This window comes from Tripterygium wilfordii, chromosome 9 (genome assembly GCF_013401445.1).
Source record: "Tripterygium wilfordii isolate XIE 37 chromosome 9, ASM1340144v1, whole genome shotgun sequence".
Classification (NCBI taxonomy): Eukaryota; Viridiplantae; Streptophyta; class Magnoliopsida; order Celastrales; family Celastraceae; genus Tripterygium; species Tripterygium wilfordii.
The window spans coordinates 2228590-2436062 of NC_052240.1; the positions used below are offsets into that span (position 1 = coordinate 2228590).

Here is a 207473-nt window from a genome sequence, read left to right on the forward strand (position 1 = left end):
AGAGTCTGTGATACGAAATAATATTAGAGGAAATCTTAATCTTACTTGAAATCTTAAACCCTAAAATGTACGAGTTCCAACGTATTTCGAGGTTGAATTGTCAGTAGAGGTGTACTTTTTCTTTTTGCTTTTTAGAAGAAGTAGAGGTTGATAGGTATGATAATACCTATTATTTTTGGTAGAAATATCCCCTCTTAAGCTTTCTTTTGATAAATAATGAGTGTATTTATGTGTTGATTTGTATTTTGATAGGTTGATTGCGGTTTGGATGAAAAGCGACGGAAAAAGGGCTGAATTGAAGAAAATGTCCACCGACCTTCGTGTGTTCAAATAGTCATAACTTTCTGTCACATTATTGGAATTGAGCGCAACAAAAGGCATTGGAAACTAAACATCTCAAGCTTTCCGTAGAACCTAAAATCATGCAAATCGGAGGTCATATGGAGAAGTTATGGTCATTTGAATAATATGCCTAGGGGTAACGCGCCTAGGCGTGGCGCGCCTAGGCGCACAAATTGTGCACGCCCAGGATCACTCCTGCACGCCCAGTCCAGAGAGTTGGACTTGAATTTTAAGTTGTGCACGCCTAGGATTGCGCCTAGGCGTGGTGCGCCTAGGCGTGAAAACAACGCGCCTAGGCGTGAAAAGCAATTTTCTGGGGTGTTTTAAGTCGCGATTTGTCCGAGCTGCGGGGGATTTTGAGACCTAGAACAGATTTCTGGAGAGCGAAAACAGAGGGGGAAGGTGATTCTTGGAGCTAGGAGGAGAGATTCTTCAACTCCACTTGGATCTACTCAACTCATTGGGTTTATTCATGCCTTTCTCATATATTCTCTTGTGTTTTCCTCTCATTATGTGTAACTAAATCTCTTGTGCCAAGGCTAGGATGAAGCCTTGGGTTTGATGACTTTGTTTATGACTTGATTTACATACATATGAGTTGATTTGGGTATAAATCTTGTGTTTCTATGTTTGATTGCAATTTCTTCATGCTTGTGGTGTTTGGCCAACACTTTAGGTTTTTGGATGAAATTGTTTGGAGAATTTGCTTAGACAATAATATGTCAAGTAGATTATGCTCCTTGAAACACTTGATTATGAATGTGTCTCCCTTTAATTAGGTGACAATTTGTATGAATCCTAATCTCCATAGAACTCCATGAATTCCTATGCATGTTTAGACCAATAAGATGGCTAGAATGTATTTAGGAATATCCGACCTAGACCAATAAGATGGCTAGTAATCGATTTTAGGAAGATTTGGCTTAGGTGCGCTAAAACCGACTTAGGTACGGATTCGTTATGCCCGAATTAGCAAATGTGTGCGTGAATTTGTGTCATCGCAAGTTATTTCCCAAGGGGGATTCCAAAGCCTTGGTGTTTATCTCATTTGCATTAGTTACATCCTTATTCAAAGAAAATACCAAAAATACTTTACTATTAGCTTGTTTTAGTTTAATTACCCAACCCAAACAATCTTGAGTTGAACTTTACTTTTGTTTGCATTGTCCATATATACATACAAATATACATTTGGATTAAACATAACACCGTCCCTGTGGATTCGACCCTTGCTTATCATTGTGCTGTAGTCGCCGACTAGTACACTTGCTAGTAAGGTTAATTTAGACCCAACAGAGGTGTACTTTTCTCGTACAAATCCCTTAATAGTTCATGCATCTGCAAGTGTATAGAAATATGATTTGACAAATCTACATTAACATTGATTCAAAAGTTTTGATCAAACTATTGGTAATAAAAAGACCAAATCCTATGTTTTAAGTCTTTGAATACACCATCATTTGGGAGTAGGTGGGAATTAAGCGAAGAAAAATAAGGAAATTATCAAATATAGAGTTGCTTGTTTTGATTACAACACTTTGGTCAAATTCCCTAATAATATGAAAATCAATTAACAAGTACGAGATTTTGTATGTGTAGCTAGCTATAGCAAACCAACACCAACTCCTAAGATTAATATGTTGTACCATTTGACAAGCATGTTCACATGCCAGGAAAGTATGTAATAAAAATCCAAGTTGCATTCCACCAAATATTTTTATTATCATTATAGTCAATTAGTCATCCGACCTTTCCACCTATGATTCACAAGTTAGTTGTCATTTTTCTCATGTTTTTTTAAAACCGATAATAATACTGTACAAGTTTATTTTTTTGTACATCCGATATGAGCATAAACTCGGACCATCAAACTCACGCACACATAAATTTTACACTCGATGATATGGTAAATTGGGCCAAAAGCGTTAACACTAAGCTACAACCAAGGTACATATATGACTAGAAAGTAGGGGTGTTTGCGGTCGGTTTTTTATCGGTTCGGTTTTTAGTGGAGAAATGTGCAACTTTGTATTATAAAAAATCGACCAATCATTTCTGTTTCGATCCATTTCGGTTTGGGCGGTTTTTTTGAACAGCTCTACTAGAAAGAATGTGTTAATGTGCATATCCTATGTGATCAAAAAAAAAGTGCATATCCTATGTAATCAAAGCCTAATATGTTTTTTACACGCAGCATATCCGTTGTAGTCTAGTTGGTTAGGATACTCGGCTCTCACCCGAGAGACCCGGTTCAAGTCCCGGCAACGGAAAATCGTTTTTATTTTTTTTTCCCATAATTTTTTTTGTTTATTCAGGACTTTAACACGAATACACGATCACTCGAGCAACAGAAATAAGGAAAAGGGCGGGAGGTGGAGAAAAAAGGTCCCGTTTTCGATGTATTCTTTTCAATTTTAATAGCTCTACAATATGCTGTAGGGGAATTAGGGTTTTTTCAAATTCAGGAAAGGAACAAGATCGAGGATGGCAACTCTAGGCCAGAGAAGAGCCACCATAGTAGCCATGGAAGAGAACACCTTGGCTATTCTCGATTCCGCCGAAGCTAAAGACACACAAGACGCTAACGATGACAGTGAGTATTTACTCCTCAGATCCGTTCGTTTCCCAGACAAAGTACATAACAAAAGTGAGCCTTCTGTTGTTTTGTTCACTATTTGTTTACGGGAATTCAGGGATTGCTTATCTCAATGCCGTTCGCTTGGCTTCAATTCTTGCGGATAGTCCATCGCCTCCAACAAAGTAATTTACTGAGAAATTTGATTAATATATGTGTGTGCGGCGCGTTTCTTCATTGTGTGTATATATATATATATATATATAGGTATAGTTCTGTTTACCTAATTACTAATTTGATTGAGGAATTTGGCGGTAAAGTAAAATGGCCGAGGCAGTGTTCCAGATTCTGAGGGTTGGAAAATCACTGGAATCAATAATGGAAAGTTTTCGGCTTCTAAATGAGTTAGAGAATGTATGTAATTGCTTCAATATTAGTGAATTCTTATTAATTTTAAGCTTCAGTTTCAGCTAGGTTAACTTACCTTGTCATTCCAATTTTTCATTGGTAGTGTTACCCGCCAGCGTATGTATCAAACATGGACACATCTGGATCACCTATACTAGTGGTAGTTGAAGAGGTATCATAAACTTTTCTGCCTCCCCCACCCTGCTGCTGATGTTAGCTACTAAGTGTATACGTTGCTTGGTTAGTGTGGATTTAAGTTTTCATGGTTATTGATACTTATGCAATGTTGTTGCATGTTAGGCATGGTCTCCATTCGGTTTTGGCTCAGATGTTGCTCGTAGTGGCAAGGAACCTGCTGCAGAAATCCCACTTGGACCAATTGATGCCTCTGTGGGTTTGGTTTCGCCCTCCATCTTGTATTTTCTCTTATTGTCTAGGTTACACCATTATTTTGAAGGTCTAATGCTCCTGAGATTGCATGTATTATTTTTTTGTATGTTTTGTCTTTTTATAGTGGATGATACAGCTGGAAAAAAAATTCTTTTTTTGGGAAGAAAAGAAGGGGGCAGTAACAATAATACATTCGAAGAAAAGAAGCATCAAACAGCATGCACATGCAATTGATGTTTTTCTTTCGCTTACAATAAGGCGCCAATTCTGTGAAACCTTGAAAAATAATTCACAAACAATTGATCTTCTCATACTTCTCTTTTTGTTATCGATATTGTTAAATTTTTTATGGCAATGCATGGCAAGATATGTTTTCCCTTTGGTTAGAGTGTCTTGCATGTTGGTATAAATCAGATGATACAGCCTGAATTGTTTTGCTATAAAGAGATACTAGTTTTTGGCCATTTTGATGTTCTTTTGACGAGTGTTCTCCTCAGTTGTCATATATACTTCAGATTGTATGCAAAACTTGATATCGGTCGTTTTCCAGTACACCCATTTTTCTAATTGTATCTGTCAATGTCAGGGCTTTCATCTGTTGATTCAAGGCCTTGTTGAAGTGGCCGATGAAGCCAATTTTCAAGCATTGGATCTGAAGGTAGTTTTTTTTTGGCATACTCTGTATATCTTTTTTTTATCTAGAACATGTGTATGTGCCTATCTATTGATTCCATTTGCTTATGATTGGTTATAGCTCTTAATGGCAAATTTTGACCAAAATTTATCACTGAATTCCAGATGAAGTCTTTGATTTACCTTTTGTATATAGAATGTGAAATAATATTGGTTCCCAACTCTTACATACCCAAACATTTTTCAGGAATTTGGAAAAAAAAAAGAGAATAAAATTCTATTACGGTATTATTGTAATTTTTTGAATGTGAAAGACCCTGATGAAAAAAGAACAATGGAACTATTAATACATGCTTCTGAAGAAAACTTTTGCAGATAAGCATATGCATGCATTCCTTCAATTGTACGTATGTTTGTATTATGCATCTGTCTGTATTTGGAAATATTTACCGCTATGCCTTATTTTGCATCTATCTTTTAGCTCCTGATTAGGTTGTTTGTTGACTTCCACTTGCATTAAAAACTTTGGAAGAACTGTTGGACTCACTGAAATTTGTCATTTGAACTGTTTGAACAGCTGCCAGCCTTATGTGTGTACCTCATGCATCAAAATTATATGTCACCAACACCCCTCCTTCTCAGTTTCCTTAAATGTTGTCTCTCTTCCCATGTTTAACGTTGCAGTTTATCTCATGCTGGATTTTGCACTCTGAAACACTCTAAAATAAGTTGTGTATTATTTCAGAGTACATAGGCATTATCTTTAAGGGTGATTCCTTAGCCTTTTGATAAGGTCACTTCATTGCCAGTCTTGGAAACAACACTCTCTGCTTTGTCGGGGGGGGGGGGGGGGGGGGTGTAAGGCTACTAATGTCTGATATTGAGCGATAAGATTTAGTATGATTTCTTGTTTCGTAGCCTTAGAGTTCTATTGTTTCACTTATACTTGGATTATAGTGCTTCTTGGTTATTACTCCATACTGTTGCAGGCTATCAGGAGGATGTTACTATTTCAATATATCGTGAATGCTCTTAAAGGGGATTTTGTCCCACGTAACTGTGTGTATAAAGGTGACCTAGTGATTTTTTCCTGCTATTCTGAAAAGGTTTTTTTAGATTAAGAAATTAATCTAAGAGGTCTTAAATTGCAGATACCATGAATTGGAATCTCCTAAGGGAGTCCTTGCTCAACATGCTTCTGGTATGCAGGCCTTGTGTTTGGTGGAGTCTGTTTTCTCTGAGTCTTGTCATTAGTGACGCCTTTAAATCAAGAGCCCAAGAGTTCTTTGACTTCTAAAGTTTTTGTGTTCCATCTCCTGCAACCATTATTTTTTGTTAAGTTCTGGCAAGATATGAGGTTGTCCTGATTAGATCTATTTTCCAGGGCTCAAGAAGAATAATCTACAAAAATTTAATGAAGGATTGCTTGTCCATCATGTGTGGATTTCAAATCAGTAATAATTTTGAATGTTCTGAGAATCCTGAAGCTGCGTCTGGTGATGATACTGCTTTAGCAATTGCTGTACTCGAAGCCAGAAAGAGTACTTGTATCGCAATGCAGAAGCTTTTAACAATAGTAAGTAAGAGTATTCCTTGGCTTCTTAAAGATATTTCCATTGTAATTCTGGTTTTGTTGACCTGTTCAGATTATGGAACTCGATATGTCAAAGAACAAAGCAGAAATGCAAGGTTGTACCACCAGAGCTGATGGTGTGAGGTTTGCTTGTTTTCTTATTAACTTATTGTTGTCAAAAGAGCAGAAATCAACCTTTTATTAGTTGGATCGGAAAATGTGACTGGATTTTTTTGGGTACAGAACTCCACTGGTGGAAATAATTCTGGATGAGCTAACTTATGATCAAGATATGCTTTCCCAGTTTCTTCAGGTATTCATCTCACTATACATATGCGTATGCATATTTCTACCCATTCTAGGTACAACTTCTTTTCAGTTGTACTGATGTTCCTTGTACTTCTGTCTTACTCGAATAGCATTTGCTCTTTATTTGGAGTGTCATCTCTAGTTGTTCATTTAGTTCTTAAAGCTGTCCAATAAAATAATCAGGCTAATTTTCTGTCAATTACGAGAACCATTTGCAGGTCTTTACTGAACCTAAGTGGAAACTGGAAATAATTCTGCGGTACTTTTCAAAATATACTGCTAAGGTATTTAACACTTGACCTCTTATCTGTATTTCAATTTTCAATTATTTTTAATCATTTTAGAGTGGCTTTAAAGAATTTAACACAGATTGGTAGCAAAGAAATTACCCCCTTTTGATAATAACTTCATTGATAATTTATATTATATTTGTAGCCTTCTGTTCACACTCGAAGGTCGAATGGCTGTACAGATGATGTAACATTCAATGGAGTTTTGAGGCGCTTAATGGATAGCACCAGCTCGAGAAATATTATAAAGAAAATTAGTACTGAAGTAGTTCAGTTGCTTGTAGCACATGCTTTTCAGGTGATTGTTCTTGTTTTTCCATATTTCTTCTCATTTTCCTTTGTTGTTTCTTCCTGCCTTTGAGTTCCATCTTGTGGCTGTATGAGTGTAATTTTCTATATTGGTAGTTGACACAGCTTATTGTTGCTGAAAAATGTTTTTGCATATTCAAATAGCCATAGAAAATAATTTTATATAGTTTAGGACTCCAATTCAGGAACTATTACCATAGTCATAAGGTTTTATTACAGAGGAGAGTGAGACACTTAACAATCTCAACTATGGGGTATTCATTAATGTAAGCATATTTTTTCATTTGAAAGCCATTAATGTAACCATGTTATCTAGGAACTCCATAGTAACTGCTCAGAATATGTAGTATAAATTGTCATGATTAGGGATCTTGCTAATGTATAAACTATTTAGTTTGTAAATTACTTTTTATGCAGCTGTTCTCCATTTACTGTTACATTTATACTGGGTTTCCTGACAAATTTGTGAATCCGACTTCCTGTCAAAGCTAGGTTTGACTTCTCCAATTCAACTTCTTTGATTACTCTCTTACAGGCTCATTTATCAAGGTCTTGTCAAAACTTCGATGGCATAAATGATTCTGATGAGGTGAAAGCCACCCCTCTTACAGAGATATGCAAGAATTTAGTTTCTGCTTTTAGAAGTTTGAGGAGAATGGATGAGTAAGCCTCTTTATTTCTTAGATATCTGCGCTCTTTTGCTTATGTTTGCCTTCTTCTGTGATGATAAATATATAGTTAGTTATCATTATAAGTAGGACATTACATTGGCTTCTTTTATGAACTCTGAGACCAGCATACCATTTTCACTTGCTTAGAAAACTTGCTGGTTGGCACGAATTTAAATTAAACAGAATTCTTGTATTAGTGCTGTGCTGTTTTGTTGTTCGAACTGATTCTGTGACAAGATCTTGAATGTTATCAGCAGTCAGATTTTTAAGGACAAATAATTTCTTGTCCTTACTTTGAAATGCAACCTACAATCTGTTTCTTTCATCATCAAACAACTAAAAACATTTACTTGTCTCAATTCAACCTGTAACTGTTACCCCGAACCACTTTATGTCATTCATGCAACCAATAAAGTGCTTGGGGTTTAAAATTTTCTCTTGTCATGAAGGATTTTGTTGATTAATCAAATGAGGGGTTGGCTATGTGTACTTGATATCGGGATTTAATAGAAATGGGGGGAGAGTGGTTTCAGTGAGTTGATAATGTGCTAGCTGTTCATACCTCAGTTCTCATTATACTTCTTTTGCTACTTATTACTTATTAGTCATTGGATTTGACTTAGAGGAAAACAAACGTTGCATTTATTGAAATTTATTTCACATCAGATATCTTGTTGCAGGAAGATGGATATCTTACCATTTGCAAAGGAAGCACTTTTTACAGCAGCAACTATCCTATCACCAAAATCATAGGGCCTTAACAAACGGTTGCGTATTGGATCACTCATTTTGGACGCTGGTAATCTAAAGGTAACTTGATCTATGTCATTTGTATCTACATGTTAACTTGAATATCATTTGTATCCTATCAACAAAAATCATAGGGCCTTTCTTGTTTAGTAATTGGTAGTCTTCTAAGCGGGGCGCTATCCCTTATTATTTATAGTCAATATAAAGTGTCGTCCATTGATATTACAGGTTTAGGATTTGATGTCAACAAGAACCCAACTAGTAAAATGAAGCAGGTTTTTAAGTTTGTTTGTATTCCGGTAGGCATGGCATTCATTTTGTATTAGAGTTTGGTGCATAATTAAATGATCATTTGGCCCTTTTCTATATTTAGCAATACAGTTCCTATTTCCTAAGAAACAAGAGATTAAAATACCATAGTCAATTTTTTATTGGCATTATTGTGACTCATTAAATAATGGTTAGAGCACTATTCTAGTGTTTTTTCATTTAATGTAATGGTTAATTCAATCAGTTGAATGGGGCAAAGGGGTTTGAGTGCAGGTTCATAAAAGGGTGTTAATTTAGTTATGCAAGCCGTTCGCTACCCCAACCACCCTCCCAACTTTAGGAGGCCCAATAAGCCTAACACCGAATTGGACCGAGCCCATAATCCGGATGGACATGACCACTATTAGATGCGCCTTGGAAGTTGGAAGATGGTGAAAAGGGAGCCCAATTACCAGGAAACGCTCCCTTGGCCAATTGTCATTGGGCCACACATCTTGCCGTCTGAATTTTTTTGGCAATTTCGATTACTGAGCCCATCAAGGCCATTCCTAGATCAACAATCAAGTTTGCACGTTCCAATCAGCGGTAAAGGTTGGTGGTTGCCGGAATGCAGGCCATTAATTTATAATTACAACGACTCCTTTCTGAAATTCCTATCACGAGGTCCATTCTCACCCATGTTCGCCTCTAACTGTGGCATGGTCTTTTCCGCAGCAAACTCAACCTGCTCCTGCTCATCCCTTACAAATGCAGCAGACGTAAACAGCTAAACTCTCTACCTGTTTATTCAGCTGAATCAGTAAAGAGACCACACATCCATGGACACAGCAATAATAGCATGCCAAAACAAGATTTTCACTTCTTGTCAGAGAATCAGTTATTCAGTTCATAGTTGTGTCTAAATAATTTACCAACTTGTAATACATATAACACCACAATTACAACGCTGGATCCAAGCCAATTTAACAAATTTGAATATTATGCTACTTCGGCCTCATTTCAATCTTTGAAATGGTTCAATCTTCTCAAGTGAAACTGCAAACAGTAATCATCAAAAAAAGTGTGTAACAACATATGAGACTTTGAAATCCTCAAGAACAAGACAGCTCACTTGGATGATTGTGATGAGTCTAGCTGCATCGTGACTGGGCCATCATTTACCAAATTGACCTTAGCAACAGTGGAGAGGAGAGTCAAGAGACCATGTAAGGAATCATTCACAACATAATATGATAAGTACTTCTCAAAGGGTGAAAATGAAATGAGTGAGTGTGAGAACCTTACCTTCATCATTGCTCCAAAAACACCATCTGGGTAAAGACAGTAAAAGAGTCAACAATCAATAACTTATTTCAACCAAGAAATGTAATCATATTTTTAGCAGATTTAATCAAAGATAGTAGGAACATAGCAAGTTGTTCACGCATTGAAAAACATCACCTAACAGAGATGCCTGCTCTCCCCGAATTATAGATCTTATTTTTACAACCTCCATAAATCCAACATGATTGATGCCAATGCATCAATCAAGGTACAAGGCTACAAAGCATGCAGATCCAAAAGTATTCATTACTTGTATTTGAAAGATCAAACAAGTGTCAGTAAAAGAAACAAGTATTGACCATCTTATGTCCTATTCCTTCAATCAAAGAGGAATCCATGCCCAGAACATTGTGCTCACCAAAACGTCAAAATATGCATCCAAAAAAAGAGAGAGTTGCATATTCAAGCTACACATCCCCATATCCGTTGGAAGTGCTACTTCAAGTTTCACTCAACAAACAAGATATATTTGTTGAGTTCAAGAGACAAATTGCTCGTTAAGAAGACATAATCTGCCTCCATGATATAGAAGAGATATGTTTTGCATTTCGTTTCAAAGACACTATGTTCCAAAGAAACAGGAAGAAAATGTGTGAAAGGGAACCAATAGGATTCTGGGCATTTATAATTGTGGGAGACGAAGGAAAGTACAGCCTCAATTAAGACGGGTGTCTCACCGATTTCTCAATGCAAGTTTCTTATTAGCCGTAAATACAGACTACACTAAAAGAAAAGCTTCTCTGCAATTCTTCAGAATTACAACTCCGACCAATAGCACACCAGGGAACAGATGCAACCAAAAAAAAGGCCTCAAGATCTTAGGAAAACACTCAACACATTGAACGTGAAATAGTTTTACCAAGAACAGATTGTTCCATCACTGTAGCCGAATAGCTACAGGGGTATTTTTCTGAAGAGTGACAGAGTAAGTCAATTATTATTCATAGACTAATAACTTATTCTGAATGATGCCTCACCAATGCAGCCACTAATATCCTACCAGGGGAAAAACATAAAATATGTATTGCGTTTCTACAAAATTACCACAGTCACACAAGCGAAATAAATCCATGTGTAGCTAGGACATGTAGTAAACCACAGTCTTTACCGAATTTCATGAAATGTGAAATACATCACAACAACACAAAACATTTTCCGCAAGATGTATATGTTGAGATGCAGTTTCATATGTTGCCAATTTCATCTATGTACATGTTGGCGATAGATGGCTAGAGGCCAAAATGGTCAATGTGCAAAATGCATAATAGTAGTGTCGAGTCTAATAACATTTAAGTGTAGATTCAAATGAATACTGTCATCAATATACTTATTTACCAAATTGAAGGTTCCTTATCAAGTGAAAACAACATTAGTAGACCACATCCCATGTCCCTTTCTATTTGGAAATTGGATATGTCGTTCACCATATTCTAACTGAGTACCTTTTATAGCATCTGTCTTGTAAGATTGTTGAAATTTATCAACCAAAGAAGCGTAGAACAGCTTTGCCTTCCCTGGTGGCATTGCCACATGAAAATCCGGCTTGTTACCCTTCAAGATTCCATACAATGTAAATTGACTGACTGCGACGTGCACCATAATTAGAAATTTAGAACTAGACAAATGACATAACTTCTAGAAGAATAGCAAAATTTTCCCATAACAATATAACATATCACACCAAAATAACTTTTCAGAAAACAGTCTTAATTCTCATATAAAATAAGAAGCATACTAACAGATTACAACAGTAAATTTGGAAAAGAAGGTTTATGATATTCACGACCCAACTCCCAAGCCAACACTAAAATTATCCATACTGAACCAATGCATACGGTTATATGTGTTGTTGCCCTATTTGAACTGCCAACCAACACAATAGTTGCATCAATCTTAAAATTGCATTCAACATAAAAGTAACATTGTTTTATCAGTACAAAATTCGATTAAAAAAAAATAGTTATTGCCTCTCCTTAAAAAGTACCTAGTAGAACTTCATAATTTCTCTGCATCACCTGCAAAACGCAGCAAAACCTCCATTTAGCTAGAAATACATTCACACAAAACAAAGGCAAGTTGTGTACAAGTACACAGAGTGAGAGAGAGCAGAAGAATTACATTCTGGTCCCAAGATTTCCCAGTACTCTCATTAGGAAACAATCTCATGCTCAATACCTTACGGCATCTGAAAATTTCAAAAACAAGAAACCAATCACTATAGTAATTCATCATACGCACATAGACACAAACATATGAGCATCTACATAACAATGGAGATGATATTACATGTAATCGGCATCGGAATCGGTGTCGGACTCGTGAAGACCGACGAGTACGAGGAGGCCTGGCCCGATTTCCGATACGATAAGCCCATCGACCTGGAGAGTTTCTAACATGCGCCGGTGATGTGCAAGACGAGAATCAGAGTGAGCGAAACAAAGAGAAGGAACAGGTCTTGGAGACTAACCTCGACACTCGCGGATGCAACTCGTTGCACGACGGCCTTCATGGCTCTGACTTGCTGCAGTTGAGGTTGGCTGCCGATTCTTCTACCCAAGCTTCTGTGGTTCTGGACTCTGCGTATCGCGGCAGAGGGAAACGGAGAGATGGAATGCAACAACATCACTTTTTAATGTGGACTTTTGTTTTTAAAAATCATTTGCTATTTTTTTTCCCCTGACAAAAACCACCTTATAAAAAAAAAATTGAAATATATATATAACAAAAAGGCCCGATTTAATTATGAAACAAAAATGGAAAAAGTGAGGCTGTAAGCCTGTAACCCTCCACCAAATAATATTTTATTTTCATTTTTTTTTTTGTTATGAGTATTTAAGAGTTATGATTTAGTGTTCATAATTTATGATTTAGGGTTTAGATTTTAAGATTTAAGATTTTTTTTTTCAAAATAATCTGCAATATAATATTATGATGATCCAAAATACTAAATAACACAAAAAATTACTGACGAGAAGTGGCTCGGGTTGCAATCAACTCGGTTAGACATACGTGTGCTTGATATTCAATTTTAATGAGAAATATATTTCGTATTTAAAAAAACTAAAAAATATATAATTTGAGGGAAATTTGGGATACAGCCTCTACCCGCAAAAAAATTAGCTCTGCTCAGCAACACTGCTCGAGAAAACTTATGGCAATGCTGATCCAATGTCCAATGGGCTGACAAGGATTACTGGACTTTCTCCACTCTAGATTGCTCAAGTTTGCCTAGGCCCACCGTGCTATACTCATTAAATGCCCAGCCCATTAATTTCCAAAATCCAACCCACAGTGATATCAGATCATTACTTGTAGGAACGATGACGTTTGGACTCAGTCGATAAAGGTTGTTCTCGAACCCGAGAACGTAGACCTGTTGTCCCTTGACAGAATCATCAAAACCCTTCGTTGAGTCCTCAGCTCTCTGACTCTCTCTATCCACTCTTCCATAGTTCCATTCCTCGACAGTATCTTTCCCTAAGCTCCACGATCTTGTACTGCTCCTAATACTGCTTTCAGTCTCTCTACATCTGTATTTATTACTCCGACGGAAGTTCGAATCAAGTATTACTCATATTGTTTGTTGATATATTGTTTGAATTTCGCTCTCAGCTCCTAAATCCAGCCCTAATAATGGTCGAACAAAGTGAGGAGGAGAAGCGAATCGAGGCCGAGCAAATCGAGAAGCTCTACGAGTTTGGCGAGCGCATCAATGAGGCCAAGGACAAGTCTCAGGTCTCCACTCTAGGGTTCCTTTTCTTTTTTCGCTGTTGTTGAATTGCTCAAGAAAAAGGGCCTGTGTTTTGATAATGTTAGTTCGGTGGGGGATATGGTGCAGAATGCCCGTGACTACCAGGGAATTATCGAGGCTACCAAGACTAGCATAAAGACCAAGCAGTTGGCGGCGCAGCTTATTCCACGGTTCTTCAAGTTTTTTCCCGAATTTTCCAGCCAGGCCGTGGACGCTCATCTCGACTTGATCGAGGAAGGAGATACACATGTAAATACTCTTATATGCGTTTTTCAACAAACGTAGTAGGATTATATTTAAGTTGTAATTTTTTGTCTATAAAGTTGATTGTTTTAGTGTGCTGAATAATTTAATATATATCTGAGTATTGTGTTTTCCTAATTGATCATAGTTGATGCATTTTATTTTTGCAACTTAAGGGATAAATAAAATAAATTTTAGTAGTGATTTTGTTGTTGATTCTGCACTTTTTTTTTGTAGCATGAGATTGAAACTTGCTTTCCCCTTTGATTTTCAGGTGCGAGTTCACGCTATTCGTGGGCTTCCCCTCTTCTGCAAGGATACCCCTGAGTATCTTCCAAAAATTGTAGACATTCTTGTACAACTCCTTGCAGCTGGTAATGTTTCCCTTCTTTCTCAAGTTTGGTTGGTTCTGAATTATGAAATATATATATTTTTGAATCGTGTTCCTGATTCCTGATCCCTGATCCTGATGTTGGCTTAATGGTTTTAGAGGAATTTTTGGAGCGAGATGCTGTCCATAAAGCCATTATGTCCTTACTGAGACAGGATGTGAAAGGTAATTATGCTTTTCTGAAGTTAGAAGGAAAGAGTTTGAATTTAACCCTTGATGCATATGTTGTCTGGTTGCCGGCACACATGCTCTTTTTTATTTTCCCGCTTTCATTGTGAGAAAAGTGATGCATCGTTTTGTACCAATTATTCTCTGGAAACTTGAACACGAGATCCTGTTTCTAGGATTGAACTTGTGACCTCCAGGTTGTACCCCTGCATCTATATCACAGGGCCACATGTTCGTTGGTGTTAGGCTCAACATGTGTAGTTTTTAATTTCTATGTGATACTTGGTTGCAATGCTTATTTCTTAAAGCAGTTCCTGCATGTAAGGAGAGTTATTTGGTCTATGAAACTTGTTTATGGCAAGTATTCATGAAAACAGCACAAAACTAATTTCGATTTTCATGTGGACGTTTGTAGATAATGGTGTTTTGTTGTAAGAATTAAATTGTAAATGTAAAGAAATCTGAATGCCGATTTACATCATAATTGTCAAATTTTGACGTCCTCCTATAAATTATGATGTCTGCAATACATAACCTTACTCCTTTTTGTGCACCTGATTGGTGCCCCTTGTAATAAATGATCACTTTCCAGAAGAAAAGAGGAGAAAATGAGGTCTTATCTGGGCTTTAAGATTTAGAAGACGATTAAGGGCTTGTTTGTTGGTTTGATGTACATGGTTAGAAGTTTGTTCTCTCCTTTACACAGAAAGAGAAATTCAATAGAGGCTACAACCTACTTGATATGCACGAGAAATGCATCAAGCAGCAATTTTTTTTCTGGGGTTCTTATGTCTAAGAAATGTTTTCTTCTTGTTGATGCAGCTTCTTTGTCTGCCTTGTTTAAGCATATTGGGAGTGTTGATGAACCGTCTACAGATGAATTTATCCGTGAGAAAGTTTTAAGCTTTATAAGAGATAAGGTCAGGAGATCAACCTGTACAATCCTTATCACTATCTCTTATCATACTTCTTTTTACACCTGATGATGGGGAACTAAATCCAATGACAGGTTTTCCCTCTTAAATCTGAACTCTTGAAGCCTCAAGAGCAAATAGAAAGACATATAACTGATTTGATAAAGAAGGTATACTTTTGAATTCTTCTATTCTAAATTATGTCTTTATGTTTACAGTTTTCTGAATGTTTTTTCTCCGTGGAATTTTGAATTGTTTAGTCAGTGGATGTTAAATGTTCTGAATTGCTTATGTTAGCGTACTTGAAGATGCATGACTAATTTGACTTAAATCCCCTGCAGAGTTTAGAAGATGTTACTGGAGCAGAATTTAGAATGTTTATGGACTTCTTGAAAAGTTTGAGCTTGTTTGGAGAGAAAGCTCCCCCTGAGCGTATGAAGGAGCTTGTTGGGATAATTGAAGGTCAGGCAGATTTAGATGCGCAATTCAATGTGAGTTCCCATTACATTGTACTGGTTTAACGAAAATTTAGAAATCTTAAACCCATGACTACTTTGTTATGCATTGCCTCAAAAGTATTTGTATGTTCATATATAGAGGCTTAATTCAGGTCATTTAAACTATCAGTCACACTTAAATGTCAATATAGAATCTTCTTCTTCATTAGATCCTCTAACTTGGATATTTTGTAATATTATTTGAACCATTAATCATGATATAATTTATTTGAATGGCTACACAGGTGTCAGATACGGATCATATCGACAGGTTGATATCATGCCTTTACATGGCTCTTCCATTCTTCCTGGTATTTGGACTGCATCCCATGATTCTGTGTTAAATGATTAACTGTACGTGGTATCTTATTTTCCTCAACTGACTGCTGCCTTGCCCTTTGATTGAGTGTAGAGGAATGCATCAAGCAGCAAATTCCTCAATTATTTGAACAAACATCTTATACCTGTTTTTGATGAGGTAATGTCCCTTCTATGTGTAGTCTTACTTGTGTGTGTGTGTGTGTTTGTTTGTTGTAATTTTTAGTTTAACTTGTTTGCTTCGCCCAACATGCAACTTCCGTTTCTTCTGAAAAAAGAAACAAAAATTTTATGCATGATGCTTCTACTTCTTCCTCTTGCATGGTATTTATGGTGATTCTATTCTCTATTTCTAGGAGATTCTAATCTTTATATACTGCAATTAGCCCCTGCGGGTGTAGAGTCACTTCTTTGTTCTTACCTTCTTATGAAAAATATTCTAAGGATGCTTCTTCCTGTAGCTTCCGGAGGAACGGAAACTTGATTTACTCAAAGCCCTTGCTGAAATTTCACCATATACAACGCCACAAGATTCACGCCAGATTCTTCCGGCTGTTGTTCAGCTACTACAGGTACATAAATTAGCGTTCTGGCTGGTTGAATAATATATTGTGAGCTTTGATGTGGCTGGGCATGTTGTTGCTATTTTTCCTTGTATTATTATTATCTGGACATTCATTAATTAAGAGTTTCAGTTACTTTAAAAACAAAAAACACATCTTTCATATTTGCATAAATTCTCTGTGTTCCATGCTATTTTTCTTTCTCAGAAGTATATGGCTCGGAAGAAGACTGGAGAAGAGATGAATTTTACTTATGTGGAGTGTTTGTTGTATGCGTTCCACCATTTAGCTCATAAGGTAATCAGCTTTATATATAGTTTGTTTGCTGATCCGCTCTAGGGTAAGTTACTTAGTCACTTACTTTTGCATGGTGCTTATATGATTCTGTTATTGTACAGGCTCCAAATGCGACCAACAGTTTATGTGGTTATAAGATAGTGACTGGCCAACCATCAGATAGACTTGGTGAGGATTTCTCAGAGAATTACAAGGACTTCACTGAGAGGTAATACCTTGATTAGGTTTCTTTGTTTATTTTTTTCTTTACGACTTGCAGAGAACCACATCTCAAATATAGCCTACATGAAACTTAATTGTTGGCATCGCTAGCCAATACAGTATAGGAAGTTACAGCACTTAGATAGTTACCCTGGAGATATGAGTATACCACAGTTCACATTGGATGCATTTCAGTGTAATTTTAATGTGATGGAACGGTCAACACTTGCTCTTTGGTGAAGCTAAGAGGCAGCAAGATCTTGCCTTTTCCAAACAAATTGGATGTTGATATAAGATCTTTCATGATCTCCGTCTGTTGTTTGGAATGTTAGCTATTAACATATATGCTCATGTTGTCATGTATATTATATGTTAATATCTAATATTCTTTTTCTACTCTCCTTTTTGTACTCTTTCCTTCTAAGTTCGAAGAATGATATTTTTACATAATTTATTGTTGTTTCTGGAACATGGCTTTTTAGTTGACATATTTGTGTTGATTATGCAGGTTGAGTAACGCAGAAGAACTAACTAGGGCTACCATGAAAAAGTTAACCCAGGGAATGGCTGAGCATAGCAAAGCAATGGCAGCAGCTAAATCTGATGAAGCAAAGGATAGCATCGTGAGTTGATTATTTGGATATTTTATAGTCTTTGCGAGGTGTAACTTTTAACTATATTCTTTGATTTCTTTCATTTAACGTGCAGAAAACTCAAAAACAGAACACCACAACTGGGCTGCGAACCTGCAATAACATATTGGCAATGACAAAGGTGAGATGTGAATGATTTTCTTTTAATAAAGTATTCTTGTATGCCTGTATGTCTACTACAAGAACTGATTATTATTTAATATTTCAGCCTCTGCATTCAAAAACGCCTTCATTTATCGGAGACAAGAGTGTCAATCTCTCTTGGAAAGAAGCAGTGAAACCTTCTGTGTCTTCCACCAGCACTACTGTGGGGTACGTGAAATGACTGTCCCTCTACATATATATCTGTGCTTAACGTTTTTAATTCTGTTTTCCCTGCTCTTTACCTTTTTTTTTTGTCATCCAATGATCTGTCGTCTGTGTGTTTCATTTAATGTGATTGGTTTGAGCTCTGCAAACATATGATATTATTTTTATTTTTGAAGAGTGTGCATTGCTGTCAAAACAGTTTCTGAACTTTTGCCAGCTGTGGTTGGCGATATTCTTCCTTCATCATATCTGGAAAATTGGATAACTTTATTAGCATTTTCAGACATGAACATGATGTTCTTACATTATACTTGAATTAATACCAAGTAGAAGGAGTTTGATATGTTCTTATTCTGGTGCACCTTTTGGACAGAGGGAAACGGCCTGCTGCCGCTGCCAACGGTTCCGGTAGTTTGGGCAAGAAGGGCCGTGGAGCTGGTGGCATGCAAAATCAACTTGTCAATAGGGCATTGGAAGATATTTCTCATGGAGGAAGGCGTGGTGGCAGGGGCAGGGGCAGGGGCAGGGGCAGGGGCAGGGGCAGAGGCTGGGGTGGACGCGGAAGAGGCTTGGGTGGACGTGGAAGAGGCTACTGGTAGATTTGATTCATGTGCACACAGGAAGAACAGAGTTTCAAAAGAGTTAATATGTACCACAAGAATGGAAATAGAAGTCATGTACTAAACTTTTCTGGGGGAATGAGATTTGATACTTCAGAGGCAGCAAACCAGCTTTTAGATTTATTGCGAACTAACAACAACGATTAATTTGGACTTGTTCTAGTAGAATGGCTTGGGATGGGCTTTTAGCTTCGGATTTAGGAATCGCTTCATGCTTTGCAGTGGGATTATGCGAGTCAGGTTTATGTAAGATGAGGTGTGTGGCAAAATTCAATGTTCAGACGTTTTGAATGTTTTTCCTGTCATTTTGACTGTTTAGATGAAACAACTTGTCCACACAGTATGAAGTATGTTGGTTTTCTTCTTTATGAAGGCAATGTAAGAAATAACCCCACCAAACCCATCTTCAGCAGGAAAACTAAATCAAAATCTGACGGCATAATCGATTGCAGCTTTGTCAATTAACTATATACCAAATACATTGAAGTAATTTTTTTTAAAAAATTATTGGAATAGGAGGTAAGGAGGCTTGAAATTCAAGACCTCTATAAGATACAATGCAAATACGCATATATGAGTATTATCTGAGTTATTCGTAGTTTTCATATTCAAGCTTATTGAACTATGGCTAATTGAGCTATTCGTAGTTCTCATATTCAAGCTTATTGAACTATGGCTAATTGGCTATACAGATATTATCCTTAACGTGGCAGAGTTAATATACAGTACTCGTCCCCTACAAAGTCTAACAGTTATGTTAAATGTGTTGACTACAAATAATGGATAAAGACATTGATCTCTGGTCTATTGGCTCTAGAATCTGGTAATCTGTAGCATTTGAAGATCAGTTGGTGAGGAGACCCTATTATTCTGTGGATTGCTGTCAGTATTTGCATCTTCCGAACTCCTGGATTTGCCTTCAACCGTATCTGATGCTTGACCTGGTGCACCATCAGTTCTTGGAGTTTTAGAGTATTCTCCATTAACGATGAAGCTTGCAAGCCTGCGCGCTGTCTTCAAAATACTTTTCTCACTTGAATTTGCACCACTTTGATATGCTTGTTGATGGCGTCGAAAAGTTATCAGCAATCGAGCTATAAAGATTAGCACACAGAGAGAAGAAGTAATGCCGGTGATAAGGTAGAGACCCCAGAAGCTGTGGAGGCTCAGACTCTCAATATGATCGTCTGTTCCGTTGGCTGCACACCCCGTTGTGGAGACAAACCAGGTTTCTTCCAATTCTTTAAGTTTTCCATTCTCTGATAGCTGTAAAATGGCCCTGGAAACGTCGGTGGCTATTGGGGACCCTTTCTGGAATGCCTGCAAAGACAATGTGAAGTGAGAAAATCTGTTTTCCTGATATGAAAATGTGATATGATGTCTAAGTTGCAATGAAACAATTTTGCTTACAAAGGCTAAGCCTCCAAATCTATAATGGTCTGTAATGGTTGCGTATTTTTTGCAGTTCCGGCTCATGAATACTCTTGCATAAGGCAGCTCAAGAAAGGCTGCATCGATGCTCTTGCTGTCAAGTTGGTCTCGATAGTCGTCCTCGCTCTTAAAGGTAATGATGCTATCTGGTTCTATTCCGAGTACTTTGTCCAGATAATTTTTCACGAATGATTCATCATCACTGGCTACTTTTAGGCCGCGTATGTTAGAATCGAAACTTGGCTCCAGTCTATTTACAGTAAGCAGTGAAGAAAGACTAGCAGTGTAGCTTGAGGTTAAGACAAACACAACTACCATCCACACCACGATCACCGCTCTGGTGAAGTTGCTATGAACATTCTCCTCTGCAAAGTAAAAATACAAAGCTTTAAAACGTAGCAGAGTAATGTAATTGGATTAAGATTTCTGATAGTACTGATACTTACTCTGAGCAAAGAACAAAGAAGAAGAAGTGAACCAAAGTACACTGCTAATCTGATTCTTCCTGCTGGTGCCTCCGAATTCAGGATTGGATCGGTGTTCCAAGAACCAAACAATCAACGTTGTGTAAATGAAAATGACAGCAGTCATTATCCACATTTTCATGGAGAATGGCTTCAAAAACATCCAGTTTGATTCTACCTTAGCTGGAACTATCATTGACAACCCGGACTCCATATATGGCTGCGTAAACTCCACGATTAGCGATCTATCCTCCAATATGGTTATGTCACCAACGGCAGCATCATATTTCTGCCACACAAATCAACATCAAAAGAAAATTAAACCATTAGAATGGAATCTTTGATCAGAGTCAAAATAATGCTGCTGTTATCTGCTACAGAAGTCTATTAGTCATTGAGAAACCATTAGAAAAGTCTTGCAGAACAAGTCCCAGAGACTATTCCATGAGAAATTTCAGACCTATTTGCAGCATGTAATTTCTATATGACAGGAAAAAGTAAATTGTAACTTAAGGATCAAGATATTACCTTGTTATAGACATCAACAACTAGATCATCGTAGCTTCCTTCGTGACTCACAAACTCATATGGTAGATGATAATCCAATACACCAATCACCTGCTTGAATAATTCAATGCAGAAACCATCATATTTTATCTCCCCTGATTCTTCACAAGTAGTCTTCACAAAGTTATCAAATGTGAGTCGTGTTGGTACTCCAATCCTCAAAGGCTTCACAGCAGTAGGAATAGCCCATCCTTTCGGAGCGCGGGTTAGATCCCCAGGCCAAATCACTGGACCTGCCAGACCTCTTGTACCATTAGCAGCTTCACCATTTTCGCTTATTATCAGTGTTCCATTAATCGAAAACCCTGATTTCGGCACCCAGAAGTCTAGTTCCTTGTATTTCTTTCCAATCACATTTACAATCTTCAACTCCGGCATAGAGGATAGCTGGCCTGACCTGAAACTTATTTCGCCACTCAAGCCGGTGAAATTGGTTGATAAAATAGTTTCTAAGAGCATTTTTGAACTAGTAGAGTTAGTCATTCTCTTCACGGCCCTTGCGACAGTAATGATGCTATCATAAGCTCTTAAAGCATGAATTCCTAACTGAAAATCTTCTTCTTCCGGATAATTGTGCCAGAAGGTATTCCGGAATTGAGTCCTCAGTTTTTTGTAAAAGCGACTATTGTCATCATAAGAAGTCTTGATTCCTAAAGCACCTTCCATGGATGAAATAACAGAACTATCAACAGAGTCAAGTAAATCTGTAATGGTGTCTGTGACTATCCACACCGATTCTCTCCCCACGAGCCCCATCTTCTTTGCTTCTTTAAACAAATGAGTTGTTGCAGGCAATGATGACTTAAGAACTATAAAAACCCGAGATTGCACCTTCAGTAGCTTTATTAGCTCTTCTTGTATTGCTTCTTTTGGATTAGACAGTAAAGCAAATGGTGGAAGAACCAACCTGTACTCGATCTCCAAACCATTGTTTTGCAGTGCTCCAGATAAAACATCTAGCTTTCCAGAACTACCACCATACGCGTCGTCTTCATATATAACCACAACTCTTCTCCAGTTGTAGGATTGAACAATAGATGCGATACATCTCATTTGTTCAACACCATCTCCAACCATTCTTACCAAGTAAGGCCATCGAACCGGCATTAGCGGTGGTGTTGTGGCTGCTGAAGCAAGAGAAATAATAGGAATCTGAGCCGAGCTTCCAACATCAGCAACCAGAGCTGCTTCCTCCCATGTTTCCATCCCAATAATCACCTTCACTTTGTTCTGTTTAATCAGATCCCCAGCTGCAATAAAAACCCAAATCAACAAAATTAGCAGAAATTATTAGTACAAACTAAAAGAAAATATTGCCCTTAAATTCTTAAAACCAACCTGCAAAAGCAGCTTTAAGGGGTCCTCCTCCCACAGAGTCCCTGATGAAAAGTTCTAGTTTGTTGTCTTTGGAGTAGTTGTTGAAGTTTTGAACTGCGATTTCCATTGCAGTTTTCTCTTCTTTGCCAATACGAGAACTGAGATCAATGATTGCACCGATGGATGTGATACTGTTGCTGCTGCCGCCATCGATGGCGGCTCCAGCTCCATGTGAAAAGAAGAGACACAAAAGGAAGCAAGCTCTAGAAACCGAATTAACAGAAATGGAAGAGGAAGGAAGTTGAGGCTTGACAACGTAGGACGAAACTGTACACATTCTGTCTGTTAGTTTAGTTATCTTGAATAAGAAATTATACTGTTGTGGCACATATATACATATGGTTTGTGTAATAATACCGCGTGAACCAACACAGTGGTGGCTCGGTTGACAATCGACTGTGTTAGATATATATGTGTACTCAACGTTCGATTCTAATGAAAACATATTGTTCAATGGTATTTCAAAAAAAAAATAATACCACCTCGAATGTTGTAGGCGAGACCTAGAGTTACTTGGTCCTTGGCGCGTATATACTTTTCTATTGGATTTGTCTACGGGGGCTAAATCAAACTGGGATTGGTCTACGGGGACTAAATCAAACTGTCAATCCTTCTTCGAAGACTGAAAATATTAGTAATTTAATGAACCGTAGTAGACTATTAGTACATGAACATGCGTAGTTTGTCATGTGTTAACTTCAGCTTAGAATTCAAACTTCACCAAATAGTCTTGGAGGCGATTAAGTTGGAATGTCAAAGTTTCAAGAGGTCAAAGCAGATGAAGCTGCAAGAAACTTTGGCTTGGGAATTCTGTCGAGATATGAACTCCGACTTTTCTCTATAGATAAATTCACCATCACATCTTTTATTACATGCTTGTTCAACCCATAGAATATAGATAGTAGTGCATATGGAAAGAGTAAAAGGAATAACCAGCTAGGTTTATCCATGTTGCCATATTTGTTTTTCTCATGATGGAAAAAGCTCAGGAATCTGAATCAAGTTGAAGGGTGAAATCAAATATAATGCTACGTTCACCAATTACGTTGGTTTCTATGTGTACAATATCGGATCGAATTGATATAACACAACTGACAGAGAAGCATATAAGTAAGGCTTAGTAACTCTCACACACACACAACAAAACACATTTTATGGGTTCAAGTATTGCGAAGACACCTAAGAATAATATCTATTGATATATTTAGGCTTTGATTTCTAACACAAGTAATCATCCTTACCATTAAAACATGATAATGAAAATGAAGGGATTAAGTTACAGAAAATATGGTGGGATCTAAGAACCCGGGTTTATATGGGCCTTTAGCCCATAATTCGTCCTCGTAAAAGAAAACTATGCATGATATATTCTTAATCTCATATGAGAAATTTTATTTTCACACCACAAAAACACTATATTTACATCACTTTTTTGAACATGATAAATTTATACCAAAAAGTTATAAATCTACATACAAAATTGTAGTGAAAATTTCAAATTACCCTTGTTTTATATAATATTAGAAATATTAGTGTTAAGTTTACATCACTTGAAACCCACACCCTTTCACCCATTTGAAGATGCTCCAGCCAACACCTCCTACCGTTTCAACCCACCTCCGGTCGACATAGCTTTCCAGCCACCAAGAACACCCAAGAAACTCAAACCAGCCGACCATCAACCAACCCAAAACTTGTTATTCGCTACTCGGAGATGTTTCATCTTGGAAAGATTAGAAATGTTAAAAGACAATGGTCCTTCAAAATAATTGTTTGTAAGGTTGAGATATTCAAGCTTCCCCATAATGGTAAAATCCACTTCTGGTATTTGTCCAGTCAAAGGATTCTGTGACAAGTTCAGGAAAGTCAGGTTCTTACAATTGGGTATGAAACCTGGAAACTCCAAGACAAGTCAGGAAAGTCAGGTTCTTACAATTGGGTATGAAACCTGGAAACTCCAAGACAAGTTCATTAAGGACAATATTAAGGTATGTCAACATAGGCATACCAGAAAACTTGGACCAGTCAGGGGAATATGTTAAAAAGTTTACTCCAAGGTAAGTATGTTACCTTTTGAAGATTGCTTAGCTGATATGGGATTGTACCATTGAGATTATTACTAGAAATACTAAGATCCATGTGCTGATTTTGTATTAAAAACTGTTTACACAAAAATCAGCAAACCAAGTCCGATTTTCTCTCCAGAAATCGGTAGGTTTGTGCTATTTTTATTCCAGAAAAATTATAGGGTCATGTTGTTTTTCTTCTAAAAACAACGGTCTCTGTGTTGTTTTTCTTCCAAAAAAAGGACACCATGTTGTGTTTTTTTTTTAAAAAAATTTTGGTATAAATTTAGTAGTCTCTAATTAAATATGTAAAAATTATTTATTTTAAAATTTTAGTTTAAGGGTTAATATGTCATTGTATATAAGAATATTTATGTAGACTACACAAAATTAAAAAGTGATGAAAAGATAGTGTTTTTATGGTGTGTATATAAAATTTCTCATCTCATACGCAAAAAGTTAGTTGGACAAGAATCAAACTTGATTGCAGGCCCAAATTACCATTCCGACTCTAAGGCCCAAATTACCATTCCCACTCTTAGGCCTTACCCGACCCACGGGCCGCAGATCGTAAGTCGTAACCAGTATCTAACCGAGGCGGTAATGTATTGTTGGTTGATTATTGTAATTAGGAATCCTAATTTAGGATCACTTCCTTGTGATGGATATAAAAACCAGTGCCTAGGCCCAAAACGACGCAGAGAGCAAGAGCTAGCAATGTCGATGTTTTGGAAACCGGGGACCGAGAAACCTCAACTCCTAGACGACGAAGAAGGCGGTGTTCTTTTTCTCTCATCCTCTCAGTCCTCTTCATCTTCCTCAAGGTGTGTTCCACTACTGTGCCGTCTGTGCGTTTCTTGCTTTCACAATTGTGTACATATACATAATAAATTTTTATGCGGTTGTGTGTTCCACAGGTATGGCTATGCGAGCATGGGGAAGCAGAGGCTGCCTGTGCACAAGTACAGAACGGAAATTCTTTATTTAGTGGAAACTCATGCCACTACCATCATTGTTGGCGAGACTGGTAGCGGCAAAACAACTCAGATTCCTCAGGTTCTCTAAGATTTTTCTCCCCTTTTGACTTGTTTATTCAATTGCATTGGCTACTAACCCTAATTCACGGGGTTTTGATATTCCCATGGAGGCTGGAGAATATTCATAGTCTGAAGAAACGAATCAGATGATTTTGTGTATTTTTGGTTTGGAATAGTTTATTAAAGGTTAATTTGATATTTTTCGAATTTCAGTATCTTAAGGAAGCAGGTTGGGCTGATGGAGGGCGCGCTATTGCTTGTACACAACCAAGAAGACTGGCTGTCCAGGTGCGTCGTTGCTGCTGCTACTAACAGTTGTTCGGGTAGCAATGAAGTTAATTATTTCCTTGAAACGTGTTTGTGTGAAGGACATGCTAATATTATAATTAACGGTTGTTTAATTTTGATTTTTTAAAGGCTGTTGGTCCGTGATTTTTCTTTTGGTTTGAAAATTCCAGCTTCAATTAAAATGTTGTTCTGTACTTTCTCTAATTTGTTTTTGTTCTCTTGTTCAAGGATACATTTAATGTATTGCTCAAATAGAAGATGAGGGAGTGAATAACTTCAATTGATTTTAGTGACCTCCTTATCCTTGATTTGAGTAAATGAAGTTTCTGCTAATTCTCATATATGAAGTTCCCAAGTGTACTTATTTTATATTGTTCTGCACAACTCGTTTTGTCGGTTGGTCAGTTCACTTTATTTCATATAATCAGTTTATCTCAATAATTTCTCACAAGTGCAAGGTGGTACTTAAGTACAGGCAGTTGCTTCAAGGGTGGCGGAAGAGATGGGAGTCAAACTTGGGGATGAAGTTGGTTACACCATTCGATTTGAAGATATCACAAATACAGTGAGATATCTTTTTCTTGCTTGCCAGATCATCTTTGGGCATTGCTACATGTGGATGATTCGTACTATATCATTCTATTTCTACCTTCATACTTTTGATTTTATTTATTAAGTCTTAAAAGATTGAACTTGTGTCTAAATTTTTTCATTGTGCTTGTAGTTTCATGTCATGCTTTCTGAGCTTTTGTTTTGGCAATGCAGAGTGTAACTATGATAAAGTTTCTTACAGACGGGGTTCTACTTAGGGAAATGATGGATGATCCCCTTTTGACCAAGTATAGGTACTATCTGCTTCATTTTTGGCTCTGTTTTTTTTTTCTCCCAATCCTCTCATATCTCTCTGTTCTTGTTTTGTTTTAATTTTGAGACTTGACTGTTTCAGTGTCATAATGGTAGATGAAGCCCATGAGAGGTCCATTTCAACTGACATTTTACTGGGTCTCCTGAAAAAGGTATCATTTTGGATGGCCGTGAGTCGTGACATATTTGTTATGCTTTTTGAAACAATGAGCTTCGAATTGTTGCGTTATTGAGTTTATGCAGTCCTTGCCATAAATTTATTTTTATTTAAATTCCAGATCCAACGGCGTAGACCTGATCTGCGTCTGATTATCTCATCTGCTACAATTGATGCAAAATCGATATCTGCTTTCTTCCAGCCCAGGTTTTCTTCTAGTTGCTTGAATAAAGTTGGATCTGTTTCTTTTCTGTTTTATTACCGTAGGATATTGGCAGTTAGGATCCTCTTCCTTTTGAAATTCTACGGAAGAAATTTCAAAGTTGATAATCAATTTCATTGGAAACAATTCATATTCTCTATTGAATGGTGTTTATGTTAACTTAGAATTTGAAACTTTGCCAACGTGAGGTTTTTTTTTTTCACTTGCTTTGGTTAATCAATTAGGATTTACTTATCTTTAAATAATTCTCTTAGCCCACAGTGCTTGGGATCCAGGAAAGCAAAATATTAGTGTTTTTTCTTTTTATTCTGGTACTTTGCTTATCTATGCGTAAAAGATTTGATTTATCAATGATCCCACGAACCGATGCCTGCGCTGCTCTTACTTTATCAATGAACCATGATTTGATGTACAAGAGCTTTGGTGTTCTTGTAACAATCTTCTTGAGGCTATATATGTATCAAATCCTTGTAACTTTGGTGTACCTGTTCGGTCCCTTATGAATAAAATTATTTTCCAATAAAAAAGGTGATGACCCACCCAGACAGTACCATATTGACCTCCTTAAATTTTCTTGAACTTTGTCAATTCACATTTTGCATTGGTTAGCAGCACACATCATTAAATGATATCCAAAAGTTACCAGTGAAGATGAAACTGTAGTGGTTGCCAATTGTGGATCCATGTTTTTTTTCTTTTTCTCTTTGGTGCTTCTCAAGTTTCTAATATTCGGCCAAAATACTTTGAGGTGTAGAAGATTGCCGTGCCTCCTTGCGTTTTTAATAATGTCTTTACCACTCAGAAGGAAAGTTTTCTTTGGCCCAAAGACTAAATTCAAAATCTTTGGATTTGTTGTATACTAGCAAAAGGCATCGTGGACTAGAAGGTCAGGGACTTAGTCCTAGGAAGGAGCCTGCAATCCTATCAGTTGAGGTATGTTGTATGGTTACACATAATTTGAGGCCACTTTTCTATTGAAGATTTCTTATTAGTGACACTACTTGACATGTATATGAAAACATTGAGGTCTTAATGTTTCCACATAACTTTCAGGGTAGAGGGTTTGATGTAAGAATTCATTATGTTGAAGAGCCCATTGCAGACTATGTTAGGGCTTCTGTTTCAACAGTTATGTTGATTCATGAGCAGGTATTGGATGCCATCTTTTACATTGCCTTTTCCTTTATTAACAAGGTATTGATTTTATCTTGCATATGCTCAAGGCATTTATAAGCGCAAACCCTTGGCCTAGTGGAAGGTTTCTTCACCACAGAGTAGAGGCCATGGGTTCTATCCTGAACATTTCCTCTTTGCTGTGTTGTTGATTGCCTTGTATTCTGGTGTTGTTAATGTTTTTTCCCCTATCATTGAGGCATTTATAGTGATAGATGTTGTTCCAGCATACATACACATGTGCTGCATGGGTTCTTCATCTTGGTAATTTCCATGGATTTTCTTCACTAGTTGCATAATTATTTTGGCCATGTAAAGGCCATTTGTAAAGGATAACAGAATTTGAGAGTGCTTCTATGGAGAATTTACGAATCCAAATGTACAGAGACATATCTGAATGGGATTTTATTTAGTTCTTCAATATTAATTAATTTTGCGTGCTAGAGTTTGTGGCTCAATTAAAATAAAGAAAGTACAAGAAGCAGATTGATGAGAAATATTAATACCCAAGAGTGCGTGAAATCGATCTGTTAAGACTTGTAGAAGATTGATAGACAATGGTTTGAAGGCTCTTTCTACTTGCCAAGTAGCAATTGATGTGACTTGACATAAAGAATAAGCTACCTATCTGTCTTGATCTGATTCTGAATCCTTGTTGTGGCTAATAAATAGCAAGTTTACATGTGTTTTTGTGTGTATCTATGCTAATGTGTATTTGTGGATATACATACATGAATAATATTTATATAAATATATACACTCTGAATGTTGATATGAATTCTTGTCTCAAGAGTGGAGATGTATACAGCTTTCTCTCTATATCGACAATTAACAGAGGTTGTTCTCATGTTTTGTGAGGGTAAGGTTTGTATACATCCTGCTTGTCCCCGACCCTGCCCACTGCGGGAGCTTTATGCACAGGAGTTGTTTATCTGTAGCTGCCCCAAACTTTTGGGATAAAGGCTTGGATGATGATGATAATTGTTCCATGTTTTTACTTGTGAAATTTGCATGGAAATGGAGAAACTTCACTATCGCATCATGGTTTGCCCTACTATATATCTCTCCTCCCAGACTCTGCATCGCGAGACTCTTACATATTGGGTTTGAATCAATACACACACACGCGCGCGCGCACACACACATAGATGATGTAGTCACAGTTGAAATCATTCATGCCTGCTAAACTTTGCAAAACTTCTATTTGAATTAATAGTGAGGTTTGACTTGGGGACAGTTCTTTTCTTTTCCATTTCTTGATTTCTCTCCTGGATCTAGAACATGCATGCCTCCGATTCGGAGGAGATCTTTCGAAAAGTATTAAGTGGTCTTTTGGGCAATTCTCCTTCAGAGTGGTTCTTGAATAATTTGACCGTGGAAGGAATTCCTGTATTCTAATAATATAATTTATGTACCTCTCATGTGTTGCTTAGGAACCCCCTGGTGATATTTTGGTATTTCTTACGGGTCAAGATGATATTGATGCTGCTGCTCAATTGATTACGGAGGAAGCTCGAACTGTTGTAAAGAACTCTTCTGGTATGGATGCCATTGGATAACTATTAGGACTTGCGGCTGTTTAGATTTCTTTCAAAGTATTTTCTGTCTCTTCGTATGCACAAATGTTGTCTCTAAACACAGATATACAGTTACATGAAAGTACATGTGCTGATGTTGTGAAATACTGGAGCAGGCACTGTAGTGTCCTTTGTCCATTGATAATTTTGTATTTAGATGAGTTCTTTCCATGTGGGACAAATTACAACGTAGTGGTCTTTCATTTTGGTAAATCGAAGGCATTAGAGATTAAGTTTCCATCATAGTTATTTCTTGTTCAACTTTTGTGTCATAACTACCTAGTAAGTAGTATTAGTTGTGGAATGATTGAGGTTGTTTCAACATTTATTTGCAACTTCTATTAACTTGTTTACAGGCAAGCATGTGGCTCAGTGGTAGAGTTGCAGGATTGCAACTTAAAGGTCACAAACTCTGTTCCTTGAAAAATCTCTCCACATATTATGTGGGGGTAAGGTTTGCATACATTCTGTCTATCCCCCACCCCGCCCACTATGGGAGTCTTGTGAATGAGAGTTATCTACCTTTTTACAAGAGAACATGTGGCCCAGTGGTAGAGTTGCATGAGTGCAATCTAGAGGTCACATGTTCAATTCTTGGAAACAATCTCCACATATTTTGTGGGGGTAAAGTCTGTGCACATCTTGTCCTTGACTCCGCTACTGCGAGAACCTTGTGGGGTGTTTTTTTTAATTAGCTTGTGTATAGTAAGGTTGATACTGTCACGGTAAGCTCAGTCTATCCCTTATGCCACTCTTCGCTTTGTGATGCCCAATTAATTGTGATGAATGATAGGTTTTCAGGGTCTATTATTTGCATAATTTTAACACTGGGCCATATTCATTCGATATAAGTTAACTCTCATTTTTCCATTGCAGGGTTAATTGTTTTGCCTTTGTACTCTGGAATTTCACGTGCAGAACAGGTGAGTAATTTTATTAGGTGATATAATGTGACTTTTTTTTTAATCCATTATTGTACATCTGAAAGTGTGCTGAGGAAGATTCAGGAAGATGGTTATGTAACTTTCTAGAATATTAGTGAAATCTGAATAAGAGCCAAGGAAGTGGGAATTTGTAGACCAATGAAACAAAAATAGATTTGCCAATAGTGAGCTTTTAATACTGACAACTACAGCGCTTTATCATAGAAACCAACCTATTCCTCTCCCTAGGAAACTCCAGAAAAGACAGTGAACAACCGTAGCCTTTTTAAGTAATGCTATTCATTCCTCCTACACTATTCCAACTAACTATGAACCTTGCTGTTTTAGGCTTTTAGCAGAACAACTCCATGCAAAATACTTTTTACGCATTTAACACCAGGTTGTGTAAATCATTTCTGTTTCATTGGATTTTCAGCTGCAATGTTTGAGAGCAAAATTAAAGTTAGTGGGATCTTGTGAATTAAAGTGCATTTCCTGTGACTGTTAATGTTTAGAAAGATCGAACTATTTATAGCCAGAGTGAATTCAAGATTCCTGTATGCAATTATTTGATGTCTTTGAATCGTTCATCATCAAATGTCTGACTCTCGAAGTTTACATATCTGTTTTCGTTACAGGAGCTGGTGTTTTCCCCCACTCCTAGAGGTAAGAGGAAAGTTGTGATATCAACCAATATAGCAGAAACATCGGTAACTTTGGAGGTAACATTTTAGTTCTCACATAATTTCTTGCGATTCAACAACTTTTGCAGCTTCTTGCAGAGTAAAAGCAATTCATCTTAATTTCTTTGATTGACTCAGGGAGTTGTTTATGTTGTTGACAGTGGATTCTCAAAACAAAGATTTTACAACCCGGTATTTTCTCTGTCTTTCTTTGGTTGATTAAGTTATGTTATTGATGATAGGTGACCTCGGCATCATTGTGCTTGACAACAAAAGTCTTGGACTGCCAAGTGCAAATGTATAAGTTTTGAGTGCCCTTGTAATGATAATGTTGAAGGTTGAGACTTGAGACTTTATCTAGACGACCAGTTTCTTAGTGGCCTCTGTTACTGAGATAAACAAAAGATCATGAATAAATTTATGTTCTATAGTTCTGGGAATAAAATTGTCAGTTTCTGCAAGCGGACTAGTGTTCCTCAGTTGTATACATATGTATTATTCATGAGGTGAAAATTTGTTTCCAATAATTAACCAAGTATGGGAGTTGCCCGCATGCCAGTGGATGCATATTGATATATAATTTATGCTCCTCTCTTATAGAGTGAGTTTCATTCGGTTATCAGGTTTGTCGATTAACTTGTGGTTTTGGTCTGGGATCAGCATGTCGGACTCTTGATTAGGATGATAGGGTTAATTTTGATTGTTCGGAACACTCCAAATATACTTGTATACAACTTTCCTTCCCATGCATGGGCTTACTGTTATGAGTTTAATCTAATGAATGAGTTTGATTCCCTCTTGTTTGGTGGTGCAAAGTGGTGGTGTTATTCAGCGCCTACCTGTTTTTCTATAATAATTTACTTTGAATTCTGTTGCTTGTTTTACTGCAGATCCCTGATATTGAAAATCTGGTGGTGGCACCAATATCCAAGGCATCTGCCAGACAAAGGGCTGGTAGGGCTGGAAGAGTTCGACCTGGGAAGTGTTATAGGTATCTAACTTAGATTGGGCAGTATGTCCCCTTAATTTACTGCTATCCTCTATTCTCTGATCCTTCCAATCCAATGTAGTAAACACAAAACTTGCCTTTATATTTATTTAAAGTTAACTGTAGTTTGTATCTATCACTACCATAAATCTAAAACCTGCCACATGTATCATTCTTTCATCTATTTTCCATTATTTATTTTTAGTTTGTTGATAACTGTACCCACACACTGAAGTAGGTTCAAGTGCATGAGTGAATCATCATCATCTTCAAAGTCTTAATCACTAGAAATTTGGCGTTGCATAAGTGAATTCCATGAGAAAAATCAGTTGAAGCATTTGCCTCTGCTATTCTTTTAATTTTTTGACTGTTGAACATGGATGACTGAAGTGAAGCCCTGCCTTCAAGATAGGATGGTGAGAAGACAAACTAAACCAGTGGCGCTTCTCAAAATTTTCTTGTGTAATTTGATGCACTTGATTAGTTTCCCATTTCTCCGATTGCAAATTGTTCTGTCTTAAGTTCTCATGTTGTATTGTCTTAGGACTTTTCTTGTAGGCATGCTAAAAGTCTTAACTGATGTACTCCACGGTTAGCTAACCGATGTTTATGGTTGCAATCAGGCTATATACGGAAGAATATTTTGTTAACGAAATGTCTGCTGAGGGAATTCCAGAAATACAGAGATCAATCCTTGTTTCTTGTGTGATTCAGGTATGTACTTTTATTGTAAAAGACTTCTGTAGATCTTGTCAAACTTCTGATTTTACTACCATGAAGTATTTTTCCTGTTAAATTCCAGTTCTTGTGTTGATCTCAGTTAAAAGCTCTTGGCATAGATAATATATTGGGCTTTGATTGGCCTGCATCTCCATCTCCTGACGCAATGATCCGAGCACTTGAAGTTCTTTATTCACTCGGAGTCCTTGATAGTGATGCTAAGCTCACTTCACCAGTTGGTTTTCAAGTTGCAGAGATTCCGTTGGTGGGTTGCTTCACCCTCTCTAATCCCTTTTGAAGCTTTAACTTCTGAGCTGTCTGTGTCATCTGTACTGCCTGTGTCTACCTATTTTCGTTAGAACAATTGTTATTCCCTTTTTTAAAACAAATTTTCATTTGTTCTCTACAATATTTTGAGATTTGTTTCTGCTGTTAAAACTGGATGCGAGAATGATGTTGAAATGCATGAATGCCAAGCACCAACTGCTATTGTTCATTGTTTTTAGATGTGTGTTAGATATTTTTCAGGCACGAAACCGTTTAGTCCTTCTACAATAAAGATTCTTTGTAGCTAACTTTTTTCCGTATATTACTTATTCAGCGATGGTGAACCTAAATAAATTTTCATTACATTTTTGTGGTTCTTATTTTTCTATGATGGGAAAGATAGCATATGTGCTTGGTTGAATAGACATTGATTTTTTGATGGGGGCGTTATTTATGGCACATTTAGGCCTTAGGAAAGATATTAAGAGAATTTCAAAAACTCCATGGTAGCAGATGGCTTCATCTGAGCTCGGGCCTAGAAAATTATGATGATTCGGCCAAAAAATGATCTGTGATTGTATTAATCAAGGCAACAAATTTTACTTGCGATAAAATTTATATAAAGGACATGAAAAGAAAATTTTTCTTTGAATTGTACATCATTTAATTTTCATCTTGTTGATTCTCTCCAAAGACAGAAAACCTGTCACCAAATGCATAATTGCATATTCGTTGTTTTCCTTTTTATATTACAGTATGTTATCATTGGCCAAATACTACTGGTACATCCCAGCAATTCCACCAAAATGGTGCTTGTTACATTTTGCTGGTTTCGTTTCATGACCTTCGTTATCTCTTGCTTTTTTCACTTGTTTTATTTTTAAATATCTTGATGTGCATTGATCTGAGATTTTTGCATTTGCAAGTCAGTTTGATGAAACACCTGTGACCGGGATATATATATATATATATTATGGCTGAATGTCACGCAGATGTAATTAATTAGTTTTATTTCGCATATGCTTATTGTAAAATTGATCTTCTTTACAAGCTGTATTGACTAACATCAAATGTGTTTTTGTGTACATGTTGGGGATCCTTCTGACTTTACTTTATTATTTTTTTAACCTTTTTGAGTTGAATCTCTACTGAATTTTCATTATTTATAGGATCCGATGGTCTCAAAAATCATCTTATCTTCAAACCAACTTGGATGTTCGGAGGAGATAATTACCATTGCGGCTGTTCTCTCTGTACAAGTAAAGTTTCAGTTTCTCATTCTTCATGGTTGGTTGTTATAATGCTCTGATCTCTTGGATCCAAAAGTTAGAAATGAGAAATTTTAAGCTAGCCCAATTTAAAGTTTCACCTGAAATAAGTGGATAGACCATTTCCCAAAGTAAATGGCCGAGGGTTTCCATTTCTGTAAATATTACTATTCTTGTGACTAACGAAGGGAATTATCCCCTTCAAATTTGTTGATATCAAACATGTCTTATTGCAGTCAATTTGGTTTTCCAGTCGAGGAGCTCAGAAGGAGCTGGATGAAGCCAAACTGAGATTTGCTGCAGCTGAGGTACACAATCTACTGACAAACCTAAGATGTCAGAGCAGATTCACTCTTTTTCCATTATTTAAAGATCTGTTGCTTATGATGTCACTTAAAATTTAAAAATTTTCAAGTTATATAATTTGGATTTTGTTCTTTATTTGTTAATCCTGTCAGCCCAACAAGATCTGCATTGAACCTCATCTTCTGCATTGAAACTCAACCGAGCTTTCCCAAACTACTTGGATCAGCTGCATGGATCCTCCTGTGTTGAATTTTTATCCTTCATGAATACATGTGCTTATTATAGTACAAGCAGTTATACATTGACCATTGAGCTATCGCAACCCATCAGCTTGAGTGATTATGGTTATATTTACCCTTTAGTTGGTCTACAACTTGCACAGTATGCTCTTCCATTTTATGTTAATTGAGTTGATATAACAGCATCTCAAATGATATTGAGTCTTCACATTATAAAATATCAACTCTAGATGCTCTGCTCGTATATACTTGCACATTGAATAACTATTTTCTTGCTTGTTACACTGTCGTATACTTGCTTTCCACCTATATATCCTTAGGTTATGATTTCTCTCTTTACAGTTTAACTTTCCTCATCTTTATAACTATTGTCTCTTAAACCGTTCAATTGCCATGATACTATGCAGGGTGACCATGTTACTTTCCTAAATGTTTACAAAGGGTTTCTTCAGTCTGGTAAATCTTCACAGTGGTGTCATAAGAACTTTATAAACTACCAGGCAATGGTGCGTAAGTTATACATTGCTTAAGTTTCAGCCTATTTTTTATTGGTTACTACACTGTTTTGATTGATTATCTTATTTGAAAGGAGTTTTATGCTTATAGTCACTAATTGGAGCTGCATTTGGTTAATGAATCATTTACCTAATGATAGTTAATAGTTTGCAATTTTTGTGCAGAAGAAAGTTATGGAAATTAGAGAACAACTAAGAAAGACTGCAAAAAAATTAGGCATGGTCTTAAAATCTTGTGACAATGACATGGAGGTGAGTTTTCCCAGCTCTCTAACTCTTAATCCATAGGAAGAAAGTTTATGAATAGGATTGTTGTTCTTGCTGGAAAAGGCCAGTCTGCTTTTCTGCTTATTCTTAAGAAATCATCAAAGAAGTTATATATACTTGAAGTTTCCTTTTTGTGGAAACTTGTTTTGGGGGAATTTTAAAACCGTATCCAATCATGAAAGAATCCCTGCATGGAGTTCAGCTGAAGGTTTACTTTTGGTTGTACCTGGTATGAAATAAGTTTTAGAGCAGAATGCATTTTGAAATCATTGTAGTTGGATTGGATGACACTGTTCGACCCATTCTCGTGCATTGTGGCCAACTTTGAGTTTAATTATATATATGCCATCAAATTTTAAAAGATTACTTTGACAAGAATTATTGGCATCATATCTGATGATTGATGGGAAGATGTGTCAATAAAATGTGTGTAGAACCTATGGCATTCTTTCTTGTACTCTTGCTTGATTGTTTTTCATCATCATCATCATCCGAGCCTTTATCCCAAAAGTTTGGGATCGGCTACACGAGTCTATGAGAACATCATTGGAAATCCACCACATGTATTTGTTTTCTCCATTCATTTCTATCATGGATCACTGGCAACATATTCAATATACTCTTGCTTGATTGTTGTATTTTGAAAATGACAGGTTCAAGGTTTGATTATTTTTTATCTTGCAGGTGGTCAGAAAGGCTATAACTACTGGTTTTTTTGCAAATGCCTGTCGCTTAGAGGTAAATAATCATTTTGGTGCAATAAATTCTCCAATTTTTCGTCTAGAATGTGGAGTGTTGTATTTTCTTTTCTGCATCCTTTGTTAATCTGACCTACCATGCCTTTCGAGGATTACTTTTATTAGATATCCTAATAATACTGTGGTTCTTATTCTGTCAAAAGGCTTATAGTCACAATGGGATGTACAAGACTCTCAGGGGCTCTCAAGAAGTTTTTATTCATCCCTCATCTGTATTGTTCAGGTTAGCATGAGAATTAATCCCTCGTCTGGGTTATTGTGTCTTATGTTCTTTATCAATGAGGGACTTTAAAATCAAAAGTTCTTGTTGCGGTACTGAAAGCTTGAACGTTCTTTTAGTTTACTATAGGCACTTCTTGACCAAGATCATTATTTCAGATTATTATACTGATCTTAGAAACAGATAAAATTATGTAGATTCATGATCATGCACCTTGCTAGCGGTAGTAATGCTTCTAACAGAAGTAGATGTAATGGGTGGACGTGAGAGGGGATGTCGTGAAGTGCATTTGCTACTTGCTTGAGTGAATATGTATAGATTTCACAACTCCCAAGGTAGAGAATATGGTAATGAAGAGGGGCACTTCATGCAACTGCATGATAATCACTTCCGAAAATTCTGCGTGTTTGTGGCTTTAATCATCATTGAATAACTAGGTTTCTGAAGCCATTTTTTTTGTAGTAAAAGCTGCAAGTAAAAGGAAACCCTCAAGTAATGTTCATGTACTCCAGAACAGTACTGTATCCTATTGATTCAAGCATGAAATGGCAAAAAGGTTTTAACATTATTGCTGAAAGGGTGGCATACGTCTAATTATGGGCTTCAAAAAAGTATTGAATTCTATTGCTTAAAGGGCGGCCAAGTCTAATTATTGTTTGAGGTTTATAGGTATCCACTTCTGATCTTTGTTTGCATTGCGTTTATTATTCATTTTGTATCATTGAAATGCAAAACCTAAATTTTCCTTTGACTTTTACTTTTTGCAGGGTTAACCCCAAGTGGGTTTTATATTATTCTCTCGTCTCAACTGACCGACGATACATGCGCAATGTTATCACCATTGACCCGTCTTGGCTAACGGAGATTGCCCCACATTTTTACCATCATCAAGGGCCCAATCCTGCTACCCACTAACTGCCTGGTGAATTGCTTAACTATATAGATAGAGGAGCCAAGTAAGCATGGCCTGTGTTATTACTTACTGGTTATTTTAAGGAGGAAAATTTTGTTTTTGCTCTCCTCGTTGTCCTGGAAACTTATGTACATATTGCATTGAATGGATAATACCTGTGTTATTTACTGAACGAGCTGAACTTCAGGAAAGAGAAACTTCTTAATGCTTTTTCTCGCCTTTTGAATCTGTACATGTAAGATTGTACTTTTGTGAAGCATGTCTGTCTGTCTCGTGCTTCTTCTTTTTTTTTAAATCTCTTTATTTAAACTGCTTCAAAATGGTTGCCTGAGTACTGAATATTGAGTGTGGTACTGTGGTTCTCCCAAACCCCTGCATTGCATGCTATTACATAGATCAATTTTAGGGTTCACTCTTATGAGTCATCCATTTGAAAGTCAAAATTCGGACTTATATGTATTTTTCTTCATCAAGAATTTGGATTCAAAATCCAGCCAAACTCCAGAAGACACTGGTGGTATGTTTGAACTTCCTCCTTAATTTGAAAGCATGGAGATTATTAGTTGAGTTGGTTCCATCTGACGTGAGCTTCAATTTTGAATAAACAGATGGGAGCAGCACTTGGTTCCATCTCCTTATCTGTGGTCAACGATTCATGTCACAAGTATATATGGTCACGCACTGTGGATTCTCAAGACTCTAATGATCCTAAAAGGTTAGTCTTTTGATGCTTCTTTATTGTTCCCAATATGTTTGGAGTTAGAATTATGCCCCTTTTCTTTAAAAAAAAAGAAATTAGGAGCTGGAATTAACTCAAATTGTGACATGAAATATTGCATCTATATATTTATACATTAATGGACACCTATGAATATCTCAGAATTTATACAAACCCCAACCGAGACTTGAAGAATTAAAGTGACAAAGTAGAACAGAAAGTAATATGATATTTATTGCTCCCCGGTTAAAGCCTCAAGTTGAGATCAACGCCATCCCCTCCTTCTTCAACTCTCTCTGTGTTCAATCTAATACTGGTATCCACCCTATCCATCTCCTCCCCTAGTTCAAAGAAGCTATAGAAGGGTTTCTTATGCACTAATCCAGCTTGCCCTGCCCCTGAACTTTGCTGTCTCTCCATGCTTCTTTGACATGATTCCATTGTTCCCTTCATATAATTATTATCAAAACGAATATCAAAAAAACATTTAAAGGGAAAAAGTAAATAAATGGTTTAATAATCAAGTATCTTACTTGGAAAGGGAGCGATTCAAATTTGATGACTCCTTGTCCAGAACCTTCATTGGTTATTGGAATTGCTGGAGAGCCAAACATGAAAATATTACCATCTGGTGCTCTGTAGGTATAATCTGTTAAACGTCTCTGCGTTGAAACTGAAGATTTGGACTTGATTTCTCTGAAAATGGTAGAATACTGTGTAATTTGAGCCTAAAAGATGCCAATGAACTTGTAAAAGGTTTAGAAGATGAAGCTAGGCTAACCTGGAGAATTCCACACATGGTTCAAGGTTAAATGCTCTTTGATTACCACATGAAGTGGACTGTTCTATTTGGTGCTTGTAAGGGAGATATGAAGAGACTTGGTAGAGCAATGGAGAATCCACCAGATCATTCGTGGAGAACGGCCAGCGTCGCTTTGTATGAACTATCTGTAAAACAAGTTCATAAAAAAAATTGTAGAACAAGTTGACTAAAATTCAAAGAAAAGCAAAGAAAAAACACTCCATATCTCAAATTTCCTGGATCTTCTCATAGAGTAAGAGGAAAGGAAAAAACTGAAGTTCAAAGGAAAGAAACACCATATAAGTAAGGGATCTGTTCATGCCTTCTCTTGCTCTGGCCAAGCATTTGAATATTGACAACATGATATTTGGTTTGAAGGGGGCTCAATATGATGGTAATTAGCTCCCGCTACTGCCGATGGGAGTGAAGAGGATAACCCTGATTGCCCAAAAGGATTTATCTGCAAGAAATAAAACATAAATTTAACTTTTGAACATGAAATCACAAAAATTAGTATCACGATATTTTCCAATTTTGCCTCACCATTGCAGGTATATATTGCATGTGCTTCTGTGGTATAACAGGTGAAGGAATGATTGAACTGGATCCATCTGTAATCCGGGTAGGAAATGCAAACCCAGATGATGCGAAATTGGTACCTTCACTATCAGTTCCGATAAAATCAGTACTGTTGATCTCATGAGAACTCCACATTGCTGGTGACGAGGCATTTTGAGGTAAAAAAATTCCTGATCTCCTACCATGGACACCCCCATTCCCTTCACCGAGATGATTAGTGATTCCTAATGACGATGAGCTACCTCTAACATTCCTGCCGTAAGATGGGATGATGAATTGATCATGATCAACACTGAAAGGAACAGCATTTTTGGAGGAAGAAGAAATCAAAGATGAACCACCACCCAAATTATCATCTTTTCTCTCCTGATCTCTCAAGATCTTCTCTAACTCTGCCACGCCTGGTCCTCTCTTTGGGATCTTTTGCCTCTTCAATTTCTTTGAATATAAACTATCACCACCTCCACCATCATTACCATTTTCACCCCCACTTGTGCTAGTATTGAAACTCATCTCTTGCTAGTGCTGGTTTTTTCTAGAGAGGAACTTCAACACAAATTAACCCAATAGGGAGGATTCAGAGAGTAACAAGAATCCCTGTTTTTAAGATCCACAAAATCTAAAATTTGGGGTAGCAAAAAATCATTCAAAAAGAGAAGCGAGATATATGGTAAGCATATCTCTGGGAATGTGGAGCTGAAATCGGCTATATTAATTGGAAAAAAGTGGAACATAGAAAAGTAAATATACGCTCAATACTTGTATATGGAGAGAAGGAATGTGAGAGTGTATCTATCCTACTTTGGAGATTTTCTCGGGAATAATTGTTGCTTGTCCGAGAAAGAAAAATAATAGGGAGTGACTTTTCAAAGCCCGGAAATCCAAGCATTCCTCAGAATCTTCTCATTTCTCGCTCATCTCTCTCTGCAGGTTTATGTGGTCTGGGAATTCTTCAAGGTTTTGCAGTATGGCGATGGTGTCCTTAAAATCTCCTTTTATATAAGCAGTTCTTGGTACTTTCTTTAATGTCCGCGACACTGTGACGCCATCGTGGGCCCTAAAGGAGACAGACAATGATGATTTGTGATTTCCTTGAAGGAAAAAAAATCAATCAAGAGCACTTGACCACGGCCCCTAGAAAGTTTGACTTTGTTAGTTGGGCTTCCACGGGAAACCTTATATGAACTCTTAACTGATTTGAAAAATTAACTTTTTGGACCAGTTGATTACAAACTTACAATGGAGTATTGTCCAATTAGAACAAAGAAAAGTACTTTTGTGTACTAATTGTGAATCCCTAATTAGAAAATCACTTTGTTTTCCGAGGGAAATTTGACAAGCAAATGCAAATGGGATGGGAATGGTATTGATGTATGAGGGGCTATGATCACATGGGTTAGAAACTCAAAACGATATGCATATCTTTTTCCATTAAGAAGAATATCCTCAGACATCAATATGAAAGCTTTAAATTGATAAAAGTAGCTGCACAGTAGGGGTTTTTGTTTTTGGGTTGATGGAGACTGCTATATGTGCATGGCCTTCTTTTTCCATGGAAATTGCTAAATTAAGGGTGAAGAATCATGAACTCCTCCTTGCTAACTGTAGTTTAGAAACATAAAAAAAGCCTATCTTGGCATGTATAATTATTAATGGTGAAGATTGCAATAATAAAGTATCTGGCTTTTTGACCAAGTCATATCGCGTGGGTGGCTTTATCTATATGATTTATCCTGTACGAAACATTTGTCCCTTAGTCAACAAAGATATTGTAAAATCATGCTCGAGTGGAAGGGCCGCAAATATCTTGTCTCATATCGTTCAGGGTAGATGTGAAAATACATAATATGATAGGTCAAAATTTGAAATTAGTAATCAATGTTTTCTTTGGTCTCAAACTAATGAGCTGATAATGGGTTTGGGAAGACAAATTCGTGCAAGTCAGTATGAACTTGTACAAAACAGACAAAGTTTATTAGTACGGATGGATAGGCTGTTACAAATATTGATATATAATAAATGATTGTCTTCAACATAATTGTTTATATTGAAAATGACAGAGATTATAACAATTGATATCTCAATTATCTTAACTTATCTTAACCATTGAGTGCTAAGTTGGACGCACATGATCACATGTCCCTCATGATGCTCATAAAATCCTGTGAGATTTTGTTGTTTATATAGACTCATAATTAGCTTTAATTTTAGTATTAAATAAGATCCATTGAGATAACAAATATGAGACCAATAAACATATTTAAAATGATTTTCTATACAGAAATGAAGAAAATTAACAATATCTGCAACTCAAATCCAATAAAATTGGATTTTCCTAGCCATTAATCCTACATCTTCCCTAGCTTCGACAGGATAGGGAATTAACACAAATAAATAAATACCTAGAAGAAATACTGAGGGACACGTCACTGCCTCTCCAAATCTTCAACACAATCTTCATTTGCACGACTTTGGACCCTCCTAGACGATCTATCCCTGCTAAGCATCCTTCGAAACGAACTTATCCGCAAACCCGACCCGCTCCCCTTGTCCGATTCGCCCGGACCATGAGACAGACTTTGGTCCACAGGTGGAGCCGAAGGTTCTGGGCTCAATTCATTCTGCTCGGGTTGGACCGTCGTGGGCTCAACCATGGTCCGACATATTGGACAACTAGTGTTTGAAGCGAGCCACATATCGATACACTCTACATGAAACATATGCTTACAATTTGGTAAAACCCTAACAAGATCCTCATCCCTTACGTTCCCCAAACAAATCGAGCACTCTAGAATAATCGATTCACTATTTTGATCATTGGCTGTCTTGTACGCGAACCTCGGCAGTGATGCTATGACCGATGGGTTGAGTCCTATCTTGGGCGGGTCCTCGCCATAATTCGGTTCGTCCGGTGCAATATGAGCATTTATAAGGCGATTGAGAGTGGCGCGGCGTAGTCTGATCTCTCGAAGCTGGCGTCGCTGTAGGAATCGCGAGTAGAAATGAAGTATGACGACGAGGATTGTGATCACCAGTAAAGAAAAGATCGATATGAGCAAGATCCTATGACTGGGGGGGCTGAAGCTGCTGCTTGGATCATCATCGGAACTCATGATTGCTTCCTTCTTATATGAAGTTAAGAAGCTCCAGTTTTCTTATAAATTAAAAAGAAAAAGAAAAAGAAGGTTCAGTTTGCTTAAGCCATCTCAAATATATATATAATAATAATTCTCATATAAGAGTTTAATTAAAAGGATATAAAATAAAGATTTATATTTATATCATCGATTTAAAATACGTGCAATCCAAAACAATGGATCACATTTGTTATCTCATCCACCGAAACCCTAAACAAAATACACCTCTTTCCTTTTTTGGTTACATTTCATTTTCACGTGTATTGAGTCTGTTGACTTTATGATTAATGGCCGTACGTAGTTGGTTTTATTTTCAACAAAACTACAACTAAAAGTTTTACAAAACAAAAAACTATACAAGTAGGTCCTCCAAGTGATTTTATTTGAAAATCCCAAAAGTCATAAAAGGTTACTTATTTTCCACTTAATTTATATAGCGCTCTACTTCTAGATGGACCACAAGGGGCAGGGGCGGAACCACCCCGGTTGGTGGGCGGCCGCCCCTCCTTAAAATTTTTTTCTTAATAGTAGAAGTATCGAGAAAAAAAATAACTTAACGAAATCGCCTCCGTAATTTTAATTAGATGTCCCTAATGAAACTTAAGAAACAATTGGAGAGTTACATTTTTGATATGTGAAGTAACAATGCATTTATAGTGGTTTATGAGATTACAATTTATTGGTCTAGTTACATAGATTGAGAAAAAAGTGTGTGATCGAATTCCCAATGAAATTCTTATGTAATCTTATCGAAATATGAGAACTTAGAGAAAACAATTGTAAATGTTTTATCAAATTTATAGATTTGATTTTTATTTTCATTTTAATGTTGACAAGTGATATATATAGATCCCAAATTTTTTTTCCCCAAGGACATTGCTCTCGAACCCCCGCACTAAGTTTTGTCCCCTAATATTCGATGTTGGTTCTGCCCCTGACGAGGGACACACAACATATAGCACACACATATATATGTTCTTTTAGTTAGATTACCTAATACTACGACTGTAAAAATATACTGACAAAATCGAACCGAACAGTTAACCGACCAATCTCGATTTATTTTATGTAAAAAATCAAAAAAAATTGATAAAAAAAAAACTGACAATGACTAATTGATCGATTAAATTTATGTTAAAAAATCAATTAGAACCGACCGTTTTCACCCTCCATAATACAAGGTCTTAACCCAACAACATTTGTCCATGATGGGCACAATGAATGACCGCACTGGCCCACACAAAGTGATAATACTCCATCTTTGGCTATTTTGGGCCTCAAGACTTATATTTATAACGTCATTTATGTGAGAGTATATCTTTATTTATATACAACTCAGTTCTTTTATGTCAATCCAGATACAAGTCTTGACAAAAACCAACCCTTACGATATTAAAACTATTCACACCTTAGAAGTGGATGGCTTAATTAGTCTAGTGCTCAACGCCTGTCATACGTTAGCCAATGTGTGGATGACATTTTGCCATCGTCATGTCATCCCAATCTTTAAATGGTAGTTGAAAAAGGGGATTGATCGTGCTTTTGAATGTACCTATGGGGACTTTTGACTGGGAGTTCTGAAATATCCCTAGAATTATCCAAGTCTTCAAGCAATATTTTTGGAGTTTGAAATTCCCTATGAAACTTAATAATTACTATATGTGTGTGGGCATAAGATATATATGTGGGGACTTTTTAACGTGGGAGAAATATTTTAGGCCGTGCAGCCCTGGCCCCGTCCGCATCCACTAAGAGATCCTGAGTTCTAATGGGATAGACGTGATCATTTTCTAAAATAAATAGTTCAAGTTCAAAACGCACAATACCTTAATGAGTATGGACGGTCAAACCCTAAAAAATTTCTTAATTTTCTTGACTACGAAGCTGAGAACAAGATGTACTTCTCATGTTAGGAATATTGTCTATCCATACGACATCGTTCAACAGTCTTCAGCTCCTCTGTTTTGTCAACTCTTATACGACAGCGTATTGGCTTTCTTCCATACGGCAGCGTATTGGCCTGTACTCGATTAGTTTTATGTGTCTTGTGACCGTTGTATCTTGGTCATGCTTCTCTCTCTGTATATAAGCTCCTTGCTCCATCTTCTTCTCTAACTTTGTTCTCATATATTTTGAATCAACGAGCTCTTGATTCTTCAATTACTATTTCTGCTTTCAAAACACTTTCACTTGATATGGCACATCATAGGAAATTATACTGTCAAAAGCAACTGCCTCAGAAGATGCAAGATTTTTTCTAAAGCTTTTTACACAATCTAATATTCTAATATGATTAGTATATCTGTTCAAAGGAAGGAAATAAATTATGCTTGTGATGCATTAAATCAGCAGTCAAAAAAAATACCAGAGGAGGAGGACATTCACATTATACCGATTCTTCATCAATCATGGTTTCCAATAGTAAAACTGAATACAGTGGTATCCATACCAAAAAAGCAGTAAACTTATAGAGAAAGATGAGTCTGCTAGCTTGATAACTCTCCCTGAAATAGTGAAATCTACTACAACGTCCATGGATCATGAGCCTAGAATGATCACTCTAGTCATGACGGGGTTATCATTGATATCACGGTAAACATAAGACGGTGAGCATGTAAACGAGAGAAAACTAATCATAAAAAATCAAGGGCAACATGTTCCGAGGGGGAAAAAAAGAAGGGGGATGAGTGACACCTCATTTAACTAAAAACCTCATAGAATTTCTCAATGACAAGTAACCCTGAGTCAATAGACTCCAAAGGGTCCTTGCGAAGACGGTGTCTTAAACAGTTAGGAATGACTGTGGCAATATCCTCCGCAGCTACTTTATCTTTACCCTTCAGGGCAGCCAAAGCTTTTGCAGCTCTATTAGCCACTATGTCACCTCTCAATCCATCTACATTCAGCTCTGAACAAACCTTGGAGATTTTTACCTTTAGATCACGATCAATCTGAATGCTGGAAAGAGAGCTCCTAGCTGAGGCAATTTGGCTTTGCAGCTTATCTTGCTCAGCCTTGTAAGAATCCCTAAACTCCTTGGGATTTTTGTCAAACTGGGCTCTCTCCTCTACAATCTTCACTCTAAGTTCTGGATCCTTTACGGTTCCCACTTGTGCATGCATTCCAAACCGGTCAAGCAACTGAGGCCTGAGCTCTCCTTCTTCCGGATTGCCTGATCCGATAAGAATAAATCGTGCTGGATGAGAAATGGAAATTCCTTCTCTCTCCACTGTGTTCCATCCTGAAGCAGCAGAATCCAAAAGAACATCCACTAGATGGTCATCCAAAAGATTAACCTCATCTACATAAAGAATTCCTCTATTAGCTTTCGCAAGCAGGCCAGGCTCAAACGCCTTAACACCCTCTGTGAGAGCTTTCTCAATGTCAATTGTCCCGCAGACCCTATCTTCTGTAGCACCCAATGGCAAATCAACCATGTTGATTTTCGTAAGCGCAACTGGAAGTTCTTCCCCTTTCAAAATACTCTCTCTGACTTCTATTCCCATGGACTCCGGATCTGCTGGATCAGAGTTGTATGGGTCACCAAAGACTACCTTGATTTCAGGAAGCAAATCAACCAAGGATCTAACAGTTGTAGATTTCCCTGTTCCCCTATCGCCCATGATCATAACACCACCAATCTTAGGATCAATAACATTTAACAGAAGGCATAGTTTCATCTCATCCTGACCTACAATTGCAGCAAATGGATACACCGGCCTCTGGGTCTCTTTAGAACCAAGTTTCTGAGCCTGCCAAGCGAAGTTCATAAACATTACTTGCTTTATTCAAACTCTTTTCTTTTACATTTTGCCATATGCATTCTCTTCTCAAAGCTTCCTCAAAGACAAAATGCCATTGAATTAGCCTTTTTCATTTTGCATAATTCTTTATTTTAGGTGTAAATGTATTTCTTGACGAAAAGCTTCCAATCAGTATTTAGAGTGCACCCAAAATATCCAGCCAAACAATCCCACAAATCTTCGCACTAACCAACCGAACAAACTATATTTCCCATCAAAAACTATAACTTTGAAATAAAAAAGTATTACCATAGATTATTAACATAAAGATTACATACCTGTTCAACAGAGTTGATTTCAGTAGCAACATTGGTAACTGTAACACGAAACTGAGACCTCCCCTTCTTACCATGAATCCCAATCCCTCCATAGAACTTCTTCCCATAGCTCTGCCCTGAAAACCCACAAAAACACCAGCATCACTACTTTACACTATACCACAAACCACAAAACCCTCATTCTTTCACCCAAAAAGGCAAGGAAAACCCAGAAAATCTAGAGTTTAAACAAAAGAAATCCCAAAAAGCAATAGAAGTAACTGGGTTTGTCCCAAAGCAACCCAATTACTGAACAGTAAACCCGAGATTTGGTATGAAAAATGCGAAAAGTTGTAGTCCATTACTTTAGAACGTACCTGGAATTAAGGAGAGTGAAGGAAAGGAAGACCTAGAGGAGGGAGAGGAGCCGAGTCGAGAAGCGAAGATCGCCGTAGAAGAAGTTCCCAATACGGACGCCATGTCTGGTTTTCTGGCAATTGATTATATGCATTCGACGGTTTTGAAGCTTCACATGGCTTTCTATTGGTTTACCAGCGTACGGGGATAAGTGGATAAGATGGCTTTTCAATTTCCTCTGTTTGTTTCTGTGCCTCTGCTTTCGCTCTTTGACACCGTCACACACTCGCAAGGTACACAAAAATTAACCATTAAATAAGAAAAGAGTTTTACTTTCTTTTTTTTTATAGAAGAAAAGAGTTTTACTTATTTGTGAGGTAAAATGCAACGGTCAAAATTAATATATATTTTACATATATTATAGTTTTATAAAAATATTTAACATCTAGCGGCTAGTGCACCGGGTGGGGAACCGGAATGGCGGAATCTCCCCGCCTCTTCAAGATCAAATACTATAAATATGAAATACATTCCAAAGGAATTCCCATTATTTACACTTCCAGCACACTCTCAGTACTGCATTTTCATTCTCCGCTTAGTTTGCATTTTCCTTCGAACCAAACAGCGACCGGTTTCGCATCTCTCACGCTGCTAATCGAGGCAAGTCATCTCTCTCTCTTTCTGTCTTTCATTGAAGTCCTTGATGACGTATTGTAGAGCTTTTGAGGCAAGTAATTGTGTTTTGAAACATGTTAGGGCTTCTATATCTTCAATCGTTCAATCGTTGCTGTGATTGAGAATGTTTCTTGAAATTAGCGAACGATTGTTTGTTCAATATCTTCTGTAATTAATTTATGGTGAGATCGTTCTCGTATTGAATTTTGTTGTCCGTGTATACTGTGTATTTGTCTATAGCGTGAATTATATTGATATTAACTTCAGAATCCAGTTAGGCGTCTACATGTCTTTTGACATTAGCAATTGTTTGCTCAAGATCTTTCTCACGTCAACTTCTTAGGTTGTAGTAGATCGGTTTGATTATCTTTCTGTGATAGCTATCTCGATCTAAAGTTTGTGCCATAAGGCATTTATGTTTTTGAAGCTAATTAGCGTAAAAAGAATAAGCACTGAAATTAAGGTCTTCATTTATGTATTCAAGCAGTATCAAATACATTCCTGTGGTTGTTCTTCATTCGTTTTCAATCTGCATATACATAGCGTTGTTTTTCATAGTTAAATAGCTTTGCTTCTGCATAACATCTTTGAACTCCTCTTGGATACTGTAAATTCAGTTTAATCATAGGTTTTGCTAGAATAAACGTGATGTGTATGATAATTTATGTCTTTAAGTGTGATATTTACTTCTTTTAGCAATATCGTTTCTATGCTACCTGTTTTGTGTGTTTAATTTAATCAGAATCCTCATCTGATTCCCCTTGTTGCTGTTGCAGTGGTCAAGCATCGGAACTACTATATTTGTTAATGGCAGAAGCACAGAAGGAAACTTCTTCATTGGTTAATCTGAAAGAGAAGAAATCTTCGTTGGGTATTATTAGTATTTGTCACTTTTTGCCCTTTACACAGCATTTAGTAAATAAATTGTTTTTCAACCGCTTACGATAAAGATACTATCAATAGGAAATGATAAGGTCGACAGTACATGCTCAGCCACTCTGGTGATTTAGTAACAAGTTCCATGACCTTGAGTGATTGGTTGCTACTGTATAGCTTTGTTTTTCAGGTCCTGGGGTTGTCAGATCATCATTATGATCATCAAGCCTTTATCCCAAACAATTTAGATCATAATAATCATTAATATGATCATGTGGTCCAGTGGTAGAGTTGCAGGGGTGCAACCTAAAGGTCACAAATTCAGTTCTTGAAAATAGTCTCCCCACATATTATGTGGAGATAATGTCTGTGTACATCATGCTTTCAATCACGCCTATTGCGGGAGCCTCGTGCACGGGAGTTGTTTACATTTTTTTAACATCGAAATTTTAACTTAAAACAGATGATGGCATTGGAAAGGAATTCCTCAATTCCTGGAAATTGGTGTCAGCAACAGAAGATGTCACATTGGATTTCAACCTTGATTCAGTTCCCAGTGGCAAGGAAAAGAAATTCAACTTCGGTAAATTGTAAGGGACTGATTTCTGAAAGTATCTTAAGCTTTGTTGACTATAGATCCCAAGGATGATATAACACTGAACCTTACTTTATAACTTTGCTTCTGATGACTATTGACTTCTTCTTCTTTTTTTTACTGATAGAAGCACTAATTACATACTATTATATATATATATATATATATAGAAGCACTAATTACATACTATTATATATATATAATAGCTTATTGGTGCCACTATTGTTTTTCCCAGTCATAATCTGCAAGGGAGGCATTTCCTCAATCTTTATGGTTATCCGCAGATAAGACATTAATTTAAATGTTTTGCTGTAATGGTTAGACTTGGGAATGCAAATATACTTGGTGACCAACCTTGCTACTGTAAGGCTGATGTATGAGACTTTGATTTGCTATAATGCTATGTAACACTTTCATCACATTTCTTTTCTCCTTCAGGGATATGGATTTTAATTTGGAAGCTGATTTTGACAAATTTTCATCATTCAAAGTGGTCATGCCAGACCTTGATTTTACAAGCTCGCCTAAAAAGACAGCCAAAGCCAAGGAAGGATCTAAAGGGGAGTCGTCAAAGAGAAGCCATCAAGGACAAAAAGATTGCTTTGGTTTTTCTCTTGATTTCAACGAGTAAGTAGGATTTTGGTTGCATCAATGGATTTTCTTAGCTTATTAATGAAATCTTTGGAATGCTCCACTAGCTCTACAGGTGAACCTATCCATTTGTATCCCCATAACCATTGTCTCTGAACGCAGGTTGGAAAATTTTGACTTTGGTTCGAGCTTAATAAATGGGGAGAAATCTTCTAAGAGAAGCCTAGAAAACAAGCAAGTGGCAGTAGAGAGAAAAGGGCTTCAAGGTTCGCTAATCCATTTGGATGAGGGCATTATTGATAATAACTTGACCACCAAACTTCCAGCATCAGAGATTATGGCCACTTCAAATGTCGAGACTTTGATAGGTGAACTTGGGGCTCAACATTCTTTAAATGAAACTTGTGCTTCAGAGTCTAGAGATCTTGAAAATTTGGTTGTGTTACATGGAGTAAGAACTTCACAAGATGAATATCTGACCAAACATGCAGAAGAAAAAGAAGAGCAAAGTCAATTGCCAGATAAGGCAACACCCCTGGAGTCAAATGCTGAGCAGACCTTGCAAATTGCATCTCCAAATTTTGTTGGTCAGGATGAAAGAGATCAAAATATTGTTCCAGATATACAGACAGAGGCTTGTTCACAGGGTGTGAGAGAAAATACCAGCTCAGTCGAACATCATAATTTTAGTGACCAGTTGACACCAGCTATTGGATCAAAAAATGAGAAATCACAGTCAAATTGTGCACTACCATCGTATATTACTGGATTAGATGGTGATAAAGATGAAGCAAGAGAGTCCGGTAGTGATATTGCAATGGAAAAGTTGGACAAGGCCAAATCTGCCCTAGGTGATATTAATCTTTGTGATAAATCCGTCATGAATATTTTGATGAAGCCGCCGGATGACACCAATTTTGATCTCGATGTCCAGACTTCAGCTGCTAAACTTCCACTGGTTGATTTGGAAAGGTCAGAGAACCTACCAACATATCTTTTTAGTTGCAATAGTTCTTTATTGAGTTGATTCATTAGATGACCAATTTTTAGATTAGACCGGGGGATGGGAAACTGATATATCATGACATTCATTTCTGTAGGATATAATAAAGTAAATGAATAATATAATCCTAATGGCTACTGTGTCTAGAAAATATGATAAAAGCCTGTTTTAATGTATGAAATAAAACACACGTCTCTGTCTTATTATTTTTTTTCCTGTCCTTTGATGCATTTTTATTTCAAAAAGGGTAACACATTTTGCATTTGTTTTTCTGTGAACCATTTTATTATTTGCTCTAAGTCTCTAACACAAGGCATGACATGAGTTTGAGTGTCATTGACAACCTCTATTCTTTTTGTTTTGATGCAGTGAACCTCTAGTTGAGAAAGTAATTATGGTAAAGGGGACTGAACCTGGACTTAAGCAGTCAAAGTACTTTAAGAAATCAGACGTGAGTGGATCTGAGCTACAGAGGCCCTCTTTGACTGCTGTGGAGGTCTACTCTCATGGGAGCAGCAAACCTATCGGTAGCACTCATATAAGTCCCACAATTGAGACAGGGTGAGTAGTTCCTTATAAGTTAAATCCCTGGCGTATGCGTCATAATGCTTTTCGTGTTTGTTAACAGGGAGGGCTTCCACGATAATGATGTGCAAACTAGGAGAAAATTGATGGGCATTTCAAAGTCAATAACCAAAGAAATAACAGAAGGCAAACCCAATATGGCTGGAAGTGACAAGAACAATCGAAGCTCCAGCGATATTGGGTTAGGCATCTTAGTAATATTCTTATGGATTCTCGATACAGATGTGTCAGTGGAATTTATGTCAAAAGACTTAGTTCAGCATTAATTCTTAAATTTCATTTTTTTTAAGTAGTTCATTATAATCTTCAACAGTTCAGGAGAAGATGTGGTTGGTGTAAATGGTGGCTGCAAGTTGGCTCATCCAGCGCTTCACAATGAAGAAGAAAGAAAAGGAGAATCTGTTGCTGCAGAAAAGTTTGTCAAGGATCATAAGAGTCTTGGGTGAGAATTCCATATTTTTATGTCTGACATGATTTTTTTACCTTGGCTGTTTAACTTATATAACCCATAAATGGGAAAATCATGCGAATTTCGGAACCCCATAAAGCATATAAGGTTGCCAACTTGTATTGCAGTTGAATACAGGTAAGTCTGATGAACATCTAGTTGGGAATATTATCAGATTCTAAGGGCTTTGAATTCACATTCCTATAAACACTTTATGCAAGATAATAAACTATCTAAACAAAAATATCTTATATTAGTGTAGAGCACATTTCGGTTTTGCTTAAATTTATTTGTGTGTATGTCATATTGTTGATTTGACTTTAGCGGATTTTGTCAAAATTCATATGCAGTTCTGAAGTCAGTGCTACCTGCTCAACTAAGAACAGAACTAAATCTCATACTCGGACAATTATAAATCCTAAACTAGTGGTCACAAGTACCGCGGGATCTATTCAGAACTCAAAAATTGTTTCAGTTGAAGGGATTAAAGTTAGCAAGAGAACTCCTAGTCTTTCTAGCCTGATGATCTCAAGGCATGATGACAATGTTACTCTTTATGTTTCTTAGTGATCCTTCTTTCTGGAAATTTTTTTATGTATCTTTCTAAAAATTGTCTCTTCAACTTAACAGTGCTACTTGCTCAACTGATATGACAACTAAATCCAAAACCGAGGCTAGCATAAATCCAAAACTTGTGGTTTCAAGTGCGGGATTGGTTCAGAGCTCCATCATTTCAGATGAAGGGTTTAAAACTGGCAAGAGGACTCCTGATTTTTCTAATATTTCAAGGCACGATGAAGATATTACGCTTTATGTTTTCTGTACTCTGTCTTAGTGTGGACTATGCGGTGTATATTTTGAGTAACTGTATGTCTCTTCAACATAGGTATATGGGACCAAAGAGAGGCCAATCTTATTCCAGACATGACATGGAAGTGCAAGGAAATGCAGCATCCAGGATCCCACAACCTCTTCCCAGCAGTGAGAAAAAAATGCCTTTGATACTGTCCTTAAAGAGGAAAATGGTCGAGGTTACTTTATTCATCGTGGATTCTCCTCTTTTTATCAGTTCACATTCTTTCTGAGTTTTTCTTCGATGTTGATTTGTAACTGTTGATGTTGTTTTGAAGCAGCTGTGTATATATTTAGTGCAAGAGCTTCACCAAATTTATTGTACTATTCGCAGACATCAGATGCTGAATTTGAGCCCCTCAAACCTCTTAAACGCCTCTCTATCACCCCTACCTTAAGCAGGTAGTTACTGTATAATTGCTCGAATTTAATGCCCGATTGTTTGCTGGGATAACTAATCCTTAAACGCCCGAAAAAATTGCAGAAATATTAAAGAGCCTGCAAAAAGTGTTGTTGACCAGGTACTTTATCAGAAATCAGTGGTTTTGCACATCAGCTGTGCAGCTAATTTTATGTAGAAAGTGGCTACTTGTTTTTAAAGTTTCTAACTTCGATAATTTGAGACTGGTTAGATTTCTGTTCTTGAGAATCTGGAGGAATCCAAGGTAAGTGACCACCCAACGTCCAGACTTGAGAAGCCTCCATTGGATATGATAGAGCAAGAAGTTTCTATGGTTATGGAAGATGATGGGAATGTTGGGAAGGCTGAAATATATACAAGAGATCTTGAACATGTGAGTGAAATATATGATTATATGGTCTTATAATAAATAATAGGTTATTTTTTCTATATGGCCTTATAATAAATAAACATACTCAAGAAACATTCCAAGTGACATGAAAAACAAAAACATAGTAAGATAAATAGGAGAATTACAGACTTCAAATGCACTCTCTTCATACTTGAGGAAACAGAAAGTAGTGCACTGCATAGCACCGTGGTTCCTCATCTGATGACTGAAAAAATTGGAGCAAGGTTGTGTTAATCTATGGCTCATCAATTATGCTATTTTTCGTTCGGAGTTTTGAGGTTTCAAATATGGGTAGGATATCATAAATTGCTGAACACAACTCAAAGCCTCTTGCACTAGTACTACATTTGTTGTGGTTCTGCAAGTTCTTTTTGAAAATTATAGTAACTACGAAGCTAATTAGCATGCCATAGATATTGGATGTATAAACTTATGCAAACTATGCAGTGTGAACAATTTTGTGTATGTCTGCAGATCTGCAACATGCTGAAGAAAAAACATGAAGAAGCCAAAGAAATATTGGTTCGCGCTGTGGTGAACAACAACAATCTTCTCATGCTTAACCATCCCCTCTATGAAGACAAAATATCCTTCCATTTGGAAATTATTCTTTGCTTGTGTCAGTTGTGTGTTTGTTTCAAATAGAAATTGCTGTTGCATATCCCTTAACAACTAAAAACATTCGATCGATACAGAAATTCGCTGCTCAATTGATGTCCAAGCATCTTCAGATGCTAAAATTATAAAAATAATAATTCTTGTCAGGTAGATCTCTCCCTCTCTTCCCCTGAATGTGAATTTAAAGTATCTGTCTGGTTGACCTAGTGATTTGTTATCATCGATAGGAGATATGTTCTCTTCCTGATGCTGTTTGGAGTAAAGGGACCTGTATCTCCAGGTAGTCATGCAACATGTTCAAATAGAGATTTACTGTCTTCTATGTTTTCTCTGTGATGGCCTGTTTACTTTCCTGGTTGTTAGACTCAGCTTCTTGAGCTCTATCTTTTTCACACTAGATGAGTCTTTCGATCCACTGATTGAATAATGCACCTAGGCTAGCAATGTCACTCCCAAGATGGGCACATATAATCTACCTAGTTGAAATATGTGTATTTAATCATGAGATATGCTTAAGCTCAAAAATTTAATGATGCATATGAAAAAAGTTTATTTTAAAATGATAAACACAAGCTGCTTATATCGTCTTCACCTTTTTGTCAAATTTGTTGCAGAGTGAGGAGAGTCATTTCTGAGCTTGATCTAGAAAGGTAAGTCTTCCTTGCAAATTAATTGTTGATACTATTTCTTATTATTAGATAAGAATGAGAGTATAGAGGAATTTGGAAGGTGTTATTAGTTGAATTTTCTTACTTACTCGTTACTGCATTCTGTACCAAATTACCTGTCATAGGCAGATCAGACATACAGAGGTCACTAAATTATTCATTGTTAATTGGGGAGCCCTCTCTACTTCAGGGGTTTGTTGGCACCTTACTGCCTGCAGTCAAGATCCCCAATACCTGTCTATGAAATTTTAACTGAGACTAAATGGTCCTGCCCAGTGTCACCGACAGAACTTTTCGACTTGCCCTCCTCTTGAGGGATTGAGATCCCATGCTATTGAACCCCCTTACAATTCTCCCTCTTCTTACTCATTCCAGAGTTCATATCACAGATATCCTCTCACTCTCTCCTTGACCTCGTGATTCATCGTTCATGCAGAGCAGCACTACATATCTCTCCTGTCACTCATTGTTACACGAAGGACGACCAGTAACAAGGAAAAGTTGTCGAAAATTCGAAAGGTTTACATTTGCATGGATTGTCCAGACAAAGATGGAAAAGATTTCGACAGAATCATGGCCATTGGAAGTCACGAATAGCCAAAATAATGTGCGTAGATTTCGTGACCCACGCAAAATAAAGAGGGTCTGTTTTGTAGCTAGCCTTTTAAGGAGGCAAAAGAGCAGGACCTGACTAGACAAACACATACTGCATTAATGGCCGCCCCATACTACTTGACAAATTTCGTGCACGATTATTAAACCCATCACTCCATAAAATAAGTTAAATAATTTCCCTATAATAAGTCAAAATTCAAATTGGACTTCGGCCTATATATTGCCTGAGGTAACCTGGGGGAAAAGAGTCAAAAGACGGCTTGCTTGAGCTCTAGGGTGTGCCGCCTAGTCTTGGTTTTTCAATCAAATGTGATGACAAGCCATTCACGCCCTCTCAATCCACTCATTGAGGCTCACAATGTAACAAAATCATACCTAGTGTCTTAAGTCAGACCAGGAGCCAAACAAATTATCGTTGAAGGTGAGGAGGCCCTAAACAGGGGCCAGAATGTGCCTAATCGACTTTGTCCATGTAGACCTGATCCGCATCATCATTAAGGAATGGTGGAGGCTGGAGCCACGGCGACCACAAAAGTCCATGCACGCACTTTATAAAGGGTGTGGTTGGGCATTATCAAGAAGAATAATTATCCTTCTACTGCTATATATGGTTGGATAATATAAAATAATTAGCAATTATTATGCCTATTATCATCCTAGTTGGTGTTGTTGCTATACAAATAAGTTTTAAATTGTGCAATTTATTTGTTTGTTTGTTTTTTTCTTTTGGGGAAGGCATTTATTTGTTGATGATGGGGCTTTTACCATTGACTTTTTGTTTGAGCACTCATAATAATTAGTTTTACCTTAAACTAGTTGACTTGCTGTATGAATTATGATACCTTTTCATCATTGTCAACGTGTAAGGATATAGTAAAAAATGAACTGATTAACTAATTCAAGCAAAGCCTTTTGACATTTTTAAAAAAAATTTAGTTGGTCACTGAATTAATATAATACATTGTCGGCAACAATATATGTGGCCAACAATTGAAAATGCTGGATATCAAGGTTTTATATGCCAAGCTTGAGTGCATGAAACACTTCAGAGACATAAAGTCTCAATTCAAAAAGTATTACTACAAAATAAATAAATATTATTATTATTTAAAATAAAAGTTAAAATATAACTTAATGCTAAAAAAGCGAACAAAATTTTCAATCTTTTATCAAAGGAAAGGCATATACAATTAAGTAATACTTAGTTCGCCTGGTTAATCTTTATTTTGTGTTATGCTTATCCATTTAGAGCCTTTTTATCCATCCCTGAATCCTAATTAGATCGGTACATGTTGGAATCCATTACTTAGATACGTATTACGTGGTTAATCTCTAGTTTTGCATTTTACAAAATAATTGATTAAACAACATCGAAGACTTTATTCATTAATGGTGTTAGTGACGTGTCAAATACTTTTTTTCAACATAACTCAACTCATATCACCACAATTTTGAAACTCATAACACAATACCACAACCCAACATATAAAAACACAATACACTCTCAAACGGACTCAATATCTAGTCAGCTTCTACTAAAAGTCTGCTCATATAAACATATTATGATCCTTGTTTGTCCGGCTGCATGTGATGCGGATAAACATTATTAATACAGAAAAGATTAGTCTCCATTAATTGGCGAAGCTGACCAATTGCTGACCCAACCTTCAAGCATTTGAGCACGAGTCTGGATTTGATACGTAGGTTCTAGGTGTATATAATCCATCTCCATGAAATAAAAGTAGTCATAGCTTTTATTGCAAAACCAAGTGGTAGATTTTATCTATAACCACCCAATAAGGTATATCTATACATCTTCTCAAAAAAAAGGTCTATGCATCCTAGCATATTTTAGTGTCAGCAGCCTAGATGGTTTAACTGGGCCAACAGAATAATTTAAGCTTATCGGGTAACAAGCCCTCCACTAACTTATACCTAGATAAAGTCAAGGTTATAAAGTTGATTTTTGGCTTATAAATACCCCAAGTTAAACACACATTGCATGCAAAGTATTCATGGCTAGGTCTAGGTGTTTTGCATGTTATGTGTTGGTCTTGCTGTTACTTGCCAAAGTTCAAGCTCGTACTCTCAAAACAACATTCATAGATACAAGTAGGAGTGACACCAGATTGATGGAAACCTGGAATCAGGTCGTCAAGGAAGCAGAGAAAGTCCAACACCAGCAGCTGCAGAGGTCCATGAGAGCAAGCCCCGGAGGACCAGATCCACAACATCATCACTTCATACATAACTAGTTAATGGAAAAAATCTACCATCTCTAGCTATAACTAGTTACGGGGCATTTGTGGTTTATAATTGTGTGATGTGAGTATGAGGTGAGTATGATCATGTTTAATAAAAAAAATTAAAGAGTGAGCACGAGTGTGAGAATTTTAATACTACAATTTTCATATTATCCTTTAGTCTTTTTTAAAAAATAAAATAATATTTTATAACAAGGGCAAAAGAGTCTTTTATACATTAAAACTCATTCTCACTACTTTGGTGAGCTTGATTATTCTCCACAAGGGGAAAATATATGGAGGGTGGAATGAGTTTGAGATTCCGTCTTCTAAAAATCAACCAAACAAGGGAATGTGTTAATCTCACTCTCATTCTCTCCTCTAAATACCAACCAAATGCACCCTTAATGCAATTTGGGGTGTTCATCCCGCTGGATCCAACCCGACCCGACCCGACCCAAATTTTTTTAAAAGAGAAAGTGACCCGACCTGTAACACTGTTAAGGAGTACCGGGTACACGCCCATTGGATTGCTGCAGTGCCGCCTGATGCATTAAGGCCCGGCCCATTGTAATATTAAGGCCTCCGATATATTAAGGCCACATGGCCCACATTTTATTATAATTTCTTCTAGAATTAAAGCAAAATAAAAAATATATATATTTCCCACACGGTAAACACCCTCAACGCACACCCCATATGAATGAACCCAGGTACCCGATTCACCTTCCTAAATCATTCCTCTCGTTCGTGTCGTGCTAAAACTCAAATTAAAGTTAAAAAAAAAGAGGATAGATAAATAGATCTGTCCTGCCTGCAAAGCCACAAGATTCAGAATCACACATCTGTTTTTGAAGTCTTGAGCAATTTCCCCCCATCAATTTCTTGAAGAGATGCTTACAGATCAGAAGCATGTAACAAAGGATTTCGAGTTTGCATAGTTGATTCATATATATATATATAGGAATTCTAAGTGTAAAATAATGTAAATGTGTAAAATAAGAATTATTTTTTAATGATGTGGATGAATGATATGACAAATGAGATCTACTACTTTGATTCCCACATGTTTCAAATATAAGACTCATATACAGGCGTCTGCTTTGTGTGACTTGGCCCCCCCAAGACTGGAAAAGGTGACGGGTGTAGCTTTTTCCAAGACCCCCGGAGGTCCTGATCTTGAACATTACTAGCTCCTGTAAGTAATTCCATGGTAGGACTGGAAATATATATATATATATATATATATATATATATATATATATATATATATATATATAATGTATTTTCAGCTGAGCAGTTCCCCGACCCCGAATAATCACATCACTGAACTCAATGGTTTCTGCAGCTGTAATCTTTTTACCCAAAACTTGGAAATCTAGCTCAGCGAAACTGTTATTTGGTATGAAAATTCAATAAAAATGTGAAGGTGGTGAACTAAACAAAAGTGTTTTTCACCCATTAAAATAGTGAGGGAGATCCAATATGTTTTGACAAAAAGAGGCTGAATTTGGAAAAGCCAGGGCTAAAAATAGAAGAACCATACATTAATGGCTTGAACTACAATTTGACTGTTCAGCTGTAACAGGAATATAATGTTATGCCGACAATTATAGCCAAATAATCCATAAAAACATAACCATCTTAATTCTCAAATACCTTAAGTGGATCTTTAGGGTCGATTTCATGAAACAGAGGGAGATCAAATGGCATTGTTTCTAGACTGATGCCTTCCTCCTTCAGTTTGGCAAGCACTTCCTCAAAGACTACCTTGTTGCCACTCTTGGTAAGGTGCAAACCATCGCTGCATTTTTCAACGGCAAGAAATTCATCATAGGCTTACATATTCAAACCCAATCTCATACAATGCAAATGCAATATATACAAAGTAGTCAATCAGACTTGGCCAGGGACCTTCAACAAATCTAAAATGCCAATGGTTCTTGAGTAATTGAATTTCAACAGATCGGAAACTGGAAATCACAAAAACTTATGGTGAAGATTTGTTTACATACCATGTTCCATTTATCCTCGAGAGAGAAGAACATTTTAAAAAAAAAAAGGTGAATATAATGACCATAACTTCAAGTAGTGCACAAGAACAAGCTCCATGTGACATTTCAATGAGGACGTTCTTCAAGAGACTTGGTTAATACTTAAAGGATAGAAGTTTCACAGGAGTTTATCCGTAGTATTTTACGGTTTTGCTTTTGGAGTTTAGCGCAAGTACTTGTTTTCACTCTTGCCTATCATTTCAGGAATTTACCCCCTCATTATTTACAATCTCATATTCGTCTAAATGGAATATAATAGCAAAACTTTCTTGGGAATAATCTCTGAATGCTCCATCAAGGCTTACAATAGATCATATAAAAAGAACATGTGCATCCATGGAATTTAAGAATGGCCAGACTTGAAACAATCGCAAGTGTAATAAACTATAACAAGACAAGAAAAGTAAAATACCTCAGGTAGGCCTTTTTCCAGTCAGTAAACTGCTGCATTTTGGTCCAAAGATCAATCACTGGGCATCTGCATTCTCCAGCAACTTCAACACATGCCTTGGCATAAGAACCAGCAGCATCATTTGTCCTCTCAGGTAAAGTTAATGGATTTTCTATATACGGATTGCTGCATGATCATTGATTCTTAGAATATGCATCCCGACAAAAATTCACCAGACATACAACCAAATGACCAATTATTGGTGCTATGGCTTTTGATCAATGTAAATGATAAAAGACAAATCTAACTCGTACCAAAGTCGTGCTTCTTCGTCAATTGGCGGAGGAGTAATGAGGATAACAAGAGTTCCTGGCCATTGTTTCTGATACCACAAAAAGAAAATGCAACATAATCAGACATAACAATGTAAAAGTTTTGGCAAAAAATCTATGCAAAAACAACTTTATCCTGACCAAATGTATGCGGTTTTCATGCTCTCGATAATTTAGGATTGGAGTCACTGAAGTACAATTTTTGATTGATCAATCAATTACTAATAGATTGCTGCAATTTGGGGTTAAATCAAGCAAGTTTAAGAATACCAAAAGAACCCATCCTCAAGTATAGGACTTCACAAAAGGAAAGACAAAAATCAAATATCACCACTCAAAGCACTGATATGTGTTGCACATCACGGCATGAGAGATAACTGAACCAAATGAGTAATTCAACACGATTAAACAAAGCAAAAAAAAAAAAGAGAAAAAACTAGAGTCGAGAAGAAAAGCTAATTCATCCATCTATTCTCTAGGAGAAAAACATATATGCAAAACCAGTACTGTCCCCTCTGCATTATAACATCTCAAATTAACAAATACCACCCAAATCAGGCCGTCCCCAGGATATGCCTATATATATGTCACTGTGTCCAATTTGTTCATAGTTCATAGCATGCCAATTGGTTTCAAGCACAGAGCAATATATGGCATTAAAAAAGATATAGATACAACTCATCAAAATCACACAGAAAATTCAAATCACTTTTTTTTTCCTCCAAAATCGCACAGAAATTTCTGTGCGAGTTTAGGCTCATATCACATGTGAAAAGAGTAAATTCATATGGTATCGTTCTCGGTTAAAAAAAATTGAACGAGGCATGCAAACAAAGTATTAACATGTAATGAAAACAAAGCAAGACAAAGATGTTAACGTCACTCGAAATCACTAATTGAACCCACCACTCGATGGGCATGGCATATCAACTTCGTTGGTCCCATCACCAATGCATGCCCTATACAAATAATAATTAACAGAAAAATATCTTGTGCCGTGAACAAATTAATAATATGAACCATCAACAGAGGGGGTCACGACAAACCAACAAAAAGTTGGGCTGGGCCCATCCAACGCACGCATTGGCCCATGCTGACCCAACTCAATCTAGTAATCAACAAGAAGTCAATAATAGCGACAAATGGGCCAAAACCGCCCACACCTTCGCCTCGGCACTATCTCTTCATTTGATCGAGACCTATGGGCCCAATCAGGCCCTACGGTATCATCTTCCCCACCTAAACTCCCAATTATTCCAACACTTCGCCGTGATCAAACTCTGCCGGCGATATTGTGGCACTCCACCATCGCAGATCGTGCACTCTGAGTCCAACGTAACACTTAAATACTCTGTATCTTACAAAACATGGAATCATTTCCAGTTCCTCTAGTATCGCATATAATGCAAGAACAGAGATGTAAAATAAAGGTTCTTAGAAATTGAAGTTCACGTAGATCCGAGCCACGTATTCGAAAATTCTTTCATCAAAAGGGGAAAAAAACTGAAAAATTGATTCAGATTCTGTTAGAAAATGAACCTTGGGATGACGAAATACATGGACAGAGTTGAGGATACCTTGAAGAACGAGACGATGGAGTGCAAGTTTTGTTTGTATTCATCGAGAGGCACGTGTTGGAAGGCGGAGTATCCATCGGGAACCGAAGCGTCATTTGCACCGAAGAACACCGTAATCGCTTTGGGCGCTTCATCATCACCGCCCTTAACCGACGGGAAAATTCTGTCCAACACCTTGAGAACCCACCTTGTGTTGTATCCACTGTACCCTCTTAGCACTATATCGAACTACATACACATCAGCATGTGAACACCACAAATATACATGTTGTCAGTATCAGTAAGTTATTCGACGAAAGTCCTCAAAGAAAGAAGAAAAAAGAACATCCACTTATATTTGAAAAAGCCGAATACTGATACCGTGCGACCGAAATGGGTGGCCAGACTAGAACCCCAACCATCATTGAACGACTCTTCGGTGATTGAGTCGCCAAAAAGATAGATCTTTGGCCTCATGTCGCAAATATAGAGAAGCCCCAAGCTAATTCCTCTCTTGCTATATAAAAGCTAAAACGGCCGAGGCCTCCACCAAGTACTAGTAGTTGTAAATGCGAGGAGCATTAAACCAAATAAATACGCAGTTCTGGCGTTATTTCTTTTGTCCTCAATAAAATTTTGTTGCAAGTCTGGTTCACAGCAAGGCTTATCGCACTAACCAAACCGAAGAACCACCACTCCCAATCAGCTGACATGACCCGTTATTGACGTTGCATGAAATCTAGGGTGGGAAAAAATCCATTCCAAGTTGGTTTCAGATGGAACAAAATCACGTATTTACGAAATATTTACATGTTCATACCCTAGTATGGATTAAATTTCGGACTTACTTGATTGACCAAACTTATATTGATTTAAATTCGGACAAGTAAATCGAACAATAAATTAATCTGGACTATGATCTCGACAAATAAATTGATGTGTTTAGACCCCACACCTAATTTTAAATCAAATATTATTTTTTTATTTAGATTCAAATTTCAAACATATAACACTTAATTTAATCTGAATTAGATAAATTCGGCCATTGGAACCTGTGACCACCCAATGCGTAGCTTGTTGAATGATAGGTAGTGGTCCAATCATGCTTCATATCGGTTTACTACGCTAGGCTTATAGTGGGCTACTTTGGTCAATTCAGCACAATATATACATGATTGATTAAATGGATCCAAATAAAGAAACAAAAGTGGGTGGCTAAAAAGACGGCATGTGTGGGGGCAAGTTTTTCTTGAAGAACTGCTGATGTAAGTTTTGATGTATTGGACCACCGGTCACCTTTTACAAGCTTTAATGATCCAAAATCACATTGTTTTGTGTGTACGGGTCTCGCATGGACACCACGTCGTTCTCCGGGTGCTTGAGGGCTGCTGTAATAAAAACTACAGCAGTCCCGTTGTAGCACATTTGAGGTAGTAAAACTTTTTTATTTATTTTTTAAAAATTTTACATGTGTAGTATTCGGTCTAACGAATCCAATGATATATTTTTTGTTTGAAACAAAAATCAAATTCATCTCGATCAAAACATCAAAAGTTTTGAGTTTATATTCAACGGTTTAGAATTGTTATGTAATTTTTATGTTTGATTTGACTTTTGTTTCGGACAAATGATATATCGTTGGATTCGTATAAACGATCAAAATATAAATATAATTTTTTTGAAATTAAAAAAAAATCACTCAAAACTGTAATGAAATTACAGCATGGGCTGCTGTAGAAAAACTACAGCAGCCCCCTCTTACCCCTCGTTCTCCGTTCTAGATGAATTGAAAGTCAAAGGAAGAAGTTAGGACAGATAGCAAAGGAGAAAAACGATCTGATTAGAACGAAGCCTGACCCATCATCATGACTGATCATCCATGACTAAATAACTTGCGGTCATTTTGTTTGATTAAAAGCCTGAGAGAGACTGAGTTATTAAACTAAATACTCAATGATTTCTTTCGCATGCCCCAGTTAACGTGGCTTGTTCAAAACAACTTAATTAGGTGGCCCCAATGCCATAATTCAGTTCTTTAAAGCTGCATCCGCTGCATATGTATTCAAAATCTGTGGGGGCTGTACTTGTTTTCCCAGCGCCGCAGGCACTTAACATCGCCAAAATTATTCACGTCATGAAAAGGTTCCCCGAATAAAATATTGAATAATTAATGTTACCCTTTGTGAGCATGCATGTGTAGGATCATGGAATACTTGAGGTGGAACCAGAAAATAAATATTATTTATAAGCCACTTGCCAAACGTCCTTTGACTGAACCAATTATAAGTTACAATCGTGCTCTGCTGGCATGGTGCAGTCCAGCCCAATTAAGCAGTGCCTGAAATGGGCTGGGCCGGGATAGCTTTGATGGGCCGTACTGTCCAGCCCAATTATGCTGTACCTGGGATGGGCTGAGCTGAGCCGGGCCGGGACAGCTTTGGTGGGCCGTGCCTAGGAACATCTACAGAAGTAGATACGGGGTGTCTAACTTGGCGATGGCTTTATTCAAATTTAAGTTTAAACACGGCCTCGCAAGGCTCCTTAGTTGGTGAACAAACGGCTTGGAATCAGATCATGTGGAAAGATGAAAAATGGCATACTACCGCAAATCAGACCCTCCATCCTCTCATTGGCCCGCAGGCGCAGCACACTACCACCAGAAGATCGAATTTTCTCGCCATATCAGGACGATACCAACCAACCAGCTCCAATTACACTATCATCAGCTCTTCAACACTATATTAACTCTGATACTCCCAGACATGGACAAAAGCTCCATTCCCGTGTAATCAAAGTGGGGTTCATACCCAACACAAACATATCTATAAAGCTACTGATTTTGCACTTGAAGTGCGGCTGCATAGAATACGCGCGCCAACTGTTTGACGAATTGCCTCAACGAACTCTTTCAGCATATAATTACATGATTGGTGGGTACTTAAAACAAGGAAATGCCGAAGAATCACTTAGTCTGGTTCGGAGACTGGTTTTGGAAGGAGAAAGGGTAGATGGGTATACCTGTTCGATGATTATAAAAGCATCCTCTTGTGGTGGTGACAATGTGGTATTGCCGCGTAGCCTGGGGAGAATTGCGCATGCCCAGATACTGAAATTAAATATTAATGCAGATGATGTGCTTTACACAGGTCTTGTTGACTCTCATGTTAAGAGTGGGCGAGTTGGTTATGCGAGGACCGTGTTTGATGAAATGCTGGAAAAGAATGTGATATGTTCAACTTCCATGATCTCTGGGTACATGAATGAAGGATGTGTGGAAGAGGCTAAGGAGATCTTTGATAAAACAATTGAGAAGGATGTGGTGGTTTTCAATGCCATGATTGAAGGCTACAGCAAATCAGCGGAAACATCTCGCACAGCACTTGAAGTTTATGTTGATATGCAAAGGCTAAATTTTCGACCAAACATCTCAACTTTTGCCAGTGTTATTGGGGCTTGCTCTTCGTTGGCGGCATTTGAAGTTGGTCAGCAAGTCCAAGGTCAGATTATAAAGACTGAATTTTTTGCTGATATTAGAATTGGTAGTGCTCTTGTAGATATGTACTCGAAATGTGGAAGAGTCGAGCATGCAAGGAGTATCTTTGACAACATGCTGGTAAGGAATGTATTCTCGTGGACTTCTATGATTGATGGATATGGAAAGAATGGATATCCCGCAGAAGCACTTGAACTCTTTCACAAAATGCAGAAAGTAAACGGGATTGAACCAAATTATGTCACATTCCTCAGTGCTCTGTCAGCTTGTGGACATGCTGGGTTAGTGGACAAGGGACAAGAGATCTTTGAGAGCATGGAGAGAGACTACTTGATGAAACCAAGAATGGAACATTATGCTTGCATGGTTGATCTCTTGGGACGTGCAGGAAGCTTACACAAGGCATTGGAGTTTGTGATTGGAATGCCAGAGAAGCCCAATTCCGATGTTTGGGCGGCTTTGCTTAGTTCTTGTAGGTTGCATGGTGATGTCGAGTTGGCAAATGTGGCTGCGAGTGAACTTTTTAAGTTGAATGCTGATGATCGACCTGGAGCATATGTTGTGTTGTCCAATACTTTGGCTGCTGCTGGAAAATGGGACAGTGTAACTGAGGTTAGGGAGATAATGAAGACAAAGGGAATATCAAAAGATACTGCCCGGAGTTGTGTGGGGAGCGAAAGCAGTGTATAAGGATAAATTATAGTCAATTATGTGGAATTGCTCAGTCATAAGAAGGGGCAGTCTCTATTACTTTCTTTGTACAATATCATTCATTTGAATCTGGTGTGCCAGAGATGAAATTTTCAAGACCTCTCATGATTTAAACGCAAAACTATCCACTTTCTTGGTTAGACAATCGTGTGAAAAGAAAGTGGATGCTGATTATTTAAGTGCCATGCTAGAGATGAGGTTCATTGACGTGCATAGTGATTACAATCCGTGAACAGGGTCTGAACTGCTGGAGAACTATGGAACTTTGAACAGACTCCGCGATATCATACTTTTTATCTGATGCCAAGCAGCATGACCTGTCATTATAACAATTAAATTTCGAGGGTTTTTGCAGTGGAGGGTGATGAATTATGGGCTGTGTTCTGTCATTAATCATGGAAGAGAAGAATCAGTTGGTAGAAAAAGGAGAAAATGAATGTTCAAAAGCAAGAAGTTATATGACATTTGAAGTTCCCAGGAAAGAGATAATCCTTGTGTGCAAGAACAATTTGGAATTTGAATTCAATAATGGTTGGCTGAAACTTGCAGGAGCTCTCAAATTTGATCCTAGGAAGAACAATTTTCTTGGTCAAGGCATTCAAGCAAAGCAGCCATCTTTGACTCATGCTTATCTGAGTGTTAACCAATTGATTAAGGGAGCTAATTCTGTGCAAGTTCTCATAAAGCTTCAACAGGATATGAACTTTTTGCAGGTCTGCCTTCTTGTTTTGTAAAATTTTCAAAGAAAATTAAGCAAACCATGGTATTAAGCTGAAACATCTCCCGACTGGGTCTCAACTATTGGTAAAGCAGTCATACTTCCTTCACCTAAACTATAACTTGATTTAGCGGCTCTTTCTAAAAGACGTGAATGAAATATTCTTGATGCCTCTAGGTCATTCAAGATTCAACAAGAGGCCTTTTTTTTCTTCATTCTCGTATTCTTTTACTTCATTATTCAGGAGATTCACCAGAGTAATAATTGCTTCTTGCTTTGGTGCTCTGTTCTTGGTGGCAAGTACTGTGATAAAAGTAAAACTATTTTGTTCATGTTTTCAAACAACTATTTTAAAGTTGGAGGATAAATAGAACTGTGGATTGGAGGAGCTTTGAAATTGAAGATAATTGTTCTTAGTCCTGTTTGTTTTGGACTAAATTAGCCCTTTTATTCCCAACAAAATTATATGATTAACATCTCACCTATATACATAACATGCATGTTCTATGGAGGGTCCACTAAACCCAAGCTCGAGGCGGACTACGCACACGCAAACCATTTGGAAATAGTGGCGTCAGCTTATAATCGAATTCCCGACCTCAAATAAGATTTTTTATGCCAAAGTTTCGAGAGGTAACCAGCTAAGCTATTATCAAATGGTTTTCTAAACCCTAAATCTTAAATCATAACCCTAAATTCTAGACAATAAATCCAAATATGCCAATTTCAAAAAAAAAAAAGATTTGAGGGATTGTAGCTAAAATAATTGTGTATATATATATGCTAATATGATTAGATGGTTTAATTGAAATTATTCAACTAATTCCTTGTCATGGTTTTTTCGAAAAAAAATCTTTTTTTATAATAAGGAAATCATACGCGGGCAGGTTCATTAGTCGTACAAGAGATGATTACGAGGCATTGGTTGGTAATCCGTCTCCTTCTCTGAGTGGGATTTGGTAGTTGGTACCACCTAGGCATAATTGCCAAATCTGTATATAAAGAAAACAAAACTTCGAACTTGGACTACTCGTGTGTCTTTTGTTCTTGTTTACTCCGTCAATAGTTATTGTTACACCGATCGGAAGACTCAATTAAGGATCAAGAGACACCAACAACACAGAAGAAGAAGAAAGAAACACCAATCAATATTCAATAGCTATGTGTTGCTGCTGTGATGACGATTGTGAGTGCAGGCCTTTAGGGTTTCTGTTAGGCCTGCCCTTTGCCTTCCTCTCTCTGATCCTCTCTCTTGTGGGAATCGTTGTGTGGATTGTGGGATTGTTGTTAACCTGCATATGCCCCTGCTGCTTGTGCGTGACGATCATTGTGGAATTGGCGCTGGCTTTGATCAAAGCTCCCATTCTGGTCCTCAAGTGGTTCACTTCCAAGATCCCTTGTTAGGGTTTCAACTTGCAGATTCAGTTTGTGATTATTGCTTATCATTCGTTCGTACTGATTCTCGGATGTAATTGACTTTTTTGGATGATATACATGAAATAATCATATTTTTCTACGTTGATTTTATTGTTTTGGTGATTATTGTTATGATTTCTAGCTAGTTGAAGCCAATTAGGGTTTAATTTCAATAAATTAAGCTGTCGACTTCTCCATTGGTGATTTTTGATAATCTTCAATCTTTGGTTAAGCAGATCATCTCTCTCTCACAAAACTTGGTCAACCGAGCGATGCTTAATGGGTTTAAATGGGCTTAAGATTAGGAAAACAAATGGAGCTTTCAACTAATGCCATGTGTGGTCACCTCACCTCACCCATTACTTTTTGGTCAAATTGATTTGCTTGTCAGTTGCCACATCCACGGGGAAGGTGACCAACAACATAATCAATACAAGGCCTCAGGAATCCGGAATCTGGCCCCTGGGCCTGGGCCTGGGCCGTGAATAAAAAAGAGAGTTCTATTTGCATTCATCAATAACTGTTCCATGGCTCCAAAATCCCGCGAACCCCATTCTTCCTCTGAAATAACAAATAATAAATAATTGAAGGGTGAGTCGGCCAGAATCTGACTCGAGTGTAAAGTTCCCTTCTTCAACTCCTAATAATCACCACACTTCGTATTCAGGCGTTTAGCAAACCAATTTTTTTTCTCTCTCAAGGACTGATCTGATCTTCAATCCAAGCTCCTCGTTTTCTCCGCCCCATACTCAGGGCCACAACTACCATGGAAACAAAGCAGAGTGATGCAACTGTCAACGCCAGTTGAGACTCCCAAATGAAGCTTTGGTCTGTGGAGATGGGTGTCGGCAACGATCAACATGGGTATTGCATCATATGCCCATTGCGCTCATTTATTTCGACTCTTCTGTACTTTGACTGATTGTACTTTAAAGACTGCTCTTTGATAATTATTATCGCATTTGCGCAATACAGGAAAGATATTACGGCTGCAACAATTCCTGCGCAGAAGGTGCTCACTTCTCTGCCGTATGCTTAGTGTGATGTAGCACAAATGAATATAAATTTTTGTTGTTGTGTGCTTGAATTTCTTATTCTCATAGTTATTTTGTGATTCGGAAAGCTTGAACATTTTTTCTATCTTGGAATGGTGAAACAAATTCTATGTTAGGGTGAGACAACAGGATGGTTGGGATTATTTAACAGCTGGTTGTGTTTATCATACTGTGAAAGTGTATGAATTTTGAGGGTTATGTTTTATTGGATAGACGTTGACTGAGATGAGAAACAGTTTTAACTGTAATCCTGAGGTCTGCTTGATGGGAATTTCAATGGAAGGGCCTTCTATAAAGTTTGAGCAAAGAAAAAAAGAAGGTTCTAATAAGTTGAAAATAATACAGGGTCCATACCTGGTGTCACATTTGAACAAATAAAGCTACAAATCAAGCTAGAAGTACCTCATTCTCTTCAGCAATCCATGGATATTGAGAGTCAAGTCTGTCTTTCCTTGGTAAGTGTTGACATCTGTGGAAGTTTGATGTATTATTTTATACTATTGTTTCAAGAATGTCATCCTTCTCTTTTCTTAAAACACAGCTTATCCAGTTTATTGTTAATGCCATCCTATCGATCTTCTGGTTTGTGAGGGCCTTTTCTTCTCTATTTTAATTTTTTCCCCCTCATACAAGCAGGGGGGAGGGGGTGTTAATTGTTCATTGGGAGGCTAGAGGTTTTTCTGTCAGTGCTTCCATTAAAGCCAGCTTAGTCTCCCATTCACGAATGCATCTTGAATCAAGGTTCTTTTTAATCATGAGTCCTCATCTTCACTGTTGTATTGCTTAGTTAATAGTTATGATTTTGTTTTCTGTTTCCTTAGAAGAAACGGTTAAAATAAATGCAGTGGAACAATTTTGAATGTCGAAGTTGTGGAAGGGGATTAATTTGCTCCAGCGGCATGCATGTTGAATAAATGGGAGATAAGAATGATGATTGTTACATGGTGAATACTGCAGTATATGTTGGCTACTAGTGCTCCACTCCCTCGTCCGTGTTATCTGAGGTTAGATTTCACATCTAATTACACTGTTTGTAATTACATTTTCGTCTGTGTTTTATCTAAGATCTTTGTTTCTTATGTTATCTGCATTCTTTAAATGAATCCTTTTTTCACGAATTCAACAAAGTAACAACCTATTCCTGACAACGCTTTCTCCTGCTGTGTTTCTGCTGTCCATGTTTTTCTGATGTTCATGTTTGTCTGTTTGCCTGAACTTTGTTGTCAAAACAAAGCTTGAAATGCATACACGGAGACCCTATAATCTGCTGGTATTCCTGACCAAATTTATTATCTCTGTTATCAAGCTGGATACAAATCTGGAATTTTGCTCTTAACTCCTGAAATCGTGTTTAATGGAGTAAATAACTTCCAGAAGAAACTTGCCTTGCATAATCACATAAAGATACATTTGCATCATCCATATCGCTGTCCTATCTATATGTTATTAACTTATTACCATGGTCAAACATAATCAATCACTTTACAATTGATTTACCCCCCATGTTATCATCCATGAGAAGTAAATTAATGAGAGACATTTGCCCCTTAAATGTAGAAAGAAAAAACATATGGAAAACTATGGTATTGAACTTCACATGACTAGAGCTGCATATAGAAGCTCGTTCCAAGTATCAGGCAATCCAGGTAGGCACCAATGGCTGCAGTCATTGCCTGAACGGTCGTTACCATAATTAGACGGGTGTGCATCTTTTCTCAGTTGTGAAAGTGTTGTTATGTCGAGTAGATAAACTGGTTTTCTTATGGAGCTCAACACACTCTTCACCACTGCAGCTGCCGGTGGAGTTCCTGCTGGATAAGTAGATCCTGATAGCGGCTCCAGTTGGCCGTCGCAACTCTTTTTTGGTTGATTCCATTCCTTGCCCCTGTTTCAGAAAACCCTCTTTAGCATTTGACATAGTAACCTTCAAAAATGCATTATTGCTTTCAAATGAAGTTGTGGAGAAGTGAGGTTTTTGACATACTGATAATGGGTGGGAGAAATCCCCTGGAAGAAGACTTTGGTTTTAGTAGGATTAACATTGAGATCAACCCATTTAGCCCAAGTAGTCAAGCCTTTCTGAAATGCAACCAAACGGTTCATATCTTTATGCAGTCCACTCCCATCTCTAATGTAGTCCCATCTGTTACACAATACATGTATATATTAGGAACCTTTTTTTTTTTTTTCAGTTCATTGTGTGCATGATATATGATTCTGTGATGTAAGTAACTTACGGCTGAGATTTTCCAGTGTGTGTCCACCAGTGCCAGGTGTTGAAGATCAACATATCCATGTCTTTCCATGTTTTTCCAGCTTCAATGGACTCTAGCCTGAGCACTCTCCCCACATTTTCTTTCACTATATCAACCAGGTATGGTGTTCTATACAAGTAAATAGACACTCCGTACTCCTGCACAAGATGTACAACCACTAAATCTGTAAATAAATCATAAACCAAATAAGAATTTTGCATGGCAAATAGTTTGAAGCCACCAATCATGAACAAATGCCACAACAGTTGAAGTTTCAACTGGACACAGGAATAGAATGAGCCCCAGGCGGCCCGATCCGGGCAAAAGACATTGTGTGGTGGGGAGTTTATGTTGGGCGACACATTTGTTAAAAGATAACACATGTGTCCTAGGATGCAAGAACAAAAATATCATGTGGAACAAAAGGGTAAAAACTCATTTGTTTATGATAAAAAATGATCTCGACATACAAAATTCAAGTAATCACAGATTCCATATGTTCCATATGATACAATTCAACGGTTAGGATAATTGAAGTACGAGTTGTTGGTATCTCTATCATAAATGGATTAAAAATACGCTTTCTACCCAACCATGGCCTCCACTGTACACACCGAACCAAAAGAAGACGTGAAGCAGTGAAATTATTGAAGGTAGCCTGCACACGTGACTGAACTGTCACTTGTGTGTGTGTGGTGTGGCTCTAATAATGCCACTGAAGGAATTTTGATCAAAAATGGAGTAATAATTTGTCGTAAAAGCCAGGCAGTTGGTGCAATTCTAGAGTCCCCACGTTTGGGTTTCTGTGTCAAGTCACAAGAACTATGGGATGGAAAGCAGAGTGAGCTGTGACATTCAAGGTTTTGTCTTTTGATAAGCAAAGAGAAATTGCCCCTTTGCCTTCACTTTTAACCAAAATCAAAAGCACAATGTTCTTAATTATCCTACACCAGGTTCCCAGCCAGTCTGTAATCCTGTTACTTAATTCCTTCCTGGCCCAAAAGAACGAACTTTCTGCTACTCATTAATGATTTAACCACATAAATTTATTTGTCAACTACACATCTATGCATGCCTTTCATGAATATGCTTATAATTTTTCTAAAAAAACCTCTACACACTGTTAAAAAAAAAACAATTTTTTTTTCCAATTTGAAAATTTTGGAAGTAGGGATGGCTTGGGAAGTTTGTGAAAACAATTATAAAAAAAATTAAAGGAAATGATAATCATAAAAAGGAGACAAACCTGCACTGACGAAGTCATAAAAAAAATATTTGGCACCTATTTTCATATTATTTCTTTTTGCAGAATTTCTAAAAAGACAGACAAGAACCAGACCCACCTCAAAGAACACAGAAGACAGAGAGTCCCTCCTAGCAAAGCTGGTCTTTGAACTCGGCACCGACGCATGAATCATACAAGATAACGATTCAAACATGTTGAGACTCAGTGAGTCACCCACAAACATTATCTTCTTCCCTCTCCACATTGTCAAAAATCTCCTCCCATCAAATCTACACCACACAAAAACATATTAAAATTCACCAAGATTCAGTCTTTTCTACTCAAACACAAACTTCATGGAAATAGAAGTTGATTTAATTACCTGGGTGTGCCACAAGATTCAGGCCTCCAAGCATACTTGAGATACTGCTTATCAGGTCTACCATACTTCTGGCAATCAAATTCATCATCTATGAAGGGACAACCAGAGGAAGTATAGAGAGGATATGAAGCATCAAAAACCCATTTGCCTTGAAACAAATTACACCCACTCAATTGCTTCCTTCCTCTCCAGGCTCTGCTCACATTGAAGTACTCTTGTCCTGCCAATGATTGTTCCAACAGCAAGAAAAGACAGGAACAGAGTAAATAAGCAAAACCCATCTTTTGTTTTGAATCAAATGAAGACAAGATGGGGTGATGAAATGGTACTATAGTTGTGTGTGGTATATATAGAGAGTGTCAGAGCGGCTGCTAAGGGGTGAATGGTGATGGCTTGGTGGGTTGGTTTCACATGGTTTAGTGAGGGAAGAACAAGTGTTTTTTTTGTATTTGTTTGATTTAGCTGGGAAATCTTGAAGGATAGGATTTGTTGTGTAGTGTGGATTGAGTTAGAAATTCTAACTAGTCTCGTGAACAAAACCAAACCCACATGTCTATTTTTCAAAGCGAGGATGATTTAAATTTAAAATATTGTTGGTATAAAATACTGTTTTTGTAATTGTATGGTATTGGGGGTTCTTTGTGTATTTCGTTTGACATTCTATTGGTCTGCATCTCACGGGCCATACTAATCTTGTACTATCAAATTTCTCATGGTTTACAAGTTCAGAATTGATAGGATCTCAGTTATTCTAATAATCAATCATGTTCCTTGATTGATGTGCATCAGGTTTTATGGACCCTAATTACATCAATCAATGACCAAGATTGATGACTAAGATCTCATTTACTGATATCCCTAACATTTTTGTTACACGTTTTGAAAAGTTTTAAATATTGGGTTAGTCTTGTGGGATGAAATAATTTTTAAAAAAATGTCAAATCGGCAATATATAGCCGATCACACTCCAACTCATAAGGCTCCTTTGACGAACAAATTTACACGGGTTTTGGTATAGAGCGTGAACAATATCTCAAGTGTATTGAGACCAAACCACTCTCATTTTTTTCTTCTGCTTCTCATTTTTAAAATATTGTTGGTATAAAATACTGTTTTTGTAATTGTATGGTATTGGGGGTTCTTTGTGTATTTCGTTTGACATTCTATTGGTCTGCATCTCACGGGCCATACTAATCTTGTACTATCAAATTTCACATGGTTTACAAGTTCATAATTGATAGGTATCTCACTAAATGAGATTTCAATCATTCCAGTAATTAATCATCTCCCTTGATTGATGTGCATTAAGTGTTGTGAACCTTACACTTATATCAATCAATAGCCAAGATTGATTACTAAAATCTCATTTACTGAGATCCCAACTCATAAGGCTCCTTTGAAGAACAAATTCACACGGGTTTTGGTATAGAGCGTGAACAATATGTCAAGTATATTGAGACCAAACCACTCTCATTTCTTTCTTCTACTTCTCATCTCTCAATTTCTTTCAAATTAATGAATTATAAAAGATGTTCATGAATTTTTTTAAAAAAAAATTGGTACAAATTGGATTTCTTTCGGTACAACTTTCCCAAAATACTCTGATACCTTGAAGAGAAGGTGAAGAATATGTTGTTACTCGTTAGTTATACGTTATTCTAACGAGAAGAGTAAACATACAACATATATTATGAAATGACATTCGATAACACTATTTTCTTGGAAACATTGTGAAGGATAAAATTATAGAACCAGCAGGTAGATGATGACAAAATGAGTAAAATATCTGGTTAGTTATATATATATATATATATATATATATATATATATAGAGAGAGAGAGAGAGAGAGAGGCAATGACACTCATACCCCTACCCACTCCAAATAAATCTCACATCCTAACTCCTAATGAGAATTTAACTTGGGTAGGTGACTTGCTACTGAGGCAAAAAGTTCATTCCCGGCTGGGCAACCTATATAATGAATCTGTTCTAAATCCGTTCTTTTCATGGAATTGATATAATTAATTAAGATGAGAAAGTCGACAAAACAAAGCCTTAGACACTCTGTCTGGTTGGTTTGGTCAACATTTGTTTAATTTTTTTAACGACAGACATTAATAGGCATGTTATGTCTGATACAAGTCACCATTTCAAAATTGGGTTATTAATTAATTGACTGATTAAAATACTAATCCACAAATTATGAATGAATGTATGGAAAGTGGGGTTGTGGGGACTCACACTAGCTAGCTATAAGCCACTAGACTCCACCAACTTTAACAATATTTGTTGAACTAACGACATGATTTGGACAATCGATCGGACCCCCCAAGTTTGGTCCAATCTATTGAAGGTGAGTATTAATTAGTAGGGAAAGAAAATTGGCATCACTTTCATTTTTTTTGGAGGCATTATCTATAGATTAATTAAAATACTATTTATTAGTGGTTATAATTATGTTTTGGAATTGATATTTATCCATTCAAGGGAGTCTTTTCCTCCATGAAAATCTAATCCTTCAAATCATGATTCGTTGCATGGATTTCTTTGGAAGAAAGAAACAAATTAGTGTTGCTTGGTTTGCAAAACTATTTTCTATTTTGTGTGTTGGTTTTCTATTTTTCATGTTTTGAGCTTTGACCTCAAAATGCCCAAAACGTCTATATGATGTTAAGAGATTTTAGAGAAAATAGGCTCAAAACATTAAAAAAATGCATTTTGAAAAATAACAAAAACCAATCACATTTTAGTTATTTTCTTCGTTTTTTTTTTTAAACTCAAAATAGAAAAAAAAAATTCTTAGAACATTCAATCCAATCAACTCAGTCTTCCTCATCATCCAAACTCCAAAGTTGATGCTTATATGTTACAACTTACAAGTTACAACTACTTTAAGACAACTTCACCATGTTGATGATTAAAATACTATAATTTTCTTAATTAACAATCTAAACAATACAACGCGTGCACTCTTTAATTTAAGATATTAAACAAGTTAAAGTGTTCAGACAACCACTCGAATTGACCGGGAATTAATCATTCTTTCTAGTTAAAAAGTTAATGTTAAAAAATAAAGTAATTAATTGTCGTATTTATCTAAGCAATATAAGGTACATTTTCCTTAATTTAAGACATAAAATGATAAAACAACGCAAAAATATTTAGCCACTTATGGATATTCGAGTTGGAGTTGAATGTTAAAAAGTTAATGAGGATGCAATATGGTTTATAATGACAAGTCATTCCCAACTCTACCAACAATGCCTTTTTGTGGGTTTAAGTATCATTAAGTGAGACGGTTCATAAAGGAATAAAGTCATGCGGGCCTGATGTTATATTCATGGGAATCGGATAATTCAAAACGAACAATATTGTTGGTATGAGTGGGATGGGATTTACAATATAGTATTGGAGCAATTCGGTTTAGGTGGACATAACCTCTACTCCATTTATTGGAGGTTTAACATAACTCAGTCCACAAGTGAGGGAGAGTATAAAAGAATCTCATATCGAAAGATGTGAGGATCCAATATGATTTATAAGGAGAAACCCTCCCCTACTCTACCAACAAGGTCTTCCATCTCAGCTCAAACGCTATTAAGTGAGATGATCTAAAAATGAATAAAGTTGTGTGAGTCTGATATATCACGGGAGTCGGATAACTCAAAATGAATAATATTGTTGGTATGAGTGGAATGAGATTTTCAAAATTGAAAATGAATATTTTTTTTTCTAGTTGGAGATTCAAATTTCACTCAATACATATATTAATTAATTATCATAGTATTTTTTGGAAGAATGAGACAATTGGAGCACGTGAATACAGAGCTAAAATGAGTACACTAGTATTATTGTCCGGAAAGAAAGTTAAATTCAACGTAGTCAAACTCATTCGTACAACTGTCGGTGGCAACAGTTGATGAATTCTACTGGCTAGCAGTGCATGCATGACTACAGTTGGTATCATGGAATTCATAATTAATAAATGTCTTCTTAGTATATATATGTAAGTATAAATCTATACACACATCAAATTACTAAGCCTAACCATATGCATATATATGAATTTTTTTTAATAATCAAGTTAGCTGGATTAATCTCTTCTCTCTTGCATGCCCTTATTTTATTTCCATTTTTCTTTGGGTTGCCTGGACGTATTACTAATGAAGCTAATATAACTAATGATCATAATCATGATAACAAATACTTGAAGGGTGATGGACATTTTTATAAATGACCATGCATCATCGTAGTCTTCATACATTATTCTAGAGGCAACGATGTGGGTCCTCGAAGACTCGGAGAATGTTGTTTAATTAATAATTTAATACGTTATCAATAACTAATATTCTCAGTTATCATAACTGATGAGTTGTATGCATAAAATTTTATGTGGATCATATAAGACATGTGGAGTCTACAAATTCACTTTAATTTTATACGTATAAATCAACAATTTGGATAATTAATTAGCATACCGACTAATGAAATCTTTATTATTTTCGATATGTTATTATCGTGTATGACCCCACACACGTTCACACCATAATGCAAAACAACTCAGTATTTGATCCGATATTTAATGTCTTAATCATCGTTGCGTAATACACTTTTAAATTGATTTAGATTTGCATCTAATCCTGCTGCCTTTTTTAGTCAATTAAAGAATCTAAGCAATTACAAACTAAGAACACCAAATTTGACCGATCGATTGATTCCTAAATTTGGTAAAATTTTAGTAAGGTTTGCATCTAAATTGATTTCACAAAGATTAACTTAAAAGGGAACCCCCTATCCAGTGCCAATCTACGGGTACAGGATATTTGCAAAATTCAAAGCAAACTCGGGTGCCGAGGCTCTACAGTAGAATTGTAAAATCAATATGAGTGTCTAAACATTTTTCTTTTATTTTTTAAAAATTATATTTGTATTTTGATCGGCTTTATGAATCTAATGACATATTTTTTTGTTTGAAAAAAAATCAAATTCAACATGAAAAATGTATATAATGTTTTCGATTTATATCCAATGATTCAAGATTGTCATACACTTTTCATGTTGAATTTGATTTTTATTTCAAATAAAAAATATACCGTTAGATTCGTAACACCAATCATAATATCAATATAATTTTTCAGATTTTTCTTTTAAAATTTTAAATTCCCTTATGGAATTACAGTGGGGGCTGCTGTAATTCTTTTTACTGCAGCCCCCTGTCATCCAGCAAACTCCACCACAACTTAACACATTATTGTTTTCATGACTACTTCAATATTCGTATAAAGGGGTTCCCACAATCCCCGTGACTTGATAAGTTGATAGTACAAAATGGAATCAACTTGCACAAAAACAAATTAGTCACTATCAATAAAAGTATCTCAATAAGATTCCTATTTTTGTCGTAAATAATACACAACAAATTAAGAATAATTAACCTTTTCTTCTCTCTCTTTAGTAGTTTCGTCTAGTTTAAGATAAAGACAAATGTCCTGGTAAGCATAAGAGAATCGAATACTTAAACCAATTGGGTATCTGGTGCTTCTTCTTCTTTTCTTTTTTTTTTCCTTCCAAATATTGGTCATTAATTATTTATTTATATAGATTAATTAAGTCTTCAAATTAATCGATAAAGATGACGGCAGGAATCGTTGAGGATAAATTTTTTGTTAACAATTGTGTTTGTAGTGGACCATGTTCCACCGATAATTGGAGAAACCGAAGTCTGGACCTTGGAGAGTCGAACCCATTTTGGGTCTTATGTGGTGTGGGCTACAGTTAATAGTGGTCTGCAATCTGTTTGTATATATATTAATATATATGGTGGAGACCCACTCCAGCGTTGCTTGCACTACAATTTTATGTGTTGCATATGTTGGTTCTCAATCATGATAACAACTGCTTATTTTTAATGACCAAAATGGCTGCATTTGGTTGACGTAGTTGGGAGACCAGTGGATGACTACAAGGCAAAATACATCACATATATATTGTTTCTTTGTATTGATAAGGAAAGAAACTTAATTAATTGAGGCAAATTAAAAAAATGGGGGACCCAAAATTTTTTTATTTTTTAAATATAATCGCGTAATTGTTGGGTATTAATGTTGCGAGTCTATTGTTCAAACATGGTATACATGATGACGTATAAAATTGGACCGACTCTTTAATTGTTGGGTAATTGGTTGCTCGGTTCTGTAGACGTATCAGTTGATCAGATTAGGGATCAAGTGTTGATCATTCTGGATTTGCAAGATAGAAAAGCTGAGATTTGGGATCCCCAAGTTGTACCTTAAGGGGACGCTCAAATCAGCTCGATAAGTAGATAATAAGACTCGGTAGACAATAAGACTATTGAGATTACTCGGTGTTTCTTGCTCTCTCTTTAGCTAGTACTAGTAGTGAATGATGAGAATGTGCCAGAGAGATTTACTTGAGTGGATGTGTCGTTTTATTTGAATTACTGATTACGAACGAGATTTTTGGGGTAAATGCCCCTATAGATTGCGGATGAAATGTTTTGGTCACCTGAGTTCCCAAGGTTATGCCTGTTAGGTCATACCGAGATGACATTTGAGTTGGTTGAGATACTTCCCAACCCAATCTCCTCTTCTTCGGTCTATGTGCTGACACATCTCAGCATCTCATTGGAGAGGGTTTTTTTTTTTTTTTTTTTGATAGTATCACTACGTAACAAACATAACCAATGTTACATGAGTTCCTACCTAATGAAGCAAAGGCACAAACTAACTTTTTGGGTTTTTAGACTGGAAAGGCCTTATCTGGATCCAGATTTTAAAATATGGGCCTACCATACTGAAGGGACAGGCCTTATCATATATTTCAGATCCAGAATATATGACTCTACAGAATGGCCAAGGCTCTGCCACTAGAATCTTACCACAATGATTGCAAGTAAATACGCTAAAAAATTGGTTTTCCTACGTATATAATGCACCCAGTCACCCAGATAGGCCTGTCTGCAAGCATAATGTACAATACTACTTGTCATGTTCTCACATTAGAGTTTATTTCTTGTACAGTATTGAAGTTAAAAATAATTACTCTTCTCATCTATTATGCCATCGGCTGCATTTAATGCCATCTGTAGATGTTTATTTTAATGGTTGTTTGGGATATGTTCTGCAACGCATGGAGGAGAGGAGGTTTGCTCGGCTCAGCAGTCTCTGGAAAGATAATGCCAGAGACGTTAGAGACTGTTGATGACTTGATGTGTCCCTCAAGCCCATGTGCTTGGGCCTCATATTACTGGGCTTGCTATTTTAAGTACGGATCATGCCTTCGGCCCTACCGTAGGGGCTTTGTAGGGTGTTTCTTTACTTATTGGGCTGAGCCCAATTTCGTCAAAATCACAGGCTCAATACTATTGGATACTTGACTTGCTATGAACTTAAAGCCCTGACTCGACTGGGCAGCCCATCTTCAGGGCCCAAAGAAATCCATCCTTGACGGCCTTTCGAACCACGGTGGACGCCACGCAGCGTCGATAAGAGAAGTATTGAACGCAAAAGGATACCTGTGAGAGAGAGAGCCAAAACAATGGCTGCTGCAGTGTCGATAGTATCGTCGTCACCGCCATGGATTACAAGGAAAACCATCCAAACTCGTTTTCCATCAGCTTCGCTCACTCTTTTTTTCCGGAAGTAGAAGCAGTGCGTCAGTGAAAGTTGCAAGCAACAACCTCTTCACTCGCCCTGGGCTGCTCTACTGCTCATTCATTTCCCCTTCATCGTCTCTCTCGTTCCCTTCTTCGTTTTCAGGTAAACTCGAATGGTGCTAAATTAATTGGATTAGTTTCCATAGATGGCCGTTCTTTTTACTTAAATTGGTGAATTTTTTGGGGGTTTTGATGTTTAATGCCTATTAATTTTTCTTATTTGATCAGTACTGATATTTGGTCTTGATTTGCATTCATATGATGCTTAGCAAATGTGTTATTTTGTTGAAAGACCAAAACTTTATGTGGGTTTTCAGTGTATTTAACTCCTCCAATTTTTCTCATATTCTGAGCAATCAAACAAATATTAGAATATTTTAGCTGGATGAAAGAAAGTAAATAATGCTTAGTTCTGGTTTGCTTTTTGCTGGCATTCAAGCTTTGCTGTTGTTCAAGAAGAAAATGCATATAGACATGTTGATATATGACCAATTGTTGTATACTAGCAATAATCCTTGTACCCTTTTTATGGTTAATTCTGGGAGGAATGATTAGGTGCCTTCATAGAGATGCTGCCTTGCTTTGATTCAATTCAATATATTGCTTTCAGGATCATCTTTGGGGTGGGATTTGAATTCTAACGTTGGGGTAAGAAAGGAAAAAGGCCGTGGCCTAGTGGTAAGAGCTGGGAAGGCTGCTCTGTGTCTCACGAAGAGGAGCAGATCCCGTAAGTCTCTTGCTACAACTCATGGCTTCCGCAGACGCATGAGAACCACTAGTGGAAGAGCAATGCTGAAGCGTCGTCGTGCCAAGGGCCGATGGGTTCTCTGCACCAAGTCCCATCCGAACAGTGGCAAACACTATTAGCATGTGGCTGAACACAATTGTGCCTATTAATTGTTTTATACTTTTATGTGAAGTTGGTTTGATTCCTAGCTCTTATCCTGTGATTTCATACTGTTCAGCTCGAAATATTTTGTTTCTTCAATTGATGTTTCCTTTATTACTTCAATAAGCTCTCAAAAATTTGTCAAGTCACATAGTTCATGGTTCAGGTTGGTTTGTGAGTAATCATTTGTCGAACAATTGACCAGAGATGTAAGACTGAATCCATAGCTTACTACAAAACTTATAATGTAGTTCTCATTATTTTGCAGAATATATTTGTATCATCTGTTGTTTGTAGGGTATAGTGGCATTTTAGAGCCAAAGATACATAACAAGCGTAGTGTAGGAAACTCAAGAAGCAATTTATTCAACTGTGATTACTACTTAGATGACAGGATAGGAAGATTTCTGGGCAATTCCACAGAGACCTTGAGGAACACCAGAATCTCTCTGAATTTTCATGTACCCATTTTCACCCCAATTCTCTCCCCATGAATTTTTTAGCAACCAGTACTTGGTACCATCCTCGCTTGTCCCATACCCAACTGCAGTAACAGCGTGAGTCACACTAGTGCCGCAATCTCCAGTAAAAACACCAGTTCCGTATAATTGAAAGTCGCGGCCGCTACCGTCAATGACAATTGAGACAGGTTGTTGAGATACTGCCTCCAATAATGCCGCCTCATCGTTGGGAGGTACCTCTTTATAACCAGTAATTTGTGCAGCACTATTTGTAGTCTTGGAAGTGTCACAAGTTCCCTTCATTTGCTGGTATTGGTAATTTGTATCAGTTGTGATGCCTTTGTTTTGTATAACGTAATCAAACACATCATCCATCCAACCACCATTGCAATCCCAATTCTTGAGGTTACAGTCCAGCGCTTGTTGCTCGGACAGAGTCTGTAATTGCCCAGTTTTGATTTGGACAATCCCTTCTATTGCTGCCACAGCTGAAAATGCCCAGCAGCATCCTGCAACATTTACAAAATCCGGTTAATAATCGAGCAGGAAAAGAATAAACAAGGACAAAGTCAATCTAACAAAAAAAACTTTAGTTGGGATGGTGAAGTTGAGTGTGGTAATTTTTTATAAATATGAGAGGTACTTGAACTATAACCCTCATCAGTTTCGGTTTTATTTCCTTACATGGGCCTTTAACCCATGGGAGGTTCTCTCCACACGGGTTTGGGAGGTCGCATTATTTTCTTGCATGGACCAAAAGACCTATATGAGATTCTCCCCGCACACGCTTCGGATCAGTCTAAACTATCACTAGCGTAGAGAGGGTTGGGTTGATAGTCCGTATTTAAAACTGGCCCAGCTATCCGGCATGTTGGGCTTACGAAAAAAAAAAAGAAGTTTTCTTACCGCAGGAACCTTGGTGCTTTACATGGGTGACAGCTCCTTTCTCAACCCAATTCATGCTTGGTGGAACATCAGTGAGCATTTGGTAGCTGAAGGCTTCTTTCATTGGGTATGACTTGGTTGGCATGTTCTTACTGGTATGTAAGGTCACAAATTCCTCATGTGTTAAGTCTGCAAATTTACTGAGGCTTAACTTGTAGGTCTTGTTCCCAGCCTTGTTGAAGTTTTCTATGTACTGCAAGTTCTCCTTGAATACATTGAATCGATTCTCCTTCTCCGCCATGTCCTCGTAAGTACGAGCATACTGAGCTATCCATTTTTCATATTTTTCAGCAATGGAAGCATCATTCAAGGTCCGGGACAGGCTTTGAGTTGCATAGAACCCAAAAATCAGCAAAATGGACGCAACAAACTTATTTTGAAGTGATGAACTCATTGTAACAGGTAAAGAGTATTTTCTTTATGGCTATGTCTTTAGTGAGATATAAGACTTGGGGAAGTATGCACAAAATCTCCCGCTATATATAGATGAAATTGCTCCCTTTACTGAAATCAATGGTCTGCCGTTTCACACATGAAACTCCATTAAGAAAAAGGGACACAATTTCTCCTTGCTGTATGAATGTGGCGAATTAGTCTCATCTTTACTGAAAGAGCTGTACAGCTTTAGGTCATTATGGAGTCAACGAATTGACTTCCATTACTAAGATTGAGGCACCAATCATGCAACTTCTTAGAACTCGTCTTCTTGCTTGAGCGCGTTCACGCATGAACTTACCCAAAAATAGTGTTTACACATGAAACTCCATTAATTGTGCATGAATGTGGCGGGGTTAGTCTCATCTTTGCTGAAAGAGCTTCCCAGCTTTAGGTCTTTGTGAAATCTACGAAGACTTCCATATTACTAAAAGATTGAGGCACTGATTAGCTCCGTGATTGAAAAGCTATCAATCAATGCAACTTCTTGGAACTAGCCTTGTTAATAGCGAAAGAAAAATAGATGGAGAAGTCTCTCCTTAGAGACGAAAATAAATGAAATGGAAAATAGATCTTGAAGTCATTCTTAGCATGAAACAGAATCCGTGCGAACCTACTAAGCTCTTCCAATCCACTTTAGGAAAACCTTCTGCACTTGTTATGTTCAGAAATTTAACTTTGATGAATCGAATTGATCTTAAATTATTCGAGTACATGTTTTCATTGAAGGTATATATGAAAAGAACTTGATTTCCTTGATTTAATAGGACTTGTTTCAAAGCCGTGAGCCTTGAAAGGCCATGGAGACTTAGGCTTGGAAACGCGGCCACTATAACACGACAGCCTTAGTCCATATGTTGACTCCTGAGGTCATTTTCTAAGGAAAAAGATATATGTACATAAAAGTCTTGTACATAAATATACATAACTGATGTGGATAGACAACTCATCATGCCACATCAGATGTGAGAAGTAGTGTTATTTTGTGGCCCACGTTATTTTCCCGCTTATCTTCATTACATTATTTTAATAATTTCAGCTAAATCTTCTCTCTCCAACATCAGTCTCGATATTTTCTTGCTTTTTTCTTCGGTTCCGCTGCAAGTGCTCTCTTTCTATCAAACAACTTCTGCTTATATTGACGAGATCCAGATCTGGTGTCCATATTTTCGGCATAGTAAAGGAGATCAAGTAGTCACTTAATCTAAGAGGTGTGTTTTTATTTCTCGGTCTTTTATTAGTGAATCAGCTCGGAATACCTGCATATGCCCGATTTTTATTTGTTCTGTGGGTATGAAAGTATTAAAATAGTGGGTATCTTTGTAATCTGAATGGTTCATTGTTATATATTGGTGGTGAAAATCTTTGGCAGTTTTGATTTAATCTTTATAGTCATAGGTGAAATATATTTCTGATTCGTGACTTATTACACTTTCATGTCAGTTAATTACATCTATTTTTTCCTTCTGATATTTCAAGCATCACAACCAGGGATAGTATGCAATTGGTATCTTATTACACATGTCAGATATATTATAACACGCTAATGGTTACCTATTACATATTACTTATGTAACATGTAATAGGTGGAGGAAAGATGTTCGAAGAACTCATTCTCGTGTCAAAGTGAGCTGTGATGGTTGGTCATTGCCCCCTGAACAACGTCGTTATGATGATATGTGTAAATCGTTCGCTACATTGGCAGATTTGGCGGCTGACCACGAAGCGCAATATGATATCGTCATGGAATGGATAGCTGCATCGTCGAGAAACATGTCAAGTAATTCAAACCCTGCTTTGATTAGGGGTTCATGCAATTCAAATGATCCAGTTGTTAAGAGATCTAAGGGGCGTCCTCGTAGTGTTATGAAGAAGAAGATTTACAAAAACAAACGAAATGGGAGTGGCAGTACATCAACAGGCATATCAACTACGCAGGAGGAGGATGATAATAGCGTTGCACTTTGATATCAGTTGTTGTTTATCTATATAATAGTTGCAACGAAGATACCTTGTGTTTTTATTCATTGATAATGTGTATTTGTAGATTTGCATGGGTATCCTATGTATTAAAGTATGTTTTTATATTTAATAATGTGTAATTGAACTCAGTCCGTGATGAATATTGGTTTTGTTTGGTTCATGTAATTTTTATTATTTCTTTAAGTTTTAGTCAGCATCAAGGTGTCATAATCACATATGGTGGTGTTTTTGTTGAACTTTAACATGCACATATTAAAGGTAAAAGTAACTGTGTTATTAATAAATAAATGCACATACTTTAACAATAAAAACATATAATTCAAGTTCTTCTACTAATTACTTAATCAGAATTACACATAAACAATGTATCGATCAGGTATGCCCAGCATATGTCATACACTTATCAACAAAATATTAACTTCCTTGCTAACTTGTCAGTCACACCCCTCAGAAGGTTCCTTTAGCCATATTCTGTATGTCATGGTAATGTTTAACATTCCACGAGTAATTACCATCATTGAGAAAGCTATGCACCAGCTTTGCCCGGAACTTATAAATATCTTCTTTAGTTAGTTTCTTTTCAACTCCAGTGTGGGTGAAATAACAGTACACAATGTACATGCTAATGATGCCACAGTCAACCCTGCATTGCGATAAGAATATCAGGATTTGTTCTTAATTTCTTTTCTTAACTGCTCTAATCTTTGTCATTCTGAAGACCATGAACATGAAATATAAATATCAAAATGTGTGATTATGGATAAAGGATGACAATGATAAACACTAAATACTCAGCACCAACTAAAACCCAATTTATACCATGTCATTATCAAATAATAACATATGACTACTATGTAATAACGTGTAATAACTACATTAATACATGGTAAACCAAAAAACACTTCATCGAACCCTTTTAGATCTCACTATTGTTATATGTTTTTCAGACTAAGCCATATGTAATTATAAGTACAATATCCATACCCAAACAATTTTTTTACCCAAGAAAGTGTAACAATACCCATCAAATATGTAAATATAACAAATATCAAGGCATCAACCTCCAAATAATTTGTATAATCGCGTTGGTATATCACATTCAAGAACACTGTTGGAAAATTACCCGCAAATTGTGAGAACTTTGTCGAAATTGTTCATGAACACCGACGACATAGTTCAAGAACAATGACAGAATAATATAAATGTTCAAATAATTTACTTTAAATCTCATCAAAATTGTTGGATTTACCTGTAAATCTTCTTTTGCCCAAATCTTGTCGACTTTCCGCTCACTTCCGTTTGTGAGAATTGATCTTCATCTCTCCACTGCCTTCTCGAACATCACGTCTGCTTTTAGGGTTTTTGCTTTTTTCTTTTGGTTAAATACCGCTCAATTACATCAGTTTCAATTTCGAATTTCAATTACACTTTGAAAAGTCAAATGCTTTAAGATACAGTCAGCAACACATATGGCATGCCACTTATGTTAGGTACACTTATGTATAAGACTTTTATGTACAACTAGCGGGGCCGTTTTCTAAAGAGAATTATGCTTTTTGGGTGCTAGCTAGATTCAAATGATTGGATATTCATTGATTTGTCTTCTACAATAAGTATCCTCCATATAACACGGTATCCTCCATATAACACGGTAGGCTTAGTCCATATGATTGACTCGTGGAGTCATTTTCTAAAGAAAATTATGCTTTTTGGGTGCTAGCTAGATTGGATATTCATTGACTTGTCTTCTACAATAAGTATCCTCCATTTTGGGAGTTGGACAAGTTGGAAATATTGAGCGTCAGAAGTTGACTGGACTTGGCAATTCCACAAAACGAATATTCCAGGAATTAATGGAAAGCGACATTGAGACTTACATTCCCCTGCAATGGATGGTTAAAGTCATTAAGTTTCGCTCTTCTATTCTGCCATGCATCGTTCAGTTCATATTTTCTTGAAGCATACTTCTACTCTTATTGCTAAATCAAGTAAAGCTCCCAAAAATATGTTAAGTCACATAGCTGGTTCAGCTTGGTTTGCCAGTAATCATTAGCTGATGCCAATCTCATTTACTAGAGTCTAGAGATGTAGAATGAACATATATATATGGCATATTACAAAATGTAAGAGTGTTTTATCTTACTGTATATAGCATCATAGCATAAAAGACATGATTTTCATAACTTATACAACAGCAGCAATACTGACATTTTCTCAGCCAAGAAAATGCATCATAAGCTTATTGTAGGAAACTGTAGAAGATAGTTTTTTTAAATTTTGAGTACTACTTAGACAACTGGATAGGAAGGATTCTTAGCAAGCCCACAGAGACCTTCAGGATTGTCAACATCTCTCTGAATCTTCATGTAACCATTTTCACCCCAACTCTCGCCCCATGAATTTTTTATCAACCAGAACTTAGTGCCATCGTCACTTGTTCCATACCCAACTGCAGTGACAGCGTGAGAAAGATGAGTGCTACATTCTCCGGTGAAAACCCCCGTCCCGTAGAATCTAAAATCCCTTGCACTACCATCAATGGCAACTGACACAGGCTGTTGAGATACAGCCTGTAGTAATGCCGTCTCACTGTTGGGAGTCACATCTTCATAACCACTAATTTGGGCAGCAATGTTTGCGATTTTGGAAGACTCGCAAGTTCCCTCCATTGCCTGGTACGGGTAATTGGTATCTGTTGTGAGACCTTGGTTTTGAACAATGTAATCAAATGCTTTATCCATAAACCCACCATTGCAACCCATATTGTCGGTGTTACAATCTAGTACTTGTTGCTCTGACAGAGTCATTAATTTGCCAGTTTTGATTTGTACAATCCCTTCCATGGCCGCCACGGCTGAAAATGCCCAACAACATCCTGCAACAATCATAAGTTAATAATTTAGCAGGAAAAAAAAAAAAAAAGCAACGTCAAACTCAGTCTAACCAGGAATTCATAGACATGTGATGGTTTTCTTACCACAGTCCCCTTGGTACTTTATCTGGGTTACAGCTCCTTTATCCACCCAACTCATGCTTGTTGGAGCATCTGTGAGGTTTTGATACTTGAAGGATCTTTTCGTCGGGCTTGAAGTAGTTGGTATGTTCTTAATGGTATACAAGGCAACGAATTCTTCATGAGTCAAGTCTGCAAATTTGTTAGCGCTTAACTTGTAAGTCTTGTTCCCAGCCTTGTTGAAGTTTTCTATATACTTCAAGTTTTCCTTGAATATATTGAATCGCTTCTCCTTCTCTGCAATGTCCTTGTACGTACGACCATATTGACTCATCCATTGCTCATGCTTTTCAGCAAGGAAGGCATCGTCATTCAAGGTCCGGGACAAGCCTTGAGCTGCACAAAACACAAAAATCAGCAAAACGGAAGCAATGAAATTCTTTTGAAGTGATGGACTCATTCTGACAGGTAGTGTGTTTTCTTTATGCCAATTTCTTTAGTTAGAAGTAAGACTTGGGGAAGTATGCATACAATCTCCAGGTATATATAGATGAAATTGTTCCGGTAATTTCGCAATGTCATGTGCAACAAGGTGTAGAAAAGACAGAGTTCCAGGTCACCATTGTCAAGCTGAAGTTCACACTGATATACAACGGCAGTATCGCATTTCATACTCGAAACTCCAAGCACAAATCCTTCTCGACATATGAATTGTGGCTGATTAGTGATTAGTCTCGTCTTGACTGAAAGATGTTGCCATCTTCTGGTCGTCGCAGAGTCTACGAACAGTTCCAATTTCCAAATACAGTCTTCCTGTGATTGAGGCACTGATTAGTTCCTATAGATAGCTTACATTGCATCTTTCTTTCAAACCATTTCATTTTCATGGGTTGATTTAGATTAATTATGAAGTCTTTTGTAGCTTGACTTGAACAATAATTTGCATGCGGCATTTGGGGGTCCCCTCTGTTTATGACTTAATGTACGTACTGTGTAATGTCTGTCACTCAAGCCTAGAAGATTCACATCATTTGCACGCTTGGAGCCTCCGTCCACCCTCCACACCCATTTGAGGGGCCTTGGCCCAAACCACACGGAAAGCCCGTACATATTTTATTAAGGACTCTCAAAAAAGTAAGAGCAACTGCAATGGTCCCTTATTTACTGGACCAATATTTATATTGGTTCGGTCTCACCTCTATTACACAAAAAGTTAAGTCAACCACGTTTCCTAATAAAGTCACATCAGCAAAACACATTTCTCAATACAATCACATCAGCAAAATATAAATTTCTATACGTTATCCCTTCCCACCCAACATGAAGGCCAACAACATTACATGTTTTCATATTGTCCCCAACAAAACTACACCAAAACACACAATCCCAATACAGCCACATCAGCAAAACACGTCTCTCAATACAGCCATATCAGCAAAATGCATTTTTCAATACAACCACATCAATAAAAGACAACATCTTTGTTGATCCAATAACAATTTACCATTACAAATGCCCTTAATGGATCCTTCTAAGCCCAATGTTGAGGCCCATTTCTGACAGAGAAACTCAACTCATGAACTCTGTTTCACTAACGCTAGTAAGAAAATCTCTCATTCTCTGTTTTTTTTCTGCTGATGTTAGCCTCTGCTTCGTCTCTCTATTGATAGATGCACATAAACAAAAATGGAGAATAGATGGTGAATTATCAAAGATTGTTTGGGTTGTTGGAAAGCGATGGTGGCTACGAATCGGCGTAGAAGACCACAAGGGTCGTTCATGAGCCGATTTGCATTCGAAAATGACCGATGGCTTTGTGAGTGATCCTTGCACAATTACTGAACATCAGCAATTTCCGCCAAAGGCCCATGGGAGGTTTTGTGAAATTAACTCTCCTTTAGGGCAATGCCACAAACACTTCGAGGATCTCGTACATCTCGAAGAGATTTGAGAACAACGATTGAAAACAAATGGTCATTAAAAAAAATAAATGCTCTTAGAAAGTTGTCTTTTTTCCTCTTAAAAAAAATTCCTGCTACAATAGAAGGAAATATAATTTCCTTTCCCCGACCTAATAAATTCCTCATTCTCTGTTTACATTCTACCGGAGGCATGAAAGCCACACCCATCTTAGTTTGAAGCATCTGAAACAAAAATTCTTTTATTCATCACCATTAAAGCCACCCAGCCATTTGAGTTGGCCAAATTTATTTGCAGACTCTCTTGTGTATTTTGCTTAAATAATCTCCCACTCAGACTCGCTGAATCCATCATCTACTACGGCTAAACCTTTTCCATTCTGTTGATACCATCCCCCATCAAGATGACTGTGATCACAGTCCCCATCTTGAACTTTCTTTCTCACAGCCAAAATGCTCTTCAACCTCGACTTTTTCTGGAAAAAGAAGAAGACATATAGAGAAATTTAAGAGCGGACAAGTATTCGTTTTCGAACTCACACGTTCTCATATGAATGATTGAATTCTTTTACGTAATTTAGGATATAAAGTAATATGAGACATACCTTGTCAGACCCGCTTCTTCTCACGTCACGAGAGGCAGCACAAAGATCACTACTATTTACCATGATGCAACTCTCATCAGATTCTGCCTTATTGGATGGTTGAATGGTTTCTTGTTCAAAATTGCAAAGATAATCAACAGAATCACCTGATGTCGCAGTTGACGGTGAAGAAGATTATTATGCGTGTAAATAAATTTGCAATGCAATAATAAATAATGCATCATGCTGCCATACTTGGTGCTTTCATTACGTAAACATGTTTTGCTTTTCTAAGTAAGAGATGAAATGTGAATGGTGAGTCGGGCAAAAGTGAACGAGGAATTCAAGCTTCTGCCTGCCAAGATCTGTTAAAACAATAGTCTCAGCGGTGGTGGGTACACGACCAGATATACAACAGTAACTGTAATCTAAAGCCCATGTCAAGAAAGTTCAATATTTGAATAAATGCACCTCAATAGGGGAAATAATCACCCATTCACCCTCCCAGTAAACCAAACCAGACAATTACAAGGCCAGACCTCCAAATGCTCAAATTAATAAAAGACCAAAAGAACAGGGAAAGTAAAATGTTATAATGCTGTGTTGACTGGAAGAAAAGGAAGCACTCAAAATAATCTATATGTAGGGGTTTCTAGAGGAGCCAATACAAAAGCAGGTTAAATATTCGGTGATAAAGCAAGTAGAACAAACAAAAATATGTATATGACAAAGAAATACTTACCAGTCGATTCTGCTACAGCAACATTAAGAGAAACCTCAATGTTCAAAACTTCGCTTTCACAGGATCCTATCACAGTACAAGGATCGGAAGACAGGCTCCCCTCCCCTTCTCCAATCAAAAAATTACTTTCTGTATTATCATCTAAACTCGAGGACAATGCTTCCATGAATGGATCTTTCTTCTCAAGGATATCAAAACTCTCCATATCATCATCTAAGGGTGAGGATAACGCTGTCGTGAAAGAATCTTTTTCAAGGATATCCCAACTCTCAAGCAGATTTTTCTTCTCCTTAATAGGATTTCCCCTAACAATCATCCTTGATTTTTCATGTACCGTGCCACCATCATTCCGCTTCAAGTGAGGATCTAAATGCCTTCTCCTAATACAAGACGGATGATATAACTGGTGGAAATTATCCACAAAGGAAGCTTCCTTTTCACTGTGGCCGTCATCCATACTCATTTCTGATTTTCTATATGCCACAACACCAGATTTCTGTACAGGAGAGAAGTCAGAAGCTTCCTCTTCCGCCTCACGGACAGCAGAATATTGAGGCATAACATCATCCACAAGATCAGAGAAGAATTTCGTTACACTTGCACCCATTGACTGCAACCGATTCTCAGTAACTCCAATTATTTCCTATAAAGAATGAAATCAACTAGTGATACACATAGTAGTGGCAGCACCATAATTGTAAAGACAAACTTAAGCTAGGAATGACGCGACAACCAGCCAAGATGAAGAAAAAAACCAACATATCCATAAATGAATAAAATATATTATAAGAAAAGAGAGGTCAAGTAAACATGTTTTCTAAATGGAAAAAATCACTGTAAAAAGTTTCTTTCTTGCACATAAAAATGTGTGGCGCGTAAATAATAGCCTATGAATTGGCCTAAAAAACAGAAAGCAGTACTAACAGCAAAAGTTGGAATTTAACAACTGGAAGGTGGAAAAAAAAATACCTCCCACATGATATTATCCACCTCCAAGCACACATCTTCAAACTTCTGGCGCAGGTTGTCTACCCAGGCTATATAGTTAAATCCATCCATATTGGAGATTGGACACACAGAGTATGCTGCAACCTGATTTTTGGATATATTTACACCAATTTGGGCACAGATAGTGGTAAACAGCTGCAATCAATCAGAATCAGGGTATAATACACAAAATCAGCACATTATCACTGCACATCAGCATAAGATTTTTGATAAGGAAACACCACTAGCATGCAAGGAATGCACATGCAGTTAAGGCAACACATATCACAAAAGTAATAGAGAACCAGTGCCATCAATCACCTAAATTTAAATAGATGTCGCCAACCAAGAAGAGTATCAGAAATACAGCGGGGTCTCATGTGGCCTAAACAAAGGGTAGGTTCATATAGCAAAGTAACTGGGGCCATTAAGGGCAATAAAATAAGGTATTGAGTCCACAAAATACCATTCTTAAACACCACCGAATTTGTTAGCTAAGTATGTTACAGCCATCCCTTCACCCTCTCACTCTCCAAAGTATGTCTTCAAATTCTTCCAATGTTACCTTAAACAGTTGCAATTACAGAGATATAGATATGCATTTGTACTAGATAAACTCAAAAGCACAACCTAACAGTGCAACTCTCTCTCTCTATAGACAATATGCACCCAATCTCAGATGAACACTTGCAGAACTTAATGCTAGAAATTGCACGGAATAATGACTGCTAGCATTGAAAAATTATTTACACAAAACAGTACCACATTTAACTAAGATTCATAAGATAACCTCATATCAAACTTTATATCTTAAGTTTTGAATACTCTTGAATCTACAAAGAACAAGGAAGTTCTCATGGAACCAAAGAGAATGTTCAACTAGTGGCCATATATACAAAGTTCCCATTGGACCATTTGTATCTATATGCATTAGGATCCCAATTCACGGATCTCTCGGTTCTAGAAATCCAAATGAAAGGAAGTAAGGAACTCTCTTCTTTTTATGTCTCTACGAAAATTCTTCGAAAAAAAAAGAGAATCAATTAGACCATCATAATCTGCTAAGCAATGAAACAAAGAACCTTCTAGGAAGCAATTTCATATTTTTTTATCAATTAAAAAAGCATAAAATTAGAACAATGTTTGCTCTCCTTCTCCTTCCTTTAATGTTCCAGCGGTTACTCTGATTAAGAAACAATGACAGAGAATCCATCAACGCAAACAAAAAATAATCGGCAAGCAGAAACTACTACCCATGTAAATTGCCCAAAGCAACTAAAGTTCACAAGCAAAACCCTTGATGATCGGCAAGCAAAAACTGAAAAACTCTCCGAAGAGACTACTGAACAAGCACCCGCGATAACAATCAGACACACAAAATACATAATTGAGAGAGAATAATTAAATAGAACAATCAAAACCCAAAAAAAAATATAGTACAAGAAAGGGAACGCATGGATGATATCCTGGTTGATGACAGAGAGGTCCCCACCCCACCCACTGATGACAAAAGCAGAAACAGAGAGTTGAAGAAAGGGAAAGATAACTTACAGGGATGCCTTCAAACCTCTAAACAAGGACATAGTTCAAAAGGTGTTATTGTTGGTGCTCTACCATTACCAAGGTCTTGTTTTTCCTATTAACAACTACTCTCCTTCAAGTGGTTGACTGCTTCTCAAAGACTGCTGCTTTCAATTTTATACACCAGCTAAATTTTGGATTTCCGATTACCTTATTTGAATTAAGTTCGACACTAGGGCTTGGCACTTCCTATCCTTTGTGCATGAAGCTTTATTTTAATAATTTAAATTATTGGAATTAAGAGTGAAAAAAGAGAACATCCGACACAGTTCCTCCTAGATTCTATGGGAAGGTGAGAGCAATTGCAATGACGTAATTTTATTGGGGCCAACAAAATGTAATGGAGAATGTGGTTTACTGATATGGTTAGACTAACAAAATGTATTGATACAATAATATAAATTTATTGGTTTGATTTTTATGTAATAGAAATAAGACCCAATATTAATTTTTATGTAAAAATGTGTGTGTATATGTTGAAGTGGGTCACATTTTGGACAAGATGAGTCAACATGGGGGCAATCCAGACACCCTTTCCACATGCCTGACCCAATATTTTAGGATCCACGGCCATTAAATCCTAAGTGCTCTGATGCCATTGGCTTTGTTGGGTGCTCATGTTGGAGTCATTCCCCTCCATTCATGCTCTCTGTAATCCATGTTGATTAATGAAATTTCTTCTTTTTATAAAAATAAAGAACATTGTCAATTATTTAATTTGATGAGTCAACGAATTAATTTTTACTGAATCTAATTACCCCTCATAACAAAAGATCTTGCGTTAAAATACCATGTAATTTATTACCAACCTGTTCATGAAAATGGCTTATTGTAGAATATAAACCGGAAAAGATTTATTAGCTAAATTAATAAATATTACATCAATGAAAGATGGAGAGAGAGAGAGTTGGGCCGGCCCACACGCAAGGCCCAATTCCGTTCACTGTCCGCCTAAGTCGCAAGCCCATCATCTTGCCAGTTTATGATTGAACATCACCGTTAAGCAACGCATAAGGTAAATCAGGCAAGCCCACAAAGAAGGCCCAACATCACCGGCCCGTTTCTATGTACTTGAGTCTTAAGCAACCGAAGATTACTACAATCTTTCAAAGTCTAGTTACTATTGCACACAAGACTTGATACCTGCACACGAGTCAGTACTTGAAATGATAAGAATAGTGTGCATCACTCTCGTGATAAAGATATATAGCAGCACATATTTTTCATTGTGCTAGTTGTTTCATTATCCTTTCTTCTAATCGAACATCAGAACTCTGTAGCTGACCCTACTTTGCAAGTTAGAATGTTGAACCGCGTAAAGGGTCTTTTTTTCTGTTGCTGTTTCGATAGGGAATACGTCTCTAAGGAGAAAAAAAGATAGTCTACAGTGCTTTTGTTTTTCTTTTTCAACTGTCATCTTAAAAAGCTTTCTGACATAGTCGATAGTTCCTTGACCAAAATAGAATCTATAGGTCCAAGTTCTACCATGTTTGAGTTTTCTCATTAACATGCGAGTGAGAGCTTGTTCGTTAAAAACACTATCGAGCTCAAACTCTTTTAAAGTTTTTAGAAATCATATTCAAAATAGTGTTAAGTGATGACAACCCAAGTCTTACAAAAGAAAAAAAAAATAAATTCTTACAATTATTGAGCTCAAACTACAGCAATTATTGACCGCAAAAGCTACAAGTCAAGCTCGTTGATTTAATTACTATTCCCCACAATTGATTTGTTCCATCTGTTGACTGCATTGTTACATAATAGAGTCATTTCTAAAGAAAATAATGCTGTTTGGGTTCCCATGATTGGAAATTCATTGACTTGTCTTGTACAATAGTTCCAATTGACTACTTTTTTTTTCTTTTTTTTTTTTCATAATTTTTGGAAGTAATACCAAACAAAGACCGTAACAACTCCTATATGTGGGTGTTGTAAAGTATAATTAACTCTCAAAATATTTTGTTTCTTCAATTGATGTTTCCTTTATTACTTCAATAAGCTCACAAAAATGTGTCAAGTCACATAGTTCATGGTTCAGGTTGGTTTGTGAGTAATCATTTGTTGAACAATTAACCAGAGATGTAAGACTGAATCCATAGCTTACTATAAAACTTATAAGGCAGTTCTCATTATTTTGCAGAATATATTCTGTAGGGTATACTGGCATTTTACAGCCCAAGATACATAACAAGTGTAGTGTAGGAAACTCAAGAAGAAACTTAATTCAACTGTGATTACTACTTAGATGACAGGATAGGAAGATTTCTGGGCAATTCCGCAGAGCCCTTGAGGAACACCAGAATCTCTCTGAATTTTCATGTAGCCATTTTCACCCCAAGTCTCGCCCCATGAATTTTTTAGCAACCAGTACTTGGTACCATCCTCGCTTGTACCATACCCAACTGCAGTAACGGCATGAGTTATACGAGTGTCGCAATCTCCAGTAAAAACACCAGTTCCGTATAATTGAAAGTCGCGGCCGCTACCATCAATGACAATCGAGACAGGTTGTTGAGATACTGCCTCCAGTAATGCCGCCTCATCGTTGGGAGGTACATCTCTATATCCAGTAATTTGGGCAGCACTATCTGTAGTCTTGGTAGTGTCACAAGTTCCCTTCATTTGCTGGTATGGGTAATTTGTATCAGTTGTGATGCCTCGGTTTTGTACAACATAATCAAACACATCATCCATCCAGCCACCATTGCAACCCCAATTCTTGAAGTTACAATCCAGTGCTTGTTGCTCAGACAGAGTCTGTAATTGCCCAGTTTTGATTTGGACAATCCCTTCTATTGCCGCCACAGCTGAAAATGCCCAACAACATCCTGCAACATTTACAAAATCCAATTAATAATTGAGGAGGAAAAGAATAAGTAACAAAGTCAATCTAACAAAAAAGTTTTTGTTGGGATGATGAAATTGAATGAGGTAATTCTTTACAAATGTGGAAGGTCGCAAGTTAACTCCCACGCCAAAAAGTTTCGGCATTATTTCTTCGCATGGGCCAAAGGCCTATGGGAAGTTCTCTCCGCATGGGCTTTAGCTTGGTCTAAACGGTCACCAGTGTGGAGCGGATTGGGTTGCTAACCCAAATTTAGAGCTGATGTAACTGTCCAGTGGGCATGATGGGCTTACCAAAAAAAAAAAGTGTTTTCTTACCACATGAACCTTGGTGCTTTACATGGGTGACAGCTCCTTTCTCAACCCAATTCATGCTTGGTGGAACATCAGTGAGCTTTTGGTAGCTGAAGGCTTCTTTCATTGGGTATGACTTGGTTGGCATGTTCTTACTGGTATGTAAGGCCACAAATTCCTCATGCGTTAAGTCTGCAAATTTATTGAGGCTTAACTTGTAGGTCTTGCTCCCAGCCTTGTTGAAGTTTTCTATGTACTGCAAGTTCTCCTTGAATACATTGAATCGATTCTCCTTCTCCGCCATGTCCTTGTAAGTGCGACCATACTGAGCCATCCATTTTTCATGTTTTTCAGCAATGGAGGCATCATTCAAGGTCTGGGACAGGCCTTGAGTTGCACAAAGCACAAAAATCAGCAAAATGGAAGCAACAAACTTCTTCTGAAGTGATGGACTCATTGTAACAGGTAATGTATTTTCTTTATGGCTATGTCTTTAGTGAGATATAAGACTTGGAAAAGTATGTATACAATCTCCTGGTATATGTAGATCAATGCTCCCTTGACTTATCTATGTGGGCCTGTAACATGGGATGAAAGACGAAGTTTAAGTTACCCACCATGACCGTCGAACTGAAGTTGACATTGATAATAAAGGTCTCCATTTCACATAGGAAACTCCCTTAAGAACAAGGAACACAAATTCTCCGCGCTGCATGAATGTGGCAGATTAGTCTCATCTTTGCTGAAAGAGCTTTCCAGCTTTAGGTCTTTGTGGAGTCTACTAAACTTCCAAATTACTAAGACTGTGGCACTGATTAGCTCCATTATTGAAAAGCTATCTATCAATGCAACTTCTTGGAACTAGCCTTCTTGCTTGAGCGTGTTCAAGGGGTTGAACAACGGGTCGTTGGCTGAGATGGTGAACATGACCTCAGTAACACTAAGTGCAAGCAAGAGGTAATGAGTTCAAGTTCTATGGTTGTTTTCATTATCGCAATTTACGAGATGAGTTAGCCCAACGTGTGCACATGTCACCCTGCATTATCTTCCCGCATTGAGTCTCGGCCTAGGTCTCAATTAGTCCATGGGGGTTGCGGTCTTCCATGTGGGGCTGATGCTGACTCTCAGACTCAATCCTCTAAAGATATCTGGTATCTTTCTTTCCACCATTTTTATTCACTGAATTAGATTTGCTTTCAAGTCTTTCCACTTGATCATTAATTTGCATTGGAGTCACAATGATCTCTTTCTTCCGGCGCTCCGCGGTCACATCTGGTATTGTTAAACCAAAAGTATTTATAGCATTTGCCCAATTTTTCCTTGCTGATAAAGATAGCAGCACATATTGTCCATTGTGCTAGTTGTTTCATTTTCCTTTCTTCTACTCGAACATCAGAACTCTCTAGGCCCGTATTTTGAAGCTAACATATTGACCAGCGTAAAAGGTCTTTTTCTGTTGCTGTTCCTTAGGGAATATGTCTGCTTAGAGAAATTTGGACTCTTTAAGCAAAAAAGATAGACTACGGTAGCTGTTGTTTTTCTTTTTCCACTATCATCATCTTAACAAGCTTTCTGACGTAGTTCCTTGACCAACATAAAATCGATAGTACCAAGCTCTACCATGTTTGAGTTTGCTCAATAACATGCGAGGGCCTGTTTGTTAAGAAAATTATCGAGCCCAAACTCTTGTGAAGTTTTAGAAATCGTATCCAAAACTGTTTAAATGATGGCAATCTAAAAGTCTTGAAATTTTTTTTTTACTCACAATTTTTGAGCTCAATCTTATGGAAAGCGACATTGAGACTTACATTCCCCTGCAATGCAGGGTTAAAGTCATAAGGTTCGCTCTTCTATTATGCCATGCGTCGTTCAGTTCATATTTGTTGAAGCATACTTTCACTCTTATTGCTGTATATGCATCATGTGTAGTAGCATAAAAGAGAGGATTTTCAATTAGTTAAAGATGGGGCACAAGCAATCACTTATACAACAGCAGCAGCAATACTGACATTTTCTCAGCCAAAAATAATACACAATAAGCTTAATGTAGGAACCTGTAGAAGCTAATTCTCTTAAATTTTGATTACTACTTGAGACAGCTGGATAGGAGGAACTCTTCGCAAGCCCACGGAGAAATTGTTCCGGGAATTTCGCAATGTAGTGTGCAACATGGTGTAGAAAAGACAGAGTTCCAGGCCACCATTGTCAAGCTGAAGTTGACACTGATGACTGCACTCTGCAACATGGTGTACAAAAGACAGAGTTCCCGGCCACCATTGTCAAGCTGAAGTTGACACCGATGACTGCATTCTGGCATTTCACACATGAAACTCCAAGCTCAAAATTCTGCTCACCTTATGAATTTAGTCTCATCTTGACTGTAAGATGTTTCCAGCCAGCTTCAAGTCTTCTTGGAGTCTACGAACGGTTACAAATGCAATTGTCCAGTGATTGAGGCACTGATTAATTAGCTCCGTTATATTATCAATAAACTGTTGGTGAAGGAAACTTCTTAGAACTAGACTTGTTGCTTGAAGCATGACTAAGGTCATTGATGATGCCGACTCTCAGACTCAGTCCTATAGATATCTTACTAATCCATTTTATTGGTTGGTTTAGATTAATCATGAAGTCTTTGTAGCTTGGCCACTTGATCAATAATTTCCATGGGTATCACATCTGTTAATGTAAACAAGCAAGCAACCCGCGCTTCGCGACGGGTTGTTGCTGTCCAAATTGCATCGGTATAATTATAAAAGTCATTATCAGTTGTTTTGGTATTGTAAATAGATTTGAAATATTTGAAGTAATATTTCAGTTGTCTGATGTTGATTATTGGGTTTCAACGTAGCTTGGCCGCCTGATCAATAATTTCCTCGGGTAAAAGATTCACAGCATTTACACATTTGGAACAACCTAGAAGGCTAAAACTAGAAAGGTTCAGGTTTCCTCCTATCTATACTCAACGCAGAGCCTCCGTCCACCCATTTAAGGGAGAAAATATTCAGTGGGAAGCAAACACCACGTCATCATCTGACGTGGTGTGCATGTCCCATTCATTGGTTGACACCTGGCCACTAAAATCCCAATCAGCCAAATTTTAGTCTAGGTTTTAAATGGCTCACAAAATTTTAGTTTCCCAGAGAAAGTTCAAATTTTTAATTTCCCATGATAGTCTCTCGTCAAAAGTAGCTGTCAAGGATTTCACCTCTTCCTCCTAAACCAGATCCAGACCAAGATCGATTCTGCCACCGGTTTTCTGCTCCGACTAGGATCGATCTACATGGATTCAAGAGATTTATCTTTCTAGCAGCATATTTGGATCTTGACATCTTCGCCATCGCTATCATCTTCCTCAACTCGACGTTGATATCGACTCCTCCTCCGTCGAAGGTGTCGAGGTGATTTTTCGATTTGAGTATCATGTTTGTTATTTTTTTGAATTTCTTTGTTATATATACATTTTTCGAAGTGAGCATGAGTATTTTTTTTGTCGATCCTAATTTTTAGGTTTTGATTATTTTAGGTTCTACAATTGCAGGTTTTGGACCCCAAATCCTTGTATAAGCATGAATTCATTGACTGAAGCGTCTGTTGGGCATTGCAGTAGCACAACACATAGAGTCCTTGTAATATTTAATTTCACAGAAGCACATAGGTTCTGGGTAGCACATATAGTACTTGTAATTTTTGATATTTGGAGATTTGTCCTTGTTGTTGGTTGGGTCCTTGTAATTTTTGGCACATTTACTTGAATCATTGAGAGCAATATTTGGAGATTTGTTCCTACTGTTGGTTGAGTCCTTTTAATTTTTGGTTTCCCTTGTACATTTACTTTAATCAATGAGAACAATATTTGATCATATTAGGTGTATATGATCAAGTCAGCTGCTTCATCCATCTCTGAATTGCTAGACAATTGTGCCAAGACTATAGTCATTCACTCAAGTCCTTGTAATTTTTGGTTTCCCAGAACTCTATTTTGGTGAAGTTACTGACTGAGGAACCTAAGCAAAAATATCAACTTCATTCTATGATGTAAAAACAGAGCAAATAAATAGCAACTCAACCAAAATAATCATTTCCCTGATGCTATTAATGTTCAACATCGTACAAAATAGATCAACAAAATGTGTCATTCATTTCATTGTGAACTACACAGATAATATAAACATATCAGAAATCTCTACATTCCATATAAACAATACACAAAGCTCCATATCAACGCTCCATATCAATTCCCATCGATCCTACACCAAATTCGGGATAATTGTAGCTGGAAGCCTGGCTCAATAGACTTGTGAATGTCATATTTTGTCCATAATCATTGTCAAAGGGTGTAAAACCTGGCTGTGAAGTGGAAGGTGCATAACCTGCAACATCTACAAGATTATGTATCAATTAATAACCCTTATAGAATTTATAAACAAGCAAGACTACATACCTGACTGTGAAGTGGAAGGTGTGTAACCTGCAACATTTACAAGAGATTGCATCACTTAATATATCTTATAGAATTTATAAACAATCAAAACAATAACCTTATAACTCTACATACCTGGCTGTGAAGTTGAAGGTGCATTTTTTGTAGCCCTTTTTCTCCGCTTCTCTAATGGACCCTTCTGCCTTCCATATCCAACGCCTTTCGCTCTCACTTTTGGCGGATCAAGTAATGATGGCCTACCCTGATCTAAAGATGAATTCCCAATACGTAGGTCCCCATTATCCAAAGCATTACTTTCTCTATGTGATTTCAATCTATCAATGATAACATCCAAATTCTCATTTGCTATCTTAGTAGTATCAATATGAGCTGCACTAATGCTCATAACTGAAAATGCCTTTCTCATTAGATTGTTGAACCGAATGGTCTTTGATGATGCCAAATCACCTTCCGACATTCCAAAATCAAACTCTTTCACAATTCCTTCTTTGACAGACTTTGTCCATCTCTTTAGAATATATTGTGGAGGAATATATTTAACACCATATTCAACATTCAAAACCCTTAAAGCATGCCGACATAACCAACCTTTAGACTCAAACATTAGACAACTACATGTAATGCTCAAATCTGCAGGATTAAAATGAACCACATGTATTCTTTTGCCACCTTCATTTTTCAAAGTATAGACATGCATTGGCTCTACAAGAGATTTATCCATGATCACCTCTGAAATACCTTGCAAAAACTCATCTTGAAATTTTTTGAAAATTACATGTGTGTAAATGGTAGACGCATGTTTCAAAATCCCATTATTGCGAACATACAACTTTGGTTTCCCCCGAGCACAACTATAGTCATCTTCAATTTCAGCCTCACGCTATTTCCTCGCATTTTCTTCATAATGCTTGACAAATTCAGTTAATGTCATTGACTTACAAGCCATATGGTGAAAAACATTATTTGTGCTCTCACTTCTTTGAATTGAGCGAATGCCTGCAGAAAAAGTGTCAAAACTAAAGGCAGGACACCACTTAACTCGAAGTTCATACAACCTTTTAAGCCATTTATTACTACCTACATCCCAACATTGAACCATTTTATCCCAAGTACTTTGAAACTCTTCTTCATTTTCACAACCATGTAATAACTTAGTGAAAAACTTGTTCTTAAATTCAGGTTGTCCATATAGCTGAGGAATATTTGTAGCAGCATTCTTTGCAATATGCCACTCACACAAACGATGACGAGTATTGGGAAACACTTTTTCAATAGCATTTGACATAGCTTGATCTTGATCAGTGAATATAGTCTTAGGAGCCTTGTTTCCCATAGATTCCAAAAAAGATTCAAACAACCAAATAAATGAAGACGTGGTCTCATCTAATAAAAATGCACATCCAAAAAACACATTTTTCCAATGATGATTTACCCCAACAAAATGAGCACAAATCATATTATACTTGTTAGTGCGATACGTTGCATCAAAAATAACCACATCACCAAAGCAATCATAATCAATCTTAGACAATCCATCCCTCCAAAAAAAATTACTCAATCGACTTTGATAATCAATTTGGGTAGCATAAAAAAACGTAGAATCGTTAGTTTGCATTAACTTGAAATGATTCATAAGACTTTGAGCATCCCCGGCACCTATCATCTTCATTCTTTGAGATTGTAAAAAATTTTGACAATCCCTCAATGTGAACCCAACATTCTTTGCACCCCCAGCTTCATTTGTTACGTAAGAATACGCCTTAGTTGCTCTAATTCCAGCATTTGCCATTGATTGTAGAACACTTGAACTAGTTTCAGTCATTTTTTTCCCAGACTTAATCAAATGCCTTTGATCTTCCTTAATTAACTCATGGTTATGCTCAGCTACTAGATCAATCACTTTCCAAACATCACCTTCAATGCCAAACCTAACACGAGCTTTACAACCACACTTAGTATCTATTCTCTCAATTTTTCTTTGCTTATGTGGTGGGACATATGGTGAAAACCCCTCACAAGAACAAAGAAAAATACACCGACGTAATTCATTCTTCCGATTATATGACTTTTGCCCCCTTCGAACTCCAAACCCTTTCTGAATTGCATACATATTATATGTTTTATAAGCTTCATCCTCATAACTAAATGTCATTCCAATCTTGAAAAAATTTTCATCATCCTCATTGTTAACAACTAATGGGGTTTTGTCAGCCATGGCATAGAAGTCTACATTGAAAAACAAAGAAACACAAAAATTATTTTTCAACAGAGAGACTCGATTTTCAGCATATTTAATCAAGAAGATTAGAATCAAACCCAGATTTGGGTTAAGCAAGTATTTAGAAAATGTTATAATGTGCAGTCTTTAAACAAGTATTGCTGAAGAGAAAGGACACCAACGATATGGAATGGAGAAGATGATGGAGTTGTACCTAAGAAGGAGACCAACAATCTGGAACTGGGAACCCTTCGTAGAGATAAATGTCACGCCATTGACAAAGCTGTCGACAATGGGTTGAATTATTCCGATCAAGTGCTGTATGAAGAAGGAGACCGAAATGGGTTTAGATCGTGGTTTTTTTTTTCTCTCTGGCTTTTTGGATAAAAACAAAATTAGGAACTGAAATATATTCATATAAAATGTCAAAAAACCTAAACTCTAAGCGGGAACTTGAAATTTTGTGTGGGGTCTTTAGTGGCTAGGTGTCAACCAATGAATGGGACATGCACACCACGTCAGGTGATGACGTGGTGTTTGCTTCCCACTGAATATTTTCTCCATTTAAGGAGTCTTGGCCCAAACTATGGAAAGCCCTGCCCCGTACATACTTTTCCTTAAAAAAATAAAAATTAATGGCTCCTGCTAAGACCAATGTTGAGACACATTTATGTCAGTAAAACTTGACTCATGAACTTGTTTCATAACAAACAATAATCCCCAAGTTTCATAATAAAAATCATGTTAAAAGACCAAATTCTATTTGAAATTAGACAAAAACATTAAATGCTCGTTCATGTAGGGGGTTTAGCAATTTTGTTGACCTAGCAAGAAGATGAGTATGGTGGCGAGAGAAGAGAACAATTTTGAAAAAGCTCTTCATTTTCACATCAATTAATAAACTGACTTGCAAACCGCTAACAAGCTAATAAGCACCGACTCTAGTTAGCCACCTAAGTACATGTTCACAGGATGCGAACAAAAGTGACAAACACATTATGTTTCTATTAGTTTCAAAACATGGTTGTTAAGCAAGGTTGAGAGACTCGATTTGGTGTTACCCAAGTTCTCAACAATCCCACAAAAAAGGCCCAACGTCTCCGGCCTATTTATAAGTACTAAAGTCTTAAGCAATCGAAGATTACTAAAACCATTCAAAGCCCAGTTACCATTGCACACAAGAATTGATACCTCCACACCCAAACCACTAGTTTGAGTGGTAAAGATGACGTGTATCACTCTAATGATAAGGATTCGAATCCCCTACCCCTTTTGCCAAAAAAAAAAAAAGACTTGAAACACAACAGGCAAGACGTCTCTCTGACATCCCAAAGGACTCTTTACCCATAAAATAATGTCCCCAATTTCTAATTCATTCTTCTAGGGGCAAAATTGACCAAGACAAAGCTGTGGTTTACTTATTATCCACACAACATATTTCTACATAATTATCTTTTTTAACAAAAAATAGATGAGAGCGCCCCTCTGAATCTATGATGTTCACAAAGGTCACAACCTGAACTCTTCAGCAAAACTTTGTTCATTGCTTCTGTCCGTAAGTTGTAGATTTGACATTCCAACTTTGAAGGCCATGTGAACTGGGGTGAGGTCCTCGGACGGTTTGAATGAGAAGACAAACGGAAAAATACAAATAAACAGTTAAGTCTCAGAAGTTTACATACATGGTTAGAATCAGCAATAACGCACACTATCTGTTAAAATATGGAGAGAATGCACACACACAGAATTTGAGTAACAAAGTTCAAAGTAACAAAGTTCGAAGTATTTGCGTTCACCAACCACAGATCCTGATTACGCAGGACTTGACTACAATGCCATTGCCCATCAAGCTAAGTTTTAAAGCTTTCACTAACTTTTAGACTAATGATCAACAATACCACCTTTTAGAAATCAACAATTTCAAATAACCCATCTTTTACAAATAAAAGTGAAGCATGATGGCAGAAGGGCATGGTTTCACGTCCCAAGCATATAGGAAGCACACAAAAGAGCAGAAATGAGCAATAAGAAGGAAAACAGAAAAGAGAAAGAAAACCTAATTGTCTAATATCTAGGAGAGAACGTTTAAGAAAGACCAGGAGACGAGATTAAATTCTGGTGCTGAGCATATTTGTAAGCAGCATCAATGAACAGTAAAACTTTCCACGAGTAATTTATTGATGAAAAAGAAACTTATAACGGTATTTAATGCATTTCCCTTTTTAGTGGTTGTAGAAGAATGCAAAGGGGAACCCCATATTTTAAGTATCAAAACTCATGTCAAAACAAAAAGGATACGGCCAAAAACCACGTTTTAATCTGTCATACATGCATTTCAAATAACTGCATAGCAACATTTGTACAAGCTAGCAAAAAGCTAAATTCACTTCAAATATATCAAAGACCATAGCGACGGAGCTATCTAATAAATGAATAATAGATGTGCACATTAAACTTAAGCTCATCTGCACAAAATATGTAGATAACACAATGGCATTGGTTTGACAAACAAACAAAAAATTATGGCGGACCATGAAAGTCTACATCCTTATAGATATGAAATAAGCTATCTCTGTCAATATCAACTAATAACCATTGTCATTCACCCATAACTAAAGGAAGCAGATGAAGCGAAGCAGCAACAAAAGCACAGCAGCCAAATAATTAAACCAAAGTTTTCAGTGTCAGCATTCACGAAATCACCACAACCATTAAAGTACTCTTGTCCAAGAAGCTCTCATACACCTGAACAAACACCCATTCACAACACAAAGCAGTGTTCAATGTCAACAATATAAACTGTAGATGCTATTCAAACGGGAAAGCAGGAGTAACAACGAAACTGATTAGCAAATAGAAGGCATGCAAACAAAAATACTACCAACTTAACACTGAATGTTGTTTTCCCTTGAACGAAGGAACAACAAGAGTTTGACTCCAACAAATTCGGGATGGATGAGTGAAAAGGCTAGATATCGTTCTTCCTAGAAATAAACTTTTTGAATTCACAATGGCCTCCTTGAAGCACAAAAAGGAATAAAAAAATAATTATAGAAGAATAAGAGAAGAGAAACCCTCAGAGATAAACTTTCATTAGAGTACGAGTTCTGTTAATGCCAAGACCTCTCATGCCTTTACATGGACTTACAATGCTTAACTTTACTAACATTAGAAAAGCAATCGAGCACTTCCGTGCATGGAAAGATGAAGGATTGTTCTAATGTGGGGAAAATCATGAATTCAAGGAGGGCTCCTCGAACAGTAACACCCATGAGGAAATCAATTCTATAATCCACTAAATATGAGGGAAAAGGAACCTCAAAGAGGTACTCTCATTTATAATTAATAGCAAGACAACCCATGCCTTAAAGAACAATGATTTCAATAATTAACTAAATCTCAACATTGATTTTTTTACATAAAATGAATACATACATTCTCAAATCAAAAAGCGAAGAAACATAACTTTCCTCATATAATCATCTTATAATAAACAAATGAAATAAAGAAGTAAACTATTAATAGATGAAGCACATAAAAACTTAAACGCCACCAGGAAAAAAATGTAGCAGCAGATGCGAAAAGTTACCTCAATAGTAATGCGGTGCCCCCTGGTACATCCCTCCAGGTGGAACTCTTGATAAAGATGATGGCTGGTGATGCTGAGTAGGCACCGAAGAAGCTGGCATTCCATATTGCCCAGCTTCAGGATAACCCCCAGAGGCCACTCCTACAGAACCTGGTGGCGGCATCCGATAAATTGAAGACCCTGCACTGCCCAATCCGCCAAACTCGGTCGAACCTGCAGGCCCCCCATAATGCGAACCCCCATATGGACCTCCCAAGCCCGTAGCAAACCCACCACTGGACGGAAATCCAGTACCACCGCCAACCGGTGGCATTGGAGACCCATAACTACCACTGGGAAAGCCGTGTGGGCCCTGATACAAACCACCAGGTGCACCATACTGAGAGCCAGGCATAGAACCAGGCACTGAAGTCTGTTGTTGTGGTCGGGCAGTACCATTTCCTGCAACTCCAGGTGTGGCTTGGCCTTGTGGCTTCACCTTCTTATTATCCACAGCAAATTTACATACAATTTGGTGTCCATCTATATTTTTAATTTGTTCCACTAGTGAGGCCCTAGCACCCTCCTCCGTCTTGTACACAAAGAAGGCAAATCCCCTAGACTTTCCGGTAACTTTATCAAACCCTAGCGGCCCTTCCTCAATCTCCCCATACACGGAAAAATATTGCAACAATTTCTCACCAGGCATATCGTAAGGCACGCTGCCCACATAAATCTTCCTCAAAGACACGTCAACCGAATTGGAATTCGCGGAAATTCCTGCAGAGGCTAGTTGAGTAACAGTAACCCGCCCATCAATTTTCTTGCTCGGTTCTTTAAGCGCGAGAACAGCTCCATCTACATGACTGAACGTAACAAAACCATAACCTTTAGACTTGCCGGTAGACTTGTCGAGGATCACAATGGCCTCCTCGAGAGGGCCGAATGAGGAGAAAATTGAACGGAGGGAGTCAGTGGTGGTCTCAGATGCGAGTCCCCTGATGAAAAGCTTGCGGAGGGAGACATCTCTATCAGCGACGGCCCGCACCGCGTCCAGTATATCGGGGTGGCTCACGGCAGCAACCTGGAGGATGTCGAGAAGTTGCTCCTGGGTGAAAGATTGAAGGATTTTGCGGGCATCCTCGGAGGAGAGAGAGGTTACGGTAGGCTGTGGGGAGGAGGGAGAGGTATTGCCGTTCTCATCTGTTTTGCGTTTCTTGGAAAATTCCATGACTGCTGTGATGGAGAGAATCGATGAATTTCAGCGATGAAATTGGTGACGAATTCAAGGCTTAAAAGAAGGGATTAGGGTTCAAAGTTATAAACCCTAGGGAGATATTTTGGAAGTAACAGAATCTGAGAACAGTAGAATACCCGCTAAAATACCGTATCATTTCCGTATTTGGAAGTTTTTATCGGGCTTTCGTGGTCTTGGGGGCCTCTTGGCTCTTGATTAACAACCAAACCGCGAATCTGCTTCATCGATTCGTAATGGGCTGGATAAAAAGCCCAGAGTTTTCGTTGAGAAAATCACCTCTGATGTCTTTTACCCTAGTTTCTACTTTCTGGGCATTTGAATGATTGGGCCAAATCTGAAAAAAAAAATTTAATTGAAAAAAAAATTGCGCCAGCCGGGAATCGAACCCGGGTCTGTACCGTGGCAGGGTACTATTCTACCACTAGACCACTGGTGCTTGACGTTTCCTTTTAAATTATTATTTTTCAAGAGATCTTTTCATGTATCGTTCGCTAACACACCGTTTTCCCTGCCTGTTAATCGTAGTGCGTTTATGTGCGAGTGTAAATAGATTGAAATTCCAAGATCACACCTGCTTCATACAATTCAGAAGTTGTGTGAATTCTAATTTGTAAAACATAATCAATACGCACCGAAGTTTGGAATGCTGTCCAACGAAGTTATGGAGATGAGCTTAAAAATTATGACCTGACATTGCATTCTTGTGAATGGATTCTTTTTTGTACAATCGGCAAATTGATTATAAAATCATAATTTAGAAGAACTAAATGGTCAAATCTAAATCTCCACGCAATCATCGTCATCATCATCATCATCCATCTCATTATCCCAGTCCAGTTTAAAGGAGTCAGTTGATTTCATCAACTCAGTCAGTCCAGTGAGATCCTCCAGGTATGTTGGATGGTTAATTGCTTGGAGAAGGAATTCCATTCCCCTTTTCTGGTACTCTGATACAACCTGTACATGTAATTTCATCAAAATCAGCTGCAATCATAGGAACTACTAATAGGGAGATAAGCAGCAATAAGACGACATTCATTGATAATCAGCCGAGCCATGTTCCAAACTGTTTACGCCTATGGTTGGCTACATTAATCCATCAGAATCCACCCGTTTTTCGCCATTCATCATTATATAAGGCCATGCTCTCAACAACGCAATTCGCATAAAGAAAATCTACGTTTAAGAGGCAGTTATGGCAAGTTGGGGAGAGGTTATGCTCCCCATTAGAATTCATGTCAATTCAACTGCAAGCATCCATACCAGAAAGAAAAACCTATTCACTAAATGCTAGATTTTTGGGGTTCTAAGAATTCATAGCGTGTCACATTAAGCAGCCAAATTAAAGTATTAGCAAAATCTTCGTTGTGTTGGGAAACTTACGGTGCCGCAACAAGCACTGCAACTGTTTGAGGAGTGACCTACAAGTGTCATCTGAGAAAACTGAGAGAGCGATCCTCGAATTTGATGCGGTAAAATGCCAAGAGGCTGCTCACTGCTTCCCCCGTAATTAGAATTTGCCAGCTCAGCTTCTGCAAATATCCTGTAAATATGCAGTAGGCACTGGTAAGGCAGGTCAAATTCAAATAGAAACTAACAGTAAACCTCCTGAGGTCTACAGTAACCTAAATTACTTTACAATGCAGAAATCTTCAAAGAACTATAGATCTCCATGTGCCCTGAAACGACTTACCCCTTAGGATGATGCAGGATTCCTACTAATAGTTCAACTGCAAGAGCTGAAGCAATTGGAGCAAGGCCTGGACGGGTAACAGTGCACTGCTGGTCCAAAGTGCGATTTGCAGTTGACTGCATAACAGATAAAAGTAACCATTGCAACTTAATACGTACAAAACAGCTACATTGGAGCATGAAGGGGATCGTAAAAAATTACATCAATTGGCGCAACCACGTCGTTGCAAAAGTAACAGCCTAATCTCCGCCCTCCACTTTTATCAGTTATGGCAAGGTTATCCATATCATCAGATAAAGCACTTCCAGCTTCCGCTTTTGAGTCATGGACAGAGCCAAATGGACCAGGTCCATGGCGCATCACCAAAAAGCTATCGAATCCGAGAGCGGCATTTATTGTAATCTGCAAACAAGTAAAGGACATCTGACTAAGAAATTAAGCATACAATAACAAGTTAACAACGATCATTACCACGTCATTTGAGGTGCCCATATAAAATCAAAGGGTTTCAACCTTGTTAGCATTTGCAGAAAGAAGGGTGGGGAGCCACCGACTTTCTCTCGTATCAGTCAACAAGAAAATGACATCATGAGAGTTGATCAAATCATGGAGGCGTCTACAATCATCAAGCACACCATCCTCCTCTTGCCTAGACACTGGGTGACCTGGCATTGGTATTGCCATTACAATGCCTTCTGCTTCCTAAAAAAATAGTATGAAAGGATCACATAAAAGGGAAAATTCTTCAGTGTCAGACAAAAGTACATATACCTAAGGGGTAAAATCAATTACCACAGCTGGAAAAATTCTCTTCAAGCTTTTAACTGCTGCTAGGGCTTTAAAATCTCCTCCATTTAGACAGTCATCCAACGTATAAAGGGATTGTCTTAATGGATTAGACATGGCCACCCTGCCGTAGTCAACTAGTGTGATTTTTCGTACACCCCAAGCCTGCAAAAATGCATAATCTTTGAGCATAAACGCCTATAATTGGATGTTATGGTTATAAACTATTAAATACCCACCATAAGCATGCGAGCAACCTGGCAACCTAGCGTACCAGCTCCCAAGAGAAGACACTTCACTGTGGACAAGATATCTAAATTAAGCGATGGCAAAGCACGCCATCTCATCAACTTCAAGTTTAAATCTGCTGCAGATACAGTCAACCTGCAAAAGATATCTCAAAATCCTAACACCATAATGGACCAATACCATTAAGGAAAAGCAAAGTCTCCATTAAGATCGTATACCTAGTTGGATCCATGGATTTAGCGAGGCTAATACACCTTGGTTCTTTCCTACCTTTGTTCAGCTCCCATCCCACTGCATTAGGTATGCATTGAAGATCTCTCCATCCTAGATTCATATATTGTGAGTAAGTTAGAAATTCTACAACGCGAAAACTTACGAAAGCAACATAAAGAGGAAATAATCAAAATAACTCTACCTTGAGGAACTGTGATCAAGGCTTCACCTACGAGGGACAACCCAAGGTCTGCAAAACCACGATTCTCTCTGTAGCAAAAAAAGTTGATGGTCTGGAGGTTCCATCTTGAACCAATCAGTGCTAGGAAATTGCGAAGAGGCCAACCAGGATTATTTGGCAGATGACATGGGTCATAGAAACCAAACACCAACTGCAAATAGCATCAAGACTGCATTTAGAATACATGGACCAATAATCTTGGAGTCCGACAATATTGTAGTTTTTCAACTCGGAATATTGTCCTATAATTCACTTTCCATTTCCACAAAGCAGCCATTTTTCTGAAAGAACTTAAAGGTTAGAAAAGGACCTTGTGACCATCACCTTGGCAAGCTTCATAGTCTCTCAGATGCCAAAGAGTAGCATGCGAATCGGAAGATATAGTGATCAGGAAGAACGGTACATCTGTGACAGACTCATGTTATTAACAATTCGTTACATATTAAAAAGAAAAGAAGACGATGAAGAAGAAATTTACCAGCCGTTAAGCTTGCATTACGCCATTCATTGCACGCTGCCGATACAGATTCTGCCTACAAGTCACCCACAAAAAAATTCAAAGCATAAAAAGTAGCAATAATATAAATACCTAGCTACCAAAGTATGAATGAGAATCACATTTTGAGTACCTCCTCTGAACAAAACCATTGTGAAGCTGGCATTAAATTCACCACGGTTGCTGCTGGATCCAGAACCAAAGCAGGGAAGGCAAACCAGTAATGAAAGCTCCATTTTTTAAGGTCTGCAAATGATATAACAATGAACCTTGATAGAGCTGCACTGTCCTCCACAGCCTTACCCGTGTTTATGTCCTCCAAGATCTAGGTAAGCCAAAAGGAAAAAATAGAGACCGAGCACCAGGCACATACATAATGAAAGAAGTGAACCTATTTCAAGATTTATTAAGAAAGATACCTTCTTGGCTTCAGCCTTCAATAAGCTTGGTTTATCAAGAGAGTCAAAGTCCTCCAACGTATTTGTATTGTAGAGTATGCCTGGGACAGCACATCTATTCCTATTACCATGACTCCCTGTTGGCTCCGATAATTGCTCATCCGAATCAGGTGGCAGAGACTCGGTCAAAAGAGTCAAATGGTTTGATACTCGAGTATGCGAGCAAGGGGCATAATAACCTGCAGCACATAGGGTTCATCCTCTTAATTTTATTATTCGTATTCAACCCTTCATAATCAGTGCAATCCATTGAACCCTTATACAATTATCATAGCTTTCTTTAGGAGGCACTTCATGAACAATAAATTCACTCTTCCAGTTCATTTTTTTTCCTCAATAAACTCACTATTTCTTTCCATTAACAAGAATGCAAGCATCGACGAACTAAGATTACAAAAAAAAAAAAAACCAAGAAAGACGTGAAATTGTAATTCAACGCATGCGACCTTGATTATGATACATGCAAATATCCAGTTGAAAGAAAACTCCAACGCCTATTAGGTTAAAATCTCGACGATCAAAATTCTATGCCATAGTCTAGTTAAATTTTCTGGACTAAACTGAGATAAGAAGAAACTCCATAAAACACCAATGCCAAGCGTAGAGGATTACCGGTGATGGAAATGGGAGAGTCATCGATGCCAAGTTTGTTGAGCTTAAGAGAAGACAGTCGGTGCCAGAAACCCTCGTCGACGGCGCTCTGAAACGGAGCGAATTGGAGTATGGATCCGGTCTCGGATGCAGACATAGCTTCCTCTGGTTTCTAACTTCGGAGGTAAACAGAACTTGGAAGCCGAGGCTACTTAAAGAATGTTAATTCAAGGAGATTCCTTGTCGTACTCGGACATCTAAATCCCTCTGAAAGTCAAAAGACTTAGCCTACTCTGTACATGAATGAGCGTGGTACGTTTCCTTGAGTGTGCACCGGTAGTTGCGCTTGCGTGGTTCACGAATTTACAATTTTGCACTTTTGAAATTACGGATTATTGTGAATTTAAATATTAAGAATTATATTTCATTAATTTTTTAACAAACTTTTTTCTGTTTATTTTTCTGATTTTCCCATTTTAGGCAAAGATGAGGATAAGTTCACAAAACAGATGTTTCTTTTTTATTATAATTTTTAAAAATATATTAAACATTGTGATGTATTAGAATTTTTTTTTTGAAACACCATTGAGAAAGATGTATTGGAATTTAGACCTTGTTTGAAGGATAAAAGGTATAAAAAGAATTAATTAAATGTAATTAGTTTTAGAGATTTTGGAAAATTCATATTTTTTGAGAGAAAATAATTAGTTTAACATAAAAATTATACTACAAAAAAAATAAAATTAGTCGGTTTTTGTAGCTGCAAACAGACCCAAAAAATGATTTTTTTTTTACTTGAATCAACCTTTTCATTTATTATTTATAACACAGAATTCATTTATTTATAGCACAAAATACAAATCCTGATTTATAATATATAGCATCAACAAAACTCAATACATCAACTTGCTCATTGCTCATCAGTTTCTGAGTTATACCAACACACTTTCACCAAAATCAAATACTTGTACAAAGCTACAAAAACCATAGATGACTCTGTATATCAGTGCATGCATCTGTGTATACACTCATATTCTTTCAGACTCCAATTCAGTAGCATACCTCATTCCCTGTTCTGTACGCCAATACTAAAGTGTTACAGGTGGTCCAACTCATCCATATATATACATGTCTGCATGCGAAGAAATAATGTCGCGATCTGGGATACTGAAACTGTAACACATTATCGTGACATTGAAATCGTAACGTAACTTAGTTCTCATGAGGATGAGCTGGAGGAATCAAAGAAAGAGATCCTCCTCTTCTTGTTTGGCAGAGTTGTTCTTGGTGAGTATTCAGGGGACGACGAGCATTTATCTAGAACAGAATTCAAAGCTTGGTGAACCGAACTCACAACTTGTTTTATCTCAGCATCATCGACGTTCTTTTCTGTGCTAGTTGTGAAAACGAATGAATTCTTCAACCGTCCTTCTAAGGTAGAAACTTCGGACTTCACCATCTTCAGGTGAAGGGTATCAAGGGCTTGTCTTAGATCAGATAGTAGGTCAGGTCGATAATCACAGCAGAGAGATGCCCTAAAAAACGAGGTTCCATCCCCCGGTACATCATTATATGGTTCAACATTCACTTCATCGTCATCCATAGGAATGAGAAGGCCTTTGGTGGCATCTATCGCATTCTTCTTCAGTTCTTTCACTTGGGTAATGACTTCAGCAAGCAAAGTGGCTTTATCCATCTAGAAATAACATATAAAATTATAAACCACAGTAAATAAACAAAATATAATCTAATCCCACAGGAGTAGAAAATGGAATGTATATATGGCATGCAAGCAAATTTTTCTTTTTCTTTTTCATGAGGGAGAGGCGCATTGTATCTTGAAAACACGCTGCGTTCCATTTTGTTAAATATATGGCATGGATGCTAATCCGATCAAAATCATCAAAGCTGCTGCCCTAAACAGTATGTGGATCAGCTACACGTGCATCCATAAGATAAATTAGTACTAATACAATATCAAAAAAATCATCATAACAGCAACCAAGAATGTAAGTCTCGGAGAAAGGTGCAACAATTTTTAAAGACCAAGTCAATATCATATGCTGATTGGAAGGGAGCAAGCTATACCGAGATGCTTTCGAACAAAATTGCCATCTGTAACAGTGGTCCATTCTTAGGGAGATAAAAATGCCTCATACAGTTATTGTTTTCTATTTGTAATGAAGATTGTTTGGATTTGGCTTTGATAAGTTGACTAACATTATCAAACAACAAAAAGAAAGTTCGCAAGTCAGCTACACCATAAACAGAGTGAATTTTCATATGCCAAAAACACCACAGTTTCACAGGTTCCGTCTAGCAAAACGATTCTTTGAATTTGGCTGACATCTACAAGCTTGTTGGATGACAAGGACTTAAAAATAGACTTTGACATTGGTCATGAAAAAATAAGTTTTATAGCCGCCCAAATATTGTTAAGCTTCCACTTAAAAAACAAATGTTTCTTCCCCTAGACATGTGATTCTGATTGCGTCTCAAAGCAAGATAAGGAACCATATAATTAGAATACTTATAATTAGAATAAGTCATATGCTAATATTTTTAGAATTGAAATGAGTCTGGGATCCACAACACAAAAGCTGGCATCCTTCCCCACCAATTTAAAAAATTCATCAACAATCACTCTCTTATATAAATATGCAGACACACAAACTAGCTTCAGCCAAAACTTCCATGAATATATTAATTTATGTATGCAAATCAACCCGTCGGTTTCTGCCATAAACAATACAGCACCATCCAACCAAATAATAGGTTGACCAACCTATAGTTTTCAACCCTTTTCTTATTACGGCTGCTTCCGCCTTTGGACAATAAGAGATTAGGATTTCAATAGGCATTTTTTCCGTCTCTTCTTAGCTTCACTAAGTAACACTACATTCATTACCACACATAATGACAGCCTCCACCTTTCTTCTTTTACTTTCTGTTTCTTTTTCATTTTGCTTATTTGTAAGACTTCTAATCCATTCTACCCAAATCACTAACACGTACAAAAGCATGGACAGTTGACACGGTTTAGAGCAATGTGCAGAAATCAAGCTCATCCAATGAATCAATAGTAAAATGACCATCCAGCAAATTAAATGCATCTCATGATTGATAATTATGTGTATATGTAAAGTGTTTTTCCAAGTTGGATTGTGGAAGATCTTCTAGGTCACCTAGAACTAATTCAACATATAAATACAATTTCATTGAATAAAACTGCACATTAAAATACCGCCTAAATTTAGAATCAATTCCAAAATTAACAACTGTTTTATGCATGACCCTTATTTAATCTGCTTTATTTGCACGAGAAGTTAAGAGTAAAGTCCCTAAAAGAAAGTTACAAGCAAAGTAAACTTATTGTAGAATATGACCTGCAAACTGCAAACTCCTCCGGTTTCAGAAAAGAAAGCTAAGGAAATCGTATGAGAAAGTTATAATCTTATTAAAGGCCCATATTGAAAAGGACACAATGATTTAAGCATCAATAATCACATGAGGGTTCCACTCAAACTTAATGGAATAAGCTAAATGATTCTTTTTCAAGTAGTACACTAAAGGTCAAGGCAAATTTGAACCAAGATGTTTTTCAATGAAACAGGGCATGCCTTCATACAGTTGGAGAGCACCAAGAAAGTAAATTTAAGATTCTACATATAACAAAAGTAGCAACCAAACAACATTTATATTGTTTCCTAATGTGAAGTTTCCCGTAATTGAACATGCCATAGTTAGATCAGCAGTTAAGAGAAGCATACGTCTATTACACTACATTGAATCAAAAAAAAGCAAAAGAAACATGTATTACCTTTTCGCTGCACGGCACAAGACCACGAAGTGTGGCGAGATGCGCATTGATCCTCTCCCTCCTCCTCCTCTCTGCTTCGCTATGACTCTTCAAAGCCGCTAAAGTCTTGGCTTCTGACATTCCCTTCTTCCCCCCTGTGGATGGGGCCTTCACGAGCTCTCCTCTCTCGTTATCCAACACCAACGACTGAGATCCCATCAACGACCCACCTGGTAAAACCCCGTTAAACCCCCCCAAATCGCGAGAAAACGGATCTAACGTCTTAAGATAGCCCGACCCATGATTAGAATTCGGGTTTTGTGAGTAGGCAGCCATGTAAAAAAAAAAAGCAAATTTGAGATAATCAAGTGAATATTTACGGGCCGGAAGCGGAGGAGAGGATTCCGGGAGGGCGGGTGGTGGGGGCGAACCAGAAAGAGAGCTTTTGGAGAGGGAAGTTCTGTTGTTTGACGGCTTTGTAGACGATTGTGGTTGTAGTGCTGACTATGGTTGTTTTGGTTTTGTTCATACCTTCCATAACGAAAGAAGACAAGCAGGGGACGAAGAAGAGAGAGATTACTGAGAGAACATCCACATTTTCTTCTTGATGGTCTTGAATTGGGGCATATCTTCGAGATTTGTGAAAGATTCTGGGGAATTGGGAGTTTGTGTATTCAGTCCGTGAATCCTTGAAAGGGATTCCGATGAATATTCAATAAGGATGGAAGAGACAGGACAAACGGTCAACGAATCAGCAGGGCAGACAGAAGAAGCAAATCAGTAGAACTGAAAGGCTTTGTGTGTATGTTGTTAGGCCAGACTGTCCGTCCTTATATAAAAACTACATTGTGGGTCAAATGACTAATATAGCCTTCATTAAGGCCATAAAAATACAAAACCATATCCACAAGTTTCTCACATGACGACTTTAATAACAAGAATCAAGACCTCCCGAATCCATACAATTTGAATCCACATAAATTCACCAACTAGTCTATCACTCGATTGATTTCTCCGTATTGACATCGTACCGTGATGATTATATGGACTTCCACATGAAAACAAAGGCATTTGATCACGACTCTATTCATACTTTCAGTGAGAATTGATTCGGAATCCTAATCTTGTTTTGGCATTTTGTAGGGCACTTAATAATAACCATTTGAATTTGTAAGTGTCTTCTTTGACAAATCCAAAAGACAAAAGACTAGTTGGTGATGAAGAAGAGCCGCCCCCTCTCAAACAACTTTGATATTCGACCTAAAGATTCCAACTCTTGATGGACAACAAGAGCAAAAACACAACTCTGCCTTGGCAAGATGATTTTCTTTTATTAGGGTTCATATTGGTCTTGGTTTTGTCATCATCTTACCTCTTGAAGTGATCGATACAATGGTACTTTCATAATTAGATCATTGTCTATATTCAACTCATCAATATAACACTATGATTAATTGATTATTATAAGCACTATGAGCCACAAAGTTTGTTCATACATTACCTACTACTCTTGTAGCCAATCTTCAATGAGTAGTAAAAATTGTTTCCCTTCCTAATTTAACTACTTGTTGTATTCATTTTTTTTTATAATCGAAAATGACATCATACAAGTTTATCATTTTATTCAATACAAGTCTAAATTATTACTGTAAGATTCGTGTGCACAGAAATGTCTCATACAACGACATGATAAACCGGGACAAAATCCAACGAGTGTCATAAAGATATTGTTTTCACGGGATACTTTGTTTTTAGTAATCTACTCTCTATTTTTTTAGTACCTGCCCAAAAAGAAGTCAATGCTTTGTTGGAGCAAACTGTTCTCAGTTAAAGATTGCACATTTTTGGAAGAACCTAATTCCTGTTTAGAATTGCCAAGTCAATCTATAATTAATATGATTTCCTTAACCAATCTTGGTTGATTTTTAAGGCATCGACGCAAAATGTTTGTGTCATGTCAACTTGAATCATCACAAACTAACATCTAACTAATAACTTAATTTTAAATCCCAAGTCAAACTCTAATTTAACCAAATCCAAAGTGGCTGTTGTAGCGGCATAATGATCCTAGATGCTTGGCTCATGAATTAGAAATTCAGGATCATTGACCTCCAATGATAAACCCATATGTACCAATTGTGATATTCCCCTCTTTTCTTTTATTTTTTAAGAAAATTGTGATATTATTCCCCTATATATATATATTAAGTTCAACATATATCAATTGTATATTAGATAACTTTTTTTTGTGAGACGCAGAACAATCAAAATGGGCCCGAGAAAAGCCCAAACATGGACGCTAGGGCCTTGGGGTGTGTAGAAACAAAATATATGGTCCTGGGCCTGGGCCTGGGCCTGGGCCTGGGCCTGGGCCTGGGCCTGGGCCTGGAACTAATGGTTAATATCCACGCACGCAAGTACCTTTGTTTGCGCTTGATCGGCTGTGTCCCGCCACCTGAAACGTCTGCTCTTCGTCAAGCTTTCGAACTTCGCCGGTGGTCAAAATGGCCTCTGCTCCGTCAGTGAACCCTACGGTTTCGTTGGATTTTGAGAGTGGAGTGTTCAAGAAAGAGAAGGTCACTCTCGCCGGCCACAACGAGGTCTATTAACGGAGAAGAAATTCACGAGAAACGCAGGCGAACAAAATCATATTGTTTTTGTGGTGTAATTAATCAGATGACAGAATTAGGTTCGGTTATTGATTTGACCTTAATTTACTTTTACCAAACAGAACATACTACTTTTGTGTCACCTCGAGATGTACTTATTTGTCCTGGGTTGGAGAAGGAAAGAAAATTGAAACTTGTGTTTGTCTACATTGCTCCAGTAAGTCATGTTAGTATTGTTTAGTAATGTAATATTATTTCTACATTGCTATTTGCTAGTGTGTGTTGCACTTTTTTTAACCCTAATGAACCAGAATTAATGGGGTCTAGATTTGTTCCACAATCACCAGTAAAAAGTAAAAACCCCACTTGAGTGACCACTGGAAACTCATTCCCCTACCTTCAATAGCAAACCTGCTTGAAACAAAGCCTTTTCGTTGTTCGCTGGCACGTCTTCATATCCAGTTATGGTGGCTGCAGCCTTCTTTGTGTTTCCTTGGTAAGGGTAAATTAGATTTGGTCATTAGGCCGCGGTTGCGTTTAATGAATTGTCCATTAGTTCTCCTTCACATCCTCCATCCACACCATAGATGTCAGAGTCGACAAGCTCTTGCTCTGATAGGGATTAGTTTTCCAGTTTTGAGCTGAGTGATCCCTTCAATAGCTGCCACTGCTGAAAATGCCCAACAACACCCTGCACATCCATTCAAAGCAACAACAATATTTGATTAGTAGAAATTTATTTGGCATGACTAGGGCACCCAATAAGAGTGCTGTTTTGGGTTCCATTGTTAAGTAACAGAACTAATTGAACCAGCATGTTTAGCAATCAGAGGCAGAGGAAGCAAACTTTATTTCATTAGGCCATAAAAAAAGAAAAAGAAAAAGAAACAATTAATGGGCCAAAGCCCACTCTTTGTAATGGTTCCAAGTGGGCCTTTCTATCTTTTATGGGCTCTATGGTTCGGCCTTTCGCTTTTACTCAGTACGGATTTTGATAAATCTCAGATTCTCAGTAACCCTACCCTAGTCTAAACGGCAATTTTGCCAACTGAAAACGAAGAAGAGTGATCGCAAAACGAAAGAAAATTGATCTGTCTGCCTTATCGATTCGTTTTCTTCTATACTGGTAAGAGGACTCTCACCCTCCTAATTTTTCCGTGCTTTTCTCTTCGAGAATTCTCATAGTTTTTATTAAGAAATCAAAACGTGTTGCGATGTAATTGTTGATCCTCGGCATTGGCTGACTGGGTATGCTTGTCCTCTAATTTCAATGAAATTGATGCCAAGAATATAGTTTTCTTGAGTTCTGGTGCTATTCTTTGCAGAGGATTCGTTGATGGTTTAGTGCGGACTGGGTAAAGATAATGCGTCGTCAGTTTAGATAATGAGATGTAAAGAAAACGATAAAAGTGAAGAAAATAACGATTCAAAGGACTTGCAGTTTCCAAATTAAGTTCAGTTGAGTCGATCACATAGAATAGTATTGTTTCTAATTGAACAAGCCACATAGTAAGTTTTCAATCGAAAAATTGTTAATCATGCTGTTTGTTTCGGGGACTGTGGTTGTCATCGGATGATGCTTCTCTTGAATGAGCTAGTTATTGGGGTGGTGTTTGCTTATTTTGCAAAGAAGACAGGATGTAGCTACTAATTTACAATGCTAATGAATTAATTACTTGTTTCTTAGACCTCTTTGATCTAGTTTTTTTTTTTTTTAGCATTAGTTTTGATCTTCTATGAACTTTCGCAGCTACAGTCATCTGGTGCACATCTATTTTTAAAATCTCTTCCATTTATTTGAAACGCAGACACTGCTACTTGACTTTCATGGTATTTGTTATTCAATTCTTGGTAGATGGAATCTTAGAAACATTTATTTGAATTTGCAATTGGCAATGAGTTTTTGGGGGTGCTAGCGTATAATCAGGAACATAGTTTTTAAACCCGGCCTCCGCGATTTATTTCCTTCAAACCGTAAAACTCGTCGACCCGTGAATCGGTGGTTTTGATGAAAACCCGCTGATTTGCAAAAATGCCTTAATAAACACAAAACTTTTCTCGATATCCACGGCGGCAGTAAAGACGTCATGACCACTGACCACCACAACGATGCTCAGCTTGACCGATGAAGACGACATTGAAGAAGACGGATCTCTCTCTATGTAGCTGGGGTCGAAGATGAACCACAAAGAAAAAAGAGTGGAGTTTGTGTGAGGTTTCGTGTGGGTTTCTCAATAGATATCAAATCTGTGCAAGGATACATCCTCAAAGAGAGTGGATGAGTTGGGGTCATAGCTATGAAGAGTAAAAGATAGGTTGTCAATGGAGATATTGGAGCATTTGAGGATTTTGAATTACTAGCATCAAGCCATCAATAATAAGGACGAGAGAGATTTGAAAAAAGATTTGACCCCTTTGAATCTTTGATGGTTGTCTTGTAGTAGCCTAGTAGGTGCAGGGAAAGAGGAGTGGGGTTAGTGAAAAGAGGAGTGTGGTTAGTGGGTTGTCTTGTAGTAGGGTTTAGGGTTTTAGGGTGACCCACAATTGGCGGAGAAGCAAAGGAGAGGGAAGGGCTTTCCCAGGAGCTCTCTTGTATAGATTAGGTTGAGGAGAGGGAATGCATAAATGAACTCTATTCCATCTTTATGGCTGTGGTAAATTATGTTTTATTACATTGCTTTGCTAACATAGTTCTCTACTTCACTGTGTTCGAGTAGATGTGCATGGTTTTCACGTTCTCTTGTTGTCAGTTGCTTTGTTTTGCATCCTGGTGATTGAGAATACCATAAAATGCTTTTGTTGATGGGGCATTAACTCATCCTTTGGCTGTCACTGGCAGTGGTAGCTTTTGAAGAATATTGCAAATGGCAGCAGCTAATAGCCCCAATGTGGAATCTGTTTCTAAACCACAAGTTGTATACCGTTGTAAAAAATGTCGGAGAATTGTTGCCTCCAAGGAGAACATTGTTTCCCATGATCGCGGAAAAGGTGAACAATCCTTTAAATGGAGAAAGAGAAGCGGTAACCCCTTGGAAGAGGAACCAGCTGAATGCTCCTCTATATTTGTAGAGCCCATGAAGTGGATGGAATCAGGTAACTTGAGATTATAGCCATATAATTTACTTTGCAATCACACATATATGTATTCTGTACCAACAATGACGCCGTTTAATCTTCGACTGACCAGTACAAGACGGCTATGTGGGAGAGAAGCTTCAGTGCATGGGTTGCAAAGCTCGGTTAGGTTCCTTCAATTGGGCTGGCATGCAATGCAATTGTGGAGCTTGGGTGAATCCGGCATTTCAGCTACACAAGAGTCGATTAGATGAATGCCATATTTGAGCAAGTTAGTTTACTGGCATTTAAGATGTGTGGGAGGCACAACATAAATTTTTAGGATTCACATGATATATAATTTTTTTTTTATTTCCTTATATTTATGTATGGCCATGTAGGGGGTCGCCATTTGGCTCGCAGGCCTAGACCCGACCCGAAGTTAAATCGGTCTTGACACCTTAGGCGGGTTTGGGCTTCATTTTTGGGGCCGGGCCCAGCCCGATGCTTGGGTCAATTTTGGCCCGAGCTCGGCCCAAGCCCGACTAAGCAACATACATTATTTATATATATATATATATTAATATGTATATATTTACATATATATATATACACACACATGCACAGACAGTGCAGTGTGCACTGTCTGTGTGTGTGTATATATATATTATTGCAATGTATGTGTATATATATACATAATACATATATACTACACATGCATATATATAATACATTTTCCTCAAAAAAATACATATATAAATATTATATAGTCAAAAAATCGGGTTCGGCCAGAGCCTTAAGGGCCTAGGCCTCATATTTCTGGGCCGGGCCGGCTCAATGCCGGGCCTTGAGAAGGAATACTTCTGGATCCTTATTCTTTGTAGTTTATAATAAAAAAATTTTGTTAGTTTCTGCGTAATCATCTCTGCCTATTTTCCTATTATTTTATAACCTGGTTGTATATATACTTATAATTGTGATTATTTATATTGCTAAGACTTGGAAATTTTCTTCTTGTTTAGTAGTTTTTAAATGTTTGCCAACGGAATCCTGCTTTGCACAGCAATTTTCTTCCCATTGGATACAGGGCACTTTCTTCAAAGTCCTTGTCATGTAAACTTCTTAGCAGTGAACACCTCCAACACCAACACCATAATTAATTAGTTAACTGATAGACTAATTAATATTTAATAGTAATATATAATCAATTAATTAGTTAACTGATAGAGTAATTAATATTTAATAGTAATATATAATCTAGTAAGATTGAAGCAGATATAGTTAAACTTAAGCTTTTTATTATATATAACTTGTAAGGATGGATTCAGTACTTTTCCTGGAAGCTTTACACAACGAACTTTTGTTTCTTAGAAGCGAAGTGACCGATCGAAGAGAAAAAACCAAACACAGAAAGAAACATCTTTTTCACGGCTGTTTATGTACCTTTATCGTGCGAGTATCGATCACCTATTACGCGCTTATGTCACGACGACGCTCGAGAGCGAGCGAGCGAGCACTTACTCAAATATATTTGTTTAATCACCATATTCGACTGCTATAAATATGGACATTACTTGTGTTCCTATTTCTTCATCTCCAATACACCACTCTTACTACAACAACACAAGGCAAGGCAATCAAGAAAGCCCCAGATTTCTAAACATGACGGTCAGAAATCTCTCTCTTTCCCTATCTTTTTGTTTGTCTAAGCATACATGCCTACAAATTGATATTATAGTCGTCTTATGGATTCCAGTATTTTTTGTCCCAGCTATCCCAAATAGTGGGATGTACGCATACAATTTCATATTGATCATGTGAGGCATGTGAGACCCATAATTTTACATGGATTATGTGCATCCACAATTTTAATAATTGTTGCGACAAAAAACACCGAAATCCTCAACATTTTTTGTGATATTAACATTCGTTTATGTTTTTGGTAAGGCAGATTACAGAGTTGAGAGTTCATATGGACTGCGCTGGCTGCGAAACCAAGATAAAGAAGGCTCTTAAGAAAATCAGAGGTCTTTTTTTTTTTTTTTTACATGACTTGCTACATATCTACCATTACCTTTGATTACCACCATAGTATTTATGTATGTATACATATATATATGTGATGTTTCTCAATTTGCAGGAGTAGATGATGTGTATACAGACGTTTTCATGCAGAAGGTAACAGTCATGGGTTGGGCAGACAAAAAAAAGGTTCTGAAAACAGTTAGAAAGACTGGAAAAAGAGCAGAGCTGTGGCCATATCCATATAACCCTGAATACGATAACTACAATACCCAACAATATTATTACCACCAAAATCAAAACATGACCAGTGAACCAAATATCATGACCTTCTATCGAGCACCACAAGCACAACCCTCTTCTAAATACAACTACTACAAACACGGCTACGACAACGGCGACGATTATGGCAGATACCAACCACCACTCTACTCCTCCATCATAGACGAGCAAGCCAGTGCCGTTTTTAGCGATGACAATCCCAATGCTTGCTCCATCATGTAGTCATGATGGCCGGTGTACAAATAATAATCAAGCAATTAGTAGTCCTGATTATATGTATTGGAGTGATGAGCGATGTTTTAATTTGTGCTTGCATATGTAATTAACCAAACTTCCTGTATGTTTTGGTTTGTAATTTTGTGTACTGTATGTGTGACAAATTACTTATCATCAATATAAGGAGGTGTTACCTTCTACTATATGGTTTTTCAGTTTTTCTTTTCCTGATTGTGATTCTTGTGAAAGTTCAATTGGGCCTTCTTAAAATAAGCCCAATCCATAAATCAACCCCCCACACAAATCATGGTCCATTAACATTGACTATGGGCTGGGTTGGGGCGGCCTACTATATGTTCACTAATTTGAACGCCGGTCAGTGCAACAGAAAAATGTCTGTAAAAAGGGCTAACTAGAGCCCAGGATGAATTCTCAATATGAAACTAAACTAAGACCGTCGACTGACACATATAGAAATTTCTTATATGACGACGTAATAAGTCAAGCTAAAGACTTGGCCACAAGTGTATAGATCACAATGAGAATCGAACTCAGTATCCATCCATTTTGATTCGAGAGGTATTGAACAACTAACCTATCACCTAAGTTATTTATAAACAAACACATAGAGGAGATTGAAATCACAACATTTTTTTTTTACACATTATTATTTCCAGCGTCTGCTTCCCAATTTCAACAAATTTTTAACGTGGGAAAGTTGGACATAATTGGATTCTATTTGCCTTAATAAGAAATTATTTTACCCTTCTCCAGCGCGATAGACATGCCGTTTCTTGCCAATAAAGCTACTACTCCACGCGTCAGCCGCGCGTGGACAGCTATCTCACAAAAGCCGCTTTGTCCTGTGACTCCCGAATCCTGCCCTGTCCCCGCAATAAGTCTTTTCTCCGTCTCCAGTGGGGGAGAAATTGTTGGAGAGAGATACTCGCATAGAGAGATCAGCGGCCATGGCAGCCACCAAGGAAAGAGAGAGCCTCATCTACGTCGCCAAGCTCGCCGAACAGGCCGAGCGGTATGACGGTACGGACAAACACACTCGCACGCTTTCTCAACTGTTTCCTTCATTTTCTCGTGAACCAAACAGTGATTGAGTCAATGATGATCTACTTTCTTACATATTTTCCACTGAATTTGAGTGACATCAAAACAGCGTGTATGATTAGTTTAATCCTTGTGATGAAGATTATCAGATCACCATTTAAAAGAGCTACTCGTTATACTTGGTTCACTTTTGTTAAAATGGTATAAGCTTGTACAATGTAAAGATATCGGTGCAGCGGTGAGAAGAATTGTGAGAATTTATAAAGGAGAGAGTAGGAAACGAATAGAAAGATCTAAAAGGATACCATTTCCTTGGGTCTAGATGAGTTCAGATTTTTGTTTTGGTTAATTTTTATTTTAAACATTTCATACTTTTTCGTTATCATTTGGGCCTTTATCCCAAACAATGGTGGCATCAGCATTATGAAACCCATATGAGGAATTATTGAGTATTCATATGATGTCAATATTTTTGTTCTAAGAATGTGTAGTCTGAGCTGTATTTGTGTAAGGATGTGTTAGCAGCTTATTGAATTGATGATTTTCGCTCTCCTAGCTATTCCTTTTTTGCAGAGGAATCATTTTTTTCATCCATTTTGCGAGAAATGACACGTCGATCTGATTTTTTTTAAAATTATTTTCTTAATGGCCCTTAACTATGATATGCCCTCACTATCCATTATGTTTATCTGTACTGCATGGATTAAAGAAATTGAATAGATCCCGAGTTCTTTTAGTGCTTGGAACTTTGCACTGTGGCATCTAAGAAGAGTCTCATAAGCTTGTAGACTTTGACAGTCCTGGCTATCTTTTTCCTGAATGGTTTTATAGTTGACTAAAGATGTCAATTTGTTCACTTGCTGCTTTGCAGACAGCTAACTCATTCCATCGGACTGGGCTTGGCGTTGAATTTCTCTGTATTTTTCTATGAAATTTTGAGCTCTCCTGAAAGGTATTTTTCTTATATTTTTATGATGTTGGTGACATGTGATATCACTTTTTCTCTTCTTCCTTTTTGTTGGGACATTGTGGTTTTAACCTGGTCAATTTGCTATGCAGAGCCTGTCATCTCGCAAAGCAAGCTTTTGATGGAGCTATCTCAGAGTTGGACAGCTTGAGTGAGGAATGTTATAAAGACAGCACACTCATCATGTAACTTTTGAGAGACAATCTCACTTTGTGGACATCTGACATCAGAAGAGGATGGAGGTAACTTAATACTTTTAGCAAGAGAAAAAAAGAGAGAGAGAGTAATTACTAAGTTAAACGAGTTCATCTGACATTTATACGTTATCCTCAAACTTCAGTAGACGCTTTTATTTTCATTTATTTTTAATGGACTTCTACCCTTTGTTCAACTTGGCTTTCCTTATAAAAAAAAAAAAAACTTACATTGCGTTTCATGTTGCTATGAAGTGTCAAGTTTATTTAAAAGCAAAATTTATGACCAAAGTCTTCCAGTGCTTCATATATAGTTGTGGTAGTGATGTAGCGTATTGTCCTTTTCTCCTGGCAGTAGCCATTTCCATCATTTGTTTCTTTCTGTCGGCAGGTTTTGCATTAGTTAGTATCTAAAAACAGTACTTGAAATAGATGACTAATTTTTCTCATAGGTAACTGCAAAGATGTCCTTTGCAGCTTTGTTTTAAGGTTCCTTTTGGATTATGTTAGTCAATTTAGATATTAAGCAAAATAAGTGACTATTTAGAATAATTTCAAACTTTTATCCGCAAGTATCCTCGTTTTGTTCCTGGGGATCATGATTTTGTACGGAATTTTAGGTGACCTTCATGTCATACATTCTCATGGATGACTTACTCATGGATAAGTTTAAGGTACAATGTGGAGAATCCTATTCCCTATTCAGGTTTATCTGGAAATTGATGTGGTTTCAACTTGATATTAGGTTGCTAATATTTGAATCCTTCCATTTTTCTCAGGACCTCATTTCCATAATATTTTTATTTTTATAATTCCTCATTTCCACAAATGTAATTGGAGGTATATAATTTGTTGCTTCTGCTGAACATTTGTGATCCAAATTTACCTCTCACTACATTATCTTCGTCATTGAGTTGAGAGACAATAGCGGGTCAATAAACATTTTACCACCACACAGTAACGTTAGAGAAAAATGACAACCTCAAAAGAAGAACCACCTCTCCATCAAAAACTGTATATAAAAGACAGCCCTGTCTAGTGTCTGCCCCCTACACAGTCCTCCTCCAAGCCACATCTATCCATACAAGCAATAAAAAGAAAGAAGAAAAAAAGAAAAAAACAGTAGCAATGGCAAAGTCTCTCAAAGTTATCATCTTCCTGGCCTCCGCCATTTGCTTATTGTCCCTCCTCGGGATCGTGAATGCTGATCCCACATTTAATGTGGAGGGCAAGGTGTATTGTGACACATGCCGTGCCCAATTCCTCACCCGAGTCAGCAAGTTCATGAAAGGTACGACTGCTGCCTACATCTGTCCGTCCTATACCAGATCACCATTACAGAACTCTTAAGAAATTGGTGTTGTTTTCTTTATGCTGTATATAAACTATCGTGTTAAACAACTTGATTAACTGTTTAGGTGCAAAGGTGAGACTGGAGTGCAGAAACCGTGAAGGCGGGGATTTAACATACAGCGTGGAGGGTGAGACTGATGCGAATGGAGGTTATCGTCTCACTGCAACAGGAGACCATGAGGAGGAGGTTTGCGAGGTCGTGCTTGTGAAATCTAGCATGCCTGAATGTTCCGAGGAATCCACAGCCGAGTACCTCAGGAAGACTGCTAGAATTAGCCTTACAACCAACAATGGCATCTCGTCTCCTGTTCGTGATGCCAATCCTCTAGGCTACATGGTTAAGGAACCCATTCCTGAGTGCACTGAGGCACTCAGGGAACTCGGAATCACCTCCGACGGCCTTGTTTAAATTGCATGATCAATTGATCAAATCCTTTCTGTCCAACAATTATAAATAAATTTTACGGGAGAGAAACAAATTTGTATTGCATCTGTTCTTCCAACTAAGGCATTCTGCTTTTTTATTACTCCAGTATGGTTGGTGGGGTTTTTTTGCAAACGTTGTTTCTATGTTATGTTTGTGTTGGATGTAATCTGCTCACTGTAACGGAAGATTTAAAAGAAATGCAAAAGGGGTTTTCTGATATTGGGTTTTGGTATGTGATGGATGTTACGGAGAATATTCAAGGTGTTCTTCCACGGTTGGCTCTGGTGTAGTAATTGCATCCCATTTATTTTCACGTCACAAGATATGTTCATTACACGTATTGTTTATCTAAATAAATAGTGTAGAGATGTATCAGATATCCCTCATTTTAATAACATATAAAGACACATTGTGAGATGTTTTAAAAGCACATAGAGACCTGTAAAAATACTGACATTATATCAATTATGAAAATTTTAACCGGGTTTCCGGGTCTATTTCGAACCAAACCCGTAATATTGGTTTGGTGACCCAAAACTCCTAGTTCTAGCCATTCACCTGGCCCAACTAGAGCAGTTGGAGCTTGGGCGCAATTCCGGTGCAGCAAATACTGCCCCGACCCCAACTGAGTTCTAAATTTTCTAGATTTCTGGATAATTGATGAATAAGTGAGTTCTAAATCATCTAGATTTCTGATTCTCTTATTCTGGATTATTGATAAATAAGTGAGTTATAAATTATCTAGATTTCCTATTCTCTTATAATCCTGAATAACTGAGTTCTAAATTCTCTTGATTTCCTGTTCTATTATGAACTAGGAAACCACACACATATATAAACAAACAAACTGAAACTGAACTCATTCAGATTTCCTATTCTATTATGCACTATAAACCACATACACCTCATATATAAACAAAGTGAAGTCCTTCTACGCCGTATATATGAACAAAGTGAAGTCATTCTACGCAGAAACATACTGAAGTCATTCTACGCCGAAACATTAATCTCACCAATAACAGCAAATCATGCTGCCTGAATTGATCAAAGGCATATTTTGCAGACTACCGGTCAAGGCTCTTGTGCGTTTCAAAAGCATATCAAAACCGATCGCTTCTCTCATTGAAGACGCGCAATTCATCGCTACAATTCATCGCTACGCATCTCAAGCAAACTGAAGAAACAGGTAACAATATTCATCGCTACACATCTCAAGCAAACTGAAGAAACAGGTAACAATCACATGCTAACTGAAGAAACAGGTAACAATCACATGCTGATTCTTATAGATAGAACTCACACCACAAGCAGCAATGACATCATTATACTTCAATTCAAAGAAACAACATCAATCTACTCTGCTTTTGAAAAGATCACTTGCCCATTAAATGGTAGTGTGAGAGTGATTGGTTGTCTTAATGGTCTGCTATCTTTACTAAATCGGGAGAACCAAATTATTGTGTGGAACATCGCTACCAGAGAGCATCAACTGATACCCAATAAGCCTCCGCCTGTGTGTTTGGATTCATTTCAATACAGTCCTGCATTCACTCATGAATATGATTATGCACTCAATCATGATGATTTTCAAAACGGGGGACTTCCCGATTCTTTCGAAGAAGCATTATTGGGATATCACTTCCTCTATCAGGATTACAAAACATATGACTCCACCGTATATGGATTCGGATACAACTCCATCGACGATGATTACAAGTTAGTGAAGATCCATATTTGATGTGTCTCTTCACAACCAAGCCTTTCCAAGGTGACCAAGCAGGGTGATTTACATGGAATATGCTCCTTCGAGGTAATGTCAGGTGTAGTAAGATATTCATGTCGAAAAGGATGCTCCTTTGAGGTGGTTTCATGTTCAATAAAAGATCCATGGTCAGAAGGGCACGCCTTCAAGGTGATGTCAGGTGAACTAAAAAATTCATGTTCATGACTCTCCTTGCGGTTGTTGTCAGGTTCACTAAGAGATTCATGCTCCTTCCTAAGAGATTCATGTTCACAAGGACGAAGGTCTAACTTATCAGTTGATGCATTGTGCATTTTGTCATCTCTTCCTTCATTAAAACTGGAGGGGTCAGATTGCTTGACTTGTACTTTTGTTTGGCAATCCATATCATTTTCAGATTCTGATTCAATGGTGTTTAACGCATCAAGAAAAGCATCTGGTTCACTCTCAACCTCGTCAAGCTCGTTCCTACTACACAATGACTTCAGTGTGGTGTCATTGTCAAATTGGATATCCATTGGAACATCATTTCCATGGTTGGCATGTATCCTGTTCATCCAGCTCAGAGTTTGTTGGATGAATCTCCAGAGTTTCATCTCCATCATAATACTGACCTTGAGGCTCCATGGTTTCAGCTTCTTCATCCCAGGTAACACAAGATGAACTAGGGGCAATCTGCTCCAGTGATGAATTGTGCGGATAATTATCATCTGCAACCCTTTTTGGCTCATCAGGAAAAACAAAATGAATGGTATCATCATGTTGCTTCAACCAAGAAGATAATTCCCGTGGCTCCTACTCTTCAGATTGCAAGGGCGAACTTGCATGGAGAACACATGCAATATAGCCAGATCCAGTTCTTGAATCAAAAGAATTTGAGTGATCGCCCATGTAAGATTTTAAGCTCGTATAAACTATGGACGCTGTCTGAGAAGGAGACACTCGTGCATTAACTGGAGAAGTAAACTGCCTCCTGCTGAGTACAAGATCATGTCATTGTAATTTACTAAACAGAATACAGAAAAACTTTGGGTCAGTTATACATGTACAGAAACAATACCTGTCACTATACCCGGATACTGATGCACCGCGACATGCGTCTCGATTCCTAGGCAATGATCTTTTCTTGTCAATTTTAAGAATTTTAGTTTAGATATTACTCTAAAAGGCAGTAACATATGGCTAGCTGAGTGTCGTCGATCCTAATTTTACTTGTACAAGCGAAATAGGAAAGAAAACTAAGCCCTCATGTGATGTGAGGAAGCTAATTTACGAAATTGTCTTGGTCAGTAACTATATTTCCATTTTCATTCAGAAAGCATGAGAGTACCTTTCTATCAACATTATTGCAAAGATAAATTCAAACTAAGAATAGGTCCTATCAACATTATTGCAAAGATAGATTCAAACTAAGAAGAGGAGCCCCCAAACCAGAAAATACTCCAGAGGAAAAAGGTATATAATGACAAGTAGATAACTTATCAAACTAATATAATTTCTCCAATAGTAAACTTCTTCATTAAGTAAATGTATACCTTGCTTTTACGGGCTTTCTTATCTCTTTGAAATTTCCCTACATTGGCTTCAATGGATTCACCTGATACTCTTCTAAAGAAGGTTGGATCTGAATATCTTCTTAAACAAGATCCCGGACCACCAGTACCAAATCTGAATAGCAAAAGATAATCCATAATTACGATCAAAATGTAAACATCAACACTTCAACAATTTAAAAATTCACAACAAAAGAGCATACTTGTCAAGCAGGTGCAGACGTGGAGGATCACGGCCCTCTTCATAGGAATCCATGATAAATCTCGGCAAGTCATTGTAGACGAAATGATTCGTTTCATTTCGAATATGAGGATGCCACTCAGTACCTGCAAGGCGACTGCTGTTTTTAAAGATATGAATTATCCAGAAGATTAAGATGAGGCTAAAGGAACTTAACTACAGAACAGAAGAAGTTTTCATAATTGAGGTTTCACTATGAAAAAAAGAAGCTAAATGTATGAATAGTCTCCCCAAATAACTTTAGAACAGCAGACAGTTCCAAAGATGAATAGAATCTAAAATGGATAATACGCCAGAATTAGCAAAAAAAAAAAAAAGGCATTAATCACCAATCAGAAAACAAGCTCTGGAACAAACATTGGGAAGAAAGCAAAGTGCATGGACCAAAGACCATACCAGCAGTTTATGCAAAATGAATGTGGCTTGTTTGGGCAAGCACAGCCTTTTCAAGAGGTGGAAGTGCATCTTCAATATGTTGCACACGAATTAATTTATGATTTCTAGATGCTGTGGTCATGACTTGCTCCTGTAATTCATGAAATTCTTCTCCTGCAAATCTGTAACACATGAAACATGTCAGTAAAGTGAACAATAATTTACACACATAATAACCACCACCAATGAAATGTATCGACATAATAAAAATTTCCAGTTGCTCACATCACAGTCATAATCTAACAAGCTTAATTATTACAATAATAGAAATCAGGATGAAGAATAGCAAAGCTTTGTGACCTTTGTGCAATACAAGGCAAGTTATATCAACTACCAATAAGTATCACTGATTAGATTCAAAATGATTCTCAATAAAAAGAACTTAAAAGATAGACAGTGTGAAACCTTAAATCAGTAACGTCTTATCTAAAAGATAATATTAGAGAAGTTAATCACATTTTTCACATGTACACAGATTATAATAAGAATAGAGTAAAAACCAAAAGAACAAGTTCAAAGGACGTATGAGTATGACTTGTGCTTTTAACTGTCATAGTGCCATACTGCCATTATGAATTTTCAGACGGATTCGGTTGAGTTCAAGGAGTTCTTTCGCACCAGAACCATTTTTAAAAAGGCAAAACAGACTTCAACTCTTCTTTTTTCGGAGAATGGTAGATGAAAACCTAAATTCAACTTACTGAATCCCTTCACTCCTTCTCTGGAGGGGATGTGCTTCCTGGTACACTTCAAGTGAATCACATTACGGCCATACAATTCTACTAGCATTAAGACCAAGAGGTATTTAATTTCATCCAACTAGCATGCGAATGTGCCCAACCTCAGCGACCAACCAAAAAAAGCACATGAAAGGGGAAAAAAACACTTCACAATCCACAACGCAGCAAAGTAAGAAGACCTAGCCACACCAAAGGAAAGCTTAGCCTATCCTCTGACTATTAACAGATATTCAAATTTCTTTACCCCATACAAATATATAAATTCCAAAGGAGTCAAAATTTAAGAAAATGCACTTAAATCCCTAAATTTCATGCAATTCCAACATCAACGTACAAATCCATCACCAGCCAAACTCCCAACCCGAAAAAATGCAATCATATAACAAAAGGTACGAATTCGAAGAGTAAAACAGAAAAGAAATGACAACACGTACTCCGCAAGATCGCCTAATTGACGCAAGATTCCGACCAGGCCACCAACGGCGACGCCGTCGATGATTGATTTCGGATCTTCTTTGCTAAACTCTCTATACAGCTCAGGCCGTACTCATTCTTCACCTCCAACCTCACCAGCGGCATCTCTACTAATTTTCTCTAGCTAACTCAAACTCTAAATGAAGAGACAGAGAGCGAAACGACATTTACACACAACTACTGCAAGCAATACATGCGAATTCAAAGAAAGAATGAATGAACAATCAATAAAGGAATGATGAGAGAGGGAGAAAGCCTTTCCTCGAGTAGGTGAGGAGATTGAAGCAGCTTAACCGCCGAGACATAACGTTTTCTGTGAGACAGTACTGTGTATGTGTGTTTTCGGAGCTAAGTGATGGATTGGCTACCTGAAGACGACGTTGCCAACTCTGCAAGCCATTCCTCACTATGTCCGCACCCTCAGTAACCTGAAAATACCAAAACGTCCTTGAAGTTTCATCAAAACAACGGTAGTGCCCCTTGTGAGGGGTCCCACGTTTAGCCAGGCGAGGAGAGGACGTGGTAGCCATGACACGTTGACACTGACTTTTTAAATTCTTTTTTCCGGTTTTGGTCAACTTTTTGCGTTTTGGGTCAAACATAATAGATATGGGATCGCATCGCACCCGCACAGAGAGTGTCAGCTCCAATTCACAGACACCTGTCATTACAACAAACTGAAGTCATTGTACGCCAAGACATTAATCTCACCAATAACAACAAATCATGCACCCTGAAATTGATCAATGACATATTTTGCAGACTACATTGAATATAGTTTGATCTCCGGCCGCATGCACGCCAATTTAATTTGCTATTTTGCTTTGTTGGCAAAGTTGCATCTCTTCCGATCCTCCTCTCGGCCATATCTCACAACAGAAATCTAATCTCCTCCTGGTTGGCGTGATTTTCATTATTCATGAGAACGAGATTACTGAGCCGACGATTCAACAGTACTGAAACTTCACTTTGAGTGTTATGGTACCCATTTCTGTTAAGTCTGTTTAACAGAATTAGTTGCTGACGTGGCAGCAAGACTGATTGGCTATTACTTAAACCGACTTAGTAGTTAGTTATATATAACTGTATTTGGTATCTGTTCTTCTTACGAAATGAATTGAAGTTTGTTTTCCCTCCTATTCTCTTCTCTGTATCTGCAATTCCATCTCCTTCTCCAGATTTGAAAGATGCAGTTCAGATTTCCTGAACCGGTTGAAACTTTCCAAAACCGACGTTGGGGACCCTATCGTCCGGCGATGCTTGTGCGAGCGACGGCACTAGATCGGTATGTAGTGGAGTATGCCGGTGGAGATACCGAAGAGGTGGGAGAGGCCAATGTGAGGCCACGACCACCACAACATCTGTTTCAAGAAATCCATCGAAGTTATCCGCAAGCATATGCTGAAGTAATAATCAATGGTACTTGGTGGGTAGCAAGGGTTCACAGCAGTTTTCGACGTCGAAATGGGGTTTTAACGAATCATATCCGGATGGCTGGAGATGGCCAATGGGGTCTTGTTTCTCACAGGAGAACAAGAATTCATTTCGACTGGATAGATAGTAGGTGGGTGTTTCATGGACCTGCGGCTGGTGGAGTTAGAATATTCCGTTTGGATTTTGTCACATCTGACTGGGTTCTTGAAACTGGGTAAGAAATTCGTTCTCTCTTGAATCTTTTTTAGTCTTAATATTTTATCATTTTCTTGGCAAATAAATCTACTTTCAGTTTATATTTTGTTGTTCATTGATACTGTTTCCATCAATCTTTTTGTTCTTGATGATATAAAAAAAAAATTGCACTTTTTAAGGTGAAAAACTCTTCAATATTATTGTTTCCATCAAGATATTTGTTGGGTAGTTCTTAATTTGCTGTTTAGAGATGCATTGTTCGATCTGGAGGCCTATTTTATTATCATAAATTAACTGTCATTTCTACTTTCAGTCCTGTCCAAGGAAACAATGACAATCGCAATGACAATCATGGAGGAAACGATGACAATGACAATCATGGAGGAGGAGTTCCATGAATGAGAAGAACCGTGTTTCCAAAATGTGTTCCTGTAGTGTGGTGTTGCTCAGTTGCTCTATACTTTCGAATTCTGTAAATACATCATTTTTTCAGTTCATGAAACCGTAGTATGGTGTTGCCCAGTTGCTTTTGAATTCTGTAAATACATCATTTTTTTTACTTCATGAAACCGTAATATGATGTTGCCCAACTGCTTTTGAATTCGGTAAATCCATATTTTTTTTAGGTCATTAAACTGTAGTGTGGTGTTGCTCAGTTACTCTAATACTCTTGAAGTTTGTAATAATACTTTTTTTTTTTAGTTCATTAAACTGTAGTGTGGTGTTGCTCAGTTGCTCTATACTTTTGAATTATGTTAATAGTAGACAAGAAGGAATTCCGAAGCTCTAATGCAATGCCTTGCGAGTTGCGTCATCTCTAACGTTAGTGACATGAACCATCTTCCCATCCTAAACTCCAACTCATCCAGCCCGTCCCAGCCACACCCACAGCTCACAAAAGTCCAACCCAATATGTGTAAGCCCATTAGCATTACATGATGCCAGAGCCCAGCCCACAGAAAAAGCCCTGCGGAAGCCTAGAGCCAATCTCTGGTCCAACCCAATTGAAACCAAACGAAGGCCTTCTACTCTTCAATAGCCCATACCATGGAGAGAGAAATCATGTGGGTTGTGGCACAAAGTTATTCCATACTTAAGACTTACGGGTTATGAGACATTTGAGTCAGGTTTGACCCGGACCGACTAAATATATTTTGGGCCGGTCCGGGTTTACAAACCAGTAGTACACCCCTATCAGGACCCTAACGCAAAGATGAAAAACCCACAACCATTATAATCAGGTTATATTAGACATTTATGCTCATCAGACAAAAGGCCTATAGTAAACAAACCAGGACTCATCGCGGTTGATAGTCCAATAAGCCACCAGTCCAGCAGAACAATGCACAAGCCCAAATGTAAACTCAAACCAATATTCGTCAAGCGGCCAAAATAAACTCCTTCTAGCCATTCACCTGGCCCAACTAGAGCAATTGACCCCAACTGAGTTCTAAATCATCTAGATTTCTGGATATAAACAAACAAACTGAAGTCATCCAGACTTCCTATTCTGTTATGGATTAGGAAACCACATACGCATGTATAAACAAACTGAAGTCATTCTACGCCAAAACATTAATCTCACCAATTACAGCAAATCATGCTCCCTGAATTGATCAATGACATATTTTGCAGACTACCCGTCAAGGCTCTTGTGCGCTTCAAAAGCATATTAAAACCAATCGCTTCTCTAATTGAAGACTCGCAATTCATCGCTACACATCTCAAGCAATCTGAAGAAACAGGTAACAATCACATGCTGATTCTTATAGATAGAACTCACACCACAAGCAGCAATGATATCATTATACTTCAATTCAAAGAAACAACATCAATCTAGTCTGCTTTTGAAAAGATCACTTGCCCATTAAGTGGTATTGTGAGAGTGCTTGGTTGTCTCAATGGTCTGCTATCTTTACTAAATCGGGAGAATCAAATTATTGTGTGGAACATCGCTACCAGAGAGCATCAACTGATACCCAATAAGCCTCCGCCTGTGTGTTTGGATTCATTTCAATACAGTCCTGCATTCACTCATGAATATGATTATGCACTCAATCATGATGATTTTCAAAACGGGGACTTCCCGATTCTTTTGAAGAAGCATTATTGGGATATCACTTCCTCTATGAGGATTACAAAACATATGACTCCACCGTATATGGATTCGGATACAACTCCATCGACGATGATTACAAGTTAGTGAAGATCACAAAGCTTGTAACCGGAGAGACTCTTGCAAGACATGACACAGAGATTTACAGCTTGAAAAATGGTATGTGGAAAATGAGTACTCCCCTGGAAGGCGACAGACTGAGTTTAATAAGTCTGAAGGGAACTTATTTTGCTGGTAACCTCCATTGGTTGGGTTTGGGATCACTTGCGTACAAGATTGTAGCTTTTGCAGTGGACACTGAGGAGTTTTACGTTTTGCCTCTGCCTGGTGAGCTATCTGTCTATAACTGCGTTCCTGGTACACCAAAGCTAGGCATCTTGGGAGGAAAATTATCATGATTTGGACACAATAGAAGAAGAAGGATTTGGACATCTAAGCTGTCCAATCTTCTATTCCATGGGAGGTGATCATCAAGTGCTGATGAAAGATACAGATGGTAATGTGATATGGTATGATCCAGTGGGGTGGAAAGCCAATAAGATTCATATTCCTGTACATTTACAGAAAGGCAACGGAGTAGAAATCTGTGTAGAAAGTCTTGTCCAACCAAAACTTCATAGGCCTAATATTATGCATGGATCTATGATTCGCCTACTGGGCTTTGGGTTGGGGTTTAATTATTTTAGAAGAGAAATTATTGAGTAGGGTGGCCTACTGACCTGTGTTGACCTCTTCAAGCTGCTGATATGTTTAGGCTGCTTTAAGTTTCTCACTCTAGCGTATGAAAGAGAAAGCATGTTTTAGGTCCCATCCCATGTTTCAGAAAACTCAATACAACAAGTTGAAAATCGGAACTAAGGGAACTTCCATCATGTACAAAAACCTGCCTTGTATAAGAAAGTAAATCGCGGTTTGACCTACAGTATCTATGCTTAGAACAAATTCTACCTATTTCGGAATTGAATGAAACGAATCGCAATTAAGATACAGGGGAATTAAGGCCTAAAAACTAATTATAAAGAGATCGAGACTATTTACATAAATATAATACATACCTTAAACAAACTTCACAAACTCATAACTATGTGAGGATCAGCTTACAATAACTTGTATAATCCAAGTACAAAAAGATCAAGTATCACTCCAAGTATCATCGTCTCTGTTGTCACTGCCAACAGCCTGTCACTATTACCAGTCAGTGCATTTGGTAGTCTCATTCATGCCAAAAGTGAATAGACAGAACAACTACACGACGAAGAGGGGAGGAGGGAGACGGAGGGGAGAATGGGGGATGAAGAAGGGAGAAAAATGGAGACCTGTCGAATTGCATTTGCTTTCTCCAAAATTGCAGTGATTTTGACATTTTCCGTGGGAACTGATGCAGCAGTTGGCTTTGCTGGAACCGTGCCTCTCAGGTTGAATGACTGGGATAGATAACACAACAACAAATGATAAAGCACACATTAGCTCCAAAGAATTATCTGCAGCAATGCGATCAGAAGTAGTAAATAAGCTTAATTTAACTTCACATACCCAATTACAAGCACCCTTTGCAATCCATACGGACCATGCATGGTTCACATTCTCACAGAGTATCAAGCACTTCAAAACTGCACAGGACTTGCTTGAAAAGATTGTCAAAAGATAACGCAAACTCCAAGGTGACCCAGGAGGCCATTCAAGTGTCATGGATTTAGTCTGCATTTGCATGCTTGTACTATTGCTGAATTCTTTGGCGAAAGAGAGGCTAACTGCTTTTTAGTCTCTTTTCGTTGGAAGCTCTCTCATCTTTGTCAATGAAGCGACGATGATGACGCTTCATCGAACAGGGTATTCGATAGTCCTCGAGAAATCAAATTGGATTCCAGGTTGTCTTCTTCATCTTCGTTTCCGTCAATTTCAACATCCGATATTGGGTGTTATGTTACCCATTTCCGTAACGGAGAGTTAAGTTCGAATGAAATGAAACAATTCACTCTGTTAAGTCTGTTTAACAGAATTAGTTGCTGACGTGGCAGCAAGACTAATTGTGATTGGCTATTAATTAAACCGGACTTAGTAGTTAGTTATATATAACTGTATTACCTACCTGTTCTTCTTACGAAACTTGTTTTCCCTCCTATTCTCTTCTCTGTATCTGCAATTTCATCTCCTTCTAGCTGGGTCAAGATTAACATCAAGATTTGAAAGATGCAGTTCAGATATCCTGAACCGGTTGAAATTTTCCATAACCCTTTGAGACCCTATCGTCCGGCGATGCTTGTGCGAGCGACAGCACTAAATCGGTATGTAGTGCAGTATGCCGATGGAGTTACTGAAGAGGTGGGAGAGGACAATGTGAGGCCACAACCACCACCGATACTGTTTCACCGAATTCGTGAAAGATTTCCACAAGCAAAGGCTGATGTGAGAATTAATGGTACTTGGTGGGTAGCAAGTGTTCGCACCTCATTTGACGATGCAGATGGCGTTTTAATGCATGATGTCCAGAGGGATATCGGTGGCGGAGCGTTTCCTATGTCTCACACGCAAACAAGGATTCATTGTGACTGGATAGATGGTAGGTGGGTGTTTCTTGGACCTACGGCTGGTGGAGTTAGAAGAATGCATTTGGATTTTATCACAATGAAATGGGTTCTTGAAGCGGGGTAAGAAATTCGCTCTCTCTCTCTTGAATCTTTTTTAGTCTTAATATTTATCATTTTGTTGTTTCTTGATACTGTTTCCATCAATATTTTTTTGTTGATGATATAAGAAAATAAAATATCATTGTTTCAGTACTGTCCAAGGAAATGACAACCACAATGGAGGAGAAGGAGTTCCAGGAAACAATGTCAACCACCAAGAAGGAGGTGCTCCATGAAACAATGAGAAAACCTGGCTCGAAAGTTTCTAATTTCCAAAAGCCCTTCAAAAAATTACCTTACTTTTACAAAAACTAGTTATATGCTTATCCTAGAGACTCATTTTCTATTGAAGTTGCCACACCCACATTATTCAATCCTCAGCTTCCTATTTGAGAGTGGCATTTTCTTCAGAGCAGCAGGCATCAAAATCTTTCCACAACACCACTTTGTTGCAGTCATATTGCTTAGTTATTCTGGAGGCCATCATCAGTTACTTTTTTTTCAGAGGGAACTCTGTTACAACTCATATTGCTTGGTTATTCTGGAAGGCAATCATCAGTTGCTTTTTTTCAGAGGGAACTCTATTGTAGTAGTCATATTGCTTGGTTATTCTGGAAGGCCATCATCAAATTTTTTCTAGAGGAAATTGATTGCTGATCATGATCACCGTTAACTACAAGTAGTTGTTTACATTCACTATGCTAGCTACTTGCCCTGTTCGATCAAACTCTGTTCCTTTAGGTGTGGACATACATATTTTTTTTAGTGTTGCTCAATTCTGTAAATATAGTAGACAACAAGAAATATACCATGCTTGTTTTTTTTGTCTCTTGGTTGCTTATTAATTTTTGAATGTTTGTAGCAAGCGAGATTATAGGTACTCTGTAAATGTAAAAAGTTGTGCAGAATAGTCATCGCACAGGGTTACCTCACTTTTTAGCAAAGGTTTTGGTTATGCTTGCAGGAGTGCCGCTTTTGTGCTATTAAGGCTAAGACTTGGTGCAGTGAATTGAGAGGCCACCAAGAATCCAAACCAGCCTAGGCTGCCTAGCCCGTAGGATAGCCATCCGGCCCAAACACAGAGCCCAAATAAACTCCTTCTAGTTCTAGGCTTCTAGCAATTGGAGCTTGGGCGCAAGTCCGGTGCACCAATATTGCCCCGACCCTAACTGAGTTCTAAATCATCTAGAATTCTGGATAATTGATGAATAAGTGAGTTCTAAATCATCTAGATTTCCTATTCTCTTATAATCCTGAATAACTGAGTTCTAAATTATCTAGATTTCCTGTTCTATTATGAACTAGGAAACCACACGCATATATAAATAAACAAACTGACTGAAGTCATTCTACGCCAAAACGTTGATCTCACCAATAACCTGAAGTCATTCTACGCCAAAACATTAATCTCACCAATAACAGCAAATCATGCTCCCTCCTGAATTGATCAATGACATATTTTGTAGACTACCGGTCAAGGCTCTTGTGCGCTTCAAAAGCATAGCAAAACCAATCGCTTCTCTAATTGAAGACCCGCAATTCATCGCTGCACATCTCAAGCAATCTGAAGAAACAGGTAACAATCACACGCTGATTCTTATAGATAGAACTCACACCACAAGCAGCAATGACATCATTATACTTCAAGTCAAAGAAACAACATCAATCTACTCTGCTTTTGAAAAGATCACTTGCCCATTAAGTGGTATTGTGAGAGTCATTGGTTGTCTCAATGGTCTGCTATCTTTACTAAATCGGGAGAATCAAATTATTGTGTGGAACATCGCTACCAGAGAGCATCAAGTGATACCCAATCAGCCTCCGCCTCTGCCTCTGTATTTGAATGAATTTCGATACAGTTCTGCATTTACTCATGAATATTATGCACTCAATGACGATTTATTCACTCATGAATTTTATGCACTCAATAATGACGATTTATTCACTCATGAATTTTATGCTCTCAATAATGATGATTTTCAAAACGGGGGACTTCCCGATTCTTTCGAAGAAGCATTATTGGGAGATCACTTCCTCTATGAGGATTACAAAACATATGACTCCACCGTATATGGATTCGGATACAACTCCATCGACGATGATTACAAGTTAGTGAAGATCACAAAGCTAGTAACCGGAGAGAATCTTGCAAGACATGACACAGAGATTTATAGCTTGAAAAATGGTATGTGGAAAATGAGTACTCCCCTGGAAGGCGACGGACTGAGTTTAATTAGTCTGAAGGGAACTTATTTTGCTGGTAACCTCCATTGGTTGGGTTTGGGTCCTTTGGGATCACTACCGTACAAGATTGTAGCTTTTGCAGTGGAGACTGAGGAGTTTTATGTTTTGCCTCTGCCTGATGAGCTATCAGTATATAACTGCGCACCAAAGCTAGTCATCTTGGGAGGATCTCTTTTCGCGGTTGGCTATTCTAGAGATCTCTCCAGTATGAATTTGTGGGTTTTGGAAAATTACGACATGGACAAAAACTCGTGGACTAAACTGTTTTCGGCTACAGTAGCAGAAGGATTTGGACATCTAAGCTGTCCAATCTTCTATTCCAAGGGAGGTGATCATCAAGTGCTGATGAAAGATACAGATGGTACCGTGTTATGGTATGATCTAGAGGGGAAGAGAGTCAATGAGATTCATATTCCTGTACATTTACAGAAAGGCAACGGAGCAGAAATCTGTGTAGAAAGTCTTGTTCGACCAAAACTTCATAGGCCCAATATTGTGCATGGATCAATGCTTCGCCTACTGGGCTTTGGGTTGGGGTTCTCAAAAAACAGGCCCAGAGATTATTAATGCCAAATTATTTTACATAAGCCATTTTTATTTTTTTTGATTCAGTAAAAAATAAGGATATATGAAGAGAAATTATTGAGTAGGGTGGCCTACTGACCTGTGTTGACTTCTTCAAGCTGCTGATATGTTTAGGCTGCTTTAAGTTTCTCACTCTAGCATATGAAATAGAGAGCATGTTTTAGGTCCCATCTCATGTTTCAAGAAAACTCAATACAACAAGTTGAAAATCGAAACCAAGGGAACTTCAATCATGTATAAAACCTGCCTTGTAGAAGAAAGTAAATCGTGGTTTGACCTACATTATCTATGCTTAGAACAAATTCTACCTATTTCGGAATTGAATGCAACTAATCACAATTAAGATACAGGGTAATTAAGGCCTAAAAACTAATTACAAAGAGATCGAGACTATTTACATAAATATAATACATACCTTAAACCAACTTCACAAACTCATAACTATGTGAGGATCAGCTTACAATAACTTGTATAATCCAAGTACAAAAAGATCAAGTATCACTCCAAGTATCATCGTCTCCGTTGTCACTGCCAACAGCCTGCCACTCTTACCAGTCAGTGCATTTGGTAGTCTCATCCATGCCAAAAGTGAATAAACAGAACAACTACACGACCAAGAGGGGAGGAGGGAGACGGAGGGGAGAATGGGGGAAGAAGAAGGGAGAAAAATGGAGACCAGTCGAATTGCATTTGCTTTCTCCAAAATTGCAGTGATTTTGACATTTTCCGTGGGAACTGATGCAGCAGTTGGCTTTGCTGGAACCGTGCGTCTCAGGTTGAATGACTGGGATAGATGACACAACAACAAATGATAAAGCACACATTAGCTGCAGAGAATCATCTGCAGCAATGCTATCAGAAGTAGTAAATAAGCTTAATTTAACTTCACAGCCAGTCACACAATCCATATTAGTCATATATTACACTGTCAAAATTCCTCGCACATATCTGAAATAAGACCAATCACCAAAAACATAGGGGAGAAGGAATCAAGCATTAGAAATCCTCACCATCAAACAAGGCTCATGAACAAAGAATAAATTGAATAATAGGCAGCAAATTCCATTAGCACATTTTCCTACTAATGGGGACACACATTGTTGACGTTGTAAAGTTGCTAATCTTCCAGTATATTTGGTTTATATATTTTTCGGTCTTGGTCAACGTTTTCCGCTTTGGGTCAAACCAAGATATTGCTTAACATGTAAATGTAGGAAATTAGGGATTAGGGGGCTCCGTAATTAGTTTCAAATTGTACAGTATACAATTGAAATCTCATTGCTTGAGAGGTGTGCCATATCATATCATATTTTTGTTTTTTCATTTTTAAAATTTGTATGATTTTTCCTTCACCATTGGATATGAATTGTAGACTCTAGGGAATTGCGGAGCCCCCAAATCCAGAAATTAGGCTTCAATTTATTTTAGTTAAGATAGTTTAATTAATACAGTGGAAAAAATATAATTATGTAGGAATTGAATAATTGATTTCCTATATTGCCCCTAGCAAGAGAAGACGAAATCAATGTTTACCAAAAGCATGGAAAAAGATTGGCTGGAATTATTCCAACAATTTCACCAAATTTGCACCATTGAATGATGGGGTGTGGTGTTCTCAAATACAATGCAATCATGCATTGAATGGTGGGCCAAGTTTTGGGCCTCGGCCATATAAGCAGGCCAGTTCTTCTAAAAGACTAAAACTAGCTGGGCCAAGTTTTGGGCCTCGGCCACCCCACGCTCTTTAGATATTGGATCATGTCGATGGGATTGGATTGGGGGCCACGGATTACTTTTACGATAAAAAATGGACCGGGTTTATAATGGTCTGGGCAGTCACTTCAAGATGTCCAGTTCAAAGGCTACTTATTTGGCATAGAGTTTTTACAGCCAGCCCACTTAAATGATTGGACTCTGGGCCGTCACTTCAAGATGTCCAATTCAAAGAGTAAATAGGTTTTAAAGTAGGGTAGCCTTAGTCACACCCCGATGTTTTCTAAAGATGCCCCGTCAACTGATTTTTACAAAGGATGGTCAACTTAGATTGGGGTGTCCTTAGAAAAAACCGAGGTGTGACTAAAGTTACCCTTTAAAGTAATTTAATGGGAGTTTTGGGCCTCATCACACCAGCCCATGCTCTTTGTCTATTGGGCCACGGATCACTAACGATTCACAAATCACACTGAACCAGGTTCAATAATGGGATGTCAAGGTGGCAGGCCACGAGTCAATGACGAAACAATAAAAAGATGGACATTTAATTAAAATTCACTTGACGTATAATAACACAAAGATCTAATATCATGTCATTAAAGAAAAAAGTAATGCAATAAAGAAACTCATAGCTCTAAGTAACCAAAACCTACAAGTATAATCTCTTTAGGATCCACAAATCACATTCCATCATTCAACTTGAATTATTTACTTCTTCTGTCAGTTAAAAGATTCCTTCCTGAGTCAAATTAGTGACATGAATTTAAGCATAGAAACATTCAACAATTATATTAAGCATCATGTAATAATTCTACACAGACCTAGTCCTGTGCAATGCAAGAGATTTTACACTAGGAAGAACAAAGCCCCCCCTTCAATCTGCATTACATCTAAAATCAAAATAATTAAGCCATACATTGTATTGGTCGAGTGCGTTTGCTGGTTTAAGATATAGCTATAAGTTCATAAAAAAACAAAAAGGTACCAGGGATATCCGTCACTGCTGATTTTCTCTTATAGCCAGGGAACTTTATGTATTTTGCAGGGACTAAGGATAATAAATACAAAATTAAAACCTAGAAATGTTTCCAATGAAGAATTACTATCACCTTTCTCCCAGATGGCTAGCTATATATGTCTGCAACAAAAGAAACATAAAATGATTAGATGTAGCATAACTCCCTTTCAATACTGGAAACAAAATCAACAGTGATTGTTTGATTGTTACAAAACAAGCAGCATGGATTTACTAGTACTCTGTTTGCCATTCACCACACCCTTCAGAAACAAATAGATGGAAACAATTCACAATTGTCATCTTTCATTGCCAAACTACGGACAATTACACAGACAAGCAAGGCACATGGTGGCAATACATCATATAAGATGCAGATAAATTCAACTAAAGTTATCTTATCAGTCCAAAAACAGAATAGATTAGCAACATCGGAAATGCACAGTAAAAGAATTACTTGAACAAAATAAAGACACAACTTGATCAACACATGTTGCCAGGAAAAGAAAAAAACAATTTGACTGTAATACCTATGCTAAGCATGCGTGCGACTTTAAAAGATCATGGAAACACCAAAAACAGTGACTAAACTTTTCAAATCAACCCCTTACACCTTGATGCTATAAAAACGAAGGAGAAACTCAGGTCCCTCACTTTTGTGCTAGACGAATTATGTGGGGGTAAAGTTTGCGTGTATCCTGCTGGTCCCCGACTCTGCCCACTGCGGGTGCCTTGTGCACGAAAGTTTTTACCTTTTTGCCTTATCAATTTCCAAACCATTCACTATGGTGATGCATAAAATAAGAAATTAAATGTGAAAAAGAAACAGTATACTATACACATGCCTTTACAAGATTAGCACAAGGTACTTTCAAAGTCACCCTCATACAGAAAAGGAGAATTCCATCTTGACAAACATATCCATTAAAACATGTACAATAATTTATTTATTTTTTCTAAAACCGATAACGACACCATATAGGCTTGCCTTTTGGACATCCAATATGGGCCCAACAATGATCATTGCATTTGAGCACATCATCTAAGTGCAGTAAAACATCATCAACCAAAAATCATACTAACCTCCCAGAATGAAATTTCTTAGCAACGAATGGCAATGAAAGCTTGAAACATAATCAACTTCCCAACCTAAATGTGTTGAAATTGCGTGAATTACCAAGAATCAAACAAAGGAAATTGTGCAAAAAACGACACCATAAAAAGCATGCAAGAGAGAAGATTTCACTAGGCACAAAATAAGGTCCATGGGTGGAGCATGCATCTGTGCTTGACAGTGTAGAAACTCTCCAAGACACATCTCATGCTCAATTTCACTTTAAAAATGTCTCAAGTCTTCCACTTAAGTTCTCTAAACTCAGAGTCGAAAGTTCTCTCATTCTACTACAACCCAATCCAATGTCAAATGTGAGGCCACTAAGATGGCTAAACATTTTTGTCATACAACAATAGACAATCATGTTGTACAGTGAAAAAACAAGACAGAGAAATAAACCCAGAACCTTTTGTTGTACAATGCAGAAGGCACTTGGAGTCTTGGACTAACTGTATTTACCTTTATGCCTGATTGTTTAAAATATAATAAAAAGGACAAGGGTATAATTCATGTCATACAAAGCCAAACAAAAATTTCACAGACCTCGTTAAGCAAAGCACAAAATAAAATCCTTCAAACTATAGCCATCCAACCCCAAGCCCAAAAACTTCAACACAGATGAGATGGCTCAATTTATCAGCATTACAACTGCTAATGACGAGGTATCATCGAGATAAGCCTGAGTAGCTATTTCTTTACAGTAACATAAAACAAGGCCTAAAACTACTATCTAAAGACCAAAATGACAACCTTAATGCAATCATCAGTTTTTCCAAACCAACTAAAACAAGGCTACAACAGAGCTTCTATATTCATGTGTAGGATCCTCTTACTAACAGCATTAACCAATACATAATCTGAAATGAACCAATTCACTAAGATAATCATCCAAAACTTTCAACTGCAGACCTTAAATCCAAAGAACAATCAACAAGCAATCAGAGAGAACTCTCACCATCAGAGCCGGAATGCTTGCCACGCTTGACCTTCTCCAATTGAACCTGGGTGTCCATAAACATCGTCATCCTCTGAACCTCCAAATCTTTCGCAAACTGCATCCTCTGCTTCTCCAACTCCACCATCTGCCTTAGCTTTTCACCCTCCACCCGTTCATACACCTCCCCAAATCTCTCTATCGCCCTTGCTAGCTTCCTCATTCCTTCCCCTTCCTCCTCACTCTCCTCCTCCCTCTCCCTTTCCCTCTCGTCCTCTTCGCTCTCATCGCTCTCTGCAGCAGCAGCTGCAGCCATAGCTGAGTAATTCCTCCTAAAATATCCATCGTCCGCCGGCCTCTTCTGAGGCAGAGCCACTGCCGTTGGAGGAGCCGAGGAAGGACTCTTCCGGTACGTGAGTGGCAAAGCAACCGGCGGGGACGGCGAGAGTGACGGAGAGGGTTGCTTCTTGACGCTAACACTAGATCCGATCAGCACGTCCATGCGATCATAAAACGGCCAAGAGGAGGTAACGTTTCCATTAGAAGCGGAAACCCTAGCCTTCTCGATTTTGTACTTTTTCTTGATGGTATCAACGCGATTCTTGCACTGGACATCGGTACGGTGAGTCTTCTTGGTCTGGCCATGGAGAGCGTTGACAGCATCAGCAACATCCTGCCAGTCTTTCTGGCGAAGATTGCCACGATTAAGCTCCAGGTAACGGCGGCCCCAGGCGTCAACGAGAGTAGACGTTGCCTCCTCGCTCCAGCAGTCCTCGCGAACTGGCATGGGGCGAGGGTTGTGTGAGGAAGCAGTGGTGACGAGGTTGAGAGCGCCGGACGACGGCGTCAGAGAGCCCGTTAGATCACCCATGGATCTGGGGACGATTAGGTTTTCAGGCGTATCGGTTTGTAATTAAGATCGGGGTTTGAAAATTAGGTGATTTGTTAAGGATAAAGAGAGAGAAGAAGCGAGTCGGTGCGGCGATGACGAACGCGCCGGACGCATGAGGCGCAAGTATAGGAGGTAGGGAAGAATAATAGAGATGCCTTCGCCGGATGTGGGAGAGCGCGTGAGGAGCAACGGAAGTTGGCGTGTCATCGGATTCGGATTCGGCTCGGCTAACGTTCGCCGAATTCCGTTTCCTTTCGAGAAATGGTCTCTACTTCAGTCACAAATCACAATGACTATTATTCTCTTTTTCTGGTAATTTTTTATTCTTTTTTATTTAAAAAACACAATAATTAATTTGGAATACGTGATCCAACTGCCTCCAATTTTAATTATTTTTTTATGAAATAAATAAATATAAACTTATGGGTTCATCTAAATGCATCTACTTTTTTACTCTATACACCCCTTTAATTTTCTTTTTATTTTCTCTATACACCTCCCGGTCCCACTATTGACCACACTTCTTTTATATTTTTATAAATTTGAATATTTTGTTCAAAAAAATATTATTAAAAAAATAATACTATTAAAAAATAATATTAGAATTTTTATTTTAATATTTTGTACTAATATTTTGTTGTATGTTTCTAACTATATCAATTATAAATTTTATGGCATGAAATTTTTTGTATGTTTGTAATTAGTTTAATTTGAATTATAATTTGTATGACGTGAATTATTTTGTATATTCGTAATTATTTTAGTTTAAATTTTTGTTATGTGAGTTTTTTTTGTATGTTTGTAATTATTTTAGTTTGAATTTTTATGATGTGAATTTTTGTTTTTATGTTTATAATCATTACAATTTGAATTATAATTTTTATGATGTGAATTCCTTTGTATGTTTGTAATTATTTTAATTTTAATTTTTATGATGTGTATTTATTATATGTTATTTATTATTATACTTATGTTAAATTACTATATACCCTTTTCAAGTATTATAAATACACGTCTTTAGTATCATTTTCTTTACATCTTTTTTTTCGTATGTTCTACTCTACATTTGTTTGTACGAAAATATAAAAGAGGTGAGGTCAATGGTGGGACCGGTGGGTGTATAGAGAAAAAAAGAAGAAAAAAAGGAGAGGGTGTATATATAGAGTAAAAAAATGGATGCATTTAGACTTTGACTAAACTTATATAACAAAAAAAAAAGTGCTTGCATACAACCTTGGATGGATTAACCATTTCGTTGTCATTAATAATGAAGTGGATTCCAGTAGTTAGTATTTCATATCACATTTGTTAAATTGTATGTACATGATTTTGTTTACATCATGTGAGATATGAGGAGTTTACAAATTCACTTAAATCATATGCATCATAGTCAGTTGTTGAGATTACTGAAATTCCAATTATCGAAATTTTTATCATTTTCGCATTGTCATGGCATATCTACATAGAAGTTGATATGTCATTGTTTAACATGTGTTTGGTACAACGAGAAAACTCTCAGAAAGACTCAGCTTGTTACTTGCACAATTAAACGCAAAGGGCAAGGGAGTTTTCCCGGATTTTAGGGGGCTGCTGTAAAATTATTACGGCAGCCCCCGCTGTAACATCATTTTGGCATTGAAAATATTTTTGTTTTTATTTTGAAAAATTATATATATGTAATATTTGGAGTAACGATTCTAACGACATATTTTTTGTTCGAAAAAAAAATCAAATGTAACATGAAAAATGCATAACAATTTTAAGCCGTGGGATATAACTCCAAACATTCGATATTTCGATCGCGATGAATTTGATTTTTGTTTCGAACAAAAAATATATCGTTGGATTCATTAGACCGAATGCTACACATTTATAATTTTTTAAAAATAAATAAATGTTTTTTACTACCTCAAATATGCTACAGCGGGGGCTGCTGTAGTAAAAACTACAGCAGCCCCCAAGCACCCAGTTTTCCCGTATGGGTTTCGGGTGGGCAAAAAGAGAGATGGGAGGGCGGTTGCGTCGATGTTGGATTGACGTTGATAAACGGCAATGATGCGACGGCTGTCTGACAAAGACGCGTGAGCCGCGCCTAACTTAGCCGACGGCTCGATTTAGACTCACAGTTTGGCCTAGTATTTTCCAACCTAATTACTACCGGTGTTGACAACATACAGAAGAGTCTTCCGAGTTTCAATGACGATGAACCATAGGCCCAAAGGCCAATCAGGGCCGTGCTTAGTTAGTTAAGTAGGCTTTTTTCCCCCCTCTTTGGAGTAGTTGAGCTTGGGCATATTGGGCCTGGCCTTTCATTTTGAAATCACAGTATTCTCCATTGGGCTTTTCAGTTTTCTCCTTTATTTTTTGTATTTTTTATTTTTTTATTACAAAAAAAGGGGATAAAGGAGGCTCGAGCTCGAACTCAATACTTCTATGAAATATCACACACATGAGCTACAAAGCTGTATTTTTGAATTGGTAGGGAGCAACAGGGCATAATACGTTGGAATGATAAATGTTCTCATACTGTGATATGATAATAGGAGACGTTTTGATTGAGAAGGTGAAAGCATCCACAGTGGTGTTTAGGCAATCTAACATTCCAAAATCATTCTCTTTCTTCTCCTCTCTCATGGGTGGCACAATTTAATTGGGTAAGTGGATCCCACAATATGCACTATTTATCAACTATATATACACTTCAAATACACTCACTCTTCTCTCTCTTACTTTTCATCACCTCTCTCTTACTTTTCATCTTCTTTCTTTCTTTCTATCATACATCTCTTACTTTTCATCACATCTCTCTCTTCACTATTCATCAATTAAGCTAAACTCCAAAGATGTAGCATGAACTAATTTTTCAAGTGTCACTTTTCACCCATCGTGTGCATGTAGTGCTTAACTTATAAATAAAGTATTATCTTAGGTACTCATTGTGAACATCTAACACTTAAACAATAATGTATTATCTCAAGTACTCTAAAATCATCTCATTATGGATGCTCTGACAAGATAAATTGGGAAACAGTTGTGGTAAGACTCATATATCTGATTTGAATAATGATTATTATGAATTCGGCTGCGACAAAAGTATTAATTGCAGAGTTAGATGGATTTTTAGATATTATTATCCATATCTTCCATAAAATCATAACAAAATAATGAGAAAGAGAGGCGCCGCTTGAATTATTGCATTTTTATAATTGTTTCTTGCTTTTCACTTTTCCAATTATGCCAACTTTTTGGGCAGATAACAAGGAGCCAGTCAGGAAGACCTTTGTTGCAAATTTGGTTGTGTATTATAATTTGATGTTATTAATAATATACAATAAATATGGTTCTTTACAGATCCCAATTAGATCTGTTGAACTGAATCTCTGCAACCCTGACAATATCAGCAATAGTTGGATTAGACTGCCATCCAATGATACATGTATCGTAACTTTCCATTGGTTCCAGGTGGTGGGGACTGGGCATAGGATCATAACATGGGTTTGTTTAAGGCAAAAACAACTGTGTGTGTCGGCGACTGCGAGTGCCTTCACAAATTACAGATGCTGTTGGCACTAACTCTATAAGAATATTTTAGCTATAGTAATCTCTAAGAGAACAAATTGCTTAAAGACATGTATATCTCCACATCCCACTTGTTAGTTAGTGCATTATTATTCTATGTTTTGTAAGAAAAGTAAGTAGCTTTGATCATCTAACCAAAATATATATATTGGGAAAAGTTGAAGCCAATTTTTATGACTCACTCTTTTTTTTAACGGATAACGATATTATAAAAGTTTATCCTTTAAACATTTGATGTATGTTTAAACTCGGTCTGTCAAGCTTATGACGACGACGTAAGTTGGGTAAAGCCCAACGCTATCCACAATGGTATTGCTTTCAATAGGAATTCAACTCACAACCTTTTTAATCTATACAGTTTTATGGCTCTATATTCCATCCATATCCGTTGTCTTTGATCATCTGATCAAAATTGAAGACCCAAATGTGTAGAGAGCAAGTGAAACAAGCAAAATATGAATGTAAAGCAGCATATATATCCAATTCCAATTGTATGATTGAAGATAAAATATAAACAAATTAAGATTCTTTCTTGTTCTTTTTTCCTCCTGTGAAGAAGTGTGATCAAAACAAAACAAACTCATTTTAACTTCTCTTATTTATCTATCCATTTGAAGATACAAAATTAATTACAAACTTACATGACACTCGAAGTACTAAGGTGAAACTTCAATGAAACTTATAAAATTACTCGATCAATCCCAGTTCTGGCTATAAATCAAACCACAACCCAATTTTTATTTCTCTAAATTATTACTTTGGTCTTGATCCATTTTCTTGTCTAAAAAAAGGACTGAAAATTAATCTTTTTAGACAAAGAAGAAAGAACTCAAGAAGCAAGCAATCTGAACCCTAAAATAGAAGTAAGAAAGCCTCCAAAATGAATTATATAATATATGAAAACAAACGGAAGTAACTGATAATTACTTAAAGGAGCCATTTGGCGACTCACATATGCTCTCTAAATGAGGCCGCCATACACCCACACGCCCTCTCCTTCGATCCTTCTGTGTTGATTGCTTCTCTGAGAGTATTTCACTCAAATACTGATCATCGGAAACCACCACGTTCGACAGCGGAATTACGTTATTGCCACCACTCCCGTTCACTTTTTTACTGTTGCCGTTATTCTCTCTTCCCTTCTTATTTCTCGACGATCTTGATTTGGTCATTTTTTCCGGTGCGGGAGCGACCGGCATCAAGAAATAGATCTTTCCACGTTGAAGTTGGGCATCGGGAGGTACAATAACGATTTTGGGGGCCACACGGTCATCGGACGGTGAGGATGGCTTCTTGAGGACGTGCTTTGGGTGTGCCTTCATGATCTCGCTCGCGCGGATTGTGCCGCTGATCTCTTCCACGCGGCCGTTGGCGTGTACTATGCGGATCACGTCTAGTGCTCCGCACGGTAGAATGCAAGAGATGCAGCACCGGATTGTTTTCTTCATGATCCAGCTCTCTCTAGAAGTCTCTCATGGCCGAGAGAGAAGGAGAGAAGAAGAAGAACAGAGAGAGAGAGCTTTGGAGTAGTGTAAAGCAGAATTATTTAAAAAGATAAGGAAAAAAGGCTTTAATTGGGAATCAGTACTCACTTGAAGAATTTTGTACCAAATGATGTTTTATTATATACTCTCCTTTTTTTTACCATGAAGGATCCCACAAAACACAAGTTTCACACATAATCACAAGATAAGTTTAATCAAAACCCAATGAAAATCGAACTCAACACCTAAATCTATACCGTTTAGCCCTAAATAACTAATCACTATACTATCACTCAAATAGTTATTATATACTCACTGGATAAAGTTGTAAAGTTAAGTCTTTTTTGTTTTTTTGTTTTTGTGGATGAAATGAAATTCATGGCATGAATAATTGCACCTCACTATGTACTTTGGGGCCTTTTGGATAGCAACATATATGGGCCCAGGCCCGGCCCCATCACCAACCTTGTATTGCATATTCTTGCTTTCAATAATTTTGGGGTTGGGGGATTGCCTTATTCTTATTGGTGGCACATGATTGAGACTGCCAAGTAAGCAAAAAACTAACACAATCCTTTTGGTATAGGGGTGTGTTAGGCCACGTGTGCCAACGGCAAAGGAACATGTGTCATAATGAGATTGACGAGTTTAGGGGTGTGAACGGTTGAGTTTTTTTTTGATTTTTTTGAGACGAATTTAACCGAACAATTGATCGATTATCGGTCATTTTTTAGTCAGTTTTAAGTAAATTTTTTTTAAAAAATAACCGATCAATTGTTCAATTTAGCGGTAGATTTTTTACAACCCTACTCTATTTGCTAATGGAATTAGGTAAGCAAAGGGACAACTAGCTTTGCTTGGAGTGAAGTGGTATTGGGTGAAGAGGGAGATGGGAAATGGGATTTGTGGAGAAATCTTCTTTTGAGAGAAGAGGGGGGGTTTGTGGGTTTGTGACATTTCACTATCCCAAGCAAAAATCATGTGGGTTGTGACTTTCATTGGAAAGTGAGGTGTGATATAATAGTGTGTTCTCTCTCTCATTCTTGTTTTTCTCCTTATCACATCAAGATTTTAGAACCATGAGTTGCTTTGACTCCTCCACCTTACGTGATTATCCAGAAAAAACAATCCCTTACACTCTATGCAATGTACCCTCAATAGCCTCAGCTCCTTTCCATTTATCAAACAATTCAATTCAATTCAATTCATTGTCATTCATTCATCAAAGTCAATTTGGATTGGTTCGTAGAAAGAAAAGAAGTTGAATTTGACAAGTTATAAAGTAATATGACGTTATTAGGTGGACATCACATATAGTTTCAATGGTTGGATCATGACACAGACATGATTAGAGTTGATGATTATCTCTTCATTTGGGGAGATTATTTCATACGGTTTGATTTTATTTTCATAGCTATAATTTCAACATTGACCAAAGAGCAAGAATCAAGATATGCTCACATTGAGATAAGATCCGTATATATGTACAAAGGTAGTTAAAAGACTATTATATATATATATATATGATTTGTTTGAACTACTTTAGTATATAGTGTCCCATTAACAATGTGGCCCCTCCCATTAAATAGCTCAGATGTAAATGGTAGTGGCAAACATGTGAGGTATATATGGAAAGGGGAGGGTCCGTTTTGGATCTCTGTGTTTGCCTTGAAATTGTTAAAGATGTACGCAAAAAAGATGTGAGGTTTCTTCATTCCAAATCTATCTTTAAAATAATTAATTAGGACTTTTCATGGACTTATTAACTTAGGCTAAGGCTCAATTGTTGGGTCTATGAAAAACAAATCCGTGAAGGTAATTCGATGCATGCATAGGAATCAGAATTTAAAGTGGATAATATAATTGATTGTTTGTAATGCGTATTTTTTTAGAGAATTTTCTTTAGGTACCTCAATATGAACGCATATTGGCTAAGACATCAGCATATATATATTAAAGTACTGCACATTTTTACGCCCTATGCTGCAATCATGATCCTCACCAAGTATCGGATTTGTGGGTCCTTAAAATATACAAACCCACCACTTTGAAGTTGTAACAAAGTGGAGTAGAAAATAACCTCAATTTTTGTCTTCAAACTTTGAGGCGTATCTGGACAAAGTTCAAATCATGAGAATTGTAATGAGCCTGGTTTTCTGGGTGTATTTATTTCTCAATTGGAATGATAGAGGCCATAGAGAGCCAAAATTGATTAATGTCAAGTTTCAATCTGGACAGCTTGGTTCAACCATGCACATTGTGATTATATATGTGGGGACGCATATATTTTATGGTTTAATTGTCATACTCATACATATGCTATAATACAATCTTTTCGTGGTAGGTAGTGTTTGGTTCTACATATATTCATGCGTTAACAAGAAGAAAAATTAACGTGCCATGTTATAAATTATAATTTGAAGAATTGAGAAGGAGGTGAAAGAGAGAGATTTGAGCCCAATCTACTTGATGTATTGTGCAAGGCACAATGTTTGCCTTGGTTTTATCCTTCAAAATGCGTCCCAAATGTTTAAGGTTGAGCTCACACTTATAAACTGTTGTAAAAACAAGTCCTTTGTAGACAACAGATAATAGAGCAATCAAAGCAATAAAGAGAAAGCAGAAGAAGAACACAAAGATTTATGTGGTTCGACAAGAGTGTCTACATCTATGGAGTTTATGATTGTTTTCACTATTAGAATTTCAGTGCTACAATTGCAACTAGAGTTGTCCCTTTTTACGTGGTTCAAAGTAATTTTTCTAATATGAACAACTTTATTTCCTTATGCTTATTTCAGCGGGGGCATGATCCAAAACGTTTAAAATGCATACATGGGTATTGTTAGATATAGAAAGGAAAATGGGAAAATTGAAGATTTGAAATCATGACAACCTAGAATTTAACGGCACTAGTGGTCAAAGGTTGTCATGATGCCAATACGAAAGTTTAGCAAGAGAGAAGGCCCCAGCTTTGCAGTTTGCACTCAGAGTTCTTCGTAGTTGGGCCTTGTGTGGCCTGAATGGAAATTTTGTCCATTGTTGGCCCAAATTATGTACATTGTAGGCCCAAAGGCCCCCAAACTGACAGTCTCCAACAGCGGGTTTACGATCAAATTATTCAAAGTCGACCCGCTATTGCCAAACCCGAGCTGTTAGGAGCTCCACATTCACATACTCCAAAGTCCAACCAGATAGAGAGGAGGAGAAGAAAGACGCTACTGCCACCGAGTCCCCACCAAAATCCCCAATATAGGACCGTTTCTAACATTTTAGAGGTCCTAGACAAGTTAAGAAATTGAGGCCCCCGTTACTTAAAATAATTTTTTTTTTTAAATCTGAAATCTAGCATATCTAATAAATCCAAAATACAATATAATTAGTTATTGAATACACATAAATTATCACCAATATCCAATAAATTAAGCAACTCAAACTTATAAATTTATTACATCAAATGAAACCAAATAAAGTTAAACCAAATAACTCATGGGGGAGGGGTCTTACTTGTACGGTTCAGAATTGATTTGTTACACGACAATCAAAGTTCTAGATCAATGAATTACATTTTTTAATTTTTATATATATGATAACATGTCATTTTGTATTTGGATTAATGAGTTTGTTTTCTTAAATAGTAATATATTAAGATATTTTTTATATCAATTGACAAGTACACTATATCTGTATATACCTAAAAAATTAGACAACTTAATAAAAACTGAGGCGCTCCTCTCGTAGTCAACTGCCCTTCTGGCCTCTCCCTTGGAGTCGGCTATCCAAATCAACCACCGCCCCCGCCACCGCCACAACACAGCCATGCCCGTCTTTAAAACTCCATTCAACGGCTATTCCGTTAAATTCAGTCCCTTCTTCGAGCACCGCCTGGCCGTAGCCACCGCACAGAACTTCGGGATCCTCGGCAACGGTCGTATTCACGTCCTAGACCTCGCTCCCTCCCCCGCCTCCCACGCCATCACAGAGCTCGTCGCATTTGATACCGCTGACGGTGTCTACGATCTTGCCTGGTCCGAATCACATGATTCCCTCCTCATCGCCGCTGTAGCTGACGGCTCCGTCAAGCTCTTCGATACCGCCCTTCCCCCGACCCAAAACCCTCTCCGATCGTTTCAAGAGCACCCTCGCGAGGTCCATTCTGCTGACTATAATCCCACTCGCCGCGACTCTTTCCTCACCGCATCATGGGACGATACAATCAAGCTGTGGACGGTCGATCGTCCCACCTCAGTTCGCACCTTCAAGGAGCATGCATTGTGTCTATTCAGCCGTCTGGAACCCTGGCCACGCGGATGTATTTGCCTCTGCATCCGGTGATTGCACACTACGAATTTGGGATGTGCGGGAACCTGGCTCCATAATGATCATCCCCGCCCACGAATTTGAAATCCTCTCCTGTGATTGGAACAAGCACGATGAGTGTTGCTTGGCCACTGCCTCTGTGGATAAGAGCATTAGGGTTTGGGATGTGAGGCACTACAGAGTTCCTCTGACGGTGTTGAATGGTCACGGTTACGCGGTGAGGAAGCTGAAGTTCTCACCCTTTAGAAGGAGCATGATGGTGTCCTGCTCGTATGATATGACTGTGTGCATGTGGGATTATATGGTGGAGGATGCTCTGGTGGGAAGGTATGATCACCATACAGAGTTCGCGGTCGGGGTTGATATGAGTGTGCTTGTAGATGGCTTATTGGCGAGTACTGGCTGGGATGAGATGGTTTATGTTTGGCAACATGGGACGGATCCCAGAGCACCTTGAGAGGGAAGTCTTCTTGTTATTTCCACTTTTTATGATTTATGTCAGTTTTGAATCCAAACTGCATTTCTTCAAATGTGCATATGATGAATAACTATTGTTTAGGGGCATTACAAGAGGGTATGCCAGAAAAAAGAGAGGGTATGTTCTTGTTGTTGTAGTGCCAGTTGCTGTGTCCCTGGGATTAGAACTTTGATCGATGACTTCTTGAATAATCCCCTGTAAATGAATTTCAGATCTTTATTCATTTTGGCATTCCTTGAATTTATTGAGTTTATACAAATTGAATGTTCAACAATATGCAATTGTTCCTTATTGATGTCTAAATCATGGGATGTAGGAATGTGGTTGATTGATTAAAATTTGTGTGCAAGTGCATATGTATGTAAGGCACAAACAAAAACTTTAAAGTTTAAAGACATGACCACATTTTGGCATCTCATCCCTCAGGCACCAAAGGTATAGCCATGAGCGTTTCAGAAAAGAAACATCTTTTTAAATGTTATTGTTTTAGATTGATGGAGTATTCATGTATTAACCAACCTGTATTACTTGGTTGGCAAGGTGTGCAAATGTAGGGAGTATTCGTGCATTATCCAACCTGTATTACTTGGTTGGTGAGGTGCACAAGTGTTGATGACGCGAGTCCTGGCTTTGGCATATCCTGCCTTCAATAACATCCGGAATCCCTTTCACCAATGCTCTTATTGGCTCTTAATCTCATCCTAAAAGGCAGGGTCCAGAGACGTCCTCTCCTAGCTCCAAGTGGGAAACCATTGTAAAATCCTCCCATTTGCATCATGATTGTGTTCGCAATTCTGAGGTTATCTCTTCATACTATATCTTTAGACTTTTTCTCAATATAGAAAATTTTTAATGTAATAAAATAAGCTAACCTGTTTTCTGATGGTCTCTTGTGGCAGCACTGGCAGGAATTGGTTAGTCGCTCCTCAGCACTACCAAACATAAACTCCGTACTCCATGTTCTCTACAAATGGTTAGCCTATTTCTATGTTTAGATATCATTTTTTTCTTTCGTTCAATATGATCTAAGGTGGCTTTAGTCTCCCAGTCATAGTATTTTGCCAACTTTTACCCTTTCTGGAGACTGTCATCACCTTTTCTTCTATTTTTTTTCCTTCATATTTTCCTTCTGCATCAGGCAAGTAGAATATGCTCTTCCAGTTCTTGCTTGAAGTTCTTGAATCGTTGTGCAATTCTCTTGGACTGCTTTGACCATCAGGGTCAAATTAAACTCTTTCAAATACTATTGACATTTTAACTTCTGCACCTGTATTTGAATTTCTTTATATCTGTATTTTACTGAATATCATTATGTGCTGACTATCAATGATAAAGGAAGGAAGGGAAGGTATAGTGAGTAGAGGTTATTTTCCTGGAAAAGTGTCAGTAACAACCTCTGTTTTGTAGATATCCTGAATTGGATAGAACATTCGCAAGGTGCAAAAACTTGATTAATAATCATCGAGAGATTATTATGTGAAGGTTTGTTTGGAAATGGTGAGGATTATGAGATGAGATGAGATATTATAAGATGAGAAAAGGAGGAAGCAAGCAAGTGTTTTAGAGAGAGGTTGTGAAGGGATGATGGGCCCGGTCAACGAAACGCGGAAGTGAGGAGGGCCCACAACACCACTCAGTGACAAACACCTGCCGTCGGATTTTGACAATTAGCCGTTAATTACCCGTCTATCATCTTCGCGCCCTTTCATCCCCAAAGATCTGCGCGACTTAACCAAAAGAATGTTCTCTTGGGACCCACTCAAACTTAAACCCCACAAAATAAAAATAAAAAATGGGACCCACCATAAACCACCATAAAATTATCAAAACATTTAAGGAAATACAAAAAAAAAAAAAATCACAGCTTTGTGGGGGTGGCAATCCACACACAGAGGCAGCAAATTTTTTGTTTAAAAAAATTAGGAGAAAAAAATTTAAAGAGAGAGAAAGAAAACAATTTATCTGGAGAAGAGGAGAGAGAAAATAAGATTAGAACTCAACGACAAAACAAGCCAGAGATTGAGAGAGAGACAGACGGAAAGGAGAAAGGATGTTCTGAGAGAGACCAAAGATGGTTGAAGAGAGGGTCCTCTGAGATCATCCTGGAAAGGGAAGTAAATAGAAAAAAAAATTGAACTTTTTTTTCTTTGCTGCCCTTTTTTGAGTCTCAATCGTCCTCCCCACCTATCACCCCCACAAAAAAAAAAAATCATTTCCTGTTGTCAATACCAATCTACCCACCTCTACCAATAACAGAGTTACCATTGCATTGTTACCCAACAACAACAAAATCTATAGCAGAAGCAGCTCGTAAAGTTGTTATTCTTCTGCACCCTTTTTTTGCCACGTTTACATGGTAAATTCAGCTCCTTTATTGCTTACTTGCTCTGGAGGCCATTCTTTGATTCTTCTGTGTTGAAAAATGCTTTGTAATTTGTTTTCTTAATTTTTTCCAGCTCCATATTGATTTGCAAGATAACACTAGGAAAAAAGCCTGCTAACGCGGAGTAGATTTCACGAAAAGGGTGTAGAGAGACAATTAAAAACTGCAAAATGAGAGACCCAGATGCTGCCATTACCGAATGCAATGTTTTTGCTTTGTTTGTAATGTAGTTGATGCGTAGTTGTTTGTTGTTGCTGTTTTTTTATTCAGTCAAAAGGTTAGTTTTGTATAGGAAAACCTGGCGATTTCGTTTAGTGTCCCGGCCATTGGAAGATATTGTCACTACCTCTACCACTGCGAAATTTGGTTCATCAAGCAATGGGGGGTGGATGGAACCCAATTGTATTCCAGTTCCAATGTTTCTTGTTCCTGATTCTCGGTCTAGAGAATCCTGGGTCTAGGGCGCTTAATGATGAAGGTATTTCATATTTGACATTGTCCAATTGATGCTATTACATAATCTTCTGAATTCTGATTGTTCCTCTTTTTAATTTGGATTGCATCGTGGTTTGAGTTCCAGGATTGGTATTATTGGAACTCCGGGCGAGAGTAACTTCTGATCCTTCTAATGCCTTTGCAAACTGGGATCCTAATGACAGCAGTCCATGTTCGTGGCTGGGTGTTTCTTGTGTTGGTGGTAAAGTGCAAATGCTGTAAGTCCCCACTCTTTTACTCTGTGAAGAAGAATTGGAGATTTTCTTGTGGTTATGCTCTTTGTGATGCAATATTTGTCTTATCTATAAAGGTGCTGATTTAAAGAATTTGTTGAATGTTTTTCTGTGAACATGTAGGGACTTGGATGGGCTTTCTTTGGAGGGGACCTTGCCACCTGAGCTTGGCAAACTTAGACATCTAAGATCTCTGTAAGAATTCTTAGAACTTACATCATAGGTGTCATCGTGTCAATTGGTGTTTAGGATATGAATTTTACTTTGTTTTTGTTTGTAGTTGATGTAAATATACTGTTCTCTCTCATATTTAACACATGATGAAGAAATGGAAAGTTAAGGTAGTCTCTGTATGCATCTCCATAGATGATTGCCTCCACAGCCTATGTAGTTGCTTCATGATCTCTGAGGTTTGCGGTGCTCTCTGAAACTAATTGAATGTTAACGTTTTTCACTCTTGCTTTTATGTTGGCAGTGTGCTTTGCAGAAACAATTTCTTCGGTGGCATCCCTAAAGAGTTAGGAGGGCTTACGAAGCTGGAGCTATTGGATTTGAGGGAGAATAACCTGAGTGGATTGATTCCGACAGAAATAGGTGGAATGCTGTCTCTAAAACGCTTGTGAGTTGCATGTGTGTATAAATCTTTATTTGATGCTTTGCATTTCTTAGGTGCCTGGACTTAGTCCCCTTCTATCCTAGGTTGCTTTGTGACAATAAATTTGAAGGTAGCATTCCGATGGAGATTCGAAGGCTCAACTTGCTCTCTGAATTGCAGTTGGACGAAAACCTTACATCTGCTGTGGAGACTGAAGTCAGCTGTTTAAATAGGAAGTTCGGAGAATGGTAATTTATTATACGTTGCAGATGTGTTGTGGGCCTTGTGGCTAATCTAGTTTTAAAGGACATTATCAATCACTGCTACTTGATGCCACTTGGCCTATATGGTTTAGAAAGATTTTTACCCTTCTCAAGACTTGGGTTGTAGTGGACTGGTACCAATAATTGGGTCAAAATTTGAGCTTGTAAAACTCCCTGGCACAAGGCTCCCGCAATGGGTGGGGTTCAGGGACATGCAGGAATTGAACCTGTAACCTTTAAGTTGCATCCATTCAACTCTACTACTTCGCCACATTTTGAGCTTTTGTGCTATGAAATATACAATTTAATTATTATGGATTATCAATCTTTGGCTTATATCTTCTGAACAGCATCTGGCAGAGCAATTTAACACAACTGAACAAGGCTGATTCATTAATAATGCCCATAAAAGAAGCTGTTCTACGTTATCTAAGTGCCTTGCGGCTGCATCTGTAGGGAATTTTTTCTTCAAATGATTCCAAATTTTTTATTAAAATGATATTGCTGCATAATTATGTGCTTCTTATTGACACTCTTAAAATTTCTCACAAAGGTCAAAATTTGGAAAGAACTCCCTTCTTGCCGGTCAAGATGATTGCTGCGACGACCAAGCTGGTGAGTAAAAGTGGTTGAACAGATATTAGCGCATTGTGCATCTGAATTCTTACCTCTGAGATGGTGTTGCTTGTTGCATTGTACAGGTTCATCTGAGCCATACATTATTGAAAAAGCAGAGAACTCTGTCAATTTTGCACGTCGTAGGCTACTTGAACAGTCCAGTAACCTTGCTGCTGCTCCTGCTAGTGGTGGGTCTTTCACCGGGCAGATTATTGCCCTTCCAACAACCCGAAGCAGCGGGGCTTTCCCAGCTGTACCAAATGGGAATAAGAAACAGTCTCCTCCACCTTCGCTGCTGCCTTCACCAGTTGATCCTTCTTTGCAAGGGACAACCCAATCTTCCAAAACCCCCACTGGCATGGGAGAATCAACTGATCAACAATCCAAGAGAAGCGTGTGGAGTTATTTCTATATCATTCCAGTTGTAGCTGTCTTGATCATTATTAGTGCAGCCTTGTTTTTCATGTGCCGGAAAAAAGGAGTGAGAAACATAGGTCCGTGGAAGACTGGATTGAGTGGACAGTTGCAGAAAGCCTTTATAACAGGTGATTTTAATGTCCCTACTGGCGGTCTTAATAAAAGAAAAAACAGAAGATAGAACCTGATAATACTAGGTATTTCATGATTGTTGCGCACATCTTTACTGGTTGCCTAGTTCAGATAAAGCGGTTTTCATCTCATAAGACCGTACTCTTTTAGTTATTATTCTTACAATACAAAACTGAATCATTAATCTTTACATGTAATGTAGGGGTTCCCAAGCTGAATGCATCAGAGCTGGAAACTGCCTGTGAGGATTTCAGCAATATCATTGACACCCTTGATGGTTGCACTGTGTACAAGGGAACATTGTCCAGTGGAGTTGAGATTGCTGTTGCTTCAATTGTGTCTACATCTTCGAAAGTCTGGTCAGAGAATGCAGAAATTTCCTTCCACAAAAAGGTCCATCTTTTTTTTAGTTACAAAATTGCATAATGTTTAACATATCTCTCTTCTGCTATTATAATTTTTGGCTCTAAATGTTGCAGATCGACACACTTTCACAAATCAACCATAAAAACTTTGTCAATCTCATTGGTTACTGTGAGGAGAATGAACCTTTCAATAGGATGATGGTGTTTGAATATGCTCCAAATGGAACCCTTTTCGAGCATCTACACGGTAGTGTTCGCACTTATTTGCATCGTTCATGATAGGGGATTTTGTTAAGTTTCTGGACATTACCTCTACTTTGTTATTTCAGTTAAGGAGATGGAACATCTTGATTGGAGTGCAAGGATGAGAGTTATTATGGGAACAGCTTACTGTCTACAATATATGCACCATGATCTGAATCCCCCTGTAGCACATTCCAACTTGAGTTCAACATCTATCTATTTAACAGATGATTATGGTGCCAAGGCAATGCAACCTCTCATTTCTGCACAATCGAAACATCTTTACTGATATTTGGACTGATTTTAACATACTATTGTCACCTTTTTGCTGATTTTTCAGATAGGGGAGATCAGTTTCTTGCCAAGAGTTGCACCCAAGACGAAGAACTCAGATGACGATGATTTGGAGCATACTGTATTGCCACCTCTCGCTGATCTGGAGACAAATGTCTACAGTTTTGGAATATTGTTGCTCGAAATCATATCAGGAAAACTCCCATACTCGGAAGAACAAGGTCCTCTGGAGAACTGGGTATGCTTTAATGAACCTTATTATCAAACGTCATCACATGAGCACCAGTTTTCATTTCTTTTTAAACTAATTGTTGTGTTACAACAAACATGGCAGGCTGCGGAGTATCTGAACGACAAGCGAAGCATAAGCTACATGATCGATCCAACCCTCAAGTCATTTAAAAACAATGAACTTGAAGTCATCTGTGAAGTCATCCAAGACTGCATAAATCCTGATCCAAGGCGGAGACCAACAATGATGGATGTGATTCCCAATCTGAGAGAAGTGATTGCTATTTCACCTGATCAAGCAGTACCAAGACTTTCTCCTCTCTGGTGGGCAGAACTCGAAATCTTGTCTGTGGAGGCAACTTAAAAAGGTTAAATCTGAAACTCTTCTTTGATTTGTAATTCTAAATGCTGAGGATTACTTTTCTATCATGCTTTCCCCCAAAATAATATGCAAATCCCATCAGTACCCAGGCTTTCATATATTTGATTTTTTTTTGTCTCATTGTTTCTTGTTTGTCCTATGATCCATTGAGTTGGAATTTTCCCCCAATTTCTCCTAGCCTTTCCCTTGCAAATACTCTTGAGTACTTATTGTTTAATGTTCAATCAGTAGGGCATGTACTGACTTCTGCAACACACACACACACACACACACACACATATATATATATATATATGTATGTATATTGTCTGATTGAAGCTTGTGATGTAGATTAACATAACACTGGGGTGTCTGTCCAAGTAACTAAAGAGCATTCATTTGAGTACTCTTGGAACTATTGATTTGTCATAATGTATTCAACCTGAATTGTGTGTATTTTTAATTGATGTTGTCATCGTGTTTGTTTCTATTTGTCATTTTTTTAGCCAAAAAAAAGAAAAGCAAAAAAAAGAAAAATAAAAATGAGAGAAAGATTGAACCTTTGTCAGCAGCTGTTGTCTTGTGTACATTGTCTTTCTTTGTAGTTAACCATAGTCTGGTTGGTTAGCTCTCCGGATCTAGAGCCTACAATGCCTGAGGTCGGGAGCTCTAACTAACCAGTTAAGATATTTTTTTGTGGAAATCTGGTTCCATGAGCTTGTCCCTCTTATGAATCCCAACCCTCGTGGGCTTCGGTCTAGTCTTTGCGTCAGTGAGGTATGGACTATTCTGATGGCTCGAAGTTTACATTTGCTTAGTCAGCTGTCGGAATGGCAACTTGAGCTGGGTGGAAAGAAATTTTAAAAACTTTAAACCAGTAAATGCAAAGAGAGTTGTAAAATAATAAACTTCTTTGAAGAAATTAAAGAGATTTACAGTTACAACTAGTTGCCGTGTTTCTATAGAAACCATAAACAGGCCCTTCATTTTGTCAACCAATAACAACGTTAGGTACACCAGAAAAGACCCAACCTAAGTTTTGGCAGTATTAAAACGGCATTGATTTGGGCCTCGAAGTCAATGTTGACTTGGAGGCCCAACCCAAGGTAGGGAAATGGAGTTGAAGCCCACTGGAGCCTGGACTGTACTATCTAGCACTAGCAGTCCAACACAACGAGGCCCAAAAGTTTATTCCAGCAAAGCATTTTGAAGTGAACCGTTGGGTGATACAGTAATTATTTACATTAAAAAACGTGGAGAAAAATATGAAGAGAAAAATACGTGTGGAGTACAGAGATGTTAGAAAGGGAGTGATTGTGAGTTTCACTTATATTTAATCCGCGTATCATCTGTCTCAACCGTTCAGGGTGGCTTGGGTTTACCAGAGACAAAGACGTATACAAGAAAATGACAGCCAAATAAAGAAAAATTAATAGGAATAGTCAATGTGGTTCCCAGCTTTCGCTGAGCTAATACAAAGTTAACATTTTTCTAAATAAATGAGAGGGAAAATGCATGACACATCATGTAGCACCCAACTTGAATGTGCGGTCTATAAGCTTATGTTAAGTTTGATAGTGCTAGACGAGTTATCGTGTGACAATAAAACTAAATCTTTTATCTCATATTGTTCAAGGAAAGATGAAAATGACAAAATATAATAAGTTAAACTTCTTAACTAGGCTGTGTTTGGTGAAGTGGTCCTCAGAGCAATACCGTTAGCGATCCCACTTTGTTGGATCGCTTCACCAAACATGTGAAATTTGAGGGCGATACCGCTTACAAAACGCTGCGGTACCACTCTCAAATCACAAACTCCGAAATGGAGTTTGTGAGGGCGTACACCGCCCTCTTTTTTTTTTAGTTTTTTTTATATGGGCTCCACATATTTTAAAGTCAAACTTTTCAATTCTTCTAATAAAAAAACATGATGGGACCCATTTGAATAATAAATATTACTAATAAACCCTACCTAAGATATATTTAGACTTAATAAATTAGATTTATAATTATAAATATATATTAATAATTATAATAATATATATTTTTAATTTGACATTTTCTGTCATTTATATATGCAGTACATATTATATTACAAATTTATTTAAATATTAGATAAAGTATTTATAATTTTTACTTAATAAAGTATATTTATAAATAATTTATTTATTAAATTTATAATTAATTTTTATTGAAATAAAAAAATTAAAATTAAAATTAAAAAATACAAACAAAATATATTTATCCAACTTAACCGCTAACAACATTTAACAGCTCTACCAAATGTCTCATAGTTTATTTCACAGCTTTAAGTTTAATTTTTTTTTTCACAACTTAACCGTTAACGTTAAAAATCAACCCAATCACTCTACCAAAAGGACACCTAATAACAAATATTTTTCTTGAATCTCAAATTAGTATGAACGGGTGCCGAACGAAGTAGGAAGACAAAGCTGTCATACTCTAGTATTGGCGGACCGACAAAGTGTTACTACTTACTTACTAGTACATAAAGGCGTACTCTTACAAATCATGAAGTCAAAACGTCCGACTTTCTCAAATATAAATATCTAACCAGTTGGTGGTCCAGTACAGACATTTATCAGAGTGAAAACAATAGACAAGTCAAACAATAAAATAGATATTTCTATATATATACATATGCAGAAGTAATAGGTCGGTACGTTATTGACTGACCGCTCAAAAACAGAGAGTACCAAATACAGCTAAACACGTTCCCTAAACACATCCCATACAATTGGATGGTGTTTTCTTCTGTATTTTGCTTTCACACATTTATGGCTTTTATCTTCTACACAATTGCTTTTACTTATAGTTTTATAATAAAACTACGTCATACCATATTTGGCATATTGGCACCACCACCTTTAAATGAAACCAAGCTTATGTAAGTGTAGAGGAGGCAAAAACAAAGGGACAAAAGCTTATGTCCAGATGGCCTGTTCAAAATGTGACCCAAGCTTTCTAGTTATACAAGTCTTCTGATCATCCTGGAGTCTTCAATAGCAGATGTGGCTGGCCTGTGTTTCGTTGACACTCAAATCTGATCTAACCTAGAGTAAGGCGTCACCAAAAATAGTTCAATGTTGAAAGGTAGGTAGGTCCCCACCTAAAAATGGTTACAACCACCACAAATAGTAAAGTGCTAAGCAAAAAGACTAGATAATTCAGTAAACAAACAGATTTAAAAGAAAAAAATTGGTCTCAGTAGATCACAAAATTGAATTCAGAAACAACAGGCTGCAGCTGCTCAAGTTCAATGAAACATGCTGCTCCCCACCTTGGCATATCCATGTTCAACTTCTTTCACACCTATGCCCAAACTAGATATCAGAACACAAAACCCCACTCTTAGGTGGCCTGGGTGAGGTAGTCCCCTTCATTCATGGCTCTTATCACATGTTAGGGAATTCATTGTTGGACCATTCAGTTCAGAAGCCGACATTGCAAAAGTGAATATGAAGAACAATAATTCAGAAGCTGTTCCACCATGCATTTGAACAAGTTGCAACTGATAGACAGACAAGATATTTGGAATATAGAGTATATAAAGTAAATACTCATTGAACCAGAAAAGAGGAGAAAAACAAAGCCCAGGAGGGCCAGGACTCTAAAGAGAGTCTCCATGGGTTACCAAGACTAACAAACCATAACCAGAACTAAAGAACTGAAAATAAAGACAAACAAGAGACTCATACAAACTATAACAAAACTAAATGAAATTACTTGGAGGATCTTTGCTGCTTTGCAACAAAAGCAGTAGAATCTCACCTCTCCAACCCGAAGAAGCAGTCCACTTGGCTAAGACATCAGCCCAGGAGTTTGCTTTCCTGTTAATCTTAACTGTCCATTGTTTAAAATTGCTAAGACGAGTAGAAGAACGAAGTCATAACTGTTAAAAGCCTCATAAAATGCGCACATTTGTGCTCGCTATACACAGTTAATCAACTTCAGTATAAACTTTTCACTCCATTGCTAGGATTGTTCCTATATTTACCCAATTTTCGCCCGCCCTTTAATCTAATTCAAATTATATGCATTTCTAGATAATCTAACTCCCAACTTCTTGCATATGATGAAATTGTACCATGCAACTAAAAGAGAAGTAGAATTACAATAAAGAGATCCAAAATTGTTAACAGATGCCAACGGTAGTATCAAACTACTATTCATACAACCAGCAATCAAGATCAAAATACAAAATTTGCACTTCAGTTCAAAGTAGTACAATTTCATCATATGCCAGAATTATGCCAATGCACAACCATGAATTGCCTCTACAAGGGGAAAAAAAAACCCAGCAAAACTATTATGCTATCAAAGAATTTGGACAACAAATGACTTAAACAATCAACACATTCTGACGAACAACAACTTATTTTTGCATTATAAGAAAATGTGTTTATGAACACAATCCATGCCTCAGATTTATAAAGGTATGATATTTCTTCATTTTTCTAAGTGTAACTAAAGTTGCAATCACCAACAGAAATGCAAAGTAGGAAAGAGTATTTCATTAATTCTAGAATTTAAATGCGATTCTTGAGAACAGAACATATTACATTTATACATACACAAGCAACTAATGCTCCAACTAAGTAACATAAAGGAACAATCAGAAACAGTAATGGAAAATGAAACAAGAAAATCATACGGAAGCCTCATCATTGAAGTAAAAGGAAGAGAGGAAAGAAGGCATACCCTTCTAAATTCTCTCCGTCTCAGTGTCTCTCCCTCCTTTTCAGTCTCTCTTGGTTTATTCAGTATCTGAAGGTAAGTGGGTAGAATCAGCAGCTTGTGATTCAGCCTTCATCAAATTTTGCAATCCGGGTTTCAACTCTCTGTTACAAAAATCCTCATACTCTCCTTTATCTCCTCCTTTTTTCTTCACTTCCACGACCACCAAAGAAGGTGTTAACTCAAATATCTCAGCAGCAATCGTTAATGGGCCCTTCACGCCCTCTCTCGAACCCTCCAAACTCACTCTGCAATCCTTCTTTCTAACGGTGAAACTCACAACCTTAGCAATCTCCTCCAATTTTGATATGATCGTCGAAACAGGAGCACCTGACACAAACCTAGTCCCCTCTCCTCCTTCCTCAAACAATCCGGATAAATCAAATCCAGGTGAATATGATATTAAATCAAATGCATTCAAACTGGCTGGTCTAGGCAGCGTAGTAATCCTCCGTCGGGTCTCCAATTCCGAGTCCGATTCGGACATTGATTGATCATTGTCTGTTGATGAACCCACATCATCGCCCATTATATCGTCGACGTTACAAAGCTTATCATCCTCTATATAAAACTTGATATGCTTGAAACCCTTTTTGAACCATCTATTCTCCATAACTTCGGGGATGGTGAACCTAGTTTCAGGATTCGTGTCAAGGAGACGCGTTAAGAGTTTGATTAGCTCTGGAGAAAACCATCTCGGGCACCGAAATTCACCTTTGTAGATCTTCTTGTACATGGCCATAACATTCTGGTCATGAAAAGGCAAGTAACCCGCCATCAAAACAAATAAAACCACGCCGCAAGACCAGATATCCACTTTGGCCGCATCATAACCTTTCCGTGCCAAAACCTCCGGCGCTACATAAGCCGGCGTGCCGCAGAAAGTGTGAAACAACCCGTCCTGCCGTATCTGATCCGCAACAGCACTCAACCCAAAATCCGACACCTTCAGGTTCCCGTTCTCGTCCAATAACAAATTCTCAGGTTTCAAATCGCGATGATACACACCCCTTGCGTGGCAAAATCCAACGGAGGAGATCAATTGCTGGAAATACCTCCTAGCAACTTCTTCCTTCAATCTCCCTTTGGAGACCTTATTGAAGAGCTCGCCGCCACGGACGAACTCCATGACGAAGTAGATCTTGGTTTTTGTGGCCATCACCTCGAACAGCTGTACTATATTCGGGTGGCGAACGCGGCGTAGAATGGAAATTTCGCGCTTGATGTGTGCGATTAGGCCAGACTTGAGGATCTTCTCCTTATCTATCACCTTGATCGCGACGCTGTCACCGGATTTGACGTTCTTGGCGTGATAAACCTTGGCGAAGGTGCCATGGCCTAGGAGCTTCCCAACCTCATATCGGCCCAGGAGAAGCCCCTGCATCTGGTCCTTGCTGTTGGTTCTCCTCAGAGGCGTGGCTGCCATGGATGGATCGTTGGTTCTGGAAGGGTGTTTTAGGTAGGTTATTCTCTCACTGATATGCTATTGCTATCGAAGAAGAAGAACAAGGAAAGAGAAGGTTTTGTTTTGTTTTTGTTCATGAAAAATATAAGAACGGCGTTAAATGGAAATCACAAATGATTACCTTACAGAGCTGCTTTTATAAGCCTGTAGCCTGTCTAGGTATATTCTCTCAATTTCTTTCTGTTGCTTCCCTGGCTATCGGTGTATTTACCTGTATTTATTTTTTTATTAATTTCCACGTCAGCATTTTCTAACAACAATTTGGGAGCTGGCTTCAATTCTGTTAGCTAAAATTGACTTTTACTCGAAACTTCCGTATTTGGTTAACATAATTTTTTTTTTAAATGGGAAAGGGGATAAAACCTGATTATCAGAATGATAAATTCCATCCTTTTCACTATCTCAACAAAATTTATTTTTTTTCCTAAACCTTAAACCTTAAATATTAATAATTCATAACTCTTAAACTCTAGTATAAAATTTGTAAAACAAAATAATAACCAATTTAATTAAAATAATTATAGTCACAACTCCAATTTTGGGTCTAGTCGGACTTGTGTGGAAATTTAGGGACTTTTTGGCCGATGATAAGAATTTAAATTTAGGTCAATTGCAAAAGAAAAATAAGTATTTATTTATGGGAAGAATTCTCCTATACACATCACTTTCACTTTATAAGGGTGTGGATGAATGAAATGATAAGTGATGTTCATTATTTTGGATCCTATATATTTTAAATCAATGGTGAAAACATAAATACGTATTTTAAATGTATAAATTAAGTGCGTATAGGAGAATTTCTCTTATCTATTGGTAGTCATTAGAAATCTACAAGAACGGATTTGTTGGCTTTTATGGAAAGCTCTAGTCAATTGGTATTTGAGTAAGATTAACGGCTCTTGAGTTTCTTCAACGCTTGAAACTTCTGGTTGCGACTTCAGGTGCTTTACGGGCTTACATGTTGGGCCGAAATTAACTAGCTTTAAGCGGGCCCTCTCTGCGGCTTCTTGGATTGCCAACTCATGGGTTATTGGCCTGTTTAGATTCGTGGGCTCTATATAAACAGGCCTAGGCCTTTAGCTTACAGCGGTTCAGCCCCGTGTTTCTGTAAGTAGTTTTTGACCGACCAGAGCCTAAAGTTGCCTGCCGCGGCAATTTGGAGATCTTTCACGGCAATTCGATTAATCGGTAATCTGCGAGAGTCGAGACTCGGGTTGCCCAATTATTGGGCCATCGGTTGGGTAAGAACTAAGAACAAGGGTTGGGTGACAGGAATTCGAAACCCTATTTTTTTTTTCCCCGAATTCAATACAACGTAAATCAAGCTCTAACCCTAGAACGGTAGAATTCGATCATGACATCGAGGAAGAAATCAGAGGGAATTGCTTTACTCTCTATGTACGGCGACGACGAAGACGATGAAGAGATGGAAGATATTGAAGAAGAAGAAGGAGAGGAGGGGCAAGAGCAAAACGATGATAAAGAAGCGACAGAAAACGAGGGAGGTTCAAGTGATGCTATGGTTACAAGAGAGGTACTCTTTTTATGTGGCTATGGTCCCAAATTGTGGTGTTAGATTCTACGTTCTGAAAGCTTTTGTGTAGGCTTGGTTTATGGAGTTAAATTTTGAAATTGTTTTGTTCTCTATTTTTGGTTTACAGAGTTAAAATTTGAAAATTGGGGACAATATTTGGGGGCTGTAGCATTACTCTATCAGTAATAGGATTGAATAATGGTTTTCGAAAGAAGAAAAACGGGAACGACTTGTTAGGTTTGTTGGTGGAAAGCGCATGGTTTTAATTGATTATGAATATTGGTGAATTGCAGGAAGGGGAGATGGAAAGCAGTAGCAGGTTCTTGTTTGGTGCAGAGCTTCAAGGAGCTAATGGTATGCTTAGTTTCATGAATTAGTATGAATAAAGTTTTTCAAAATTCTATTGCTTGTTTATTTTTCCGCAATTCCCTATCTTTACTATCAAAGTATCAATGATGTCCAAGTAAAAACTCTTTCAGGAACCATTCAGATTTCAACATTGAATGTTCAGGAGGCACTTCAGTCTGGAAACTTGAAACCACATCAGCCAGATACAATGAATATGACGATTGCTGAATTAGAATCTCTGGAAGTTGAGGGTGCAGTTGAGGTTTCTGTCGAAAATATGGATCTATTGGATAAATTTCTCCCTCCACCAACTAAATCCTCGTGCCCAGAGGAGCTGCAAGTAAGCAACTTTTAAGTTTCTGTTCAAATGATGGTTCGCATCCCTTTGTTTCAATTTCTGGTCCTTATTTATATGATATGTTAATAGTTTAGAGTTTAGACTGCATCTGTCCACAAGTCCACATAGAAAAGGTGTCGCTTGGGGCTGCTTCTTTCCTTCATTATCACATGTATTCTGGCTATTGGGGACGTGCCTCATATATCTGTCTCCTTTGTTTGTTTATAAATGGTTTTAGGGTGTCTAGATGTATATAGTTCCTGTTTGAACATGTATTGTGAACCTTACATGATATGTCCATTGCCTCATATAACTTCTCCATTTGTTTGTTTCTAATTGATTAAAGTGTAGCTGGACATGTTATTTTGCTAATGCTTTCTCATCCATGTTATTATCATATGGCTTTCTGAAGCTCTCATGATTTTTTTTTTATCATTTTTAAGCCTGGTCTAAGTAAAATTTGGAGTTGGAGAATGGTAGATTACTGCATTGTTTTCTTCCATGCTATGAAACTTTCCAGCATGCTTGCATGGGTTTGGCCAAACCTAAATCTCGCCATTATATTTGACTGAACTTTTACCGCACTAGAAGTTTCCTTATTGCCGGCTGCTCTATACTGTTTGTATATCAATTTATGTGTTATTTAATCACTTGGGAATATCCGATCTTCTAATGTTTAAAAGATTTTTGTTTGTACTATATATAATCGTTCGATATTTACTTTGTTGTGATTATGCAGAGGAGAATAGATAAATTTCTTGCCCTGAAGAAAAATGGGAGAAGTTTCAATGCTGAAGTGCGCAATAGGAAGGACTATCGTAACCCGGATTTCTTGCTGCATGCAGTGAGGTATCAGGATATTGATCAGATAGGGTCCTGCTTTAGTAAAGATGTGTTTGACCCTCATGGATATGACAACAACGACTACTACAATGAAATAGGTCATTTACCCTTGTAACCTTGTTCAGCTTCTCACTCTTGAGCACACACAGAATTGCTTCTGGCTTTTTTATGCATGCAACAGTTTGGAGTAGTCCATAAGTTATTTGTTTGCATTTTCTATTTTGGTTTGCCTTTGGGCTTTGTCAAATCTTTCATAATTTGCCTATCTATGCTGTTTCTGGTCTTTTGGAGAGTCATCCTAGTTTTATTTAAAATTAACCTTTCCATTTACATTCTGATTTCAAATTTTGATTACCTGCATAGTCTGTCCATCTGGGGCTGCTACATGTCATTTGGAAAAGCATCACTTTCTCTTGTTCCTTAAAAGGTACAAATATAATCTGGTATAGCAGTATGTCAATTGTGAATTGTAGAACTGCCATATACTACTGTCTACTGGTCACACCCTCAACTTTTAGCAAGCTATATAAATAGATGGGGACTATTTGCACTCCACAGTTTCTCATTCACGCCCCATTTCCCCCAAAATCCAAACGCGCCCTTGCACCACCACCCCCAAAACCCTTCTCTGTTAATGGCAACATCGCTTCCCCGTTAATGGCAGTACGCTCACGTCTCTGAGCCCGATTTCAAAGCCTATAACCTTTATTGATAGCTCACGGTTTGAGATCGGACGTCGAAGCCTCTCACACTCGCGCCTCCGCTTGCACTTTACGAAATGACTGATCAACGAGGTCTCATGCATTGGACTGGCCGTTGCACTGTAGAAAAACCCACCACCACTGAAGGGTCCGGACCCGGGTCCATGAACATGACCAGGGCTTGATGGAGCACTGACATAAGGAGTGGAGCAAGTACTGTCAATGTATTGTTCAGGGACAGAGTGGGTTCTGCCATTTTTAGGGTTTCCAAGGTCTTGGGTTGAGGTTTGGTTGGTTGGAGTTTGGAGCTCCATGCTTTTCTGTGCGCGAAATGATCGATGGTGAAGAAGAAGATGCCAGTGAGGGGAAAAAACTATGTGATGGTTAATGTTTCCCCAGTACCCACAGGCCACAGCATACACTTTGTTGCTCTTACCTGTAGATTTTGCAAACTCTTGGCTGTTATATGCATTTGTTGTTGCATAGATTTCCTTGTTTCCTTCTCTTGCTTGTTAATGTCATCTGGAAAGTTCTAGTTTTATTGCCATTACTTCTTACGAACCATATTTTTGGCTAACCTTTGTTTTTTGCCTCTCTTTTATGAAGCAGAAATTGATATGAAGCGTGAAAGGGAGAGGAGAGATCAAGAATTGAAGAGGAGTCCAAGGCCCGAACTTGTTATGGGAGGGTATCAGCCTGGAATTGTGAGGGCTGGATCAAAGTTTAGCTTGCCTATTCCAGGTACGAGAGTAGTCCTTTTTAATTTTACATGAAGGCTTCTCGAGGACTTTTCTTCCTCTTTCTAATGAACCAATATGGTACAATATTGGTTTGCCCTTAAACTGACTCACTTTACAGGTGCCCCAGTTGTAGTTTCTGGTGGATTGAACCCTGCTCTAACTACAACTAATGTTGTTGCTCGGAAATCAAAGTGGGATAAGGTTTGTATTTTTAAAAAAGCTCGAGAATAGTGCATATAGATATCAGTTTTTGTGAAAAATTCTGATTTGTATCGTTCCAACTTGATTTCAGGTGGGTGGTGATTGAAGGTATTCTCTACTCACATGGCGGCGGTTCTTTGTTTTGATTACGACATAGGTAAACAATGTTGGAAAAGAGTTGGTGGAGAGACTTTGATTGACGAAAGCTTATGTTGGCACTACCGAATTGGGTGTATATACTTTCGTTTGTTGCCTTTCGAGATTAGTCATCATCAAAAGGCAATTCCATTTTTCCATTAACCTGTACTTCATATGTAAATTACCTTTCTTTTACATGCATATCCCAAAAGTTCTAGACTGAAAGGTGTCTACTTGCAGATTAATTCAACAGTAGTATGATGCTAGGACCCACCTTTATTCATATATTCCACCACTGCCGGCATGAAAAAACCAGTATTACCCCAGCGCACATCGTCAAAGTCCATGGAGAACTGAGAACGGATTGGCATTTACAAAGAGAGGCTAATTTTGTCTTTAACTGAGCCTTTTAACTTGTTGAGAGCTGCTTATACTTGCGCACTTCTAGTTGTGGTAGATGGTAGAACATATCCAAGGAAGATGATCAGACATGGTATTAGTATTGACATCAAGATATCGCAATGAAGAAGGGGAAAATTTTAGGCCGGTACGATCTGTGAAACTTTTAAACACTTAAGTTCAGTCTAAAACAAATGCAACAGGGACAAAAGCACAAACACATGATAGGCATAGGAGGTTTCTTCCATGAATGCCAGGTACTGAGGTATTGCAAACAAGGTTAGACAAATTCAAGCTTTATATACAAAGCCCTGGTGGTAGAAAACATGAGGTAGAATGGGAATTCAGAGTTTGGCACTCCATCATCAAAAGCTTGGACTTTCGGTGAAGGATAAGGCAGGCAATGGAGGTCAAATATGATTGAGAGCATTGGATTTCTCATAAAACAATCTATTTCTGCCGGGAAGAAAGTGAGAATTCATTCAATCCATATCTTTCTCAATCTTTGAAGAATAAAATATTGTAAATGTCTTCTGCAATCAAACTAAAGAAGATTATTTTATCCTTACGTTGCTAAAAGATTATCTAGTGACAGATGTCCAAAAGACTAAGTTTGTATGTATTGATGGATGGTCTGAACTGCATTAGCAGTAATGGAAAGAAAGGCTCTATGTTGTTTGAATGATGACTTAATCACCCATCAATTTAAGTTGACTGCATTGTCTGCATGTGAAGAAAGGATGGGTTAGCATGAGTTGTCTTGATCCAGACAGTATCTGACAGTTTTTTTGAGGTAAACCGTTGACTGAGCCCAACCGATTATGGAAGGCCTAAAATTTTGTTCAAACAAGCACAGAAAACTGTCATCTTTAGTCTTACTTGCAAAGAACAGTTTTATACTTTAATTACCAACTGATTCTGGATCTAATAACCCTGAAGACACCAAAAGCATAATCATTCATTCGAGCCTTCATCTCAAAAATTCGAACAATCATCCACTACATGAAAGTTGAAACATATAGACATATAGATATTCTTCTCTATTTCTCTCCCTGCAACTACAAGGGATGTAAAAGTAAAGAAAATTTTATACAAAAAGATATCGGCAGAAAGATAAAGACTCAACATGTCAGCACATATAACAATCCCACACCGCTAATACAAACACACACTTAAATCCAAATATGCTTTAACATATAAGCATATACCGGTTCTGCATCAAAATCCACAACAATTCAGACAAAACAATACCAGGACTAGGTAGAAAGATCAGACTAGTTGAAACCCATTACATTCACGCACAAACTTCTTTGCCACTCTGAATAGAAAATGAGGTTGAACCATGACTGCCATCTCAAAGGAAAAACATAGAGTTCTCCACGTTAGGATGCAGCCTATACAACTGCTCGTCGAAGGAAGCCACTGCTGAGGACGTAGCTTCTGATGCTTCTGCTGATGCTGATGATGATGATGAAGAAGATGATTTTCGCAACTCAATTGCATCATGGTAAAGGCGACCTCTGTAAGCAGCACGGTCAGCATACCACACAGGGGGAACCACTGAGACAGGCTTAGTGCACTGAGCGCATGTGAAGCACAGGCTATAACAAAGCTCTTGCAGTTCATCGCGTGTGAAGTTGTGCTCATCCCACAAGGCATGATAGTGCGCAGGCTTGCTTGTCCCGATATTACCATAATGGCTGCTAAGATAAAAGTCAGTCTTCATATCGCGATTGATTTTTGTATCGACCACCGTGCCTGGAGGCACATTACCAGTGGAACCACCATCCATATCATTCTCTGGAAATAAACGAGTCAGGTGTCGCTTTTGGGCCACAATAACTGTGATGGTAGGGGAGTAATTCAATGCCTTAAATTTCCTCTTAAGGTCCCCTAGTTCTTCCTCGAGAACCATATCAAACTGGTTCTCACTTACCCCATCACGAAATATTATGATTTTCTCTGGCCTTGTTTGATTTAGCTGAGCATAAGTATCAACAAGCTCCAAACACATGTGCCCAAAATTCAGAATCCTCTCTGCGCGGTGATCTTGAGGTTGGATTCGTGCTATATATCGATTTGCAGCAGGCCAATTCACAGTGGAAACAACAGCTGCTATTGATGGACTTGTTGAATTCCAAGAGCCAGGATGATTGACATCCGCACCAATAAACATAACATGGCCATTGCCTCTTATGCGCGGGAGCAGGTTCATGAGCTCTACGTTGCTTCCACCGTTCTTGGCATTGATCTTTAGAGCAAGATTGGCAAGAAACTGATCGTTTGCTTTATTGGCATTTGTAGATAAACAAGACTGAGTGACTATACCAACTTGTTTCTCAGATATCCACTTCAGATTGTTGTAACCAGGGTCCTCTCTAGGCATAACACAAACGAGTATCTCCAAATCGCCTCTACCAATCTCATTTGACTCCTCGTTAATGCCTTTGAGCATTTGTTGAAGACCATCAACATTATACAACAGATTCATTGAAGCCCTTCTGTAGGAAACAGGCTCTGCCATGTCGATGCCAAGATCATTACAGCGACGCAACAGCTTTGGAATGAAATTATCAGCATCTAACTCATCCCGATCATAAGAACTCAAGTCCAACAACCCCCACCGAAGAATCTGTTTGCCTTCCACCACATATTTTCGAACAAGATTCCAATGGCATTTCTCTCCATCAACTGTCACCTTCATGAAATTGCCGTTCTGAGTGCGAAGTTTCAACTCAGGTGGCTTGATAACCCGGGCAGTCACTGTCGTCATATTTGTATCAACCTCGATTCCAAAATTCTTACTGATGTCTCCACTGCAATCAAAATTATCAAAATAGGAAAAATTTCAGCGTCTCGTAATTAAACTATAAAACCATATCAACAGAAATTGAGCCAACAAAAACATTATACTATACCTAATGATAAGCTAGAAATTTAGTAGATCAATGCACATAAATATGATTTACGCAGGTGAATTTCTGAAGCACTTTCAGTTTCAGATAATAACAAACCATATGGCTGTGCTTTTCCGATTGAATGAATAGATGAGCTTTGCCAAAGTTCAAATTAAACATAAGCTATACAAAATGCAGCCAAAAAATATGTTAATGATAGATCAGAAGTCTTTCTCCCATAACGTCTACAAAACAAAAGCTAAAGTTACTCACCCACGAGGTCCGTTGCCATCTTGAATCATGTCAAGTATCGTGTTTAGCCTATCCTTTGGCCGAACCAATGACTTCTCCTTTAACTTCTTGTCTTGATATTTGTCCAGAAGTTCCTTTTTGCACCTCTGCCCTCCAGCTATGACACAGAACTCCATTGGAACATAGTTCCGTCCACTGCTTTTGCCCAAATTTAAGCAGGGTATATTTTTGCAGACAATATCCTTGCTGTATTTCTCCATGAAATAATCAACAAGGCGAACATCCCTTGGTGGAATCACGCCATTTGGGTCTTCAAGAGGGAATGAAATGTTCTGGGTTATATCTTTGGTTAACCCTGAAATTTTAAATACCTGATCGGTAGCACGATGAGTCACATTAACTTTCAGTCCTTTCAAATTATTCTCTACGTCTCGCATAAACCTTTTGAAGTTGTTCACATCAAAGCCACGGATCTGCTTCTCGAGGAAGTCTATAACAGGAATTTTCTCCCAAAATGGGAGAACAGAGTAGTCCAAACACAAGGCCAGACCTTGAGAGCTGAGCTTCAGTCTGTGTTTAACTCCTTTAGAAGCAGTGATGCCACGTCCAATGCTATCTTTCGGGTAAGATGTGGGGGAATGAAAAGTTCCTCTGAAAGAAATCATTTTCCTGGTTGGATTCTCCTTCATGACCACGTCTAAAGGTTGCAGTATATCACGAGGGATCGACGTTGACGTACCACTTAGATAATCATTCAATTTGCAAAGTTTAATTTCATTCGCAAGTTGTAGAGTGACTATGAATGAACGGGTCCTCATGCTTTCACCATGGGAAAATTCCACCTTAAATTTTCCGGTGGGCAATGCTACCGCACTGAAAATACTCTTCTCGCCATCATATGCAGTCATGGACAAAGGAAACCGTATAGGATCATCAGAGGATAATTTGTTCCTAATCTTAGACAGGATAGACTTCGGTAACTTCACACGCTGACCAGGCTTGGATGGAACCTCCTGTTTGACATCTACATTGTAGTGTCTTATGATACTTTCTTGATTGTACTTAACCAAAAAATGATTGGTACGAAGCCTCAGAGATCGGACAGCATTTGTACTGCCACTGTCAGGCCGCATCACTGGAGGAGAAGAAGAAAATAGACAAGCTAAATGCTCGTAATCATGAACAAAAACCATATCATTCAAAGATAATATCAATGTGTTTTTCCAAAAAAATTATGGGACAGAAATTAGGGCAGAACAAGAAGAATTAGAAATATATCATCAATTTTGACAGTTTCTTAATCTTTCTCCTCTAGAGTGTCAAGCAAACTTTGCATTACAGAGAAGCTAATATCAGCAATAAAACCTTGATAGTCTTTCCTCTATCTAACAAAGGAAACCACTTCAAATTATCTAATTGGAATCTTTCATATGTTTTTCTCTACTTCTTCTACTTTCTTGAAGTTTCTTTTCCTTTTTGTTTTCGTTATAAATTGAGATACTGCTATGAAATTCAGCAAATACTGTAAACGCGTACCGACTCCAAACTAACCACAATTATAATCAAACAGAAAACACTTTCAATCAAATAAATTGAAACCCAAAACTCACGATTAACAAAGAAACATACCAGGAGCAGTTGATCTCTGTGAATGTGGCTGACCTGGAGCAGGGGGTCCCCAATATCCTCTCCCTTCTCCTCCTCCTCTTCCACCACCACCACGACCACCATAATACCCACCACTTCTGGGTCCCTCAGCACCACCACGACCACCCTGGCTAGGACCCACATGGCCCTGGGTCCTGCCCTGGCTTCTACCCCTCCCCTGCTGATGATATTGCTCTTGCTGCTGACTCTGCCCATAATTCCTTCCTCTTCCTCTCCCATCGCCACCAAAGGCAGAACCTCTTCCTCGAAACCCACCTCTCTCCATTGCAAAAAACCGAAATCAAAGATTACCCCGGGCACCAACTCGTTGTAAATTCAAGAAAAATGTTACGCGTTCTTTTGCTGCTAGTGATCGAAGGACTCGACGTTATGATATTTATAGAGTAAGAAAGTTTGCGTGTGAAGAAATGGACAAGACTACTTACAAAGCAAGCAAGCCATTGGAGAATGCCTATTGTACTGTTTAACTACGTGTTGAGGAAGGTTAGCAGAAAGTGAGCAATGTAATTTGGTTAGGTTAAAGAATCGGGAGAAACTCCTTCCATGCCAAGGGTTGTGAATTCTGAGATACTTTGTTAGAGGGAACTTGCTATGTAAAGGTTTAAGCTACCATCTGATTGGTTCATTACTGAGTTATAGACTTTATAGTCAAGCAGTCAAAGTAAACGATACAGACACGCGTCGCTGTTAGAAGTTCAAAACCATTGAATTTCCTTTTTTCTTTTTTTGTTTTGGTATGGAAACAGGAAACCTTGGTTGATGGGTCATAGGTTGATATTTGGTTGAACATTTACATCCTATTATCTATATATATGAGTATGTCTGTAAAATATACAATCATTATAGAGAATTTATCAAAATTCAACTTTACATCAGATTACCCAAAAATTCCTTCCTTATTTTGTTGAAGTAATTTCTTATATCTAGAGAATCACCATTCACTTTCTTAAATATAAAATAATACATTTTATTATTTTATTCTATCATCTCCTCTCTCTCCTCACTCCTCTCTCTCTCTCTCTCCTTTCTTTTTTCTCTTCTTTCTCCTCTCTTTCAGTCACCTCTCTTTCCTCACTCCTCTATTGTCAAAAGAAAAATTAATCTTCTTCAATTTTAAATAACATTAATTTATTATTTTAAATAAAAATAATTGATTAATATTATAATTAAATATATTTTTAAAATGGAATTAATTTATTATTTTAAATAGAAGTAATTTATATTAATAGAATAAACAAAGGAAAGAGAAAGAAATATTATTTTAATATAATAGAGAATATGATAGATAATCTGATACAATGTCTGTTGGATAGAGAATATGTAAAATATGAAAAAATAATATTTTATTTGTATTTTAAAGATATTTTATCTGTATTTTAAAAAATCTGTTAATATAATACATTGTAAGTGATATGACTATCATTGGAAGATGTTGACGCTTTTAATGCGAACAACTTAGAAAGCACTTTATTAAGAGAAACTTGCTTGTGCTTGACAATGTAGAAAATTCTAAAAATTGATGGTGGATAAAAATATGTGATAAATATTTCAACTACAATGACTTAAATTTGTTAAGAGATGTATTTTGTTAATATAACTGTACCGACAAAACCTATTTATACAATAATGTAAATTTATAGGCTGAATTTTTAGTGTAATAGATGTTAAACTCAATATTGATTTTTAATGTAATTGTTGGTATGTGTTAAGTGGAACCCATGTGTTGAAGACAACATAGAGGTCAATCATGTCTCATATCTCCATGCTTGGCCCAACAAAATGGGTACAACAAATTTGTACCATTTTACACATTTATTCCCATGTTGGGCCAATCAAACACACTTTATGCTCATGGTCTCAGAATCTAGCACACGGAGAACTACAAAATACAAATGACACTTCATGAAATGCAGAAACAACCCAGGTATTTCTAAAGTCTAGCAAGCACGATTCCCCAATCGACCACAGAAAGGTAAGGACACGGAAACAAATCCATGCCAAGCCAAAGCCAAAGTCCGAGGGAACACAATCACACAGTACAGCATCCCAACATGGCCTGCAGAACCAAAAAAAAACTCACGGAAATACAACACATTAGATTCACGCACAAACCCCTTGGTTTGCATATGAAAAGGAGTGAAGTACCATTCATGCATTGCAACATAATATGATGACTTGTCTCCTCCATGGTTTGAAGGAGATCCAAGCTTATCAAACAAAGAACATAATGTTTTCGAGGTCAGCATGCAACTTATAGAACCTGTCGTCCAAGGAAGCAGCTGATGACGAGGATGATGATGATGCCAAAGATGATAATGAAGATGATACTGAAACAGGGGATTGACCCTCTATTACTGCCTCATAGTACAGCCTTCCTCTATAGGCTACAAGGTCGGCGTAATACACGGGTGGGACAAGCGATACAGGTTTGGTGCATCGAGCAAAGGTGAAGCACATGTCATATATGAGCTTTTGCAACTGGTCAGAATTGATCCCATTTTCATCCCACAGGACATGATAGTGTGTAGGCTTGCTTGTCCCAAGGCTTCCATAATGGCTACAAAGATAGAAATCAAACTCAAATGGGTGAACAATTGTTGTGTCCACAACTGTGCCTGGAGACACATTTCCAGTAGAACTTCCCTCTCCCTGAGTCTCCTGAAAAAGACGAGTTTGGTGCCGCTTCTGTGCTACAATCATTGTGATAGCGGGAGAATAATTAATTGTTCCAAACGCCCTCTTCATATCAACTAACTCTTCATTGAGAACCATATCAAATTGGCCCTCACTCACTCCATCTCGAAACACCACAATCTTATCTGGTTTGGCTTTATTTAGCCGAGCATAGGTTTCCACAAGTTCCAAACACATATCACCAAAATGGAGAATCTTCTCCTTGCGATGTTCTTGGGGACGAACTCGTGCTGCATACCTATTTGCGGCTGGCCAGTTTACAGTAGCAACGACGGCTGCAATAGAAGGACTCGTCGTATTTTTAGAACCAGGATGGTTGACATCAGCCCCGATAAACATGACATTTTTTTCATCCTTGAAGTAGGGTAGCCGGCCAATTAGCTCAACATTGCTGCCTCCAAGCTTAGCATTAATCTTTAGGGCAAGATTAGCGAGATATTGATCATGGACGTTGTTCGCATTAGTAGACAAGCAACATTGAGTTATCACACCAACTCTAGTCTCAGAGATCCACTTGAGATACTTGTAACCGGGATCCTTTCTAGCCATCACACAAAGAACAATTTGCAAACGACCTTTGCCAATGTGGTACACCCTGTCATTAATCTTTTCCAAAAGCTCGCGAAGCATATCAACATTGGAGAATTTATTCATTGTTGCACGTTCATATATGAGAGGCTCTTCCATACAAATCCCCAGATTCTTACAGCGAGCAATCAGCTTTGGAATGAACTTCCCAGGAATCAGTTTGAATCGATCAGATTCAGCAGAACTGAAGTCGATCACAGCCCACCTTTGAATTGGTTTGCCATCCACCAGTGCTTTCCCAACGAGGTTCCACTGGCACTTTACCCTGTCAACTGGAATTTTAACAAGCTTGCCATTTGGAGCACCTAGCTTCAACTCTGGTGGCGCCAAGACACGTCCAACCACTGATGTCATTTGCATGTCTACTTCAATTCCAAAATTTGAGACAACTTCTCCTCTGCAATGGACCGATAACTTATATTAAATATAACGAAAAAAGAAACCAGAAAAAGAAAAATACAACTTTGCAACAACTAGATACACACAACCAGTAATAAGTGACCACCATGAATGATCCATATAGTTGACAAGTTAAAACGAAAAAACAAAAAAATCATGGTAGGCCTTAAAAATAGATATAGCACTCAAGTAGATTAAGAAGAAATTAAAATTTTGTTAACACATTGGATTCAAAATTGTAATTGAAAAGCAAGAGATAAAATGGAAGTATGGAACTGTGAAACAGCAATTGGTCGTAAAATATAAGTCGAACAATACATCTCCATAATTACTCTTATAAAAAAACAGTAATGTTTAGGACATTACCTGCATGGCCCCACTGTAGACTGAACCATGCCACATATTCTGCGTTCTCTTTCCGCTGGCTGCGCCAGCGACTTGTCCTTCAATTTCAATGCTGCATTTCTATCCAGATGCTCTTTAGGATATACCTGCCCCTCAAATAAGATACAAAACTCCATAGGAACATAATTCTTCTTGTTGTTTTTTCCCAAATCTAAGCAAGGGATATCTTTGTACAAAATTTCCTTCTGGTATTTTTCCCTGAAATAAGCAATGACGCTAACTTGCCTTGCAGGAACATTGCCTTCTGGGTCTTCAGCAGTAAATGATAGGTGTCTTGTGTTCTCCCTTGTCAACCCAGCAACAACATACTTTTGTTTGGTAGTACGATGGGTTACTGTTACTTTCAAACCCCTCAAGGCAATCTGAACTTGCCTCCTAAACCTTTCAAAGTCACTTAAATTAAAACCGCGAATATGCTCTTGGAGAAAGCCAATAACAGGCATTTTCTTACGAAATGCTAAGACAGAATAGTCCAAGCACGAAGCTAAACCTTGAGATGTTAGCTTGAGACTGTGTTGAATACCTCTAGATGCTATAATCCCACATTGAAGATCATCCTCTGGATAAGTTTCAACAGGGTGGAAGCTTCGTCCCACAGGAATCATATTCCTATTAGGGTTGTCCTTCATAGCTAACTCCATGGCTTGCAATGTGTCACGAGGTATAGAGGATATAATACCACTCAGGTAATCATCCAACCTACAATACTTCACCTCACTCACAAGCTTTATCGAAACAATATAAGAACCATGCCTACCCTCTTCCCCCACAAGCACCTTAAATGTTCCAGTGGGCAAAGGAACTGCACTAAAAATGTTCTTTTCACCATCATAGGCAGTGAATGACATAGGAAATTCAGCAGGATTATCAGTGAATAATTTGTTCCTAATGACGGACAGATCAGATTTTGAAATTCTTTTTGGATAACCATTCTTGATGGGCGCCTCTGATTTGACATCAACATCATAGTGCTTTATGATGCGCTCAGAATCATACTTGACCAGAAAATGATTAGCACGAAGCCTAACCATTTTAGTGCCCAGTGTACCACCTTTATCTGGTCGTTTAACAGGGACAGTTCTGTTGGGATTCTCCTCGGAAGATGATGAAGAAGGTAATTTTTGAGAAATCTTACATTTTTCCATCTCAGAAACAACAGGACCTACAAAGAAAAACATAAAAAGAAATAATTTTATGCCAACTTAAAATGGATGAAAATTGGACAAATAATTTGCAAATACAGTGTTCAGATGGGTGATAATCAAAATAGTTTTATCAGATCAGTTTAAGCCAACTTAAAAATGATGAAATGCAAAGCATAATTTGTGAACTTGAAAGAATTCCATAATGTTTTTTTAAAAAAACACCTAAGCATGAACAAAAGCCTCCAACAAATTAAATCACGTTTTGGGAAGAATGGATAAAGTAAGAACTTAGATGAGATCGAAATTCTGCAATGAACATATATTTTGATCTAAATCAAGAAAACAATGAACTAGTCCGAAAATTTTTAATTAAAGCATAGCAACCAGATACGTCCTATGTGACTTCTCACAAAAAAGTTTTCCGCTCGTTCAAAAACGATATCCTATGGGGGTTGGAATTTCACCATACTTGGATGTTTTCAAGTATAATCTGAAACAAAGAAAAAAAAATAGAAACACAAAAACCTTGAGACAGTACACTATTTATTCAAATAAGCCAACCTTCACAACCTCAATCTGTTTACAACTCTTGTACAAAGGTTAACCAAAGCTTAAAAAACATAAGAACAGTATAATCCTTGTAAGGAATAAGACACAATGCCAATCTAACCGTAATCCCACCAAAATTACATACAGCACAGTCCCATACGGTTCAGAAGAAACACTTTAAGAATATGCAAGAAAACAATCTGAAGAAAAAAAGGCCCAGCAACAGCAGTTTAACAATAAGTTAACCAACAGGGAAAAAAACTATAGGAAAAAGAAAAGTGGTTTTAAACAATCCTCCATCAAGAAAACAAACAAATAAATACTATCAGAAAAGCAATGCAGCCAAAAAAAATGACTATGTTACACTATGTCACCATCCACCATTCAAAGGCAAACATAAATAATAAAAAAAAAAGACTCGCTCAAAAAAAGTAAAAAAAAACAAACGTTTTCGAATCACTAATCAGTATCAGTTCAGTGTTATAAAAGAGCAGAATCAGATTCTCAATTTACTCACTGTTTAGCCGAAATAATATAAATCCACTGCAAAGAGAGAGCAAATATACCAAGGACAGATTCAGGAGGCGATTGACTCCCACGTTGAAGACTTGGGGAATGATCAGCAGCCGCAGGAGGTCCGGTGGGTCCTCTCCCTCTGTTGGGAACCCAGGCTCCCCGATTTACTCCTCTAGCACCACCAGAATGCCCGCGACCACCACCATCACCACCACCGTATGGACGATCATGATAAGGCGGTGGCCCCTGGCCTCCACTTTGGCCAGAACTTCTCCATTCCTGCTGATCAGGTTGATCACGGCGGCGATACTGCTGGCCACCACCTCTTCCTCCTCGATATCCTCCTCGCCGACCATCACCAGCAGTTCCTCTTCCACTTCTCCCTCTGTAAACACCACCTTTCTCCATTACCCCAACTCCGAAGTCTCGCAGATTCGATTCAACTAAAAGTAAACTAATAAGACCAAATAAAGAGACTCCGGTTAGAAGAAATGCATATTTGGCGTATAACTACACGTCAACAGTGTAGATGGTATCGTGGGGTATCCTCGAGTCCTTCCAGAACCTTCGATGTAACCGAGACAAGGCGGAGGACCCGACGGACCAATTTATGCAGAAATGAAATTCTACTGGATTGGACTGGGTTTGATTTGTTGTTGTGGGCCACGAGATCCGGCCACTAAGCCCATTTTTATTTCCATTGGCATTTACCAAGAGTAGACGAGCGATGACACTGCCGACCTCTTTACCGTTTAACTGGACAGAGTTCATATGATTCTCTTGTCTCCTAGAAATCGCGTCTTCTTCAACGAACTTGTTCGGCATAGCAAAGAGAAGAACGTCCAGAAGGGAAGAACTTTACACGCGAAGATAATAAAAACTGGTTCCTTTTCTTGCATATACATATCCAATAGCCTCGTCAATTTCTACGCCAAGTGCGGTCACTTGGTTGAAGCCAATTTAGTGTTTGAAGAAATAACCGACAAAGACGTGGTCTCATGGAACTCCCTAATCAATGGCTACTCTCAGCAGCGTCTCACGGGGTCGCTCATTGTTATAAAACTCTTTCAGCGAATGAGGGCGGAGAATGCCTTACCAAATGCACATACTTTTGCTGGGGTTTTCACAGCCGCTTCTTGGCATTTGTCGAGCGCTTCAGTTGGTCAGCAAGCTCATACGCTTGCGGTTAAGACTGCAACGTTTTATGACGTTTATGTTGGGAGTTCTCTTCTCAACTTCTATTGCAAGGCGGGTCTTGTTTTGGAGGCTCGCAAATTGTTTGATAAAATGCCTGAGAGGAATGCGGTGTCTTGGGCTACTATGATATCTGGGCATGCTAGTCAACGGCTGGCAGTGGAGGCTTTTGGGCTTTTTGAGTTGATGCGGCGAGAAGGTGAGGGTGAGGAGAATGAGTTTGTGTTTACAAGCCTACTTAGTGCTTTGGTTGTTCCTGAAATGGTTAATAGTGGTAGGCAAATACATGGTCTTGCAGTTAAGAATGGTTTATTGTCGTTTGTATCTCTTGGAAACGCTCTTGTTACTATGTACGCAAAATGTGAGAGCATGGGTGATGCATTTCAAATTTTTGAATTTTCTAACGAGAAAAATTCGATTACATGGTCAGCCATGATCACTGGTTATGCTCAGAGTGGGGATTCTGAGAAAGCTTTGAAATTGTTTTCTAAGATGCATATTTCTGCGATGAAGCCCAGTGAGTTCACCCTCGTTGGAGTTCTTAATGCTTGTAGTGACGTTGTTGCTGTCATGGAAGGAAAACAAGTGCACAGCTATTCGTTGAAGTTGGGGTTTGAGCCTCAAATATTTATAATGACAGCATTGGTTGACATGTATGCAAAATGTGGCCGTATAGTAGACGCTCGGAGAGGGTTTAATCTTCTGCAAGAACCTGACATTGTTCTTTGGACTTCCATGATTGCGGGGTATGTGCAAAATGGGGAGAATGAAGAAGCCTTGAGCATGTATTGCAGAATGCAGACGGACGGGATTTTGCCCAATGAAATAACCATGGCCAGTATTCTAAAAGCATGTTCAAGCCTCGCTGCTTTGGAACAGGGAAAGCAAATCCATGCCTGCACTCTCAAATATGGATTTAGTCTAGAAGTTCCAATTGGAAGTGCCCTTTCAACCATGTATGCGAAGTGTGGGAATCTGGGAGATGGGAACCTTGTCTTTAGGAGGATGCCTGCGAGGGACGTAGTCTCATGGAATGCTATGATATCTGGCCTTTCTCAAAATGGGCGCGGGGAAGAAGCTTTGGAACTTTTTGAGGAGATGATAGTGGAGGGCACAAGGCCAGACTACGTTACGTTTGTAAACATTCTCTCGGCTTGTAGTCACATGGGATTGGTGGACAGAGGCTGGACTTATTTTAGGATGATGTTTGATAAATTCGCCATAGCTCCAAGAGTAGAGCATTATGCTTGCATGGTCGACATCCTAAGCCGTGCAGGAAGGCTCAACGAAGCTAAAGACTTCATCGAATCTGCTACCGTAGATCATCGCATGTGCTTATGGCGTATTTTACTAAGTGCTTGTCGAAACTACCGCAACTATGAATTGGGAGCATATGCCGGAGAGAAACTGATGGATTTGGCCTCACTAGAATCGTCTGCTTATGTATTGCTGTCAAGTATCTACACTTCCTTGGGCAAGTCAGAAGATGTTGAAAGGGTCAGGAAGACGATGAAACTTAGAGGGGTGAGTAAGGAGCCTGGGTGTAGCTGGATTGAGATTAGGAGTAAAGTTCATGTGTTTGTTGTGGGAGACGAAATGCATCCCCAGATTGGAGAAATACGTGCAGAACTACGAAAGTTACTTGAACAAATGAAGGATAAAGGGTACAAGCCTACTCCTGATTCTGCCTCTGCTACCATTTCAGTTTGATATACAACATTGATTATCTTTTTTTATCAAGAAAAATAAGATATATACAACATTTCAGTTTGATTCTGCCTCTGCTACCTTTGCTTTGTTATCTGGCGAAAATTTTTGAATGGTATTTTTGATTTCTAGCATGGAAATTGGAAACAAAACATGTTTCCTGTGAAAAGTAGTCCATGTAATCCTGGTGACTCGCACCTGGGCCGAGATGCGGGCCTGGCCCAATCTGGCAAGAGACCCGGGAAAGTGAGAAACCAAGAGATTACCCATGCTAGTGGTGGAGCCTACAGGTATCACGTGCATTGCATATATCCTTTCGTTTGTACTTTCTCTGCTGCTGCATGGACAGATCACAGATGTTCGAGCCTATGATTTCAACATGACTATGATAAGGCCCGGCCCGGGCAGAGATGGGATCAGAGATCTGCTCTGTCAGGTTTAACCTGGAAAATACCCTACACCTGTTCCATCAGCTCTGTCCACGTGTTGGCTACAAGTGGACACAACACAAAGTAGGCTGGCCCATGGGGGCCCATTTGCAAATATTTGGATTGATGGTCCAAATATTATCTCTACAAAGTGAAATACAAGTTAATGGGAACATTTTTTTAAAAAAAAAAAATTTAACTGGTTTCTCGGGTGTGTTAATGGGAGCATTAGAAATAGAATTATAGAACTATGCAAGCCACAAATTGTATAAAACAAATCTATTTAAAAAAAAACTTGACATGTGGAGACAAATGGGTCTCACATGCTAATACAATTACTTTAATATGAAAGAGAGATTATGATTACAAGTTACAACTTGCATTTCAAGGAAAATTAATAAATTATATTAGCATGTATTGCAATCTAGTCACTACAGTTGGTCACATTACCCTTCTGTTCTGTCACAGGTCCCAACCCAAGCTCATATTTTTGTCTCGTTTCGGAAACCATTTTCAGGAAAGGAAAAAGTCGGGGACAAACATAATTTCCTTGTTCAAGTCAAGGCTGCTTCTGTTCAATTGTTGAATCAATGATGTACGCAAAGCAGGGTTCTTTAATTTTGGCTTCACTTTGTTCTAATTCACTTTGTTTTAATTTTGGCTTCACCTACGCCTGCTATGTGAATCTATCTCTGATCTCCGACTCGACTTCCATACCCTTTTAGATTTTTTCGGAATTCCAAATCATCACGCGCTGTAGATTCCTCTCCTTTGATTTTCTTGAATCTTCTCGTGTAAGAACCCAGAAAAAGGGTTTTCGTTTTCAATTAATTTGACCAGTTTTTATTTTAATATTTAATGCGATTCTAGGTTGTCATGATGTGATGGGGCGGTTGGGTTTTGCTTTTTGTTCACGGTAATTCAGGCTTTCTGGGATTCCTTTTCATGATTTTTGATCATCTTCTCCTTGTGGCTTTGTTTGCTTTTGTTTTGTTATCTGGATTCTTCTAACAATTGGGATTCAAACAAAAAAGTGTTTATTGGCTTTCGTGCCATGATCCAGTCATCGGAGGTGAGTTTGCAGGATTATCGGTCTCTGCCTGCTTTTGTTTGCTTTTTCGGCATTCTGCTCTTTCCGTTTGTTTTATGGCTGTGGCCTGTGTGCATTGCATTTGGTGGATGTCACCTTGAATTTGCGATCTCAAATTGAATGGCTCATCTTGCTTGTCACAGTTGAATTGAAGACCATTGCATGTGTAATTTTGTACATTAACTCCTGTTTCGGTCGAGTTCATATTTTAGACTTTTGCCCTGTTTTGGTTGGTTCTGATAAGTGTTTTATGTCCTGGGTCAATGCAGATTTTTATGTTTATTGGAGATATCTGGTTCATATTTGAGTTCATTCCGGTCTGTCCTCCAGCTAAATTTATTATTCCTAAGCCGTTTCTGATTTGATTGAGTTTGCTGCAATGGTGGATGAGGAAGTGCTACATTTTACCTGAGCCTGTGATTCTTAGATGGATTTGTCCTCCAATTGTAAGAATTCAAGAGTATTGGGTCGCTATTTTGGTTCTTTAACATTTAAATGTGCTGCTTTGCTTGTTCTTGCTCTGATCTTCAGAGCCATATTACTCTCTTCTTTCTCCGGGTATGGGAAAGTGGACTGGAACATCCTTGAAGTGATTCATGGTAAAACTCCACTGTTGGAAGTTAATTTTGGAATCCGCAAAGATAAGTTTCTGGAGGTCCCTCAAATTGTATGGGGACTGAACAATCAAAAGATAGCATTTGCGAGAGCTTGCCTAACTGCGCGGATGCTGAATAGAACCCTCTTGATGCCTAGCTTGAGTGCTTCGCTTTTTTACAAGGAAATTGACCGTCTTCAGCCTATATCTTTTGAGAAGGTGTTTCAATTTGAAAAGTTTAACACGCTTTGTAGAGGGTTTGTTCAATTGGGTCATTATTCCGATGTCTCGAATCGATCAGCAGTGCTTGAGCTTCAGAAGGGAATGGGAAGGAAGTGGACAACTGATAGAGATTTAGACCAACTGAAAGAGCATACCCAGGAACCACTTGATGGGTACGAGGTTATTAGAGTAGTTGGAAAAAACCCATTTTTGTGGCATGACCATTGGCCTGTAAAGGACTATGCAAAGGTCTTTGAGTGTCTTGTTTTAGTTGATGAGTTTGCAAAAGAAGCAGATAGAGTAGTGTCCAAAATTCGAGACTTAGGAAAGGAGATGAGAAGTACATCTGACTCTGGAGAAAATGGTGATGGTTCGGAGAGTTCTTCATTACAGCCAGTGCCTTATGTAGCTGTCCACATGCGGATAGAGATAGACTGGATGATTCACTGTAAGAAATTAGAGCAAAGATCACACATTACTGAAATTTGTAGTAGCAAAGAGCAGATTATGGAGAGAGTTGGGAACATTGTAGGACTCAAAAGTCCTACAGTTGTTTATCTTGCTGTTGCGGACAGTCTTCTTGAAGATTCGACCATATTGTCTGGTTGGAAAGAAGGATTGATTCCTCTTGAAAAAAAGAAATTGGGCGTTGAAAGAATTTACAAGAAATACCCGTATCTCATTCAAGCTGCGATTGATTACGAAGTGTGTTTAAGGGCTGATGTGTTTGTAGGGAATAGTTTCTCTACATTTTCAAACCTTATAGTTCTTGAGAGGACACAGAAGATGATCACAATGGGTGTTACAGATTCGTGTGATATGGATGTGAGATGGCCGTCCTATTCGTATAACATAGCAGGGGAATCTGATGGCCCCCGTAAATGGATGACCAACATGTCTGATTCAAGCCTCCAAGCAATCAGCTATGGTTCAAATGTTATCTCATGTTCTTCCAGCTGAGGGAGAGTTGAGCCTCCACTAGTTTTTTGAAATCAATCTTTCTCAACCCTGAGGTTGATATTGGTTGGTACAGTTTGATGATTTTTTTTGTTTGTGCAGAGAAAGACAAGGACAGAAAATTTCAAAAATGGAGCTTGATATTGCAGGTTCAGTATACACTGATGTAGTTATGGGATATTTTTGTTTTACGCACTTCATATCTTTATAGAGATCATTAGTTTTGGTGTGTCTCATAAGTTTCTTTGTAGAATGTAATTCTCTCACATTTGGCAGCCTTCTGAAATTACTATGATCTGTGGAAACCTAGCACTTACTAATTTGCTGAGACCAACAAACCTCTCTGTTTCTATTGCTGCCGTGGGACATATATGGTCTTTTTTTCATGATCCATTGATGATGTAGCACTCAATGGTCTACTTTTTCTTTTTGGTGATGCATCCATTCTAGAATGTTTATTCAACCTGCTTAAAAACCTTTTCTTTTGGTCGCATATAAATCAAGTAATTAATGTCATCATTTGATGCTGTACTTTTTGCGTTTGTCAACTTGAAGCTTTTGCAGACACCACACCAGCAGCAAAGATTACAAGACCTTTCGCACCTTTTCCTCCCTGTTTGTTCCATATTTTACTTTCCCTCATTGAAGGACTGTACAAAATGGTGCAATGCTACAACTCCCAAAAATCGTCCCCCATTTAAATATCCAACACAGGTGTAGGACCCCTTAAACATGAATGGGGGTTTAAGTCAGTGTATGGGGGTTTGAATAAGGATATGAAATTGGGTGATTGAAGCATTTTTCCTAAAAAGGGAAAGTTTGCAGTGTGTCATTATACTTTTTTGCCCTACAAAGCAATCAAGGAATTGAGTTCCCATCTTGTGGGGCTGACTATACTTTAAGAAATCCGGATGGTGAGTCAAGTATTTAGGCTTAAAACCCTTCAAGTTCAACCTTTACAACCCAAATTTGTCGTTGTGCAACTTATGCAGCTACTTAAACGCAAAAACAAATAATTGATGGTAAGTGCCAATGGCATGTGCTTTCCGCCCATAAATTGTTATTGTAATAGTGAATAGCTAGACAGAGGGGCCATTGAGAACATAGAACATTATGCTTTGAGAGGGACATAATTTTCTTTCTTTCGGTCGGTTAACCGTTCGGTTACAGCGATGCTTCTCGGACCCTTTCATTCACAACTACCATAAACCTTCTTCCCAAGTATACTTCGGTCCATAAGGCCGGATTCAATCAAAATAAGGAACTCTATATGGCCCACGGGACTAAAGCGAACGAAAAGGGCTAAGGGCCCATTCACGATCTCCACTACTAAGGCCCATTATGTGCCGGTGATTCAGGCTCAGGGTTGACGCGTCATAAAGGATTAGAGGGAGAGATTTGTTCATTGGTCCGTTATATTCATGTGGGGGGTCTTCTCCCTCTGCAAGCCCAAAAGGGTTCAAAACCTACCATGATTAGGGTTTATTGAAAGGTCTCCAGCTTCTTCTACGCTCTGCAACAATGAAATCAAAACTCCACCAATCAAAGCAAGAAGACGAAGATCCTAAAGCACCAACAGATTTCTCATTGACACTAACCAGAGTGGCAGTTTCGCAAATCTGTCAATCCGTCGGCTTCACATCCACCCAACGCTCCGCCCTCGATACCCTAACCAGAATCGCCACAATCTACCTCCAGACTCTATCTAAATGGACTGCATCATACTCGAATTCCTCAAACCGCACCCAATCCAACCTCATCGACCTAATCCACGCCCTCCACGACCTCTCCTCCGCACATGGCTTCCTCGGTGCTTCCACTCTTCATTGCAACGACACCTGCCAATTAAAATCAAGCGTGCTCAGGGATCTCCGGGTTTTCGTTAAGTTCACCGATGAAATCCCCTTCGCGAAGCCACTTCCGAGAAAACAGTTTCCGAGGAATTTGAAAAAACTGAATGTGAATGGCTCAAGTGAGGCTATTCCTCATATTCCGAGGTGGTTGCCGGCACTTCCGGGCGCAAGCACCTACAAGGTCGGCGTTGAGAGGTGCGTTGGTTGTAAGAAGTGGGAGAATAATGTGGGTTTGATTGGGGATTGTGGAGAAGAAATAGTGAAAAGTAAGAAGAAGAGTGAAAATAATGGTAAGAGGAGTGGTACTGCTGATGATCAAATGTTGCCAATGGAGCGGAGCAGAGTGAGATTTAAGATCAAACCATAAAAAGTTTGTCATTGGATTTGGACGAGTTCAGGGAATCCGCCTTCGCACTGTATTTTTAGGAGCTAGTATGGAGTCGAACCCTGGACTTCTATAATATCTTGTTGCAAAAGCTTTCTAAGGCAGCAACCGTTGCGCTTCCAAGTTGTTTCATCGCATGCGTCTTCGTAGTTTAAATATAAAAGTTAAGTTTATATGTTAATTGACATGAATAGCAATGCTGGTTTGATTAAAATTTTTTCGTTTTATTAGTTGGAACAGTAAAAATTGTATATATCACCTGATGATTAGTGTTCAAATCCCCTCCCCCCTTAAAAACTTTTCAATAATATGTTGGTTCAGAAAAATATAAAAAATGGACTGTGCCTTTTAAATCATCATCATCAACAGTGCGACCTAAATACCTGCAATAATTCACCAAACTCAGTTTACCATCAATTATTCGACTACCACTTATAATAATTCTTCTGCTCTTTCTGTTTGTGGACTCGGAACTTTTACCATGCAGAGACCGAAGGGAAGGGGCCTTGAATGCTTCCCATTCCCTTAACGAGACGCATGAGCTACATCATTCTTTGATTTGTTAGCAAAAGAAAACCTGCATATGTTTGAAGGCCAGTGCTACCAAAATCATCTTCTATGATATTAAAGCCACAATGTTCACAACAAGAACACACAAAATACACTAATTCCAGAATTAACCAGCAATTAGATCAAGTGAGTTCCCATCCAGACTCCAAAAGATTTGAAGCACCTCATAAATTTAACACAATCGCTTGCAAGTAGTGTAACTCGAACCATGCTTAAAAAGGAAAAACTGAAGTTTTATCTCTGCAAAAGCAATCTCACAATATAATAAAGGCTTATCGTGGTTCAGTAGAATGCAACAACAATTCATTCTGTATCAAATATCCATATAGCTAAATTTCTTCTACATACAAAGCCACAAAATATACTTGATAACTGCTTCAAAGGCATTTGTTTTGAAATCCTCTTCAAGAACCGCATTTTACTTCCCACAGTTGAACCCTTTGCAAACAGAGAGCACGATGATGAGGATCAAGGCAATCACTATTCCCAAAACAATGAGCTTGATCTTCATGTTCTGTAGCCACATTTTCCTTCTCATCTTCGTTCCTGTGTTACGAAAGTCTTGTGCCTGGACCCAAATAACAATTTGGCTAAACACAGCTATGCATAAGTCCAATTATTCTCTATACAAACAAAGTAAAGAGACCCACCACACATGCCCACACAAACAAGAAGTTTTTTTTTGCACAAAAGAAAAGTCCTGCTAGCAAATTATCTGTATAAGCAACTATAGAATCCTTCATGAATCTTACACATCAAAAACCAATACTAGAGAGACTCATTTACAGCGTCACATAAGTGAAAGTAATGTGGCAAAAATTTCAATAGAAAATGAAAAACAAAGGCAAACAACAAAATTCATGCCAAGGGTCCCAAATGAAATTTTATCTTAATTACATGCCAACCTTGATTCATACGTAAAACATCCACTTGACTCGTAACAAGTTAGTTAAAAATCAAATGATGCAGTGTAGGTGTATGAGAGAGAATAGAGTACTGAGTATTCCTGACCTGATTATGAAGGTTCTCAGTCTTATCCACCAGAAGCTCTATCTTTTCCCCTCTATCAAGAACCTACAAATATACATATTGAATATTTTGTAGCATTATTACAAAGAAAGTCACAAGAAAGGAAGTCAAAGGTATTTGAGGAAAGCAAGCTATGGTGTGCCTGTTGTACTCCTGACATGCCATTTACCATTTATGACGAAATAATACCTGACCTTTGCAAGAAGAAACAGCATCTTATATTATACATGTAGACTGTAGTTAAATCTCACAAAGTCATGTGCTAACAGAAATTATTATGCCCAGATCAACATAGCACAGGAATTCACACCCAAAAGGGAAACATTCCAATATCATCTTCTTGGGAAGCAACAAAAAAGCAGCACATGACACAAGTAAAGAAATAAAAACTTCACAGAATACTTGAATCATTGATTTGTACTTCCTAGGGCAAGAGAAATGGCATATGAAACACCTCTATGGTCAAGATAACATCAGGTGCCAAAATAAGACCAGGACAATAAGCCACATGCCACATGCATCATAATAGACTAACCACATGCCTTAAAATACTTAAAAGTAAAAGAAAGCAAGTCTGGTTTCAACCTCCTAATAGACTGACCATTGCAAATATTTAGATTACTGGCCATATATTCAGCGTATTAAAATTTCTTGGCAAACCTTGAATCATCATCTCTGGACCATCACTTTTATTTGTGGTTTGAAGTGTAAAGGAAGATTCAATTAAAAAAACCATTAGGCACTCTTTTGAATGGTGACATTAGAAAATTTAAATCTAATAACTTTTTACTGCAGCCATTTCAACACTCAAGTAGAAGATGCCAGTGGAGAATGGATCTTTACCTTTTCGATATTTTCCATCATAACCCCTTTTACTTCTGAAACCTGGGCTTTCACTTTTGCAAGCTTATTTATCTCTTCAGGATGATCAATACAATACTGCATATGTTCCTTCAATTTTGGCCTGCAATAAGTCATTTAGATATTACCTACAAGCAAACACCAGGAAGGATTCCCACCAAGAATTTCCAAGAACTTATGAGTACAATACCCGAATTCCTTGTTTAGACTATTGGGAGGAGCTGTAGCAGCCTTTCCACTACCATATTTTGACACAAAGTCATCCTTGATACGCTCCAGAAAAGCCATTGGTACCTGTCTTCCTACTGATTCATCTGCAACTACACAATATGCTGCAATACAGAATATTAGAAGCCCGCATGTTATAACAATTATGAAAATAAAAGATAAGCCAAATGAATAAATAAATGTAATGATGCATGTTATCCAATTTTTCTAGAGGTTATAAACAAATTACTTGAGCCTTGATCAGAGACACAACATAAATAAGAAACACAGATTTTTACATTCCTTTCTTTCTTTATTGGTATTTTCTCCAGAGCTTATAATTCCCATACACAATGCACATCAAAAAGCCAGACAGAGCCTCTACATAAAAATACAAACATAGTGTATATACACAACTCATAAAATCATAAATAGAAGCCCCCATTGCCACTACACGCTGAATATCCAAAACTTTCAAATAACAGGTTATCCAAATTCCCAAGCAGCGGTCTCGAGCATTGATTCACACTCATAGAAACAGACAGACCCTTAATTAAATGATGAAGATGAAACACAGCATGTCAATTTTATTTTCCTTTATTTTTTTTTCAGTTCTTGTACCTTAGCATATTCTCGGAAACCTAAGAGAAAATGAAAAGTAAAACAAAACGATGAGTTCAAAAGACGCACTGTAGCCGTTGTCGACGAGGTAATTGAAAGTATGGCCATCGCAATTGTAAGTGAACTTGTTGTTGGTCGCAGGGAGCTTCTGAAGGCACTGAAACGCTATGGAATTGAAATTCCCACTGAATTCCGTGTACTCAGCCAGAACCACGTTTCCACGAGCAACGAAAGCGTAGATCAGCGACTTCTGGCTCATTTTGTATCGCCACCTAGGGTTTCAATCAGAAGCAGAGAAAGATCTGTAAGCTCTTTAGCTCCTTAAACGTTGATGCCAAAAACAACACCCCTAACGCTCTTTATCAGAATCTAATCGACACCAATCGCTCCCTTCCTTCCTTCCTTCTTGGTGTCGCTTTTGCTGTGCTTCTCGCTTTTGCGTTCAGTGAAAGGTAAAGAGGAGGGTTTTAACAAGGCCCAAAAGTAGAGAGAGAAGAATTCAAGATGAAGCATTGTCATTGTGTGTAAAAAAAAAAAAGGATAATTTTCATTTTTTAACTATTGGTTGGATTTTATTTTCGTCTCTTAACTCTTTTTTTTCTTCCCTTTTTCATCCTCTAATTATGAAAAAGTATCATGTTTATCCCTCGAATAAATTTAGCCATTGAAAAATCCTACATGACATCATATTATTCGTCAGATAGGGTTTTTCCTTACCTTAATCTCACTTGAAAGGACAGAAAATTATAATTTTCAATAATTGAGGAATGAAAAAGGGATAAAAAAAAAGCTTAGGGATAAAAATGAAACTCGTCTCATGGTTGAGAAATGAAAAAAATCTTTTTACCAAAAAAGAAGGTTTCGAGTATAAGGGAGAGTGGAGATTGTCGGGTAAGGGCAATCTTATTTATTACTCTTGAGCTCTCTCTCCTTTCTTTTTCTTTTTTCAATCTATAACAAAATATTAAATTAACAAGCTCAGTTTTTTTGACATGAATTTAATCATTGTAGGTTATTGGATTAATCTTTAAAAAAAATATAATTGTTTCTTAAAAATAACCAACTCATCCATTTAGTTATCGATTATATTAATACTTTTTTGTACAGTCCTCGACACTTTGCATGTATATTCTACCGGGCTCTTAAATAAAGGTGTAACATCTCTATCAAGAAGAGCATGAGTATGATGGATGTCAATGTTGTGTTTTTTTTTTTTTTTGTTCTAACTATCTCAAATATTGAGATGGACGCATACCATGTCATATAAATTATGTGGGACACATACATAGATCATAAGTCTATCTCAATATTTAGGATAACCGGATATAAGACAATCATATCCTTAGTATTTTCGTATCAAGAATTCGGGACTTGGACAACCACCCAACTTTCATAAACTGAATCAAAATATGAGGTAGAACGAGCTGATCTTCAGCATTTTATTAACTAGTGCCTCAGACCAACCAATTCGATGTCAAAGATCAGGATGCCCAATGTTGAGCCTTCTCCGTTTGCAAGACGGGTTGGGTTAAAAATGGTGGTAAATAGCCTCTGCCTGTCAAAGAACTGCAGGGGGAAAAAATTTGAATTAAAAAGCAAAAAGACAGAAAACAATGAATCATTATGTCCAAGACCATGATTTCATATTTGGACTCAAAACTGATGCTGCTTCTTCTTGTCTGCATGTCGTCAAGAATTTGAGTTAGAAAGAGGTATTCCATGATATGGGAATCCATTATAGTTCATCATAAGATACAAGGCTGATCAGTCTTTTGCATATTAATGCATCGCAGGCAGAAATAGAACCACATCCCACCTTCAATGTCTCATGAGAGTTGTTTGTCAAGTGAACATGGGATATTCAGGAGAAAACCATGCAACAAGGTTTTGAAGATTTATAACTATGTGTAGCATTGTGTCCACTCCTAAAGGTAATTATTTTCGCGTAAGAATGAAATCTATCTACTAAAGTACTTATACCCATTCCTAAAGGTAATTAAATGTGATTCTCTCTACTTAAACCAGATATTTATTATAAACAAAGCATACGATACGACAAACTCTAAAATAGTTTTTCAACCTTATTTTTATCCACAAGCACATACCCTCCATGTCCATCTAGGTCTCTTCCTAAAAATATTTCATCCCGATTGATGTTTTCATCTAATCATATTTACAGAATATAAACAATTATGACATTAATTATCATTTTTAAGATCTTCCTGAGTAATCATTTGATTTTTTGCGGCAGATTAGTAAGTCAAGCATCAACCCTCTTTTTTGTGCCGGTCATGACCCAACAGGACAGATTTATTCCATGCCTAGAAAGTAGAAAGTGATGCACGCAAACAAAATTGCATATTAAAGAAGATTTTGGTATTTGGGAGACAGCTAGAAAGGACTTAAGATTGTGGATGTGATGTTCAAGATTTTTATAAAATAAAAAAAAAAAAAAACAACAACAAAGGAAAGCAGCCATGCATGGATCAATTAGTTAATTAGTGAACTGACCACTAAACATGAGAGAATCAAAGAGCACAAAATAAGCATAAAAAGTAGCAGCAAAACAAGTCGCGCACACAAGACTCTTGCAATGGATGCAGGGTAGAGGAAAGGTAGATGTACACAAAAGAAGCATTAATTATAAGGAAGAAAACGGAAAGAATGCATACGTTTGGTGGTATGGGTTCTTGCAATGTGCTCTGATATCCTTGTGATGGTGGAATGATGACTCGACGAACACCTCCTACTTTCATTGATCTTACAGCAGCTTGAATCCCTGAAATAATCTGTGGATGTTTTGACAAATCAATAATAAAATATATGCAATAAGGAGTTTAATATGTCTAGACAAGTAGTTAAAATTTGGAGAGTAAAAGTTGCTCCATTGCCAACTTCAAAAAAGCATGTTTCCAGTTACAACTATATTGCAAAGATTATCATGATTGAAGAACTGTTTTGTTCATGGATCCCTTGCAGTACTCCAAGAGCATGGCCCTTGAACAAACATTCATTCACATTTTAAGGCATTTTTATGAACAAGAAATATGTGAAGAATAGCACTTGTCTGGTATTAGCATTGGAAGAATTTACATGGAACTTACTTTCTCAGACCCGAGGATGAAGACAAAAGGAATTGGTTCCCCAGTACTATCTTTGTGATCGTACGTTGAATCAAATCTCCATCCTTGTTTTGCTGCCAACCTCCCATAGTAATGAATTGCAACCTTTACATTCAAATTCCAAACCCAAATGAAACAGTTCCTGCTAATCATATAAGGAGACTCTCAGGCAGCCATAAATTGCTAATTCCATACATACAGCGACTTTATAGTTGAATGCTGTGAGAAGGTATTATAGCATGAATTGAGAATGTTAATCCAGCCAGACATTTTGATATGAGACAACCAATTTCACTTCTCTCGCACCTTTAATTTCTATATTGATTCACTTCATTTTAATGGAAATACAATCGAGGCATTTGATACTACCACAACCAATTGAATTTTAAGATCGCAAATATATGGATGTGAAGGGAGAGAGGGAGGACCTGGTCACCGTCGATGGGACGTGGACCTGTGCCGATGCGGAGGTCTAAGACTTTAACACCACCAGAATCTTGAAGCTCGAAGAAGTCGGTTGAGGAGGATTTTGAAGGAGATGCGGAGAAAAAGAAGGTTAGTGTAGAGAGAGATGAAGTTAGGAGTGACAGAGACAGTGCCCTCCTTGTTGCTGTGGCTGCTGACGTTAGACCCGACGACGGAAGAGCTGTTGAAGATGGAAGATATTTATGAGGCACGAGATGAACGGCCGGATGGTGATGGGGAAAATGGAGGCAAGCCGCCGACACGAAGTACTTAATCACCATTTTTATCTGCAAATTCTGAAGCGAAATTGAGTGACTAAGAGATCAGGAACCACAGATTACACACCAAGGACACGATTTGACCCATACCCGAAACCGAACCCACTTGTTAGAGTTCTTTGATGAATACCCGCCACACGGGATGGGGGCCCAAGTCTAGCATCACAAGTTTGGGCCTAACTCTCTATTGAAAACCCAGGTTGACAATAGGAGGTTTGTCCTCCATTATAAGCTAGACTCCAAACCCACCATCTTCCGATGTGGGATTCTCATCAATCCTCCCCCCTTGGGAGCATGCACGTCCTCGTGCATGGCCTTGACTGTACCATTTCGGCATACGGCCCACTTACCGCCCCAAGCCTTGCGAGCCAGGGTCACATAGCCTTGCCAGGTCCAGTGGATCTAGGGCTTTCCCAGTTACTTTTAACGGCCTTTTTCTCTCTTTTTTTTTTTACGGCCTTTTTCTCTTTTCCAACCCGCCCACAATGGACACGGCCCACTGTATGCTAACCCAACTCCACAAAGGAATGGGCTCTGGGATAGGCCCGCCTACGATAGTGCCAGCCCATTGGCCTGCACACAGGCGCGTGCGCTCTCAATGAAAGCACCAATGATGAATACCCGCCACAGGGAATGGGGGCCCAAGTCTAGCATCACAAGTTTGGGCCTAACTCTCTATTGAAAACCCAGGTTGACAATAGGAGGTTTGTCCTCCATTATAAGCTAGACTCCAAACCCACCATCTTCCGATGTGGGATTCTCATCAATCCTCCCCCCTTGGGAGCATGCACGTCCTCGTGCATGGCCTTGACTGTACCATTTCGGCATATGGCCCACTTACCGCCCCAAGCCTTGCGAGCCAGGGTCACATAGCCTTGCCAGGTCCAGTGGATCTAGGGTTTTCCCAATTACTTTTAACGGCCTTTCTCTCTCTCTTTTTTTTAACGGCCTTTTTCTCTTTTCCAACCCGCCCACAATGGACACGGCCCACTGTCTGCTAACCCAACTCCACAAAGGATTGGGCTCTGGGATAGGCCCGCCTACGATAGTGTCAGCCCATTGGCCTGCACACAGGCGCGTGCGCTCTCAACAAAAGCACCAATGATGAATACCCGCCACACGGGATGGGGGCCCAAGTCTAGCATCACAAGTTTGGGCCTAACTCTCTATTGAAAACCCAGGATGGCCCACAGGTTTGGTCGTCCTATTTTAACGATGTGGGATCTCAACATTCCTTCCCCCTTGGGGGCCGACGTCCACGGCGGCTACGCTCGCCCTTCAGACGTGCCGCCCGGGAAAGGGCTACCGTCCGGGAAAGGGCTACCGTCCGGGAGAGGGCTGCCGTCTGAAGGGCGAGCGTAGCCGCCAGGCGAGTGCAGCCGCCAGGCGAGCGTAGCCGCCGTGGACGTCGGCCCCCAAGGGGGAAGGAATGTTGAGATCCCACATCGTTAAAATAGGAGGACCAAACCTAGCTTATAAGCGCAGGGTCCTCTCAACCTACCAGCCAAGGTTTTCATGGGATTCAGCCCATGGGCCTTGGAACCACACCGGCCCACAGCCACAGAGACCAGCCCCCCTTGCCAACCAAAGCCCAACCGACGCCCTTACGGGCCGGCTGTAACCAAGGCCCATGGGCTGAATCCCATGAAAACCTTGGCTGGTAGGTTGAGAGGACCCTGCGCTTATAAGCTAGGTTTGGTCCTCCTATTTTAACGATGTGGGATCTCAACATTCCTGGGCTTTGGTTGGCAAGGGGGGCTGGTCTCTGTGGCTGTGGGCCGGTGTGGTTCCAAGGCCCATGGGCTGAATCCCATGAAAACCTTGGCTGGTAGGTTGAGAGGACCCTGCGCTTATAAGCTAGGTTTGGTCCTCCTATTTTAACGATGTGGGATCTCAACATTCCTTCCCCCTTGGGGGCCGACGTCCACGGCGGCTACGCTCGCCTGGCGGCTGCACTCGCCTGGCGGCTACGCTCGCCCTTCAGACGGCAGCCCTCTCCCGGACGGTAGCCCTTTCCCGGACGGCAGCCCTCTCCGCAAACGGACACTCTCAACGAGAGCACCAATGATGAGAACCACACCGGCCCACAGCCACAGACCAACCCCCTTGCCAACCAAAGCCCAACCGACGCCCTTGCGGCCCGGCTGTAACCAAGGCCCATGGACTGAATCCCATGAAAACCTTGACTACTAGGGAGGGAGGGTCATCCCACTTAAATACTACATTGGCACGCCCACATCTTCCGATGTGGGACATGACAATACCCTCCCCTTCTAAAGACCAACGTCCACGTTGGTCAGGCACCATGGCCGGCCCCTCCGGCAGTCCACCCCCGTGGGTCGAGCACCATGGCTGGCCACTCCGCAGACGCGACCCCAAGTTGAGGGCACTGGACTG

The 207473-nt window shown here is 38.0% G+C and overlaps 37 protein-coding genes, 1 long non-coding RNA gene, 2 other non-coding genes and 3 pseudogenes across 74 annotated transcripts; 19 read left to right on the forward strand and 24 right to left on the reverse strand.

Moving 5' to 3' along the window:
- Positions 1 to 2540: 2540 nt before the first annotated feature.
- Positions 2541 to 2612, forward strand: TRNAE-CUC. Its single transcript has one exon. It is a non-coding gene; the product is annotated as a tRNA-Glu (tRNA).
- Positions 2593 to 8616, forward strand: LOC120004817 (negative regulator of systemic acquired resistance SNI1). 3 transcript variants are annotated; one of them, XM_038854127.1, is made up of 15 exons: positions 2598 to 2935; positions 3036 to 3102; positions 3238 to 3331; positions 3429 to 3497; positions 3626 to 3715; positions 4302 to 4373; positions 5338 to 5419; positions 5500 to 5549; positions 5733 to 5924; positions 5995 to 6065; positions 6165 to 6234; positions 6449 to 6514; positions 6666 to 6818; positions 7365 to 7492; positions 8181 to 8616. In XM_038854127.1, the coding sequence occupies exons 1-15, from the start codon at positions 2827 to 2829 to the stop codon at positions 8251 to 8253; spliced, it is 1386 nt and encodes a 461-aa protein (XP_038710055.1). In that variant the 5' UTR covers positions 2598 to 2826; the 3' UTR covers positions 8254 to 8616. The 3 variants fall into 3 exon arrangements, with proteins under 3 accessions (XP_038710057.1, XP_038710056.1, XP_038710055.1); XM_038854129.1 differs by lacking the exon at positions 8181 to 8616 and having other exon boundaries at positions 2593 to 2935; positions 7322 to 7458; XM_038854128.1 differs by lacking the exon at positions 8181 to 8616 and having other exon boundaries at positions 2593 to 2935; positions 7318 to 7453.
- Positions 8617 to 9344: 728 nt separating this feature from the next.
- On the reverse strand, positions 9345 to 12491 carry LOC120004862 (D-aminoacyl-tRNA deacylase). The gene is made up of 8 exons (XM_038854189.1): positions 12311 to 12491; positions 12130 to 12221; positions 11962 to 12028; positions 11828 to 11858; positions 11286 to 11426; positions 9805 to 9830; positions 9632 to 9690; positions 9345 to 9555 (listed from the first exon to the last, which is right to left on the reverse strand). The coding sequence occupies exons 1-8, from the start codon at positions 12464 to 12466 to the stop codon at positions 9546 to 9548; spliced, it is 582 nt and encodes a 193-aa protein (XP_038710117.1). The 5' UTR covers positions 12467 to 12491; the 3' UTR covers positions 9345 to 9545.
- Positions 12492 to 13177: 686 nt separating this feature from the next.
- On the forward strand, positions 13178 to 19093 carry LOC120006176 (apoptosis inhibitor 5-like protein API5). 3 transcript variants are annotated; one of them, XM_038856110.1, is made up of 17 exons: positions 13178 to 13337; positions 13456 to 13578; positions 13682 to 13843; positions 14112 to 14211; positions 14328 to 14393; positions 15219 to 15316; positions 15406 to 15480; positions 15652 to 15801; positions 16053 to 16118; positions 16220 to 16285; positions 16587 to 16697; positions 16896 to 16985; positions 17087 to 17193; positions 17695 to 17809; positions 17895 to 17960; positions 18048 to 18151; positions 18522 to 18747. In XM_038856110.1, the coding sequence occupies exons 2-17, from the start codon at positions 13477 to 13479 to the stop codon at positions 18745 to 18747; spliced, it is 1704 nt and encodes a 567-aa protein (XP_038712038.1). In that variant the 5' UTR covers positions 13178 to 13337; positions 13456 to 13476. The 3 variants fall into 3 exon arrangements, with proteins under 3 accessions (XP_038712038.1, XP_038712039.1, XP_038712037.1); XM_038856111.1 differs by having other exon boundaries at positions 13199 to 13578; positions 16899 to 16985; positions 18522 to 19093; XM_038856109.1 differs by having other exon boundaries at positions 13200 to 13578; positions 18522 to 19093.
- A 346-nt stretch (positions 19094 to 19439) lies between these two features.
- LOC120006175 (glutamate receptor 2.9-like) lies at positions 19440 to 22945 on the reverse strand. The gene is made up of 5 exons (XM_038856108.1): positions 22569 to 22945; positions 21192 to 22480; positions 20646 to 20952; positions 20179 to 20564; positions 19440 to 20088 (listed from the first exon to the last, which is right to left on the reverse strand). The coding sequence occupies exons 1-5, from the start codon at positions 22882 to 22884 to the stop codon at positions 19582 to 19584; spliced, it is 2805 nt and encodes a 934-aa protein (XP_038712036.1). The 5' UTR covers positions 22885 to 22945; the 3' UTR covers positions 19440 to 19581.
- Positions 22946 to 25390: 2445 nt separating this feature from the next.
- Positions 25391 to 41423, forward strand: LOC120005818 (probable pre-mRNA-splicing factor ATP-dependent RNA helicase DEAH9). 15 transcript variants are annotated; one of them, XR_005469905.1, is made up of 27 exons: positions 25391 to 25497; positions 25591 to 25729; positions 25924 to 25998; positions 26474 to 26563; positions 26764 to 26843; positions 26945 to 27014; positions 27141 to 27226; positions 28106 to 28175; positions 28296 to 28391; positions 29849 to 29954; positions 30869 to 30915; positions 31554 to 31637; positions 31737 to 31790; positions 32489 to 32589; positions 33210 to 33300; positions 33407 to 33571; positions 34743 to 34832; positions 35078 to 35149; positions 35794 to 35892; positions 36067 to 36153; positions 36853 to 36906; positions 37070 to 37149; positions 37914 to 38102; positions 38534 to 38576; positions 38668 to 38774; positions 40131 to 40316; positions 41089 to 41423. XR_005469905.1 is itself a non-coding variant. In XM_038855664.1 (23 exons), the coding sequence occupies exons 1-23, from the start codon at positions 25391 to 25393 to the stop codon at positions 38059 to 38061; spliced, it is 2091 nt and encodes a 696-aa protein (XP_038711592.1). In that variant the 3' UTR covers positions 38062 to 38337. The 15 variants fall into 15 exon arrangements, 1 of the variants encoding a protein (XP_038711592.1); XR_005469908.1 differs by lacking the exon at positions 40131 to 40316; XR_005469897.1 differs by lacking the exons at positions 40131 to 40316; positions 41089 to 41423 and adding an exon at positions 39420 to 39966.
- On the reverse strand, positions 39858 to 40706 carry LOC120005819. The gene is made up of 2 exons (XM_038855666.1): positions 40123 to 40706; positions 39858 to 40039 (listed from the first exon to the last, which is right to left on the reverse strand). Exons 1-2 carry the CDS (start codon positions 40669 to 40671, stop codon positions 39896 to 39898), a joined length of 693 nt encoding a protein of 230 aa, XP_038711594.1. The 5' UTR covers positions 40672 to 40706; the 3' UTR covers positions 39858 to 39895.
- Positions 41424 to 42385: 962 nt separating the features above from the next.
- LOC120006230 (RING-H2 finger protein ATL40-like) lies at positions 42386 to 43349 on the reverse strand. Its single transcript, XM_038856186.1, has one exon. It carries the CDS (start codon positions 43269 to 43271, stop codon positions 42585 to 42587), a length of 687 nt encoding a protein of 228 aa, XP_038712114.1. The 5' UTR covers positions 43272 to 43349; the 3' UTR covers positions 42386 to 42584.
- A 2308-nt stretch (positions 43350 to 45657) lies between these two features.
- On the reverse strand, positions 45658 to 47997 carry LOC120006593 (magnesium-chelatase subunit ChlI, chloroplastic-like). Its single transcript, XM_038856677.1, has 3 exons — positions 47733 to 47997; positions 47377 to 47492; positions 45658 to 47047 (listed from the first exon to the last, which is right to left on the reverse strand). The coding sequence occupies exons 1-3, from the start codon at positions 47833 to 47835 to the stop codon at positions 45995 to 45997; spliced, it is 1272 nt and encodes a 423-aa protein (XP_038712605.1). The 5' UTR covers positions 47836 to 47997; the 3' UTR covers positions 45658 to 45994.
- Positions 47998 to 48198: 201 nt separating this feature from the next.
- Positions 48199 to 56850, forward strand: LOC120005312 (uncharacterized protein At4g18490). Of its 5 annotated transcripts, XR_005469783.1 has the most exons (19): positions 48200 to 48372; positions 49164 to 49258; positions 49727 to 49853; positions 50297 to 50485; positions 50612 to 51421; positions 51822 to 52013; positions 52081 to 52218; positions 52351 to 52479; positions 52836 to 53018; positions 53116 to 53274; positions 53372 to 53516; positions 53672 to 53739; positions 53822 to 53858; positions 53970 to 54131; positions 54624 to 54734; positions 54830 to 54914; positions 54995 to 55047; positions 55382 to 55417; positions 55872 to 56850. XR_005469783.1 is itself a non-coding variant. In XM_038854884.1 (17 exons), the coding sequence occupies exons 2-16, from the start codon at positions 49195 to 49197 to the stop codon at positions 54893 to 54895; spliced, it is 2580 nt and encodes an 859-aa protein (XP_038710812.1). In that variant the 5' UTR covers positions 48201 to 48372; positions 49164 to 49194; the 3' UTR covers positions 54896 to 54914; positions 54995 to 55358. The 5 variants fall into 5 exon arrangements, 2 of the variants coding, with proteins under 2 accessions (XP_038710813.1, XP_038710812.1); XR_005469782.1 differs by having other exon boundaries at positions 55382 to 56850; XM_038854884.1 differs by lacking the exons at positions 55382 to 55417; positions 55872 to 56850 and having other exon boundaries at positions 48201 to 48372; positions 54995 to 55358.
- Positions 56851 to 59802: 2952 nt separating this feature from the next.
- LOC120004734 (GDSL esterase/lipase At5g45920) lies at positions 59803 to 63309 on the reverse strand. The gene is made up of 5 exons (XM_038854020.1): positions 63008 to 63309; positions 62648 to 62875; positions 61053 to 61120; positions 60760 to 60924; positions 59803 to 60097 (listed from the first exon to the last, which is right to left on the reverse strand). The coding sequence occupies exons 1-5, from the start codon at positions 63101 to 63103 to the stop codon at positions 59938 to 59940; spliced, it is 717 nt and encodes a 238-aa protein (XP_038709948.1). The 5' UTR covers positions 63104 to 63309; the 3' UTR covers positions 59803 to 59937.
- Positions 63310 to 64937: 1628 nt separating this feature from the next.
- Positions 64938 to 67657, forward strand: LOC120005285 (pentatricopeptide repeat-containing protein At1g28690, mitochondrial). Its single transcript, XM_038854842.1, has one exon. The coding sequence runs from the start codon at positions 65211 to 65213 to the stop codon at positions 66807 to 66809; it is 1599 nt and encodes a 532-aa protein (XP_038710770.1). The 5' UTR covers positions 64938 to 65210; the 3' UTR covers positions 66810 to 67657.
- An 832-nt stretch (positions 67658 to 68489) lies between these two features.
- LOC120006380 (signaling peptide TAXIMIN 1-like) lies at positions 68490 to 69090 on the forward strand. Its single transcript, XM_038856402.1, has one exon. It carries the CDS (start codon positions 68710 to 68712, stop codon positions 68950 to 68952), a length of 243 nt encoding a protein of 80 aa, XP_038712330.1. The 5' UTR covers positions 68490 to 68709; the 3' UTR covers positions 68953 to 69090.
- A 444-nt stretch (positions 69091 to 69534) lies between these two features.
- Positions 69535 to 70595, forward strand: LOC120004731. Its single transcript, XR_005469629.1, has 3 exons — positions 69535 to 69828; positions 69940 to 69976; positions 70365 to 70595. It is a non-coding gene; the product is annotated as an uncharacterized LOC120004731 (long non-coding RNA).
- Positions 70596 to 71369: 774 nt separating this feature from the next.
- On the reverse strand, positions 71370 to 74379 carry LOC120006601 (protein trichome birefringence-like 38). The gene is made up of 5 exons (XM_038856686.1): positions 73882 to 74379; positions 73618 to 73789; positions 72257 to 72432; positions 72004 to 72162; positions 71370 to 71904 (listed from the first exon to the last, which is right to left on the reverse strand). The coding sequence occupies exons 1-5, from the start codon at positions 74160 to 74162 to the stop codon at positions 71613 to 71615; spliced, it is 1080 nt and encodes a 359-aa protein (XP_038712614.1). The 5' UTR covers positions 74163 to 74379; the 3' UTR covers positions 71370 to 71612.
- A 7042-nt stretch (positions 74380 to 81421) lies between these two features.
- LOC120005718 lies at positions 81422 to 82569 on the forward strand (annotated as a pseudogene).
- Positions 82570 to 82674: 105 nt separating this feature from the next.
- LOC120005716 (zingipain-2-like) lies at positions 82675 to 98704 on the reverse strand. 2 transcript variants are annotated; one of them, XM_038855507.1, is made up of 3 exons: positions 98199 to 98704; positions 97282 to 97864; positions 82675 to 82833 (listed from the first exon to the last, which is right to left on the reverse strand). In XM_038855507.1, the coding sequence occupies exons 1-3, from the start codon at positions 98629 to 98631 to the stop codon at positions 82830 to 82832; spliced, it is 1020 nt and encodes a 339-aa protein (XP_038711435.1). In that variant the 5' UTR covers positions 98632 to 98704; the 3' UTR covers positions 82675 to 82829. The 2 variants fall into 2 exon arrangements, with proteins under 2 accessions (XP_038711435.1, XP_038711434.1); XM_038855506.1 differs by lacking the exon at positions 82675 to 82833 and having other exon boundaries at positions 97119 to 97864; positions 98199 to 98700.
- On the reverse strand, positions 82787 to 84317 carry LOC120005715 (zingipain-2-like). The gene is made up of 2 exons (XM_038855505.1): positions 83814 to 84317; positions 82787 to 83416 (listed from the first exon to the last, which is right to left on the reverse strand). Exons 1-2 carry the CDS (start codon positions 84244 to 84246, stop codon positions 82830 to 82832), a joined length of 1020 nt encoding a protein of 339 aa, XP_038711433.1. The 5' UTR covers positions 84247 to 84317; the 3' UTR covers positions 82787 to 82829.
- On the reverse strand, positions 88389 to 89738 carry LOC120005714 (senescence-specific cysteine protease SAG39-like). The gene is made up of 2 exons (XM_038855504.1): positions 89248 to 89738; positions 88389 to 89145 (listed from the first exon to the last, which is right to left on the reverse strand). The coding sequence occupies exons 1-2, from the start codon at positions 89681 to 89683 to the stop codon at positions 88559 to 88561; spliced, it is 1023 nt and encodes a 340-aa protein (XP_038711432.1). The 5' UTR covers positions 89684 to 89738; the 3' UTR covers positions 88389 to 88558.
- LOC120005713 lies at positions 91201 to 94996 on the reverse strand. The gene is made up of 5 exons (XM_038855503.1): positions 94896 to 94996; positions 93438 to 93611; positions 92469 to 93111; positions 91748 to 91893; positions 91201 to 91618 (listed from the first exon to the last, which is right to left on the reverse strand). Exons 2-5 carry the CDS (start codon positions 93525 to 93527, stop codon positions 91460 to 91462), a joined length of 1038 nt encoding a protein of 345 aa, XP_038711431.1. The 5' UTR covers positions 93528 to 93611; positions 94896 to 94996; the 3' UTR covers positions 91201 to 91459.
- Positions 98705 to 103498: 4794 nt separating the features above from the next.
- LOC120005897 (protein FAR1-RELATED SEQUENCE 5-like) lies at positions 103499 to 104833 on the reverse strand. Its single transcript, XM_038855786.1, has one exon. It carries the CDS (start codon positions 104831 to 104833, stop codon positions 103499 to 103501), a length of 1335 nt encoding a protein of 444 aa, XP_038711714.1.
- A 1301-nt stretch (positions 104834 to 106134) lies between these two features.
- On the reverse strand, positions 106135 to 109784 carry LOC120005742 (UBP1-associated protein 2C-like). Of its 3 annotated transcripts, none has more exons than XM_038855545.1 (2): positions 108426 to 109784; positions 106135 to 106434 (listed from the first exon to the last, which is right to left on the reverse strand). In XM_038855545.1, exon 1 carries the CDS (start codon positions 109633 to 109635, stop codon positions 108427 to 108429), a length of 1209 nt encoding a protein of 402 aa, XP_038711473.1. In that variant the 5' UTR covers positions 109636 to 109784; the 3' UTR covers positions 106135 to 106434; position 108426. The 3 variants fall into 3 exon arrangements, with proteins under 3 accessions (XP_038711473.1, XP_038711472.1, XP_038711470.1); XM_038855544.1 differs by having other exon boundaries at positions 106135 to 106447; XM_038855542.1 differs by lacking the exon at positions 106135 to 106434 and adding an exon at positions 107219 to 107581 and having other exon boundaries at positions 108426 to 109781.
- A 243-nt stretch (positions 109785 to 110027) lies between these two features.
- TRNAG-GCC lies at positions 110028 to 110098 on the reverse strand. Its single transcript has one exon. It is a non-coding gene; the product is annotated as a tRNA-Gly (tRNA).
- Positions 110099 to 110330: 232 nt separating this feature from the next.
- LOC120004934 (ubiquitin-like modifier-activating enzyme atg7) lies at positions 110331 to 114695 on the reverse strand. The gene is made up of 14 exons (XM_038854295.1): positions 114411 to 114695; positions 113760 to 113977; positions 113474 to 113665; positions 113323 to 113377; positions 113155 to 113249; positions 112806 to 112995; positions 112609 to 112714; positions 112381 to 112525; positions 112148 to 112306; positions 111869 to 112057; positions 111557 to 111757; positions 111356 to 111471; positions 111046 to 111205; positions 110331 to 110619 (listed from the first exon to the last, which is right to left on the reverse strand). Exons 1-14 carry the CDS (start codon positions 114544 to 114546, stop codon positions 110440 to 110442), a joined length of 2142 nt encoding a protein of 713 aa, XP_038710223.1. The 5' UTR covers positions 114547 to 114695; the 3' UTR covers positions 110331 to 110439.
- A 549-nt stretch (positions 114696 to 115244) lies between these two features.
- Positions 115245 to 118995, reverse strand: LOC120006558 (transcription factor bHLH30-like). Its single transcript, XM_038856620.1, has 2 exons — positions 118210 to 118995; positions 115245 to 116085 (listed from the first exon to the last, which is right to left on the reverse strand). The coding sequence occupies exons 1-2, from the start codon at positions 118522 to 118524 to the stop codon at positions 115609 to 115611; spliced, it is 792 nt and encodes a 263-aa protein (XP_038712548.1). The 5' UTR covers positions 118525 to 118995; the 3' UTR covers positions 115245 to 115608.
- A 2791-nt stretch (positions 118996 to 121786) lies between these two features.
- Positions 121787 to 124268, forward strand: LOC120006344 (probable inactive dual specificity protein phosphatase-like At4g18593). The gene is made up of 3 exons (XM_038856360.1): positions 121787 to 121923; positions 123637 to 123890; positions 123985 to 124268. Exons 2-3 carry the CDS (start codon positions 123662 to 123664, stop codon positions 124137 to 124139), a joined length of 384 nt encoding a protein of 127 aa, XP_038712288.1. The 5' UTR covers positions 121787 to 121923; positions 123637 to 123661; the 3' UTR covers positions 124140 to 124268.
- A 1131-nt stretch (positions 124269 to 125399) lies between these two features.
- On the forward strand, positions 125400 to 126586 carry LOC120006315 (heavy metal-associated isoprenylated plant protein 28-like). The gene is made up of 3 exons (XM_038856324.1): positions 125400 to 125519; positions 125803 to 125878; positions 125992 to 126586. The coding sequence occupies exons 1-3, from the start codon at positions 125415 to 125417 to the stop codon at positions 126375 to 126377; spliced, it is 567 nt and encodes a 188-aa protein (XP_038712252.1). The 5' UTR covers positions 125400 to 125414; the 3' UTR covers positions 126378 to 126586.
- A 1718-nt stretch (positions 126587 to 128304) lies between these two features.
- On the forward strand, positions 128305 to 130591 carry LOC120004772 (olee1-like protein). Of its 2 annotated transcripts, XM_038854063.1 has the most exons (5): positions 128305 to 128385; positions 128493 to 128642; positions 129215 to 129268; positions 129374 to 129885; positions 130013 to 130591. In XM_038854063.1, exons 4-5 carry the CDS (start codon positions 129723 to 129725, stop codon positions 130354 to 130356), a joined length of 507 nt encoding a protein of 168 aa, XP_038709991.1. In that variant the 5' UTR covers positions 128305 to 128385; positions 128493 to 128642; positions 129215 to 129268; positions 129374 to 129722; the 3' UTR covers positions 130357 to 130591. The 2 variants fall into 2 exon arrangements, with proteins under 2 accessions (XP_038709991.1, XP_038709990.1); XM_038854062.1 differs by having other exon boundaries at positions 128493 to 129885.
- A 1040-nt stretch (positions 130592 to 131631) lies between these two features.
- LOC120005132 lies at positions 131632 to 135963 on the reverse strand (annotated as a pseudogene).
- A 7395-nt stretch (positions 135964 to 143358) lies between these two features.
- On the forward strand, positions 143359 to 144741 carry LOC120005898 (F-box protein CPR1-like). The gene has a single exon (XM_038855787.1). It carries the CDS (start codon positions 143359 to 143361, stop codon positions 144739 to 144741), a length of 1383 nt encoding a protein of 460 aa, XP_038711715.1.
- A 2493-nt stretch (positions 144742 to 147234) lies between these two features.
- LOC120006202 (trihelix transcription factor ASIL2-like) lies at positions 147235 to 150689 on the reverse strand. Of its 2 annotated transcripts, XM_038856147.1 has the most exons (3): positions 149557 to 150689; positions 148571 to 148636; positions 147235 to 147610 (listed from the first exon to the last, which is right to left on the reverse strand). In XM_038856147.1, exons 1-3 carry the CDS (start codon positions 150404 to 150406, stop codon positions 147597 to 147599), a joined length of 930 nt encoding a protein of 309 aa, XP_038712075.1. In that variant the 5' UTR covers positions 150407 to 150689; the 3' UTR covers positions 147235 to 147596. The 2 variants fall into 2 exon arrangements, with proteins under 2 accessions (XP_038712075.1, XP_038712076.1); XM_038856148.1 differs by lacking the exon at positions 148571 to 148636 and having other exon boundaries at positions 149557 to 150684.
- A 3889-nt stretch (positions 150690 to 154578) lies between these two features.
- LOC120005002 lies at positions 154579 to 155619 on the reverse strand. The gene has a single exon (XM_038854419.1). It carries the CDS (start codon positions 155452 to 155454, stop codon positions 154930 to 154932), a length of 525 nt encoding a protein of 174 aa, XP_038710347.1. The 5' UTR covers positions 155455 to 155619; the 3' UTR covers positions 154579 to 154929.
- Positions 155620 to 158495: 2876 nt separating this feature from the next.
- LOC120005058 lies at positions 158496 to 160508 on the forward strand (annotated as a pseudogene).
- A 180-nt stretch (positions 160509 to 160688) lies between these two features.
- LOC120005055 (protein MALE DISCOVERER 2-like) lies at positions 160689 to 167362 on the forward strand. 6 transcript variants are annotated; one of them, XM_038854487.1, is made up of 15 exons: positions 160689 to 161084; positions 161185 to 161258; positions 162951 to 163146; positions 163249 to 163381; positions 163520 to 163591; positions 163872 to 164015; positions 164096 to 164239; positions 164605 to 164706; positions 164808 to 164869; positions 164956 to 165417; positions 165624 to 165814; positions 165901 to 166033; positions 166116 to 166273; positions 166370 to 166561; positions 166658 to 166918. In XM_038854487.1, the coding sequence occupies exons 3-15, from the start codon at positions 163047 to 163049 to the stop codon at positions 166916 to 166918; spliced, it is 2154 nt and encodes a 717-aa protein (XP_038710415.1). In that variant the 5' UTR covers positions 160689 to 161084; positions 161185 to 161258; positions 162951 to 163046. The 6 variants fall into 6 exon arrangements, with proteins under 6 accessions (XP_038710415.1, XP_038710414.1, XP_038710412.1 ...); XM_038854486.1 differs by having other exon boundaries at positions 162961 to 163146; XM_038854484.1 differs by lacking the exons at positions 160689 to 161084; positions 161185 to 161258 and adding an exon at positions 162146 to 162641.
- Positions 167363 to 171428: 4066 nt separating this feature from the next.
- On the reverse strand, positions 171429 to 173243 carry LOC120005057 (CBL-interacting serine/threonine-protein kinase 12-like). Its single transcript, XM_038854490.1, has one exon. It carries the CDS (start codon positions 173097 to 173099, stop codon positions 171693 to 171695), a length of 1407 nt encoding a protein of 468 aa, XP_038710418.1. The 5' UTR covers positions 173100 to 173243; the 3' UTR covers positions 171429 to 171692.
- A 985-nt stretch (positions 173244 to 174228) lies between these two features.
- LOC120005059 (SAP30-binding protein-like) lies at positions 174229 to 178246 on the forward strand. The gene is made up of 7 exons (XM_038854491.1): positions 174229 to 174672; positions 174966 to 175026; positions 175152 to 175360; positions 176097 to 176298; positions 177511 to 177642; positions 177760 to 177842; positions 177934 to 178246. Exons 1-7 carry the CDS (start codon positions 174493 to 174495, stop codon positions 177946 to 177948), a joined length of 882 nt encoding a protein of 293 aa, XP_038710419.1. The 5' UTR covers positions 174229 to 174492; the 3' UTR covers positions 177949 to 178246.
- Positions 178247 to 179348: 1102 nt separating this feature from the next.
- On the reverse strand, positions 179349 to 183755 carry LOC120005054 (protein argonaute 2-like). Its single transcript, XM_038854483.1, has 3 exons — positions 183158 to 183755; positions 181550 to 182663; positions 179349 to 181195 (listed from the first exon to the last, which is right to left on the reverse strand). Exons 1-3 carry the CDS (start codon positions 183459 to 183461, stop codon positions 179734 to 179736), a joined length of 2880 nt encoding a protein of 959 aa, XP_038710411.1. The 5' UTR covers positions 183462 to 183755; the 3' UTR covers positions 179349 to 179733.
- Positions 183756 to 185272: 1517 nt separating this feature from the next.
- Positions 185273 to 190089, reverse strand: LOC120005729 (protein argonaute 2-like). The gene is made up of 3 exons (XM_038855522.1): positions 189543 to 190089; positions 187244 to 188444; positions 185273 to 186875 (listed from the first exon to the last, which is right to left on the reverse strand). The coding sequence occupies exons 1-3, from the start codon at positions 189898 to 189900 to the stop codon at positions 185408 to 185410; spliced, it is 3027 nt and encodes a 1008-aa protein (XP_038711450.1). The 5' UTR covers positions 189901 to 190089; the 3' UTR covers positions 185273 to 185407.
- Positions 190090 to 190160: 71 nt separating this feature from the next.
- On the forward strand, positions 190161 to 192457 carry LOC120005730 (pentatricopeptide repeat-containing protein At2g33680-like). Its single transcript, XM_038855523.1, has one exon. It carries the CDS (start codon positions 190264 to 190266, stop codon positions 192394 to 192396), a length of 2133 nt encoding a protein of 710 aa, XP_038711451.1. The 5' UTR covers positions 190161 to 190263; the 3' UTR covers positions 192397 to 192457.
- Positions 192458 to 193270: 813 nt separating this feature from the next.
- Positions 193271 to 195863, forward strand: LOC120006483 (O-fucosyltransferase 23-like). 3 transcript variants are annotated; one of them, XM_038856536.1, is made up of 2 exons: positions 193271 to 193416; positions 194181 to 195863. In XM_038856536.1, exon 2 carries the CDS (start codon positions 194339 to 194341, stop codon positions 195686 to 195688), a length of 1350 nt encoding a protein of 449 aa, XP_038712464.1. In that variant the 5' UTR covers positions 193271 to 193416; positions 194181 to 194338; the 3' UTR covers positions 195689 to 195863. The 3 variants fall into 3 exon arrangements, with proteins under 3 accessions (XP_038712464.1, XP_038712463.1, XP_038712465.1); XM_038856535.1 differs by lacking the exon at positions 193271 to 193416 and adding an exon at positions 193661 to 193893; XM_038856537.1 differs by lacking the exon at positions 193271 to 193416 and adding an exon at positions 193932 to 194077.
- A 922-nt stretch (positions 195864 to 196785) lies between these two features.
- Positions 196786 to 198104, forward strand: LOC120006399 (transcription initiation factor TFIID subunit 8). The gene has a single exon (XM_038856428.1). The coding sequence runs from the start codon at positions 197207 to 197209 to the stop codon at positions 197903 to 197905; it is 699 nt and encodes a 232-aa protein (XP_038712356.1). The 5' UTR covers positions 196786 to 197206; the 3' UTR covers positions 197906 to 198104.
- A 530-nt stretch (positions 198105 to 198634) lies between these two features.
- Positions 198635 to 201702, reverse strand: LOC120006320 (vesicle-associated membrane protein 722-like). Its single transcript, XM_038856331.1, has 5 exons — positions 201281 to 201702; positions 200574 to 200715; positions 200366 to 200486; positions 199505 to 199567; positions 198635 to 199061 (listed from the first exon to the last, which is right to left on the reverse strand). Exons 1-5 carry the CDS (start codon positions 201468 to 201470, stop codon positions 198912 to 198914), a joined length of 666 nt encoding a protein of 221 aa, XP_038712259.1. The 5' UTR covers positions 201471 to 201702; the 3' UTR covers positions 198635 to 198911.
- A 747-nt stretch (positions 201703 to 202449) lies between these two features.
- Positions 202450 to 205190, reverse strand: LOC120005261 (peptidyl-prolyl cis-trans isomerase FKBP17-1, chloroplastic). The gene is made up of 4 exons (XM_038854803.1): positions 204762 to 205190; positions 204316 to 204438; positions 203884 to 204000; positions 202450 to 202777 (listed from the first exon to the last, which is right to left on the reverse strand). The coding sequence occupies exons 1-4, from the start codon at positions 205077 to 205079 to the stop codon at positions 202658 to 202660; spliced, it is 678 nt and encodes a 225-aa protein (XP_038710731.1). The 5' UTR covers positions 205080 to 205190; the 3' UTR covers positions 202450 to 202657.
- Between the last annotated feature and the right edge of the window lie 2283 nt (positions 205191 to 207473).

Bases quoted from the DNA above. Each gene is read 5' to 3' on its own strand.
- LOC120004817 (XM_038854127.1), top strand. From the start codon at position 2,827: ATGGCAACTCTAGGCCAGAGAAGAGCCACCATAGTAGCCATGGAAGAG. The intron at 5,925-5,994 runs GTAAGTAAGAGT...TGACCTGTTCAG, and splicing joins TGCAGAAGCTTTTAACAATA to ATTATGGAACTCGATATGTC. The intron at 7,493-8,180 runs GTAAGCCTCTTT...ATCTTGTTGCAG, and splicing joins AGTTTGAGGAGAATGGATGA to GAAGATGGATATCTTACCAT.
- LOC120004862 (XM_038854189.1), bottom strand. From the start codon at position 12,466: ATGTTGTTGCATTCCATCTCTCCGTTTCCCTCTGCCGCGATACGCAGA. The intron at 12,222-12,310 runs GTTAGTCTCCAA...GAAACTCTCCAG, and splicing joins TTGCATCCGCGAGTGTCGAG to GTCGATGGGCTTATCGTATC. The intron at 9,831-11,285 runs GTACTCAGTTAG...GTCTTTACCCAG, and splicing joins CAAGACAGATGCTATAAAAG to ATGGTGTTTTTGGAGCAATG.
- LOC120006176 (XM_038856110.1), top strand. From the start codon at position 13,477: ATGGTCGAACAAAGTGAGGAGGAGAAGCGAATCGAGGCCGAGCAAATC. The intron at 14,212-14,327 runs GTAATGTTTCCC...TAATGGTTTTAG, and splicing joins TGTACAACTCCTTGCAGCTG to AGGAATTTTTGGAGCGAGAT. The intron at 18,152-18,521 runs GTACGTGAAATG...CCTTTTGGACAG, and splicing joins TCCACCAGCACTACTGTGGG to AGGGAAACGGCCTGCTGCCG.
- LOC120006175 (XM_038856108.1), bottom strand. From the start codon at position 22,884: ATGTGTACAGTTTCGTCCTACGTTGTCAAGCCTCAACTTCCTTCCTCT. The intron at 20,953-21,191 runs GTAATATCTTGA...TTTGTGTGGCAG, and splicing joins TTGTTGATGTCTATAACAAG to AAATATGATGCTGCCGTTGG. The intron at 20,089-20,178 runs GTAAGCAAAATT...TTGTCTTTGCAG, and splicing joins GATTTGGAGGCTTAGCCTTT to GCATTCCAGAAAGGGTCCCC.
- LOC120005818 (XM_038855664.1), top strand. From the start codon at position 25,391: ATGTCGATGTTTTGGAAACCGGGGACCGAGAAACCTCAACTCCTAGAC. The intron at 28,392-29,848 runs GTATTGGATGCC...TGTGTTGCTTAG, and splicing joins TTATGTTGATTCATGAGCAG to GAACCCCCTGGTGATATTTT. The intron at 34,833-35,077 runs GTAAAGTTTCAG...GTCTTATTGCAG, and splicing joins CGGCTGTTCTCTCTGTACAA to TCAATTTGGTTTTCCAGTCG.
- LOC120005819 (XM_038855666.1), bottom strand. From the start codon at position 40,671: ATGAGTTTCAATACTAGCACAAGTGGGGGTGAAAATGGTAATGATGGT. The intron at 40,040-40,122 runs GTGAGGCAAAAT...TATTTCTTGCAG, and splicing joins TGCAATATATACCTGCAATG to ATAAATCCTTTTGGGCAATC.
- LOC120006230 (XM_038856186.1), bottom strand. From the start codon at position 43,271: ATGAGTTCCGATGATGATCCAAGCAGCAGCTTCAGCCCCCCCAGTCAT.
- LOC120006593 (XM_038856677.1), bottom strand. From the start codon at position 47,835: ATGGCGTCCGTATTGGGAACTTCTTCTACGGCGATCTTCGCTTCTCGA. The intron at 47,493-47,732 runs GTACGTTCTAAA...GTGGGTTTTCAG, and splicing joins TTCACTCTCCTTAATTCCAG to GGCAGAGCTATGGGAAGAAG. The intron at 47,048-47,376 runs GTATGTAATCTT...TTCGCTTGGCAG, and splicing joins AAATCAACTCTGTTGAACAG to GCTCAGAAACTTGGTTCTAA.
- LOC120005312 (XM_038854884.1), top strand. From the start codon at position 49,195: ATGGCAGAAGCACAGAAGGAAACTTCTTCATTGGTTAATCTGAAAGAG. The intron at 49,259-49,726 runs GTATTATTAGTA...AACTTAAAACAG, and splicing joins AGAGAAGAAATCTTCGTTGG to ATGATGGCATTGGAAAGGAA. The intron at 53,740-53,821 runs GTAGTTACTGTA...AAAAAATTGCAG, and splicing joins ATCACCCCTACCTTAAGCAG to AAATATTAAAGAGCCTGCAA.
- LOC120004734 (XM_038854020.1), bottom strand. From the start codon at position 63,103: ATGAGGCCAAAGATCTATCTTTTTGGCGACTCAATCACCGAAGAGTCG. The intron at 60,925-61,052 runs GTACGAGTTAGA...ATGATCATGCAG, and splicing joins GACGAAGAAGCACGACTTTG to CAATCCGTATATAGAAAATC. The intron at 60,098-60,759 runs GTATTTTACTTT...TGAAAAATGCAG, and splicing joins TGGAAAAAGGCCTACCTGAG to CGATGGTTTGCACCTTACCA.
- LOC120005285 (XM_038854842.1), top strand. From the start codon at position 65,211: ATGAAAAATGGCATACTACCGCAAATCAGACCCTCCATCCTCTCATTG.
- LOC120006380 (XM_038856402.1), top strand. From the start codon at position 68,710: ATGTGTTGCTGCTGTGATGACGATTGTGAGTGCAGGCCTTTAGGGTTT.
- LOC120006601 (XM_038856686.1), bottom strand. From the start codon at position 74,162: ATGGGTTTTGCTTATTTACTCTGTTCCTGTCTTTTCTTGCTGTTGGAA. The intron at 72,433-73,617 runs GTGGGTCTGGTT...CATCTTGTGCAG, and splicing joins TGTCTTCTGTGTTCTTTGAG to GAGTACGGAGTGTCTATTTA. The intron at 72,163-72,256 runs GTAAGTTACTTA...ATTGTGTAACAG, and splicing joins CACACTGGAAAATCTCAGCC to ATGGGACTACATTAGAGATG.
- LOC120005715 (XM_038855505.1), bottom strand. From the start codon at position 84,246: ATGAGTTCATCACTTCAAAATAAGTTTGTTGCGTCCATTTTGCTGATT. The intron at 83,417-83,813 runs GTAAGAAAACTT...TAAATGTTGCAG, and splicing joins AAAGCACCAAGGTTCCTGCG to GATGCTGCTGGGCATTTTCA.
- LOC120005714 (XM_038855504.1), bottom strand. From the start codon at position 89,683: ATGAGTCCATCACTTCAAAAGAATTTCATTGCTTCCGTTTTGCTGATT. The intron at 89,146-89,247 runs GTAAGAAAACCA...TGATTGTTGCAG, and splicing joins AAAGTACCAAGGGGACTGTG to GATGTTGTTGGGCATTTTCA.
- LOC120005713 (XM_038855503.1), bottom strand. From the start codon at position 93,527: ATGGATGGATTTAACTATATAGCCTGGGTAGACAACCTGCGCCAGAAG. The intron at 93,112-93,437 runs GTATTTTTTTTT...CATTCTTTATAG, and splicing joins TGGATAATATCATGTGGGAG to GAAATAATTGGAGTTACTGA. The intron at 91,894-92,468 runs GTAAGTATTTCT...CTGCGACATCAG, and splicing joins TGCTGTAGCAGAATCGACTG to GTGATTCTGTTGATTATCTT.
- LOC120005716 (XM_038855507.1), bottom strand. From the start codon at position 98,631: ATGAGTCCATCACTTCAGAAGAAGTTTGTTGCTTCCATTTTGCTGATT. The intron at 97,865-98,198 runs GTAAGAAAACAC...TAAATGTTGCAG, and splicing joins AAAGCACCAAGGTTCATGTG to GATGTTGTTGGGCATTTTCA.
- LOC120005897 (XM_038855786.1), bottom strand. From the start codon at position 104,833: ATGGCTGACAAAACCCCATTAGTTGTTAACAATGAGGATGATGAAAAT.
- LOC120005742 (XM_038855545.1), bottom strand. From the start codon at position 109,635: ATGGAATTTTCCAAGAAACGCAAAACAGATGAGAACGGCAATACCTCT.
- LOC120004934 (XM_038854295.1), bottom strand. From the start codon at position 114,546: ATGTCTGCATCCGAGACCGGATCCATACTCCAATTCGCTCCGTTTCAG. The intron at 113,978-114,410 runs GTAATCCTCTAC...TATGTGCTGCAG, and splicing joins CTCTCCCATTTCCATCACCG to GTTATTATGCCCCTTGCTCG. The intron at 113,378-113,473 runs GTACTCAAAATG...GGTGACTTGTAG, and splicing joins AATGGTTTTGTTCAGAGGAG to GCAGAATCTGTATCGGCAGC.
- LOC120006558 (XM_038856620.1), bottom strand. From the start codon at position 118,524: ATGGCTGCCTACTCACAAAACCCGAATTCTAATCATGGGTCGGGCTAT. The intron at 116,086-118,209 runs GTAATACATGTT...TGTTATTTCTAG, and splicing joins TTGTGCCGTGCAGCGAAAAG to ATGGATAAAGCCACTTTGCT.
- LOC120006344 (XM_038856360.1), top strand. From the start codon at position 123,662: ATGGCAGCAGCTAATAGCCCCAATGTGGAATCTGTTTCTAAACCACAA. The intron at 123,891-123,984 runs GTAACTTGAGAT...TCGACTGACCAG, and splicing joins CATGAAGTGGATGGAATCAG to TACAAGACGGCTATGTGGGA.
- LOC120006315 (XM_038856324.1), top strand. From the start codon at position 125,415: ATGGACATTACTTGTGTTCCTATTTCTTCATCTCCAATACACCACTCT. The intron at 125,520-125,802 runs GTCAGAAATCTC...TTGGTAAGGCAG, and splicing joins CCAGATTTCTAAACATGACG to ATTACAGAGTTGAGAGTTCA. The intron at 125,879-125,991 runs GTCTTTTTTTTT...CTCAATTTGCAG, and splicing joins GGCTCTTAAGAAAATCAGAG to GAGTAGATGATGTGTATACA.
- LOC120004772 (XM_038854062.1), top strand. From the start codon at position 129,723: ATGGCAAAGTCTCTCAAAGTTATCATCTTCCTGGCCTCCGCCATTTGC. The intron at 129,886-130,012 runs GTACGACTGCTG...TTAACTGTTTAG, and splicing joins AGTCAGCAAGTTCATGAAAG to GTGCAAAGGTGAGACTGGAG.
- LOC120005898 (XM_038855787.1), top strand. From the start codon at position 143,359: ATGCTCCCTCCTGAATTGATCAATGACATATTTTGTAGACTACCGGTC.
- LOC120006202 (XM_038856147.1), bottom strand. From the start codon at position 150,406: ATGGGTGATCTAACGGGCTCTCTGACGCCGTCGTCCGGCGCTCTCAAC. The intron at 148,637-149,556 runs GTGAGAGTTCTC...CAACACATTTAG, and splicing joins CAAGCATTCCGGCTCTGATG to GTTGGGAAGTTGATTATGTT.
- LOC120005002 (XM_038854419.1), bottom strand. From the start codon at position 155,454: ATGAAGAAAACAATCCGGTGCTGCATCTCTTGCATTCTACCGTGCGGA.
- LOC120005055 (XM_038854487.1), top strand. From the start codon at position 163,047: ATGGGGGGTGGATGGAACCCAATTGTATTCCAGTTCCAATGTTTCTTG. The intron at 164,240-164,604 runs GTAATTTATTAT...TCTTCTGAACAG, and splicing joins AATAGGAAGTTCGGAGAATG to CATCTGGCAGAGCAATTTAA. The intron at 166,274-166,369 runs GCAATGCAACCT...CTGATTTTTCAG, and splicing joins CAGATGATTATGGTGCCAAG to ATAGGGGAGATCAGTTTCTT.
- LOC120005057 (XM_038854490.1), bottom strand. From the start codon at position 173,099: ATGGCAGCCACGCCTCTGAGGAGAACCAACAGCAAGGACCAGATGCAG.
- LOC120005059 (XM_038854491.1), top strand. From the start codon at position 174,493: ATGACATCGAGGAAGAAATCAGAGGGAATTGCTTTACTCTCTATGTAC. The intron at 175,027-175,151 runs GTATGCTTAGTT...AAACTCTTTCAG, and splicing joins AGAGCTTCAAGGAGCTAATG to GAACCATTCAGATTTCAACA. The intron at 175,361-176,096 runs GTAAGCAACTTT...GTGATTATGCAG, and splicing joins CGTGCCCAGAGGAGCTGCAA to AGGAGAATAGATAAATTTCT.
- LOC120005054 (XM_038854483.1), bottom strand. From the start codon at position 183,461: ATGGAGAGAGGTGGGTTTCGAGGAAGAGGTTCTGCCTTTGGTGGCGAT. The intron at 182,664-183,157 runs GTATGTTTCTTT...CTTCTCCTCCAG, and splicing joins ACAGAGATCAACTGCTCCTG to TGATGCGGCCTGACAGTGGC. The intron at 181,196-181,549 runs GTGAGTAACTTT...TTTTGATTGCAG, and splicing joins GATGGCAACGGACCTCGTGG to TGGAGACATCAGTAAGAATT.
- LOC120005729 (XM_038855522.1), bottom strand. From the start codon at position 189,900: ATGGAGAAAGGTGGTGTTTACAGAGGGAGAAGTGGAAGAGGAACTGCT. The intron at 188,445-189,542 runs GTATATTTGCTC...TTTTCTTTGTAG, and splicing joins GCCTCCTGAATCTGTCCTTG to GTCCTGTTGTTTCTGAGATG. The intron at 186,876-187,243 runs GTAATGTCCTAA...GGTCCATTGCAG, and splicing joins TCTACAGTGGGGCCATGCAG to AGGAGAAGTTGTCTCAAATT.
- LOC120005730 (XM_038855523.1), top strand. From the start codon at position 190,264: ATGATTCTCTTGTCTCCTAGAAATCGCGTCTTCTTCAACGAACTTGTT.
- LOC120006483 (XM_038856536.1), top strand. From the start codon at position 194,339: ATGGATTTGTCCTCCAATTGTAAGAATTCAAGAGTATTGGGTCGCTAT.
- LOC120006399 (XM_038856428.1), top strand. From the start codon at position 197,207: ATGAAATCAAAACTCCACCAATCAAAGCAAGAAGACGAAGATCCTAAA.
- LOC120006320 (XM_038856331.1), bottom strand. From the start codon at position 201,470: ATGAGCCAGAAGTCGCTGATCTACGCTTTCGTTGCTCGTGGAAACGTG. The intron at 200,487-200,573 runs GTATTGTACTCA...GACTTATTGCAG, and splicing joins AGTCTAAACAAGGAATTCGG to GCCAAAATTGAAGGAACATA. The intron at 199,568-200,365 runs GTAAAGATCCAT...GTATATTTGTAG, and splicing joins TGATGGAAAATATCGAAAAG to GTTCTTGATAGAGGGGAAAA.
- LOC120005261 (XM_038854803.1), bottom strand. From the start codon at position 205,079: ATGGTGATTAAGTACTTCGTGTCGGCGGCTTGCCTCCATTTTCCCCAT. The intron at 204,001-204,315 runs GTAAGTTCCATG...AAACATCCACAG, and splicing joins TCATCCTCGGGTCTGAGAAA to ATTATTTCAGGGATTCAAGC. The intron at 202,778-203,883 runs GTATGCATTCTT...TTCCCCCTGCAG, and splicing joins AAGAACCCATACCACCAAAC to TTCTTTGACAGGCAGAGGCT.